The sequence below is a fragment of the Alnus glutinosa genome, chromosome 6, assembly GCF_958979055.1.
Source record: "Alnus glutinosa chromosome 6, dhAlnGlut1.1, whole genome shotgun sequence".
Classification (NCBI taxonomy): Eukaryota; Viridiplantae; Streptophyta; class Magnoliopsida; order Fagales; family Betulaceae; genus Alnus; species Alnus glutinosa.
Window position 1 is genome coordinate 2285149 of NC_084891.1, and position 263999 is coordinate 2549147.

Sequence of the window (263999 nt, forward strand, 5' to 3'; positions counted from 1 at the left end):
TATAATCAAATCAGATTTAAATACATTTAATTATGATTTGATTATATTCTCCCTACATACCATTTTGTATTTTCTTTATATCCCTATAAATAAGAATCATTTGTTTGTAAATTAATCAAGCAATAAGAGCAACAATGTAGCCCTTTAGGCTTTACTCTGTGGACGTAGGTCATAAATCGTACCACGTAAAATCTCTTGTCTCTCTTATTTTATTATTCCGCATTTTATTTCTTTTAGGTTCTAGATTTCTTTTATGGTATCAGAGCTATAGGCTAACGCCAGTATTCAATCCATTGATCCTGTGAAATTTTTCATTTTTCTTGGATTTCATTTTTTCTCTTGATAGTCATTATTTTGCAGATCTCCTCTGTTATGGGCATGATACGGGAGACCATGGCAGCTCATGAAGGTTGGGGTAGCAGGGTATGGTATTCGTATTTTGCAAACGAATCAACAGAAACCAACAAAAGGAAATAGAAGGTTCTAGAGCAGTGATGAGCTGGCTATCACTTGGCGTTTCATGCTTAATGGCAGTTGTTTTATGTTGGAAGGAGGGCATTTTGATATCCTGTACAGCATGCGCCTTGCTGCCTTTTTTGTTTTCTTTTGTGCGTGTTATCTAAATAGATAGCTGTAGCTTTTCGGTTACAAAAGATTCTAACAGAAGCGGGTATTTAGGAAGAGCCGTAGCAGCTAGTGATGTAAGAAAAGAATATTGGCTAAGTTGTTTTCCAGAGAGATAGGGCCTCTACAAGCGCCCGTAGCTATTTTCTTGCATTTTCAGTATAATTTCCATCTTCTTCCTTGAATTCTTTCATCTTTTTGCCTGGATTATCTCCTAAAATTCTTGCAGAACGTTTTTACCTTTACATTTGGTATCAGAGTAGCCATCGATCCTTCTTTTCCGCCTTCTTTTACCTAGAATTTTTTTTTCTCTCTTTTTCCTGCTCGATTGCCATGGCCGATGGCACCCGTCTTTTCCAACTTCAAGAATCCATCAAAGAGTGTACTGAGGGACTTGCTCAGCAGCAAACCTTTAATGCTTTGGTGGAACAGAAGTTTAATGACCTCACTGAGCTTCTTCAAAATGTTCTCCAAACTCAGAACGCTGCACGTCCAGACCGTCCACCTGACGACCGAGAGCAGGCCCATCCCCCACCTGCTGTTCCGGACCGCCCTGACCATCGGGCTCTCGGTTAGGACCATCGTGACGCTAGGGAGGAGCGTCAGGACCATCGTGGCGCTAGGGAGGAGCGCCGGGGCCGTCGTGACCACAAAGAAGAGCGTTGGGATCAAGACGATGATTTTTACGGTCATCATCGGGATGACCAGACTATTCACACCCGTGCTGTCCGTCTGGATTTTCCTCGCTTCAATGGTGACAATCCGTCGGCTTGGACTTACAAGGTGAATCAGTTCTTCGATTATTATCATACTCCCTTGTATCAGCGCATCAGGATGGCTTCTTTCCATATGGAGGGTGAAGCCCTCGTCTAGTTTCAAGACGCTGACGAAGCAAGTCAATTTCCTACGTGGGATACGTTCACACAAGCTCTTCTCACCCGCTTTGGTCCGGCTTATGACGACCCTATGGAGTCCTTGGTGAAGTTGCGCCATTCCACCACTGTGGCTGCTTATACGGCACAGTTCGAATCCCTTTCCAATCGCCTTCGTGGCCTCTCCGACCAATGCCGGCTTAGCTGTTTTCTCAGCGGCCTCAAAGATGAGATTCGTCTTCCTTTGCGGATGCTAGCTCCACGCACTCTGGTTGCGGCTTTTGGGCTTGCCAAACTACAAGAAGAATATCTTACTACTGGGCGTAAGACTTTCAAGTCTCAGAGTTCTTCTTACAGTTCTAGCATGCCTCTCTCTTACGGTCCACAGTCGGCCTCTCCGAGCCAGTTAAGTGATTCCTCCACCTCAGTTTTTTCCCCTCGTTCCAACCCTGGCGTCTCGGTCCAGCGCATCTCTTCAGCTCAAATGCGTGAGCGCCGCGAAAAGGGACTCTGCTACAACTGTGAGGAGCGGTGGCATCCGGCTCATAAGTGTAAGTCTCCTAAACTTTACTTGTTGCATGGCCATGAACTGCTTCATGAGGAATCGAGTGATGACCCTGTAGTGGAAGTTTTGGACCCTGTTGAACCAGTGGATGAGCCTATTATTCAGGAGATTGTAGAACCTGAAATTTCACTCCATGCAATTTCTGGTTCTATTGCTCCTAAAACTATGAGACTCATAGGTTGGATTCGTAATCACCGGGTAGTCATTCTCATTGACTCCGGTAGTACCCATAATTTTATTGATTTACATTCTTTGCCTAGGCTGTGTTTGGGTGAACTTATTCCATTACAATTGAAAGTTCGGGTTGCAAATGGAGATACTCTTTTGAGTTCTGGTAAATGTCCTTCGGTCACTATTCGAATACAGGGGGCTGTCATCACTTCTGAATTTTATTTGTTACCTTTAGGAGGGTGTGATGTAGTATTGGGTGTTGAATGGTTACGGACCTTGGGTCCAATCCTTTGGGATTTTGCTGTCATGACTATGCAGTTTAGTCTTAATTATTGCCCGGTCACCCTTAAGGGTTTGAGCCCTACGGGATTAACCATGGAGGACGCTTCTCATTTTCTTCGATCCCCTGCATCGGCTTCCAAGAGTTTTCTCTTGCATTTCTTATCACCAGTTGAGGACCCTGCGGCCCACTGCCCCTCTGGTCCTATCCAGGAATTATTGCAGCAATTTGATCATGTATTTGCGGAACCTACGGGTCTTCCACCTCTGCGAACTCAGGACCACCAAATTTTATTGAAGTCCGACCAGCCAGTTAGCGTTAGACCTTATCGCTATCCATACTTTCAGAAGTCAGAAATTGAGAAGATTGTCAGGGATTTACTGCTGTCAGGGGTGATCCAATCCAGCCATAGCCCTTTCTCCTCCCTTGTCCTCTTAGTCCGCAAGCCCGATGGGAGTTGGCGATTATGTGTCGACTACAGAGCTCTTAATCAGAGTACCATCAAGGACAAATACCCCATTCCAGTTATTGATGAGCTGCTGGATGAGCTTCATGAGGCTACAATTTTTTCCAAACTCGACTTGCGTTCGGGTTACCATCAAATTCGAGTCAAACCGGCTGATGTTCCTCAAACGGCATTCCGCACTCATGAGGGGCATTACGAATTCCTTGTTATGCCTTTTGGCTTGACAAATGCCCCTGCAACCTTTCGTCTTAGTATTCTTTAACGACATCTTGGTTTACAGTCGTTCTTTGGAAGATCATTTGGCTCACTTGCATTCTGTTTTGCTTATCCTTAAGACTAATCTTCTTTATGCCAAAAGTTCAAAATGCAGGTTTGGTGTATCTGAGATTGACTATTTAGGTCATCTTATTTCGGCCCAGGGAGTGCGGACTGATCCATCTAAGCTCGAAGCTATGCTTCAATGGTCTGTCTCAACAACGATCAAGTCTCTTCGGGGCTTTCTTGGGTTAACAGGCTACTACCGCAAATTCATCCGCGGTTATGGGATAATTGATGCTCCCCTCACAGCCCTACTCAAGAAAAATTCATTTCTTTGGACTTCTGAAGCCACTGTTGCCTTCCTTCGGCTTAAAGATGCTGTTACTTCTCCTCCAGTTTTACGCTTGCCGGATTTTTCTCAAACTTTCACCATCGAATGTGATGCTTGTGCAACGGGTATTGGAGCGGTTTTGATGCAAGAAGGCCGCCCTATAGCTTTCCTAAGTCAGGCTTTAAAGGGTCAAGCCTTACACCTTTCAACTTATGAGAATGAGCTCTTTTCATTAGTCACCGCTGTTCAAAAGTGGCGGCCTTACCTCTTAGGTTGCTCTTTCAAAGTAAAGACAGACCAGCAGTCTTTAAAATTCCTGTTAGAACAGCGTGTTGGCACTATATCCCAGCAAAGTTGGCTCTCCAAGTTGCTCGGTTATGATTTTGTCATTGAATATAAACGGGGGAAGGAAAACAAGGTTGCCGAAGCCTTATCTCGGAAGTTTGAGGATCCATTAAATGCTGAGGAATTATCTCTTTCTTTGATCTCTTTTCCAACTCCCTCATGGACTACAGAGCTGCAGGCTTCCTATCTTCAAGATGCCGAGCCCTCTTCCGTCTTGGCTGCTCTTCAACAGGGCAGGGCTGCACCTCCAGGGTATTCCTTGCAGCAGGGTCTCCTTTTGCGAAAAGGTCGCCTATGGATTGTGAAGGGCTCTCCATTTCAGTTTCAGCTTCTCGAATATATTCATTCTAATCCCACCTCTGGGCATTCAGGCTACCACAAAACAATTCATCGGGCTAAATTGGATTTTTATTGGAAAGGAATGCGTAATGATATCAAGAAGTTTGTTCTGGAATGTGATATTTGCCAAGTAAATAAACATGAGACTCTTCACCCTGCAGGGCTTCTCCAGCCCTTACCCATACCTTTCTGCATATGGGCTGACATATCCATGGATTTCATAGAGGGTCTTCCCCCCTCCCATGGTTACACGATTATTTTGGTTGTCATTGACAGATTTTCTAAATACGGTCACTTCCTACCTCTCTCTCACCCCTACACTGCCTCCACAGTTGCCCATTTGTTCCTCTCTCAAATCTTTAAACTTCATGGAATGCCCCAAACCATTGTTTCAAACCGTGATCCTATGTTTACCAGCTCATTTTGGCGTGAATTGTTTCATTTACAAGGCATTTCCCTTGCTTTCAGTTCTGCATACCACCCCCAGTCTGATGGCCAAACTGAGTCCCTCAACAAGTGTCTTGAAACCTACCTCCATTGCTATTCGGGTTCTAAACCAAAGGATTGGAGTCGCTGGTTGCCTTTGGCTGAATGGTGGTATAACACTAACCACCATTCCTCCACGGGTCTCACTCCTTTTGAAGTTGTATACGGATATACTCCTCCATCCTTGCTCTCGTATGTGCCGGGCACTTCTGCTAACTTGGCGGTGGATTCCCAGCTTAAGGATCGCACCACTATTGTCAACCTCCTTAAGGAGCACCTACAGCAAGCCCAGAATCGGATGAAAGTACAGGCTGATAAACACCGCACTGAGAGGGAATTTCAGGTTGGTGACTGGGTCTACTTGCGCCTTCAGCCTTATCGGCAGAGGACAGTGGCCTTGAGAAAGAATTTAAAGTTGTATCCTAGGTTTTTTGGGCCTTTTAAAATCTTGCAGAAGATTGGCCTTATGGCTTATAAACTGGACCTCCCTCCCTCTTCACAAATTCATCATGTTTTTCATATGTCCTGCCTGAAGCTTAAATTGGGTCAACACACCACACCCTTGCCCACTCTTCCACCTGTGAGTTTGGCAGGGGAAATCAAGTCGGAACTGGAGGCTGTGATTTCTCGTCGTATGATTAAAAAGGGGGCCCGTGCTGTAACAGAGGTGCTGGTTCGCTGGAAGGGAGCAACAGTTGAGGATGACTCTTGGGAGTTGATTCGTAATTTGCAAGAGCAATACCCCTACCTTGCGGGCAAGGTGTTTTGAAGGGAGGACTCCTGTTATGGGCATGATACGGGAGACCATGGCAGCTCATGAAGGTTGGGGTAGCAGGGTATGGTATTCGTATTCTGCAAACGAATCAACATAAACCAACAAAAGGAAATAGAAGGTTCTAGAGCAGTGATGAGCTGGCTATCACTTGGCGTTTCATGCTTAATGGCAGTTGTTTTATGTTTGCGTTTTATGTTGGAAGGAGGGCGTTTTGATATCCTGTACAGCATGCGCCTTGCTGCCTTTTTTGTTTTCTTTTGTGCGTGTTATCTAAATAAACAGTTGTAGCTTTTCGGTTACAAAAGATTCTAACAGAAGCGGGTATTTAGGAAGAGCAATAACGGCTAGTGATGTAAGAAAAGAATATTGGCTAAGTTGTTTTCCAGAGAGATAGAGCCTCTACAAGCGCCCGTAGCTGTTTTCTTGCATTTTCAGTATAATTTCCATCTTCTTCCTTGAATTCTTTCATCTTTTTGCCTGGATTATCTCCTAAAATTCTTGCAGAACGTTTTTACCTTTACATCCTCACCATAGATTTTGCATAGTATTGAAAAAAAAAAAAGGACCTTTTGGCCGTCTTAGCACAACCAAAGGCCATGGAGATTTTGTTGAACTCATTGGGGTCAAGCTAGATCTGCCTCTCCCGCACTTGAGAAACTGTCCTCCAGTCCAGCCATCATCTCCGACGGATCTCACCCCAGACAGCCACATTCCGCCGCACCCAACCGCTCATTGGCCAACCGTCTAACCACCATGCCTCCGTCGTCTCCTCGTCTCTCATGTTCAGATCTGAATCGCATGAGACTCACTTCTAGCAAATTCACTTTCATGGGTTGAAGATCGTTCTAGGTTCAACAAGATCGTGCTTGGATTGCTACACGTATGTAAGGTATCAAGTTTGGTTGTTATGCACTGATTGATACAGGCACTTGAAAAAAAATAAAATAAAAAAAGGGCGGAAAAGAAAGAAAATCGAAAAAATAAAATCAAAAAGATGCCAAGTTGCCTATTTTATTTTGGCCTTTTGTTGGCTCTTTATTTTTGTCATTGACCTATCTTTTGGCATGTGGTATTGTTTCAAACCTATGTCTATTTTAATTCATAGTTGGCTTCATATATTTTTGGCTCCTGTAATATTGTTTCAAACCCAATCCCATTTCAGCTCATTGTTGGCTTTAATATTTGGCCCATATTTTTCTATATCCCTATAAATAGAGATCATTTGTATTGTAAATTAATCAAGCAATAAGAGCAACAATGTAATCCTTTGGGTTTTACTCTCTGGACGTAGGTAGACCGAACTACGTAAAATTTCTTGTCTCTCTTCTTTTATTATTTCTCATTTTATTTCTTTTAGGTTTTTCCGCATTTTATTTCTTTTAGATTTTAGATTTCTTTCAATAGTTACCAATCATCCCGAAAAACTGAACACCAGTTCCAACATGGACGCAGAGCAGGTCTGAATTATTTGGGGTCCTGAAGACATCCTCATGCACGAGCTTCCATCCCGTCTCTTCTTGGGCTTCTTCTTGGGTCTCAAGCTCATTGTACTTGGAGATGTCACGGTTTGCTAGCTATCTTGGAACACACACACTCTCTCCCAAGAGGTTTGATTATATCTTTAACTATCGAAAGTTTAGGAAAATGGAATTTGGCCAAGAACTTATCAATATATGTTGTATATATATTGTGTGTGTGTGTGTATATATATATATAGTTTATTGGTGAATGATATTAATTATGAGAAGGATGTTTGGCTTAGCATGTTTAAGGGAAAGGTTCTCTTGATTCTCAATGTTGCTTCAAAATAGTGTTCGCAGGTTGAATATTTGTGTTTAAGCTAAAGTCAATTTATCTTCTTCTTTTTCCTTTTCCTTTTCCTTTTCCTTATTTATTTATTTATTTAAACCCCAGTCTCCATGCCATACTCATTTCTATTTGTGACAACTGATTTTTTTTTTTTTTCTTTCTATATTATGTGATTAAAAAACAAAAAATTGGACTCTTGGATATGGAGCCAAAGACGCCCTTGTATTATAAAAGATTTGAATTCCTTATTATTATTCGACAATCATTACGAATATTTAACGCCGAAACAAACGTAGCCGGCCTGTCTCTTTTTTTTTTTTTTCAATTAAGTTGAGTTCAGTTCATGAATTTCAGTCGGTCCAACCCCATTAAAGTATGTCATGTTTTTTTATCTAAAAAAAATGTAGTCATGTTTTTTTTAGTTAAAGTCCAGTATTAATTGTCCATCATAAGCTCTTTTTTTAATGAGACGAAACAGGTAAAGATTAAGAAGAACAAGAAAAATTAAAGGTTAACAAGAAAACAAATGCAAAACAGACTAATAAATTGAAAATACTATTCTTCGCAACAATCCAAACAAACCCTTTTCACAGCCCGGTAGTCAATTGACATAAAAACCTTTAAATAGATGAGCTATTACGTACAATATTCTTAAGAAAAATTAATGCTAAATCATCAATTAAGCAGCTTTTATGAAAATACATATCTAATATTACAAATACCTAATATGATTAGAATTGACTTATACTAGACAGAAGTAAATCAGAGATATTAAAAACTCAATGACTAAATTCATATTTATTAGATAAAATCTTAAGGACTAAATATGATTTTTCATGTACATATATATATATATGAATGGAAACGGCGGCAGGGCACAGAGATGATGAGATCAGTGGGGAATGATCGTCCATTCCTGGTCATATATATATATGAATGGCAACGGCGGCAGGGCACAGAGATGATGAGATCAGTGGGGAATGATCGTCCATTCCTGGTCATATATATATATGAATGGCAACGGCGGCGGAGCACAGAGATGATGAGATCAGTGGGGAATGATCGTCCATTGCTGGTTATCGCCGCCGTGCCACTGCCACAGCCCAATAATAGTGCCATCAAGCCCAGTACCACCTCCGTATTTTTTTTCGCCGACAAAAGCATCCATATAAAGTCCAGTGTTATCAGCCATTCTTATGGCTCGGAAGCCGTCACCCAAGTCACTGCTCTGAGTCCACAGGATGGACTCGTCAAGAACATCAGCCCTAAAAGGTTTCAGCTGCACAGGATGAGTGTCTCCAATGGCGTGCTTGATGGCCTGACCAGTGGCTTTGTTGAGAAGAGCAAAGCGGGAAACCCGTAATCATCCTTCACTCCTGCGCTGTACTTTTCTTCTTTGTACCAGTGCTGGAACTCATCGGACGGATCAGATCTGCCAAGAATGACGCGCCCATCTAGGATTGTGAGGGAGTAGTTGGGATCGGCCTTGGAGAACACCCTGAAACTCTGCCTACGCCTACGTGAGAAGTAGTGAAAATTCAGGCACATATATAATTAATTTTGTGAAATATATATAATTAAGGAGTTCGAGTTGATGAAGAAGAAGACATACATAAATTATATATGGGGGAAGAAGAGTGGTGGCATTGTAATTTGTGAAAGTTTGTTTTTCCCAATAGTATTTATTCCTACTAATTCCTATTTCCCCATTCCTGTTTTATTCTGATTCTGCTTAACAAATACGTCTTTAATTTTTTCCAATCTAATCTATTAAACTGGCATCCATTCTTGGAGTATTTGATTCTTATACGAATTTTTAGAATCACATGTAATTCTTGAAATATGTGAGAAATATATATTTTAAGAACAAATGCCAGTTTAATAGATTTGGTTTCTCCAACCCAACTTGGAGAAAAACTGTCCCTTACAAATTGCTTGAATTAATGAGAGATTTTGGGGAGGAACAAAATGAAATGATGGCAAGAATCGACGACCATTCTCTAGCTTGCTTGGAAATTTTTCTAAGGAAATGAATCAGTTCCCTCTAATATCTAAGGAGAATAATATTACATATTACGACCTTCATTTTATTAGGCTAATATGATAGTGTCCATTTGTCATTGGATTTTTTTTCTTGCTTTAACAATGGCTGATCCAAACCTATCAGCACAATAAAATAAGGGTGATATAGCCATATAGGGATATAGTATGTAGCCATACTCATGTATGAAAACTAAATCACTCAACATTTTTTTTCCATATCAATCTATGAGACCTAGTTGAACAATATAACTCGAAAAGCATATCGGTTATGCTATTTGTTGTAATAGCATCAACACACCCAACACAGACATGAGATGGATCCTACATATACAAGTTCGGCAAAATACATAGAAAGCACAAATGAATGTAAACGGTTTGACCTTTTGTACGCCAACAGAAAATCTTTTTTTTTTTTTTTCACAGATATTTTTCCTTATTTTTTTGGGTACATATCCTTATCTTAAAAGGATGTAACTTGTTTATAGCAATTAAACGAAGATGCATGTAAATAATTATCACCAACTTCATCACGTTGAAAAGCTAACCAAATGATACTACTGCAAATTAGTTTCCTACTCCAATGTCCATCCGACCCCAAAAGGAATAAACATAAGGTGTTCACTACATCATATCATAAAAGTAACACATTTGTTTGATCATAATATTTAAATTATTATTCCATAAGATTGATAAATTAATTTAAGTGATGAAGCATTTAAAAGAGGGCCAATAAGCATACAACCATCGAGAACCCAAAACTTCAAATAACCAATATTCTGCAATAACTCTACATCAACAAAATGTTTAAATAAATCATTGATAAAACAAATCTAGTTACAACACATGTTTACAGATAATTAAGAAAAGAAAACAAAATAGGATTAGCAATACACAACAGTAGTCTAAAAAACATGAAGGGAAATATTAACTTAATGACTTGCAGCAAATATGTTTGTACCTTACAGATTGGCACTGTAAAGGTTAGAATATAAAAATTTTGTCCTGCATGTTGAAGAACTAGAAAGCTTTCACACAGATTTTTGAAAAAATTCTTGTAATGTTTTATCTGCCTGATTAGTAGACAACAAGTTGATCAAAATGGTCACAGTGGTTGCATTTGCCGAGAAACCTTTGTTAATCATCATCTTGATATATTTCACTACCAATAATGTCTCATTATGTTGCAAGAAGCCTTGGATGATTGTGTTATATGTGAAATGGTCAGGTGAACAACCATTTTCCTCCATTTTCTCAAATAGCTCCCTTGCTTCAATTAGTAGTCCCTCTTTGCAAAGCCCTTTGATCATTATATTGTAAGTCCAAACATCAGCTTGCAAACCTTTGGTAGGAAGAGTATTAAAGAGTTCTCTTGCGGTCGTTAGTTTCCCAGCATTACACATACCATCAATCAAGATGCTGTAAATCACAATATTAAGATCTAACATTTTGTCTTCCATCTCATGAAACAATGCCAGTGCCTCTTGAAAGTGTAAATTCTTACACAAGCCATCTAACAAAACAGCACCAGTTCGGCAATTTGGAGGTTGCCCACAAACTTGCATCTCATGGAGTAGCTCTAGTGCATTCTTAAGTCTCCCAACTCGGCAAAACCCGCCTATAAGAGTGGTGTAAGTGACAACATTAGGAATCATGCCATTGTTAGTCATTTCACGGAAGAGACTCATTGCCTCATCAATTCTTCTATTTTTACAATATCCATGGATCAATATGCTATAGCTAACAATAGAAGGCGAACAACCCTTTCTAACCATCATTTTAAATGTTTTGACAGCTTCATCCATTCTATTTTGCAAACAGTAACCATCAATCAAAGAAGTGTAAGTGATTGTGTCAGGCTCTATGCCTCTATGAATCATCACAGCAAAAACTTCTTGTACTTCTTTCAACATCCCTTCTTTGCCAAGTGTGTCCGCCAATATGTTGAATGTATACACATCTGGCATGATTTTCCTTTCCACCATCTCATTCAATAGTTTAGTTACCTCATTCCACCGGCCGAAATTGCATAGGCCTTGAATTAAAGAATTGTAAGTGAAAACATTTGGCTGAATTCCTCTATTTGTCATTTCAGAGAAAAAAGTCAAAGTCTCAGTTACCAATCTGTCCTTACATAAACTATCAATGATTGTGTTATACATCACTACATTAAGATTTCCTTCATCCATCTTTCTTAACAACCCAATAGCTTCATTGGTCTTACCTATTTTACACAAACAATTCATTATCGTTCCGTAGGTAATTATATCGGGTTTGTAGCCTATCTTTTCCATTTTGTTAACCAAATTCATAACTTCAGCAATTTTACCCCGAAGACATAGCCCCTTGACAAGAGTACAAAGAATTATATAGTTTGGTTGAAAACCAAGTTTCAAAATTCTAGCTAAGATAGAGAAGCCAAAATCTACCTGATTCAAATGGTAGAAGCAATTAATTAAAATGCCCAGAGTATATACATCGGGAGCAATTCCTGAGAGATCCATTTCTTTAATCAGAGAAATCACGGTTGAGTGATGCTTTATTCTTGCAATTGCAGTCAGCAATTGAGTAAAATCCACGATGGAAGGCAAAGGGTGTATGTGAAGCATTCTATCAAACAAGCCCAAGGCATCATCAAGATTCCTTAAGCTTCGAGATCTACACCAATCTCTCACAGATTTCAAGAAATGATTGGGGCTTTCCACAATATCTCTACCACTATTGGTAGTTTTAGAAGAAGTAGCACTAAAACTACAACAATAATAAAAATTTTGACGATGGAAAGAATCCCTTGAATGACAATAATGATAGAAGAAGAAAGCAAGAGAGTTTCTAGACTTAGCAATCGTACCCATTTCCTGATGTAGTGGAAGAAAACCAGAAGCAGATCTGATGTAGAAATGGCCGTCGTTTTCCACTTTCAAAATGTGCCTGAACGTTAAGATGGGAGGGTCTGGGTTCCTATACACAATGTGATTTTTGTTTTCCATCTCGAAAGGACAATTTTGCCCTTTATGGTTTCCAATGAAAAGGTGGTTTAATTTGTAAAGCTCTTTCGTATTTTTGGAGCGATGTTGTGTTTAATTTGCCGTCATTTTCCCATTTTCTTTGATTTGTTTCTTCACAACCAACTATATATCTACGAATTTGTTGTTTTTTCTTGGTCAATTATTTCTCAAGTTTTCTAATTCTCTTACATTTAACATTTCCTCAATTATTTAATTCTATTTCAAAAGCTGTACATTTAACATTTCCTCAATTATTTGGTCGTTGCAGATGCTCCGCCTCTAATGCTCAATAGCGGCGACCCAACATGTCACAGTTATTGATCACTCAACAGTCGCTGCTAAACATTTTTTTTTGCAACTGCTAAAGGAGTTTTGAACGAAAATCATAAGTCACCGCTATTGGTTTATCAATAGTGGCAATAGCTAGGTTGTTGCTATTGGATAATACTATTAAAATTTCAAAAAAATAAGTATTAGCGGCGACAAAGTGTTGCCGCTAATACTACTAAAAATTCAAAAGAAATATTTTTTTTTTTTGAAAAATATATTTTTGAGTATAATTACAAATGAAAAGCTAATTCAAATAAAATATGCAACAAACAAACCTAGTAGGAAATAGGAAGCAAACAATTCTATAAAACTCCCAATCTATCCAAATTGACATGAAATATACACAAGATCTGCTAGTGTAACAATTTGCAAGGTAGTCGAAATATAGATGCAAATCATGCAATCTAACCAATTGTCCGATCATCAACCCAAACTTGTAGAGGGACTAGAGAAGGAAGTTATCAATCATATGGAAGGAAAACCACATCAGCCCCATCCCAATTCAACCAATAGCTCTTCACCTAAAAAAAAAAATGAAAAAAAAAAAAAACACAAAAAAATCAAGCATTTGTTAGTGACCAATACTTCCACCATATTTTACATATTATGCCTCGAGTTTTTGAATATTTCAGCAATCAAAAAAGAATGAATAAATTAAAAACAAGAAAACAAAAAAGAGTGAATAAATAAGGTACAACCTTTCTCAATCAATGACATCAAAGTTAAAATGTCCTATTAAATGATTTGTAACATCACAAGAACAGAGAGAATGTCCCACTCGTCCAAAAGGGAGGTGCTCAAAACACAAGTCAAAAGAAACGCAATTTGAAGAAAGTGATCAAACTTTTCATATTATAGAAAAGCCACTTAGAGAAAGAACTTGCTTGAATGCTGTTGTGAGCAAAATATCGCTGCCTACTTTTGTGAAAGCTAGCATCCACACGTTCCCAAGGTACCTGAGTGAGACCTCTGATCATCTCCTCTACATATAGGAAAGAAGAATGCTCATAACAACCAGAAGTGAATGGAAAGAATAAATTAAAACAATAATTTTGGTTTAGAAAAGAACAAAAAAAAAAAAAAAAAAACATGACAGGCGTATGTTGTCAAAGCACAACGGTAATGAACTCAATTATGGGACACTTAGAAAGTACCTATCGCAATTAAATTGAAGGTATCATGTCTATCGGATTCTTCTCAGGTGGACCTTGTTCAAGAATCTAATAAAGATGCCATCTGCTATACTTTAAAGTTTAGAGAAATTACAATATTGAAAACATTATCGGCAATTATCAAGTGCAAGTTGGGAATTTAAATGATGTTTAATTGAATATTGATTTGATATAAAAGTTCCATGACTGCTAGTACTGTCTAGAGAACATGAGAAATGCAACATGGTCGGGAATCAAATGCAGCAATAAATAAAGGAATAGTACAGACATAAATTGTGATACTAGGCTCAAGGCTACTACTTCTTTGTAGATCTCCATATACGACATACGTAAAAGAAACTCTCGATCCACATCCTAATGTTCAAAAACAAATTATGACATTTACTTAGTCCCATATCCGATCCCTATGTGGTAAAACTGTTGAGCAAAATTATAAATCCAAAGCGCTAGAAATCAAGATCATTAGTCACAGAAAAGTTGCCTTCAAGTCACAAACCTATAGAATAAAATGATCTAAAAATTTCATTGCTTTCCTCGAGGCAAGATCTAAAGACTCGATGAACGAAAGTTTCAAGTGGAACAGGAAGAGTTCATTGTTTGAAGCAATGCAGTAAGAACAAGCACCAGACCAATCACCTATATCAATTGTACCAATACATGAGCCCTAAGAAATTATTAAATGGAAATTTGTCACATTTTGCTATGAGCCTTATTATTAGGGGTGTGGCAGAAGAAGTGTGGGGTGGCTTTGTGTGGAAGAAATGCGTGGAAGTGGGATTCTTGAAGGAACGTGACTGAAGCTAGCTAGGAGTGCAAGACAGTAGCGAAGTTAGTGGTTTAAGTGTGCTGCAACTCTAGAATAATAGTTAGTGGGTCCATGTTTCTATGTTAGTAAGTGGGTCAGTTAATTGTATATATGCATTTCATTAGTGGGTTAATAGCTTAATTAGTGGGTATTGTAGTATGGGTTTAGTGGGTAGTTGTTTATTTTAGCTTGTCTTTGTATTTAAATTCAACTTTTATTATTAATGGGGGTAACTAGAAAATTATCCAAAGGTTCATCTCTTAGAGCATTCCTAGTAGCCTCATCAAATTTTACTCACCAAAGTAGTTAAAAACTACTTTTCTCTATTTTAGTGAACCACTTTTTTAAAATTCTCTCAACAGCCTCACCATTTTAACTATTCACTATCACTATTCCACTTAAATAATACTTTTTTCAGATTTTTTTTATTCTTGCTCTATTTAATCTTTTTATACAACAAGCTATCATATACTTTTATCTTGAGATTAGATCATTGCTAAGAAATTCACAGAAGTTTTCATTTAATTCTTAATTAAATTCAAGAAAGAAAGAAAGAAAAGATAAATGAAAGAACCACAAATTTATGTCAGGGACAAAGAAACCTTCATGTCCATGAAATAAGGACATCATCCTGTGAGAGAGATGGGAGATGGGAGAAGAAAATGAGAGAAAAGAGAAAAAAAAAATGTGTTGATCATGTGAAACAAAATTGGTGAGTATTTTCACTCACCAAAACTTTTTGAATGAAAAAAAGGGATTGGCTCCTTGAATTACCAAATTATTATCTTTTATTGTCTTTTATCATTATGTCATTTCAAATTTCACCCTCAAATATCTAGGCTCATAACACATTTGAAGTAATCGAAATTCCCAACCTCGCAAACAACCCATTTCCAAGGTGATTGTGCAGGCAAAAAGGAATCTTGTCAAATACGTTTCGGGACACCTAATTGCTGTTTTTTTTTTTTCATTAGTGTATTTCAAAATGGATCTTGCTTTAAGTACCTGTTGAATGGTTTCGAACAATTCATGCACAAAAAGAGGAATGACTCCCGGCTCTATGGCCGAGCCTCGCATTGTATATATGCGTTTTCCCATTGTTTGTTTGCCCATAAGCAAACACACATGCACATGTGATGGATCGTGGTACAATTATGTGATGGATGAATCGTAGTATAATCACACAATTATGTGATCGATCGTGGTATGATCAATGTGATCGATCGTGGTACGATCAATGTGTGATCGATCATGGTAGGATCTTTGTGATTGATCATGGTACAATCATGTGTGATCGATCGTGGTACAATCAATGTGATCGACCGTGGTACGATCAATGTGATTGATCGTGGTACGATCTAAGTATGATCGATCGTGGTGGGATCTAAGTGTAATCGATCGTGGTATAATTTATTATTATTTTTTTCTATTTTTTTAAATGTATAGGGTCAATAGCGACGACCTCAATTATCGCTGCTATTGGCCTATTATTAGCAGTGAGGTTTATAAGTCGCCGCTATTGATTTAGCATCAGCAGCGACTTTAAATGTCGACGCTAATGAATATGATTTATTAATTTTTTTCTATTTTTTTTTATTGTGTGGGGTCAATAGTGGCGACTCCAATTGTCGCTGCTTATGACTCATTATTAGCGGCGATATTTAAAAGTTGCCGCTATTGATCCAGCACCTGAATATGATTTATTATTTTTTTTTTTATTGTGTAGGGTCAATAGTGGCGACTTTCTGTTGCCGCTATATATTGACCCATTATTAGCGGCAACCCTTGTTTGTTGCCGCTAATTATCAACCATCAACAATGACGTGTGAGTGTTTCCGTTGATAGTCAATTATCGACACTGCTATAAAGGATCATTAGCGGCAACAAATGATCGCAGCTAATGATTTAGTGTACATTTACAGTAACTTTTTAGCAGCGACACCAAAGTTAGCCGCTAATTTGCAAATTTCTTGTAGTGCATGGTCCTTTATCGTATTGGTCCCTCCTAAATGGTAGCCAAGCAGCAGAAAAGTAATCTTTTCTTCGATCCACACTGAATAAATGCAGTTGGGGGTACTCTTAAAGTTCATCAAAAGTTGTAAACAAGTGGAAGTTGTGTGGGCTTTGTTTTGTAGCAAGAGAACAAATTGGATCAAGCCCAACCGCCCAATCTAGGCTTCGGCAGGGCAGACCTAATTTTCTTTTCTAAACCTTTTAAAGTATTTTAATATTACTCTCTATACTTTAACCACTCTCTTAAGCTTAAGCATAAGCACTTTGTACACAGTAAGGGAATTGTTTATTAATTAATGAGAGTTCACATAAGAGACAAACCAATGCATTTGACAGTATTTTCTTTCAACTTGCAGTATTGAACTTTTCTAAATTTTCATCGTTTTTGCAATTTATCTTAAATTTAAAAAACTCTCAATTAGTATTGGATTTATACATCTCTTATACAAAAGATGTGTAATAAGCGAATGAAAGCAAACATTTTTCATATATCTGTATAATGCTTATTATATAGCATTTATACCGGCTAATATGTTGGTCTCATGAAATCATAATTTGTTGAAACAACAACATGCTTCTCTCTATATTTGATCGGTTAGTATTCAACAAAACTATTTTTAACACCATGAATTAATAGTCTAATTCTTATAAAAGATTTTCTAATTTCAATTATTTTTCTAACAGATCGGTAGATGTGCTCATGACTACCAAGAGGAAGATACCTACTTCACCCACACATGCTTTAATTTCCCTTTTTTACGCCGTCAGATTCCTATGTATGATATTGGAATATATATTGGCCTCTTAGTGATGCTTGTGGACGTCTCAACGGTGGCTTCAACTATAGATGTATATATCCCATGTGATTTCACTCTTGATCTTCAATGTTTATTTAATTTCTGAAAGCTTGAAACATGGAGGCCATGAACACTCTCTCTTTCTTGCTGTTAATTCTAATAGAAGATGTCATGTTTGTAATTGCACTAATTAATTCTAATGAGAAACTCGGTGTGTATTTGTATGCATTAATTGTGATTTTATTTTGGGTTTTCGAATGTGCAACTCTTCCACTCGTAGCTAGGCACAAACATAATGATCATATCCTCAAGCTCACCGCTATTGTATAATTTGTGAAGAAAAAAGAGATTTAAATCATTAGTTTTATTATTGTGTAGACTATATGTGACTTCTCTACTCATCCTCAATGCATTTTAGGAAAATGTCTATCTATTAAGTTTGGTAGTACTTTCACATATGACTATTTTTACCAGCACCTTTTTACTTTTGTTTCAAGGACTATTCCTCCCTACCATGCGATGCTTGTGGTAAGGCTTTGGATGACGTGCCCCTAGAATGTACTCAATGCAAATGTAATGTCAATGGCTTTTGTTCGTGTCTCAGAGAAATTAAAATAACAAAAAAAGTCGAGTGATGGTTGGAGAAAGCCAGCAACAATAGCCTTAGACTCGCCCCAAGGCATGGAGATTTCAAAGTTTGCTAGCTATCATGGAACACACACTCTCCCTCCTAAGAGGTTTGATTATATCTTTAACTATCAAAGTTTAGGAAAATAGAATTTGGCCAAGAGCTCATCAATATATTTTGTACATTGTGTTTATATATATATAGTTTATTGGTGAATGACCGAATAATATTAATGATGAAAAGGATGTTTGGTTTAGCATGTTTAAGGGAAGAGTAATGTTTCTTACACAACTCTCATATAATTTTTGTGCAACTCTAACTACTTTTTTCTTTTTCTTTATTTCTTTATTTTTTATTTTTTATGATCAACTATTGGATTTATTTTCCGATAGGTAGACCCTAAATATTCAATGGTTTATCTTAAAAAAAAAAATTGTTAAAATTATATAAAAATTGTGTAAGAGTTTTGCAAGAAACATTACTCTTAAAGGAAAGGTTATCTTGATTCTCAATAATTGCTTCAAAATAGTATTCACAGGTTGAATATTTGTGTTTAAATTAAAGTTAATTTATCTTCTTCTTTTTCTTTTTTATTTATTTATTTAAACCCCTATGCCATACTCATTTCTATTTGTGACAACTGTTTTTTTTTTTTTTCCCTATATTATGCGATTAAAAAACAAAAAAATTGGACTCTTGGTCTTGGATATGGAGCCAATTAAAGACGCCCCTTGTATTATAAAAGATTGGAATTCCTTATTATTATTCAACAATCATTACGAATAGTTACTTAGATTATGACCAAGTGTTGAAAAAACCAAACCAACCGTTTGCTCAAAACACACACGGCAACGGTGATTTATTCTTCTGCCTCTGGTTTGCCATGTGAAGCAACGGTGCCGGATCTTATATATGTTTCTGTTAAGGGGTGGAAGTGTTCTCTAATTGACAGTTCTTTTCTTGTTTATATTGCTAATATGATTAAAAATATCCCTTTGTGCCCATCTTTGCCTCCGGACAAAATTATTTGGGATGGTACGTCTAATGGTGTGTTTTTAGTTAGAAGTGCTTATCATTTAGGCTGAGATTTGTTGCATAGTAAAAAAGGGGAATGTTCCTCCGCTTCTAATAGAAGTGACTTCTGGAAGAGATTCTGTGCTATTAAAGCTCCTAATTCTTTAAAAAATTTTATGTGGAGAGCTTGTCAAAATTTGTTACCCTCCAGGCGGAATTTACTGAGAAAAAGTGTGGTAGATAACTCTCTCTGCTCTTGCTGTAACTTAGTAGAAGAGTCTATTGTCCATGCTTTATGGAACTGCCCTGGGGCTCAAGATGTGTGGGGTTGTGGCCCTGTTCTGTTTCAGAAGTGCCCTTATATATTTTCTGGTATGTTTGAACTTGTTTCATATTTATATAATAAACTAAATGATGACTTGTTGAGTGTTGCAGTGGCTGTTTTTCATAAAACTTGGTTGAGAAGGAACCAGCTTATTTTTGATGAGCAGTTCTCTGCCCCAATGGTGGTGTTTAATGAAGCTTCTAGATTGATTGATGAGTTTAGTACTTTTAACAGGAAGGAGTCTTTGTTAAGGGCTCCTGTTGTTCAAGATTTAACTGGAGGTAAAGTTTGGAAACCTCCTGAAGTTGGTCTTTGGAAGGTGAATTGGGATGCATCTGTAAATGTGAATGATGGGGTGATTGGATTGGGTTGTGTTATAAGGAATGATGAGGGTCTCGTTATGGGGGCTAAATGCTGTGTATATAAAGTTCAGGCTGATTCTTTATTGGCAAAGGCCATGGCTGCTCTCTTTGCTGTGGATTTTTGCCTTGATATGGGCCTTGCTAATATTGTATGTGAAGGGGACTCTCTGCAGATCATTAAGGGGATATGTAATGTAGATGGTCAGCATGACTGTATTGGGCATTTTTTGCTGGAAATTAGACAAAAAGCTTTTTGTTTTTCTGTTTGTAAATGTACTCATTGTTGTAGAGAAGCTAATGTAGTTGCCCATATGTTAGCTAGAAAGGCTTCCTCAAGGTGCCTACCTCGCATTTCTGCCTCTTTAAAGCAAGTAAAGCTAGAGGCAGTCTACGTACGTGTGAGGGTTAGCTTGTAAAAAATATGTTTACTAATTTGTGGACTCTTTTCAGTCTTTTGCAAGTTATTTATTTATTTATTTATTAATTTTAATAATATATTAACACTTTTATAACTCAATCATAAAAATAGAACAAATTATTTTACCAAAATAATATTACATATACATTCAGAAATTTCTTTAATCCAAACCTGATCTATGAACTATTTAACGGTAGCTTGAACTAAGACATGCACCGCCTTATTAAAGATTCTACTATTATGAACAATCTGCATGCCAACTAGAGAGAATTTAAAATAATACGAGTGTCAGCCACTAATTATCTAATTTTACTCCAATTACGCTCATTAGAACTCACAACCTTAATCACTTAAAAGTGCATCACATTTAATGGAGATGGACCGAATTGAATGTGACTTACATAGTCTTCCCACTTTAGATCATGATTGAGCCAATCTCATTCTCTCTAAAGTTATGTTTTTTTTTATGTAAAATGTTTTTTTTTTTTTTTTAAGAAATAGGTTGGCGACTTTCGGCAACTTCCGGCGAGGTCGATCTGGAGGTTCGAGAAACAGAAATTTAAACTCGAAAAATGGTTTACGAAATTTAAAAATGGAAACCATTTTTTAAAACTAAAAAAACTTTTCTAGTCAAACTGAAAATATTTTCAATATAACTATCACTTTCGGTTATACCAAACAACAAAAAATACAAAAAAATATATATCGCAGAACCAAGCATAGCCTTTGTCTTTTTTTATTTCAGTCAAGTTGAGTTGAGTCCAAGAATTTCAGTGGGGTCCAATCCCATTAAAGTAAGTCATATTTTTTTTGGGTTAAGGTCCAGTATTAATTGTCCGTCATAAGCTCTTTTTTTAAAGAGATGATACAAGTAGAGATTAACAAGAACAAGAAAAATTAGAGGTTAACAAGAAAACAAATGCAAAATGGGACAAAAATTTCTTATAAATTAATTTATAGAAAATTTTTTATGATTAACATATAAAAATGACATGTGTCCTTTCAACAGCATTCTAATGATTGAAGGCACCCCACAAGTACATTTTTTAAAGAAACTCATCAATTGATGGCACATAGAATTGCTTAAACTTGATATTTTCTTATCTGATTCATCTTTCTATCAAGCATGACAGGCACAGTTGTACTACCTCCTTGCTAAAGAAACCAAGTAAAAGATACTTAGAAAATATAACAAATTTCTCCTTGTAGAACCTGAAAATATCAGTCTGTATTAACTGAATATCATTTCTCATCTCTAACAAATCTCTCCTTTTAGAATTTAGAGTTAAATACACTTCTAGTCTTTGAGTTTTGAAAACTTTATTTTTTAGTATTTGAGTTTCAATTCGCATCACAGAGGGTACCTCCATTTTGAAAAAAGACCAAATTAATACCTCAGTCAAGTTTTTCATTCAAAAACTAACGGCCTGCTATGTGTCAACATCTGAGGGTGACATGTGTTTTAGTATAAAAAAATAAAAAAAATTTAAAAATAAATTAAAAAAATTGAAAAGAAGAAGAAGAAGAAGAGTGGTGGCTGAGCTACCCTCTTGACTGGCCTAGGCCATGGCAGTTAAAAAACAAAATAAAACAAAAAAAAAAGGTCAAGAACCACTCCCAATGGCCAAAACCCTTGACCAAATTTTATTTATTTATTTATTTTGTCATATGGTGGCCGAACCACCCCATGGCTGGTCAAGAGGGTGGTTCCTCTTCTTTTTCCTTTTTCTTTTTTAGTTTTTTCAATTTTTTTCAATTATTTTTTATTTTTTATTTTTTATATTAAAACACGTGTCAATTCTCAGGGGTTAACACCTGGTAGACCGTTAGTTTTTTGATGAAAAATTTGACTGAAGTACAAATTTAACCTTTTTTCAAAATGAAGGTGCCATCTATAAGACAGATTAAAACTCAAGTACTAAAAAATACTAGAATTTATTACTTACTGCATATACAAGTTCTTTCTTTATTTTTCTTTTTTAGTGGGCCATGCAAATCATTTTTTTTTTTTCCACCTACAAGTTACTTGGCATAAAGTATTGAAATTCTGTCGGTGCAAATACTTTGCTTTGGACCCCTCTATTCTATAAGACTCACAAAATCTCAAAGAGGTGGCAGAATACATACCTTAACCACTTGCCACGTCAATCCTCAAAAACACAATTTGCTTGCGTAGTAAGCAAGTGAATGCGCGCTGCTCACCTTGAGAATAAGGACTTGGCTCTGACGTGTGACACGCCAACGAATTCGTCAAGTATTTTACATAATTTGATAGCAAGGGCCGATGAGTAATTTACCATATTTTATAGAGTTCTTAGAATATTTTAATATAACGATGAATTTATTGCAAATTAGGTAAATTACAAAAGTAAATTTTGCATTTTTTTTTTTTTAAAGAAAAATTACACATACTCTCGTCAAACCATCACCACATTGTCAATGTCTCCTATAAACTATTGATTGTGTCAGTTTTTTCCATGAACTACTAAACAATTTCAATGTCTCCTAATGACAAAAATACTCTTCATAATTTTTTTTAAAAAAACTTCAAATTATAGCAAAAACCTATAAAAATAAATATTAAAAAATACAAAAAATAAAATAAAAAACCAAGACAATGTATTTGTCTTTTAATTTTTTTTCGTTTTAAAATTTTCTTTTCTAAAACTGAAAAAATAAAATTCTTAAAAAAATTGAAAAACCAATGCCGTCATTTTATTTTTATTTTCATCGTTTTTATTTTTTTAGAACAATTAATTTTGTTTTTTAATTTTTTTAAGTTTTTAATTTTTTTTTTTTCAAATTTATAAGAATATTTTTGTCTTGTTGAACTTTTTTAAGGTCATTTTTATTTTTTTGTTGGCTTTGAGAGGAGCATTGACATTGTTTTGGTACTTTAGGGGTAGATTAACATAATTAATAATTTGAAGGACATTGACAATTGAATGTTAGTTTAAAAAAAATATGTGTACTTTTATCTTTTCTAAAAGAAAAATCAACTAATAGTTGTATTGGCCTCGTTGAGTGAATAGTAATGACTTATATTTTGTGAGACATCATTTTGCTTTTTAGAAGAAAAAATTATAAAATTATAAATTATTTTTATTTGGAATAACTTCACAAATGAGTATCAAATTATACGCCGTTTTGAGATAAGGGTAGTGAACTAGCAAACATCTCAAACTAGGGTATCCAAGTTTCCAAATGTCTCACTTAAAGGTACTTCGTTAGGATTCGAAGTACCCAAAATACTCATATTTTTTTTTTCTAAAAGAAAAAAAATGCTAGGATTTAGTAGGATTTAGGTGTTGGTCAAAATTTAATAGAATTTATAAAAATACTTATGCCTGAATCTTTGAAAAATTTAAATTTTTTTTTTTTTTTAAAAAAAAAAGTAAATACATGGGTATTTTGAGAATTTAGTTGTTGGTCAGACTTTTTTTAGTTTTTTTTTTTAAATTCTAATAATTTTATGAAGGGTATTTTTGTCATTAGAGGGGGACATTGACATTTTTTTTTTTGTAATTTAAGGGGAGCATTGATAAAATTGGTAGTTTGAGGGGGACATTGACAATGAAATTATAGTTTGAGGAGGGTTTTGTGTACTTTTCAAAAAAAAAAAAAAAACTTAAAAAGTCTTAAATCACCGATTATTCAAAAAGTTAAAGTTAAAAGAAAATGATAAATTTTTAAATTTAATTAATACTTTAATACTCTCATTTATGTATGAATTGAATAAAGACCAATATGTAAAATATTCATTTAAAATGTGAGGTGAATTACATAAATAAAAGAATTGAGAATTTAATAAGCAATCAAAATTTAACATCTTAATCGGCCAAAGTAAAGCTAAGAATTGTGAAAAGAAAGAAAATTATTAGAGCTCATTCTAGCTTCTTTTTTATGCCTTCTAGATGACATGGATTTAATAAAAACAAAAGTTTATCTTAAAATGTGACGTACGAAATGTAATTTTTTAAGCAAAAAAATTAAATCCACGTCATCCAGAAAGAATTCTAACATTTCTCGAAAAGAAATAAGCAATCAAAATTAGAATATAATTTACCTTCTCACAAGATACGTTTAGGTAGCTTACAAGTTAGAAGTTCGAATTTATTCCTAACTGCATGTACAAGTTATTTCTTTCTCTTTCTTTTTCTTCTTTCAACTGGAAAGAATTTGCTTTGCAGAAATTAAATAGTAGGCCATGCAAATTTGTAGCTTTATTCACCTCAAAAGCACAATTTACTTGCGTTGTAGGCAACTGAATGCCACTTGACTTGCATGCTCTTATTTCAAAGGTTGGATAAGTATAAATCTCGACTAATTTCCCTCCACAACAACACCAAAAAAAACTTCAAATTATAACAAAAACCTATAAAAATAAATATTAAAAAAATATGACAAAAATAAAAAACCAAGACAATTTATTTTTGTCTTTCATTTTATTTTTTTCGTTTTTAAAATTTTCTTTTCTAAAACTGAATATATATATATATATTGAAAAGCCAATGCGATCATTTTATTTTTATTTTAATCATTTTTAATTTTTTTTTTAAACAATTAATTTTGTTTTTAATTTTTAAGTTTTTGTATTGTTTTTTTTTCTCGAATTTATAGGGATATTTTTGTCTTATTAAACATTTTTTAAGATCATTTTTGTCTTTTTATTGGCTTTGAGAGGAACATTGACATTGTTTTAGAACTTTCGAGGGTAGATTAACATAATTGATAATTTAGAGAGACATTGACGATAGAGTGATAGTTTAAAAAATATGTGTATTTTTCTCTTTTCTAAAAGAAAAATCAACTAATAGTTGTATTGGCCTCGGTTGAGTGAATAGTAATGACTTATGACTTGTATTTTGTGTGACATAATTATGCTTTTTAGAAGAAAAAATTATAAAAAAAAAAAAAAATTACAAAACACAAAATATTTATAAATTATTTTTACTTTTAAATAATACCAAATTCACAGCAAATATATATAGTAAATCTTTTTTTTATATATATATACACCATAAAAAATAAAAATAAAAAAAATAAAAATAAAAAAATAAAAAAAGATTTGCATTTACCAAACAACACGATTTCTTTCCTACTAGACTCATCTAATTGGGAATGAAGGAAGATTCTCATTATACTATCCTATTAAAGTCAGAGCATAAAAGAACGTACATAAGACAAAATGTGGGACCCTCGAATTCACTAGACCCTAGAAAACGACAAATAATCGAACGTATGAGAGAAATTAGACACATAATAATCAAATCTAGAAATATACCATTAAATTTGTAAATTTAATTTAAACGAATTATCTTTATTATGCATTGCTTGTTAAAGGCATAAAGTTAAGAGAAGTACACATATCTCTTTTAAACTACTATTTAATTGTTAATGTACCTCTAAAATCACTAATTGTGTTAATGTCTCCCTCCTTAAACTATCAAACAATGTCAATATGCTACACAATAACAAAAATATCCTTCATAAAATTATAAAAATTCTTAAAACTATATAAAAACCAGACAAAAATAAAAAATAAAAAATCATTTTAAGAAAAATTAAAAAATAAAAATAAAAACCAAGGTCTTTTTTTAGGCATTTTTCTCATTTTTTTCAGTCTTAAAAAAAAAATCATTCTTATTTTTAGTTTTAGTTTTTTTTTTCTCGAATTTATAAGCATATATTCGTCTTATTGAATCTTTTTTATGATTATTTTTGTCTTTTTGTTGGCTTTAGGGAGACACTGGCATTTTTTGTTAGTTGAGGGAGACATTGACACAATTTATAGTTTGAGGACACATTAACAATATAGTGGTAATTTGAATGAAGTATGTACGTAAACTTTTCCCCTTTAAGTTTATCAATATGTCTCACAAACTTTAAATACATAATCTTTCCCTCATAATTAAGAAACAAATGTCATTGTATCTCACAAAGTGAAAATAAAACGGGAAAATTTAAATATAGAACTTGAAAAGTACTGTTAAACCACCGATTATTCAAAAAGTTTGAATTAAAAGAAAATTATAAATTTGTAAATTTAATTAATACTTTAATACTCTGCTTTATATATATATATATATATATATATATATATATATATATATATATATATATATATATGGATTGAATAAGGACCAATATATATGTGAAATATTTATTTAAAATGTGAGGGGAATCACATAAACAAAAGAATTGTGAATTTAATAATCAATCAAAATTTAATATCTTAATTAGCAAAAGTAAAGCTTAGAATTGTGAGAAGAAATAAACAATCAAAATTAGAATATACTTTCACCTCCTTGGAAGATATGTTTAAAGTAGCTTACAAGTTAGAAGTCCGAATTTATTCCTAACCTAACCTGCATATACATACAAAGTTATTTCTTTCTCTTTTTTTTATCTTTTTCTTCTTTCAACCGGAAAGAATTATTAGCTTTGCAAAAAATAGTGGGGCCCATGCAAAATTAAAGCACAATTTGCTTGCGTTGTAGGCAACTGCATATATATATATATATATATATATATATATATATATATATATATATATATATATATATATATATATATATGCCACGTACTCCACTTGCTCGATCGCTCTTATTTCAAAGGTTGTTGGATAAGTAGAAATCTCCACCAAAATTTCCCTCCACAACAACACCAAACAGCTTGCAGTACTACCTACCATTTTTTTTTTTTTTTGTCATTATTATTATTATTATTTCCTTTCACAAATCCCAATAATACTAACCACTTCTCCCTCCTTTGTGTGGGTGTACGTCTAAGAGTGGGATCCTTCCTAAGAGAGATGGACGTCATTGAATCGTTTCTATTCGGTAAATATTATGAGGATGCAGACGTGTACGCAGGATGGGTGGATGAAGATAAGAAAGTTGTTTGTACGACGTGCCTGAAACCGATATCGGGTGCCGCTTTTTATTACGGGGGTAGAGAGCTGTTCTTTCACATATCATGCCTCAATGCACCCGCCAAAGACAAAGACCTTATGTTACACTTCGGCCAGAAGAAGCATGGTGGCATGATGTTCACAGAAGAAGTGAAAAATGAAGGCAAGGAGGACTTTGTTTGCTTCGGGTGCGAGAAGCCAGTATTTGGTCCCGGATACAAATGCTCCACCTCCTCTCAATGCAATTTGGCCCTCCATCAATCATGCGGGGATCTGCCTCCCGAGATACAACAACACCCCTTCCACTCAAACCACACCCTTGTTCTTGAGGAGTGGTCAAAGAAAATATATTGTAATGCTTGCGGTAAAAATTGCGATGCATACCCCTTCTACAATTGCAATGAGTGCAATTTCAATCTTGATTTCGTATGTGCTACCCGCCCGCGAATTATTAATATTCAGGATTGCCAGCATGCATTCAACTACTTCTATAGTCAGATTCAATTCACTTGTCAAGCTTGTGGTGAAGAAGGCAAGGAGTTAGCCTCGCAATGTAGCATCTGTCAACTCTTAATTCACGGCGAATGTGTTCGATTTCCACGAACCATCTGGATTACAAATCATGATCACTCACTCTCTCTCACCTATTCTCTTCGTCAAGTCAAAGAGCACATCAATGTGTTTTGTATGCTCTGCTATGAAAAGGTGAAGACAAAGTATGCAGCCTATTATTGTCAAGAATGTGGTTACATGGCCCACTTGGCCTGTGCATTTGAATATAAAAAAAGTGCACATCTCATGTGGCTGCCTGAGAAATCCATTGATTTAGCAACTAATGTTACAGAAGAGGTTGAAGGGGCTGAGAAGATACAACATTTTAGCCATCACCATGATTTAATTCTTAGCAATAAGGAGCTCGTGGAAGATATACTTTGTGATGGTTGTCTAGAATTAATCTCCCCCCCGTTCTACAGTTGTTTTCTATGCAATTTCTTTCTCCACAGTAGATGTGCTCAACTACCAAGAAAGAAGGGATTGTTCTTTTTTCACCAACACCAGCTCACTCTTATCCCACGTGACTCTTACTATTCTGGATTGATCCGTTGTAATGCTTGTGAACGTCTCAGCAATGGTTTTGGCTATAGATGTGACACGTGTCATTTGACGTTTGACCTTCAATGCTGTTCACTTTCGCAAATCCTAAAACATAAAGGTCATCAACACTCCCTCTTTCTTGCTATTAATTCTAATAGAAGATGCCATGTTTGTAATTACGCTTCTGCCAGGAAACCTAACATATTTGTATGCATTAATTGCGATTTCGCCTTGGGTCTCGAATGTGCAACTCTTCCGCTCGTAGCTAGGCACAAATATGACGATCATCTCCTTGAGCTCACCTGCAGTGTTGAAGCTCATTGTGAAGAATACTATTGTTTAATTTGCGAAAAATAAAGAGATCCCAAAAGCTGGTTCTATTATTGTACAGAATGCGACTTTCCTGCTCATCTCCATTGCGTTTTAGGCAAATATTCACACTTTAAGTTTGGAAAGTATACTTTCACATTCAAAGATGAACACCAACACCCTCTCACTTTTGTCCCAAAGACTAAGTCCTATTCTCCGTGTGATGCTTGTGGTGAGACTTTCAATGGCATGGCCCTAGAATGCACTCAATGCAAATTTAATGTCCACGACTCTCATTCGTGTGTCAACAAAATAACGGAGAAAATCACTTCGAAGTGATGATTGGAGGAAGCCTACAACATATAGCCTTAAACTCACTCAAGGCACGGAAATTTCAGAGTTTACTGCTATCTACCATAAAACTCTATCTATTTTCTGAGAGGTTTGGTTATATCTTTAATTATCTAAGTTTGGGAAAATAAAATTTATTCAAGAACTTGTCATTATGTATTGTATATTGTGCTTATGCATATGGAGTTTGTTGATGCATTATATTAATGGGAATTATGTTTCTCTTCACCGTCAATGTTGCTTCAAAATAGTGTTCACAACATCAATGACGATCGATTTACACCTTTGAATTAAAAAAAAAAAAAAACCTCTTGAATATATACCCAAAGACGTCCTGCTATTATAAAAGAATCATGGGATTCCTTACTATTATTCAACACATGACACTTGTCCAGCTACAGCAACAAGCTACAGCCACGTACACAGCAACTATATACCTGGCAATTCTGCCGCTTAATTTAAAGCAACACAAATACGAGCAAGCACCCAGAAAAGGCGAGAGATCGAGAGAGAGAGAGAAAGAGATCATGGGAGGGGAGGAGGAGTGGAGGAAAAATGCAGAAACCCACAAAATGAGTCCGGAGGAAGTAAAAGCCGCCGGAGTGGAGGGCTCCAAAAGGCCACCCAGTCACCAACCAGGCGGAGTACTGCACCAGAGGCGCACTTTTCCTTACAGCTATACCACCATGGCCATTGGGGGCCTCCTTATCGCTGGCGCCATCGGATACTTCACCTTATACGTCAAAAAAAAAACCCGAAGCCACCGCCGGAGACGTGGCCAAGGTGGCTGTGGGAGCCGCCAAACCTGAGGACACTCGGCCAAGGAAGTAGCTAGATCGAGCTGCTAGTGGCTGTCTACGTGTACGTGTGAGGGTTTAATTTGCTTGTAAAAATGTTTGTTAATTAGTGGACTCTGCGCAGGTTTTTCTTGGGTAAAAGGAATATATATATATATATATATATATATCTGCTTACAATAGTTGCCGGCCACTTGTACAAGAATTTGCAACTAGCGATGGAATTGGAATTTCTTCCAATGCCAAAACTTTCTTCTTGGTCATACTTGCTTTCAAATGTTTATCATATTGGGCTCTTCACTCTTGGCCCAATATAACCCAGCAATTTCAATCCAATCTTTAGTTTTGGGGATCAATTTTATTGAATGGGGTTTCAGGGGAATGGAGGTTTAACTTAGATTGAATCCCTCGAGAGAGTTTTGTGAGAATGGAGAAGGATACCATCAATTGTTTTCAATTTATGTCCATAACGTGGCTGATGCTTTTACGACCCAATACTCTCACAGAAGCATACATCTCTCACAACAATAATTAATAATTGCACTTGCCTTCCTCAATAACGCGAAAATAGTTCTTCTCTCTTTTGTCCATTCGTCGACAGCATCCTAATTTTTATTCATTTCTAGACTGAAAACCAATCCAGAGACCAACCCAATGAAATTACCGTAGCCCTAAATTCTAATCACTTAAAACATCCTCATGTATCATTCAAAAGAAGTAAACAAAACAGGTTGCCTAGGTGTATTTCATTGTAAGCTTTATTAATTCCTACCAAATGCTCCATAATTTACCACTCACCCTGCAAGGTTACCTTCCCGCGTTTCTCTGCTTTGGACGTGCTTTTCTGGTTAAAAGATTTCGCTTCCCAATCTTCTGGGATGCACAGCAGGACTACTAAGAAAAAACAGCAAATATATAATGTCAATCTTACTCAAAAATCTACACAAGTCCGGCTACCAAAAATCTAGGAGAATCTTCTTTAAAAATTAAACAAATAAAAGCTACTGTAACAGCCAAGTCATGCCCATCCTCTTCACAATTCAAAATTGAGTAGTGTGTTACATCTGGAAGGGAAAATGGTACCTTAATTGTAAATCTTACAAAGATAAGTTTTTTTGCAGCCTTTTAAAGAAAATGACCATCGAACAAACCTGATCACACTTATTAGTAAATCCAATGGTACCGGTTAGAACAAAAAATGCATACGAGGCAATTAGCATGTATCCAAAGTAAAATATCGCCGAGACCAGCTTTGTGATTTCAAGCTTAGTGAAGAAGTAGAATGTTGCATAGATGAAAAGGTACAGTGCAGATTGCAGAAGAGCCTGATGTAAGGTATGACCTCCACCACCACAGATAGCCCTCACTGCACAGTTGCAAGTAGCAGAGCACCACGGTTATTTCAGCGCAAGTCACAATGAGGATGGTGAAGACCAAGAAGAGAAAACCGAAGATGTAGTAGAACTGATTCAGCCAGATTGAGGTCAGGATGAAGAAAAGTTCGATGAAAACTGCCCCAAATGCGAGTATTCCTCCAATCAAAATCGAAAATGCCGGGTTCATATACCAGGCCTGCTCAGGAATCTACCTCGGGATTTTATTTGTCTTCACGGGATCCTCGATTGCTGGTTTCTTGAACCCAACATAGCCACCCACAAACACAAGTGGGACTGAAATCCCAAACCATAAGAAGATCAGAGCAAACATGGTACCAAATGGCACAGCCCCAGATGATTTCTGTCCCCATATGAGAGCATTTAAGACAGAAAATGGCGGAGACGATCGCTGGGAACATTACTGCAGTCCTGAAAGCAATTCTCTTCCATTCTGTCCCTTTAAACATCTTGTATAAACGGGCAGAGGTGTAACCAGCAAAAAGACCCATGAAGACCCAAAGCAAGAGCATGGCTGTCATGAGACCACCCCGGTTAGAGGGGGAAAGGAAGCCTAGGATGGCAAAGATCATGGTCACCAGTATCATCCCGAAAAACTGAACACCAGTTCCAACATAGACACAGAGCAGGTCTGAATTATTTGGGGTCCTGAAGACATCCCCATGCACGAGCTTCCAACCCGTCTCTTCTTGGGCTTCTTCTTGGGTCACAAGCTCATTGTACTTGGAGATGTCACGGTAAAGTGTTCGTAGCATTATCATTGCCACCATGCCCGAGAGAAAGAGAACAATCATCAAAGAATTGACAATTGAAAACCAGTGAATCTGGTCATCGCTCATTAGAAGATAGGCATCCCATCTAGATGCGCACTTCACATCACTCTCCTGAAAGGTTGAGATGAGAGAGAAAATTATAAATAATGATAGCAACCCAGTCATAAAAAGGACCAAGTAAGTTCAAGAGTACCCATTAGTGTTCAGCTAATAGGAAAATGATGATGATGACTATAAAAGAAATTTAATGATCAATAGAAAAATGTTAAAAGTAAAGCTATAATTCAAAATAGGAGAGTACCTGGAAATCAACATCATAAGTGAATATAATCTCTTTTTTCTCTTCAACCACTTGAGGGGAGTTGGAATTAACAACTGTGTGTTTTGCATGAGGATCACAGGTTGTTAAACGATTCTTCCCATCCCACTTCCCTTCATATTCATGTTTAACACTGTATTTATCCAGCAACCAAGTAACATAACTACGGGATCCAAGACTCAGCGAGGTATCATTTAGTAAGAAAGAAGGGACCCAGAAAAAAAAAAAAATTACCTAAATGGTTTAGCCTCAAAACCCACAATTCTTGCAGAGTCGGTTTGCAAATCTCTATGAAACTTCACAGTAAATGCCGAGTGGTTGTGGATAAAATACTTTTCACCCTTGCTCTGTTCACAGTCATTTAAAGTAAGAAAAAGAAAAAACTTGCACATTCCCAAGAAAATACATTAATCCTAATAAATAAAGCATATACCCCAGCAAATTGGCCTTTGAGCCCAACAAAAAAGCCAAGCTGATAAACAGTAGGAGATTCCTGATCCAGCCTTCGTGTGGAAACAACCAGCGGGAGATTATCAAGGATCCTGTCACATGCATGGAAGATCCATTAACAGAATGCAACTTCAAAGCAGATCAAACAGACATAAGCAAATATATATTGACATTAATTAATCCCATACATATTGACCCGATACTCATCATTGATTTTCTCTTTAAATTCCTTTGCCGATTTGGCATCAAGTATAATAACCCGTTTCAACAACATTGCACATTTGTGGTTCTCGCATTCCGAACTGCCACCAAAAAAGATTAGACAAATATGTATGGGATTAATTAATTATTTTCTAGAAAAAGTAAATAATCATGGCATTATAAAGCAGTTTTAACCTCACACAAATATAATAAAAACTCGCCACATAGGGGGAGTTTTCAATACGATCACCTCGAAGGCTCGAAGTACTTCCCCAAGATTCTCTGCACTGTCAACTATCTTTTCAGGCCGAGGATAAGGAAGATAATAATATGAGTAAGGAAGATAATTAATATTGGTACAGTTTCCGGTATGGTGACGTGTCGCCTGGTTATTCGCTGCTGGGTTCTGATCTACTACTTCAATCCTGCAAAAAGAACAAACAACTCGTCGGAGGTGCCGACTACGCCCACTCCGATGCCTAAGTCAGTTTAAATCAATTTTCTGCAGAGTATTCTCAATCTTAATCTCAAGAGCTTAGAGAATTCGTTTTTTCATACCTGGTGTGACGGTCTTATTTATAGGCCGGACTTTCTTGACTCCTAGTTAGATTAGGAGTTTGAGTCCTAGCTTGGTTGAACTTTAACCATATCTTCAGGGAATTCGAATGGGAGTGTAGAGTCCGAAGTTGATTGCGTTTGTACCTCTTTAAACTTGATTCCGTATCAATAACTATCTTATCCCATAAATTATGGAATTGTGGTTTATCCCTGATCTTCTGGGATTCTATCCTTATCGCATTCTAAGACGAATGTGGCACATTTTAGAAGACTGCGGCACATGTCAGCCAACCTCCGAGGTGATGATACCCGAGATATGTTCGCTCCGACTTGGAGATCTCGGGATATCGCCGCACCATAACAGGGTTGTGTAAGGCCGAGATGTCGTTACTCCGAGACGTTGTCACATCGAATTGATATCACCCCGAGGTGATATCACACCGACTCGGTATCATCCCGAGGCGTTATTACTCCGAGACACAAATATCCGAGATATGTTCGCTCCGTTTAGACTAGGAGATCCCAGGATATTTTATATACCGTAACCTGGAATGTTAAGACCGAGACATCGTTATACCTCCGAGATGTCTCTATACCTCCGAGATGTCTTTATACTTCCGAGATGTCTTTATACCTCCGAGATGTCTTTATACCTAGACGATCTTTTCTCTGCTGGGCGGAACAAATGTCCGAGACATAACTCCGAGATGTCTTTAAATCCACGTGTCTCTAAGGTTGATTTTATCCCTAACAGTTACCCCCCTAATTCTCTGATTTCATAAATAAATGAAAATAAGAGAATTATTTTCCGTCTGCCAACCTGTACCTGCTACTGTGAAGGGCGCGTCTTTTCAACAGTTCAAACATTTAAATCTTACCGCTTCTTTTTCTAATGACGACATCAGCTCTGTACCGCCGCCCTTTGTCATCATGAAACGGTACTGTCGAGGTAGAGCATTTAATTCTGGAATACGGAAGGCGCGCCTTTTCAACTTCGGAAATTTTGAAATGATGGCGCCTTTTGGTATTTCAGACACGTAGGGGAGGGGGTATTTAAAGTTTTGAATACTTTTACTGTTCATTCTTTGACATTCACTTATTCTCTCTCTCGATCCTCCATTGTCGCCTTCTTCCTCAACTCTTTTCTTTCTCTGTATCCTCTACTTCTTCTTTTCTTCTTTCTTCCATGGCTCCTAAAAAAGCTGCTTCGGCTGTTCCTGCTACGTCTCGGGCTCGGACGAAAAGGTCCGACGGCTTCGTGGATCTCTCTCCCCTGGAGAGTAGGGTGGAAACCGCCCTTTTTGCGAAGCATGAGGGTGTCCTTCGTCTGAACTACGAAATTCCTCCAACAGTGAAGATGTTCTATCAAGCGCCTGGAGCTTGGATTATCAACGGCGGCGACGTTACCTTGTATGAGAGGATGTTTCTCGCTGGGCTACGGTTACCGTTTCCAGAGATTGCTCGGGATTTTGTCCTTTTCCTGATGGTTGCACCCAGTCAGATTATGCCCAATGCCTGGAGGTATCTGTTCGCTTCTTACATCCTTTGGAGGCTCGTGTTGAAGAAGGAGATGGATATCTTGCAATTTTTCAACATCTACAGACCAAGGCAAACTTCAGCGAGGATGATTGAACTCTGTGTTCGTCACCCGCCTGTCTTCATCAAGCTCAAGAGTGGGCTAACGAACAACAAATTCTGGGAAATGCAATTTTTCAGAGTTTCTGGAGAGTAGGAATGCCCTGAAGGTACTCTTCTGCCTAAAGACCGTAGGATGCCTCGGACCTGGCAATTGCTACGACCTGACCGAAGCGACCCCCCTTCACTCAGTGTATCCGACCTGGAGGATGTCAAGAAGATAAATGGGTGGTCCGCTGCTAGGGTCAAGGCTGACAAGTTTGAAGAAGTTGATTTTGATAACCTTGTCACCGAGGAGAATTTAAGGCAATTTCTCGGATACGACATCCCGAGAGACAAATAGCTAATTACCAAAAGAGGGGCTATTAAGAAGAGGAATGACGCCCCTCCATCTCCGAGGCCTGTTACTAAGAAGAGGCCATTCAAAAGTTCCGAAGAAGTTCCCGAGGATGTCCCTTCGCGGAAGAAACAGAGCATTCCCCTAGCTGCCTTGGGTGCAAGGAGGACTCCCTCTTCGGTTCCGTCATCGGGAGTGAACGTTGAAGAGGGATCTGCAAGTTTTCGGGGTTTCATTCCAGAAGTTTCTCCTACACCAGAAGCTAGTGCTGCTCCTTCCTTTGTTTTAAGGGATGAGTCTGGCTCCGGGGCATCGTATCAGGGTGAACAAAGTGCAGAAACTTCTTTTGCGGAACCTCCTCTCGGAACTTCGACAGTGATTGCCCCGGAACCAGAGAGATCTGGAGAAGGAGATGAGACTGTTCCTGAGGCCCGAGATATACAAGTCACGCGCAGGGTAAAACATCCGGCCAGAAAGCAGAAGTTCACAGCCCAGGACCGAATTGCTGAAAAGATCTTGGAGGCCGAGCGGATCTGGGGCAAGGCGGTTATAAGACCTTCTGATGCCGAGGAGGTGCGTCAAGAGCCCACTGCTTCAGGTGGTGAATCTCTTGAAGAGAGGGATGAGGAAGCTGGCTCCCCCCGAGATGTGCCTCTTGTTGAGGAGTTTGAAGCCGAAGGTACTCCCCGAACTCCTTCCTTGGAACGTCCAGACATTCCACCACCTCCCGAGGAAAACCCTGAAATGGGACATGCCACCCCCCAAGCTCCATGTTCTGCACCTGTACAACTTGGAACTCATACTGGAGTACCTGAGGCTGAAAATATCGAAGAACCTAGAACTTCTCGGGAAGTGGTTGATTAAGAGATGCCGGGCTCTACTTCTGAAGTTCAAGGTGCAAGTCAACCCGAAGTAACTCCCCATCTCGGAGTGCCAGAGGAGTCTCGGATCGACTCCGAGAACGTCATTCCTGAAGCTAGTGTGCTCCCGAGTCTTCTACTAGGAACGGGTCTCGTGTTGAGGCCAGCCCTTCTAGATTAAGATTTGATGGGTCCGAAGCGGCTTTAAGTGTAGGGACTGTACCTTCTGTGGGTCCTAGCTCCTCTTCTAGGGTCTCGGCTAGTTTCGAAGTTTTGGGCAAAGGTCTTCTGGGTCATCCAATGGAGGCTATAAAGAATCTAATTCCCGATGGGTATTTGGGAAATGCAGGGGTGTCTTCTCCCGAGAAGATTGCTCAAGGCATTCTTATCTCTCATTATCAGGTAAGTTTCTGAAACCAGGCTTCTTCATTCTATCCGTATCTTGATTCTGACTTTAGTTTTCTCTTTATAGCTTCTTGTGAAGATGACTGCCCTCTGGCAGAAGTACGAAAATCGTCCGGCTGCTCCTACCCCCGAAGTGCAAGCTCGCATCTCGGGCTTGGAGAACGAAGTTGCGGCACTGAAGGCCCTTCTTCAATCTAAGGACGAAGAACTCGCATCTCGGGACTCGACTATATCCGAGATGCGTTCTGCCAATGCTCGTTTGAAGAAAGAAATTCTGGAGGCCAATGATCGGTACACACGTTCTGTTGCAAGCCTTTCTACCGAGCTGGATCGTGCAGATCAGTTGTCCCTTCGTTTGTCGGCCGTACAAAACGAATGCTCCGAAGCGTGCAAAAATGCTATGAATGCCGAAGCCGAAAAGGACAAACTGAAAGATGAGGTTGAAAGGCTTGAGGCCGAGAGAAATGAAGCTGTTAAGGCGCAGGATCACTCGGAGAGTCTCTTAATTAGGCTCAGGGCTAGATATGACGCGGATCGGGCAAAGCTCAAGCGTTATCTGAAGCAACTGAGCAATGTGCCACACCTTCGGGATCAGAGTTGGGCTCGGGGGTGCAATTGGGGTTTCAAAAATTTTCTAACCTTGGTAACGAATCCCCAATATAAATTCGACCCCAAGACGGTTGGACCGATGCTTGTGGGTTTTCCTGAAGAGGCCATCTTAGAGATGGACGAGTTCGGTAAGGACTTCATGCCTGATGTTCCGAGTTGGGGTGATGACGCGTGATGAGTGCCAAAAAGTGTATATTTGGACCCCTTAATTTACATTAGTTAAACCTTTAGCTTTGTTATTTTCTAATGCTTTGGTTAGTTTTAGTGTTTTTATATTTTGTAGGACAATAAGAGAGAAATGATATAATTCAAGCAAAATACAAGGAAATTCGGATGCAGCAGACCACTACATTTAGACTGATCATAAAATGACCAAAAGATATCTTTTTTGGGAGTTTCTTAGGTCTAAATTGAAGTTCAAGATGTCAGCTTTCCAACGCAACAAGTTTCAGCCAATTTTTGGAGATGCGTGGAAAAAGATATGGCTGTTTGAATTCAGTCGTCGGATCATCCCGAAAATCCGGAACCATCTCTCTTATTATTTTTCTTTTGCTTCATCCCTTGTCTCCCCAAAGCTAGAGCCAATACACGTTTTTCTCCACATTCTCAGCCACTTAATCACTTTTTTTTTCCACTCAACATCATTCCATAAAACACTCACCACTCATTCCATAAAACACTCACCACTCATTCCATAAAACACTCATCACTCATCTCTCCACTCATACACCCACTCACCCATTCCACACAAACCACTTGGCTATAAAAGGAGACCAAGGCTGAAAATCAAAGGGGGGAGGAGAGGCATGAGCCTCTTTGTACATAACTTCTTGCTTCTCTTCTTCTTGTAGCTTATTTATTTCCTTTTGCAACTCTTTGATGTTTATGCTTTTAATTTAATGTTTTAAGTTGTAGTTATTTTATCATGTGTAGCTAATATTTTCGTTTGGGGTTGAGGATGAAACCTCACCATTGAAGAGAAACCGAGTTTCTTGCTTGTTCATGCTATTTGAGTTTATGGGTTTGATTTCTCATTGTTCTACTTCGATTTTTATGAGATGATGTTTTGATATCTCTTGTGGTTTCCGGATACAAGTGATGATGTGGAATAAGTCTCATTAAAATTGATTGCTTGGTGTTTGATCTATCAAAACATTGGATATTCATTGTGCGTCGTTCGACTAATACATTGTTTTATCGGTTTGAATGATGATATCCATTGTGATTGAATGATACATTGGATGTTTTGATTTCAATTGGTACTCTTTGTGATTTGTGCTATGAACGGAATCGTTGAATGTTTCAAATGATTTTTGAAGCAATGTAGAGCATACCTAAGATTTGAATGTGACAACCTCAAAATATGTGTGATGAGCATGAGATTATGTTCTTGTGATTTGGTGAGTGTGGATTCCGAAACCCTAGACCCCTTTATCTTCATTATTTTTGTTCATGTTTTCTTTTATCAAAAAAACCCCTAAATTTGGAACTAGGTTAAAGTAGGATTAGTTTGAATTGATTTTATTTTTCTACTAGTTTAGGTAGATTTTTGTTTTCTTTTTCTTCTTCCAATTTTTGTTTCTTTTTATTTTTATTAGTTTTTGTTTTATTGTCTAACCCAAAAAAAAAAAAAAAAAAAAAAAAAAAAAAAAAAACAAGGTTTTCTGTTTTATTGTTATTTCAGGTTGTGCGGAATTTTACGAAGTCGATCGATCGAACCAACACTGGAGGTGTAACCTGGAATAGTTCAGTAGCAGAAATTCTTGCCAAAAAAATTATTTTTTGGTCCAAATTTGTAAGTTTTAATTCTTGCCTTTCTGGTGTCTTTGGTTGTTCTATGCATTCGTGTTAGTCTTCAATTTTTTATTTATTTATTTATTTTGTTTGTGCTATTTTTTTCTTTTAATCTTCAAAAAAAAAAAAAAGGAGTATATTTTGCTAGTGTGGTCTTACGGCGCTATCTAAGTGTCGAGGCAAGTTCTGGCTAGGAAAGTCTTGGGATTTAAGTGTGTCCGGTGTGACCCCCCTCACTTTCCTGGGAACGAACCTGGGCTTTTAGAGAATTCTGTCTGCCCCACTTGCAGAAAAAAAAAAAAAAAGAAAAAAAAAAAGGGGGTTCATATTTTTGGTAGGAAGTGATTGTAAAACATAAATTATCACCCATATGAACCATGTTCACTTTACTCTGATCCTCATCATTGTGCCAATAATTGTCCCTCTTGGGGACAATTCTATAATTTTTCATATGAGCAAATGAACAGAAATTTCTCTAGCCCGGGGTTCAATTCAAATTCCAATTTTTACAACCCGGACTGGAGCAACCATTCTAATTTCTCATGGCAAGCTCAAGCCATGGGAAATCATGCTCCCCAATTTCAGGAACTACACTATCCTGAATATTCGCTGTTCGATACCCAATCTTCCCATCCTTCATCCTTCAATCAACCGACACCACAGTCATCATTAGAAGACACTCTCAAGGCCTTCATGCAGTTTACAAGCCAAACCATTAATGAAATAAATAATGCCACCTTGGAAAACACTCAGGCGATTGCCAGGATAGAAGGACAGTTCGAATATCTGGTTGCTGAGTTTAACAGACTGGAGGAAGAAGAGCTTCAAATTCAGCTGATGGCTCAAGGGCACTACATGATTGATGAGGATGATGCTAGCCATTCTGATCATGAGCATGTCCCTGCCATCACTTTATTGGAGAATGAAGAAACTGTGGATAGTATCAGAGGGGAAGGAAGAGAGGAGCACTGTGAGCAAGCAGCGCCCCCGCCCAATCCAAATACATCCGAATACGGAATGAGTACTGAAGCTCATTCCTTCATCACCATCCCTCTTGAGACATTTCATGAGCCCCAAGCTTTAATTCTTACATGTCTCAAAGAGCCATCTTATGCCAAAACTGTCAAGGATCTATGCACACATCCGCGCAAATCTAGGAACCATCGTCCTACAAAGATCCTTCGAAGCAAGCAAGTTAGCTACATAAGATGGCGAAACATTTCTCTCGAGGGACATCAATTCTTTAAGAAGAAAGGGTGGAAGGGATTGGTTGGACATCCACATGATCGGGGAAGGCGCTGTAAATTTTCTTTTACCTTTTTGCACAGTTGTTTTTTTTTATTATTATTATTTTTGTTAAATATTTTGTTTCTGTTTTACCTTATTTTGTTGTCTGTTTTTGTTTGTTAGTTTATTTTTAATTTTTCAAAAAAAAAAAAAAAAAAAAAAAAAAAAAAAAAAAATTGGTTCATATCTTTGGTGGGATAACTTCTTGCTATAGGGTGTAAGTGAAGCATGGATTCTTATTTTGATAATTATTGTGATTCTTCTGTACAACATGTTTCACCTAGTGGTAGGACACTTGCTCCAACCAACTACCCTTACAGTTTCAACCCACATGAACCATGGAAAGCTTGCTAAATGAGAACATGGAAGCCTCGAAGGAGAGGAAGGTGGGGAATGTGAAGAAAGTAAAGAAGGCGAGGCAAGCAATCCGGAAAGGATATGAGTGCGGTACTCATATCGTAGTGCTCTCTCTCTTCTGTCATAGATCGCCATCACCGGATTGAGGATAGATGTGAGGAGCGTCCAGGTTGACAAGACGGAAGAGAAGGTCTTGCATGATCAAGAATAATCTTGCTTCTGGATAGTATGATCAAGAATAGTCTTGCTTCGTTGTGTGTGAATCTGGTTGTGATGCTGCATTTTTTCCAACTTTAAACTTTGAAATTGGTTATGAACTACATCTTCCCTTCCAGGAAGCGATGATGAGTTCAGATTAGAAGAAAGATTTGGCTCTCGAAGTGTGAAGGGTTGAGAGCTCATAGGTGTGCTTTGCAAGAGAGAAGACGAGTGAATTTATAGAGAAAATTTGAGAGGGGACGGTGCAAGTGGTGCCGACAGTGAATCGTAATATCTCCATCCCTTTCTCGGAACGCTCATCCAGCTCATTCTCGGGATGCCCCTCTACGACTGCTAGTTGCGGAAAGTGCGGGGATGAATCCGGAAAAGTCATTGGGTAAATTCGGAATTCGAGAAGGTGAAAAGGGTGAAAACTTGAAAAAGAAGAGAACTCGTGATTCGAGGGCGGCTGTCTACTAGTGATAGTGGAGGCTGCGCTCAGAAAGAAGAGAACTCGTGATTCGTGGGCGGCTGTCTACTAGTGATAGTGGAGGCTGCGCTCAGAATGACGTTGATTAGACCGCGTCTCGCCCACTGATTAAGTTCTCTTTCCTTCCCTTCAAATCTTTCGAATCACCGCTTCATTTCTATCTTTCTCTCCTTCAGATTCTTTGAGGGATATCATCGTTTCCTAAGTTTTCCAGAAAAATGGCTTCTTCCTCTTCCCAAAATAATCTTGATCTGAATGCTACGCCAGTAGTACAACCCGAAATTTGGCGTCCATTATTCTTAACGCAAAAAGGTCCTCTCATGACCAATGACTCTGTAATGCTGAATGATGCAGCAGCTGCATCCGTGGCTCAAGGCATCATAACTCCTCGAGATGATAAGTTGTTGGCGGATAGGACTGATGCTCAAGCCATCAATGACTCTTTGGCTTTCAGTATTCAGAGTGCTTCTTCAGTTACAAACATGGCTCGCCGTCTGCAAGTTCGAGGGAATGAAGTTCAAGCGCTAAAAGCTCAAATTTTGGCTTTGCAGCGAATGTACATGGACTTTAGGCGTAGGAATCGGGTCCTACAGCAAGAAAATAAAAAGCTGAAGAAGGTGGTAGATTCATATGCGAAAGACTTGGAAAAGAGGTATGCTGAGTTGGAGCAGAATACCAATCGTCTGCAAGAACAACACCAGGACCTCTTGCGTGTAGTCCAAAACCTAAGGGTTTTCCGCCCAGAAACTTAGTCAGGTATAAGCATACCGAATACTCTGGGGATGTTGCAGGAAAGGTCCGATTCGCAAGTTTATGTTTTCTTAGAAGTACTTCGTTTTGTAAGACAATAATTATATTTTTATTTTTATTTTTATTTTTATTTTTATTTTTATTTTTATTTTTATTTTTATTTTTATTTTTATTTTTATTTTTATTTTTATTTTTATTTTTATTTTTATTTTTATTTTTATTTTTATTTTTTATTTTTTTTTATTTTTTATTTATTTATGGACTGTAATAAAAATAAAAAAAAATGGCGCTACGAAGATCCTTCGAAGCAAGCAAGTTGGCCACCTGAGAAGGCGACACATTCTTCCAGAGGGATATCAGATTCTAAAGAAGAAAGGGTGGAAGGGATTGGTTGGACATCCACATGATCGGGGAAGGCGCGGTAAATTTTCTCTTACCTTTTTGTACAGTTGATTTCTTTCATTTTTATTTCTTTTCATTTTATTTTCGTTTCTGACAGCAACTAACATTTTGATGTTTGTGTCTATGAGAAATGTTGCTGTTAGTTTTTGTTGACAGGTGTTTTGGTGTTTAAAGTTTGGGGGACGCCTTGACCTTTCACACCTCGATGTTTCCGTATTTCTGGTAATGTATTTCTACACTACACATTGCGGACAATGTGTAATTCAAGTTTGGGGGTATGGAAAAGCACTCTGTCCATTTGTTTGTTTGTTTATTTCATTTGTTTGTTTGTTTAAATTTTCTGTTTGTTTAAGTTTCCATTTGTGTGTTTGTTTAATTTTTCTAATTGTTTTAAGTTATTTTTAGTTGTCTTTTTGTTCTTAAAATGTTTTAATTAAAAAAAAAAAAATTATGTTTTCAAGTTTGAGTTAAGCCATAGCTGTGGTTTGCATTTCATCGGCTTGCTTAAGTTTTTGAACACATCATGTCTTTAGGAATCTGAGTCTTTTGACTTATTTTTGGGCTAGTAAGATTTCACTTGAGTTGAACTATCACGAGCACGTTAGCATGTAATTTGTGGGGTATGAATTTGTGCTTAATTGTGTATTTTGAGAGTTGTTGGATGACTTATTGATAAATAACCTTGGCTTGCAAGATATATATATATTTAAAAAAAAAAAAAAAAAAAAAAAAAAAAAAAAGAAGAAGATCATTTTGAGTTTTTCACTGAGTAACCGGGCCTCTTGCCTCACTAAGCATTGAGTGTTCGCGTCAAAAGGTGAGAATTTCAATTTGGTTAATTGTATGGCTAGTTTGGCTTCGTAGCCTTTTTGACTTGAGTAATTAAGCCCTTAGGGATGTTTCTACATCTAGTGCCCTAAGACCATTTGGTTTGGGAGCCACTGGCCCAACACTCGTTACATGGGTCAATTAGAAAGCTTAAGGGAGCCGAGCATTGCACAACCAACATATTAAAAAAACAAAAAAAACAAAAAAAAAACAAAAATATATATATATATATATATATATATATATATATATATATATATATATATATATAAATAAATAAAATAAAATAATTTGCATATCTTGCCTTGGTTGTTTCATTTGATAGGGATTCCAATGATTTTTGAAGTACTTATCTTGAGATTAAAATGAAACCTCATAATTGCATGTTGATTTCACTCTGCACTTTTGAGGAAATGTGATGTCTTAACTGTCCATTTATGAGTGATTTGATGATTGGATCCCCTGTTGATGTTTATGATGGGGTTTGTCTTTTTAAGCATGCCAATGACGTATGAACCATGATCTGGGTAAAACTTTTTCTCGTTGACAGCATAATGTTTGAATGTTTGTGGGTATCATTTCTGGCAAACCCTCACGAGACTTCACTCGTCCACTAGGGAGTCCTAGGGGTTTAAAAGGCTTGTTGCATATGCTAAATGCAATCGTGTCTCCCACGAAAGAGGATTTATGTTTCATGCTTTGATTTTGTTTTTCATTTTGTTTTGCTAAGGGACTAGCAAAATGTAAGTTTGGGGGTATTTGATGAGTGCCAAAAAGTGTATATTTGGACCCCTTAATTTACATTAGTTAAACCTTTAGCTTTGTTATTTTCTAATGCTTTGGTTAGTTTTAGTGTTTTTATATTTTGTAGGACAATAAGAGAGAAATGATATAATTCAAGCAAAATACAAGGAAATTCGGATGCAGCAGACCACTACATTTAGACTGATCATAATAGGACCAAAATATATCTGTTTTGGGAGTTTCTTAGGTCTAAATTGAAGTTCAAGATGTCAGCTTTCCAACGCAACAAGTTTCAGCCAATTTGGAGATGCGTGGAAAAAGATATGGCTGTTTGAATTTCAGTCGTCGGATCATCCCGAAAATCCGGAACCATCTCTCTTATTATTTTTCTTTTGCTTCATCCCTTGTCTCCCCAAAGCTAGAGCCAATACACGTTTTTCTCCACATTCTCAGCCACTTAATCACTTTTTTTTTCCACTCAACATCATTCCATAAAACACTCACCACTCATTCCATAAAACACTCACCACTCATTCCATAAAACACTCATCACTCATCTCTCCACTCATACACCCACTCACCCATTCCACACAAACCACTTGGCTATAAAAGGAGACCAAGGCTGAAAATCAAAGGGGGGAGGAGAGGCATGAGCCTCTTTGTACATAACTTCTTGCTTCTCTTCTTCTTGTAGCTTATTTATTTCCTTTTGCAACTCTTTGATTTTTATGCTTTTAATTTAATGTTTTAAGTTGTAGTTATTTTATCATGTGTAGCTAATATTTTCGTTTGGGGTTGAGGATGAAACCTCACCATTGAAGAGAAACCGAGTTTCTTGCTTGTTCATGCTATTTGAGTTTATGGGTTTGATTTCTCATTGTTCTACTTCGATTTTTATGAGATGATGTTTTGATATCTCTTGTGGTTTCCGGATACAAGTGATGATGTGGAATAAGTCTCATTAAAATTGATTGCTTGGTGTTTGATCTATCAAAACATTGGATATTCATTGTGCGTCGTTCGACTAATACATTGTTTTATCGGTTTGAATGATGATATCCATTGTGATTGAATGATACATTGGATGTTTTGATTTCAATTGGTACTCTTTGTGATTTGTGCTATGAACGGAATCATTGAATGTTTCAAATGATTTTTGAAGCAATGTAGAGCATACCTAAGATTTGAATGTGACAACCTCAAAATATGTGTGATGAGCATGAGATTATGTTCTTGTGATTTGGTGAGTGTGGATTCCGAAACCCTAGACCCCTATATCTTCATTATTTTTGTTCATGTTTTCTTTTATCAAAAAAACCCCTAAATTTGGAACTAGGTTAAAGTAGGATTAGTTTGAATAGAGATTAATTTTCGCAACACAATTCCCTGTGGGATCGACCTCGCACTTGCATAACACTATATTGCAAAACGATTCGTGCACTTGCGAGTACATATTTTAAAACACATCAACGCGCCAGATCCTCGAGAAGATCCACTTGATGGTGCCGCAAGCTAAAAGCTTCTCGGGCAAATGCTTGAATTTTTCTTTTTCTTTCTTTTTCTTTTTTTTTTTTTTATCAACCTGTAAAGGACTTCAAATATGAAATGAAATCTTTTGAATGAAACTTTTACCTTTTAAATCTCTCTTTTTCTGATCATATCATTTGGAGGAGCCTTTTACTTTGATATTCTTTTCTGCAGTCTCTTCAAGTCATCTGAGGAATAGACTATCTTGAATGCTCTTTTCCTTTGGATCTTCTAACTTTGTCGTGGTATCCTTTCCATAACCCTTTCGGGTCGTCCGAGGAAAGGATTTGAACCAATTCATCATCTTATCCTTCGGAAACCTCCAACCGGGAGGTTTCAACCCTTTGTATCCTTTCCCTGGCCCTTTCGGGCTGTTCGAGGAAAGGATTCGGGCGGATTCTAATCGGGATATCCATCATCTTATCCTTCGGAAACCTCCAACCGGGAGGTTTCAACCCTTTGTATCCTTTCCCTGGCCCTTTCGGGCTGTTCGAGGAAAGGATTCGGGCGGATTCTAGTCCTCATCCTCCGGAAACCCCCAACCGAGGGATTTCAACCCTTTGTATTCTTTCCCTGGCCCTTTCGGGCTGTTCGAGGAAAGGATTCGGGCGGATTTTAGTCCTCATCCTCCGGAAACCTCCAATCGGGAGGTTTCAACCCTTTGTATCATTTCCCTAGCCCTTTCGGGCTGTTCGAGGAAAGGATTCGGGCGGATTTCTTTCCCGAACATCCCCACCATAACTCTTTCGAGTCGTTCGAGGTGGGTAGAAGCAATTAGGAGACTCTCTGTTCTTTCTTGTTCTCGGTGTTGGACTAACCGAGAAGCTTCAGATATTCTCTGTTTTCCTGTAACCCCTAATCGAGGGATTTCTTTCTATTGCATCCTTTCCATGACCCTCTCGGGTTGTTCGAGGAAAGGATGCAAGTGAGTTCTTTTCTAAGCATAACTCAGATTGATTCTCGGATTTCTGCAATTGTCAATATGTACTGGAAATATACATTCTTTATTGAATATGAAATTGTTTGGAAAAAGCAATAAATTACATAAAATATTTCTTCAGGTGCTCGGCATTCCATGATCTCGGGAGTATCTTCCTTGTCTCGGTCATTAAGCGATAAGCTCCCTTCTGATGGCACCCTATTACCTTATAGGGACCTTCCCATCCGGGTCCCATTTTGCCTTCCGCTGGATCTTTCGTCATTAAGCTCACCTTCCTGAGTACCCAATCTCCGAGCTGGAACTTTCTGGGCACCACCTGTTTGTTAAAGTACCGAGCCGTTTGAATCTGATATGCTGCCCATGTGACGTGAGCATCGTCTCTTTTCTCCTGCAAAAGATCCAGGTGTACCTTAGCATTTTCGTCATTGAGTCCTGGATTGTAGTGAGCTACACGGAAGCTTGGAGATCCTACTTCGACTGGTATCACTGCCTCGGTTCCATACGTAAGTGAGAATGGTGTCTCGCCCGTTGGAGTTCTTCTGGTGGTTCGGTACGACCACAGCACCTCTGGAACATATTCAACCCATGCTCCTTTCTTCTTATCAAGCTTTTTCTTCAGAGTCTTTACCAGGGTCTTGTTCGTCGCCTCTACCTGACCGTTCGCCTTTGGGTATAGTACCGAAGCATAATGGTTTCGGATACGGAGCTCCGAACACCACTTCCGAAATGGTTCACAGTCAAACTGCTTCCCATTATCTGTGACGAAAGCATGAGGAATCTCAAACCGGCACACCACCGACTTCCAGAGGAAAGTTATAACATTCGCTGTAGTTATAGCTGCTAATGCTTCTGCTTCCGCCCATTTAGTAAAATAGTCTACAGCTACAACCAAGAACTTCCGTCCATCTTTCCCTACCAGCATAGGGCCAACTATATCCACCCCCCATTTCGCAAATGGCCAAGGAGAAGTGAGGGGGGTGAGTTTCTCGGGACTTGCTTTCATGATTCTTGCGAACCTCTAGCACTTGTCACAGGTTTTGACGAGAAGAGCTGAATCTTTCTTGATCGTAGGCCAATAGTAGCCCGCTCGGATGGTTTTTTGTGCTAGCATCTTTCCTCCTGAGTGGTCTCCGCACACACCTTCATGGATTTCCCTGAGAACATAATTCGACTCAGCCTTGGAGAGGCATTTGAGCAGGGGTTCGGAATATCCTCTTTTGTACAGTATCTCCCCGAGAAGGCAGAACCGTGCTGCTTGTATCTTCACCCTCCGAGCCGCGACCTTGTCTTCGGGCAGCAACCCATTTCTGAGGAACTGGATAATGTCCCTTGCCCATTCTGGCTCATCTGGTGCTGAGTCTACTTCCATAATCTTGGTCCTCGGAGCTATCGAAGGCTCGGTCAGAACAATAATTTGCCTTCTTGATGCTTCAATCTCTTCTTCTGTTCCCTATGCAATCTTCGAGAATCCGTCAGCTCGGACTGTATCATTAAAGATGTATTCATTTCATCTGTCAATAGGCAAAATGGGTAAAATGTAGCACAAATGAATGTAAATGGGTATCATTTGTAATGTTTTATAATTTTTAAGTCATTAGTTTTTTTTTTTTTTTTTTTTGTTAAATAGGGTTACATGTGAGTTTTTAAATGGCAATGACGTTGATTGCCATCAATTTTATAGGAAGCTCCTGGGCACAAAGGTGGTGCATATTTTGGTGTAATAAAAGCATATAGTCAGGGTCAGCACTACAAGCATTATCCCAAACTATATATATATATATATAAATTATAATACACTATTTAAGAGTCAGAGCTTTGAAGGATTTACATCAGCCCCTTGCTCTGAATTTCAAGATCTTGTTTTTCACAGTCTCAATCGAGTGAAAATGAATCTTGTAAATTGAAAGATCTGATATTTTTGTTGTATCATATATCTATAGTTTAAAAAACTTGAACCCACCTTACCTTAGTGCAAAACAAACAAGAAAGTCAAAGGAAGCTTTTGACTAGGAGTGGGTGTCGGTTCGATAGGCGGTTAACTCGGAAAAGTCGATTCGGTTAAGTTGGTTAAGTCAACTTTGTTAATAGAGTTGGTAGGCAGTCAATATCAGTTCGGAAAGCGGTCGGTAGGCGATAGTTTGATAATTTGCCCACAAAATGTTCGTTAAGCGGTTAAGTTGGTTTGGTTAAGTCGGTAAAATCAGTTCGATTAAGTCGGTTAAATCAACTTTGTTGGTAGAGTCGGTAAGCGGTCGATGTCGGTTCGATAAGCGGTCAGTAGGCGGTAGTTGAATAATTTGCCCACCCCTTCTTTTGACATGGTAGAAAGGAGTTGTTGGTTAAATAATTTCTTTAGAGATTCATATATAAATGCTAATTAATGGGTCTGAGATTTGATGCATGCAAAGAGAGAATGAATGGTTTGTAATACTTTTGAACATTTGTGAACCCCAGTTAACTCATGGCAGCATAAAGGGTTTCCTTTGCCCTGTTGTTGACACCACTGAACATATGTTAGTTTAAGGATCTTCATATGTTACATTTGATAAATGATTTGCATGTTGAATTGTGAGAAACCTTGCAAGTTGTTAAGTTCAATCGGCCCAGAATCTCTGCTGGTTGCTGATTGTTTCCCCCCTGCCTGTTGTTGAGTTATCATAAAAATTTTGGAGCTTCAATTCTTTGGGTGTAAACAATTTTTTGGAGTTAATTTGTTGGTAAAGCTAGAATATTACTTGATTCCGGTGGATGGAGGGCTTTGCACGGAATCGAAGTTTATCTAACAGAAGCAAGTACACGAAATAGCTTTGCCGCAAAAGATTCTTAGTCATTAAAATAATAATAAAAAAAGGGATTAAAATCTAGTAGTTATTATTGGGAAAAATTCTGGTACAGGCAAAGGAGTATATGAAAGATTCTGTATGAAACTTACACAGGACAATCTCGTATAATATTTTTAGAAAACACCCAAATATATGTATGAGGAGATTTCGTAAATAAAGATTTTGTGTTAACTTGGTAATGCTAATTAATCTCAACTTTTTGTCAAAGATGTGGATTTGTGAAATGACACTATAGGTCTAAGAAAGGGAATTCATGCAGTGTAGTGCTATTCTAATTGCTTCTACCACTCTCTTAAGCTTAAGCACTTTGTACACAAAAAGGGAATGGAATGAGCTGCTCCTGGGTTGATAGAGGACTGGTGTATCCAAACAGTATTTTTCTTTGGGCATGTAGTACTGAATTTTCATCGTTTTTGCGATTTATCTTAAATTTAAGAAACTTTCAATTTAGTACTGGATTTGCAAATCTCTTATATAGAGATGGACAAAAGGAGTATAAGAGAATGAAACCAAATATTTTTCATATATTTTTATAATGCTTATATAACATATATACTAACTAATATATTGGTCTCATGAAATCATAATTTATTGAAACAACAAAATGCTCCTCTCTATATTTGATCAGTTAGTAATCAACAAAACTATTTTTAACACCATTAATTAATAGTATAATTCTTATAAAATATTTTCTAATTTCAATTATTTTTCTAACAGATCGGTAGATTTGCTTGTAAAAATGTTTATTAATTTGTGGACTCTTTTTCAGGGTTTTCTTGGGCATAGAGATGGACCCTAAACGTGACTTACATAGTCCTCCCACTTTAGATCACGTTTGTTTAATTTTTGTTTATTTCGGTGTACGTATAATATTTTTTATAAAATTTTATTGTACACCGAAATTATTTTTCAAAAACAATAATTTTTTCAAAAATATTTTTTTAGTGTTTGGCTTTTACGGAAAATGAGCGATCGGAAAAAAAATGCCGGTGACTATCAGAAACCTCTGGCGAGGTCCGACGGTTTGAGAAAGAGAACTCAAACTCGAAGAATGGTTTACAAAATTTAAAAAATGAAAAGTATTTTTCGAAACTAAAGAGATTTTTTTGGTTAAACTGAAAATATATATATTTTTCGGAATAAAACTGAAAATATTGTTAATTTGACCATGATTTCCATCGCACTAAACACCAAAAAAAAAAATGCTAAGAATATTTAACACCGAAACTTAGTCTCTTTTTTATTTCAGTCAAGTTGAGTTGAGTCCATGAATTTGAGTAGGTCCAGTCCATTAAAGTAAGTCGTGTTTTTTGGGTTAAAGTCCAGGATTGTCCTTTTTTTTTTTAATGAGACGAAACAAGTAGAGATTAAGAAGAGCAAGAAAACAAATACAAAACAGACCAATAAATTGAAAATTTTGTTCTCCACAACAATCAAAAGCAAACCCTTTTCACAAAGCCCGGGTCGGAACAAGCGAATATTGTAGTTGTAGCGGCCCATAGAGTGATATTTTTGGTCCTGAACTCGACCATGGGTTGTTGTCATTCGTACGTGGTCGGTAGCAGTCCAATTAACTCAGTATTTCAGTTAAGTCTATGTAGTATTCAAGTTGCAGAATACCAATGAAAATGCAATCTATCAAAATAACAAGCTATTGTTATAACAAATCACTTAAAAAAACATCTGTTTCCATATCAGTCAATGAAACCTAGTTGTACAATATAACTCGAAAGCAATTGCCCCATGCTATTTATAATAGAATCTGTTGAGAAAATATCACTCACTGGTCTTAGGAATGACACCCACTGTGGAGTGGAACTGATTAAATAGTCATCGTGATTACATGGTTAAGTTTAAATAGTGAAAGTAAAAGGAGAAGAGTGCTCAAACTCCGGAGATGGATTGTTCACTCATTTGCGCGTGGAGAAATAGGACAACAGGAACCCCAGAACCTCTAAAGGTCGGGGTCATCTTTATGTAAGCGGGCGGGTTAGTTAAGGAGCATTAAATAGACAAAATTCATTTCATTTATTAGTATCTAAACATTTAATGAACCGCGGACTTGGACCTGTCAAATCAAATTGTACGATTGACAAGTTGTCTCCATCAAATACCAAATGTTTCCTATGAACCAAACTAAGAATGTCCATCAACGTCCGATCACCGCCGATGAGGTAATCCATATGTGTTAGCAATTAATGCCGACAATCTTTGAGATTGGAATGGTAAGCTTGAGAAAAAACATGGATATAAGGAAAATTTTCGACAGTTAAGGTAATGAATTTCTCGTGCAAATTCATTTACTATCCATCATTAAAATTCTTACTGACTGAACCATTGGAGAAGGTGTCGCCCACTAACTCTTGGCAAATCTTTATTGTTTTATAAATATCTACATCCCTCCGATCAAAGACCCAATTAAAACTTCATACGTCGTTATTCAAAAACTGTCGCTTAACAAAATCAACACACTCAACACATAGACATGAGATGGATCATGCATATACAGGTTCTGGAAAATACATATTGGAGGTTAAAGCTTCCACTTTGACCCAAAAAAAAAAAATGATTTAAAAGTCAGTCAAAAGGTCTGGGGCCGAAAGCAGGCGAGTTTGTCAAAACTCAATCAAGAATTCAGGGTGTAAGTCCTGAATTCGGGTAACCCAATTGGGTTGGATTGGAAAATATAAAATTGGAATTGTCCCATTCCCACCCAAACATGAGTTCAGGGAAAAAGAAGAAAAAAATAAAAAAAATGAGTTTGAAAACAATGGTATCCAAACAAGGCCCAAGGTAGAGTTTGTGGGATATTGATGCGATCTTTAGTTTAGAATACATTACAATTTTTTTTTTGTAAGACATGTCCACACAAGAAAGAGGAAGGAGGGATTCGAACTAGTGACTTCCGCTTCATGAGGCGTGGTCCCCAACTGATTGAACTACGTACCCTTGAGGACTATAATACATTACAAATTTAGTATTAGTTTGAGCGTTGAAAGGGGGTATTTTTACTTTTCCCAAAAAATTTGAACAAAAATTTTCTACAATGTACCTAGCCTCTAAAATTGACATGTGTCCTTTAAACTATTACAAAAGCACATGAGAAGCACTTGTTATTATTAAAAACAAAAAAAAAACAAGTGTTTCTTACATGCTAATGACACATGTCACTTTTAAAAGCTGGTTTGTATTAAATTTCTGTCCAATTTAAAAACGGTTAACTCATCACTTATTCAAAAAACTTAATATAAGAAGAAATGATTAATTTTTTTATTTAATTAATATTTTAATACTTCATTCACCCGTGCGTTCAAACTCTATTTCTCAATAAATGAAATATTTATTTGAAAATGTAAGATAAATCATAAAAAGAAGGCTAAACTCATAAAAAATAATGAATTTAATATCTCAACAAAAGTAAAATTAATTTAGAATTGTGAAAAGAAATAAGCAATAAAAATTAGAATATCCTTTTCCTCCCTGACAAGATATGTTTACTTGCTGCATATACAAAATTACAAGTTCTTTCTTTATTTTTCTTTTTTAGTGGGCCATGCAAATCTTTACTTTTTCCACCTACAAGTTACTTGGCATCAAGTATTGTAATTCTTTGAGTGCAAATATTTTGCTTTGGACCCTTCTATAATGGCAGAATACATACACTATCACTTACCACGCCAATCTTCAAAAAGACAATTTGCTTACGTCGTAAGCAAGTCTGCTCGCCTTGAGAATAAGGACTTGGCTCTCATGTGTGACACGTCAACAGAATTCAAGTATTTTATATAATTTGATAACAAGGCCGATGAATAATTTATTATCTATGCATATTTCATGGAGTTCTTAGAATATTTTATTACTACGATGAATTTATTGCAAATTAGGTAAACCATGAAAGTTAATTTTGCATATTATTTTTTTTAAAGAGAAATGTACACATACTTTTTTTAAATTATCACCCATTAGTCAATGTCTCTTCCCTTAAACAACAGATTGTGTCAATTTTCCCCTTAAATAACGCTTGTCAATTCGGGTTGGCAAGTCGGGTTCGTGTCGACCCTTCGGGTTGGTGGGTTGGAGTGTCAACCCGATTGTGATTATTTTTTTAAAAAAGAAAAATCAAAAAATGTCATAAAACGAGTTAGCAGGTCATAAACGGGTTGTAAACGTATTGGTGGGTTGGGAAAATAAATAAATAGTCGGGTCGCAATCGGGTTGGCGGGTCAACCCACGCTAGACACGATTCTAATCGGGTCATAATCGGGTTGACCCAATTAACCAAAACTAAAACTCTATATTTTCGTGTTGTGTTCATGCCAAGTTTGCTGGTCGTGTCAAAAATTAACAGCCCTAGTCAATATCCCCCAATAACAAAAATAAACTTCACAATTTTTTTTAAAACAAAAAAAAAAAAAAAAAAAACAAAAAATTCAAATTATAAAAAAAACAAAAACAAAAACAAAAAAACCATAAAATATATATATATTAAAAACATATGAAAAAAAAAAAAAAAAAAAAAAAAACCAAGACAATTTATTTTTGTCTTCCAATTTTTTTTTTTTTTTAAAAAAATTCCTTTTCTAAAACTGAAAAAAAAAATTCCAAAAAAATTGAAAAACCAAAGCGATCATTTTATTTTTATTTTAATCATTTTTAAATTTTTTTTCTTTTTAAAACAATTAATTTTGTTTTTTGCTTTTAATTTTAATTTTAATTTTTTAGTTTTTTAAGTTTTTGTACTTTGTACACAAAAAAGGAAGGGAATTAATGAGCTGCTGTTTTCTTTTTTCTTTATTAATAAGGGAATAGAAATTTTATTAATTTTATAAAACAGGAATATTTTATTAATTTTAATGAGCTGCTATTTTCTATTTATTGGCCTTTGAGCCAAGAAGCTTCTGGACTAGGCTTATTTTTTCTCTTTATTGTAATGATATTTTTTATTTCTTAGAAAAAAAAAAAAAAAAAAACTAGTGAATTATGCTGCTGCTACAAAAATGATCTCAACATGGTCCTTTATCGTATTGGTCCCTTCTAAATGCTAGCCAAGCAGCAGAAAAGATAATCTTTTCTTAGATCCACACTGAATAAATGCAGTTGGGGGTACTCTCAAAGTTCATCAAAAGTTGTGAACAAGTGAAAGTTGTGTAGGCTTTGTTTTGTAGCAAGAGAACAAATTGGATCAAGCCCAACTGCCCAAACTAGGCTACGGCAGGGCCTAATTTTCTTTTTTAAACCCTTTAAAGTATTTTAGTATTACTCTTTATACTTCACCACTCTCTTAAGCTTAAGCTTAAGCACTTTGTACACAATAAGGGAATTGTTTATTAATTAATGAGAGTTCACATAAGAGACAAACCAATGCATTCGGACTGTATTTTCTTTCGGCACGAAGTACTGAATTTTTCTGAACTTTCATCGATTTTGTAATTTATTTTAAATTTAAGAAACTCTCAATTTAGTATTAGATTTGCACATCTTTTACATAGAATTAGACAAAAAATGTGTAATTAAAGAATGAAAGCAAACATTTTTCATATATCTGTATAATACTTATTATATAACATATATACCAGCTAATATATTAGTCTCATGAAGTCATAATTTGTTGAAACAACAACATTCTCCTCCCTATATTCGATCGGTTAGTAATCAACAAAACTATTTTTAACACCATTAATTAATAGTCTAATTCTTATAAAAGATTTTCTAATTTCAATTATTTTTCTAACAGATCAATAGATGTGCTCATGACTACCAAGAAGGAAGCGATACCTAATTACTTTACCCACACATGCTTAATTTCCCTTTTTTGGGCCGTCAGATTCCTATGTATGATATTGGAATATATATTGGCCTCTTGTGATGCTTGTAGACGTCTCAATGGTGGCTTCAACTATAGATGTATATATCCCATGTGATTTCACTCTTGATCTTCAATGTTTATTTAATTTCTGAAAGCTTGAAACATGGAGGCCATGAACACTCTCTCTTTCTTGCTGTAAATTCTAATAGAAGATGTCATGTTTGTAATTGCACTAATTAATTCCAACGAGAAACTCGGTGTGTATTTGTATGCATTAATTGTGATTTCATTTTGGGTTTTCAAATGTGCAACTCTTCCACTCGTAGCTAGGCACAAACATAATAATCATATCTTCAAGCTCACCGCTATTGTATAATTTACGAAGAAAAAAGAGATTTAAATCATTAGTTTTATTATTGTGCAGACTATATGTGACTTCCTTACTCATCCTCAATGCATTTTAGGAAAATGTTTATCTATTAAGTTTGGTACGTACAATGGAACACACACTCTCTCTCCTAAGAGGTTTGATTATATCTTTAACAATCAAAGTTTAGGAAAATAGAATTTGGCCAAGAACTCATCAATATATTTTGTACATTGTGTTTATATATATATTTATATAAGTTTATTGGCGAATGACTGAATGATATTAATTTTGAGAAGGATGTTTGACTTAGCATGTTTAAGGAAAAGGTTATCTTGATTCTCAATGTTGCTTCAAAATAGTGTTCACAGGTTGAATATTTGTGTTTAAGCTAAAGTTAATTTATCTTCTTCTTTTTCTTTTTGATTTATTTATTTAAACCCCAATCTCTATGCCATACTCATTTCTATTTGTGACAACTGTTTTTTTTTTTTTTCCAATATTATGTGATTAAAAAACAAAAAATTGGACTCTTGGATATGGAGCCAATTAAAGACGCCCCTCGTATTATAAAAGATTGGAATTCCTTATTATTATTCAATAATCATTACGAATAGTTACTTAGATTATGACCAAGTACTGTTGAAAAATCCAAACCAACCGTTTGCTCAAAACACATGCGGAAACATCAAACATGCATGGTACGTTACGTACAGCCACCACGTACACAGCTACGTGTCCAATAACAACAACCTCGCATTTCTGCCTCTTTAAAGCAGGTAAAGCTAGAGGCAGTCTACGTACGTGTGAGGGTTAGCTTGTAAAAAACATGTTTACTAATTTGTGGACTCTTTTCAGTCTTTTTTTTTTTTTTTTTTTTTTTAATTTTAATAATAAATTAACACTTTTATAACTCAATCATAGAAATAGAAGAGATTGTTCTACCAAAATAATATCACAGATATATTCAAAAAAAATTTTTATCTAAACCTGATGTATGAACTATTTAATGGTAGCCTGAACTAAGACATGTGCCGCCTTATTAGAAATTTTACTAATATGAAGAATCTGCATGCCAGCTAGAGAGAATTTAAAATAATACGAGTGTCGGTCACTAATTGTCCAATTTTACTCCAATTACATCAATTAGAACTCACAATCTTAATCACTTAAAGTGCATCACATTTAATGGAGATGGACCGAATTGAATGTGACTTACATAGTCTTCCCACTTTAGATCACGATTGAGCCAATCTGATATTCATTATCTCTAAAGTTATGTTTATTTTGATGTAAATTTTTTTTTTTTTTTTTTTTTAAGAAAAAGGTTGGCGACTTTTGGCAACTTCCGGCGAGGTCAATCTAGAGGTTCGAGAAAGAGAAATTTAAACTCGAAAAACGGTTTACGAAATTTAAAAACGGAAACCATTTTTTAAAACTAAAGAAGTTTATCTGATCAAACTGAAAATATTTTCAATATAACTATCACTTTCGGTCGTACCAAACAACAAAAAATACAAAAAATATTTATTGCCGAAACAAGCGTATCCTTTTTTGTTTTTTTTTTTTCTAATCAAGTTGAGTTAAGTCCATGAATTTTAGTCGGGTCCAATCCCATTAAAGTAAGTCATTTTCTTTTTTGGTTAAAGTCCAGTATTAATTGTCTGTCATGAGCTCTATTTTTAATGAGATGAAACAAGTAGAGATTAACAAGAACAAGAAAAATTAGAGGTTAACAAGAAAACAAATGCAAAATGGGACAAAAATTTTCTACATATTGATTTGTAGAAAATTTTCTATAACTAATATATAAAAATTACATGTATTCTTTCAACAGCATCCCAATGATTGAAGGCACCCCACAAGTACATTTTCTAAAGAAACTCATCGATTGATGGCACATAGAATTGCTTAAACTTGATGTTTTCTTATCTGATTCATCTTTCTATCAAGCATGACAGGCACAGTTGTACAACCTCCTAGCTAAAGAAACCAAGTAAAAGATACTTAGAAAATGTAACAAATTTCTCCTTGTAGAACCTGAAAATATCAGTCTGTATTAACTGAATACAATTTCTCAACAAATCTCTCATTTTAGAATTTAGGGTTAAATACAATTCTAGTCTTTGAGTTTTAAAAACTTTATTTTTTAGTACCTGAATTTTAATTCGCATCATAGATAGTACCTCCGTTTTTGGAAAAGACAAAATTAATACTTCAGTTAAGTTTTCCGTTCAAAAACTAACTGTCCGCCAGGTGTCAACCTCTGAAGGTGACACGTGTTTTAGTATAGAAAAATAAAAATAAAAATCTTAAAAAATTAATTAAAAAATTGAAAAAGAAAAGAAAAGAAAAATAAGAGGGGTAGTTGAGCCACCTTCTTGACCGGTCTGGGCCATGGTAGTCAAAATAAAAATAAAAAATAAAAAATAAAGGTCAAGAACCACCCCCAAAGGCCAAAACTCATCAAAATGAAAATAAAAATTGAGGGTTTGCCCATGGAGGTGGCCTAACCACCCCCAAGGGCCAAAACCCTTGGTCAATTTTTTTTTTTCGGCCATGTGGTGGCCGAACCACCCCATGGCCGGTCAAGAGGTTGTCTTCTTTTTCTTTTTTTCAATTTTTTTTTTAAGTTTTTAATTTTTTAATTAATTTTTAAAGATTTTTATTTTTTATTTTTTAATACTAAAACACAGGTCAACTGTCAGGGGTTGACACCTAGTAGGCCGTTAGTTTTTAGATGAAAAATTTAATTGAGGTACAAATTTGATTTTTTCTTGAAATGGAGATACCATCTGTAATACAAATTAAAACTCAAATACTAAAAAATAAAATTTCTAAAACTCAATAACAAAGAGTGTATTTAACTCTAGAATTTATTACTTACTGCATATACAAGTTCTTTCTTTATTTTTCTTTTTTAGTGGGCCATGCAAATCTTCTATTTTTTATTTTTTTTTCCACCTACAAGTTACTTGGCATAAAGTATTGAAATTCTGTCGGTGCAAATACTTTGCTTTGGACCCCTCTATTCTATAAGACTCACAAAATCTGAAAGAGGTGGCAGAATACATACCTTTAACCACTTACCACGTCAATCCTCAAAAACACAATTTGCTTGCGTAGGAAGCAAGTGAACGCTGCTCACCTTGAGAATAAGGACTTGGCTCTGACGTGCGACACGCCAACGAATTCGTCAAGCATTTTACATAATTTGATAGCAAGGGGCCAAGGGCCAATGAGTAATTTACTATTTATGCATATTTTATAGAGTTCTTAGAATATTTTAATATTACCATGAATTTATGGCAAATTAGGTAAACTACAAAATTAAATTTTACATTTTTTAAAAAAAGAAAAAGTACACATATTCTTGTCAAACTATCATCTCATTGTCAATATCCCCTATAAACTATCAATTGTGTAAATTTTTCCTATAAACCACTAAAACAATGTCAATGTTCCTCAATGACAAAAATACTCTTCATAATTTTATTTTTTAAAAAAAAGAAATTCAAATTATGGCAAAAACCTATAAAAATAAATATTAAAAAAATACGAAAAAATAAAATAAAAAACCAAGACAATTTATTTTTGTCTTTTAATTTTTTTCGTTTTAAAATTTTCTTTTCTAAAACTGAAAAACAAATTCTTAAAAAAATTGAAAAATCAATGCAGGCATTTTATTTTTATTTTAATCGTTTTTTTTAAACAATTAATTTTGTTTTTTGTTTTTTAATTTTTTGAAGTTTTCGTATTCTTTTTTTCAAATTTATAAGAATATTTTTGTCTTGTTAAAATTTTTTAAGGTCATTTTTTTATTTTATTTTTTTATGGCTTTGAGAGGAGCATCGACATTATTTTGGTACTTTAGGAGGGTAGATTAACACAATTGATAATTTAAAGGACATTGACAATTGAATGGTAGTTTAAGAAAAATATGTGTACTTTTATCTTCTCTAAAAGAAAAATCAACTAATAGTTGTATTGGCATCGGTTGAGTGAATAGTAATGACTTATATTTTGTGAAACATCATTTTGCCTTTTAGAAGAAAAAATTATAAAATTATAGATTATTTTTACTTGGAATAACTTCACAAAAGAGTATCCAATTATACGCCGTTTTGAGATAAGGATACTAAACTAACAAACGTCTCAAACTGAGGTATCCAAGTTTTCAAATATCTCACTTAAAGGTACTCCGTTAGGATTTGTTGTTAAATCCTAACAGAGTACCCAAAATATCCCTCTTGTTTTTAGAAATATATATATATATATATATATATATATATATATATATATATATATATATATATATATATATATATGCTAGGATTTAGTGTTGGTCAGAATTTAACAAAATTTACAAAAATAGCCATGCCTAAATCTTTGTAAAATTTTCTAATTTTTTTTTTTAAAAAAAAAAAAAAAAAAAAAACACATGAGTATTTATAAATTTTGGTCAGAATTTAACTATTGGTCAGACTTTTTTTAGTTTTTTTTAAAATTATAATAATTTTATGAATGGTGTTTTTGTCATTAGGGGGGATATTGACATTTTTTTTTTTGTAGTTTAAGGGGAGCATTGACAAAATTGGAAGTTTGAGGGAGACATTGACAATGAAGTGGTAATTTGAGAAGGTTTTGTGTACTTTTCAAAAAAAAAAAAAAAAACTTAAAAAGTCTTAAATCTCCAATTATTCAAAAAGTTAAAGTTAAAAGAAAATGATAAATGTTTAAATTTAATTAATACTTTAATACTCCCTTTTATATACGAATTGAATAAAGACCAATATGTGCAATATTCATTTAAAATGCGAGGTGAATTACATAAACAAAAGAATTGCGAATAAAATAAGCAATCAAAATTTAACATCTTAATTAGCAAAAGTAAAGCTTAGAATTGTGAAAAGAAAGAGAATTGCTAGAACTCCTTCTAACGTTTTTTTTGTGCCTTTTGGATGACATAGATTTAATAAAAACAAAAGTTTATCTCAAAAGGTGACCAACGAAATACAATTTTTTAAACAAAAAAATTAAATCCATGTCATCTATAAAGACTTTAAAAAGACTTCTAGCATTTCTCAAAAAGAAATAAGCAATCAAAATTAGAATATACTTTACCTTCTCACAAGATATGTTTAGGTAAGTTAGAAGTTCAAATTTATTCCTAACTGCATATACAAGTTATTTCTTTCTTTTTCTTTTTCTTCTTTCAACTGGAAAGAATTTGCTTTGCAAAAACAGTAGGCCATGCAAATTTGTAGCTTTATTCACCTTAAAAGCACAATTTGCTTGCGTTGTAGGCAACTGAATGCCACTCGACTTGCTCTTATTTCAAAGGTTGGATAAGTAGAAATCTTGACTAATTTCCCTCCACAACACCACCAAAAAAAACTTCAAATTATAACAAAAACCTATAAAAATAAATATTAAAAACACACGAAAAAAATAAAAAAACCAAGACAATTTATTTTTGTCTTTCATTTTATTTTATTTTCTTTTTTAAAATTTTCTTTTCTAAAACTGAAAAAAAAAAAAAATTATTTTTCTAAAAAAAATTGAAAAGCCAATGCGATCATTTTATTTTTATTTTTATCATTTTTAATTTTTTTATCATTTTTTTAATTTTATTTTTTAAAAAAAATAATTTTGTTTTTCGTTTTTAATTTTTAAGTTTTTGTATTTTTTTTCTTCTAATTTATAGGGATATTTTTGTCTTATTGAACATTTTTTAAAGTCATTTTTATCTTCTTGTTGGCTTTGAGAGTGACATTGACATTATTTTGGTACTTTAGAAGATAGATTAACACAATTGATAATTTGGAGAGATATTGACGATAGAGTGATAATTTTAAAAAATATATATGTATTTTTCTCTTTTTTAAAAGAAAAATCAACTAATAGTTGTATTCACCTCGGTTGAGTGAATAGTAATGACTTATGACTTGTATTTTGTGAGACATCATTTTGCTTTTTAGAAGAAAAACTAAAAATAAAAATAAAATTACAAAACATAAAATATTTATAAATTATTTTTACTTTTATATAATACCAAATTCACAGCAAAATATATATACCATTAAAAAAAAAAAAAAAGAAGCAGAAAAGAAGAAGAAGAAGAAGAAGATATACCAAACAACACGATTTCTTTCCCGCTAGACTCATCTAAATGGGAATGATGGAAGCTTCTCATTAAACTATTAAAGTCAGAGCATAAAAGAACGTACATAAAGACAAAATGTGGGACCCTCAAATTCACTAGACCCTTGAAAATAACAAATAATCGAACATATGAGAGAAATTCAGGCACATAACAATCAAATCTAGAAATATTCCATTAAATTTGTAAAATTTAATTTAAATGAATTATCTTTATTATGAATTGCTTGTTAAAGGCATAAAGGTGAGAAAATTACACATATTTTTCTTAAACTACTATCTAATTGTCAATGTGCTCCACAAATTACCAATTGTGTTAATGTCTCCTCCCTAAATTATCAAACAATGTTAATGTGCTATACAATGACAAAAATATCATTCATAAAATTATAAAAATTTTTGAAACTATATAAAAACAAGACAAAAAAAAACTAAAAAATCATTTTAAGAAAAATTAAAAAATAAAATAAAAACCAAGGTCTTTTTTTAGATTTTGTTTTATATAATTTTCAGTTTGGGCCACCCCTTGGATTTTCATTTTTCTTCGTTTTTTTCTATCTTTCAAAAAAAAAATCTTTTTTTTTTCTTTTCGAATTTATAAGGATATATTTGTCTTATTGAATCTTTTTTAGGATTATTTTTGTCTATAAGGAGACATTGACATTTTTTGTTAGTTGAGGGGCATTGGCTTTAGGGGGAAATTAAAAGATAGAACTTGAAAAGTGTTAAATCACCGATTATTCAAAAAGTTTGAGTTAAAAGAAAATTATAAATTTGTAAATTTAATTAATATTTTAATACTCTGCTTTATATATATATAGATTGAATAAAGACCAATATATATATGTGAAATATTCATTTAAAATGTGAGGGAATCATATAAACAAAAGAATTGTGAATTTAATAATCAATCAAAATTTAATATCTTAATTAGCAAAAGTACAGCTTAGAATATTGTAAAAAGAAATAAGCAATCTAAAATTAGAATATACTTTTACCTCCTCTTTGGAAGATATGTTTAAAGTAGCTTACAAGTTAGAAGTCCGAATTTATTCCTAACCTAACCTGCATATACATACAAAGTTATTTCTTTCTCTTTTTTTTATCTTTTTCTTCTTTCAACCGGAAAGAATTATTAGCTTTGCAAAAAATAGTGGGGCCCATGCAAAATTAAAGCACAATTTGCTTGCGTTGTAGGCAACTGAATATATATATATATATATATATATATATATATATATATAATATGCCACGTACTCCACTTGCTCGATCGCTCTTATTTCAAAGGTTGTTGGATAAGTAGAAATCTCCACCAATTATTTCCCTCCACAACAACACCAAACAGCTTGCACTACTACCTACCTTTTTTTTTGTCATTATTATTTCCTTTCACAAATCCCAATAATACTAACCACTTCTCCCTCCTTTAATTTGTGTGGGTGTACGTCTAAGAGTACTGGGATCCTTCCTTCCTAAGAGAGATGGAGATCATTGAATCGTTTCTAAGAAGGAAATATTATGACGATGCAGACGTGTGGGCAAGATGGGTGTCTGAAGATAAGAAAGCTGTTTGTACGACGTGCCAGAAACCCATATCGGGTGCCGCTTTTTGTTACGAGCCTAGATGGCTGTTCTTTCACATATCATGCCTCAATGCACCCGCCAAAGACAAAGCCCTTATGTTACACTTCAGCGACTGGCCGGGGATTGGTCATGGCATGATGTTCACAGAAGAAGTGAAAAATGAAGGCAAGGAGGACGTTGTTTGCTTGGGGTGCGAGAAGCCAGTATTTGGTCCCGGATACAAATGCTCCACCTCCTCCCAATGCAATTTGATCATCCACCAATCATGTTATGAGCCGCCTCCCCAGATACAACAACACCCCTTCCACCCAAACCACATTCTTGTACTTGCTGAGAAGCCACAGAAAAAATATTGTAATGTTTGCGGTAAAAATTGCGATGCATACCCCTTCTACTATTGCATAGAGTGCAATTTCAATCTTGATTTCATATGTGCTACCTGCCCGCGAATTATTAATATAGACGATTGCCAGCATGCAATCAACTCCTTCTCTAATCACACTCAATTCACTTGTCAAGCTTGTGGTGTGGAAGGCAAGGAGTTTGCCTCACGATGTAGCATCTGTCAACTCTTGATTCATGGTGAATGTGCTCGATTTCTACGCACCATCTGGGTTACAGGTCATGATCACTCACTCTCTCTCACCTACTCTCTTCGTCAAGTCAAAGAGCACAACAATGTATTTTGTAAGCTCTGCTATGAAAAGGTGAAGACAGAGTATGCAGCCTATTATTGTCAAGAATGCGGTTACATGGCCCACTTGGGTTGTGCATTTGAATATGAAAAAAGTGCACATCTCACATGGCTGCCTGAGAAATCCATTGATTTAACAACTAATGTTACAGAGGAGGTTGAAGAGGAGGTTAAAGGGGCTGAGGAGATACAACATTTTAGCCATCAACATGATTTAATTCTTAGCAATGAAGAGCTCGTGGAAGATATGCTTTGTGATGGTTGTGTGGGATTAATCTCCGCCCCGTTCTACAGTTGTATTCAATGCAATTTCTTTCTCCACAGTAGATGTGCTCAACTACCAAGAAAGAAGGGATTGTTCTCATTTCACCAACACCAGCTCACCCTCGTCTCACATGATAATAGATTGTTCAGTTGTGATGCTTGTGAACGTGTCAGCAATGGTTTTGCCTATAGCTGTGACATGTGTGATTTCGACGTTGACCTTCAATGTTGTTCACTTTCGGAAATCCTAAAACATAAAGGTCATCAACACCCCCTCTTTCTTGCTGTTAATTCTAATAGAAGATGCTATGTTTGTAATTGCACTTCTAACCAGAAACCTAGCATATTTGTATGCATTAATTGTGATTTCGCCTTGGGTCTCGAATGTGCAACTCTTCCACTCGTAGCTAGGCACAAATATGACGATCATCTCCTCAGGCTCACCTACAGTGTTGAAGCTCATTGTGAAAAATACTATTGTCTAATTTGCGAAAAAGAAAGAGATCCCAAATGCTGGTTCTATTATTGTACAGAATGCGACTTCCCTGCTCATCCCCAATGTGTTTTTGGAAAATATCCATACTTTAAGTTTGGAAAGTATACTCTCACATTCGAAGATAAACACCAACACCCTCTCACTTTTGTCCCAAAGAGTGAGTCCTCTCCTCCGTGTGATGCTTGTGGTAAGACCTTCGATGGCATGGCCCTAGAATGCACTCAATGCAAATTCAATGTCCACCACGATGATTCATGTGTCGAAACAATAACAAAGAAAGTCACTTCAAAGTGATGATTGGAGGAAACCAACAACATATAACCTTAGACTTGCTCAAGGCACGGAAATTTCAAAGTTTATTACTATCTACCATAAAACTTTATTTATTTTCTAAGAGTTTTGGTTATATCTTTAATTATCTAAGTTTGAGAAAATAAAATTTAGTCAAGAACTTGTCATTATGTATTGTATATATATTGTGCTTATGCATATGGAGTTTGTTGATGCATTATATTAATGGGAATTATGTTTCTCTTCACTGTCAATGTTGCTTCAAATAGTGTTCACACATCAATGAGGATCGATTTACACCTTTGAATAATAATAATAAAAAAAAAAAAAAAAAAAAAAAAAACTCTTGGATATATACCCAAAGACGCCCTTCTATTATAAAAGAATCATGGGATTCCTTACTATTATTCAACACATGACACTTGTCCAGCTACAGCAACAAGCTACAACCACGTACACAACAACTATATATATACCTGGCAATTCTGCCTCTTAATTTAAAGCAACACAAACACGAGCAAGCACCCAGAAAAGGCAAGAGAGAGAGAGAGAGAGAGAGAGAGAGAGAGATCATGGGAGGAGAGGAGTGGAGGAAAAATGCAGAAACCCACAAAATGAGTCCGGAGGAAGTAAAAGCCACCGGAGTGGAGGGCTCCAAAAGGCCACCCGGAAACCAACCGGGCGGAATACTGCACCGGCCAAAGGCGCACTTTTCCTTACAGCTATACCACCATGGCCATTGGGGGCCTCCTTATCGCTGGCGCCATCGGATACTTCACCTTATACGTCAAGAAAAAACCTGAAGCCACCGCAGGAGACGTTGCCAAGGTGGCTGTGGGAGCCGCCAAACCTGAGGACACTCGGCAAAGGAAGTAGAGAGCTAGATCGAGCTGCTAGTGGCTGTCTACGTGTGACGGTGTGAGGGTTTAATTTGCTTGTAAAAATGTTTGTTAATTAGTGGACTCCGCGCAGGTTTTTCTTGGGTATGGAGATGGACCAAATGCCTACTTGTTCCATATATACTCTGGATATCGTCTCATTAATTTTATATATATCTGCTTAATTACAATAGTACAACAATTTGCAACTGGCGATGGAATTGGAATTTCTTCCAATCCCAAAACTTTCTTCTTGGTCTCAACTTAAACTTATACTTGCTTTCAAATGTTTATCATATTGGGCTCTTCACTCTTGGCCCAATATAACCCAGCAATTTCAATCCAATCTTTAGTTTTTCCGGTTAAAAGATTTTGCTTCACAATCTTCTGGGATGCACAGCAGGACTACCAAGAAAAACAGCAAATATATAAGGTCAATCTTACTCAAAAATCTACACAAGAAGTCCGGCTAACGAAAAATAAATTTTTTTTTTGAATAAACAAAAAAATAAAAAAAATCTAGGAGAATCTTCTTTAAAAATTAAACAAATAAAAAGCTACTATAACAACCAAGTCATGCCCTTCCTCCTCGCAATTCAAAATTGAGCAGTGTAACATCTGGAAGGGAAAATCGTACCTTAATTGTAAATCTTACAAAGACAAGTTTTTTTTGCAGCCTTTTAAAGAAAATGACCATCGAACAAACCTGATCACACTTATTAGTCAATCTTCACTGACGAGTAGATGAGCCTTGTGAACAAAAAGCATGCATAAAATCCAATGGTACCGGTTAGAACAAAAAATGCATACGAGGCAATTAGCATGTATCCAAAGTAAAATATCGCGGAGACCAGCTTTGTGATTTCAAGCTTAGTGAAGAAGTAGAATGTTGCATAGAGGAAAAGGTACAGTGCAGAAGAGCCTGATGTAAGGTATGACCTCCACCACCACAGATAGTCCTCACTGCACAGTTGGAAGTAGCAGAGCACGACGGTTATTTCAGCGCAAGTCACAATGAGGATGGTGAAGACCAAGAAGAGAAAACCGAAGATGTAGTAGAACTGATTCAGCCAGATTGACGTAAGGATGAAGAAAAGTTCGATGAAAACTGCTCCAAATGGGAGTATTCCTCCAATCAAAATTGAAAATGCTGGGTTCATATACCAGGCCTGCTCAGGAATCTGCCTCGGGATTTTATTTGTCTTCACGGGATCCTCGATTGCTGGTTTCTTGAACCCAACATAGCCACCTACAAACACAAGTGGGACTGAAATCCCAAACCATAAGAAGATCAGAGCAAACATGGTACCAAATGGCACAGCCCCAGATGACTTCTGTCCCCATATGAGAGCATTTAAGACAAAGAAAATGGCGGAGACGATCGCCGGGAACATTACTGCCGTCCTGAAAGCAATTCTCTTCCATTCTGTCCCTTTAAACATCTTGTATAAACGGGCAGAGGTGTAACCAGCAAAAAGACCCATGAAGACCCAAAGCAAGAGCATGGCTGTCATGAGACCACCCCGGTTAGAGGGGGAAAGGAAGCCAAGGATGGCAAAAATCATGGTCACCAGTATCATCCCGAAAAACTGAACACCAGTTCCAACATAGACACAGAGCAGGTCTGAATTATTTGGGGTCCTGAAGACATCCCCATGCACGAGCTTCCATCCCGTCTCTTCTTGGGCTTCTTCTTGGGTCTCAAGCTCATTGTACTTGGAGATGTCACGGTAAAGTGTTCGTAGCATTATCATTGCCACCATGCCCGAGAGAAAGAGAACAATCATCAAAGAATTGACAATTGAGAACCAGTGAATCTGGTCATCGCTCATTAGAAGATAGGCATCCCATCTAGATGCCCACTTCACATCACTCTCCTGAAAGGTTGAGATGAGAGAGAAAATTATAAATAATGATAGCAACCAAGTCATAAAAAGGACCAAGTAAGTTCAACAGTACCCATTAGTGTTCAGCTAATAAGAAAATGATGATGATGACTATAAAAGAAATTTAATGATCAATAGAAAATGTTAGAAGTAAAGCTATAATTCAAAAAAGGAGAGTACCTCGAAATCAACATCATAAGTGAATATAATCTCTTTTTTCTCTTCAACCTCTTGAGGGGAGTTGGAATTAACAACTGCGTGTTTTGCATGAGGATCACAGGTTGTTAAACGATTCTTCCCATCCCACTTCCCTTCATATTCATGTTTAACACTGTATTTATCCAGCAACCAAGTAACATAACCACCAGATACTACGGGATCCAAGAATCAGCGAGGTATCATTTAGTAAGAAAGAAGGGACCCAGAAAAAAAAATTACCTAAATGGTTTAACCTCAAAACCCACAATTCTTGCAGAGTCGGTTTGCAAATCTCTATGAAACTTCACAGTAAATGCCAAGTGGTTGTGGATAAAATACTTTTCACCCTTGCTCTGTTCACAGTCATTTAAAGTAAGAAAAAGAAAAAACTTGCACATTCCCAAGAAAATACATTAATGCTAATAAATAAAGCATATACCCCAGCAAATTGGCCTTTGAGCCCAACAACAAAGCCAAGCTGATAAACAGTAGGAGATTCCTGATCCACCCTTCGTGTGGAAACAACCAGCGGGAGATTATCAAGGATCCTGTCACATGCATGGAAGATCCATTAACAGAATGCAACTTCAAAGCAGATCAAACAGACATAAGCAAATATATATTGACATTAATTAATCCCATACATATTGACCCGATACTCATCATTGATCTTCTCTTTAAACTCCTTTGCCGATTTGGCATCAAGTATAACCCGCTCAACAACATTGCACATTTGTGGTTCTCGCATTTTGAACTGCCACCAAAAAAATATCAGTCAACTAGAAAAAGTCAATAATCATGGCATTATTAAGCAGGTTTAACCTCACACAAATATAATAAAAACTCACCACATAGGGGGAGTTTTCAATACGATCACCTCGAAGTACTTCCCCAAGATTCTCTGCACTGTCCACTATCTTTTCAGGCCGAGAATAAGGAAGAGAATAATATGAGTAAGGAAGTTGAGTCTTTGTAGAGGTCAATTTGTTCACTTTCACTTTCAGAGTATCACCCTGCATCCAGAGACCCCCCAGAAAAAACTTATTCAGGATTATTTTCAAATGATTTCTCACTCGTGTTGGCACAGAGAGAAACTCCAAGCACCATAGAGAGAGTCAGGCATTTGTACTTGTTGAATAATGGCAAACATGATAGAACGAGTAATATAGTTTAGACAACATGAATTACTAAACATGTAACAACGCAGGCTTATATTTTCTAGTGAATACTCATATCTTGGCACATATGAAGAATCAAGAGCCTCACTCGAGAAAGTCATGTGTCATAACATTATCAAGTCTGGCACAGTACAATATTTGGCATTTGACTAATGACCAATGCCATGGACCCAGCAGCATGGTTCAAAATATATGAACTTTTTTTTTATAAGTAATTGGCCACAAGGGGGAGGGGATATATATCAACTTATGAGCACATCTTACCATGGAGCCATCTTTTACTTTCTAATATTCTAATTTTCTGGAACACTTTTCAATTTTCTCTATTCTTTATTCCCCTAGAAGTTAATTGCAAATTGAATGGATGAATCCTAGACCTTTCCCCCAAAATTCCTACCACTTCACACAGTGATACGCATCACACTGCACAGGAAAAATAGTAGTTGTGACGAAAATAACAAGAAACAACAAATACTAAACTAAGGCAACCTTTTTGTCTATTGGGTTAACTAAGAGAACTTTACATAATGAAATAAAGCTAAGATGATGAATTCAAAGGTTCATGTTAGCTTCTGTACTTTAGATATAGTGAGTACATAGATAGTAACTGTGAGAGCTGGAAAGTTATGAGCCATAACTATTACCTTCTAGCTAATCCCTATACGTAACAAGCTCATTGTACTTATTAGCCACAATTTTCACCTAAAAGCTATAAAAGAATGTTAGAATGTCCTAATTACTCAAACTTTAAAAAAGCTTCTTTTTTTAAAAAAAGAATCTATTCAAAGAGCTCCAAATTCTATCCTAAATGCTCTTGCATTTCATGTTAATACACAGACCATCCTCTACCATCATCACGAATCCGCTCAGTTATGCCAAGACCTATAATTACCAAATTCCATCAAAGTTCTTACAACCTCTAACGCACTGAACTGGAAATGACAAAACTACTTCCACAAAGTACGTGTTTAGTTGCTGAAGAAGAGATTTTATCCCTCTAAATCTCAAAAATCCAATATATAGTTGCTTGGAGTTGCTTGGAGTCAGACAAATGGGCTTGTATTCTAAATGAATAGTTTTTTTTTTTTTTTTTTTTTTTTTTTTTTTTTTTTTTTTTTTTTTTTTTTTTTTTTTTTTTTTTTTTTTTTTTTTTTAAGTTTTCTAATTGAATGGTTGAGTTGTAATAACTAGGCATTTTTCTAAGTTGCAGAATTCTCTCTCTCTCTCTCTCTGTCTCTCGCACTTCGCTCGCCGTGGAAGCCACCGGCGAGTCTCTCTCACTCTCGCAGTTAAGCTTGATCGGCGCCAGCGTTCTCTGTCACCCTCCACCGAATTTTGACAGGTACTTCAAGTTTAGCTCCTAAAAGGGGGATGTGCTCATGTCATAAACCATCGTTTTCTGGGATTCTGTTTTCTCCGGCGAGTATGCGTTTCCGTTCTGGGTTGGTTTTCTGAGCTTGGGTGTGCCGTAATGGAGAGGAGATTCCTTGTGGAGTCAAAATCCTTTGTCCTTTCGGTCTTGGAGGGGGCATCGGTGGTGCGGGTGGAGGAGAAGCGTCAGGGCTTCCATGGAGCGGTCGTTCTGAGCTCCCATTGTTCTGCATGGCTTGCTTCGACGATGGAAACACTTTTGGGCTTTCCTGGAGAACAAGAGTTTATCAAGTCTTACAGGGAAGGTCCGAAGTTGTTGATTGCTCGGAGAGGTGGCAACAAAGACGGCCAGTTCTTAGAGGCGGCGGTGTTTGGGTTGGGAGGTCAGAGAGGATTCGTTCTGATCCCGGAGGGTCGCGGAGGTTGGGGCTGGCGCAAGTTTTCCGGGGAGTTGAGTAAGATTTCTGCCTTTCTCTCTGCTGCGGTGGGTTGTGGGAGGTGGTCCTCGGATGCAACGGACAGTCTGGGTGGGAAGAAGGAAGGGGAAACGCTGGGCTGTTCTGTCGATAGGTCGGGGCCTTCATATGCGACAGTGGTGAGTTCGGCTCCGATGCCGGCAGCAAAGGTGACGCCTTTCCCTGTGAAGGTGACCCCTTCGGATGGTCCGTTGGATTTGGACAATCCTCTTTGTCCGATGGGTAAGCAGCTTCGTCATCCGAGTTTCTCTGCACGAGGTGGGGCATTTCCAGATAGGGGGTTTTTTTTGAATTTGAACTTGCACATGTGGAGAAACTTGCTCGTTAGTTTATATTTGGCTTTGGGCCGGGTTTTTGGGAGAAGGTTGGGGCGGTCCTCTGGGTCTAGGAAGGGCCTTTTTCGTAAAGGCCTTCGTTTGGGTCGGTTCACTCCAAGACCAAGACCTAAACCTAAAGTTTTGCAGCAGCCGAAAGGTTTGTTGGGTTCGACTTCGACGGCCGTTCGTGGGAGTTTTCTTCGGCCAGAGATATCGACGGCGGCAGATTATGGGGTGGGTCAGGAGGTGCCAAGTTCTGGATGTGGGTCGTTTCCGGCGGTCGTTCCCGCCATGTCTCCCTCCCCTTTCGTTTTCCCCCCTTCGCCGGCTCTGGATTTGCTACCTCCGACGTCCATGGACGTCGCACCGATTCCGGTTAGGTCTAAAGTGGATTCTGTTCACGCCTCTCTTCCATACTCTTCAGTCGGGGCTGGTACTGGGATGGCCGATTTTCCTTCTCCATCAGGCGCGGTTGTGTTGGGTGAGAAGATCCGTTCTTTTCCTGTTTTGCAACCTTCCAAGCCTTTCTAGAGATACTACAGAAAGGCTAGAGATCTCAGGGTAGGCCATTCTGTGAAATGGAACGAGGTGTTGCTAGCTGACTCATTGGAAGCTTCGAAGACGTCTGTATGGAAGGGTTCAGTTACAGAGCCTCCAGTGAAGAAGTCTGCGGATTCAGAGAAGAAAAGCTTCCTTCGGAAGGGGTTCCTCAACCCTCCGTCTCGGGTGGTCAAGGATGTTGGAGTGGGAAGTCTTCCCTCCCCCCCAAGCTGTTCTCCACCCGTAGAGGGCAATGGATTTTCTCCTTCTCGGAATTGGCCTGTTGGTTTTGATCTAAATGGGGAGCTTGCTGTTTGGGAGAAGGACGATGATTTTTGGGAAGGATTACCATTGGACTGGGAGATGGATGGTGTTCAAGATGAGGAGTCTTTGGCTATTTTGGATGCCTTTGAAGAAGATATCCATCGGGACAAAATGATTGCTCGCCAAAAGACAAAAGGCAAGAGGGAGCTCCTGAATTTGAAGAGCTCTATCAATTATGGTGATGCTAACACTTCCTCCAAGCGTGGGAAAGGAAAAGCTCTCATGATGTAGGGAGTCTTAGTTTGGGGGCTTTCGGGGTAGGTTTGGGTGCTTGGTAGGGGTTGTTTTTGTATTTGGGGAGCTTCTTTTGTTTGTTGGGTTATTGTTGGGTGTTTGGATTGCTTGGTAGGGGTTGTTTTTGTATTTGGGGAGCTTCTTTTGTTTCTTGGGTGTATGTTGGGGACTTACCTTTGGGTTTTTGGGGCCTCTCTTTGTTTTGGGGTTTTCCTTTGTTTTTATGGGCTAGCTGAGCTGTTCCTCTGTATACTTCCTATGTATTTAGGGCGCTTTACGCTTTTTTAATAAAATCTTCTTACTTATAAAAAAAAAAAAATATATATATATATATATATATATGAGATCCAGTGATAGAATTACCTCCATTCACCTGAGCCTAACACAGTTACAATAAAATGATCTCAATTGAGGCTTCATGTGCCCACAATTCAATAAGATAATACAAACCTATGCTTTAAACTTCAACTTTCTTTCCATTTTCTCTATTTTCTCAGCATCCAAACAAATTCAAAACAATACCTCGCCATTTCCCTCTCAGATCCGAGCAATGCATTCAGATCAAGCACTTTACACGTACATACATGAGATGTGTGTGTGTGTGTGTGAGAGAGAGAGAGAGAGAGAGAGAGAGAGAGAGATGTGACCTTCTGGAAGTCCTCGGGAGCGACGCCGGGGAGATAGAAGCAGTGGCCGGCATGGATCAGAACTAGAAGGAGCGCAGAGATCGCGAGTGTACGGCCGGCGAAAGATCTCCGAAACGCCATGGCGTTTCGTTTCACAGAGAGCGAGAGAGCGAGCGACAGAGAGAAAGAGATCTAATTAAAAGACAATTTTAAGAAATGAGAAGGGAAAGCTGGGAGGGACTAGATGACTAGATCTGCTCTCCAGTTAGGCTGGGTACGGTGACTTTAGGATACCGTCTATTTCTGCCACATCTTCATTTAATAAACATATAATGTTATGGAATTTGATTCATACACAACACCATCACAACAATCACACAACAACCTCTCACATGAGAGTGGGCCTTAGTGTGGGGTCTACCCTTATGTGAGGATTGTTGTGTGATTGTTGTGTTGGTGTTGTAAATTTAACATTTTCCTAATGTTATAGGGCCTTGATACACATACAACCTCTACCCAACTACTACACAACCCTAAAGCACATTGAGGTGGGGTCCACACAATGGGCTCCACCCCAATATGCCTTAGAGTTGTGTAATAGTTGAGTGAGAATTGTAATTTTAGCATTTTCCAATGTTATATGTCACACCAATATCCTACCATGCTAATTTATTGTTAAATTTTTATTTTATCTTCTTTTTTTTTTTAGAATAATATTATAAATCATATTACTATCCTATTACTAACCCACTAATATGATGTGAAATTGCCGATCTATTTTTAGATCAATCCTTATTAAAAGAAAAATAAATCTAATGACAGTGTTTATTCTTCTTTGTATTTATTTTGATTTTTTAACAATAATTGTTCAATAGTTGATGGGCACTACCATATCAGCCAGTGAAATAGAAGTGAGATAAATGTATAGTATATAGCATTACTCATAATAGATCAACAATAACACACTTAATACATAGTGAGATAGTAGTGTAGTATATAATATTATTCTCCTTTTTTTTAACAACAATTAATTTAAAAATAAATTAACAATGTCATGTTAGCATAATAAATTAATAATAGACTATTTATAAGTTGAATAGGGTTCACTACCTATGTGTACAATTTATTGAAATGTTTTTAGAGCCCTAATATGATGAGCTAGCGAGAAATACATATGATGCTTGACTTAATAAAAGAAGCTTCCAAAAGCATTTTCAATAGCTTATGTATTTTTATATGCAAAGTAGCTAATCAAAACCTACTTTATCAATTTTAACTAATAAGTTTCAAAATGTATCATACATCCAATTATCTATTATTTTACTATATTATTTAAATATTCTTTTATTTTAATTCTTATATATTTTTTCAACTATAAGTCATTTTTTTTTAACATGGTAATTTTTTTTGGATAATTATTTACTATAAAGTCAGCAAAATTTTTATTTTTATCTAAGGTGGTTTGTATGAGTGTGACCTTAAAATGGCAAATATAGATTTTGTCATATAGATTTTCTTTGAAATATAATTTTTTAAATTTAGACATATATTATAATATTGTTATGACATAAATGAGTTTTGATGAGAGAAGAAGTGAAAGAAAGATAAATAAATAAAAAAATTAGATTGGTATAGAGAAAATGAAAGAAAGATAAATAAATAAATAAAAAATTAGATTGTATACCAAACTGAACATATTGAAAGTATGTTGAATTCTAACCAACCCCAAGGGAGTCAACAACAAAATTATAATTTCAAGTCGAAATGACCTTTTTTCTGTCTTTTGAACCGAGCCGAGCCTCGAATCTTTGGGTCGGAATCAGTGAGGGGAGCATAGGCCCTAAGCAAGATTTAGAAATAGATGGAAAAATGGATATAGTTAAATGTTGTAGATGCTGCTTGGATCCGGTTCTAGTTACTAAGCCAAACCCCTTTTTTTTTTAGTTCAAATATTGTTTTATGCTCCGTTTATTTCTTCGTATAATATTTTTAAGGATAACGTTTTTCGTAGAAAGTATTTTTTAACGTTTGGTGCATACGAAAAATCACAAATATTTTTTTATATTTTTATTCTATCATATTAACCTATAGAAATTAATTTTTATTTACAATATAAAAATATTAATATAAAATAATTGCTTAGTGGTGGTTTAAATGTGTCCCGATAGCTTGTTGGTAGTTCGCTGTAGCTCGTGATGGTTTAGGGTGGCTCGATATGATGGTGGCCCGGGGTGAACCGGTGATGGTCTAGGGTAGCCCGGGGGTTGCTTGGTGATGGTCCGTGGTGGCTCTGGTCTATGTTGGTGGTGGTCCAATAGTTTGAGAATAAGAAATTCAAATTCGAAAAATGATTTACGAAATTAAAAAAATGTAAATTATTTTTCGAAACTAAATAAATTTTTTTGGTCAAACCGAAAATATTTTTAGCTTGACTATTATTTTTCAACGCACCAAATACCAAAAAATGTGAAAAATATTTTCTAAAAAATTCATAAAAAATATTTTACGTCAAAACAAACGGAACATTAGTATAATGCATTATTCCTATTAATAAGTTCATCCATTGTTTGAAAAGCTCAAATGCTATCTACATGGTGATTTAAGCGATCTTAGATGTTTGTTTTGACTTTTTAGTATTATTTTTTTAAAAAAAAAATATTGGGGGTGAAAGAAATAGCTTAAACTTCAAAAAAAAAAATCAGTTTTTGTAAAATTTTTGAAAGAGAATACTTGAACTTAAAACTGTCACAATTTGAGGTATTCATTTTTCAGAAAGTCTCAATTAGCTAGGGGTCATCTATTAGGATTTTCCGTTAAATCTTATCAAAATTTTCAAATTACCCCTTCTTTTTTTTAGGAAGAAAAAAAAATTACTAGGATTTAAGTGTTGGTTAAAATTTAACAGAATTTGCAAAAATACCTATACTTGAATATTTGAAATTTTTTATAATTTTTTTTTTTTAAAAAAAAAAAAAAGAAACTATAAGGGTATTTTGGAAATTTTGATAAGATTTAACGGATAATCTTAATGAATGACCCCTAATTGAAACTTTCCAAAAAACAAATACTTTAAATTGAGACAGTTTGAAATTCAGATATCTTCTTTCAAAAATAATAAAAGTTTGGTACCCTTGAGGGAAATTATCCCAAATTTAAATTTGATGTTTTTACTTTAATTTTTTTTTTTTTAGAATAAGGATGTAATATCATTAATCCAAATAAACATCTTGATGTGCTGAGATAATGCTACGAATAAAGGGTGGACACTCCTCTACCCATACCATGTCTAGCAATTGAGAAATCGCATACTTTGCTAATACATGAACTACTTTATTGGCATTCCTCCTAACATGCATTACATCAACGGAAATAAAATGAGAGAAATAAGCTTTAATGTCATCTAAAAGGTGGCCGAATACCCGGTTGGCAGAATCCTTCCTACGTAGAGCCGAGACCACCTCCATAAAATCACCCTAAAGGATGATGCGCCCCCCTCCTACCTCTGCCCAACAAAACAGCATACCATGCCGCCATAGCTTCAGATGTTTTTACTGTAATTGCTTGTTAAATTCCGAAATCATTTTATCCATAAATATGTTCACTTTCGTTAGACGTGTGATTAAATTTTATATATCAATCACAAAAGCTTTGTAGATTTATTGATTACTTTTTTGAGTCTACGAAATAAATCGATCAACTAGTACTCGACCCGATCGTTGATGTGCGGTGCGGGTACCAAAAGGCTACCGAATGAGGTTCGGGTCGTTGCAAGTTTCAAATTTGACGAAAGAACATAAAGCCCAACTGAACATTTTAAGGCCACTCAAATTTTAGAACCTTGAGGCTCAACATCGATCGGAAATCCCCAATTACGCTTGCTTTGGTCCTTGGAAAATACGTTTGTGGCGTTAAATTTATTCTTTACATTAATTTATTTTATTTATTACACTGATTTCACTTCAGTTAATTTGACATGTTTTAAACGATCTTTTATGTTAGCTACTTAAAAAAAAATAAAAATAAAAATATTTAAAATACGACATATTAATTAGTGTGAAATGATTGCGATAAATAAGTGTGAAAAGTAACATATCTCTTATAACTTTTAAGCTACTTTTTTTTTCGTCGGCATAAAATACTTTCTCAAAAATATTTTTATATTTTTCGGTGTTTGGTGTGACCGAAAATAATAGTCGAACAAAATAAAATCGATTTGATCAAAAAAACTTCTTTAGTTTCGGAAAATGATTTACAATTTTAAATTCCATAAATCATTTTCCGAGTTTGAGTTTCTTTTTCTCAAACCGCTGAACCATTGTTAGACCACCACCAAGATAGACTCGAGTCACCGCTGGGTTACCACCAAACCACTACGGACAATCACTAAGCAACCCTCCAAGCCATCGTTGGACAACCACCAAACCATCTTTGGATCACTATCGAGCCACCCTAAATCATCACCGAGTCGCCCCCTGACCACCCTCGACGACTGCTGAGCCACCCTAGACCATCACCGAGCCACCACCACCGAGCCACCTTCGGACAACCGTCGAGCCACCATAGACCATCACTGAGCCACCTCTGGACCACCACCAAGCCCACCCTCATACTATCATTGACCCACCCTCGGACCACCACAGAGCTATATTTGGACCATCGCTGAGCCACCCGGGAGCATCCCTGAGCGACCCCCGGACTACCACTAAGCCACACCCGGACCATCACCAAGCCACCGCCGAGCCACCTCTATAAGACTACCGAACCACCATTGAGACACCCATGGACCACTTTCGAACCACCACCAAGCAATATTTTATATTAATATTTTTATAATGTGAATAAAATTTTATTTTATTGGTTAATATGATTGAATGAAAATATAAAAAATACAATTTTTTTTTTTTAAAAAAAAAATGTGATTTCCCATACACTCTAAACGCCAAAAAAATGTTTTCTACATAAAACTGTTTTTTTTTTTAAATGATTTTTTAAACAATATTTTACGATAAAAAACATTTTAAACTGAAACAAATAAAGAATTACTATAATTTTCTTACAAATTCACGTTATAATCCACAACTTTTGAAAATGAGTCATGGAATGACGGTCCACATTTAAGGCCCAGATCGTTTTTCCGTTAAAATCTATTCCTCAAAATATTTTTCTTAATTTTACGTGTCTGGCCCTTCCCGTTCTCATTTGTGCACCCCCCCCCCCCCCCCCCCTTTTTAGAAAATGCTTTTTATTATATTTTTTTCTCCTAAATTCATGTGATAATGCATAATTTATGAAAATTAGTGTGATGTATAATGCGGCAATCCATTATCAGTTAGGTCATAGGTGAGAGATTCTGGATAAATATTTTCTGTAAATACTTTGTAATCATTTTATTTTATAATTTTCCCCTCCTTATTGTCATTTTTTCCCCCAAAATTTTGTGATTAATTTGAAGAATGAACACTTCATGAAAAGCCCAAACATAAGGGAAGGAGGAGGGTACTTGGGTTGATTGAACAAATTGGGTGAGCCTATTGCAGCAATCCATTATCACTTTGAGCTTGTACTAGGCTCGATCCCATCGCCAAGTATGTGATGGGCCACAATGCATAGATTTAGCTTGACTTGGGTCTTGAGCTTGGCTCATCGTTGAACAATATTATTGTTTTTTTTTATTTTTACGTGTTCACACAAGAGGGGGAGGGGAGATTCGAACTAGTGACCTTCACTTCTTAAAGCGTAGTCCCCAACCAATTGAGTTACCCGTCGATTGAGCTATCCCTTGGGGACAACAATATTATTGTTTAAAGTAATACTGATCTGCCAGTGTCAATTAATTATTGTTAAGAAAAAAAATTAAGGATTTACGTCACATGATGTAATAAAAATGTGATTTTTAGCATTACTCATTGCCCAAACACCATACCTTGATTACCCTGACATGGTTTAACTTGATTTTGATCTTGAATCAAATTAAGTTAATTTTTTTGAATAAAATAATAAATAGTAATCTCTTTTCTTTATTTTGCAATGACAAAATTTTCCTTTAAATTAGATTAGAAAAAATTTCTTAAATTCAGTTTATAAAACTAACATTTGTTTTTGAAGCATGTAATTTTCACATTCATTTTTAATTCTTACATTCATGATCTTTATTAGAACATGTAATTTTTAACATAATTTAAAACTAAATATCAATTTAATAAATTAAGTTGGAAAAAATTTCTTCCAATTTAAAAGAACTTTATCCCTTATGCAGCATCTTAGAGCACTAAGAGAAGCTTCTCTAAATAAACTTATTGAATCATATTTCCTTGTGGTTACCTAAACTAAGAAAATTCCAAAAGAACCAAAAGTTACACCCTAAATATAGGAAAGCAAAAGTAGTTTTAATAACACTACTTTAATATAAAATAAATAAATAAATAAAACTTTATCTTTCATTTTTCATTCCTTTAACATTTATTTGAAACATATTTAAATGATTTATATTTCTTTTTCTTTTTTCCTATCATTTAATTTAAAAACTATTTAAATGATACATGAAAATGATAAATGAAGCTATTGTAAAGTACATTTAAATAAGAAAGTAAAAATAATTTAATTCCTTAAATTAATGAAAAGTTCAAAAAAAAAAAAATTGTTGCCAGTGCTTTTACCTATTTTCAAGGCCAACATAATAGAAGCATATTTGCTCGATTGGGATGGGTACCCATATTTTTTTTTTTTTTTTTTTTTTTTTTTTTTTTTTTTTTTTGTAAAACCAAACTTAATCAAAGTCAACTACTTTCTTTTTTTTTTTTTTTTTAATATTTTACAATTAATTCTTGGCTCTTGCACCTTTCCATAAAACCTCGACAAGTATGCAACAAATTGAGTGACACCCTATAAAGTTAATCATATATTAAAAAGATGAATTGTTAACATTAAGCGGAGATGTTTATGAGTTATGAGTTTCACATTGATTCTTTACTAAGGTGAAACTATGTTTCATAAGCAATTATAGAAATCTCTAATTATAACCTGACTAATTATTTAAGAGCAATTATTATTATTGTTATTATTATTAACCTTTAAGAGTGAATTTGTTTCTTACAAATGGCCTTGTTTGGAAACCAAAACCCAAATCGAACCCGATTTAAGGGGCGAACATGTTTTTGGGGAGAATTTTGAGTTTCGACTTGAGCTGAGTCAGCATCCAAACAAATAAGTCTCAATTTGATTTCCTACTCGAGTGAGCACGAGTGGGCTATCAAAATGGGGCAAACTGGGTATCAACATTTCAAGTAGAGAGGGGAGTTATAGCCTATAGGGGCAAGGGGGCAGAGAGTTGATATGTGGTTGAGTAGAGTTAGGACAATCATGCCAAGCTTTTGGAGCATAAAACCTGGAGAGCACAAACCAATTACCCAAAGTGTGGAAATTATTCTAAGAAAACACAAAGAGGTTGGGCATAAAGGGAGTCATTAGGTCCCCCAACATTGACCTTTTGCCAATGAAAAGCCCATCCACACCCCCAACCATTATAGGATTGGGACCCTCCCCATCTTTCCATCATCATTAATTTATGACACTTTTATTCCCACGCCTAATTTCACCAGCAATTTCTCCTATACACCCCCACACATGGGGATATCATTTGTCTAACAAAGTGCCTTTTTGTGAAGCATAAAAAAAAAACACTATTTTGCTCGTTGGTAAACCACCACTTTCCAATAGTTCATGTGCGTACCAATTTTCCTTCTATTTTATATTATTTTTTCAAGTACAAGAATGTTTTCCCAACAATCCCAAAAAAAAAAAAAAGAAGTTAAAGTATATATGCGCTATTACTATAAAAGAATTAATAAAATTTGTAATTAGAGCTTTATAAAGTCACTAATAAAGTTTAATCTTACCTATTAAGGAATTAATGTAAAACTTAACACTCATATACACACTATTAATTAGAGCATTCTCATCAGGCTAGCCAAATATTATTTTGGTAGCCGAAATACTAAAATAAGAGCAAAATGAACGGCATACGACTCAATAATTAGATAAAAAAAAAATATAATAATAATAATTTGGTGAGCAGCTACAATGATCACCATTTACTGTTTACTCACCAAACATTTAAAAAAATATTTTTTAACCTTTAACATTCTCCCTCCTCTCAATAAATAAAATCTTGAGAAATAATATTTAAATATAACAATGAAAGTGAATAGTTTAAAAAAAAATAGAAGCTAAAATAAATAAAAATTTTGCTGACCCGAATTTAAATGCTTTTATAATTAACCCATAAGATTTTAGTAAAAAGTATATAAATAGGTTTTTTTTTTTTTTTTTTTTTTTGGCTTTTTGGGTCATTTTTTCCTTATCCCTTTTGTTTTATCTTTCAAAAAAAAAAATAGCAAACAACTAAAAATACATTTACCGTCCATCAAAACATAGCCAAGACTTTTCATTTTTATTAACATTGGAAGCAGAAGTGGTTGAGGGGACTATTATGAGGCAGGTGTAATTGAAAAAGGGAGTTGGCGTCTGAATATGAAAGAGACGTTGTTATAATAAACCAAGAAGCCATAAAACGTCGATGTGAGTAATGCATGGACAAGCTACGAAGCTTATTAGCTAAGGTCCCCTACTCCTACTCTCTCCTACCCCCACATGCATGTGATGTGTAGCTTTTGGGACCATGCATGCATCCCTTCAACACACACCTATTCCACTCTTCTTCTTCTTTTTTCATTTTCCTTTTTTTAATGATCAACTTAACTACATTTAGTAAGCTTTGAATTGCCTCAAGTGGTAAAGACTTTGGTTTCGGTGATATTCCATCCAAGTCTAATGTTCAAATCTTCTTTATTGTAAATAATTCCTTACGACTGCGTTTGCCGGTGAATCCGAAGCCTTATCCGATCCGTATAGATGGAACACTTTATACGAGTATAGGGTATATGGATTCATGAAGTGGTCATTCATAATTTCATTATAATATAACATGTTAAGACATATTTTAATTCAAAAGCTTAAAATTTAACGGGTTTGAACTCAACTATACTATATTAATCACTCATACTTATAACATCTTTCAAATGTGTAGCTCAATATTTTTACTTAAAACAATTTTAGTAGTATTATGTTCCAAACAAAAATCCCAAAGTAAATCTTTGAGCATGGGACTTTTTCAACCCAAACATAAAAAATAAAAGTATTAATCTTATATATATATATATAATTTGCATGGAGGTCTTGGGAATGATGGATGTCCTGCATACAGCTTTTGCATTGCTGTGTTGAGTTGTTTTTGGTTAGTGGTCCTGACTTTGTGAAGGCCATATTTAAAGTATTAATTATAAAAATGATGTTTTGTTTAATGAAGAATAATGATGGGTTTTTGTGGTCCAAGATGATATAATTGGATAAAAGAAGACATCAACCAACCATTATCATTAAATTTTTACAACTAAATAAAGTTCCTACATTTCTCTTTCTTCCTTTTTTTTTTTTTTAATCACGCTAACCGCCCAATCACCAACACTACTCCCTCAGATCTTCAACTTCCTAAATATGGAACCTCTTTGGGCAAATCAACGTTTTGGCTTCTTTGTTTGTTTATTTATTTATATATATTTTTTTTAGAGAAAGAGGGTTTTTATTTATTTATTTATCTGTAATTTATGTCCAATCTAGAAAGAATAAAAATATATAATCCAAGATCGCCTAACTTGGCAATCTTGGATTAAAAAAAAAAAAAAAAAAAAGTACATCATTAGAGTTCTTTTCATGTAATAAATATCTTGAAAATGGAATTCACTGGACCGCTTTGTTTGTTAATGTGTTTTGAGATTTTTTTTTATTTTTTGAGAATGAAAAATAAATAAAATTTTTAACAAACGGAGCCTATGTGTCTGTTGGATTTTTTCATCTAACGCGGTTTAATACCCGCTTGCTCGGTTGCTTGGGAAAAGTATAGATTAAATTGGAATTTTATGATATAAATGTGAGATGCTTGAGACAATGTCAACACCAAAAGGAGAGTAAAGAGCACCCCCATGTGCACCAAGCTTGGTCCCTCATGGATGATAGGTGAAACTAAATTAAAATTGAAGTACAACACCTTGTGGTAATTTGGTACATCTCATTCATTACATCCATCAACCATATGTATTATTTATCACTAAAAATTGGCAATGATGCATACATTATGTCTTAGGAATTTGGGTAGGATAATCCTAGAGAACCTAGTCCACTCTTTATGTTTTATAAAGAGGGAAAAAGTAGCCAATTTAATTGGCACATTGAATTCGATTGGACAAGAACAATAATTGTTAATCACCAATTTATTATACTAATTAAACTTTTGAAATAACTACTAATTTAACAAGATATCATATCAAAGACCTTGAGTCTGAACCCTAACTCTACAATTTATCACAATTTCAATTACATATCTCACGTATTGAACTTCACTTGTTGAGGAAGAGCTTGAGTTCACATGCGAGAATAGTGCTAAAGTATTCAATTTATTATTTCCTATCGGTTTAAGATAATGAAATAATTGTTGTTTGAACAATAATAATGTTAAATTTAGGTTGAATAAAAAAATAGATTTTCTCAATTTAACTTTGAACAATACACACATACATGTATATTCCTACACAATACCAAAAGATTGGGTAAGGAGAGAAATAACTCTATTGGACAACATATTTTAGGATGCAAAATTGAAGATTGAGAATAGTTGCAATTCAATCAATTCCGAATCCATTTATATGTTCGAGCAAGTATCCAGACAGCTAGCCATTAGTCTAAAGTTGAAGCATTTAAAATTTGCAATTTGACATAAGTCACATTGACCAAGGTAACAGGAGCAAGGCTTGAAAGTCAAGGTCCTTTGACTAATCACTGCTGGCTTTAACTTGTTTAAGGAGATTAATGGTGTATAGATCTGAGTTATGGTCAGTCTCACCTACATGTGGCTAAATGAATTGGAGAAATGTGTTTTTATTTGTGTTATCTGTAATTTTATTTATTTATTTTTGTAAGTAAAGTACTTAAGGTTCTCTTAGCATCTATATCCTCCAGCATGTGCAATTCCCCGGTTAAGGTTTTCTTTTTATAAAATAACAATCACAGTTTGACAACACCTTTTAGGAGATGCTTTTTTTTTAAAAAAAAAAAAAGTATTTTTAATTTGAGATAAATGTAAAAATAATTTTAAGTGTTTTGTATTTTGAATTGTTCGTTAATACTTTTGTTTTTTTTACGTAAAGAGCAAAAAGTTTGACCCAACGGAGGTTGATGGCTATGTTTGGCAAACAACTCTATGGTTTTTTGCAATACCAGCATTGACAAAATGCGGATATCACTTTTGATATCCGCATCTACGTAAATTTTTTTTTTTACTATTTGCATGCGCGGAGTTGTTGTATTCATGAAGTACAGTTATTATCCGCTATCCGCAAATAGATAATCGGCCTATTTTTTAAACGTTTTTAAAAATAATTTTGATCGATTTTAAATTTTTGGGCTTGTTTTGTAAATATAATGAAACATCGAAAATATGTAGAATTGAGGAAAAAAATGGAATGATTTATACGATCTCAAAATATTCATAGTAATCAATGCTTACAATAAACATTCATTTTATTTATTTATTCATAATTCAATAAACATAAGCGAACATAAAAAATAAATAAATAACATAAATTACAAATCAAACATTAAAAAAATTAAAAAATTCATAACATAAAATAACATAAACTGTCTAAATAGAACATATCAATAAATGAATACTGCTGGCGTTGTGTTGAATATATAAACTATAATAGATATTAAAATATAAAAAATATATAATTTATAACAAGGGCATGCGGATATAGTTACATACCTTAAAACCGCTATTTGCATCCGCTCACGCAGATAGTTATTTATGCCAATCACATCTGCATGTACGGATAATAAATATGTTCAGAGAGTGAATATGAGCGATTAATATCTACCCGCATGTACTATATCCCCAATGCATGTAGGTAAACTTAGCAGTAGAGTTAAGCGACAAGGTGAATGTTAATAAGCACCTCACAGTCTCACACAAGGTACGTTGAGAACGCAAAACTCATTTTGTGTAATAATTTCCTTAAGTCATCCTAAAGATTCAACGTGTTGGATAATTGTTTGGTGAGCATGGATTGTGATTCCCTGCAATCCGCTTCTCTCGATTTTTTTTTTTGAAACACAGTGCGTTCTTCTTCATTACAGAAAAACAATCCCCAAATGGGTTACATAACCAGAAAAACAATACAAGAACAAAGCACCAAATACAACTATAACGCACAAAGGCGAGAAACAGAGCCAAACGGTCATCATTGTGAACTAGAGATAAAGAATCTCTATCCACAAAGTTATGAAAACTTAGCTTAAAGCAGCTATCAAACGATAGACTATGAAACAGAGACAAGAATATACAAAACACAACAAACAAACAGAGATCCTAAAATACAAGCTCTGGGAAGAAACGACAACCGAAGTCGGCGTGTGTAAAGCACGCGCCTTCTCCGGGAACCCCCAAAACAATGGACGACCTTCACGAACGTAGATCGACACCTCCCGAGGCCGGAGAAACCAGCTGTGGCCCACACGCGCATGAACCAGAAGAGCTAAATCGCCGGCGCGTGCGGGTCACACACCGAACAAAGACGAGCCGCTCGGCCTCGTTGAGCGTCCATTTTGATCGGAAAAGGCCGACTATCGCAACTAGAGGGTTCGCATAAGTGAAAAGCTAGCCAATGATTGAAGATCTAACTTTGAAACATATCTTCACTGGAAATCCATCGACACTCACCGATCTTCACGGGCCAGCACTTGACAATCACAGTTTGCAACAAGAAAACAACAAAGAAAAGAGAAATCAACAACCCCCAACAGTTCCAGGAACCAGGAGGACCAAAAGCTCCAACAGCCCAAAGGCTTGGAGAAGAAACCACCACCACTTGGAAAACCAGGGGGAACAAAACTCCACCTTAGCCCTAAGGCCAGAGGGAGAACACCAGCACCAGGAGTGGGAGACTCAGAGCCTCCCCCCGGTGAAAAGAAGCTCACGGGTTTCTCTCTCTTTAGAAACTTCAGACGTTCTCCGATGACTACTTCTTAGTTACAAGTTCAATCCTCTTGTCTCGATTGTAAGAGTTTCCTTGCAATAGTAAAAGGCTCGTAATAAAGCTCACTTGTCTAAATAGATGCTAGGCTTTGCAAATTGCAATCCCAATTACCGGCGATTGGGTGCACATACTCAATTGCTAACAAGGATAAATCCTTAAATACTTCGTCATAATAATAATAAAAAAAATGGTCACGCGTGTAGGCCGGAGACTATTGGGGAAAATAAAAAGTTCATAAAAAAAGAAAAAAAGAAAAAAAAATAGAGGAATTGTTGTAAAATTAATGAAAATAACAAGACAAGATAAAGATTGTAAATATGAAACTAGTTCTTCAGGAACTATGTATGATTCTTCTCTATAATTGTGTATTTTACAAAGTATCCAATACTCCCTTTTATAGACATAGAATCATAGTGGGAGGTTAAGGAATAGGAAAGGATAGGACATGAATTAAAATGCTACATCAATGTATTACATGAATGTTATAGAATTCTAAAGATGACATGAATGTGTAGAATTCCAATAGATGAAACTAAATGGTCATCCACCAAATGCATGAATGCATTCATAACACTCCCCCTTGGATGACCATACACTAAGAATATGCCTCGTTAAAACCTTGCCAAGGAAAACCCAGTGGGAAAAAACCTGTGGCGAAGGAAAAAGAGTACACTATTCTTGTGTGTCATCGTATGCTTTAGGATTGCCTCATTAAAACCTTGCAAAGGAAAACCCAGTGGAAAAAACCTTAGCGAAGGAAAAAGAGTACAATCAGCATAATCATTTTACTCCCCCTTATCAGGATGAAGAGCTTCAATTGTTTATGATGAAAGATCCTATTGTTTAGGATGAATAGGATTGATATAAATGTGGTCAGCCATCCCATGAAAAGTGACCGACTATCTCAAGAGGTAGTTTAGCTACCTTTCATTTATTTTTAAAAAAAGTTTGTGACAAGATTCAGACGAAATGAATTGTTGGAATCTTGGGTATTGCATGGACTTTGTATTGATTTAAAAAAAAAAAAAAAAAAAACACAATAAATGTTGGGCAGTCCATTATGACTACAATGTACCTCCATCTTGGACAAGCTAATAAATGTTAGGCAGTCCATTATAAGAGCATATCACAGCCATTGATGGCATTGTATCAGTGAGCCCATTCAAATAAGGCCACACATGCATGAATGTGGGCAATCGAGTATCTCTCTGAACTCAATTTAAACGCTTTGCATTATGACTGTTCCTTATTAAATAACCACCTACACTCCTGCCAAATCCCATGCAAGCGATTATCCAAAAGGTTATTTTTATTTATAAAAAAAAGGGGGGGGGGGGGGGGGGGGGGGGGTTTATTTTGGGTGAAAAATGAAGTTGTATTTTATTAGTTATTTTAGTTTAAAAATCGAGCAATGCTATACATTTTAATTATTTATTTTTTTTTTCTTTTCAAAATTTAGTTTTTAAATAACGTGTCACAATCTCATATAATTTATTATTTTTAAAAATGTGTTACTATCTCATAAGATTGTGACACATAATTTAAAAAGTAAATTTTAGAAAGTCTAACATTTATCGTAAAAAATTGTGAGAAGTTAAAAGTATTCATCAAATTTGACGAGCACCGGAAGTTCACTAAATTGGAAAGTAAGATATGCACATGACTTTAAAATGTTAGGTAATCTACTAAATAAAAGAAAGGGGAAACTTCATCTGATTCTCACGAATTGTCGTCGCTTCTGTATTTTACTATACAAACTTAAAAAAACTCTCAATTTAGGCCTTTAGGGTATCAAACTTCCATTTTTTTTTGCAATGTCGTCTTTCTGTTAGATTTTTCTGTTAAATCTTGTTAAGATTTCAAGAATACCCATTTTTTTTAATTATTTTTTTTAAAAAATGAAAATAAAATATTCGTAAATATTTAATTTCGTTAAATCTTGACCAAAGCTTGAATTTTTGTAATTTGTTTTTTTTTTTTTCTGAAAAAAGAGAGACATTTCGAAAATTTTAACACACATCCGTTATGATTTAATGAAAAATCTTAAATGGATGAAATTAAAAAAAAAATTGAAGGATAAATATAATAAATTAAAAGTTTTTGAAGTTTATATAGCAATTGCAAATGTGATTGAACTTTTAAAGAGTTAAATAAAGTTTATTAAAAAATTTTAAAATAAAATAATAATAGTAAATAGTTAAAATAAAGAATAAGGTCCATGTTTTTTAAAAAGTGAGTAACTGAAATTAAAAAAAGAAAAATCAAATTTTAACTAAATTAAAAAGAAAATTTGATGAGCTAATGTGAATGCTTCTGCTTGCGTCAAAACTCAAAAGTCAAATAACAAAAGCTACCGGGTCAGCAGATGTCTAGAAACCACAACTAGTCTACTTCTATTTAGAGAAACAAGTACCGAGGAAGAAATAAGTATGTTCATTCAAAATTTATAGACCTCCATTTTTATATGCAAAGTGCCTATAAATTCAATTATCTATTATTTTATTACATTATTTAAATATTATTATATTATATTATATATTTTTTCAATAATAAGTCATTTTTTTTAACATGATATTTTTTTTTTTAGATAATTATTTATTATAAAGTCAGTAAATTTTTTGTTTCCATATGAAAGTGGTTCGTATGAGTGTGACTTTAAAATAATAAATATAGATTTTGTCATATAGACATACTTTGAAATACAATTTCTTAAATTTGAAGATATATTAAAATATAGCTATAACATAAATGAGTTTTGGTGAGAGAGATGGGTGGAGAGAGAGAAAGTGAAAGAAATATAATTAAATAAAAAAAAAAGATGCATATGTGAATAATGCAACTCCACATGTGGATTGGCTAACAATTTTAAAAATACCCATTTGTTTATTTTTTTTTAAGAAAATTTATAGATTTTTTAAAAGATTCGGTCATGGGTATGCAAATTTTGCTAGATTTCTAACTAACACCTAAATTCTAGATTTTTTTTTTTCTTAAAAAGAAGATGAGTATTTTGAAAGTTTTGATAGGATTTAACGAAAAATTCTAACAGATGAACCCTAAAAAAAACTTTTTGAAAAATGAATACAGCATAGATCGAGACGTTTTGAAGTTCAGGTACTTTTTACTAAAAGTGATGAAAAAGTTCGATATTCTTGCGTAAAGGTTTTTTTTTTTTTTTGGTTTCTTGTTTCTGTAATTTATTTCTGCACTATCTATTTTTTTTTTTTTAAAAAAGGTGCAACTTGGGGAAGAAAAAAGTGGAGGGTTCCTTAGAATGAAACCAATCCCTATATGGATTTGGACCCAGATAAATACCTTGTCGCAACGTTCTTGGTAAGAGTATATTTCTTGTTTTGTCCAAAGCTCCAAAGAAAAGGACTCGTCCTTTGTCATTAAAACTGAAATTTTCCTCATTTCAACCACATGATTTGTCAGCCCAAAACCCACGTATATTCAATCCTCCATTATGATGAAACCAAAATTCTCCGGCTTTGTGGTCCAAAATGTGACTAGCCAGATATCAAATGGTTCTGGAAGAACTTGAAAATGGCAGGCATGAAAATACAGGGGAGAGACGGGGGGCAAAAGGGTGACAGTAGAGAGGGTGGCGTGCTTTAGCGGCAGAGAAAAAGCTCCTTTTAAGAGTGACTCTGACTCTCAGCCACCCTGTGAAGCACAGTCCCCTACTTCCTATACACAAACCTCAGTACACACTTCGCTTACTCAAGGAGCCCCTGTATTTTCCTCCTCATTTATTGTTATTATTTTTTTCCTTGCTTTTGTTTGTTGGTTGCCTTTTGTTGTTTGGGTCTTTGGCCTTCTGCAAGATTCAGGGCTAGGAGAGACAACTGTGCCAGACGCTCAGAGGAGGGTCGAAGGGGCATTGAGATTTGCGCCAAAAAAGAGAGAGGAAGATCTTGAGCGGATCAGGATGATTTAAAGTAAAGGCGGCGAGAATTTATGAGCTTTTTAGAGAGAGAGGTTCCATTCTAGTTTCTCTCTCTGACGCCAATTAATCTCTCTCTTACTCTCTCTTTACTAGAGCTTTTATTTTATTTTTCTCTCTCTGTGACGCCATTTTCTTCCTCTGTGTGTGTTCTGCAAGCCATTTCTCCATAGGGTTTTTTCGTGCTCGAAGTTTGTCTTTCGTTTTCTCTCTCTACAAGCGTCATCTACGTCATCATAGAGCCTCGGAGTCAATGGGTACAGCTCGAATATCGAGGCGGGGGTATAATGGGAGAGTCTGTCTCGGTCCGGTGTTTGTCATGGTCTAGTGGACTGAGTGAAGTTTTTTAGGTAGAGGAAGTCGCGCAAGAACGCCATTTCTGGACTCGGTTTTTGGTTTCTTCATCTGGGGTTTTCTCAGAATCCGCCATTTTAGAGAGAGAAAGTTGGGGGGTTGGGTGTGGGCAGCTTCGCTGGAAACAGAGGGATTGGTTTGGTGTGTTTGCGGAGTAGGTTTTCTTGTGATTTGTGGCACTTCCGAGAGGTATTTTTGGGTGAGCAAAATGAAGTTTATGAAATTGGGCTCGAAGCCTGATGCATTTCAAGCGGAAGGGAAAGCTGTCAGGTGAGCGTCTTTTCCTTTATTTGCTTTACTTTCATAATATTATAATCCCTATATACGTTTTTCTGTGTTTTTTGTTTTTGTCTTTGTTTTTTTGTTTTTGTTTTTTCTTTGGTTTTGTTGTCTTTTGTGTTTATCTTATATGCTAAATAGTAATATATTTAAGTATCGCTATTGTTCCTGAATTTAAGGTTTTCTTTGTGGGATTTTGTATATTTGATTGTGTATTGTTGTTATTTATTTTTATTGATGAATAATGTTTCTTTCTTATGCTTTGGCAGGTTTTAGCAAAAGGCTACACTTTGTTTATTTTTGAGATTTATATGTGATACTGTTAGGTGGACATTTCTTATCTTGGTTGCAAATTCTGAAATTATCTGTGCCTTTTTAAATTTTGGGCAAAAAAGGTCAAGACCCTTTTGAAAATTATTTCAGCTAATAAAAGTTGTGGGCAAAAACAAAAACAGAAAAGGGGGCTTATTATTTGAAGGAGAGAGGAAGGAAGGGGGGGTATCTAAGGCCATTAAGGAGGTGGTCCAGCCATTTAACTGTCCTCTTTTTTAAAGAATTTGTGGTCCAGATATGTTAAAGTCATCTGGGGTACCCAAGTTCTTTAATCATCAATTTGCGCAAGTTCCTTCTCTATACAATGACATTAATTCCGCAAACCATTTACGGTTTTTACCTCCAAAAAGGTTATAAAATTGTAATCATACATGCATATTTGGATTTATTATAGAATGTGTCAAACCAGTCAGAGGAAAAGTTAGACCTGTGGATGGATGGTTTGACAATCACTAATCCAGCTCTGTTGCTGCAAGATTATACTTGATTATGAAATATCATATTCTTGCATGTGCACATTGTCTAGTTGCATAATGAGATATCAGGTATCAAGAACAGAGCTGGATTGGTGGTGAATTCATTTAATTATGTGAGCACATGTTATAATGCAAGTTGCATGTTTCTTTGACTTTATTGGTGTGTTAACTGAGGGCAAGTTCTACGTATAGACACAGAGCTTTGCAGGACGTGATGCAGTTATAGATAATTAGAGATTTGTAGTGTTCCTGTGCGGATAAAATGAGGTCTCAGAGCTTTTGATTCCCATCATACACAAATGCCGAGAGACTTGATTTTGTAATTTTTGCTATCGTATGTCATATGGTCCAGTGTGGTCTGTGTCTTGGACATTAATTTTGTTTCGATTTTAGATTTTGGAAATTGGAGAGGTTTCCTTGACATTCGTGTGTGAACACAAGATAACCTGTTAATCTATTTAAGCATGATCCTTTTTTTTTTTTTTTTTTATGTGACCACAATATGTGAAATGGAACTTTGAAAATAGCTCTGATGTTACCCGCAGGGCTTGTTATCTGGGTTAGGGAGTCTTGGTACTCAATATCCATTTCACTTTCCTTTTAAGACAACTACCTTTGAACTAGGATCAGTTGGATGATCATACATGCAGCAGATGACATTCATTTCACTTTTAAGTTATGCTTTTTAAGATTTAGGAATGGTTGAAAATTGTGTTGCATTGTGTGTAACGACTCATGCAAAAGTGCTTGCCACATTTGCACTATTACCTCAAAAAGACCAGTCAATTTGGAGCTTCCATAGAATCACTTGTAAAGTCCAGTTTCACCTAATAAGTAAACAATGTGAGGCTTAACACTAATGGGCGTTTTTATCAACCACCCACTCTCTATGCAGGCTACTCATCTTCCCAATATGGGACTGTGGTGTTACACTGTGACTAAACTGATTAGATCAAAGTTATCAAAATTTTGTATGAGAGGTAGGTGAAGTTTTTAAATCAATGTTGCTACCAGTCCTGGGTCTGGTGACTTATATTACATATTAGGCTCGCTTTTGGGATTGAAGGTTGGTTCTATGAGAAAGAAAACATTTATACGGAGAATGTGTTGCATTACTGTAATGAAGAGTTTGATATCAAGTTTGTAGTTTTGGAGAGTGGATGAAAAGAGCTTAGTAAATATTCATGACTTGTTGGCACCAGTTATTGAGGTCCATTAAATGAGTCTGAATTGTCGAGAAGACTTGAAATCCATCATCTATGCTGTTACATGCAAAACTAATTTGAGCTGCTGAGTGGCAAGATTATTTATCTTGTTTATTGTGCAACCCATAACTTTGATTATTGTTGGATTTTATTGGGTGTTTCAAGTGCCTGATCTATTGTTGGTTTATGAAATGAGGATGAGTGGTCTTTCTTCACACAATTCACTTTCCATGAGATGGTCATCTGCATGTATATATTCTATTTGCATGTATAACTTTTTAGTGACCTCTTTATCGGCTTAGCATATCATGTCCTACTCGTGCAGATACGTGTCATCTGAATTGGCAACGGATGTCATCATAAATGTTGGTGAAGTGAAGTTTTACCTTCACAAGGTATGGTCCCCTTGTTACTTTCCCATCAAGTGAGTTGAATTTTTATATATTGACTGTTTGAATTCTTAGTTGTCCTATTTATATGGATTGGTCATGCTTTCAAGTTTTGATGACCACCCATAAAATTTTTTCCAAACTATTGAGATTTACATGTTGCTAATATTAAACTGGTCTGAGAGAAGTGCTAATGCTATCATTTATACATACAAGCATGTGAAGAGAGCAGGAAAGTGGAACTAGGCCAACCTAATATTAGAAGATTTGTGTATGGATGGCTATGTTTTATTTTTTCACAAACTTGTCATGTTACTTTTTTTTTTTTTTTTTTTTTTTTTTTTTTTTTTTAAGAAAAAAAAAATTAATAAATAGATCATTTGCAAGGTTGAGGTTGTTAAGGGCTCATGCGAGATAGGCAATTAAAGCATCTCTCTCCTACCTCACTCTGGAATATATGACCATTATTGTGAAAGTATAAACATACCGGAACATATTTTTATTTAATCCTTTTGGGATCTATTTTATGTTGTGTTTTTATATTGGAGATAAAACCATTTGTTTTGGTTCTAAATTTATACCAAATGGACAATATCAGACAAACTGCAAAATTAATTGAGCAACAAAGATCAAATTTAAAAGAGGCCAGTGGGGTATGAGTTGTGCTTCTGTCAAGAACAGGGAGCTTAAGTATCAAACTTCAGACTTTATATTGTTGTCATGGTTGGTTGAGGTTGCTATCTTGTACCAAACAAAAAATAGCCATGCAAGCGTTGTAGCAAGATTGTCATGGTTGGACAATCTTTGGTGTTGCAACTTATCTGTTCCTCTAGGAATGTCCCTTAATTTACCCATGTTTTAAAATCTTCCTAAGTTATCTAGGTGACTAACAAATAGTTATTGTTTCCTTCCGTATACACTGTCCAATGAACATGAATCATTCCACTTTACATGTTTAATGTAGTCACAGAAAAAACTTTTACAATGACTGCTTTTTCCCCCAGCTACTTGGGTTGCTCTGGTTTCTAATACCTTAACTTTATGTGTTTGCAGTTCCCTCTCTTGTCCAAGAGCAACTGCCTGCAGAAACTTGTGTCGAAGGCCAGTGAGGAGAATGATGACGAAATTCATATTGTTGATTTTCCCGGTGGGCCAAAAGCCTTTGAAATTTGTGCAAAGTTCTGCTATGGAATGACTGTTACTCTCAATGCTTATAATGTTGTGGCTGCTCGTTGCGCAGCTGAGTTCCTCGAGATGACTGAGGATGTTGATCGAGGAAACCTAATATTTAAAATTGAGGTGTTTCTCAACTCAAGTATCTTCCGCAGCTGGAAAGATTCCATTATTGTTCTCCAAACCACTAAGTCTCTTCTTCCGTGGTCTGAGGATCTGAAAATTGTTGGAAGATGCATAGATTCCATTGCCTCTAAAACTTCTGTGGATCCTATGAACATCACTTGGTCCTACACATATAACCGGAAATTAGCAGGGCCTGATAGGATCATTGAGGATGGAGTGAAGTTCCCAGAGAAAATGGAATATATTCCAAAGGATTGGTGGGTTGAAGACATATGTGAGCTGGAGATTGATCTTTACAAGCGAGTGATGATCACTGTCAAATCAAAAGGAAGAATGGATGGTACTGTGATTGGTGAGGCACTAAAAACTTATGCAATTAGATGGTTGCCAGATTCTGTCGACACATTGGTTTCTGATGCTCATGCCTGGAGGAACAAATCTTTGGTTGAAACAATCGTTTGCTTATTGCCATCTGACAAAGGTTTGGGTTGTTCGTGTAGTTTCTTGCTAAAATTGTTGAAAGTTGCAATTTTAGTTGGAGCAGACGAGTCATCAAGGAAAGATTTGGTGAATAAGATCAGCCTGAAGCTGCCTGAAGCTTCTGTAAAAGACTTATTGATCCCAGCTCGGTCTCCCCAAATTACCATATATGATGTTGAGTTGGTGCAATGCATTGTGAATCGATTTTTGATGAATGAAAAGCCTAATAGGGATATGGATGTTGAGAAGAATGAGAAGGGGACTGATAATTTTGTCTCGGAACTTGGATCCTTGTTGAATGTTGTTGGTAAACTGATTGATGGATATCTTGCGGAAATTGCACGTGATCGAAACCTCACGCTCTCTAGCTTCTTTGACTTATCACAGATGATTCCAGAGTTGGCGAGACCAATTCATGATGGATTATACAAGGCTATTGACAACTACCTGAAGGTAGGCTTATACTATGCTGTGCATGCCAATTTTCTATATCTTCTTAATCTACTAGTTAAGCTCTTGAATCATGTGTGCACAAATTGCGTTCATTGAGGATGCTTTCTTGTTATCAATAAATTGGCCTTTTCTCATGTTATCTGATACAAGCAGTTTACTGAAGAAGCCATCGTTTCACAGGCTTCACAAATTCTTAGGACTCTGACCAGTCTAGTCTAATTATTGTGCTGTATTATTTTTTTTGGCTAATGATAGCATGTTAGTTGATCCCCATGCATGTCAAGTCCCCCAACCTTACACATTTCAGGTAATTCCCGGGGTTAATCCCTCGGGATATCCAATTTTAACATTTGGGTTTATAATTTGGGGCAATGCTTACTGAGGTGTCCTGATTTCAAGTCGATGAGGCACTCAAACCAACCCCCTGGAGTTCCTCTTGTTTATCCTTACTGAGCATTGCTGTTATTTTTCATGTTCTTGTTAATGTCTTATGTTATGTCTGTTCCCTCATTCAGTACTGTTGATACATAACTCATCAAATAAGACAGAATGAAGTCACTATAATACTTTGCTCTTTCTATGTGATTTAGAAGATCCAACGTTTAGGATTTGAACACATTCCTTTTAGAAATTCTGATATATTATTCCGATTTCAGGAGCATCCTAGTTTAACAAAAGCTGAAAGGAAGAAGTTATGTGGACTTATTGATGTCAAGAAACTGTCTATGGATGCATCCATGCATGCTGCACAGAATGAGCGCCTCCCACTTCGGGTTGTTGTCCAAGTTCTCTTTTTTGAGCAGGTTAGAGCATCTGCTAGTGTTCGGTCCCTTAACAACAATTCTGGCGACGCTTCACGTTCGACGACTAATACAGATGAAGAAGGTGAGATGACAGCAGCTGAAAACTGCAGAACCCTCAAGAAGCAGATGAGTCAAATGAGGATAAAAGGAGATGAGTTTCGGAAGAAATTGGCTAAGAAGAACAGTAAAAACAGCCGAAGTGGCATACAGTTGCTGCCATCCCGGTCCAAGCGAATATTCGATAAACTGTGGGCTGTGGGTAAAGGACACGGAGACAACCGAAGCTCCGAGACATCCGGGAGTTCTCAAAGCCCGACTTCATTGGTTCCTGGAGACACCAAATCCTCTGCTTCAGCTTCAAGACACAGGAGGCATTCCATCTCCTAGAAATGAATTTGGGATTCATTCAGATCAAAACAAGTGAAGAAGATTCAATCTGCCTTTTAAGTGTAAAAAGTGGTAGGTTTTTGTTATAGCATATGATGGGTTCTGATTGTTTAGCTGCAAAATATTCTGAAAGGGGTGTACTGCAGAAAAGAAAAGAAAAGAAAAAGTAATGAGCCTTTTTGGTTCTTCCTAACATATGTTGGCTCCAAATTGTAAGATATTTCTTTTCTATAAAAGTCCATGTAGGTCAATGATGTTATTGATGTAGGGCTCTTTATTCTTTATTGATGCTTGATGGTTTCCTTGTACAGGATCTTGATTCCTTACATTAAAGGTGACAATTCTTGAAAATTGAGCTAACCTAACCAAATAATACTTGAAAATAAACCGCCATAACTAAGTCAAATCATACTTGCATAATATTTTCTTTTCAATACCTTTTCCCTAAGTTTAATATGAACCAGTTCAAGACAAGATTGATTTTTTGATATCTCAACCGGTTCTATAAGTTAACTATATAAGTATATATATAATTTTTTTAAAATAATATAAGGTAAATGTATCATAAATTCTTGAGTGCAACGTCCAATTTCAGAGTGTTTTGTTTGATAATTTTTTCCTTTCTTTTTATAACCTAGAGACCTTAAACTTACTTGGGAGCAATTCAAGTAAACAATTTTGCTTATACGCCATGCTCATGGCTATACTCTGTTTGCCCCTCTTTTGGTGTTTAGTTGATTCAGTGTTCCCATACCGTATGGATCAAGACTTGGCCAAGAAACATGGACCTCTGATGCCATTTTTCTTCTCTCTCTCTCTCTCCCTCTGTCTGTCTCTTAAACACAAAGCAAATCAATAACATTAGTAACGAACTAGCTCCTTACAAATTCTGACTTGCAAGGCTTCCCAAGCTTGTTCATCTGGCACTGGCAGCAGCATAATTCGGGTACAAAACCACCAGAAACTTTCAAGGATGCAAAAAGACAAGATAGTTTTGCTATCATCGGCCGAGCCTTCACCACTTTGGGAACAATGCCCAGCTCTTTACCAGTATCACCTTCATAATTGCCATGATATCCTCCTTCAAGATCAGCTTTCGTTAAAAGATATTCAGAACTGCATCCCCTCAAGGAGATCGCATACACTGTACAATACATGGTTGGCGCTTGCTGTACTCTTGAACTACCTGCTTATTATAATCATTGTCATTCCGGCAACAAGCAAAAATGGTACGCAAGATATTGTACTGTTAAGCAAAAGAGAGAGGCACTTGGACTCCTGTGGGCATGCGAGAGAGAGAGAAGTTGAACGCCTAGAGTCTCCTTGAAGTGGTGGAGCCAGCATTGGGAATTTGGGGGGGCCAAATTCAAAAAAAATAAATAAATTGGAAGCCTGATTGAGAACCCCATTAAGCTAATGAAATTTATAAAAATCACAGAACAGATTAAGCAACATCCTCCTACAAAAAGATTCCACCTTTTCTTTCCATTTGCATTTTAGGGTATGTGAGTAGTTGTTCTTAAGTCAAGAAGAGGGACCTTTAGTTTCAAACTTCAGACATTATATTGTTGGTTGAGGTTGCTATATTGTACCATACAAAAAAAAAAAGCCCTGTGAGCATTGTACCAAGAAAGGTGATGACACTATTTCTTGGACAATCTGTTGATTATTCAGATGATCTTAACAGTCATTCACGCTAGTAGGCCTCATTTCCCATTTCTATCAAACTAATCAGCTCCAGGTGCATTGATCTTTCAAGCAGCTCACACTCACCCATGGAGTTCCGATGCAGATTAGTATTAGGGAAAAGTACACATATCCCCCTCAAACTACCACTCAATTGTCAATGTACCCCATAAACTACCAATTGTGTCAATTGCCCCCCTCAAACTACTAAAAAATGTCAATGTCCTTCCTAATACCAACAAAAAGACAAAAATAACTCTAAATTTTTTTGAATAAGACAAAAATGTCCTTATAAATTCGAAAAAAAAACTAAAAAATTATTTTTTAAAAAACAAATTAAATAAAAAACGAAAAAAAAATAAAAAAACGTAAAAGAAAGTTTTTAAAAACGAAAAAATAACTGAAAAATATAAAAACAATTTTTTTTTAAAAAAACAAACGAAAAAGAAAAAGGAAAAACCAGTTTTTTATTAAATTAAAAAAACGAAAAAGAATGATTTTTTTTTTTTAAAAAAAAAACCAAACGAAAAACTAACTGAAGCTTACAAAAATAATTTGTTTTAACAAAAAAAAAACAGTTTTTAATTTTTAATTTTTTTTTTTGTATAAATTTTTGTTATTTTATATTTTTTTTAAAATATTTTTCTAGTTTTTATTTTATTTTAATAATTTTATGAAGGGTATTTTTGTCATTAGGGGGACATTGACAGTTTTTGGTAATTTAGGGGGGGACATTGACACAATTGGTAGTTTGAAGGGACATTGACAATGAGGTGGTAGTTTGAGGGGGTTATGTGTACTTTTCCCTTGGTATTATTATTATTATTATTTTAATTTTAACAAATATCATGTGCTATCATTAATTCTGCAAAAAGCCCAGAGGCTTACAACTTGAAAATAAGGGACAAGACCCCCATTCTTTAAGCCAAAATGATTTGGCTTAATAAAACAGCTGCCTAAGCTGAAATACAAATTTTACAAGAATGACACCTGAACCCCTCTTACAATAACGCTCACTCTCTAAAGAAAGAGGGCTGATCTAGCAATTAGCCAACAAATATTCCCATAAAATTTGAATCAAACACAAGCAGTCTGTGACCGGAGAAACAAGAGAATAATACAAACACAAACAAGCAAAAACACCAAAAAACAAGCTGCTGACAGTGGGGGAAGGAGGCCAAAGACGCCGGATGGCAGGGCGTGTAGGTCACGCCCCGTCACCGGTACCACCCAGACGAAGATCCGACGTCGTATAACCAGTTGCCACCGTGCACGGCCTGAAAAAGGCGGAGCGTGGCCCTCATGTGCACCAAAGAGCAGAGAGCTCCCAGGTGCGTGAGCACCACGCATCGATCACCGACGATTGACACGACCAGAGCTTGCGGTGGTAGGAGTAGAAGACGACGGAGAACGCGGCTGGGGGGCGCGTGTCAAGCAAAAGTCGGTGGAGAAGTATAGATCTGACTTTCAAAATCAAAGAAAATAAGGTGACAAAAAAAGGCCAAAATCACTCCGTTGACGATACGTTGGCTCGGCCACTTCCCTAGTGAAGACATCTTAAGATGAACTATCCTGCCAAAACGAAAGAAAGAACAAAGAAAAGCAAAAACAAGCCACCATATCCCAAAAAGGCTAAATTGAATAAGACTGATTGTAAAGGTCTCATTAACAGAATGACTTTCAAGTAGGGCTATAATAGAGCCGAGTCGAGTATTGAATGTTCAAGCTTAGTTCGTTTAATTTTTTTTCGAACACAAGCCGAGCCGAGCATGAGCTTATTATCGAACTAGATAATCTGTTCAAACTCTGTTCATTTATTTTTCAAACAAACTCGAGCTTCTTCATGAACTATTAAATTAATTTAATCATTCCATATATAAATTAACTATCGTGATTGTTTAATATATATTTTTTAAATTAATACTAATTATCAGTTATTTAATCATGGTTAATATTTATTATTTGAATAATTAACTCAAGTTCACTCAATTCTTAAATAATCTAATTTCAAATTTATATGTTTATCTTATAGTATATATATACATTCATTACACATATTTACATACACAAATTCACTCACATACACACAAAAAGACACATATATTTACATCCATACTCACAATTACAATAATTCTTTTTCTTTTTGTTTACTTATCCCAGCTAGGTCGATCTCTACAAATTACTATATATGAATTATGATGGTGAACCGAGTTTTGTCTTGGAACTTGGATCCATGTTGAATGTTGTTGGTAAACAGATTGACGGATATCTGGCGGAAATTAAAAATGCATTAATATCATATAATTAAGGCCCTAATTATACTAATAAGTAAATAAAAAAGCATTAATATCATTTAATTCTCCAACATCCCATTCTTGAAATAAGACTTAAAAAATTGATAATATTAAATAAGAGAATCAAATAATATTAAAGACATTCTTAAATAAAATCCATTTTCCAACTTTAAACGTTCTACTATTGAAAATAATTGAGAGAATGGAAATAATAATAATATTCAATTATGTTGTAGGTAAAGATTTTTTGGACTTTGTGATGAGCATTGAACGGCCAAAATTTCAATCAAAATTAAAAAAGACAACAATTTTACATCTTAAAAAGTGAGAAAATCAATTTATATATATGAAAAAAATGTTTCTGTTAACATCGTCGCCTTATGCCTAAAAAATATATCGAGCCGGGTTGAAAGAAGTTATATGTGGGACTTATTGATCGATGTCAAGAAACTGTCAAAGGATGCATCCATGCATGCTCCACAGAATGAATGCCTCCCATTTCAGGTTGTTGTGCAAGGTTTCTTTTTTAAGCAGGTTAGAGCAGCTGCTAGTGTTCCATCCCTTGGGCAATTGGCGAAGAAGAATAGTAAAAACAGCCGAAGTGGCATGCAGTTTCTGTCATCCCAGTCCAGGCGAATATTCGATAAACTGTGGGTTGTGGGTAAAGGACACGAAGACAACCAAAGCTCCGAGACATCCGAGAGTTCTCAGAGCCCCGACTTCATTGGTTCTTGGAGACACCAAATCCTCAGCTTCAACTTCTAGACACAGGAGGCATTCCATCTCCTAGAATGGAATTTGGGGATTCATTTAGATCCAAACAAGTGAAGAAGATTCAAAAAAGTGTAACAAAACTGGTAGGTTTTTGTCATAGCTTATGATTGGGTTTTAACTTTTTAGCTGCAAAATATTCTGAATATGGTGTACTGCAAGAAAAAAAAATTAGGAAAAAATATATATTAGCCCCTCAAACTACCACCCTTTCTCTGGATGGCCCCCCAAACTAACAATACTTAGATTCTGGCCCTCCAAACTACCACTTTATGATTTTTTGACCCCATCCGTCCATTTATGCCGTCAATTCTAAATAGAATTCCGAAAATACCCTTCCTATACTTTGAAATTCTCACGGTTAAGGGAGGGGTATTTTCCGGTTTTTGGCCAATTTCTGTTAGAATTAACGGTATAAATAGACGGATGAGGCCAAAAAATCAGAAAGTGGTAGTTTGGGGGGTCAGAGTGCAAGTGTTATTAGTTCGGGGTGCCATCTGGAGAAATGGTGGTAGTTTGGGGGGATAATATATATTTTTCCCAAAAAATTAATACAATAACGAATGGGAATGTGTCAAATAAATGACTCAGTCAATAAAAGGAACCAAAACGGTCACAAGGAACTGCAACCAAAGGCAAAGCAAAGAGCTCTGAAATCGACAAACCTTTCGAAATCCTTAGAAGCACAACAAAACTGAAATCCAAAAAGCTAGATTGGGGTCACTGACAAGCGACCACACCACCGTAGAAGGCTATCATACATATACAGTTGAGAATGCATAATTTTGTTACAAGGCTTTGCATTTCTTAATTCAATGTTCTTTTCATTTGTAATAGGATGTTGGCCCAACCACCTGTTACTTATATCGTCTAAATTCAAAATTTTAATATTTTTCTAAAATCCTTCTCTAGAGTACAAAGCATGAATGTTTTTAAAATCTATAGGATTTAGAGATAATTTGCATAATGCTTCTTATTGTACCGTAGTGCAGTAGCTTGAATATATATAGAATAATCTGAGAAATACAAGTATACATCAACTAGGACTGTATCAAACAGCCGTGCACTCTAGAGACTAAAATAATATAAATTAAACACTTCACTCTTCTGATAAGATAGAATAGATCTAACTCTATATATATAGAATTACAAATTAACTCTAGATAGAAGAGATCTAACTCTTATCTAACTCTATATTTTTAGAATTACAAACTAACTCTACATCTTTAGAAGAGTCATCGGTTGAAGAGTTGTTTGTTCCAATACGCTCCCTCAAACTCAACGTTGTAGGCAAACGAACGTTGAGGTTGGTCTTGAGAATGATGAATCGGGTTGCAGCCAAAGGCTTTGTGAGAATGTCGGCAAGCTGGTCTTTTCCGAAGATAAACTGAACATTAAGAGCATGGGAGGCAACCATGTCCCGTACAAAATGATAGTCAATTTCTATATGCTTAGTGCGAGCATGATAGATAGAATTTGACGTGAGATATGTAGCTCTAATGTTATAACAATACAAAACTGGCGGTCGTGAAGATTGTACACCAAGATCACCAAGAAGTGTCTGAATCCATGTTAACTCGGCTGAGGCATTTGCAAGGGCTTTATATTCGGATTCAGTGCTTGAGCGAGATACCGTTGGTTGCTTCTTTGAACTCCATGAGAGGATGTTTTTGCCGAGAAGAACACAATAACCAGAAGTTGAACGTCAATCATTCGGACAGCTAGCCCGGTCAAAGTCCGAGTAGGCTGTGAGCTGCCATGAAGAATTCTTGTGAATGCAAAAAGTATGATCAATTGTTGACTTCAAATAGCGCAGGATACGTTTCACTGCAGACCAGTGAGAATCCCTTGGATCTTGCATGAACTGTGAGACTTTGTTGACCGCAAAAGCAATATCAGGCCGAGTAAAAGATAAATATTAAAGAGAGCCGACTGTGTTGCGGTATAGAGTAGCATCCGTAATTGTTGAACCATCAAATCGACTAAGAGTTGTAGAGGTGGGCATTGGAGTAGAGACAGGCTTGACAAGAAGCATATTTGTCTTTGTGAGAATATCATAAATGTAGCGCTGTTGAGAAAGATGTAAACCATCCTCATGCCAAGTAGCTTCAACTCCCAAGAAGTAATGTAGAGGTCCAAGGTCTTTGAGAGCAAAGGAGGTGTAGAGCACTTATAAGTTGAGAAATAGCTGCTGTGTTGGAACTGGTGATGATGATATCGTCAACATATATAAGCACAAAAATGATAATACCATTTGCTTTGTAAGTAAACAATGAAGAGTCAGCCTTGGAGCTTTGGAATTTGAGTTCAAGAAGTCTAGCACTGAGGCGCGAAAACCATGCACGTGGGGCTTGTTTTAAGCCATATAAGGCCTTGTGCAGCTTGCAAACTGCCATGGGATAAGATGGATGCTGAAAACCGGGTGGTTGAGCCATATAAACAGTTTCTTGAAGAAGACCATGTAGAAGCGCATTGCTAACATCAACTTGATGTATTGCCCACCTTGCAGAGACAGCTAGTGCTAATACAGTTCTAATAGTTATAGGTTTAACTATAGGGCTATATGTTTCAGCAAAATCAATTCTAGGTTGTTAATGAAAGCCCTTTGCTACTAGATGTGCCTTGTACCTTTCAATTGTCCCATTTGCCTCTCTTTTAATTCTGAAAACTCATTTGCAGCCAACTATATTCATGTTTGGAGAAGGGGAGACAAGAGACCAAGTTTCATTCTTGAGTAGAGCATCAAATTCTTCATTCATTGTGGTACGCCATTCTGCATGTTTACTTGCTTGAGTAAAGCAAGTAGGTTCAACTTCATGTAGTGCTAGTGAGGTCGTGAGAGCCTTAGGAGTGGGATGCTTGATTCGGCCATCCGTAAGGATCGAAGGTTTAAAAATATTATTTTGAGATCTTATGGTCATGGCATGAACGCGGGGAGGATGTGGTGGCTCGGAATCAATGGGAGAGTTTAAGGGTATTAGAGCTTGGATATTGTTAATTTTTGGGGAATTTGAGGTATTTGGAGACAGCTCTAAGGAAGGATTTTGAGGAGCTTCATTATGATGATGTGAAGCGGGAATAGGTGATGGAGGAACCAAAGGAATAGACACAATTGTAGACTTGGTGGAGTTGAGGAGGAGATGATAGGAGTGGAATTTTTGAAGGGAAAGTTAATTTCATTGAACAGAACATGGCGAGCAATATAGACTTTACCAGAGGGAATATGAAGACATATGTACCCGAGGTGATTTTTTGCAATAAGCAACAAACAACTCTTCAACCAATGACTCTTCTAAAGATGTAGAGTTAGTTTGTAATTCTAAAGATATAGAGTTAGATAAGAATTAGATCTCTTCTATCTTATCAGAAAAGTGAAGTGTTTAATTTATATTACTTTAGTCTCTAGAGTACACGGCTGTTTGATACAATCCTAGTTGATGTATAATTGTATTTCTTAGATTATTCATTATATATTCAAGCTACTGCACTACGGTACAGTAAGAAGCATTATGCAAATTATCTCTAAATCCTATAAAATCATCTTTGTTTATGTAACCATTTGAGCCCTAAGATGCTAGAAGCAACCCTAGGAACAAATGATAAACAATAAGGTCAATAACAAGACTTGGTTAATTGATCTTAAGACTATTATGATTTATGCCATTCCCTTTCATTTTATAAAAGGAATGTGAAACAACTCCAACAGACATATTTCCCGAGTATTTTTTATTTTATGACTAAAGAGCCATCCACCATAAACATAGTCTATGTTCATTAGAATTTTTATTTTTATGTTCTCAAAATAAAAACATTAATAAACAATACAAAATATATATTTGAAACCATTTCACTTTTACGTCACATCAAAACATTGTTTTAAGAAAAAATAAAAACAAAAAACCCCAAATCACATTAACAAGTGTACTCATATTTCTCTTAAGTTTTTTTTTTTTTTTTTTTTAAAAAAAATAAATTACTTTTCTAAAGTTGAGTTGCATTTTGTTTTTTGAATCATCTCTTTTGGAAACAGATTATTATTTCAATTTGTCTTTATAGTCATGGTCACAGTTTGATTGCTGGGAAATAGCAGAGAAACTGTTGACATAGGGAATTTATTGTCTTCAACATTTGGCTTCTAAAGAAAATGTTTGGTTCATTCTCTGTGCGAACAAAAACAACGGGTAATATGAATTTTGGAAGATTTACCTAAAGATTAAAAGAAAATAATCTATTACTGTTCATTCATATAGAAACAAAGAAAGTGTTAATATGGGCCTTCCAATTTTCTTTTTCTTTCATCTGGTTACTTAGAAACTGAACAGCATAACATTATCATTTACCGGCATTTCCGTTTGTTTTTGGGTATTACTCAAGATGGCATTATGATGGATGAATTTGAAGTTTTAAAGAACAATGTCATGAACCTCTAGCAGCCAAACATGTACTTTCTTCTTTCAACACTTTAGAGGAAGTGGGAAGAATTTGTATAAGGTGGGACTGCACAAAATCTCATTCTGGTTTTGGGAAAATAAGATCTCACTATCCAAGAACTGATTGTATGAAGTGATGAGTAGGGACTTCTGTTCTGTGGTTTTCAAAGTGACCAAAACTCTTATATGTTGGAACATAATTCCTAGTGACTGGAAACTTATTTAGTCTGGTACCTTTGGTTATCATGGGCAGGAAAATTTTCATGCTTGACGTACTCTTGACTTGTGTTTATAAGGGGCGTAAACAGATTCCATGACTAATCTCTTTAAGATGATGACCATCAAGGAGCCAAACTGAAGAGAGCAAGGCAAAGGGAACCTGTCCTAAGAAGGTATAGATCACACTCACTATCAAGAGCTTCGTATTAAGGGACCGAAAAAAAAAAACAACTTCATTGTAACTCCAGCCAAACCCAACAATAAAAAGTAAACATCTCAAGCCCACACCAAAGGCTGACCCACATATAAGCCCTAGACAGAATCATAATAGCCAGCGACTCCAACCAAACACCCGCTATATATATATATATATATATGACGTACTTTGACCACGATAAACCAGAGTTATATACACTTGAGGGTTCGCTGAACTATATCATATCAGTGATACATCCGTTTCATCATAATATCCATACTATGGAATATTTATCACATAAATGAAAAATTAATTTACTTGATGAAACACTTTAAAGTTTAACTTGGTGGCCAGTAAGCATACAACCATCAAGAACACCAAACTCCAAATGAACAATATTCTACAAAAACTATGTATCAACACAATGTTAAAATAAATCCTTAAGAAAACAATTTAAATTACAACACAAAATTCATGATAACAAAATAGGAATAGCAATACACAACAGTAGTCCAGAAGACATGGAGAGAAATATTATCTTAATGACTTGTAACAAATATATTTGTACCTTATATATTGACTCTGTAAAGGTTAGAATATGAAATTTATCCTGCACATTGAAGAATTAGAAAGCTTTCACATAGATATTTGAAAAAAACCTTGTAACGTTTTATCTGCCTGATTAGTAGACAACAAGTCGATCAAAACGGTTGAAGTGGTTGCATTTGCCGAGAAACCATTTTCAACCATCATCTGGAGATATTTCACTGCCCATGATGTCTCATTATGTTGCAAGAAGCCTTGGATGATTGTGTTATATGTGAAATGGTTAGGCGAACAACCATCTTCCTCCATTTTCTCAAATAGCTCCCTTGCTTCATTTAGCAGTCCCTCTTTGCAAAGTCCTCTGATCATTATAGTGTAAGTCCGAACATTAGGTTGCAAGCCTTTCGTAGGAAGAGTATTAAACAGTTCTCTTGCGGTCGTTAGCTTCCCAGCATTACACATACCATCAATTAAGATGCTGTAAACAACAATATTAAGATCTAACATTTTGTCTTCCATCTCATGAAACAATGCCATTGCCTCTTGAAATTGTAGATTCTTACACAAGCCATCCAACAAAATAGCACAAGTCTGGAGATTTGGAGGTTGCCCACAAACTTGCATCTCATGGATTAGCTCTAGTGCATTTTTAAGTCTCCCAACTCGGCAAAACCCGCCTATAAGAGTGGTGTAAGTGACAACATTAGGAATCATGCCATTGTTAGTCATTTCACGGAAGAGACTCATTGCCTCATCAATTCTTCTATTTTTACAATATCCATGGATCAATATGTTATAGCTAAAAATAGAAGGCGAACAACCCTTTCTAACCATCATTTTAAATGTTTTGACAGCTTCATCGATTCTATTTTGCAAACAGTAACCGTCAATCAAAGAATTGTAAGTGATTGTGTCAGGCTCTATCCCTCTCTGAATCATCACATCAAAAACTTCTTTTGTCTCTTTCAACATCCCTTCTTTGCCAAATGTGTCCACCAATATGCTGAATGTTTTTACATCTGGCATGACTTTCCTTTCAACCATCTCCTTCCATAGTTTAGTTACCTCATTCCATCGGCCGAAATTGCATAGGCCATGAATTAAAGAATTGTAAGTGAAAACGTCTGGCTGAATTTCTTTCTTTGTCATTTCAGAGAAAAAATGCAAAGCCTCAGCTACTAATCTATCTTTACATAAACTATCAATGATTGTGTTATATTTCACTACATCAAGTTCAATTTTTCTTTCTTCCATTTTTCTAAGCAATCCAATAGCTTCACTGGTCTTACCTATTTTACACAAACCGTTCATTATTGTTCCATAAGTAAATGTATTTGGTTTATAGCCTATCTTCTCCATTTTGTTAAGAAAATTCACAGCTTCAGCAATTCTACCCTGAATACAGAGCCCCTTAACAAGAGTACTAAGAATTGTACAGTTCAGTTGAAAACCAAGTTTGAAAATTCTGGCTAAAATACAGAAGCTGAAATCCACCCGATTCAAATGGCAGAAGCAATTAATCAGAACGCTCAGAGTATAAACATCGGGAGCAATGCCTGACATTTCTATTTCTTTAATCAGAGTAATAACAGTTGAGTGATGCTTCATTCTTGCAATTGCACCCAGCAATCGATTAAAATGCACGAGGGAAGGCAAAGGGTGCATGTGAAGCATTTTATGAAACAGGGGTAAGGCATCATCAAGATTCCTTAAGCTTCGAGATCTGCATCGATCTCTCACAGATTGCAAAAACTGATTGGGGCTTTCCACGATATCTCTACCACTATTGGTAGTTTTAGCAGAAGTAGCACTAAAACTAAGACAATAATTAAAATTTTGAGGATGGAAAGAAACCCTAAGATGACAATAATGAGGATCGGGAAGGAAATGATTGAAGAAGGAAGCAAGAGTGTTTCTAGACTTAGCAGGCGTACCCATTTCCTGAGGAAGAAAAGCAGAAGCCGATCCGATGTAGAAATGGCTATGCTCAAGAGAAATAAGCAGAAGAAGAAGCAGATCTGCTATAGAAATGGCCGTCGTTTTCCGCTGTCACAATCTCAAGAGACGTTCTGAAAAATGGGAGAGAGGGTCTGGACTCGGGGGTTCTAACCATTAGAAAGCACACGTGATTTTTGTTTTACACCGTTAAAGGACAGTCTTGCCCTTGGTCTTTTCTTTTCTTTTCTTTTTTCTTGTTCACAGAGTAGCCAAATTTGGTTTTGAGATAAGTCTGGGACAGTAATTGTCTCTTTAGAGAAGGAAAGGAGGACCCAGCTTTGTTTATTTTGGAGACTGTGTTCAATTTCATATTGTAGTGAAAATTAATTTTTGTTTATTTTGGATTTTTTTTTTTTAAGAAAATAATAAATATAGAAAAAGGGATGCCTTGTGTTGTGCCTAAGAGAGAACGTCATGATCTTTGCGGGTTTGGGCTTGCGGGTAGGGAATTCTAATGTAAGCTCAACCCATTTACATATGTACAATGAGAAACATCATCAAACAACTTTACAAAGAGTAATGCTATATATCCAGTTTCATGTCATTGGGCTGAGCTAGCAGTAGCACCATAAGCCATTATTAAAAAAATAAACAAAAAAAAAATACAAGGCCTTATGAGAATTGCCACATTAGCCCAACGGTATGATCGTATAAGACTGAAATTGGAAATGAGTATTTAGAATTACTCATTCACAAGGTGAACCATGAACTCATGGTGGTTTAGCACATGCTTAATTGAGAAGGAATTTCTACAAGTGCACCCACAATTTAATCAATAAGCAAGACGTTAAGCAGTGAATTTTTATTTTTATTTTTTGAATTTCATACCCAATTTTGAAACGAGGTTAGGTTTGGTTGTTGAGGAAACTGTAAAATAGAGTATGACTATACATGTCAATGGCATGTCTATTTGCAACAGTGTTCAGGTTTTTTTAAAATAAATCAAATTTTATCTCAGAAAGTCAAACTATCCAAATATATTTTTCAATTTTATTTGCCTCGAAATTCGCACACTAAATTATAGTTGAATTCAAATTTTTAAAAATCGAACACCTAAACATACTTTTATCACAATTTGTCTCAAAAGTTTAAGCTAGTAGAACATAATTTACAGTGTAAATTACCAATAATTGTGTTATGCAAGCCCGATTCATAGATTTCCAATAATAACACATTGGTTGCATCAAGGGTCCTTAGAAATTTTACTTCAATTAGATTACCGGCTTCCATTTATGTCATCTCACGAGATCGTGGTCATTTTGTAGCCTTTTGGCCGTGCATCAGCTTAGATCTTTGTTAAAATGATTTTTGTTAGAGTACACTTGTCCAACATCCTTATATGGCTGTATATTAGCGAGAAATAATAAAATTACAACTCTTACACAACTATCTTATAACCCCAAGACACACATTGGGTGGGATCCACATGCATGGATCCTACCCCATGTGTCTTGGTTGTGAGATAGTTGCGCAATATGAATTGTGCATGAATCATTTCCTATATAGCAAAAACCTCTTAATGATTTTTTATTTGTTGAAAATAGTCTTGGTAGACACACTATATATTGGGCACTCATGCGGTCATTAGACTAACCCGTATAGAGGAAAACGACTCATGGGTTGAAGCTCGACTTTGACCCACTTCCTTTGGTGGGCTATGAGCCCAATAAAATATGAGTATGGTTTATGAGACCTTGTTAGCCCTTTTTATGAAATCTTAATCCAAAATTTCGATTCAGTTTGAGTTGGCCTCTAAGATTGTGCATGCCATGTAGTTTATTAAAAGAAAGAAAGAAAGAAAAAACCACAAAAAGAATTCTCTAAAAAGCATTAACAAACTAAGCCTTTTAGACACAATATGATCAAAAAGATACCGAACAAAATAGGTGTTAAATTTAGGAAAAAATATTTTTCCATTCCTTTGAGATTTGACATTTTATCAAAACACTCCATTGATTTCAAATCAATCAAATCGATCATTAAGGTTTAATCCATTATCATATCACTCCTTCCATCACACTTCTATTATACTTTCCAAAGGAATGCCACATCATACCCAATAGTATTGCTACATGAATGTCATATCATAAATATCACGTCATTTAAAAAATGTCTCATTAACAATGATAATAAAAAAATCGAGGGTCTGTTGTAGGAGGGAGTGACCGCAAGGCCACACACTCAGCAGATTTGATGGGGGAGGTCATGCTCTTTGTTGGAAGAGATTTGATGATGTATCAAACTTTAAGGATAGATTTGATTGGTTTTGAACTCCAGAGAATGATTTGATAAAAGGTCAAACACTAACATCTGAAACATTATTTTCCCTTCAATTTAAGGGTTAAAAAAAAAAAAATCCCTCTGGTTTACATGCTTATAAAAAACACTCATTAGGTTTTAGTTTGATCATGTTCATCCTTGGGATGACTGTGTGTTTGGTTCGAATAATATTCGGAATAATATTTAACTTTTTTTAAAAAAATAAATCATATTTTATTCAACATTTTCAAATTTTTTTAAATTTTATCTCACAAAGTCAAACCTCGTAATTCGCACAATAAATTTAAATAATATTCGGATTCAACAACCAAACGACCTGGCAATTCACTTTATCACTTGCATATTTGCAATTTGCATCATTTCTAATCACATTGTCTGAGAGATTGACCTTACAAAGATTGAATTTCATATTAATGGAAACAAATTATGTTTATTTGGGAATTTTTCAAAGTAAGTAATAAATAAAGAAAAAGGGCTGTTCGCATTTCATGATAAATCTGGATTTTTCAAAGTAGCAATTTTAAGGTTAATATTGAACATTCAATATCTTGTTTGTGTAAATCGCTAAAGTTGAAACTTGAAAGTCTAAATGCTGTTTTAAAAAGTTCCAATTGATTGCTATTTTCATCTTACACCTTTCTTTCCTATACTTTTTTTTTTCCCAATATTATTATTCTATTCTTTCTTTTTTTCCAATATTATTATTCTATTATTCTATTATTTTCCAATATTATTATTCTATTCTTTTTTTTTTATTATTATTATTTCTCAAGACGTTTTCTCAAAATATTATTTGAATTTGAGTCGTATCAACCCAACACAACCCGTCTAATAAACGAGTCAAACGGGTCGGGTCCTGTTAACTCGTTATTTAAGTGGATCGTGTTAGGGTCGAATAGTCACACGTCTGACCCTTTTAGTTAAATAGGTCATATCAGGTTGACTCTTAACGGGTTGACAGGTCAAACGGGTTGCTCCGAACCCAACACGTAAACCCTTTTTGCCAACCAAAATTATAGCTTATAATCACTAAGAAATTAGTGGTTCAACACATGCTCGACAAGGAGTTTCAACAAGTGTAAGTACAATTTAACCACTAAAGAGTATAACTATAGATGTTAAATCACTATTTATCCAAAAAGTTTCAGTTAGTAGAAAAATGTTAACTGATCACTTAAACTCTACCTCAACAAGTAAGACCGAATACGCAGAATATTTAACGAAAAAGAAAGTAAACTTTCGAGTAAGGTTCAAACATTGGTCCTCTAGCTACTTTGATACCGTATTAAATCACTATATTGTCTCAAAAGCTTATGTTTAAGCTAGTAAGAAAGTGTTGACTTAATCATTTAAATTATTCAACGTTTCTAATTTTATTTTTTATTTTTTCTTATAAAAAAACAATGACTTTTCTAAAGTTGAGTTGCATTTTATTTTTTGAATCATCTCTTTTGGAAACAGATTATTATTTCAATTTGTCTTTATAGTCATGGTCACAGTTTGATTGCTGGGAAATAGCAGAGAAACTGTACGTTGACATACGAAACTTATTGTCTTCAACATTTGGCTTCTAAAGATAATGTTTGATTCATTCTCTGTGCGAACAAAAACAATGGGTAACATGAATTTTGGAAGATTTACCTAAAGATTAAAAGAAAATAATCTATTACTGTTCATTCATATAGAAACCAAGAAAATGTTAATATGGGCCTTCCTTTTTTCTTTTTCTTTTTTTTCTTTCGTCTGGTTACTTAGAAATTAAACAGCATAACATTATCAATTACCGACATTTCCGTTTGTTTTTTGGTATTACTCAAGATGGCATTATGATGGATGAATTTGAAGTTTTAAAGAACAATGTCATGAACCTCTAGCAGCCAAACATGTACTTTCTTCTTTCAACACTTTCGAGGAAGAGGGAAGTATTTGTATAAGGTGGGACTGCACAAAATCTCATTCTGGTTTTGGGAAAATAAGATCTCACTAATCAAAGAACTGAATGTCTGAAGCGATGAGTAGGGATTTCTGTTCTGTGGTTTTCAAAGTGATCAGAAACTCTTATACGTTGGAACATAATTTATAGTGACTAGAAACTTATTTAGTCTGGTACCTTTGGTTATCATGGGCAGGAAAATTTCCATGCTTGACGTACTCTTGACTTGTGTTTATAAGGGGCATAAAGAGATTCCATGACTAATCTCTTTATGATGATGGCCATCAAGGAGCCAAACTGAAGAGAGCAAAGCAAAGGGAACCTGTCCTAAGAAGGTACGTACAGATCACACTCACTATCATGAGCTTCATATTAAGGGACCAAAAAAAAAAAATTACTTCATTGTAACTCCAGCCAAACCCAACAATAAAAAGTAAACTTCTCAAGCCCACGCCAAAGGCTGACCCACTTATAAGCCCTAGACAGAATCATAATAGCCAGCAACTCCAACCAAACACCTGCTATATGACGCAGTTTGACCACAATAAACCAGAGTTACATACACTTGAGGGTTCGCTGAACTATATCATATCAGTGATACATTTGTTTCATCATGAATATCCATACTAAGGAATATTTATCACATAAATGAAAAATTAATTTAATTGATGAAACACTTTAAAGTTTAACTTGGTGGGCAATAAGCATACATACAACTATCAAGAACCCCAAACTCCAAATGAACAATATTCTACAATAACAATGTATCAACACAATGTTTAAATAAATTTTTAAGAAAACAATTTAAATTACAACACAAAGTTTAGGACAACAAAATAGGAATAACAATAGACAGCAATAGTCCAAAAGACATGGAGAGAAATATTACCTTAATGACTTGTAACAAATATATTTGTAATTTAAACATTGATTTTGTAAAGGTTATAATATGAAATTTGTCCTTCACATTGAAAAACTAAAAAGCTTTCACATAGATATTTGAAAAAAAACATTGTAACGTTTTATCTGCCTAATTAGTATACAACAAGTCGATCAAAATGGTTGAAGTGGTCGCATTTGCTGATAAACCATTTTCAACCATCTTCTGGAGATATTCAACTCGTTATGAGAAAAATGTCGTTCAATTTGTAAAGCTGTTTCGTGTTGTTCTAGCTCCATTTGATTTGCTTGATATATATTTTTTTTTAATCAAGTTTTTATATTACTTGCATTTTCAACTTTGTTGCAAAGTTTCTGATTCTATATATATATAACTACTGATAATCATGTTATTTAGTTTCCTAATTATCTGATCTGTGTGTTTTTTGTCTTTTTTTTTTATTTTTCTAAATTTTTTTTATCAAGGATATATATGTTTTTAATTAAAATTTTATAATACTTGCATTTTCAACTTTGTTGCAAAGTTTCTGATTTTATATATATATTTTATTAAAAATATTTGATATTATAATTCTATCCAAATTCATCCAACAAGACTAATATATCACTTTCAATAAATCATTGTTAGATAAAAAAAATCTAACGGTTAATTTAGAGTATAACGTTAATGAAGTTGGATAATTGAAGGATAAAAACATAATATCTATCATTATTATTGTTATTATTATTATTTTATATATAGTCAATTCAAAACTGGGAATTCTCTCATTTTTATCCATATTTAATTTGGGGTTGTGGTGAGATGTGGAGATTATAATGGTAGAAGACTAATCAAATTTGGTACTCTTGTTTGTCTTTAAGATTTGATAAAAACAAGATCTTTTAAATTGATTCATGTTTTTAATCATATTGGCATCGAGAAGAGGGTATGAAAGCTTTTTTAGTTTAATGTTTTTAATATGTCCCGTTCACGGTCAATACAAATTATGGCAGGGAAGATATTGAACAAAATGAGTATTAACATCTCTCTCTGGGGAATTTTTTTCATATAAATGATCAATAAGCTCTAAAATATACATACAAGACCAATAACTTTGTAATTTTGATAGTTTATTCACTTCAAAGACGATATTTAAGATGGATCAAGATCTTCTCAATTTTAATAAAAATTAGAAGAATTCATTTCATGTTATAGATTTTGTTTAGTTGCATATAATTGTATGCATGATGCTACGTGACAATATGAACACCTAATGACAACATATATACCATTAAAACTATAAAATTTAACTTGGATCATAAAATAGATATATCCATTTCACTTAAAATCGAGAAATCATTTGAAATTTACCCACCATAAATGCGAAAGTCATGGAGATTTAAAAAACAAGGAACATTCCTATCATTTGTCCACGGAAGGTGATTGTCTTTCATCTCATAATCTAATATATCTGTGAAATGTCTTAGTAATAAATTATTTAGTTTTATTTTTCAACATTCTTATATATATATTACAACAGTCTGCAAATCTCTTTGCCACCGGGTGAACTAATAGCTTCTAAGAATAATGCTTGTTGTCCCACTCCTATCTCACTCCTATCCCACTCTTATTTACGTGGACTAATAATGTGAAAGATATTAAAGAGAGTGTAGTGGGACTCTGATTTTTTAACAACATTATTGGTTCACGTAGACAAGAGTGAAATAGGAGTGAAATGTGAGTGGGACACCAAGCATTTTTCAATAGACAAAAGAAAAATAATCATGTAAAGCATCACTTTGTGGAATTTCGGTGGTGCATTATTCTAATACAAGATGGACAGATCGAGAAACATGTTGAACAAATAGGAAAAAACTGAGAAACAAGTTTATTATGCCTGGAATTGACTGTATCGTTAGAGATGTATTAATTTCATCTGTCAAGAGGCAAAATGAGCAAAAGCACAAAAAATGAATGTAAATGGTTTGACCTTTTGAACGCAAATAGAAAATCTTTTTTTTTTTTTCATAGATATTTTTCCTAATTTTTTTGGGTACATATCCTTATATTAAAAGGATGTAACTTGTTTATAACAATTATCGAAAGAGAAATGATCCCTACACTTATTTCTCACAACACTCACACAACAAGCTGACGTGGCTTGTAATATTTTACTACTTTTTTTGTTTTGGTTGAAATCCGGTTGGAGGGGAAATTAAATTTCATTTTCCCTCCAACGCAGCCCCTCTCTCTCTCTCTCTCTCTCTCAAATTTCTCCTCCGGTCTCCGGCAGATTTCCTCTCCCTCTCCGGCAGATTTCCTCTCTCTCTCTCTCTCCCCCCGGCTCTGCATCGACCGTAGCTCAGGTAGTCCCCATCCCTCTCGGCGGTTGGCCTCCTCCGTCGCCCGCGTCCCCTCTCCGGCAGATTTGGCAGCCGGATCTGTCTCCGGCGACGCTAAAAAAACAGGGTCTCTCTCTCTCTCTCTCTCTCTCTCTCTCTCTCTCTCTCTCTCTCTCTCTCTCTCTCTCTCTCTCTCTCTGTGGCCGGATCTGTTGCTACAAAGAAAAAGGGGCGAAATTTTTGTTTTTCTTCACACAGTGGAGGCATGAAATGGCATGATTTATGTTATTTTCTTTACATTTTGTTCTGGATTCCATTTTTGTTTTCTTTTTTATTTGCTTGGATGTCAAGTTTTTGAGTTCTTCTTTTTATAAGATCTGGGAGAGCATGGGCCGAGGAGCTAGCAGCGGTGGAGGACAGAGTTCACTGGGCTATCTGTTTGGGAGTGGAGAGGCTCCTAAACCAGCGGCAACTAATGCTGAAACTGCTCCAATCCTGCTACTGCTTCTCCACCAGTTCCAGTAGATGTTGCCAAACAGGTTCCTGCTAGTATCAATACTACTTCTTCAAATAACAATATGCGGGCAGATGGTCAAAACACTGGGAACTTCATCACGGTATGGCTATATTATGGTATCTTTTGCTGTTTTTCCCATTCAACTGGCGCAGGGACTTTGTATTCTAAATGTAGTCCAAAACTTTGTAAGCATTGAAAGAAAATAGAAGTTAATCTCGATAGATTCATACTGAAGGAGAAACAGCAGAAACCTTGATTATGTAAAAATACAATTACATATTGTGTTTCTTAACCATGATGGTAATAGAGAAGGCAGAAGTTGAGTACCTATGATTCCCGGGACCATCTTACCATTTGTAAATGTGAGAGCGTTTCACACAAAAACGTGGAAAGTACATTAATATCATGTATTCACAACATATATACCATCATAATGTGCTAATGACATTATATTAGTAGCTCGCAGTCCTTTCCAAATGAGTTCATTCTTCTGATGTAAATGTGTGTAAGATTCACCATTCTGCTGAAGAAGTCTAGGTGGCATTTGTCATTAAAGGCTGTTATTTATATTTTAGTAACAATAGTTATAAGGTGTGATAGGCAACAGAGGAAAATAGTATGTTACAAAAATTGGAGTTGTGAGCATCAATTTCTGTTCCACTTTATTTTGGGGATTTTAATATTGAAATGCTTTGCATGTGATGTCCATATGTTTGGTTTCTTTTCTGCTTCAACCCTTATGTTTTCCCTTCTATATTTCTCAAAAATTGTTGTTATTGGTTTGAGGAGGCTGAATGCTAGACATAGATAAATTCTGTTTGAGTTTTCAGGATATGCATTAAAAGCGTTCTATCCCATCCTCATCACTTTCCCTCCCTCCCACCTTTGGGCTTGTAAATGTTGTCTATCAATGTAAATAGGAAGAATGGAAAGAAACCAGATTTTGAGGTTCCAGATTTTGTTTTCTTTTGCAAAGTATTGAACATCATCTATCATCGTGTTAAAAGTTTGAAAGATTAGGCAGTGCTTACCGTTTGTATGTAGTGTTTGGGGAGATTTTGGAGTTAAAAGGCATGTCTTGTATCAAGGTGATGCACTTTTTACATGTCTTGGAGTTTGAAAGATTTAAAAGGCATGTCTTGGAGTTTGAAAGATTTTGGAGATTTTGTGCTTGGTCACTGTAAAAAATGAAGATAAGTTGGAGTTTAGTGAGATCTTAGAGGCTATCAAGGTGATGCAGAATTACATGTCTTGTATATTTTGTGTAACTATTGAAGCTGTTTTTGGATGTTTTAATTTGACTTCCATTATTTTTTTTCTTTTTGGTTGATTGTGAGAGCACTATTAGTTTTTCATCTGCTGTGTATAGCTTAACAGTTTTGCCTCTATTTTGTTGACGACGTAGTTTTGGTTTCTTGTTGTAACCAAGATTCCAGTGTTTACTGGAGAGTTGTATTGACTTTGTTTAGTTAATTCTGTTGGATCATTTTTGTCATGTTTGCTGCTCAGTTATTTCTTTTGTAGTTTTGTTTGGTTGTTTGTCTAAAGTGGTACGACTGCATAAAGTATAATTAATTTTAAAATTAATTAATTGTGATTTATTTTTTCGTTAGTTGTTTATGACATTTATTCTTATGTTTTCACACAGGAAGCTGGGGATTGTGATTTTTTTAAGTAGGCTGATAACCAATGACGTCTTATGAGAAGAGATTGGAGGAACATATGAGAGACATGGAGGAAGGGAGACCGACAGATATTGAGAAAGTTTAGAAGATGACAATGGCCAATATTGACAGACTTGAGAAACTAATTGAAACAAAACACAAGGAACAATATGCTAGACTTCGGTTGGAGTTGGGTCTGTGCCAAAGTAATAGAAAGATGTTTTGGGCAGCAGTAGTCGTAATCATTTTGAGCCTTGTAATTTATCTTAGTAGTTTAGTGGTTTTGAAGTTAGCTAATTGATGTTAGAATGAAAGGAAAACAAAAAGGTTAAAAATAGTCATTGTCAAATATTTTATGTTATAAGTTGAACAATAAAAATTCTGAATTTTAGTTATGATGGAAGTTGTTTTATAAAATCAGTACTTGATTCTCCAAACCCATATTGTTAAATGTACAAATTTGGTATCTTTTAAGTGATTGCTCTTTCGCTTAAATCGAACCGGCATGTGTTTTAAAACATTTCGTTATATCGTTGTTACCTTTGTTCAAAGAACTGTTGTATGAATCCTGAAAATTGTTGCTATAACTTCAGGACAGAAAATTAAATGGGACAGAAAGCTGAAAAATTTAGAATTGACTGTTTGTCATAATTTGGATGAGAAGGGGAAAAAGAAAAACATTTTGCCAAGTTAGCTTTTCTTTTCCTTATGTCCCAGTCCCTCTATATCAAATTTTCCTTCTTTCTCACTATTGTAAATTTTATCTGTGTCTCCATTGTGATGTGAGCTTGAAAGCTGTTATGATTAAGATAGAAAAAGTAGAAACTTTATTTTCTGAATATTGCTGTCTATCTGAAGTTGATTATGTACAATACACTGATAGTAGTACATGAACTGATATGGAGACCACTCTAGGAACAGAACCTCTGCATTTGATGAGAATAAACTTCAACCAACAAAAATGTAACAAATAATAGCTTCGGACAATCATATCTAAGAGCTGTTTAACTATCGACCAGCTTGGCCATACTTGACAATTAATTTCATTTCAAGATCCAAGTCCAACAAACATTTACTCACAAGTAGACAGACAGAGAGAACTAAGACTATCTTGATCATAGAAATCAAGTTTAACACTCTCCACAGGGGAAACCACTCTGAAGCAAGCTAAAATAGGTTTGAAGCAAGCCCAAGCCTCCAAAAGTTTTTCCAAGTGGGATCCTAGTATACAATTAAAATACAGAGAACTCTGCATCACTGAGGGCACCGTCCCTATCATGGTCGCAAAGAATAAATATCCGCTTTAAGGCTCGAACACATCTGGGCCTCAAAGTCTGTGCTTCCTGATCAAATAGTGGACCTGTTGGATGAAGCACAACTTTTTGTGCGTAGTAGAAAACTTCAGGGATCTACAAAATTAAAACATTTCAACATTAAACTCCAAAAACTAGAACGAGAATGCAAGAACCAAACATTGCTTCAAATAATCGGAGTCATCCAACTAAATGCGGGATATATTAAACCAAAATCAGATCCTAGTAATCACTAGCTTTAGGTCAAATTCTCAAGTTCAATCTTTTTTAAAAAGAACAGAAAGAAAGTACCCAATTGTTCTTATTTAATATGGCTTCTATTTGATTTAAGAAGTCGGTCCATGTTCAAACCAAATTATTGTAAGCATGTAACTCTTAAGCCATGGGCATCAAAAAAAAAAAAAAACAAGAAAATCAGAAAATAGTATTTGGGGTCATTTTAGCATAGTAGTATAATTATATCCATGAGCAATTGAAATACCAGTTGCTCAGTAGAAAACTGATCTTTCCACAGGCATTTGCCCCACCCCCACTTTTATACTTCTTGTGTACTTAAGTTGCGTCCCTCCGCGCTTCATAACGAGATTGATTTACTTATCAAAAAATATATTTTACCAAATACCAAAAATGAATCATAAATGTTGGAATTCAAACATAATGAGGCTCTGCTACTGTCTCTCCAACAATAAAAAAAAAATGCAGTGTTATAACAATGCATCAGCAAGACTAGGATATTGTAAAAGAGTTGACAAATATGAACCACAAAGGCAATCAACAACACACATACAAAATCACTAAAAGAGAAAAAGAAGACACCCAGAAAAGAGCGCCAATAAACAATACCTGAATTTGTTTAAGTGCTGAACATTCAGTGCAAGTTTCAATCTCACGAAATTGTTGCATTATTGGTGACATCACCTGCTCCATGCTCACCTGCTGGTTCTCATCTCTCAAATCCAGCTTACAACCTACCACTATAACTGGGACTTTCACCTGCTCACAGATTTGAGTCATAAAATAGAGTCAAGTCACGGTGGCCCCATATATTGCTAAGGGAAACAATTGCTGAAAACCCAGAAACACAAGAAAGCTAAAGGGCTCAAATCAATACAGCGCATGATTTTATAATCAAGCCTAGACTCCGCTTGTTTCAAAGTAATACAGAGCAGTTGGGGATCAACCCAACTCGGGTCTATAGACTCAGCTTCATCCAGATTGGGCAGATCAAATGAAATTTCCACATCGGCCTTCCACGGAAAATCAAGCATTGGCTGCTTCCACTTTGTGAAGCAGCCAAAAATTTTACCTCTTTTTCTTTGTAGCAACAGATACGGCCAAAGAGAGAGAGAGAGAGAGAGAGAGAGAGAGAGAGAACCTGTTTTTTTAGCGTCGCCGGAGACAGATCCGGCTGCCAAATCTGCCGGAGAGGGGACGCGGGCGACGGAGGAGGCCAACCGCCGAGAGGGACGGGGACTACCTGAGCTACGGTCGATGCAAAGCCGGAGAGAGAGAGAGAGAGAGAGAGAATCTGCCGGAGAAAAAGAGGAAATCTGCCGAAGAGGGAGAGGAAATCTGCCGGAGACCGGAGGAGAAATTTCAGAGAGAGAGAGAGGGGGGGGGGGGGCTGCGTTGGAGGGGAAATGAAATTTAATTTCCCCTCCAACCGGTTTTCAACCAAAACAAAAAAAGTAATAAAATATTACAAGCCACGTCAGCTTGTTGCGTGAGTGTTGTGAGAAATGAGTGTAGGGATCATTTCTCTTATCGAAAAATGACGCTCGAGTCTATGTTGCTTGAAGGAAAAATATTTATTGGATAAAGGCTAAAGCATCTCAGAGGATTTGCCAAATTAAGAAAAAAAAAAAAAAGCTCAAGAATTTTGAAATAATAGACAAAGACCTAGCCCATTTAATTATTTAAAGAGATGGAAATGGTTTTTTTTTTCTTTTTCTCTAAATAAAAATAAGATTTGATTTGTTGCCAGTATTATTATAATTTCAGAATAAATGTGCAACCGAATTAGGTCAATAATTAATTCCTTTAAAACAATAGATTTCTTGATTACTAAGATGTGATGTCACTATTGTTCTATGTTGCAATTTAGAATGAACTATCTCTGAGCCAGTAAACGAAGGAGCATGTAAATAATTATCACCAACTTCCTCACGTTGAAACGCTAACCAAATGATACTACTGCAAATTAGTTTCCTACTCCAATCTCCATCCGACCCCAAAAAGAATAAACCATAAGGTGTTCACTACATCATATCATAAAAGTGACACATTTGTTCTCATAATATTTAAATCATTATTCCATAATATTGATAAATTAATTTAATGATGAAACACTTAAAAGTTTCTCTTGGTGGGCCAATAAGCATACAACCATCAAGAATCCAAAACTCCAAATAACCAATATTATGCAATAACTCTACATCAACAAATAGTTTAAATAAATCATTAATAAAACAATTCTAATAACAACACATGTTTACAGATAATTAAGAAAAGGTAACAAAATAGGATTAGCAATACACAACAGTAGTCCAAAAGACATGAAGGAAAATATTACCTTAATGACTAGCAACAAACATGTTTGTACCTTATAGATTGGCACTGTAAAGATTAGAATATGAAATTTTGTTTTGCATGTTGAAGAATTAGAAAGCTTTCACACAGATTTTTGAAAAAATTCTTGCAATGTTTTATCTGCTCGATTAGTAGACAACAAGTCAATCAAAATGGTTGCAATGGTCGCATTTGCCGAGAAACCTTTGTCAACCATCATCTTGATATATTTCACCACCCATGATGTCTCGTTATGTTGCAAGAAGCCTTGGATGATTGTGTTATACGTGACATGGTTAGGTGAACAACCATTCTCGTCCATTTGCTCAAATAGCACTCTTGCTTCCTTTAGTAGTCCCTCTTTGCAAAGTCCTTTGATCATTATTGTGTAAGTCTGAATATCAGCTTGCAAACCTTTGGTAGGAAGAGTATTAAAGAGTTCTCTTGCAGTCGTTAGTTTCCCAGCATTACACATACCATCAATCAAGATGCTGTAAATCACAATATCAAGGTCTAACTTTTTGTCTTCCATCTCATGAAACAATGCCATTGCCTCTTGAAAGTGTAGATTCTTACACAAGCCATCTAACAAAATAGCACAAGTTCGGAGATTTGGAGGTTGCCCACAACCTTGCATCTCATGGAGTAGCTCTAATGCATTCTTAGGTCTCCCAACTTGGCAAAACCCACCAATAAGAGTATTGTAAGTGACAACATTGGGAAAAATTTCCTTTGTGGACATTTCACGAAAGAGACTCATCGCCTCGTCAATTTTTCTATTTTTACAATATCCATGGATCAATATGTTATAACTAACAATAGAAGGCGAACAACCCTTTCGAACCATCATATTAAATGCTTTGATAGCTCCATCCATTTTATTTTGCAAACAATAACCGTCAATTAAAGAATTGTAAGTGATTGTATCAGGCTCTATGCCTCTCTGAATCATCACAGCAAAAACTTCTTTCACCTCTTTCAACATCCCCTCTTTGCCAAATGTGTCCACCAATATGTTGAATGTTTTTACATCTGGCATGATTTTTCTTTCAACCATCTCATTCCATAGTTTAGTTACCTCCTTCCACCGGCCAAAATTGCAAAGACCCTGAATTAAAGAACTGTAAGTAAAAACGTCTGGCTGAATTTCTTTCTTTGTCATTTCGAAGAAAAAATTCAAAGCCTCCGTTACTAATCTATCTTTACATAAACTATCAATGATTATGCTATTTAGCACTACATTAAGTTCAAGATTTGCTTCATCCATCTTTCTTAACAACGCAATAGCTTCATTGGTCTTGCCTATTTTACACAAACAATTCATTATTGTTCCGTAGGTAACTATATCAGGTTTATAGCCTATCTTCTCCATTTTGTTAACCAATTTCACAGCTTCAGCAATTTTACCATGAAGACAAAGCCCCTTGACAAGAGTACTAAGAATTATGCAGTCCGGTTGAAAACCAAGTTTCACGATTCTTGCTAAGATAGAGAAGCCAAAATCCACCCGGTTTAAATGGCAAAAGCAGCTAGTCAGAATCCTTAGAGAACAAGCATCGGGAGCAATTCCTGACATTTCCATTTCTTTAAAGAGAGAAATCACGGTTGAGTGATGCTTCATTCTTGCAATTGCAGTCAGCAATTGAGTAAAATCTATGAGGGAAGGCAAAGGGTACATGTGAAGCATTCTATCAAACAGGCCTAAGGCATCATCAAGATTCCTAAAGCTTCCAGATCTGCATCGATTTCTCACAGATTGCAAGAACTGATTGGGGCTTTCCACAATATCTCTACAACTATTGGTAGTTTTAGCAGAAGTAGCACTAAAACAACGACAATAATAAAAATTTTGAGGAAGGAAAGAAACCCTAAAATGACAATAATGAGGATCGTGAAGGAAATGATTGAAGTAGAAAGCAAGAGTGTTTCTGGACTTAGCAGGCGTACCCATTTCCTGAGGAAGAAAAGCAAAAGCCGATCCGATGTAAAAATCGCTATGCTCAAGAGAAATAAGCAGAAGAAGAAGCAGATCTGTTGTAGAAATGGCCGTCGTTTTCCGCTGTCACAATCTCAATACACGTTCTGAAAATGGGAGAGAGGGTCTGGACTCGGGGGTTCATCTTCCAACCATAGAAAGCACACGTGATTTTTGTTTTACACCGTTAAAGGACAGTCTTGCCCTTGATATTTTCTTTTATTTTTTATTTATAAAGCTGTTTCGTATTGTTAATTTTTTTTATTTTATTTTTATAATTATATATTACTTGTATTTTGTAATTTTTAGATCATTAATTATGGTCATAATCTTTTACAACTTTTGAGTTTTGTCTCTCATTTTTATTTTTAATCTATGTTTCGCTAATTCAATTTTTATTTTTAATCTATGTTTCGCCAAATTGAATACTATGTAGGCTACTTTCACACTCGGGAGTTTATCCGGACTATACTGAAGAACCATCCAAGCTTGCCTCAGGAAGACCAAATGTGGAGAATGTGACTTTGTTATCGAGTGAATGGTGAGGGTCTGGCATAGTTCATGCAAAAGTCTGGATATCGGATCGTCAAGATGTTTATATTGGGTTTGCAAACAATGACTGGAAATCTCTCACACAGGTATACTAATAGACTATATATAGAGCTTTTGATTTATCTTGCCATATAGAGAAAAAGGAATAACTCTTATTTTCTGAGCTAAATCATTCAGTGAAAATAGGAATGGAAAAAGTTTACTCATTTGTTGATACATCTGGGAGGTTCATGTAAAAGTTTATGGGCTTTACTCACCTTCAAAAGACATCTTGAGAGAGGAAGGGACACCATGGCTTATAAAGTGTCCAGATGAAGGAAATCTTAGCAATGTGGGACACTTTAGCACGCCCCTCACATGTGGCAACTAATGGCCAAACATGTGGACAACAATAGAAGAGAAAGACCTATCATCGCAAGAAACATGTGGCTCTGATACCATGTAAAAGTCTATGGGTCTTACTCACCCTCAACAGACGTCTTGAGAGAGGATAAGACACTATGGCTTATAAAGTGCTTAGGTAAAGGAAATCTTAGCAATGTGGGACACTTTAACAGTTCAGAGCATAAACCTATTAACGTTAGAACTTGGGTTAGTTTTTTTTTTTTTTTTTTGATAAGTAATCGAGTTATCATAAAAAGCGTACGGCTCCTTGAGATACATAGGAACTATACAATAGAAAACACCTAACTAGCTAAAAGTGGAAAGAGAGAGAGAGAGAGAGAGAGAGGGGGGGGGGGGGGGGGGGGGGGGGAATCATAAAGCTAAGTTAGTATAAATAATGTTTTAGCATCAATATACTTGCCCCAAATAACAAAGATTTTCTTTTGTGTGAATGTTGTGCTCTCATGTGTCCTATTAAAGCCATTACTGATGGCCGCACGGATTATCTTCTCTGTGGTTACATAGGTGTTAATGAGTTCTGAATAGTTGCATTGGTATTGCAGAGAAAAAAAATTTCACTGAAAATACAAGATAATAGGTTTGACTGCAGGTTACCGATAGGATGGATTTTGTGGCCCTTCATTATAAGAAACAAATCTGTCTGACTTCACACAAATTGAGTCTTTGTAGAATAACTCAATCGGTATTACCACTCATGCTTTTTCTAGAATATTAATTGCCTTTCAAATTCCTTCTCTTTTTTCTTTTGTTTTTGTGTGGTTATTTTGATATTCAATCACTATATATTTCTTTTCTTGTCCGGAACTTTGTAATTAGGGAAGGGAGAATTGTGTATTTGCAAGATGAATCTAATACAGACTTTCGCCTTGAAGTTAAGCTGGTACTTTTATGGACCATGGCTGAACCCACGTGAAGGCGTGGCTCTTCTGGGTCGACGAAAAAATGAAGCAGGAAAAAAAAAACATATGCAGCAGCTCCTGTATTGCGACGAAGAACGGAAGAAGATAGAAAAGGAGTCAAGAGTAAAGCTGAAGACTGAGCAGATAGAGAAGACATTGACTCGAAAAACGGAAGAAGAAAAAATTAAAAAAATCGCAAACAGTGAAGCTTAAGTCAGAAAGGCAACAGGGAGTCAGAGACAAAATAGATATATTGATTCGGTTCATTAGATGCTGCCTCTTGTCACTGTTCATGACAGGAAAAAAGGCAATAAAAGAGGGGTGGGAGTGTCTTGCCAAACTAGCCCAAAGCCTGTTTGTCAACCTGGTTTCTGCCAAACGATAGCTGCCAACCACAAATGGCAACCAAATTGTAGGATAAAACACAACACTTTAAAATGCTAAGCATGCACAACCAGAAAAAGCAAGAACGAGTACAAGATATCCTGCTACATAGGGAGTCCTCACAAATTGAGGAAGAGGCACGTGACTTGTGATGACATAACTATACATAGTCAAGTCCATAAGATTTTAAAGATACTATAAAATCTGTAGGAAGTGGAGGAACTGTTAGAATTAATGCCATGGACTGGCTGAAAGGAAGAAGTAATATGTGAGACTTATTGATGTCAAGAAACTGTCAAAGGATGCATCTATGCATGCTGCACAGAATGAGTGCCTCCCACTTCGGGTTGTTGTCCAAGTTCTCTTTCTTTAGCAAGTTAGAGCTTCTGCTAGTGTTTCGCCCATTGGGCAATTGGCTAAGAAGAACAGTAAAAAGAGCTGAAGTAGCATGCAGTTGCTGTCATCCCGGTCCAGGCAAATATTCAATAAACTGTGGGTTGTGGGTAAAGGACACGGAGTCAACCAAAGCTCCGAGACATCCAGGAGTCCTCAGAGCCCCAACTTCATTGGTTCCTGAAGACACCAAATCCTCAGCTTCAGCTTCAAGTCACAGGAGGCATTCCATCTCCTATAATGGTATTTGGGGATTCATTTAGATCCAAGTGAAGAAGATTGAAAAAAGTGTAACAAAAGTGGTAGGTTTTTGTCATAGCTTATGATTGGGTTTTAACTTTTTAGCTGCAAAATATTCTGAATATGGTGTACTGCAGGGAAAAAAATAAATAAATAAAAGGTAATGAGCCTGTCCTTCCTTTTGGGTTTGTTCTCTCCCTAGCATCCTTTGGCTCCAAACTGTAAGATTTACCTATCCTATAAAAGTCCATGTAGGTCGCTGGAGTAGGGCTCTTTATGCTTTATTGATGCTTGATGCTTTCCTTGTACAGTATTTGATTCCTTGAGCCTCTTGGCAGAACTTTTAGGTGAAGTACATATGTTGTACCTTCAGTTCCCCCATTGAAAATAAACCACCATATCTTAATCAAATATTACTTGGATAATATTTGTTTCAATACCTTTTCCTCAACTTTGATATGCGAGAAGACGAGTTGGAATATTTGTTTCAATACCTTTTCTTCAAGTTTGATATGTGAGAAGATGAGCTGGCATAATCAAGCTAATGAAAGCCAATAATTGCATCACTACACAGGGGCTTGGAAGCACTGGAAAGAACAATTGAAGCAGTTTAGAGATTGTCCAATTGTGCATGAGTTCATGTTTAAGCACACAAATTTCTTCTTCAGAGAGTTGGTACATTCTCTAATTCACTTACCAACAAATAAACACATTCTCTGATCCTAGTTATCGTGGATAAGCGTTATTTATTCAAGTTTCAGTGTCTCATATGGAAAGCTTATTTATTTATTCATTTCTTTGTTTTTTGTTTTGTTTTTTTTTTTTTTTTTTAGAGTTTTCCATGAGGAAAGCGACTTTTTTTTTTGACTTTGTGTGCTATTCCATCTCCAAAATCTCTCATTGAAAGTGTTTACTCTCCCTTACTAGTAATTCAAAAGAGAAACACGAAATTTGATTATTCCTGCATTCTAGGCTATTTCCTACGAGATCAACATCCTAACGGGAGAAATCAACATAGACGGGAGCCTACAAATATAATCAAACAACCATTTTATAACAATAATGAAAAATTTATTTAATTGACGAAACACTTAAAAGTTCAACTTGGTGGCCAATAAGCATACAACCATCAAGAACCCCAAATTCCAAATGAACAATATTCTGCAATAATTCTACATCAACAAAATATTTAAATACATCATTACGAAAACAATACATCATTACAACATAAAGTTTTAGATAACAAAATAGGAATAGCAATACACAACAGTAGTCCAAAAGACACGGAGAGAAATACTACCTTAATAACTTGTAGCAAATATATTTGTACCTTAAACATTTACTCTGTAAATGTTAGAATATAAAATTTGTCCTGCACATTGAAGAACTAGAAAGCTTTCACACATATATTTGAAAAAAATCTTGTAATGTTTTATCTGCCTGATTAGTAGACAACAACTCGATCAAAATGGTTGTAGTGGTCGTATTTGCCGAGAAACCATTTTCAACCATCATCTGGAGATATTTCACTGCCCATGATGTCTCATTATGTTGCAAGAAGCCTTGGATGATTGTGTTATATGTGACATGGTTAGGCGAACAACCACTTTCCTCCATTTTCTCAAATAGCTCCTTTGCTTCATTTAGTAGTCCCTCTTTGCAAAGTCCTTTCATCATTATAGTGTAAGTCCAAACATTAGCTTGCAAGCCTTTAGTAGGAAGAGTATTAAACAATTCTCTTGCAGTTGTAAGTTTCCCAGCATTACACATAGCATGAATCAAGATACTATAAATTACGATATCAAGGCCTAACTTTTTGTCTTCTATCCCTTGAAACAATGTCATTGCCTCTGGAAAGTGTAGATTCTTACACAGGCCATCTAACAAAGTAGCATAAGTTAAGGGATCGGGATGTTGCCCGCAAACTTGCATCTCATGGAGTAGCTCTAATGCATTCTTAGGCCTCCCAACTCGGCAAAACCCGCCTATAAGAGTGGTGTAAGTGACAACATTAGGAATCATGCCATTGTTAGTCATTTCACGGCAGAGACTCATTGCCTCATCAATTCTTTTATTTTTACAATATCCATGGATCAATATGCTATAGCTAACAATAGAAGGTGAACAACCCTTTCTAACCATCGTTTTAAATGCTTTGACAGCTTCATCCATTCTATTTTGCAAACAGTAACCATCAATCAAAGAATTGTAAGTGATTGTATTAGGCTCTATGTCTCTCTGAATCATCACATCAAAAACTTCTTGTGCTTCTTTTAACCTCCCTTCTTTGCCAAGTGTGTCTACCAATATGTTGAATGTACGCACATCTGGCATGATTTTCCTTTCCACCATCTCATTCCATAGTTTAGTTGTCTCCTTCCACCGGCCGAAATTGCATAGGCCTTGAATTAAAGAATTGCAAGTGAAAACGTTTGGCTGAATTCCTTTACTTATCATTTCAAAGAAAAAACTCAAAGCCTCAGTCACCGATTTGTCCTTACATAAACTATCAATGATTGTGCCATAGAGCACTACATTAAGTTCAAGATTTCTTTCATCCATCTTCCTAAGCAACCCTATAGCTTCACTAGTCTTACCTATTTTACACAAACAATTCATTATCGTTCCGTAGGTAACTATATTAGGTTTGTAACCTATCTTCTCCATTTTGTTAACCAACTTTACAGCTTCAACAATATTACCCTGAAGACAAAGCCCCTTGACAAGAGTACTAAGAATTATGCAGTCTGGTTGAAAACCAAATTTCAAAATTCTAGCTAAGATAGAGAAGCCAAAATCCACCCGATTCGAATGGCAGAAGCAATTAATCAAAACGCTCAGAGTACAAACATCGGGAGCAATTCCTGATAGTTCCATTTCTTTACTGAGAGTAATAACAGTGGAGTGATGCTTCATTCTTGCAATTGCAGTCAGCAATTGAGTAAAATCCACGATGGAAGGCAAAGGGTGTATGTGGAGCATTCTATCAAACAGGCCCAAGGCATCGTCAAGATTCCTTAACCTTCGAGATCTGCACCGATCTCTCACAGATTGCAAGAACTGAATGGTGCTTTCCACATTATCTCTACCACTATTGGTAGTGTTGGCAGAAGTAGAACAAAAACTACGACAAGGATAATAATAAAAATTTTGAGCATTTAAAGAAACCCTTAAATGAAAACAATGAGGATCGTTAAGCAAATGATTGAAGAAGAAAGCAAGAGAGTTTGTAGACTTAGCAGCCGTACCCATTTCCTGATGTAGTGGCTCTGCTCAAGAGAAACAAGCAGAAGCGGGAAGATCTGAATCTGATGCAGTAGTGGCTCTGGCTCAAAAGCAATGCCTGTGCTCGACAGAAAAAGAGTTCGAGCCAAAATAAACGTTCGCTTTTTTTGCTTTTTTTCTTTTGTTTTTTTTTTTTTAAAAAAAAAAATAAGGCCGGCGTTACACTACTCTACAGTCTCTACTCAACTCAACTCAACCCAACCAGACAAGCACACGTGTCACCTCCCATGTTATCCTTATTTTTGTTTCACGCCTCGAAAGGACAGTTTTACCCTTCTGGATCTAGCGATTGAATTACAATTCTCTCCAAAAAATCAAGTTCTGGAATCAACACAATTCCAACCCTCCCAAGTCCCACCTACACAGCATCAACAAATGTATGGTGTATTGTTGTTTTATGAAATGAAGATGAGTGGTCCTCCTGCACATGATTCACTTTCCATGAGATGGGCATCTGCATTTAGATTATCTATACAAGCATGTGAAGAAAGCTAGTTAGAGGGAGAAGCTCTGATCTCCTCTTGTGAAATCATCCTCGCCTCCTCATGAGACTTCCCCCTTTATTTATCAGGTTGGAGTTATTTCTCCTTTTTCTTCGTTCTTTATGTCCTTCCGTCTTCTGTTTGTTTTTTGCTTGCAGGTTTTATAGCGCACCTCTGTCTCCACCGCCGAACGTTCGGATTCTCACCGTCCCCTCCGGTCTTCTCCGCCTTCCTCTGTCCTCCCTGAGAATACTGAGTTGATGAATAACGTGTAACATTTTCTTGAAGCAGACATAAATCTAACATGTATTGACATTTATAGTTACACAATTACAATTGACTGAAACATAATGGCAGCTTTGAGTTGGCTTTCCAGAAGTTCCCAAAATAGTATAATTCTGTACACGTACGTCTACCAGGATCATATAGCAGCAACTAGCAAGTCTTTTTTATTTTTTTCTCCTTATTTCCCTTTCTAGTCAACCATAAAGCAATTCACATTTCAAAGTTCACACTCTTGGATCTATTTCTTACTCCATGCGAGAACTCAATTACCAAGAAATGCAGTTTAGAGATCAAAGAAGCTGAACTTCTAACTATATAAGCTAACTGCTCAAATAACATTTCAAATTGCAGGTTGCTTGGAATGCCAAGTTCACAATTACCACTTACATTTCTATGTAAGGTACCATATGGACATAAAGAAAGGAGGCTTAGGATTCCTCGATTTATCTTACCAAAATCTATCTTTCTTGTTACTTTTCCGTCTCACGTTAGGTAGGCACGTAACAATTGCTGCAGATTGCTGAAAGTATGGACCAGTCTTGGTTTGGATGTGGATGGTTCGAGCTTGTTGGTATGCAGTCTTAATCCAATATTCTCTTTGTGTGAAAGTGGCACACCTGAAATAATTTCATTATATTTCTAAATTCTCTAATGTGGATAAAGTCAATACAACCATGTCAAGTCCATTCAAAGTTCACACTAAAATTCTAGACTTAGCTTCTAAGACTCAAATGACCTGCAACTTCATCATTCATGGCATAAAAGGAAAGAAAATTTCTAGTCCACTGGACTACCATTTTGCAGGGAAGGAAAAGTGTTTTGAATGACAACTAATTAGATAAGTGAACAACAAACAAGAGGTTTTCCCTTAAAAATAAAATAAAAAAAATTTACCCTAAATTTTTTTTTTTCTTAGTTTTGCAACGCAAATTGTTTTTTTCAATTTTTCTCCCTCAAATCCCAAATGCTAGCTCTGCCCCTGGTTGCAAGAAGCCTTGGATGATTGTGTTATATGTGATATGGTAAGGTGAACAACCATTTTCCTCTATTTTCTCAAATAGCTCCCTTGCTTCATTTAGTAGTTCCTCTTTGCAAAGCCCTTTGATCATTAGTGATTCATTGTAGTGTTAGTGTAAGTCCAAAACTGTGTCGGATCAACAATGGCAGACTGATATTTTGGCATCAAATTGGTCACATTTTGTTGATTCTAAAGAGAGGTGCAGGTATGCCAGAAGCTTATTCTGAGAAACAATTTCAGTTGAGTCGTAAAGGTTTCAAAAGTTATAATCATGCAAAAATCCTTCATGTTCATGTAGTGTCTGGATGGTTTGGAATCAAATTGCTATAACTCAATCGGTATTACCACTCATGCTTCTTCTAGAATATTAATTGCCTTTCAAATTCCTTCTCTTTTGTTTTTGGCTTTTGTTTTTGTGTGGTTATTTTGATATTCAATCACTATGTATTTCTTTTCTTGTCCGGAACTTTGTAATTAGGGAAGGGAGAATTGTGTATTTGCAAGATGAATCCAATCCAGACTTTTGCTTTGAAATTAAGCTGGTACTTTTTTGCAGAAATTGCTTGAAAATCAGTTTGCTTGGCAATAAGTCAGTGATGGCCCCTTCTGAGTGGTGGCCTCAAGCCTGTAGGACCAGTACTCCATTTTGGCTTATAGTGTACATGGCAGGAACTGAAGTATAATAGACAGGCACCATAACAAGAAATTAGTTAATTTTTTTACAAAGCTTAGTTTCCTTGAAAACAACTACGATGGTGATTGCTTGAAAAATATATATATATATTTTTTATTTTCTGAATATTTATGCTGAATTAAAATTTGATCTACCTGCAAAAGGATTTCTAGTATAGTCAATATTCCACCTGCAAGTTTCTTACAATACAATTATTTTTCTATTAGAAGAAAAAGTACAATTATTTTTCCGCGGCTCTTTTATATGAGGCTGATCATCTAATTAATACACTGCAGCCTCCAAAATAAAATAAAAAAAAATAAAAATAAAAATAAAAATAAAAAAAAATCATTTGGTATCTGGCCGGTCATTTACGAGCTTGGCTATAGCGCACTTATACCACTAGCAAAGAAAGCCAAACGATTTGGTTCACTTTTCCTAAAGATGTCATAATTTATTATCATTTTTTATCATTGTCTTGTTGGCAAGTAAATGAAGTGTAAAGATAAAATATTATGGAACTTGACTATGTTATGTCATCACAGGTCGCCTCTTCCTCAATTTGTGAGGACTCCCCATGTAGCAGGATATCTTGTGCTTGCCAACCCTTCTATATTTAAAATACCATTTCAGACTCCTGGGTACAACAATTCAAATTTGCAGCCTGAATCCAGCTGTCTTTCTTTTGCTCCTCCAGAGGTAATATAGAATTCCTAACATTTTGTTGGTGATATGGCTTTTGTTCTGTTATTCAACACAAATCTAGGGCTGCTTTGAAATCAACTTCACTCTTTTAGTAATAGTAAGGCACAAACTCATCATTTAGAACCAAACCATTACAAGCAACTCTATTGTAGAATTGAAATTGCATCATTTGGAATATTATCCTATACATGCTTATCAAACTCATTTCAAATGCTAAGTTGTACAATATATATATATATTAGTAGATAATAGAGCTGTATCAAATTTTGTGGAAGTTTAGAAATAAATAACACTATGTTTCAAGTGATTTTGAGATGCCTTATAACTAAATTTTGATAGGTGAAACTACTGAGATCATCAAGATGACAATTAAAACCCATCAGGGGCCTTATTAAAAGTTAATATTATCAGCACTTGTAGCATGTCTAAAATATTAATTGTTCTTGCTTTTCTGGCTGTACATGCTTAGCATTTTAAAGTGTTGTGTTTTATGCTTCAATTTGGTTGCCATTTGTAGTTGGCAGCTATCGTTTGGTAGATACCAGGCTGACGAACAGGCTTGGGTGGATACTATAAAATCTATAGGAAGTGGAGGAACTGTTAGAATTAGTACCATGGACTGGCTGAAAGGAAGAAGTTATATGTGGGACTTATTGATGTCAAGAAACTGTCAAAGGATGCATCCATGCATGCTGCACAGATTGAGTGCCTCCCACTTCGGGTTGTTGTCCAAGTTCTCTTTTGTTAGCAAGTTAGAGCATCTGCTAGTGTTTCGTCCCTTGGGCAATTGGCTAAGAAGAACAGTAAAAAGAGCCAAAGTAGCATGTAGTTGCTGTCATCCCGATCCAGGCGAATATTCAATAAACTGCGGGTTGTGGGTAAAGGACATGGAGTCAACCAAAGCTCCAAGACATCCGGGAGTCCTCAGAGCCCTGACTTCATTGGTTCCCGGAAACACCACATCCTCAGCTTCAGCTTCAAGACACAGGAGGCATTCCATCTCCTAGAATGGTATTTGGGGATTCATTTAGATCCAAGTGAAGAAGATTCAAAAAAGTGTAACAAAAGTGGTAGGTTTTTATCATATAGCTTATGATTGGGTTTTAACTTTTTAGCTGCAAAATATTCTGAATATGGTGTACTGCAGGGAAAAAAATAAATAAATAAAAGGTAATGAGCCTTTCCAACCTTTTGGGTTTGTTCTCTCCCTAACATCCTTTGGCTCCAAACTGTAAGATTTACCTATCCTATAAAAGTCCACGTAGGTCACTGGAGTAGGGCTCTTTATGCTTTATTGATGCTTGATGCTTTCCTTGCACAGGATTTTGATTACTTGAGCCTCTGGGCAGAACTTTTAGGTGAAGTACATATGTTGTACCTTCAGTTCCCCATTGAAAATAAACCACCATATCTTAATCAAATATTACTTGGATAATATTTTCTTTTCAATACCTTTTCCTCAAGTTTGATATGTGAGAAGACGAGTTGGCATAATCAAGCTAATGAAAGACAATAATTGCATCACTACACGGGCTTGGAAACACTGGAAAGAACAATTGAAGCAGTTTAGAGATTGTCCAATTGTGCATGAGTACATGTTTAAGCACACAAATTTCTTCTTCAGAGAGTTAGTACATTCTCTAATTCACTTACCAACAAATAAACACATTCTCTGATCCTAGTTATCGTGGATAAGCGTTATTTATTCAAGTTTCAGTGTCTCATATATTAAGAAGATGAAGTTTCAGTGTCTCATATGGAAAGCTTATTTATTTATTCATTTCATTGTTCTTTTTTTTTTAGAGTTTTCCATGAGGAAAGCGATTTTTTTTTACTTTGTGTACTATTCCATCTCCAAAATCTCTCATTGAAAGTGTTTACTCTCCCTTACTAGTAATTCAAAAGACAAACAGGAAATTTGATTATTCTTGCATTCTAGGCTATCTCCTACAAGATCAACATCCTAACGGGAGAAATCACCATAGACGGGAGCCTAACAAATATAATCAAACAACCATTTTATAACATAAATGAAAATTTTATTTAATTGACGAAACACTTAAAAGTTTAACTTGGTGGCCAATAAGCATACAACCATCAAGAACCCCAAATTTCAAATGAACAATATTCTGCAATAATTCTATATCAACAAAATGTTTAAATACATCATTAAGAAAACAATACATCATTACAACACAAAGTTTTAGATAACAAAATAGGAATAGCAATACACAACAGTAGTCCAAAAGACACGGAGAGAAAAATTACCTCAATAACTTGTAGCAAATATATTTGTACCTTAAACATTTACTCTGTAAATGTTAGAATATAGAATTTGTCCTGCACATTGAAGAACTATAAAGCTTTCACACATATATTTGAAAAAAATCTTGTAATGTTTTATCTGCCTGATTAGTAGACAACAACTCGATCAAAATGGTTGTAGTGGTCGTATCTGCCGAGAAACCATTTTCAACCATCATCTGGAGATATTTCACTGCCCATGATGTCTCATTATGTTGCAAGAAGCCTTGGATGATTGTGTTATATGTGACATGGTCAGGCGAACAACCACTTTCCTCCATTTTCTCAAATAGCTCCCTTGCTTCATTTAGTAGTCCCTCTTTGCAAAGTCCTTTGATCATTATAGTGTAAGTCTTAACATTAGGTTGCAAGCCTTTCGTAGGAAGAGTATTAAAGAGTTCTCTTGCGGTCGTTAGTTTCCCAGCATTACACATACCATCAATCAAGATACTGTAAATCACAATATTAAGATCTAACATTTTGTCTTTCATCTCATGAAACAATGACATTGCCTCTTGAAAGTGTAGATTCTTACACAAGCCATCTAACAAAATAGCACAAGTTTGGCAATCTGGAGGTTGCCCACAACCTTGCATCTCATGGAGTAGCTCTAATGCATTCTTAGGTCTCCCAACTCGGCAAAACCCACCGATAAGAGTATTATAAGTAGCAACATTGGAAAAAATTCCCTTTGTAGACATTTCACGAAAAAGACTCATCGCCTCATCAATTCTTCTATTTTTACAAAATCCGTGGATCAATATGTTATAACTAACAACAGAAGGTGAACAACCCTTTCTAACCATCGTATTAAATGCTTTGATAGCTTCATCCATTCTATTTTGTAAACAGTAACCGTCAATCAAAGAATTGTAAGTGATTGTGTCGGGCTCTATGCCTCTCTGAATCATCACATCAAAAACTTCTTTTGTCTCTTTCAACATCCCTTCTTTGCCAAATGTGTCCACCAATATGCTGAATGTTCTTACATCTGGCATTATTTTCCTTTCAACCATCTCCTTCCATAGTTTAGTTACCTCATTCCACCGGCTGAAATTGCACAGGCCATGAATTAAAGAATTGTAAGTGAAAACGTCTGGCTGAATTCCTCTATTTGGCATTTCAGAGAAAAAAGTCAAAGCCTCAGTTACCAATCTGTCCTTACATAAACTATCAATGATTGTGTTATACATCACTATATTAAGATTTCCTTCATCCATCTTTCTTAACAATCCAATAGCTTCATTGGTCTTACCTATTTTACACAAACAATTCATTATCGTTCCATGGGTAACTGTATTAGATTTGTAGCCTATCTCCTCCATTTTGTTAACCAAATTCATAGCTTCAGCAATTTTACCCCGAAGACAGAGCCCCTTGACAAGAGTATTAAGAATTATACAGTTTGGTTGAAAACCAAGTTTCAAAATTCTAGCTAAGATAGAGAAGCCGAAATCCACCCGATTCGAATGGCAGAAGCAATTAATCAGAATGCCCAGAGTATATACATCAGGAGCAATTCCTGAGAGTTCCATTTCTTTAATCAGAGAAATCACGGTTGAGTGATGCTTCATTCTTGCAATGGCAGTCAGCAATTGAGTAAAATCCACGATGGAAGGCAAAGGGTGTATGTGAAGCATTCTATCAAACAAGCCCAAGGCATCATCAAGATTCCTTAAGCTTCCAGATCTGCACCGATCTCTCACAGATTGCAAGAAATGATTGGGGATTTCCACATTATCTCTACCACTATTGGTAGTGTTAGCAGAAGTAGAACAAAAACTACGACAACGATAATAATAAAAAATTTGAGCATTTAAAGAAACCCTTAAATGACAATGATGAGGATCGTTAAGCAAATGATTGAAGAAGAAAGCAAGAGAGTTTGTAGACTTAGCAGCCGTACCCATTTCCTGATGTAGAAGCCGATCTGATGCGGTGGTGGCTCTGCTCGCCTCAGCAGAAATAACAGAAGAAGTAGGTCTGATGTACGAGTGGCTCTCTCTATGAGAAAAATGGGAAACTTTCACAATCTTCCGCAACGTTCAGAGAAAAGAGAGATTTGGTTGATCTTTCCAACCAGACAAAGCACACGTGTTATCTCCCCTGTTACCTTGATTTTTGTTTTACACATCCAAACGACCGTTTTGCCCTTATTGATCTAACGATTGAAAAAAAAAAAAAAAAAAAAAAAAAAAAACTCGTGATCATTGTTTTGTCGTCATTTCCGTTTTGCTTAATTTTTTTTTTATTTTTTTTTATAATTATATATTACTTGCATTTTTCAAATTTTTAGATCATTATTAATTAGGGTCATAATCTTTTACAACTTCTGAGTTTTGTCTTTCATTTTTCTTTTTAATCATTTCCGATGGCTTAACAACAATCTTATCGAACTCTTTTTGGGCTTGTGCTGGATGGATGGTAAGAGGAGCTAGAAATTGACCTTTATATGATTTTCATAAATGTGCTATTCAATTATGATATTATTGATATAAAAAGAAGAAGTGTACAAGAGCAGGACCAACCTAAGTTATGTAATACTTGAAAGTAATGGAGTTGATTTGTTTTGTAATGAGAGTTGGATGTTTAGTGTCCTACATTTGTGTACTAGTGCAAAGAAAATATGCACACTATTTTACACACCTTTTAAATTAGTGCATACCTCTGTGTACTGATTTGAAGTTGCATAAATGTGAACAATGTATACAATGCACATTTGACTTTAGATTAAAAGTGAACAAAAAAATCATATGAAAACCCCATAAGCTTGAAATAAGGCAACATTCTACAATTAAATATCAAGCAATCAGCATTACCCTAAAATGTCAAAACTATTAGCACTATAATAAAAAATCCTCTCCCGCCAACATCCAACTAAACCAATCAAAAAAATTGTTTGTCCCAACTATATCTTTTGGCTTCTTCATCTTGTTTACATCACATCATTGGAGAACTTGCATGTTGCACTGGATATCAGGCTTTATCCTGCATCAACATCACGAAGGCAAAAAATCAAACAAAAGAAAACTTGTATTCTAACATAACTGAATGCTATATCAAGAAGAATACAAGAGAAAATGAGCACAGTTGTGTGAATCAGGAAAAAAAAAAAAAAAGAGAGAGAGAGAGGATGTGTACAAGCGCAGGAGCAACCTGTGCTCAATCCGTATTATTTAATTTTGCTAATATGTTATCTATTATTTGTTTTTGGGCTAACCAGTAGTATCTCAATTTCAACAATAACTAAGACCGTAATCATGCACACCAACAAAGACCTCGTACTTCATCCACTATATTTCCTATCTACAACAAAATCAATAGTGTAAACTTAATCAATAAAAACATAAAGAGTTACTTCAAACTGAAATTGACATATATCATATCTTAATGGTGGTGTCCATTGATAAAATAGGAGCCAAGCTCATACCTATTGGGCCAGCACTTTAGGTCTTCTTCCGATGGTTTTAAGTAGTAGGTCAATGAAGGATTTCACATTGGGATCATTTGGGAGCAGAGGTTGAGGATTATCATCAATTGCCCAAATCTTGTTCCTTGCAAATCCATGTTGTTCTAGTGACCCACAGTTTCCAAACTTCAAAAGCATTAATATTTGATGCATCAGTAAGAAATTTTCAAAAGTCATGCATGTAAACAAGAATGATTAGAAGTACCTGTGGGAAACAAATGGGTATTCCTTCACGCATTGATTTTGGAGGCTTGAAAATGGCCTACATTTTATTGAAAAGAAGAGATAACCATTTGATTTAACAGAGGGATGGCTCTCTTTTTTGGATAATTGAATATTTATTGATCTCTCTCGTAGTTCATTCCCGTCGCCAATGGAGGTCACCAGCTGCCACCACCGCCAGAGGTTGCCCGCTTGTTGCTGATTTTCTATACAAACCAAACACCGAAAAAAGTTTTCAACTGAAATAATTTTCCTGAAAAAACGATTTCACTAAAAATATTTTTCAACAGTAAACATTTTTTGTCGAAACAAATGGTGCCAAAGGCTAAATAGAACTCCTACCAAGGAAAAAAGAAAAAAATAGCCTTCAAAAAAGAAATATTCTTGATCTGCCCAACTCAGCAACATACAGACGACATGCCTAGTTAACCACCAAATTCCACCCAAACGATTGTTCGATGCAGCCAAGATGCTTAAGAGGCATTGTCACGCCCCCGTTTTGGGATGTAAGGGGATACGTGAACTTGAGAAAAATAAAATCATCCACAAATATGATTCTTTTTATATTAAAAGAGGATACTACAATAAACACAAAATGTAGATTAATACCCATAATTTCACATATGTTATAAGTCTTAGTAATATTTCCGCCAATACAAATAGTCAGGGATCACAAAATAAGACACTGATCATATACAAAAAAGGATAATCCGGTCTTCGTACTATTTCTTGGAGGGAAACCCCTACTATCTCCAAGCTGGTCCGGACTAGCAGTGTCATTAACTATACATAAACAAAATAAATCCCTGACTAAACGTTACGATCATGGGTTATCAAAACAAACATAAACCCACTGATCGGCATCAATGGGCCAGAACTGTGAATCATCATAGGTGGCGACCCCAATGGGTATGCCCGCTATGAGGATGATGATGTGAAGCGCCATCTGTAAAGAATTGTAAGGGTAAGGGGGTGAGTTCAACAACTCAGTAAGTAGCACAACAAAACAGAGAATAAAGTATAAAATTTATTTACACATTTAAAAATTTTCACATAAATAAAAATTCAGTAATAATAAGAAATGTGCATTCATAATAATCATTCATAATGTGTAAGTTTTGTCTACCACTGGTCCACTTCCGCATTTTTACCATGAGCGGTGCACGTTGGGCTCGTCCATAGGACCGATCCCGAAGGACCCATAGGCTCATCCTGTCGTCACAGGGGAGAGCTGCCGGGTTAGGAAGCTCCCTAGGTGAGAACCTCCCCGGCCGATAGCCCCACACTTTTGGTGTGGTTGCCCCGCTACCCAACATTGTAATTAGTGTAAGATCCGGATCACAGCATTATGGTACCGTGTGACAAAACTTTGTGTGGTGCACATAAAACAAGTATTCAATCATAATTTCATCATCATGTTCATATAGTGCGCATGTAGCACATATATCATCATCCTCATTCTCATGATACACATCTAGCATATAATTACCATCTTCATTCATTCTTGTGATTACAAATAACATATTCATTATTTCACACCTGGCATAATAGAACAATTAATATTAAAGTGAAAGTCTTTCGAAAATTCCCGACATTTTTCTTTTGAAAGGATTTTATTTAAAAAAAACTTGCCGGGGTTTTTAGGGTTGTGTTTCCTTACCTGGCAAATCTTGAGTGGGTTCCTTGTTATATCTACCTAGAGTAGATCATAAAATATTTAGAGGATACTCAATAGGATAATCCAACTTGGCACACATAAAACTTGTAAAAAAATATATAACATAATGGAAACTTAGGCATATGAAACCAAAAAAATATGTCTTTCATTTGCTCCTAATTTATCAGTTCTTGTTACCACATGTTGGAGCATAATGATAATGTTGTAGCCATCCGGGCATGTAACCATTTTTGGCACAAAGAAGCAAACTAATGATATTTTAAAAAAAAATGGGTTCAGCCCAATGATGTTCATATAATATCATAGGGATATAAATTATGCACCTAAGTCTAATAATCCTCAAATTTTCCATTTGTATTAGAGATTCCTCCTTAATGGTCTTTAGTGACAAATTTCCAATGGGGCTTAAAATATATGCATCTTTTTGTCATTATTAAGAGGCTTAATTTATAGACTATGTACAAGATAAATTAAGAAGGATATCGAAACAGGTTACTAAATATGAAGGATAGTGAAGTACATTCATACATTGTTTTGGAATGGAGAAAACAAAAAAAAATGAAACCTTTACTATACCAAAACTATCTATGAGCTTGACAATGCACAAATTCAACTCTGTATCAGCGTAGTTCAAATCACCACCATAAACAGAACAGATCTTAAAGATGCCATAACTTCAACCAAAGTTTAGAGCTAGATTTTATTTCCACAAGCTAATAGGTATATTAAGCTCAGTTTAAGAGAAAAAAAAATCTGTTGATCTACACTATCCAAGCAACCAACCAGAACATAAACTTTTGACAGGGTTCAAACTAAAAAAAAAAAAAAACACAAAAATCCGAGAAATGCTTAACCCAATTTACACCCGAAAATACAAAATCACAACAAATGTGTCATCCCTCGATCTGAAAAATCAGAATCAACAATTTCACACCCAAGCCTAATTCGGTACACCAATCTCATTTCCCTAAACTATTGCCAACGAAAAAATCTGGGAGGAGTTCATCATACTTTACAAGAACCCATCCAACAAAACCCATTAGAAACCGAAAATCAGAAATTCCAATACCCGGTTGAAACTCTTTTCTTTTTCTCCACCGAAGATCCCCCTTAGAAACCAGAATTTTCCAAAACAAATCAACCCCAAACTGAAACCATATCAAGACTCATAGATTTCTCAAAAACCCACTCAACCCATATTCTGAAAATCAAGAAAAACTCTGAAATTTACACTCACTGGGAGCCGGAAATCGCCGGAAAAACGCCCTCCGGTGGCGTCGCCGGCGCGGGGCCGCGATCTGCTGGCCCTGCGGTTCCGTCCGCCCAGTCCGGTGGCTAGCCCACCGGCTGGGTCTTCTCTCTTCCCCCACCTCCCTTACTCGGCCGGTCTCTCCCCCCCCCCCCCCCCCCCCCCTTTCCCTTCTTCGGCTTCTCTAGTTCTCCCCTCAACCCAACTCTGTCTCAGCAACCAGAAAAGCAAAGAAGAGAGAAGAAAGAAACAGGGGAAGGAAAGAAATGCTAAGGGCGTCAAACCAAAGAAAAAGGAAGAGGAAAGAAAAGAAAAAAAATAAAATAACTTCCAGCAACATAACATTTCAAGAGTCAAATAATCGCAACCCAAAAACAGAAATTAAAGCTTCAACTCAACACAGTTTAATCAGAGATTTTTCTCAGAATTACAGTGCTACGAACCACCATAAATTATTCACAAAAGCTTTACAAACGAAACACAGAAGATTGATTACCTGCTGGGTTAAGTTCTGAAAATGACTAAGAAGCTGAATTCCTGCCGATGCCTTGATGCATGGCGAGGACAGTGGTTAAATAGAAGAAGAAAAGAGCTGTCGTGGCTAACAGGTTGGTGCATAGGCTCAACGTGGGTTTCATTGGACTGAGACATGGCAAGAAGTGTCTGGAGCTTTTTGCAATTTGTCACGAGAGAGATGAAAGGTGGAAGACGTCGTGCGAGTGAAAAAAAATAATACTTCTTTAATTAAACGACGCCGTTCAAGAGGACTGGTGATTTGAATTTTTTTTTTTTTTTTTTTTTAACATATATGTATATATATATATATCTGTAATTATTCTTTTAAGCCCAAGAAAATATTGAAAAGAATTTGGGGTGTTATAGGCATCAATGAGACAACATGTTACAAAATACAGCAAACCTCTTGGCCATTCCTTTAGCAACCGAACAATCATCCATCTGCTGGATACTTGCAGCGAAGACTCCATAAACATTCTCCTATACATCGATAAATCTGGAGTTCCTGAAGTAAAACAAGACAAATGTATTACACACTTGTCCCAGTCGCTGAATACACCAGAACCAAAATGAAGTTTATTCCACTCACACTGCAATCTCAATCAGCATCACCAAGTCCATCACCCCCGTCCCCTTTCTTGGATATAGGTGCAAAATGAGAACTGGATTTCTTTGTTAGTGAAGCAATTTCGGCATTTTTTCACAAGCCTGCTCCTGGTGATGGGTATGGACGCTGTTGAAAGAGAGGACCCTGAAACACACAAATAAATAAATATAACCTTTTATACTTGAAGCATTGGATAACCTCAAGCCATAAGACAAACTTCTTACAGGCCTCTGTTTATATGTATTTTCAGAATGTGTTGCCCCCTCGTGGCCCCTTGGGAGGTGAGAAGAGAGGGAGGGAGGGGGGGAGTGGGGGGTTGGATTGGCAGATGCAGGACACAGTGTCATTTGCCAAAGTTATCCCTCAATTATAAGTGTGAATACATTTTAAAACAGGTAATCATTAAATAGGTACATGTCCTTTTGTCATTGTTGTGTGACATTGACATATTGTTGGAAGAGATCCAACATCTATTTTATGCCAAACACTCGTGCAGCTGCAGACCGGCAAACTTTAATCAACCAAAAAGTAACAACCATCATTTTTTTTTATAAGTAAGAGTAATATCATTAAAAAACACAATGCTCCATCAAGTAAGACCCATCCTATTGCTTTTGCAAGCCAACATCAAGAAAAACGCCCGTGATGCAGCACCGAGTCTCGGGCCATATATGCAGTGGTCACTCTCAGTTTCAAAAGCAGTAGGTACTGAAGCGAACCACACAAAAGCAAGTTCCAGGGAAAACTGATTGGCTAAATTCCATCAGGACTAATTCATGAATAAGCATGCTAGATCACATAGCCAAGCCAGTGAGAATAAAAGTTTCTAAGAAGTTCCAGTCTAAAACTGAGTTATTGTCACTATTACAGTATCGCCACATCTTTCATGTCAAGAAAGCTAAGATGTCTGACCTTTTTCGCCAACATGTTTGTCATATACATGAAGATGGGGAATATATCTCTAGAAGATATGGTCAGACCCACTAAACTCAAAAAAGTCTTAACGCTATTTGCCAACTACTGAGAAAACTACATGATCCATTTTTCCATTCAGCTCCATCTCTTGTTGATCAAATAAAAAAGAAAAGGAAAAGAAAAGAAATTCATCAAAGCAAAAGCATACCGTGGCAATGGTATTAGCTACTCGGGGCTGCACTCCTTTTAGGCCCACAACCCTGCAAAAATAAACATTAGATGAGATTAACCATTCAGGCACTTCTCCAGGGACATGCCAAATCTACTGCTATTCAACATAATCCCAAAGGGGAAGAGGGGGGGTGGGGTGGAGGACTTCTATAGTAGAATACTTGAATCAAATATGTAAATGTACCAGCCACCACGAGGAGCATCAGAATAGGAACTTGGGTCCATAGGATCCAACTCATCATCCTCATAATAAGCACGTTTCCTGCTTCCTTCTCTACTTCCTTTCCTCATTGGAGGTCTCCAATTGGACCTGAAAACCACAGTGAGATGCTCAATTCTTATTCTTGACTCGTCTGCACACGGGAATACTAAATCACTACTTATCCCAAAAGTTTAATCTTATTGGAAATGGTAAATTTAATTATTTAATTTATACTTTAACATTCTCCCTCAACAAGTAAAACCCAACGCGTGGAATATTTAACTAAGAGGAAATCGTAAAATCAAGATTCGAACTTAAGACCTCTTTTTCTATACTAGAATGAAGAAGAGAACCAATGACACATGGGAAAACCCCAGGGAGTAGGATCCTCTCTATTTCATCTCAATCCATTACACCAATGTTGAGGCAAGAGAGACAACCAAAAAACCCAAAACCATTTCCCAACTTCCCCGAACAAATCCGAATAAGGAGAAATAGTGCATATACCTCTCAAAGTATCATTTATCACAAGCAAAAACAATAGATTATGCAGAGGTCAAAGAGTAATAGTGGGGGGGGTTACAGATGCCAAAAATCCGGCAGACACCATTGCTACACTACCAGCTACAGACTTGTTTCTGTTGTAGGGAATTTTATCACTACCAAACCAACTTCCAATTATGTCAGCTAAACCTGAAACAGGGGAAGTAAAAGCCCATTATTTCCTGAACAAAATGAGAAAAAGTTAAAAAATAGAAGATCTAAGCAGGTATGCTGTTTCTTATAATTGTGTAAGAGCTGAAGTTAACTACTACAACGGCTTAAGTCTACCCAAATCAAGCCAACAGAACAGACAGAGTAAATTGACTCGATAGGAATTACCATCCCCAGCACAAAGGTTACAAATTGCTGCAATTGAAATGGGGGAAGCTCTCCAATAAATTACACAGGCCAAAGTAATTGTTGTGGCATAGTAGAGTGGTCCCTTAAGAAGTTCCCTGATGCATGAAGTAAGCTAAGGACAAACTGAAAAGTCATGTGACGATATGAATAACCAATCAATCAAAAATGTGTGCATATTATATCCTTAAAACGAAAAATGTTTTTGCTTTGAATCTATGCTTAGACGTGGCTCAATTTTAGAAAAATTGATTCCCACCTAGGAGATATCAGAATTTGTATGGCAACCCAGCAGGTAGAACCTTAACCAGTTTCTTATTTTGGATTACCAGAAGATATAATATCAAAAGTCCAGACAAATTAACCTCATTTCTGATATGGGTCAACCACCTGAGTCATTTCATAGCAAAACAGAATCTCTCTAGGTGGGATCAAGTCCAGGGAAGAGAAGCAGGTATATACGACTCATTTTTCAGACAAGCATTCCCAACCAATAATTCTCTCAGAATTGTAACCTATAGTCTCCGTGTCTGGTCATTGACTTCACTATAGCCTCATCTTTCATTATTCCAAGTCCCAAGACAAGCATTCGAAATAATTGGTAATAGCTATTCAGAAGGCAGAAATGTAGTAAAATTATGAAAAACTTCATTGATAATAATAAGATTACCTGAACAGTGGCCAGCAAAGCATGAAAACCAGCCCGATGCTTACATGCACAAACTTCCGATTCAACTTCTAAACATAACAAAAATAAATAAAAGAAAAAAAAAATTAACAATATGGAAAAAACCTTAGATGCACAGGCTTTGGGGCAGCATGTTATGCTTGTTTGTCCCATTTTAATCGACTGCATTGAATTATGAAGAGAATTATTCCTTTAATTTTGCAAGCAAAACTAAAATGACATTTGGCCACAAAAAGGGCCAAACTAAAAGAGAAAGGAAGCTAGTCAAAATCCATCTCATATAAAATCTGAAAGGCTAAGTTTGCATGTAAAATTTTTGAAGACAACGACATGGGAATTTTGGTATATACATGTATGATGTATCGGCAAGTCAAACTCCAAGCAGTACTCGAAAAACAAGTGCACGTTCTCGTGAATTAGAGAAACAAGAATCAGCCACTATGAACCTATTCTGTTTTACCACCATATCCTTAACTTCCAAAAAAAAATGGCCGATTGAATATACAACCTAAATCAAGCACCAAAACAAACAAATCCAAGCAAAACCCAAATGAGTGAACCCAAAAAAAGAACAAAGAATCAACAGAAAAACAGACCGGTGGTGTCGTGGTTGGTGGACGGAGGCGACCAAACCGCATGAGTTTGAGAGAGATCAGCCAGATGGAGGGCGGCGGCACTGTCTGATTCTTTTGAAAATTCTCTAGTCATCTGGGGTACCCAAGTTCTTTAATCATCAATTTCAGCAAGTTCCTTCTCAATACAATGACATTAATTCCGCAAACCATTTATGGGTTTTAGCTCCAAAAAAGTTATAAAATTGTAATCCAACATGCATATTTGGATTTATTATCACTAATCCTGAGGAAAAGTTAGACCTGTGGATGGATGGTTTGACAATCACTAATCCATCTCTGTTGCTGCAAGATTATACTTGATTATGAAATATCATTCTTGCATGTGCACGTTGTCTAGTTGCATAATGAGATATCAGGTATCAAAAACAGAGCTGGATTGGTGGTTAATTCAATTAATTATGTGAGCACATGTTATAATGCAAGTTGCAACCCAAGATTCTTTATCTTGTTTGATGTGCAACCCATAACTTTGATTATTGTTGGATTTTATTGGGTGTTCCAAGTGTCTGATCTATTGTTGGTATATGAAATGATGATGAGTGGTCTTTCTCCACACAATTCACTTTCCATGAGATTGTCATCTGCATGTATATATTCTATTTGCATGTATAACTTTATAGTGACCTTTTATCGGCTTAGCATATTATGTCCAACTCGCGCAGATATGTGTCATCTGAATCGGCAACGGATGTCATCATAAATGTTGGTGAAGTAAAGTTTTACCTTCACAAGGTATGGTCCCTTTGTTGCTTTCCCATCAAGTGAGTTGAATTTTTATATATTGACTGTTTGAATTCTTAGTTGTCCTATTTATATGGATTGGTCATGCCTTCAAGTTTTGATGACCACCCATAAAAATTTGCAAAACTATGGAGATTTAAATGTTGCTAATATTCAAACTGTTATGAGAGAAGTGCTAATGCTGTCATTTATACATACAAGCATGTCCTATTTATATCGACTGGTCATGCTTTCAAGTTTTGATGACCACCCATAAAAATTTGCAAAACTATTGAGATTTACATGTTGCTAATATTCAAACTGTTATGAGAGAAGTGCTAATGCTATCATTTATACATACAAGTATGTGAAGAAAGCAGGAAAGTGGAACTAGTCCAACCTGATATTAGAAGATTTGTGTATGGATGGCTATGTTTTACTTTTTCACAAACTTGATTTGTGTAAGCATCTCAAGCCCACATCAAAGGCCGAAAACTCCAACCAAACACATGCTATATTAGGTAGTTTGATCACTACAAACCAAAGTCACATACACTTGAGGGTTTGCTTAACTATATCATAACAATGATACATTTCTTTTATCATAATATCCCTATTATGGAATATTTATCGCATAAATAAAAAATTAATTTAATTGATGAAATACTTAAAAGTTTAACTTGGTCGCTAGTAAGCAAACAACCATCAAAAACCCAAAACTCCAAATGAACAACATTATGCAATGAGAAATTATACACACATCCCCTACACATCTCCATACAACAAAATTTCAAATCCACTATTGAATTTGTGGGACCCAATATGAATCCCATAAATCCAATGATAGATTTAGATTTATATATATAAGTAAGAGATCAATTTTATTGAAAATGCGAAATGCGCCCCAATGATAGATTTAATAATGAGAAGTGTAGGAGATGTATATATATATAAGTAAGAGATCAATTTTATTGAAAAAGTGAAATGCGCCCCAATGATAGATTTAATAATGAGAAGTGCAGGAGATGTATTTATATCATTTTTCAAGTATAACCATCACCAAAATGTTTAAATAAATCTTTAAGAAAATAATTTTAATTACAACACGGTTTAGGATAACAGAATAGGAATAGCAATACACAACAATAGTCCAAAAGACATGAAGGAAAATATTAACTTAATGACTTGCAACAAATATGTTTGTACCTTACAGATTAGCACTGTAAAGGTTAGAATATGAAATTTTGTTCTGCATGTTGAAGAACTAGAAAGCTTTCACACAAATTTTTGAAAAAAAATCTTGTAATGTTTTATCTCCCTGATTAGTAGACAACAAGTTGATCAAAATGGTCGCAGTGGTCGCATTTGCCGAAAAACCTTTGTCAACCATCATCTTGATATATTTCACTACCCATGATGTCTCATTATGTTGCAAGAAGCCTTGGATGATTGTGTTATATGTGAAATGGTCAGGTGAACAACCATTTTCCTCCATTTGCTCAAATAGCACCCTCGCTTCCTTTAGTAGTCCCTCTTTGCAAAGCCCTTTGATCATTTTAGTGTAAGTCCGAACATTAGGTTGCAAGCCTTTCGTAGGAAGAGTATTAAAGAGTTCTCTTGCAGTCGTAAGTTTCCCAGCATTACACATACCATCAATCAAGATGGTGTAACTTACAATATTAAGGTCTAACTTTTTGTCTTCCATTTCATGAAACAATGTCATTGCCTCTTCAAAGCGTAGATTCTTACACAAGCCATCTAACAAAATAGCATAAGTTTGGCAATTAGGATGTTGGCCACAACCTTGCATCTCATGCAGTAGCTCAAATGCATTATTAAGTCTCCCAACTCGGCAAAACCCGCCCATAAGAGTGTTGTAAGTGACAACATTTGGAATTATTCCATTGTTAGACATTTCAAGAAAGAGACTTAGTGCCTCATCAACTTTTCTATTCTTACAATATCCATGGATCAATATGCTATAGCTAACAACAGAAGGCGAACAACCCTTCTCAACCATCGTATTAAAGGCTTTGAAAGCTTCATCCATTCTATTTTGCAAACAGTAATTGTCAATCAAAGAATTGTAAGTGATTGTGTCGGGCTCTATCCCTCTTTGAATCATCACATCAAAGACTTCTTTTACCTCTTTCAACATCCCTTCTTTGCCAAATGTGTCTACCAATATGTTGAATGTATTTACACTTGGCATAATTTTCCTTTCAACCATCTCCGTCCATAGTTTAGTTACCTCCTTCCACCGGCCGAAATTGCATAGGCCCTGAATTAAAGAATTGTAAGTGAAAACGTTTGGCTGAATTCCTCTATTTTTCATTTCGGATAAAAAGTTTAAAGCTTCAGTTACCAATCTGTCCTTGCATAAACTATCAATAATTGTGTTATACATCACTACATTAAGATTTCCTTCCTCCATCTTCCTAAGCAACCCAATAGCTTCGCTGGTCTTACCTATTTTACACAAACAATTCATTATTGTTCCGTAGGTAACTGAATTAGGTTTGTAGCCTATTTTTTCTATTTTGTTAGCCAACTTCACAGCTTCAACAATTTTACCCTGAAGACAAAGCCCCTTGACAAGAGTATTAAGAATTATACAGTTTGGTTGAAAACCAAGTTTCAAAATTCTAGCTAAGATAGAGAAGCTGAAATCCACCCGATTCGAATGGCAGAAGCAATTAATCAGAATTCCCAGAGTATAAACGTTGGGAGCAACGCCTGACATTTCTATTTCTTTAATCAAAGTAATAACAGTTGAGTGATGCTTCATTCTTGCAATTGCAGTCAGCAATTGATTAAAATCCACAATGAAAGGCAAAGGGTGTATGTGAAGCATTCTATCAAACAAGCCCAAGGCATCATCCAGATTCCTAAAGCTTCCAGATCTGCACCGATCTCTCACAGATTTCAAGAACTAATTGGGGCTTTCCACATTATCTCTACCACCATTGGTAGTGTTAGCAGAAGTAGCACTAAAACTACGACAACGATAATAACAAAAAATTTGAGCATTTAAAGAAACCCTTGCATGACAATGATGAGGATCGTTAAGCAAATGATTGAAGAAGAAAGCAAGAGAGTTTGTAGACTTGGCAGCGGTACCCATTTCCTAATGTAGTGGAAGAAAAGTAGAAGCCGATCTGATGCGATGGTGGCTCTGCTCAACAGAAATAAACAGAAGAAGTAGGCCTGAATGCCTGATGTAGTAGTGGCTCTCTGAGAAAAATGCCCGCAACGTTTTGAAAAAGGGCGATTGGGGCTCTTATACACGACGTCGTTTCAGTCAGCGTATCGAGTTGTTTAAACGATGGCCCGTCAAAATGTCTCCTTGGATGATCTTTCTAAACCAAACAAAGCACACGTGTCACCTCCTATGATATCTTGATTTTTGTTTTACAAATTGAAAGGACAGTTTTGCCCTTCTGGATCTAACGATTTAAATGAAAAAAAAAAAAAAAAAAAAGGCTCTTGTTTTTGTATGCATTATTAAGAAAGCAAATGTAGCTTAGTTTGTAAAGCCGTTTGGTATTTTTAATTTTTTTTATAATTGTATATTACTTGTATTTTGTAATTTTTAGATCATTAATTAGGGTCATAATCTTTCACAACTTTTGAGTTTTGTCTTTCATTTTTCTTTTTAATTTATGCTTCGCTAATTCAATTTTTAGAAGAGGAATTGACCTATCTGTGATTTTCATAAATGTGATTATTCAATTTTGATATTGTTGATATAATATGTGCTGTTTCTTAATTTTTGCAATTTTCATTGCTTGATATCGCAAATATAGCTGATGTTCTTATGTTATCTACAGGGATAAATAAACATTATCGTATCTAGCCTTTCCAAGATAGGATCCGTTGGATTTGGGAAGCATAGACTTCGTCGGATAATATGACAAATAAATAATAAAACGATGGGGTTAAAAAATATATATATATTTAAAGAAGATAAATAGTGGAATAGATAATTTGTTGAAATTTTTATTGAAAAATGAGAATGCAAAATAGAAAAGAAAAATAATAATAATAATAACATTTTAAATAGCTAAAATCTTACTCATAGAGGGAAGTTTTTATTTTTTATTTTTTAAATTTGATAAAAGGGTTACAGGAGATCGTACAACTATAAAGGAGTGGGCACCTCAACAAAGCCCAAACAAAAAAGACAGTAATTTTATCAATGATTCCAGAAGAACTAAACAATCACAAAACAACAAGTACAAAACAATAAGCAAGAGAGTTTGTAAACTTAGCAGTAGTACCCATATCCTGATGTAGGGGAAGAAAATCATAAGCAAATCTGATTTAGTAATGGCTCTGATAAGCAGAAGAAGCGGATCAGATGAAGAAATGGCCATTGTTTTACACTTTCACAATGTGCCTGACCGTTAAAGATGGGAGGCTCTGGATAACTCGTGATAAGTAGAAATCACATGACGTTGTTTCAATCAGTTTCCTCGTGATTTTTGTTTTTCGTCTCGAAAGGACAATTTTGCCTTGTATGGATTCAATTGAAAAAATAAAAATAAATAAATAAGAAAAAGAAGCTATTGTCTCTTCTATCTCTACTGTCAGTATGCATTTATAAGGAAAAAAAAAAAGGTGGTTTAATTTGTAAAGTTGTTTCGTATTTTTTGAGCAATGTTGTGTTTTGCTGTCATATTTCCTTTTTCTTTGATTTGTTTATTCTCAAAGTAATATTTTTTGCACAATTTTTGCACAATTCTAACTACCTTTTTTTTTTTTTTTTTTTTTTATGATTAACCATTGAATTTGTTTTCCTATATGTGGGCTCTAAATATTTAATAGTTGATCTTAAAAAAAAAAAAAATTATTAAAATTGTGTAAAAGTTATGACTACCTACGAATTTCTTTTTTTTTTTCTTGTTCAATTATTTCTAAAGTTTTCTAATTCCCTTACAATTATGTAATTATAGGAATTTTCTCCTTCAACAACAGTTTGGAGGAAGGATACTCTGTAACCCCAACATTTTCGGTAATCGGTTATTCCCCCAGTCTGATGTGGAAGAGGCCAATTATAAGAGTAGTGCTATAACTTTGGTCTCCCCTTTATCTTAAAAGTGAGGTGAATTCAAGTGCGTTTAGGATTGTAATTTCGTAGACAAAAAATATGATTTTAAATCAAGTTATAAGTATTCATTTCAGTTCAATTCTGACCCAACAGAGACTTTGATGTCACTTTCCATGCTTTTCTAGAGTAAAGTTTTTGCAATGAGGTAGCGAACAATAAGTGATAATGTTGTCATTGTAATAATGTTATGTGTTGATGATTGTTGTATACATTTCAAAAATCTGTCTGACTATCTAAGAGTATTCCTAGTAATTTCATTAAATTTTACTCACCAAATTAGCTAAACACTATTTTTCTCTATTTTGGTGAGCCATTTTTTTAAAATACTCACAGCAGCCTCGCAATTTTAACTATTCACTATCACTATTCCATTTAAATAATATTTTTTCATATTTTTTTATTCTTTTTCTATTTAATCTTTTTGTACAATAAGCTAGCATACACATTTATCTTGAAATTGGATCATTGCTAAGAAATTCGTAAAAGTTTTTATTTGCTTCTCAACCAAATTTAAGAAAAAAAATAAAGAAAATATAAATAAAAGAACCACAAAGTTTATATCGTCCATGAAATAAGGACATCATCGTATAAGAGAGATGGGAGATGGGAGAAGAAAATGAGAGAAAAAAAAAAAGAAGTGATGATCATGTGAGAGAGAAAGGAAAAACAAAATTGGTGAGAGAGTTGGTGAGTGAATATTACTCATCAAAATTAGTGAGTGAAACTTTTTGGTTAAAATAGTGAGTTTGCTGAGAGTGATTTTTTAGTGTTTTCATCAAATTGACTTACCAAAATAGTTAAATTTTGGTGAGACTGCTAAAAATGCTCTAATATAAGACTAAGCACACAAGGAATATTGTTTGTAGAACTTAGAACCAATTATCTAATATGCAGGGAGTAGTTATGGAACTTGGTAGCCCAAAAAAAAAAAAAAAAATTAGAGAGAGAGAGAGAGATCCCTAGGTTTGGCCATTAACACCTAACTGAAATGAAATCATGCCATCTTGCAGTTTCAAGTGTCCTTATCTTTGAATGCACAAGAAGAAGAAAGAAAGAAAAAAAATGCCACTCCCGTGTTCCTCATGATGATTTTTTTGTTAGATATTGTCTCCATATATGGCCTATATGCCACATATACAGTGTTCATTATATTTATTATAAATATAATATACGGTATTACGGTTAGGTAATTTAATTAATTTAGATTACCGTAATGGAATCGTTTAATTGATTTAAAATCAATTAATAATATTGTTTCCTTGATGGGAGGAACAATACGGTACTTACCATATTTGAGGGTCCCTGACCTAGCCTATAAATAAACAGCCTGTGTACACCATCAGTACGGCAATACAGTCATAGGCATAGGTTAGAAGATCCTTCAAATAACCTCTTCTTGTTCTTCAGATGGATCGTGGAGACGCTTGAGCAAACATGGCTAGAGGTAAGCCTGAATCCTGTTTATTCGTTTTCCGCTGCGCATGTTAGATTAAATAATATGCTGATTATTTCTAACATGTGGTATCAGAGCCACCTCTATGCTATTTTGCTTAGCGTTAAGTTTTACTATGCGTTATAATTATTGAACCCAATAAATTTTTTGTGAACATAATTTTATTGTGTTTACTGTTCAGATTAAACAGCATGAAAGTTTTTGATATGGGTATTTTGATTATCATTATTCTGTTTAATGTGAAAGCCATGAACTTTGATATGGGTATGTCAAATTTACAATTTTGCCCTTGTATGCTCAAGAAACCCAACAGAGAGAAAGAAACCGTAAAAACCTTTTGTGAAAATCATGGGGTTTACAGTGAAAATCACGAGTCTACCGTGAAACTTTCTGCATAGCCGCCGGCCGTTAGCCGCATCATTGCCGCATATAGAGGAGATGCTCCTGCGGCCTCAATCCCGTCACTATCACAGGCGGCCCTTACGGGCCACCCTTGACAGCAACGGCGGCTCTTACGAGCCGCCTGGGTTCTGGGCAACCGGCGACCCCTATGGGTCGCCATGGCCTGCTGAGCGGCGGCCTCCCGTGGCCGCCGCATGAGGATACACGGCAGGAAGGAGGCTGGGTGGTGGTGCGGGTAGGCTGCTGCAATTCGAGGCCACGCGGAGGGCGCTTCTGGCGACCTTTTCCTGCGCCGTAACTGGCGGTCCAAAAGTGCCGCCTGTTACGATAGTAGTAGCCCAAAAGGGCTGCTGCCTTGGTGAACGGCGACCCACAAGGGTCGCCGTCCGTCGTCTAAACAGCGGCCCCTACACAAGTAGACGACGACCTTTGTGGGTCGCCATAGCCGTCTTGCAAACGGCCCTTTAGGGCCGTTTCCTCTACAGTAGACGGCGACCCAAGGGTCACCGTCTTTCCCAAGCAGCGGCCTTTTGGCCGCTGCTTCTCCAATACACGGCGACCCACAAGGGTCGCCGTGGTCGTCAGAGCGGCGGCCTCTCTTGGCCGCCGCATAAGGGGCGGCATTGGGTGGCGGCGGCAGGGGTGGAGGAGGGTGGCAGCTAGGTTTCTTTTTCAGATTTAAGGGTTTTCAACCCATATAGAATATGACGGGTCGGGTTGTGAATCGGGTTAGGGTTTCGGCCCATAAGGAAATGAGGGTCGGGTCGGATAGGGGATCGGGTTGGATTTAAAACCCATGAGTCTAACCCGATATCAAGCGGGTTGACCCATTCGGGTCAGCCCGATCAAGGAACTGACCCATTCGGGTCAGCCCAATCCAAGTGCTAACCCATTGGGTCAGCCCAAGAGGCCCTATTCAAAAAAAAAAAAAAAAAAAAAAAGAGGGAGCCCATTTAAGTGGGTTTGACCCAGCCCTATAAAGAGATCCACTAGCCCATTGCAACAACCCATCAAGTCCTTTTTTAAAAAGGGGAATTTAGGCCTTATGGTGTTTAGAACTTGGGTTCACCAAGTGTAAAGAGCCTTGGCCACCTACTAAACCATTGAGCCATATTTTTATTATGTCCTCATATTGCAGTTTTATTCCACTTATTATTTACAGTGTTGTATTTTAAGATTATTGGTTCTTTAATACATATATTGAGGAATATATTTTAGTTGTTGAATTTATATTGTTATATTTAAATGTTTGATGCCTAGACTTAAGAATAGTCAACAATACCATATATACTGGTGTGTTTACAGTAATATCTAAGAATGCAATGTCGGGGAAAGTTCTGGCAAGGAAAGTCTTGGGATTTAAGTGTGTCCGGTGTGACCCCCCTCACTTTCCTGGGAGCTCATCTGCTTGCACCTTGGAAAATGCTGTTTACCCCATTTAGGTATTGGTTTGTTATATTCCTGGGGCTATTGAGAGGGCATCTATAAAGTTGTTAGATGTTAATGAAGTCGCAATTATTATTATGATTTTGGGAGAGCCAAAGCATCCCAATTTTTGAATAATAATTGCATCAAGATTACACACACGTAATTATCATAATAATTATGGGAGAGCCAAAGCATCCCATTTTTGTATGATAATTACATCAGGATTACACGCATGAACCTCATAAAGATTTATTAGATGTTCATGAATTACAGCGTGATTATTATGATTTTGGGAGAGCCAAAACATCCTAATTTTGTAATAATTGCATAAGGATCATACACATGAACTTCATATAGAAAAATTAACATCGTCTTGTAATTAATTCATAAATTTAATTACTTATCCCCAAAGAGAAGTTTTTATTTTTATGACTTAATTAGAATAAGATAACAAATTTAGTATTAAAAGTAAAATTTCTCTCGGTTGCCCAAAGGTACGAAGAATTTTATTTATTAATATTTAAATTTGCTTTAGTCTTATTAATAAAGAGTAAATTTCATGCGTGATGCAACCTTTGCCCAAAGGTAGGTTGAAATTTACTATTTAAATTGGCATTGGCTAATTTAAAATAAATTTGACATTGTCTTGTAGTTAATTCATAAATTTAATTACTTATCCCCAAAGGGAAGTTTTTAGCTTTATGACTTAATTAGAATAAGATAACAAATTTAGTATTAAAAGTAAAATTTCTCTCGGTTGCCCAAAGGTACGAAGAGTTTTATTTATTAATATTTAAATTTGCTTTAGTCTTATTAATAAAGAGTAAATTTCATGCGTGATGCAACCTTTGCCCACAGGTAGGTTGAAATTTACTATTTAAATTGGCATTGGCTAATTTAAAATAAGGTTAATTCATAGCATTAAAGTATTTATTTTCTTGGTTATTGCAGCTGTTCATATTACTCTACTTTGGTACTTTTATATTCCAATACATTATGGTAATATTTTTCTGACTGGAAAAGGATTAATATGCCTTTTCATTTGAGTGTTTCTAATTCCATTATGGGAATGAAGGATATTGTAGTTTGGTCTATTTCAATTTTGAATTCTCTCTTCTAAGTGTATAATTTTATCTTGTAACACACGTAAGAATAAATGGTTAGTAAATAAACTTCTAACCATGTGTGTTCAAGGATATGAGAGAATTTATAAAGTGTTCACATGATTACTCATGTCAAGGGAAGGACCAATAAATGCAATCATGTCCAACACTTAAAGCATGAGAATAAAGTGCCAATAAAGTATTATGGCAATCAAGATACTTATTTCTCATGCAATAAGAAAAATTAAGGGCATATAAAGAAAGATTGTATGAAGTATAAGAAATGACTTAAAATAAAGATAATCTCATACATCTAGTATGTCGTGAATCTCTTTTAGTGACTCAATCAAATATATTGTGGATTAATTATGGTTTAACAATCCACATTGTCAACACAAATGCAGAGTCCTTTTTTAAAATGGATAACACGTGTTTATAATTTGAGCTTGTTGGGATCTATAGGTTAATTTTAAAATTTAGTTATAATTTTGACCTCAAAAATGATTTATATTCCATAATCTTTTTGAAATCTATTTTCTAGTTTGGCTTATTAAAAAATTTCAATTTTATTTTAAATTTGAAATTTTTCTTATTTTTTGGTGGAATATTGGTTGGGGTTTATTTAAAGTCTATTTAAAATTGACCTACGTCCCAATTTTTGAAACAAAATTATTTGTTTAATTCTGCATAGTGATGTTGACATAAAGTAGAGTCTTTGAGAAATATATCTCCATACAGTAAATAAAAGTCGGTAATTTACTGACTTTGGTTCTTGTGTGGGCTGCATAAGGGAAAGCATACCAACAAGACCACTAGAGGTGCCGAAGATAGCATTTTGAGATTCTTGAGATCATGTACATTGAAAGGTGTTGACCTTTTCATACTCACTGCCTAAATGGTCAGAGATATTTTTTATCTCTTTTAGTGATGACCATATAAAGTTTATGTATCTCTATCTTCTAAATATTAAAGCTGAGGTATTGAATGCTTTCAATACCTATAAGGAAGAAGAAGAGAAACAATATGAAGATCAGAAGATCTAATGTAGGCATAGAGTATTAAGGTAGGTACACACAAAAGGAAATGATTAGTAATACTAATCTGTTATTACCCTTATAGAGTAAAGCTTTGAAGACCGTTGTGTATATGTTAAACAGGATTCCATCTAAGGTTGTCCATAAGACACCTTTTAAAGCATGAAATAGATGGAAGCTTCGTTTAAATTATTCACACATATGGGGTTGCCTTGCTAAAGAGAGGATTTATAATCCTCGCCTTAGGAAATTAGATTCAAGGACAACCAGTGGATCTTTTATAAGCTATCTAGTAAACTTTAAAGGGTTTTAATGTTTTATTGTCCTTCATATAAGCCTAGAGTTGTTGATTGTAAAATTTCTAGAGGATGCAGAACCTAGTGGGAGTGCTCATTCACACAAATTGAAATTGAGGAAGCACTAGAGTTGGCTAAGTCTCCTCCTCATAGAGGATGAATGATTAAATTCAGGAAAAATCAGATTGATTATCCTGAGCCACAATCATTTCTAGAACAACCAACTCATACAAAACAGGTTCAAAAGTCTATTCTCCCATTGCAAAATGCAGAGGAAGTAGAATTAAGAAAATCCTATAGAATAAATAGATCAACAATTCTTAGTGATCATGTTGTATATCTCCCAGAGTCTGATGTTGACATTGGACATAAAGATGATCCAAATTTGTTTTCACATGCTATGAGTGGAGAAAACTCCACATTGAGATTCAGTGCCATAAAGTGAGAGTTAAGTCCATGGCTGAAGGGTCGAGCTAGACTCGTAGCCAATGGTTTTACTCATAAGGAAGGCATTGATTATCGTGAAACATTCTTTCCAATGTATAAAAATGGTTCATCAAGATAATCATAGCATTAGTAGCTCATTTTGATCCAGAGCTACATCAAATGGATGCGAAAACAACTTTTCTAAATGAGGATCTTAAAGATGAGGTTTACATGAAACAATCAAAAGGTTTTATAAATAACAGTCAGAAAGCTTGCAAATTAAAGAATTCTATTTATGGGCTATGATAGATCTCTCATCGGTGATATACTTTTACAAGGTAATTGAAAACCTTGATTAGTATATATACCTTAAGGTCAGTGGGAGTACAATAATCTTTCTAGTCCTATATTTGCAAGTGATGATTTAGGTTTGCTACATAAAGTTCACAAAACTTTGAAATGAAGGATTTAGGTGAAACCTCTTATGTCTTTTGACATAGAGATTCACAGAGACATAAAGAATATTAACATTGTCTCGGAAGGCCTACATTGAAAAAGTTTTGGGAAAATTTAGAATGAAGGATTATGTACCTTCAGTAGCAATTAAGAGGGACCAATTAAATAAAGATTAATGTCCCAAAGGTATTGGAATAAGGGCAGATGAAAAGTTTTAAAAGTCTGCATTATACATAACCATATGACTGACAATAAGTATATTGAGTCAATAAAGTGCTGCAAATAAAGTCTTGCGGTATATGCAAGGAACCAAGAAGTACAACTTAACCTAAGGATACACTTTCCATTTGAAAGTGGTTAGTTGTTCAGATTTGAGTTTTGCTGATTGTGTAGATAGTAGAAAGTCTACTTTAGGGTATATATCTTTTTATTGAAGGATATATCCTAGAGATGCAGTATGCAGACTATAGTTGCTACGTCTACCAAGAAAGCTAAAAGTCTAGCGTGCTATGAATTTAGTACACAGGCATGATGGTTGAGACATTTGTTGAAAGTCTCAATCTTGTCGATTTTTACAGTTAGACCATAAAGATACTCTGCGATAATTCTACTATAATCTTCTTTATAAGAATAAAGAGTAGAAGCAGAAGTAAATCGACATCAAGTATCTCAGTACGAGATATAACATTAAGAGACATAAAGGGTCTATTGAGCATATAAGTGCTGAATTAATGATTGCGGATCCCATGACTTAAAGTTTACCGGTAAAGAAAGAATAAAGTCATGCGGAATATATGAGACTCATTAATTCATTTTCGCTTGGTTTGTCTCTTTTTGGTCTATAGACATAAAGTTATTGTAATAAATAATTTTTGTGCACATTTTGTTATTTTATCCATGAGGATAAATAAAGTTGGACCCGAATGACTTATAGGAAGTTCATTCATAAAGCTTTATTATCCATAAGGTACTCATGTAAGGAGTGTTTTACATCGTGATACATGGAAGGGACGACCTAATTTTATAATGGTTTTACCGCCATGATTCGTGTGAAACATTTCTTATCTGAGTGGAAGGATTCCATAAGTGATTGGCCAAACTAAGGAACCTAATACCATAAAGTCATGTGTCATAAAGGCCAAGTGGGAGAATGTTAGATATTGTCTCCATATATGGCCTATATGCCACATATACAGTGTTCATTATATTTATTATAAATATAATATACGGTATTACGGTTAGGTAATTTAATTAATTTAGATTACCGTAATGGAATCGTTTAATTGATTTAAAATCAATTAATAATATTGTTTCCTTGATGGGAGGAACAATACGGTACTTACCATATTTGAGGGTCCCTGACCTAACCTATAAATAAACAGCCTGTGTACACCATCAGTACGGCAATACAGTCATAGGCATAGGTTAGAAGATCCTTCAAATAACCTCTTCTTGTTCTTCAGATGGATCGTGGAGACGCTTGAGCAAACATGGCTAGAGGTAAGCCTGAATCCTGTTTATTCGTTTTCCGCTGCGCATGTTAGATTAAATAATATGTTGATTATTTCTAACATTTTTTACATACATAGAAAATCTTCTTTCCATTGCCATGGCAAACTAGAGAGACTTACTACTACTGCTGTACGTTACCAAACATGATTTCACTCGTTAAATTAAATATATTTTCTCCTGTTCTGTATCTTACAAAAACTTTATGAACTAGTAGGTCGTCTTCTCCAAGCGTGCAACAATAAAAGATATTGGTCGCTCACTGAGCACAATTTATCAACAACACCCATTAGTACTTGAAGTCTCTCCTCCACTCCAATGCTCTTTCCTTTTCATCAAAGTACAACAAATATTCTGGAAAAGTTGAGATCAAAGTACTATATGGTTCCGGGTTTCAATTCGACGGGACCTGCCACTCAAAATACATTTAAACATTTGGTAAAATCTTGGTTTGGTCTTTAAAATCATGCATTTTTTTTAAAAATACTCCGAGTTCAAACGGTCACTTTTTAAAAATGCACTCTCAGAGTGATATTTTCTACAATTTTGTTTAAAAATGTACTTTTGACCTACAAAGTCGCAAGGCCAACAGAGTCGAAATATATCTAGTACATTAGTACGTGGGATGTGTTGCTCTAACAGTGTTGTAAGAATAGCTGAATGATGATGATGCCCAAAACAGTAGCCTAATCTACAGTTGAATTGCTTGTGGGCATAACATATCAAAAGGATATCAATAGTGTTTTGTTTTAATCAACAATATTTTGTGCCCTTTTATGATTAATAAAGTTTTATTCGACACCAAAAAATACCACTCAAATCAGTCATTACTAGAAACAAATTTGTAATCTTCTCCTTAAAATTTTTTTCAAGAGAAAATTATTTCATATAATTTTTTCTTTAAAACATATAATTTTTTATTTTATTAAAAATACATGTAAAAATCACATCAATTTAAAACGTTGGATTATTTAAAAAAAAAAGTTGGAGGAATTTATCGACTCAATTTGAAAAAAAAAAATGTCTACCGAAACATCTCTAATGTAATTTCTCAAGCCCACGCCAAAAGCCCGACCCTTTTGGAAGCCCTACAGAGAAACAGAATACCCACCATCTCCAACCCAAAGTCACAGGGTTCTCAGCACACAGAGAGAGAGAGCGAGGGCGAGAGAGAGAGTGGAAGATGCGGAGTGTGAAAGCTTTGGTTGGTTTGAGTAGGGGCTCATTTCAGAGAGTGAGCTTTCTCTCTCTCTCACAGCAGAGAGACTTTTCTGCTCAACCAAACTACACTCAAAACGATGATCTTCAAGACCAGGTCAGTCTCTCATTCTTACCTTTTCTTTAGTTACATATATATGCTTGTATATGTGTATATATGTATGTTTGTGCTGAAAATAAGTTAGTTTCAGAGATTTATATATGCCTATGCTCTCTCATTCTCTATAAAATTTGTTCATTTTGTTTCTAAGATGAAACCCCATTTGTTGGTCTTGTTTTTTTAATCTCAAAGGTTCCTAATTTGGGTCAAATTTCAGGTTTTAGTTGAAGGAAGAGCTAAGTCAAGAGCTGCCATTATCAACAGACCTTCTGCTCTTAATGCTCTCACTACTTCAATGGTCTTCTTCTTCTTTTTTTCTTTTTTCTTTTTTGTGTTACATTTCCTCCGTTTCCCATCACTTTCTCCTTCTAGCTGTTTGTTCAGTCCATGCCCATTTGGTGATATTGTGAACTGGAGTTGTTTTTCTTTTATAGGCGGCTCGGCTTAAGAGATTGTACGAATCATGGGAAGAAAATCCAGATATTGGCTTTGTCTTGATGAAGGTATTACATTGTTTTCGGTCGCCCACACAACATCTTATTCTTCATATCTATTTGGGCATGCTTGATTTCATTTTAAATAACGTGACTTTGGAATTTGCTGACTTAGTTGAGAATTACCAATGTTGTTTCTGAGAATGGCCAGTGTTATCTTATGACAGCAGAAAATGCATGAGGGAAGTAAGGGTTCTGGTTTTTTGAACTATTGCTATCAAACAAAAACAAAAGAGAAAGAAGAGATTACTTTGATAATGTAGACAGCAGAAAATGCATGAAGTAAGGATGTTTCTAGAGATGGGCATTTTTAGAATAATTTTATTGAAACCGTTAGTAGAGATGAGCTTCAAAACCTATTTTCTGCATCTAATTTACTTACTTCATTAGTGGAAGTGCTTCTCAAACATGCCTTTCTGCTTCAAATTTGGTCATCCTTGGTGGCTGAGCTGCTATCTTAAATTTTTTGAAGGGTAGTGGCAGAGCTTTCTGTTCTGGTGCAGATGTTGTTACCCTTTATCATTTAATCAATGAAGGTGCGTTGCCTTCCGATCTTTTTTAATTTCTTTGAATGATTAGGTTCAACTCCATACTTCTCTGTTCCAGGTATCAACTTGAAAGCCATTCTAACTATGGTTTTCGGAACCCAAAAAAAAAAAACCAGATAATTTCATTCCCTTTTTTGTAGCACTTGTAAGACCTAGTTTGATTTTATCATTTAATCAATGAAGGTGCGTTGCATAATTTTTTTATTTTTATTTTTTTCTATGATTAGAGTTAACTCCATACTTCTTTGTTGCATGCATCAACTTGAAAGTGATTGGTTTTATGTAATATAGCCATTCTAACTATGGTTTTCGGAACAAAAAAAAAACAGATAATTTCATTTCCTTTTTTTTAGCACTTATACGACCTAGTTTGATTTTTCATAACTGCTGATTTAGGGAATTCCACCTTTATGGGGTTTTCTTTGGTTGTGGGTGTGAACTTGTTTAGGTGTCCAAAGTACTGAAGAGCTTAACGAGTAATATCATTGTTTCTGATCTGCATATCTGACTAATTTTCTTTATATATGGTCCATTGTGTAACAAGGTCAGTATTATGTTACAGACTTTAATAATGACTAAATCAGACTGCTATTAAGGATTGGAACTCAGTGATCAGGCTAAAATGTTTATATCGAATCTTACAGATTGTTCTCAGCTACAAATTACTTATTCACCACAGAAAAAGAATTTATAGATTTTTATATTGAGCGGCCTTTTGATTTTGTAATTATTATCTAAGATCGATTAAATAAATATTATCATGTCTTGGGTATTTGCACTAAGCAAATCAGTGGAGAGGTTATGCTCATTTGGACCAGGCTGGTCAGATGGATTATAGAACAAAATCAACATTGGAATTCTGAATCAATTTACACAAAATGGAATTCATGCTATTCTTGCCATAATTGGACTTTGATTTTTGATGAAAATGTTACAAGTATCAATGGCTATACATAAGGTGTAACTAGTGTCCTATTTCCTATTTTGTAATTTTAAATTTCTCAATGCACTTTGCTTTTGGTTGGGAATCAGTTGTTATACGAATCGAGTAGGTTTTGTTGTTAATACCTTTCTAGCTATTTTGATAATGTGCAGGGAATGTTGAGGAGTGTAAAAAGTTTTTTGAGACATTATATAAGTTTGTATATCTTCAAGGGACATATTTGAAGCCACATGTGAGTATTCAACCGTTTTAAATTTGAGACGTCAGAAAATTTTGGTGAATGAACCATCTTATCCAAGATATATGTTATTACCTTTGGGAAGTGGCCATGTTTCAGACATTCTTAAATGTTTGTGAAAATATTAAGAATATAGATCATGTTTTGTCTTACTCGCCCCTACAATATTAATGAAGATATAGAACAATAATTTGTTCTTTCTCCATTCATGAGTAAATTTATAGTATGTGTTAACCATTGAAGATATTATTCATTCCTGAAAAATGTTGGTAAAGTATCCAATAGAGTAGTGAGGGTGAGCCCAAATCTAAAGTATCAAAGAAGCACTTAGTCCAGGCTAGATGCTTACTCAGCCTTTGATAAGGTTGATCTTATGTAAATACATAACTAACATCTTTTGATATATCTTGTATAGTGTGGGTATATGAAAAGCATGGGCTAGTGCTGTGTGTATCGGTTCTCTCCTCTATAACCAATTAAAGTAATCTTTGTTGCCAATTTGTTTTCTTGTTAGGATCTGGGTGGTATTGACTATGGTATCTTGCATTTGATGTTTGTGTGATAGCAGTTTTTTTCTTTTTATAATCACACGATGAGTTGTAGCATGCTTGTAGTTCACTTGTTTTCTTTGCTTAGAATAAGTGGTTCCCCCCTCCCGCCCCCCTGTGTCCTTCTTTATCACTGTTTAGATGGGACCCTTGATGATCATTTAATCTACATCTATACAGGTGGCTATCTTGGATGGTATCACTATGGGAGGTGGGGCTGGAATTTCGCTTCCAGGAATGTTCCGTTTGGTAACTGATAAAACTGTATGTAACTGCTGCTATGCCCTACTGAATCTAATCATTACTACTAGATTGTTGTTTGAGTTATCAATAGCCTCCTGTTTTATATGAAATGTAAAAAGTTCCAATAAGTGAAGCACTTTATTCGATTTTATGCTATAATCTTGACCAATAATGCAAGTATACGTCCTTAACCTTTGGATGAGATGAAAAGGCCATATTCTTGATTGCATGATAATGTTTTTTTCTGTTCTGCTAGGGCTTCCAGACAGAATAAATATGCTCGGTTTTTCCGGGTGATGAGGATCATTTTGTAATTTCTCTTGGCCTGTAGAATATCTAATTAACAGAAATATAGATCTCTAGATCCACTCTTTGATTTGACCTCTAGAAGCAAAGATCAATTTGTGTAGCATTTTTTCTGAACTCTTTCTTTCTGGCCTGCTTTATTTACAGCTGTATAATCACCATGTGTTGGTGAAGTAGATGCATAGATTAACAGTTTCTAACCTAAATTGCAGGTTTTTTCTCATCCAGAGACTCAAATGGGTTTCCATCCCGATGCAGGGGCTTCCTTTTATCTTTCTCGTCTACCTGGCTATTTGGGTGAAGTATATTTTTCTCAGTTTGCAATATGCAATATTTCCAAGTAAAACATAAGCGCAATGAGATTATTTGGATCCCCATGGTTTTTGTAAACTATTCAATCACTAGGATCCAGTATTTGACTGTTTCTCAAGTAAACCCCAAAATTTATTTGCAAAATGTTGGATTCTTTTTTCTTTGCAGGGGAATACTTAGCCCTTACTGGAGACAAGCTTAATGGTGTAGAAATGATTGCTTGTGGCCTTGCTACTCACTATTCACTAAATGCGGTTTGTTTTCACTTCTTTTCCTTCTTTCTTTCTGTTTTTGTGTTTTGGGGTTTATCATTATGGATAGCTGTTATTAATCAGTTCTTTCCTTCAGAGACTTGCTTCGATTGAAGAACGCCTTGGGAAATTGATCACAGATGATCCTTCTGTTATACAAGCATCCCTTGCGCAATATGGTGATCTTGTCTATCCAGAAAGGGGGAGTGTTCTTCGCAAGTAATGCTCTGTCAAAAAAATCTTCGTTCTGCAGGATTTTTATCATTTTTCTTGCCCATCATATTACTAAATTTGTAGTTTCTATGGATATAAATAAGTTCGTATAAAAGGCTGGAAATTTTAGGCTATGCTCATCGATGATTTCATTTTCAGCTGAAACTACAATGCATGAGGATGTATCAACCCATATCTATTTATCTATGATATACTGGCAGTGTGAATAAGTGCTTTATACATCTATTTGTCATGCTTTATAAGCAGCTGGAGAAACCTAATTTGCATGGTTTCATTTTGAGAAACGGCAAAAGTACTGGTCCCTGAAATTAGGCACATGATTGATTTTCGTCCCTCAAATTTTAAAAGTTCCAATTTCATGCCTGAAAAATTTAAAAGGTAGCGATGCAGTCCTTCTGTCCATCAATCATGAATCGAATTGTATGTGTGACTAATAGAAGACTGATGATAAGGTTATAATTTGATGCAGCTTTCACATAGATGAATGGAAGGACAACATTACCACTTTTTCAAATTTTTCTGGGACGAAATTGAAAACTAGTTTTTTGGTATAAGAATATTGTCAATCACCTTGCTTTTTTGCAATTGATATCCAATGACTCAGATTGATTTTGTTTACTTTCCGTTACACTGGACTCCTAATTCAATGAGTCATGCATGAGAATGAAGGAAAAAGTGCGCCTCTATGTTTCAAGATTGCTATCCCCCAAGGAAAACATGGCTCTCTTTTTGTGTAGAACTCCCCTCTGCCTCTATAACGAGTATGAAATCTTGACTTTCCATATTGTTGGTCTGAAGGTCAAAATAATCAATTGATGGTAATGGCCATTTTTGTAGACATTCATTCGTATTCTTGTGATTCCGGAATTCCTGGAATCACTGGATTTATTATTTGATAGTATACTGCAGAAGTGTATGCAGCAGCACTGTTCTGTGTGTCTCTGACATAATTTACTTGCTCATTTTGATGTTGACTCAGGATTGACACCATTGATAGATGTTTCAGCCGTGATACAGTTGAGGAAATTATAGATGCATTGGTAAGCATGAAATTATATTTCTTTACTGTGTACTTGTTTGGGTTGGATAATGGAGAGTGCTTAATCCAACCTTGTCAGATAAAGGCCCAGCAAAACTAGTTGATGGTTGACTACTATTGTAATGAACATTAGTTTTTCTCTTTTTTCTGTCAATTTTCTAGAGTTTCTGTAAAAATGAAAAGAAGATTTCTTTATTTTTTGTTGGAAAGAATGTCGAGTTTATTTTTAGGGGAAACTTCATTTAATCCTCCCTAAACTTCCATCATTTTTGCAATCTTTCCCCCAAAGTTCAAAAACTCACAATTTGGTGTATCCAACTTTCAATTTTTTGCAATCTCACCCCCCCGTTCGGGTTTGGGGTTAAATCAAACAGGCAAAGGGTAAAATGACCCTTATATCCCTATAAACTTTATAAAATTCAAATTACCAAACCACTCCCATTTTATAGGGGGAAAAATGAGCGTATTTTGGTGATTTTCACATCCTCCATTAGGATTTAATAGAAAATCTTAACGGAGGGGTGGAATTGCAAATAATTGAAAGTCGGATACACTAAATTGAGAATTTTTGAACTTGGGGGAGGGGAAAGATTGCAAAAATGATGAAAGTTCAGAAGGGTTAAGTGAAGTTTCTCCTTATTTTTATTAATTTTTGGTACTTTGAAAGTACATATCACGATTTCCAGTAGCTTTCTGGTGGTTACTCCTGTCTTTGTGATGCTTGCTAAAATAATTGACTGTTCTATAGTCAACTGTATTTGTTGCTTTCCTTTTCTTTTTTGTTTTTCTACTTGAGAAGGGAAAAAGAAAATAACTTTTGGCTTCAAAATAGAAAATTTGGTTCTATGGTAAAATATAGGATGAATCCCTTTAAACAGTCTGAAGTAAATATGCTCTTAGGTACTTTAGCCCCCCCACCTCCCCTCCCTCTTGGTGATAAGCAAAATTCCATCACTGCCATCAAAAAATCAAGGGCCACAATATTAGCATTAAGTTCCTTATTACTTTTATGATTTGGTAAAATCTCAGCATGCCAGCATCAAAGAGTAAATTAGTGACCCAATAATCAGCTGGATTTGTTAAGTTTTAATCATTTGCAGCAATATCTTTACAACACTACCAATAGTTTAATTGTTTAAAGAACTACTTTTTAAAATATATAGCTGATATCTTTAACTCATTGTGATTCATTTATTGATATGCTCGATTTGCTAAATGGGTTCCATGCTTAGTCCTTTTACTTTGATGCTTATAGGGAAAGTTTTGCTTTCAAAAAATCCAGTTCAACTGAAGTCCTAGATTAAAAGAGCTAATACAAATAAACAATTCAGCCATTAATTTGCATTAGCTGCATGTCAGTCTCAGGCAAGGAGTTGGAAGACTAATTCTGAATTTTATGTGACTTGAGATATTGTTCCTTGCATAAAGAGACAGAATAAATTTCCGAATTAAATGTTATTCAATTGGTGTTGGGAAATATCCACTCTGTTGGGGCAATTGTTAGATAAAATTTAATAACTCTTTATCTAAATTTATACTAGAATTTACATCCTGATGTAATGCTTATTTCTTCATAATAATTTGCTCAGGAAAAGGAGGCAGCCGAGTCTTATGATGAATGGTGTAAAGCAGCCCTGAAGAAACTAAGAGAAACCTCCCCTATAAGCCTGAAAGTTACTTTACGATCTGTGAGTTACTTCTTTGCATGCATATGGGGTTCTATTTAAATTGTTTTATTACGACCAGGATAAATTTGAACCATGCCTTGACTTTCTTCTTTGCAATTAGATACGTGAGGGTAGATTTCAAACTCTTCATCAGTGTCTTGCTCGTGAGTATCGGATATCCCTTAATGGAGTTTCTAAACGGGTTTCTGATGACTTTTGCGAGGTTTGGGCTAAACTAATTGCATACGTTCTAACGTTATACCTAATCTTTTCTTCCTCATTAGAAGTTTTTCCTGTATGCTTCATATGGACTAGGGTTGCGCCTCTCCGTGCTTTTTTTTTTTATTGAGATTGAATTACTTATTTTAAAAATAAAAAAAAAACGTTCTAATGTTACCCGGTTTTTCATATATCTGTAGGGTGTTCGGGCACAATTGGTGGATAAGGACTTCGCCCCAAAGGTATGATCTTTCTTTGTCCATAATCTGTATTTTAACCATTAAATCTTTTTTCAAGTTAAATTGATTGTGTTGGTTGATTTTTTAATTGCCAATATGCAGTGGGATCCTCCTAGTTTAGAAGAGGTATCAAAAGACATGGTTGACTGCTACTTCTCTCGCCTTGATGAGTTAGAGCCTGAACTGGAGCTGCCTACAGCATTGCGAGAGCCTTATATGTGAGATGAAGGCGCAAGTACTGAATTTATGTAATGAATGTTTGCCTTGATGGTGGTTGGTTTTGAAAGGAATTTAGCCATTTCAAGGTTTTTATTAGAAATAATACCAGACATTTTTGTTGTAAGTAGTAACTTTAGTCACTTTTGCTCATTCTTTTTAGGAGTTAACAAAAAAATCTTAACGGAATTGGGGATTGAAAGGGGCTGAAAAATCAAACAGCCACATTATAACAATTGATAATTTGGCAGTGACATTGCCAAACTAGTGATAGTTTGGGAGATAAGTACAGTATCCTCTGAAAATTATAGTACTCCTATCACCGCTCAAAGTCAAATAGGCATCATTGGATTTGTCTGGCAAGCTACTCTATTTTTTTTATTATTATTCTTTTTGAAAAAAGTTTACTCCTAAACATTCTAATCTCTATATTACATTAATTACTTTTTAACAACTTTTTTTCACTTTTTATATCACATCAATTGCTTTTTAACAACTCTTTCATACAAAAAAATTTACAACCTCAATCTACTTTATATTACATCAATTACCTTTTCTTACCATTTAAAAAAATTAAAAAATCAATACTCACATAAGCACCCACATCATCCTTTAATAATAGTCATTTTGTTGATGTTTGCTTTCAATTGTTAGCGGTCACAAGCAGTAGCACTGGATTCCCTCTGGCCAAAAAAGAAAACCCCAGCTTCTAGGTTTCATGATCAAGAATGCGAAGCATGCAATTCCTCTATATCACTAAACATTGGAGGCAATCTCCACCGTCCGTTTATTTTTGCACATGAAAACCTTCAGTGATTTTTTCTTTGGAGGTTAGCCAAACTCATGAATAAGAACCTTGTTTTATATGCTGCCTACCAAAATAACTCAAAACGATAAATGCCTAAAACGAATTATAGTGTAAACAAAATAACAAACGATGTGGGATCCTAATCTATCATTTAGGATCCTCCATCTTTTCTAGCCTTGATAATTGAAAGAGACCACAAGGTAAATTCTTCAATGAACATTATCAACAGGGATACACAGAAATTCAAGAGTACCAATTCCAAATATTAACAAAAGAATAACCCACCTTGTAGTTGACAAACAGTTCAAAATTCCCAGAAGCCCAAGGACAACAAGCATGAGTCATGACCCTCTTAAAGACTCTTAACAGAGCCGGGTTTCAAACTTCAGACTTATGCCCATGCTGAAAAGCTCCTGGCACAATAACTTGGCCCCATAAGGTACATTAACCTTAATAATGTCATCTACTGATTCACAAATCCGGCAATATGGACCCCTAATCTTACGGCCACCAGGCACTGCCCGTTGGATCACATTCGCAACATTTTTGCATTTCCGGCAAATGTGCATCTGTGAGGAGTCGCTGAGTGTAAAGAGGCGTTCATGCAGGTTTGCTGAGGCACCATGGGCTATAAGACAGTCACGCTCCATCTCACCAAACTTCACCCCACCAAAACGCTTCCGGTCTGCCACTGGTTGTCGGGTAAGAGGATGAACCGGACCAGTGTTGCGAAATTTTACTTTGTCTTCAGACATGTGGATCAGACGCTGATAGAATGTCGGGCCCATAAATATGAGGGAACGAACCATTTCACCAGTTCGGCCATTGTATACTCTCTCATTTCCCCATCTTGAAAATCCAGCCCTGCCACATATTAACCAATACAAGAATCAGTCTGGGGACCATTTGAAGCAAACAAAACAAAGAGATAACAACAGGAGATTAAATATGGGAATACATGTATACAGAACTTGGAGAACAACATTCAACCTGGCAAATGAGCACGTAAATCTAAGAAGAATCAGATAATCATAGTATGAAGAGGCATATCCTACAAAGCAAAACCACCATAACAAAACCACAATCTCAATATGGGCATTGGAACTGCTGATAGGTCCTCTTGGCACAGATATACTGCCCCATTCCATAATAAGTGTCCTCCTTTCCTACTTGGTGTATTCCAAAATGAGTATCCTTCGTGCAATTGTCAAGTATATAACTATTTTATTTCCTATATTAACCTTAATTATAAAACTGAAAAAAAAAAATACTGCCCCATTCCATAATAAGTGTCTTCCTTTCCTACTAGGTGTATTCCAAAATGAGTATCCTTCGTGCAATTGTCAAGTATATAACTATTTTATTTCCTATATTAACATTAATTATAAAACTGAATAAAAATAAGTGTCTACTCTTCGATTGTTAAAGCATTTAACAAGGGTAACAATTGAAAAAAACTATCAAAGATTCAAAGGCGTCAGTTGTCTTTGCATTTAGTATCTTTTCTTAATCTTTGTGTTTTGTCAAAAAGGACACTCATAATGGGATGGAGGAGTACTACTTAACGACACAAATTGTTGGGATCCACAAAATTTTATTTTTCCAAAGCAACTCAGGTAAGAAGAAAATTCAAAGAACCGTGCATTAATTTTTATGCATGGTGCAATGACATTGAATGAATTATTATGCTCGAGTATGACTGATCACCTGTGAAGCTGTTCCGTGATGGCATCAATAGAGAGTGTGGAAAAAGGGGTGGCATATCTCAATGATCCACCACAGGCTATTCCCTTTCCTAAAGCAGCCTCTAGGAGTTGACCAGGAGTTTGTCGTGAAGGAAATGCATGTGGATTTATTACAATATCTGGAACTATCCCTTGTATTGTGAAAGGGAAGTTCTCTTGAGACTCCAAAAAACCTAACACACCTTTCTGCCCGTGCATGCTTGAGAATTTGTCTCCGAGACATGGGGATCGAACCTGGATTAAATTGTAATTAACGCATCATCACAAATATTAATAAACACCATGTATACCCACTTATAGTAAAAGATTGAATCATCATACAGTACGGCCTTTTTTGGTAAGGGAGTGTGAGTTAAGGGCAGTAGTAAGAAGTAATAGATGTGAAATAAAATAAAATAAAAAAATAAAACAAAAAAAAAAATGTATGGAAAAGTGAAAAAGTTTTGTATTGTAGTGAATTTTTTTTATTTTTTTTTTTTTTAATTTAAATAGTAATGAAAAGTTATTGATGTGATATAAAGTTAAAATGTTTTGAAGTTAATTGTTTTTAGGAAAAGTGGAGGGGGAGGAAGAATTTTCTCTCCCTTGCCAAACAAGGCCTACATGTTTTTGATATTATGCACATGGCCTACATGTTTTTGATATTATGCACATGTGCATGTAAAAATCATATAGAGGTACAAGTATGTGCAAGTGTTGCCCGCGCACCTGCACATGCATCAACATGAGTTTGCATACAGGTTCAAGTGCAATATGGTAAACATTACCTGTCGCAGGGACACCACAGCAAAATTCTTTCCATCGTCATTAGAAGAGAGCACAACTTTCTGAACCATGCCCCTTTCAGTGTGCTTCAGTTTTATACTGTGATCAGCCCCTGAGTCTGCACACCTCCCTACAACAATGTCACCACTCTGCAGGTTTGCACCGATGAAAGGGAAACCATCATCATCAAGGCTGTCAACACGTCCAATCTTACTTTGAATCTTTCCAAAGTTTACACAGTCATCAGCCTTCCGCCGCTTTTCCAATGATTCCTTGTTGTCAACCTCAGCCTTATAACTTCTGATGTGCTCAGACCGAAACATACCACGCTCCAACGAAGCCTTGTTCATTACCAAGGAATCCTCTTGATTGTACCCTAGGTGAACATTGACTGCCACGATAGCATTCTGACCATTGTAGAATTCAGGCTTTGGCAGTATTCCATGTTGACCCAGAGGATACCCTGGTTTTCCAAGACAATCAGAAGTCATTGTACGAAAAAGTGGCCTCTGGGGATAATGTAATTGGTGAGACAGAGTATCCACTCTGATGTCAGGATTTGTTGTGGAAAATCCAATAGCCTGTGAAGAGTGCTTCTGAGACTGGTAAAGGACCCTCCTTGCATGGTCATGATTTGCAAATGGGACAATTCCACAGCTCAAACCTAATAAAAATGACATGTCAAGTTCGCAGTGGGTATACTTAATAGGTGAATTACCCTCTTTTTCCATGAACAAATATTTAACACCCCATGCAGTTCGACAGTCTTCTTCTTCTTCAGTTCCAATTAGCTCAACTATTCCCTTGTACAAAAGAGATTGGAATGTGTAATTTTCAACTTTATATCCTTTAATCTTTGTCAAATTCTCAACAACTAGAAGAGGACGTAGAATCCTTCCAGCATCAGAAAATATGCGTACTTCTTCATGTTTTTCATCTCTTTTGATTTCCAACTGCAAGACGAAATCATTATTAATGATGTTGAGAAAGCAAAAAGAATCTATAAAATAAAATAAACCAACTCAAGTTGCACAGTGGAAATCCAACTGTGGGTTAAGAACCCAAAGAAGAATAAACAGAAACTACTTCATACTTCAACCAAGAAATGGGCAGTAGTTTAGGTATTTTTCAAAGCATTGGCTGGAGGTGGACCAATATCCATAGCAATTCTCACCGTTGTAATCATATCATTATAGAAATACAAAAATAAGCAAATGGACAATTAAAATACCTATATAATCAAATAAATTAAATGTTATAGATAAAAGTGGAAAATAGATGCCAAACAACAGAGAAAATGAGATTTAGAGTGATAAGAGGAGCCTTCTGCCCCAGGTATTCAGCATAAACTAACTAGACAAGGCATCCACCACCAGTATAGCCCAGAGCAAGAATCGTCCACTCACATCTAGCTTGCAGGGAGGTTGTACACTAGTATACATCAAAGTCAACCAATTTATGTATGTCTTTTGCCTGACACAGCTACCACATACAAGATAGTTGGACGAGCTGACTTCCCCAAGCTCTTATAGAATATTAATATTTTATCCAATGTAATATTTCAATCATAATACAATATATCTGCCTGAAAAATAGCACACAAATGGCTGCATGCCAAAACCAAAATGAAAGAAATCTGAAAAGCCTCTATGGGAATTGGGATAACTAATAGAGAACCTGATGTGACAACTGCTTCCTGCGTCTCTTGTTTCTGACCTGTGCAACAAATGAAATGGAATCTTTACAAACTCCTACCCACTCTCCATTCAAAAACACTTTATACTTTCCCCGTAGTGAAGCATCATCCGCCAATTCCTCCATCCCGCAATCGAAGAATTTGGAACTTACAGGCTCCAATATGTTTGTGCTTACTAGTCCAGTAATGGCCAAATTTTTTACAAGCCCACAATTTTCACCATCTGGAGTAGAGAGAAAGCATACCCTTCCCCAGTGAGAAGGATGTCTGCACAGAAAATCCTGTCAGATAATATTACAGCACTCATTGCTAAACATCGCAAACACCAAACGCAGTAAGCACTCAACATTCCAACAGTCAAATATGCATATGATAGAGCAGACATAATTTTATATTGAACCCTGAGAGTCAAACAACTAATAATAGTCTATGCAGAAACAATAGAGGAAACAGCTAACTCAAATGCTGATAGCAATGTGAAATTAGATTAATCTCTTGAATCTCTAAAAAGCAAAAGACGGCAAAGAAAAAAGGAGGAAGGATGATTCAACCCATGTCTGTTACATCCATTTTTTTAAAAAAATAACAGTAATTGATACTTCTCAGTCGTGTTGGGCTAGCTTGGGGTATACCTAGACAGGGTGGTAGACCTTTTCGTATGTTGGAGAGGGCAATGTAACTGTCTATAGAATGCAGCCGTGTAGAAGATGGTTCAGTCATGCCTAATGTGGTCACTTTGAAGGAAAATAAATAATCAAAGTTTTGAAGACCGCATGGACGGTGGTGGAACTAAAATCTTTTTTCTCTAATACTCTTTATCATGAGAAATACTACATGTACTTTAACTTTTACAAAGAGAGCCTTACTAAGATGATGCGGAACTTATTCATTAGTACTCGTAGGATTTCTTTTTATTAATTGTTTTGATTATCTTCAATAAATAAGCTCCACATCAGTTAATAAGACTCTCTTTGTAAAAGTTTAAGTACAAGTAGCATTTCTCCTTTATCATTAGACGACTGCTTTTGACTACCTTAATATGTCTAGCTTTCATGATTTTCTTGATCTGTTTTTTCATTTTTTTGGCTAGATGTATCTCTTGTATACTACATGTGTGCCTAAGTTGTGCTTTTGCACTTTTTAATGATATTTCGATTACTAGTTTAAAAAAAAAAAACCACCAATCCTACCAGGATTTCACAGTTGATATAATGTCATTCTTATTTCCATTCATCATCATCATTCACTTTCTCACTTCCTCTCCAATATTTCAGTTCCAACCAAGAAAAACATACATATAAGTTGTGAAGCCTGATAAGAAGCAGAATTTATAATGGAGGGAGTTGCAACTTTGACCGAGGAAATTAATATACATTCCAAGAAAATTTCACTTGATTCCCTGTTCCTTCTTGATCTTCCATTAAGTTTCCAAAGCACGTGCATTCAAGAACAAAAATGATCAAGAAGTAAAAACGCATGATGTAATGAATCTTCTTCTTTTTTGGGATAAAATTCAGTATCTTCATTTTAACATAACATCAATTTTATAAAAGACACCAATCTAACAGTCAGGTCAAAGACCTATGTGCCACCATTCTCTTAATCACGGGAATGGAAAGAGTGCCACAACGAGTCCTGAAAAATTCAAACTAAGACCAGGCACTTTTTTTTTATAAGAATCCAATCTCATTAAAAGCAGAAGGCGCCCCTTAGTACATTGAGAGTATACAAAGGAAACACCTAATTAGAACGAGAAAAGCGAGCAAGAAAGTCATCAAAGCTAAACGACGAAGGATACAAATAAGCCGTGGTCCAAAGGTACAATGAGATATACTAATTACTTTTCCCGTTAATTAATTTGTTAGCTGAGATCTGATCTTTTCAAATTGTTTGTACAGTCAGGTTATATCTTGAAACACGATTAGTTGTTTCGATCAAGTAACACATTACACACAAGCTGCGACCTATGCCTGATGCAATACTAAAAAATTAATTTAACTTTTAAAGGTGAAGAAACCATTAATGCTAAATGGACCAGGACATAATGTTGATGATACCATTAACCCAAGCATAAAAATCAAAAGGACATAATGTTGAAGAAACTATTAATGCTTTTTGTTATGACGAGGAACCCCTCCGAGGCAGGTACACTTAGTGTACCCACTCCTATCTAGTAAATCTCGGACCCTTGTACAGCCCCCTCCACACAGATGAGGTAATACTCCGGCTTTGCCGGCGGACTAGCCCCAAGAAATTGCTTGCACCCAAGGGGATAAAGAGACTATTAATATATCAAAAGGAGATTGTTTGGCACAATAACCCAAGCATATTCATTCAACCAATAAGCCAACTATGGTGAAGGTATAGCCAGTATTGCAAGGAAAAACAACACTTAATATGTGTTCAATACAACTTACGGGTATCTGGCATCTCCAACCTTCCCAGCATACTGAACCTGCTGCCGTGTCCTCCTCATTTCAGCCATTGTCTGCAATGGATTTGTTCGCCCTAGTGTTGCCACTACACCTGAAATCCTTTCCATCCTCTTGAAAGGATGCGACCATGCTCCAGTTGAGAAGGCCCTCGTAAGACCATTGGTGATTATAGAAGCATCCAGATAGTGTTCAATTGGACGCACAATTCGATCTCCATAAAGGTCTCTCTGCAGAACCTTTGCCATGCGCCTCCGTGCATGTGCAAGATGTACTTTCAGCTCTCGCTCAAGCAGCTCACCAGCCAAATCAAACCTCTTGTTTCTAAAATCATCCCTGTTATCGCATTTTCTGCGGCCAGAGTAAGCTTGTAAGAGGCACTTCACCATATACCCAAGAAAACTTGCCTTTAGCTTTGGAACATTGAGACTGGGAAACAGATACTTGCTAATGCACTCTTCAATAGATTCCCCAGGAGGAAATTTGGTACTCTTTACAAGTTTATCCACAAAAGTAAGAGCTTTCTTCCCTATACGAAATCCCTCACATCTCTCATCAGCATCATGAATTGATGCAAATAGTATATTTGATATGCTGGCATCTTCACTGTCATAATCTATCAGATCAATAACTTCTCTGTCTGATGACACACCAAGAGCGAAAAACAATATCCATAAAGGGATCTCTGTTGACAAAAAATATACAGTAAGAACTTTCTCTCCCCCTTTGATATCCTCAACTTTAGAAACCTCCACTAGCTTCATGATTAACCTATTCTTCTTCATTTCTGACTTGTATGCAACTGTCCAACCTTGACTATTCAAAATCCAAAGCCTCTTCAAACTGATCTGCTCTTGTGCAATAAATGTCTGGAATAAAGACTATATATTATAAAAATATTTGGCAACAAAAATGTAAACAAAACAAATATCTACCTATAATAACTATTCCGAATTGCACCTTGAAGTTACAGACAAAATTTTAGAGACAGCAAAGAAGTGGAAATATGTAAAACAACCAAAAATGTAAGGAATCAAAATAACTACCTATAATAAATATAAAGAATAATGCCTAGAATTTTACAGGTGAAAAGAAACTTTTCCAATGAAGAAATCAAAAGCTAATAATAATGTTATTCAAACTCACCTTCTCTGCACCCTTAACTAAAAAATAACCTCCATGATCGAAATCACAATCACCTTTCTCGGCTTCTTTCATCCAGCACAGGTCAGACTTCACCATAACAGGGATCCTCCCTATTATGATATCCCTATTATCTTCACTTACAATACTCCTGTCAATATATTGATCTTTTCCAGTTTTAAACTTGTCACTTCTAACAAGTTTTTGAGTATAAACCTGATAAATTACATGAGTGGAACACACTATTAGATAGTAAATTATTGTCAGCAGATAAACTACACATGAAAATGACACATATGCATAATATACACGAAGAATTCGTCAAACTACGATATTGTGCAGTATATTTCGCTATAGGATCCTTTTCTTAAAGAGTTTGCACTTAAAAAAAGCTGCCTGTGACTGTGTCATATTATTCAGAAAGAGGGTATAAAGTACAAAAACAGAAAATAAAAATAACAAGATAAATGCAGTTTATTTGCACTTAATAAGGAACAATACCTTCAAATCAATTACCATGTCCTGTAGAGGAACATAATGACAAATCAAGATATAGAAGCGGTTGTGTTCACAGAACAATCAACAGCACAATGTTGCACTGGTTATTTCAACTTTCAAGCCAATCATGTAATCAACCACCACCAAAAAAAAAAAAAAAAAAAAAGAAGAAGATAAAAAAAAAAAAGGAGAGTTATTGCTAGTAAGGGCCAAGTCAGTCGATGAGATTAAAGAGAACAAGCACTCGTGGACCTACCCAACTTCAGCTAGGCACTTGGCTTACGTCATATTCTCAAAAGCAATTAAGTAGTACATTTTCTATTTTTTATTTTTTATGACGGAGAAACCCCCTTACAAGGCCACTTCGTGTATCCACCCTTGAAGGATAAACCCCGAACCCATGTAACACACCCCCACCACACAGATTGGTTAAATGTGGCTTTCACCAAGGGTGTGGCCCAAAGTAGTATATTTTTTATTAACACAACATAATCTAAGAACTCCACTATCCTCTACTAAAATAACAAAAATAGTTAAATCAGCATTTACTTAGCTGAGGCATGCAGAAATAATGATACAGAACCTAGCAATGAGATGGGACAGTTATAGCATCAACCCAAATGACAATCACTTGTCGGAATGAAATGGGCAAATTGTACTGGTTTAATAGTATTCACCTGTACATGAATATTCACTTTCATCCTTGATGAGTATGTCATGTTCTGAAGCCGGGCATGCCTAGGAAGCATATTGTACTCCTTCCCGTTTCCATCACCACTCTCACCACCCCAGAAGCTTGGCTTATCAAGGTTGACCTTCCCAAACCTAACCGACGCATACCGCCACTCACTTTCTCCTTTCTTTGATGGATCATAGCCAGGCTCAACTACAATCTCACCAAAAGAATCGAAGATCTTTTGAAGACTATTCTTGATAAAATCATTGTACGAGTTGATCTGGTGACTGATCAGACCATACTCATTGAAAAATGACATTGCTGCCTTCTTACAAAATCTTCTAAGAGACTCTTCATCCAAATCATGGATGCTACTTGACTCAAGAAATTCATCATCGTCTAAATCCAAATCCATATCTTCCTTGGCCTCTGATGATGCCCCCATTGGCTTCAAAATCTGTGACAGAAAACAAGGACAACAAGATTAATAATAAAATTAAAATCGTCAAAGGGTGCATATTAAAAACCCTAATTCTCCACTTAGCAGTGGAGACACCTGTGGCAAAGAAAAGAAAAATAAAACTTATACCTGTTGAGTCCATTCAGCAGCCGAACAGAAATCATTTCTTGTTTTCTCATGACAAAATAGAGAAGCCACAGAGACAAAGCATGACAAAGTAAATCTTCTAAAAACACGTCATATACCCAAAAGCCCAAGCGAAAAAAAATATAAACATATAGACGCAAGAAATGCACCAGTTTATTCCTCTGTCATCTGACTCTCTTTTCAAATTATGTAAAAGGCAGCTTCTCATTAATCAATTATTGCTTCTAATCCCAAAAGAACAAAGACATAATTTCCAAAAAGACATCTTCAGCACGCCTCAATCTATTGTCTTAACCCTTATGTGTATCAGTCAAGTTCAAAACTTTTTAGATACAAGCTGCCCTCAAAAATGCTAAAAGGTCTTCATATTTGCGCTAGCATTAAATGCTTCAGTCACAAACTTTTTTTTGATAAGTAAAATGCTTCAGTCACAAACTAAACCTTAAACCTTCAAACACTTAGAAAAGTCACATTTTTGCATAAGCTCTAGACCCCAAGCAGCAAAATATAAGCAAAATGAAACAAACCCACATACAAAAACCAGCTTCTTCCTCTACCCTCAAACTTTTCCTTCCCAAAACAAAGCGCATTCTAAACATATTTGGGGACTTGGCTTTTCCTTTCCTTACTTCCTTTCCAAAACACCGCAAACAAATAAAAAATTAATCCTTTCCTGAAACCAATCACTTCACATCCACCAGTTGCATTCAACAAAATTCTTCATACTAAAATCTGATGCTTTTTTCCCGAAACTCCAACTTAATCATTAAAAAAACAAAAACAGGCAAAAACATAAAATTTGTATTTTGAGAGAGAGAGAGACTTACATTTAGCTTTCAGTGACTGTGATTTTCACTTGACTCGAAGACAAAACCCTAAACCCTTCTCTGTTGAAATCTTCCCTATAGGAGTTCCAAAAAAAATTCCAAAATTAGTGCTTTCTAGGGCTTTCACACTCCCTGCTACACAATGTGTGTGCGATTTCTAGGGTTTCTTCACACTACACTCTCACTTCCACAGAGTATTCAGTTTGGTGAGAGCGTAGACGAAGAAGACGACGACTGTCTTGAGATTAACGTCCCCCCACGAATCGGAAATGACCCGCTTTTTGGAGTGGGGTCCTCTTCGGGATTCAAAGGACAATTTTGTCCTCCTCACGCGAGTTGGAGTTACGAGAGTAGTGCGGTACTGTGCGGAGACAAGGAGGCGTAAAAGACGCATGTGCCCTTAATAGTTAAAGTCAATGCCTCGTTGGGTGGGTGGGATTCGTGATTCAGATGATAATTTGGTCATTTTGAATGTCAGTGAAAAAGTCCGTGGTACAGTGTACGGGAAGAGAAGACCGATAATGTGAGGTTAGAATGGGAAGAGCAGTCTAATGCTTATATATAGATGACTAATAATAGTCATTATTATCAAAAATTGTGTTTATGTTATCAATGTAAAAACTAATGGCTCAGCAAATTTTAGTTAAATTTTAATTAAAAATTTATATTTTTTGTTTTGGCTACATCTTTTTCGAAGCATCTGTATTCTATTTTTTTATTTTGGTTATTTATTTTTATTATTTTATTTCAATATTCTATTTTATCCTTTTTCCAATAATTATATTTTTTAAAAAAAATATATATCTTTTCTTAATAGTTATATATTCAAAAATTGGTCTTTTTTCCACTATCATATTTTGAAAAGAACACTTCACTTGCCACTTCTAATATTTTATCACTTTTATAATTATATCTTTAAACTTTAAAAAATGTCAATTTAATATATCCATCTTTCGGTTATTTTTTTTTTTTTTTTAATTTTAACCCTCCGTTAGCCATTAAGATTCTCGTAGGAGTGTCAAAACTCCCAAATCGCCCATCTTTTTTAGGAAAAAAAAATTGCAAAGATTTAGGCGCTGGTCAAAATTTAATAGAATTTATAAAAATACCAATGACATAATCTTTGAAAAAAATATATATTTTATAAATTTTGATAAAATTTAACGAAAAATTTATCGAATTGTTAAAATTGAAAATCGATACATTAAATTGACACTTTTTAAAATTTAAGAGTATAATTGCAAAAGTGATTAAAGATTTAAATAGTAAGTGAAATTTACCATATTTTAGGGCAAAAAATGCTAAAAATACACTTTTACTTAATAATTATTTCACAATAATAACGTGGCAGTCCCAGCTCCCAACTAAGAACTAACCTTTGAATTAACCATTACTTTAAAAAATATATATATATAATTCAATGGCCGGTTGAGATTGACACCTCAATATTGTAAGATAATTGTAGATAAACCTTTGACACATCTGTATTAATTTATAGCATTACTCTTTTTAGTGCTATATTGCTCAACAAATTTGTTTAGCGTACATTAGGCTCACCAAATTTCTTATTTATTTAAATATTGTTTTGAAAAAAAAAAAACTTTGACTAGCTAAATAAAAAATAAAAATGCTCTAATAAGAGCATTAATATTTAACCAACCAAATGATTTTGTAGTCAAATTTGGTAGAATGCATTAAAATCACTCCACATTACTACATATTTTTTGGAGTTTCTAGTTAACTGTAGCCAGCATTGAATCAGCTTTAAATTAATCTCCCTACTTTTTCTTCTTCTTTTTTGTGGAAAAATGCTACTTTATAAACAAAATTTAGTTAAACATTTGCTAAGTCTAATGGTAGCTCTAATAATTTAAGAAATTGTCGAAATATTAAGAGTGACCATGAACATTATTTGAACATGTAGTAAATTGTCCCTTTGTTTGAACTTATATTTAAATTCTTTATGATCAAGTTTTATCAAAATTCCTTTTGTGCAATAATTCTCTCGGAATCGTTTTTAATTAGGATCAATAATTATTTGATGCATGAAATGGAAGAATAACATGTACCAAGAGGCTAATTACAAAGGCTTTGTTTGTTAACACATTTTTATCATATCTTTTGTTGTATGCTTTCAAAACAAAAATATTAACAAATAACTCAAAATACGAAATACAAAAAACAACTTTCACTTTTAAATCAAATCAAAACATATATATATAAAAACATCAATAAACATAGCCTTACAATTTTTCCATGCTTGTATCGAAATTTGGGGTTGTAAGACTCAAACGATTCATTAGCTTATTAACGGACAGTTATTAATCGTTAACCGCCTACGACAATGCAGTAAGCGTTGGCTTTTTCCAACTAACCGTCTAGGGCGGTGCGATTAGCGGTAGTAGAGTAACGGAAGCGGTTAATAACCATCTACCCATACATATATATTAAAAAATAGTATAACAAAACGATGTCGTTTTGCTATAAGGTTTCATACCAAAACACTAAAATAGGTCGAAAGTAGTCGTAGAACCGTTGAAAACAAACCCAAAAAAAGAGGCACAAAAAGGCTCAAAACACCAAAATTTGTCCAAAAGACCCATACTTGACGGGCGGTTTGGGCATAAATAACCATTAATCGGTGGTTACTCAAAACTGCTAACTGCTTAAGGCGGTACAGTTAGCGATTAGAAGCAAAAACTGCTAACCGCCGCCAATTATACCGCCCTAGAAGGCATCACTAGTGAATAACGTATATCTAATCATGCACACACATATCCATGCAAATAAACTTTCTTAAATAGACGCAAATTTATTGGGTAAATTTTAAAATGATGTTATTCCACAATCAAATAGATAAGAAGATAAATGCTAAAAGTACTTAAACTTTTACAAATGAAGTCTTACTAAGATGATGTGGAGCTTATTCATTAGTACTCGTAACATTTATTTTTATTAATTGTTTTGATCATCTCTAATGAATAAGCTCAACATCAGTTAATAAGACACTCTTTGTAAAAGTTTAAGTACATGTAGCATTTATCGACAAGAATGTCCATGAGAATAATTCAATTCTTCATCACATAAGTAGTTGAAAGATGAAGGAAAAGGAGGGTTCAATCGAGGCGGCGTAGGAGGTACTCCACTTCCACAAGCTTGGTGAGAGGCATTACCCACTCCCCATAGAGTCGAGAAAGAACTGATGGATCGACCTTGTACTTCCCCGTGTCGTCAACAGTCTTGTTCAAAGTCACTTCTTGCCCAAACACCATGGCCTTCTTGGCAACTCTCTTCTTCACCTCTTCTTCTACGCTCTCAACTGTCAACAATTTCATCAGAGCATCTCTGTCCTGAAAGAACCCACAAATTATCCTACTAAAATGCATAATCATTTGGCCTCATCGGAGGAAAACATTCTTAATTTTTTTAAAAATTCTAAAGAAAAGAAAATGGGTGAGGGATTTTCAAACGGGGCTAGTCTTTCACTCAACCCTTCTTGTTTTGAAAACGAAACCATTAATAAACATCTAAAAAACACAAAAAATAAAATAAAATTGTCAAATGTAACTTTGAAAGCACTTTTTGTAAAACTCATTTGTTTTCCCTTCGGAGTTAGCACAATTAATTAGGAAAATAAAGGTACGTTTGGGATTGCGATTTCATAGACAATAAGTACGATTTTAAACCAAATCGCAGAACATAAATCGTTTGGAAACTGCGTTTTTAAAAATTGCGATTTGAAAACGCAGAAAATCTGCTTTTTCAAATCGCAAGTAAGATGGTGTTTTTTTGAAAACGCAGAATTTTAAAGGCTAATTTGCGATTTTAAATGCTGAATTGTGATTTTGCCAAACGCTTAACTGCGTTTTTAAAAATCACTTTTTTCAAATCGCACATTTTAAAATCGTGATTTTAAATCGCACTTTTTAAAATCGCAAGCCCAAATAGACCCTAAGATACTCTTATAAATATTTCAATCAATATGTTATCATTTGTTTAAGACTCTACAAAGCAAGTAAACAACCAAAACTTCATTTGCTGTAATGTTTAATGATTCATCCATAATACCTTAGCACGAATTGCAGGCTCATATTCTGTTGGGGATGTCTTGAATTTTACCTCAGCTACTAACTTTCCATAATGAATCCTTCTTGAAAGGGCCTGCAGGCAAAGGTCATACTATTCCTTATCAAAATATGAGTTATGTCAGTCAATGCTTATCCAGACACTTTCAAAACCTGAACTTACCAAATAAAATTTAGGGTTAAGTGCCTTTTTGCCCCATGCGGTTTAACAATGTTATTTTTTGCTCCACGTAATTCATTTTTTGTATTACAAATGATTAGATGATACATCACTTATAACTAAAAACGGAGAGGTACTTCAGTCTAACTTTCGTTCCAAAATTGACGGAAGTCCACATCAGAACCCTTGAGAAACTAACATGTGTCCTATGCTTCATTAAAAATTAAAAAACTAAAAAGATTAAAAAAAAAAAAATAGAAAGGTGGCTCGAGCCACCCCCACAAAGCCAAAAAGGAAAAAAAAATTAAAAAAAAATAAATTTATCTTAGGGTTTGGCCGAGTGAAAGTTTCGGCCACCCCCATTTTATTATTTGGGGCGGCTCGAGCCCCCCCTCAAATTTTTTTTTTTTTTTAAAAAAAAAAATTCAAAAATTTTTTTTAAATGTTTTTAATACTTTTTTTTTAAAAAAATAATTTTATTTTTAATGGGGCATAGGACACGTGTTAGTTTATTAAGGGTGTTAACGTGGACTTTCGTTAATTTTTGGACGGATGTATCATCTCCGTTTTTAGCTAAAAGCGAGGTAACATTTATGATACAAAATGAATCACATGGAGCAAAAAATAAAATTACACCAGAGGGCGGTCAAAGGTATTGAACCCTAAAATTTAAAGAGAAGAAAAAAAATATATATATATGACTTTGCACAAGAAAGGGTGTCCAATTGATCATTAGCAGCATTGTACAATACAAAGGAAAAGTTACACAACAGAGGCACCTTTACCTGTAAACAAACAAGATCACTAGCAGCGGTTGCTTCATAATTGCCATCATCACCAGGGGCAGCAAACAATGCAAGCAGTTTATCAAAATACACGTCCCATATTGACTTGTTTATGTTAATGGAAGCTGCTGATGGATGCAAATCCTACAATGGGAATTAGATCAAATCAAAATTGAAAAGCACAAAACCAGAGTCTAGGGCATGTCATTACCTCTGTATGGTTTTGAGATGGCACAAGGGAGGGTGGTACATCTTTTGGAAAGAAGGGATGTTCTTCTGGGTTTGTAAATCTACCAGCCTGCAAAATTCCAAGTCATGTTGGCAATAAGACTGAAGTAAGGATGCATTTGTTCACATGACTCATTGCCCTGGTTTTACCAAGTTTACATTTGGCATTCACATGTGAATCACAAAACATAAACATCCAGGATGCATATAAATTAAGAGGAGAGAAGGCTAAAACAAACTAAATTAAGTCCAACAGAGCAATTTAGTTCAGTGCCAAGTGATGTTTGGATCCTATATATTATGTTATTTTATTTTAATTTAGTTGTGTTTTATGTTGTTTTAGTAGGCTATCAGCGAGGGCCGGTTCAACTCCTAGGCAACTTAGGCGGTTGCTCAGAGCCTTCAATTAATAATTGTACAATAAAATGCATTTTAAAAAAAAAAAATCTAATATGATAAAAAGTTGATAAATAATCTCTAATAAAGGTTATCAATTATGGTAAAAAATAATTTTACAATATTGGGGCTTTAAAAATCTCGACATGAAAATTAGAATTTATTAAATCTAGAGATGTAGTAATTCCCTTTCTTCCAATCTATACAATTCACATTCGTAAAGAATAAACTTTCCATAAAGTTAATAATTAAGACTTCAATGTCGTAAGTTTCAAAGTATCTTTATTTTTTTCTTAATTCATTATATGTTGTTAAGTTATATATTAAAATAACAAAATCTGAATCAACCAATGTAAAATAATAATAAGAGAAAACTACAATTTAGCCCTTCAAACTGTCAGCCGTTTTTCAAGTAGTCTCACAAACTACCAACTTTTGGACTCTGACCTTCCAAACTACCAAAAAGTTTTAAAAATACTAATTTTGTAAAAATATACCTATAATACTCTTGCCACATGTTATTTTTCAATTAAAAAATTAAAAATTAAAAACTAAAATTTATTTTTTATTTTAAAAAAAAAATGGGTGTTTGAGCGGCAGCCACCCCCCTTGGGGAGGGGGTGGCCACGAGCCACCCCTCAAACACCTATTTTTTAAAAATAAATAAATTTTTAGTTTTTTAATTTTTTATAAAAAAATTTTAATTGAAAATTGACACATGGCATAAGTGTTATAGGCATATTTTGACAAAATAGTCATTTTTAAAACTTTTTTATAGTTTGGAGGGCCAAAGTTTAAAGTTGGCAGTTTATAAGGCTACTTACAAAATGATTGACAGTTTGAATGGTTAAATTGTTATTTTTCATAATAATAATTAACAATTACTGTATATTGTAGCGGATTTTTTTTTAATACTTTGATATCTCATATTATAAATTATCACCTACAAATTGTCGACAGCAAAAGAACAAATAAAAGTGACTCTCGAGTTGGCCCCAAATATTGACGCGGTTACTTATAAAAAAAAAAAAATATATTGACGCGGTGGACTCCATAGTCCACACGCACAGCGTGGACCGTCCGATGGAGACGACCAACCCCAATATGTGGAATCTTTCGTCCCAAACGAGACAAACAAAAAGAACCACGACATGGAAAGACACCATGAAAGTGGAATTCCACGACAACACGCCGAAAATCAAAATACTATAGATGTGTTTGGAAATAGAGTTTTATAGGAAAAAAAAAATAGCTTTTAAGAAAAGAAAAAATCTTCTTTTTTTTAAGATTTTTTTTTTTTTTTTTTTTTCAAAAGTGAGATTTGACTTTTCTTAGAAAAACAAAAAAAAATACTTCATAAATTTTTGGGATAAATACCCCATTGGTACCTGAGTTTTACGTGTTTTTAAATTTAGTACCTCAGTTTTGTTTGGTATCATAGGTGGTACCTGAATTAAGGGTAAAAACCCATTTGATACCTCTGTTAGATTTTCCGTCCAAATTTTAACGGCTCGCCACGTGTCAACCGCTGAGGTTGACACGTGACACTACATAAAAAAAAAATTAAAAATTAAAAATTAAAATCTTTAAAAAATGATTAAAAATAATAAAATTTTTAAAAAAAAATTAAAAAAAGAAAAAATGAGAGGGGTGGCTGAGCCACCCCCCTTGGCCACCATGGGGGTGGCCGGCCACCCCCATTTTGGCCAAGGAGGTGGCCCAGCCACCCTCTTGGCCGGTCTGACCGGTCTGGGGTGGCCGAACCACCTCATAGGGGGTGGTTCGGCCACCCCACAGTTGAAAAAAAAAAAAAAAAATAAAAAATAAAATAAAATAAAATTGAAGGGTTTTGGCCCTAGGGGGTGGTTCGGCCACCCCCAAGGGCCAACCCAAAAATTTTTTTTGAAGGGTTTTGGCCACGGGGGTGGTTCGGCCACCCCCTAGGGCCAAAACCCTTCAAAAAAAAATTTTTTTTTTTTTTTTTTTCAACTGTGGGGTGGCCGAACCACCCCCTATGGGGTGGTTCGGCCACCCCAGACCGGTCAGACCGGCCAAGGGGGTGGCTCAGCCACCCCTCTTCTTTTTTCTTTTTTTAATTTTTTTTTTTAAATTTTATTATTTTTAATCATTTTCTAAAGATTTAAATTTTTAATTTTTAATTTTTTTTTATGTAGTGCCACGTGTCAACCTCAGCGGTTGACACGTGGCGAGCCGTTAAAATTTGGACGGAAAATCTCACAGAGGTACCAAATGAGTTTTTACCCTTAATTCAGGTACCACCTATGATACCAAACAAAACTGAGGTACTAAATTTAAAAACACGTAAAACTCAGGTACCAATGAGGTATTTATCCCTAAATTTTTTATCAAACAAACAAATTTTTGCTATGCACACATTTTTATGTATTAAAAGTACTTTTTAAGCTTCTTAATGCAATTACAAACAAACACTTAATGGTTTAAAAAGAGAATGGATTGTTACATTACAAGAGTGCACAACAAGTGCACTCTCCCCCTCAGTGTGTGGGCCACACCCTCATGTGAGGGGGAGGAGTGCACAAATTGTGCACATGTTGTAAAATGATCATTTCCCGTTTAAAAATATACGATTTCAATAGGTGATTTATTAAAATGTAGCTAAGTATTTGACAAAATCTTAGTTTGACGATGAAAATAGTGTTTTCTAAAAAACGCATTTATTTATCCGTGATTTGTAAATGTGCTTTTTAAAAAAAAAAAAAAAAACATTTTTAGATACGTTTAGGTTTACGATTTCAAAACGTACTGTTTAAAAATTGTAATTTTAAAATGTGCGATTTGAAAATGCAGTTAAGCTTTTTGATAAAATCGTAGTTTAACCTTTAAGATGCAATTTGAAAACGCATATTTTTTTTACGTTTATAAATCATAATTTTTTAAAAACATTCTTAAACTATATATATTCTACAATTTGATTTAAAATCGTACTTTTTATTTGCGAACACACAACGACAAATACACTTTTCAAACTGGCATTGTTTTATGCAATTTTATTTAAAATTGTACTTTTATACAAGCTTGGCCCATTTGTGACCCGATGCCCATTAAGAGAACATACCTTAGCTTGGAGGGCCTCAGTTTCCCTAACAAGAAACTGGGCCAAGGAGCCAGAAAACCCAGGAATGTTAGCGTAAGAGCCATTGTACGTGGGAGAATTGATGGGGAACCGAGCCCGCTCAATGAGGCCGAAAACGATGGTGTCTTCTTGTCGAATCAACGACTGTCGTACCGACTCCAGCGTGAGCGAATTCGCCGAACCAGCATTCGAGAGTGCCTCCGCCATAGAGTTGTCTCTATTTCTAACAACGCCATGAGAAAACAGAAAAAGAATCAGTAATCGCACCACCATGTTTACGCGATTTTTGTGGATTTGTCAAAGACCGAGAAGAATAAGAAGAAGAAATGAGCAAATGCAAAAACATTGATAAGGAAAACGATGTGAAAAAAAAAAATCTCTACAGCGTGATTTTGTTGCCTTAATTAGAGGTCAATTGCCAACCAAGATAGGAAAATCCATAAATAAATACCTTGAATTCGGAGCAGAAAGAACCAGGTTGCAATTTGAGATAGAGAGAGCCGGGGATGGTGGCGATGGGGGTGCGTGATTCTTGTATGCGGGTTTTGCGTGTGCTGCTGGCGTGGCGTAGCGAGGTTGGGTGGGGAGTCTTTGCGTTGGAGGTCGGCAAGGGGTGGACCCAGCCGCGTCTGTTTCCGGTTGTTCCGTTGAGCTTCAGACTTTTTTTTCTTTCTTTGAAGACTTTTTTATTATTATTATTGGCTTTTTTTTGAAGACTTAGTAAAGAAGGTTTGCCTTTCTTTTTTTATTCGATTCGTGAGACAACGTGGCTTTTCTTTAACCTTAGACCCCTTTTTTTTTTCTTCTATTCTTTATATATATATATATATAAACATTTAGAAAGATCTCGTTGAATTAAACAATTAATTATGATAATTGAATTTAGAAATGTGTTATAAATTATTTTGTCTTTTTTCTATTCTTTTTCTTGGTGCGACATTTTCAATCCACATTTAAATCAATATTAATTAAAAGGAAAAAAAAAAAATTGTGAATTAATAAAGTCACATCAAGAGAGAATGATGAAAGAATGACAAGATAAATCAAAATATTATTTCTCTTGAATTTAAATACATTAACTTAATTTTTTAAGTTGATTGGTATTTCTGAATAGCTTACCTCCTAAACATGAGCCATGTTTGTTAATACTTTTTAGGGAGTATTTTTTTATTGTGAGAAATGTTTGAAACTAGACTTTTATCCCATCTTGCTGAAGTTCTCACTACTAATAATTTTTGTTTTAAAAAATAAAATTCAAAGGCTAATTGACAGTACCACATTAACAAAATGAAATAAAATTGTAGCATATATAATTAGTACTCTTTCTTCTTCTTCTTCTTCTTCTTCTTCTTTTTTTGTTGAAATAAGTGTTTTGGTGTAACAAAAAGATAGAATTAATTTTTAATGTTTTGTGTTTTGAATTGTTTGTTAATCCTTTTGTTTTGTTTTAATCCTGTTATCTTTTGGTCCGCTGCAAAAACCTCTTTTTTTTTGGCTTTTTCCTTAGTCAGTAAGCCAATAAATTATTGAACCGGGCATTTATTTGATCAAATTTCAGTTTGTTATTGTTTTTATTTACCATTATATCAACTGTATTGGAGAGTTTGTTGGCCTAGAGGTTTTTTCCCATTCCATTGTCGTTTCTGAGAAATCTATCAAGCTCTGTCCTGTGTCATAAGTAGAGAACAAAGTGAGATATGAAGTTGTTGACCAAGGGATCGATCCGTGTTAAAATATTAATTAAATATTAAATATTTTATTTTTTATTAACGTAACATTTTAAGATAAGTGGTGATTTAACATAATATCAAAGAAAAAAGTCTTTAGTTTGTACCTTATCTTTATCATTTAATTCTATTTCAATTAAATATTATATGTGTTAAACTTTGCATAAACATAATCCATATATCACTTAGCAAAAGTACTCGAAGAAAAATATAAAGGATTTCCTAAAACAAAACCCACTCTGTTGCATTTCTTGAATGCATGTATTATTCTTCTCATTTTTCATCATTACACCTTGTACAAACAATATCACACACTGTTTCAAACCCAAAAGCCAAATAGATACAGTAACTCATCATCACACACCAAGTAAAATTACACATGCATCGTGGCTTTAACAAAATCTCACTCAATTGTTTACAAGTTGATGCTCTTACCTACATGATTAAGAAGTTTCTGAATCATGTTGGGAACTAATCCGTGAAGGCCCTGGAACATGATGGGAAATAAGTCGTGCAGTGTCTTTCCACCAAGAAGCCTCTATTTCTTTCTCACGGAGCTTGTGCATAGCACATTCTAGATCAGCTTCTAGCTCTTTTATCCGTTCTTGCTGCCTTGCTTCCAGTAGTTCATGCAACCTTCTCTGGAGTTCTGTGGGTGGAACTCCACAGTGCACTTCACTACTGCCATTTTGAAGGTCAATTACCTCCCCAAAACTCAAACTGCGGCTTCTGACAGAATCAGTGTCCTCAACAGTCACCTGCCATTTTTCAGTTTACAGATATTCAGAAATGCAACAGAGAAATTGCGTAGAACAACATACTAAAGATCATTCCAGAAAAGGGGTGGGGGGGTACTCACCACAAAGTTGGGGAACTCGATCAAATTTTCTGACCCAAAAAATAAGAACACTTCTATTGTCTAAACCTTTATATATATATACAAGTAAATGCAAAATTCATTAAAAACATAGTGGGGTGCAACCCTAGTACAAAGAAAGTATACAAGATAACTGCTAAAGTATAGAAAGGATATGCCTACACTTGTTTTCTTATTGATCTTAAAGGTTTGGTATAAACTGAAAAAGGGAAAATTGATAGAGAATGATAAGAGAAAATGTACATAAGATTAAACAAAGACGGTTAATAACTTAAAGGGTGATATTTTCCCACTGTGATGAATACTCCTTCGTTAATGGAGAGAATAAGAATCACAATAATTTCTGGGAATGATCGCCTCTAACCTCTTATAGCACCTACTTTTGCAGAAGGCAATTATTATATAAATAATTGATGAACTGAAGGTTACAATGAAATATCAAAAAGCAATATCGAGGTGACTTTTGAAGGTAAAAACCCCTCCTAGGCTGCTAATCTTGTAATTTCCTACCAAAAAACACATAACATAAACACAATACATGGAGATAGGTTGCTTATTAATTTTTTTGATAAGTAAGATAGATAGGTTGCTTATTAATGAAAACATAAAACAAGAAAAATTTCAAATCAATGTTTTGGAAATACTACGAGATGCTCCTCTTTGGTGGTACCAACACTGAGTAACAGCCATTGAAGGGAGAAACTTTTTTCTAATACACACAGAATCATTGTAAATGAGCTTTGTGGGTTTTATTGGCCGTCTCACAGACAGACATGCATCAATCACAAAGGAAGCAAAGGACAGACCGAAACATAATTCTATGTACCTTTATCCTTTGCTGCTGTGGATGTTTCAACGAATTATCTCTATCCAAGTGGACCTGCAAACGCTCCAACTCAGCTTCAAGTTCTGCCTCAAGTTCATCCATTCCTTCTTCATATTCCTCTTGTTGACGTGTATTAGATTTAAAAGGCTGATCATGTACCATAATGGTTTCCGAATCTGGTAATATATATGATGTTGTTTGTGACTGAAGTGAAAGGCTGCTGCTAAAGTTTGAGCCTTCTCGTGCATCAGTGGTGGAATAGGCAAGAGTGTCAATTGACTCAAATGGCTTACACAGTGCATCCTTTCTTTGCAACTCCTTTTTGACATTTTGAAGAAGCGTTTCCATTTCCGTACGCAACTCCACCATCTTAGTAAGTTCATTTTTACTCGCTGCAATGAGATATAGCAAACTACATCCCACTCCCAAGTTGAAAGAAGTATCTTTCCTACACTGTCCTGGATATATTAGAAACATGTAAAACATTTAATACACACATAGCAAAACAAAACGATAACTGTAAGTTGATAAAAGGACAAAAAAAAAAAATCAGACACTGTTACCAGGTCTTTTATATGAAATCATGCCCTCTCAACATGAAGAAAACATTCATCATATGGCTCGCATAAGGTGGATTTTTTGTTCCAACAAGTCGCTTGAATTATGACTTTTTCGGGTTTGAGACTCTGAATTAAATCCTGTGAGTTCAAATATTATCTCTCTCTCTCTCTCTCTAAACACCCCAAAGCATTTCACTCCCATGTAGATTTTGATTGCTATTGAATGACTGGTATTACAAAAGGAAGCTCATGTGTTTGGTTTACCTAATGGTACTCAAAGGGATGAAGGCTGAATTTTATGTGCCGAGAAAAACAAAGATAGTGATGCAACTGCATGGAAGCTCATACATCTCTAGAAATCAAAGATAGGCAATCAGTATGGTGCCATACTACCATTGTCATTAGTCTAGATAACAAGTTGTGTGTATGGTAGTTGTCTATTTAAAAACTAGGCAGAAATAAATGGTAATATTTGGGAACAAGTTAGACCATGTGAGAACTCGAATCTTTGCTCATTTTCTATTTGTCAGAGACCTGAATTTATCCATATTATGCTGCATTATCTACAAAATCAATACAATCTGGAGCAATTGATTCTCACCCACAGTGCATTAAACATAAAATTATGAGACCCATCCTAAGGCGTACACCTAAAATAAGCACAATCAACACAAGCAAGTACCAACAACAATAAGTCAATTTCTTAAAAACCTGTCAATGCTAATGGAGAGTATCAAATGGAACAATCATGTCTCTTTCCTCTTCTGAGCAAACAATCATATTTCCCCAAAAGGGTAAAATGCATCGACAACCCTTATGGTTTAATACAATTTTATTGACATTTCCGATTTTTCTAATCACGACCCTTTGATATCAAATTGTTCTTATCATCTATTTCCACCCACTTAATGTTAAAATCATTAACGGAAATTATTCGCATGATAGGTAAGTGACTCACTCACCTATATCTCTCTAATCACACCCACGTGATGTCTAATGATTCTTATCTGACTAATTTTCGTTAATAGTTTTTAACGGAGAGCAAATGAAAATAATTCATTAGAACAATTGAATACCACAAAAGGGTGTGAGTAGAAATATTGAAAACCCAATATGTTCAATAGAAGTACATAAAACCAGAAGGGTCAAAGAAATCTCAAACGACAAAGCCAAGCCAAAGAAGCAAACAAAATCAAGCTCTGTCACCTGACTCCTCGCTTTCCGAAGCTGAGGGCGACGAGTCACCGCCGTTCAGACCATTCATCGAACGCCTTGCGCGCATCCCACCTTTCCTTCTCTCCTTGGCCCGCCTCAGCGCCGCCAGCCACCGCGCAACGATCCGGCGCGGCGACGAGCACTGCAGGCTCGTAGACCCGTCGCTACGGCGCCGCCAATCCATGCCAAAATCTACAACACAGTCCTCGTCGTCGTCCTCGTCGTCGTTGTCGTCGGCGAGTATGTCCGCGACGCGAATGCGTTGGTTCTTGGAGTCAACGGGAATTGGGTTTTGGGAGAGGGATTTAAAGAAGAGGCTCTGCTTCATCTGGGGATTGGGATCGGTGTCAGTTACTACGTGCTGCAGAGGGGATTGAGTGGGGAATTGAATGCAAAGAGAGGGTTTTTGAATTGCGGAGAGGAAAGAGGGATTGGAGGGAAAAGGTTTTGTTTAGAGGAGCGTTTGGTTTGCTCGATTTCCAAAGGGTTTTAAGCTTTTATTGCAGTTTTATTGTACGTTGTATGATTGGTTGCATTTATAATGCCAAACACAATTCATAAATGCTGACACGAACACTATCTCTGTGTTTTTTTAGTAGTTATTTGATTCATCGGAGCATCAAATGACTACGACCCGAAAAGAATTTCAAATAACACTACCAAAAAAAAATTTGAAATTTGAAAAGTGTTTACATCTTAGATTATTTATTAACAATTTTAAAAATATATATGGTTTTAATTTTAAAAATTAAAAAGTGTTCTCAATATAGTTGCCAATGAGGCTTGTGATGCTTTTGTAGTGTGGTATGAATTTTGAATGAAAGATAAATTAAGGGTACGGTTGAAAATGCGATTTTGTAGATAAAAAAATGCGATTTTAAATTAAATTTCAAAAAATAAATCGTTTGGAAATTATATTTTAAAAAATTATGATTTAAAAACGCAAAATATCAAAATTTTCAAATCACAATCAATGGAGATTTTTTTTGAAAAACACATAATTTTAAAGGCTAACCCGCGATTTTAAATGCCAAATTGCGATTTTACCAAAATCTTAACTACGTTATTAAAAATCACTTTTTCAAATCGCACATCTTAATATTGCTAGTTTTAAATTGCATTTTTTGAAATCGCAAACCCAAACGAACATTAACTAACCGACATTATTTTTTTACAAATTTGGCAACACTTTCTCTTACAATTTTTTTCAAAAAAGTTAAACTCATTTCATTATATTAACAAACAACTTTCTTCGTTTTTCTCTAAAAAAAAAAATCAAACTTATTTTACATTTATATCATATCAAATTATCAATCAATTCTTATTACTATTCGAAAAAATAAATGGCAAAAAGCTTTGCCGACATAGCAAAACTAGAGTGTTATTTTAACAACACTTTTTAGAATGTGTTTTTTGTTTTTGTTTAAAAATGTGTTTTGATTTGATATAAATGTAAAAAATTGTTTTAAATATTTTGTATTTTGAATTGTTTATAAGGTTTTTTCTTTTTTGAAAAAAAGAAAAAAAAAAAAGAAAAGAAGTTGCCAAACAACATTGCTGGAGCATGCAATGTTGTAAGTCTTAACGCTCGACATGTTGGTTACAGTTAACAATTTAAATTTGCAATCTTTGCATCTTGTAAATAAGGAAAATATTCGGGTTACCGTACAATAGCTTTTATTATAATTATATTTTAGACGGGTGTTATAACTCATAATTTGTAAATTAATTAAGAGTATATAGTTGATAAGTCAGCCACTAATTAATTAAATTAACAAGTTATATTTTTTTACTTAATTAACAATATCATACGGTTGATATCATAATCAAAGAGTAAGACGGCACAAGTGACCATACTTAACATAAATATATGAAATATATATGTGTTAAAATGATAGATAAGATAAAGTACCACCTAGTACTTTAGCTTTCCCTTGATTTAAGGAAGGGACTTGGAATCTGCATTTAGGTAGGGGTGGGCAAATTATCCGCTTACCGAACAGCCATCGACCGCCTACTGACTTTAACCGACTAATTTCGGTTCGGTAGTCGGTATAAAATTTTATTCCGAAAGCCGGATTGGCAGCCGAACCGCCTTTTAAGCGGTAACCAAACCTAACTGAACCGAATTATATTCCGACCGATTAACCGAACCGACATAAAACGAAACAACGTCGTTTTAGTAAGAACGAAACGTATGATCATTTTTTTTTCCCTTAAAAAAATCAAAACGATGTCGTTTCATTACCCATTTTAACCGATTTAACCGACCGCCTATTAACCGCCTTACCGACTTAACCAACCGCCTATTAACCGATTAACCGACCGTCTATTAACCGCTTAACCGACTTAACCGAAATAAATTTACCGACTACATTTCGACAAAAGTCGGTTAACCAACCGAATTAACCGACTTAACCGCCTACCGAACCGACGCCCACCCCTACATTTAGGGAATGGAAGAGGGTTTAAGGAAGCAACACGAGCTCTTTGATTTTTCCTGATAATTAAAACTCTTTAAAATCATTTATAAAACTCATTTTCATTTAATAAGAATTCAATGTGAAATTTAGCATTTATAAACACCTTTGTAATCCATCAATTCAATGTGTTACCCATTCAATAAGAGATTAACTTGTTGAGATGCCACACTTTCCTTTAACGTGTTATTGACCAAATGAGTACGAGTAATGCTATAAATTACATTTATTACACAATGTTGACGTGACTGTTTCAAGACTTTCAATCAATCTTTTGATCAGCTATTATTAAAAAATAAAAATAATAATAAGGGTTGATTGAGACCGACATGTCAGCATTGTAAGATAATTGTGAGATAAAAATATGAAATACAACATTAGTCATTGAGTAATGCTATATACCAAACTTTTATATCACTTTACTTGTGTGCACTATCCATCAATCATTGAATATTTAATTTTTTAAACAATGGTTGATAGAAAAGTAATGTTATAAACTATATTTTTATCCTACAACTATTGTACAATACGAACGTGGCAATTCCAACTAATATTTGGAGTAATCATTGTTAAAAAAAAAATCATTAATTGGTTGGGACTATCACAACAATATTGTAGAATAAAAATATGATATATAACATTTATCTTAATACAATGACTGATTGACAATATCAAATCAGCAAAATTAAATAAAAACGTATTTCTCACATTTATCCTACCAAATTATAGAGTTAATTAACTTGAATTTGACCAATTTTAAGGTTGAGTTTGGCAACCATTTTCTCTCTCCCTCTTTTTTTTTTTCGTTTTTTATATTACATCAATAATTTTTTATTAATATTCAAATAAAATAATAAAAAAAACTCATAACAAATAAATATTTTTTCACTTTTCTATAAAAATTTCAATTTTTTTTTTTTTTTTTTTTTTTTATTCTTTATATCATATTAATCATTTCTTACTACTATTCAAACAAAAATTTTACAAAACAACCATTTAACAAACGGTGCCTAAAGGTTTCTTAATATAATAGCAAAGTAGCTTTCACGGTTTGTGCAATCATTTTCTTGCAACAAGGATTAGAATGTGGTAAGTCAAAGAAGTTAAGGAAAGCATGAAGTAATGTGATGGGACTTTATTAATGCTTAATCATTTTTATTTTCGTCTTTGATTTTGTAAGAAGATTTCATTGACTTTATTAATGCTTAATCATGTACTTTAACAAACACGTCAAATTGTGAACCCTAAAAAGGAGATCTGCATAAAGTGGTTTTGGTGGACCAATTAAAGTGGATTTTGGTTCAGATAATGCCAGTCGTTGCAAAAGAAATCATTCAATATTGTTGTATATTATCAACTTCTTATTCTTCTTCTTCTTTTCCTTTTTTTTTTTTTTTTTTTTAAATAAAAATATTAACAAACAAAACAAAATACAAAATACTTATAAAATATTTAAAATTATTTTCACTTTTATACCATATCAAAATTTTTCAATGACTTTTTTTTTTAAAAAAAAAAAAAAAACCCTAAAAAGCATATTTTTCTATTTGGGTTTGGTTTATTCATTATAAATGAAGCCCTTCTGTCCTTTATATTTGACCTCGGAAATAAAAAAAATAAAAAAAATAAAAAAAGAAGGAAAAACTAATCCTGATATGGCAACATGGCTACCACATTTTGTCATTAATATGATATCGCATACCATTTTATGGTACGTGACATCATTAGATACATCAACTTTAAATCATGACAATAAAATTGAAAGTATTAATTTCATCTGAAATGGAGATGATCTTATTCAAACTTTGTGGGTATTGCATTTTGAAAACTAGTAGCCATTTAATTTATAAAAAATGATGAGATAATACAGTTTTAATTACAATTCTCTTATAACTTCATAGTGGCAACCAAAATGTTACAAGAGTAAGTGTTATGTGAACTATTTCGTGACAATCCACTTCTCAATGTTGACATGACAAATTTCATGTGAACTGTCAAGTCAGTTTGTAAGTATGATAAGTGTCATGTGGAGTGACACGTAACAGTTCACATTTTAATGGCTGACGTGACAAGTGGCACGTGGACAATCACGTCAATTTGTATGAGACTTGTAATAAAAACTGTAGTATTGATAATAGCAATTGTAACTCTCTCTCTCTCTTCAGATTACTGGCTAATTGCATAAAATGGTGGAATTTTCCATCCCTCACCTCCAAAGCTAAGGCAGGACTTGATTGGGGTAACTCATTTTCAACGACACTATTCACTAAATATTGTCAATCTGCTACACTAATAACAAGTGGTCATCAAAATGAGATGCTTAACCCATTTATGGACAAATTTATAGTATGAATTAGAAAAAAGGTCTTTAAAAATGCAATATAATGAACATATCGACGAATACTTCTTGTTATATTCTTTAGGATACTGTAAATAAAAAATAAAAATAAAAAAACAAAGAAAGAAAAAAAGAAAAAGAAAAAGGAGAAGAGAATTCTAAGTTTAGTCATTACCAAATTTTTATAGGTGTGAAAACAGTACATAAAAACTTAATTGATTATTATACGAGTAATGCTATATGAAAAATGAGAAATCATATTTCAATTGGCCCCAGAGAAAAAACTCTTAGAAAACATATATGATCTGCTCCCTCCTCATATCCCTTTCCCTTTCTACTCACCGCTCCTACTCTCTCTCTCTCTCTCTCCTATTATGGTTTTTCTTTTTCTTTTGTTTGCAAAGTTTATTTGACCAGATCAGTAATTTTGGCATCTCTGCTATGCATCTGTCGATTTACCTTTGTGTTGTGCCGTTCATCTTCTTTATGGTTGCTGTTTGTATTTTTGCTTTAAATAATATATATATATATATATATATATATATATATTTTCCATAGATCTGCCTCATGGACGATCTATGGGATGAAGGTTAGTTCGGTGTGAGAGTTTATCTTTTATAGCTTGGATAGTTCGGTGTGAGAGGTTATCTCTCACGGTCGGTTTAAATAAATTTTTCTATGATATTTGGCTACCATTATCTTAGATATAGTCTGCTCGGAGCATATTGCTTTTTAACTATTTTTGTACATGGGTTAGCGGTTTATGAAAGTCATAAAATTAAATAACATTTTATTGTACGAATTTTGTTTGTATTTATGACTTTGTAACCTCATAGTATGTGGCTATGATTTTGCAAAGTTTTATGCTTTGTGATGTAAAAGCTTTACGGTCGTGATTTTTAATCAATTAAATACTTAGATCTTTCGTTAAAAAAAAAGGAAAGAAAAAGTAATGCTATATGGAATACTATCCTTCATGTGCTGAAATTTTGACATAAATATATGGACACTCGCACCATATATTAATGATTATAAATTTATTTTGTTGTATCTAATTGTACATATAATCAACATCATTTAAAATTTTAAATAACGTAATTAAATATACATCATTAAATTTAGAACATCTAGTATGGAATACAAGTTATTTAGGTAGCACAAATCATAATACAAATCCTTATGCATTTGCTGATTATCTAACATTTTATTAAGTGTTTGTATAATCCAATACTTTGATTGAACTAACAACCCTAGTTTATCACTCAGAAGCTTAGAATTGATCAAATTATAGAATATAAATAGGAAATTGATGGATTTTAATAATTTAATAAGTTGATGACAAAGGTTTCCTTCAACCTAATAATTTTTCTCTAACTCTATTTATTGAATTAATATATAAATTATCATTTGTATTTTCTCTTCAACCCAATGTGAAAGAAAGTTTGTCTTTCATTTTAACGATATAAATAATGTCACATTATTTTAATTATTGAAAGGCGTGAAAATGTATTTATCACGTTGCATTATTTATACGGTTAAATATAATAATATTAAATTATGACTATAAATTACTATTTTACTTGAAAATGAGAAATTGAGAGAGAATAAAGAAAAATGAAAAAAAGAAAAGAAAATACTTAAAACACAAGACCAAACTCATCTCCTTGCTGGGCACACACGTGCTACATCATTATCATCATCCGTTAACCTTTTCTTCAGAACACAGAGACAGACACACAGAGACAGAGACAAAAACAAACCTCAGATCGTTGGGAATCCCATAATTCCTCTATAACAACCACCATATCTGACTCTTCTTTTGTTGCTTAATATACAACGTAGGTATATACCTAATCTTCTTCTCTTTCTCTCTCCATAATCCAAAACTCTTTCGCTCTGTCTCTCTCTGGAACTCAACCTGTCTTGATTGAAAGCTAAGTCTCTCTCTGATACACAAAAGTGTAAGTGTGAATGTGAAGAAAACGACACCAAAGAATACCCAGAAAGTGTTCCTTTAAGACCCAGCAAAATCCATGCATCTGGTTCCTGAATATACACTCTCTTCAATACCATCATGACCATTCTCAATTGAGTTTTTGTGGGGTTTCTGTGATCTGGGTATTTAAGCTGCAAAATGGGTTGAGCTTTGGTGCAATGTGGGTTGTATTGTTGCGTTTCTAGGTGTTCCGGCTGGGTATTCTTTTGAATCTTGAAAGACTATGGCGTTGTTCCGGAAGTTCTTTTATCGGAAGCCCCCAGACGGGCTTTTGGAGATCTCTGAAAGGGTTTATGGTATGTTTCTAAAGGTTCAATTTTTGTGAATTTTGGTCATTTGGGGATTGACATTAATACGACCCAAAAAGGAAATGGAAATTGGAGGGGGGAGGGTAAAGATAAATTTGTTGCTGTTTAAATTCTTATGATTTACTTATAGCATTGTGAATTTCCATCATTGGTGTTAATGGTAGTGCCTCTGGACATTGTAATATATATCTCATTGAGTCTTTAATAATGTTTACATTATTATCAGTCTAATTGAGAGTTGCTCAATGTGTAATTAGCATCTTTATATATCTTCGGAGATGAAGTTTCTGTATATAAAGCTTATATTATATATTGGAAAGCACAGAGAATGTTAGTGATATGGAGATAACCTCTATGTCAATTAACTACCGAGGCAAATTCTGTTGTCGTGGAACTGGGACTGTTAAATGGACAATTTGTGTCACAATTTTTAGTATGTCTGTATTGGCCAATATATTCAGAGAAACTCTTTCGGGGGAAAAATGTTGCATTTTCCCGGTTGGATCAGCTGGTGGATCCTGCCTTGGGGTTTTGGGGTTGTAATGGGGGTGTTTTTTGCTTTTTCTAGTTAGGTGTTTCCTTTTTGTTTTACACTCCCTATGTACCTAGAGGCGCCTCACGCGTTTAATAAAATTTGTCGATTACTTTAAAAAAAAATGTTAAATTTTCGTCGTGTAGCAATATTCTTCCTGGGTGATGATGTAAGTTAGTACATAATTGAGGCGTAAAGAAACGATAATTTACCAGAAAATCTTCGACGAACTCATTTCTTATTGAAACCGGTGCAGCCTTACTCAAGCAATGTTGGTGTTCATTACAAGTAGTTTTGACTGGCCATTGAATTATATTGTCTGAAAATGATTTAAACCATTTCCCTTGGAAACTAGACCTAATACTGTTTTTAAGTGAAGCCCAATCAAGAAGTATTTCCCATATGTGAATTATCATAATGTTAAAATTTTTCCCAAAGTTCATACACGAACTCTGACAGATTTTGGACATGTTGTATTTGCACAAGTATTGTACTGCAATTAAGGCTACACAGACACACACATGTGGATATATTTATATTTATATTCATAAAAAACAATATTTATATTTATATATGTATATGTACTCTTTATGCATGCATATGTAAGTACACTGTGTACATGCACATGCACAAGTGTGAGTTGTGTTTATGTTTACATTCATTTAGTCTAATACTCGAATATGTAAATTTGGTGTCCAAAAAACACATGCAGTAAATTGCAATTAATCCATTTTATTTGCTGTAAAAGTTTAAGGAAAAATGGCTTCCTTATATGTATAGCCTTTGCTTGTTGCCTTATTTTGAGTGTTTTGAAGGAAACACATGTACATTAGACCCGCATATGAAAATCACGTGTTCTTTTTCTTACTGTAAAAGGATTTACAGAACATTTTACTTATATGGCTCTGATCACTCTGTTTGCACGTGTAGTCTTTGACTGCTGCTTCACCACGGATGTTTGGGAGGAAGATGAATATAAAGTCTACATAGGAGGAATAGTAGGTCAAGTCCGTGAACACTTCCCTGATGCTTCATTCATGGTCTTCAACTTTCGAGAAGGAGAGAACCAAAGCCAAATTTCTAACATATTGTCCGAGTATGATATGACGGTGATGGATTACCCACGACACTATGAAGGGTGCCCATTACTCACAATGGAGATGATCCACCACTTTTTAAGATCCAGTGAAAGCTGGCTGTCACTTGGGCAACAAAATCTGCTTTTGATGCATTGTGAACGAGGTGGATGGCCAGTTTTGGCTTTCATGTTGGCTGCCCTCTTGGTTTACAGAAAGCAGTACACTGGGGAACAGAAAACTTTGGACATGATTTACAAGCAAGCACCTCGGGAACTTTTGCAGTTAATGTCTCCTCTGAATCCAATGCCTTCGCAACTGAGGTACCTTCAGTATGTCTCCAGAAGAAATGTCGGCTCAGAATGGCCTCCACTGGATAGGGCACTTACGTTGGACTGTGTCATTATTAGATGCATTCCTAACATGGATGGGGCTGGTGGTTGCAGTCCAATATTTAGGCTATATGGACAAGATCCTTTTATGGCTGCTGATCGGACCACCAAAGTTCTGTTCTCAACTCCAAAGAGAAGCAAACTTGTTCGGCATTACAAGCAGGTCAATCTGAGTCTTTTACCGATTCCAATATGATTGCCTTTCTATCTGTGAATTTAGTTAGGGTTCTTGCTGGACGAGAAAGAAGAACTTATCTTCATTTACTTACGTAATTGACTTGGATCGGTTGCCCTTCCTAACATTTATCTCACTTTTAGAACGACTAATCACTTTGTGAGCAGTATATTTGTTTGTCTAGATTGTGTTTCATAATTATTCAAGTTTCTTTCTTCCAGTGAATAATATTGGTTACCAAAGGTAAAGCTCATAATCCTTGATTCCGATGCTGCTGATGTATGTGACATAAAAGTGCCATTACCCAGTGTTGGTCCTGCCAAGCAGGATTCTGGGAGGGTGGCTTGGATAATGTATATGATATAACAGTATAATTTTTAAATCCAAGATAGTTCTCACCATTAGCATATAACAAATCTGCTGCAGTTTGTAAATCTTGCCCATTAATAGTTGCCTCGAATGGAGAGGATATCTACCTTTTAAAAATGGCAAGCTTTTCAATTCACAATGTGAGAGAAAATATGCAAAAAAGAAAAAAGAAAAAAGAAAAGAAAACATGCAAATATCATAAGACTGTTGTGTGATGATCTATGCGTGGAAATAATTCTGGTCATAGGTCAGCCAATTAGATGAATCAACAACTGAATAAATTGAAATTTGCTTCTGATGGTTCCATATGTGATTTTATTATCATGGTCATTGTTGTTGTTATGTTATTAGTTATTTTGCTTTATGTTGTATTGAATATATCTTTATGAGAATATATGGATTGGTCAGTTTTTGAGAGATGGAGATTAGAGCAGAAGAACTCCATAACAACTGAGAAAGGTTTGCCAAAAGCAAGTGCCTTAGTTCTTCATATTTTTAGTATTTTTCTATTTCTACAAAAAAGATTTGGGTATTTTTCTAATTCAAATAGAATAAAACTTAAAAAGTATACTTGCCCATTTTAATCAAATTTAAACTGGCTGTAGTGACCTTATAGTTAAGATAAATCCAAATTCTATTACAAATGTTGAACAGGACTATGAGGCCCATATATTTAGAGTGACTGGGTTGGTACCTTGTCACCATTTGGAATGGTTAAGTCATTGCCACTTGTTAGCCCGGTCGGAAGCATAAATATTTGTTTCTCATGGTTTCATTTCTCTTTATGTTGATGCCTTGCCTATGAAAGGGAGCACAAAATTGTGTAAGAATTTACTTCTACATTATTCTAATGTGATTTTTGTTCTTACCATCTTGTAATGCAGGCAGATTGCGAACTTGTTAAATTTGACATCCATTGCCATGTCCTAGGTGATGTTGTTCTTGAGTGTATTAGTTTGGATGATGACCTGGAACGTGAAGAGATGATGTTTCGGGTTATGTTCAATTCAGCCTTTATAAGATCAAATATTTTGATCCTTAACCGTGACGACATTGACATCTTATGGAATGCTAAGGATCAATTTCCCAAGGATTTTAGAGCAGAGGTATTAATCAATCTCTCCCAGTTCTTAATTATGTTTGGTACAACATAATTAAGAACTGTGAGGATATGGTCTTCTTAATCATGAGATTCCCAATATTAAAGTTTTGGTGAAACCTGATTATAACCTCATATAATATTTATTGTAATGGTATGTTATATGTCATTTACTAGTTCTTGGATTCTGCTACTTCTCTTATTTGATCTGACATCTTGTGAAGGTTCTGTTTTCGGAGATAGATGCTGCTACTTCTCTTGTTCCAATTGATTTGCCTGGTATTGAGGAGAAAGAAGGCCTTCCTGTGGAAGCATTTTCCAAGGTTCAAGAGATTTTCAGCAATGTGGATTGGCTAGATCCAAAGGCGGATGCAGCACTAAATGTGCTCCAACAAATCACAGCATCCAATGTCCTTCAGGAAAGATTGGATACCTTTTCTATGTGCGCTGCAGAAACAGGTAGCTTGTTGCCAGATTCAACTCCTGAAAAACTAAAATCAGAAACCAATGCCTCTGAAGACAATATCAGGAGTCCCTCATCGATGGCTGTGCTCCAACAAATCAAATCATCAAATGCCCTTCAGGAAATACAGGAGTATGTTTCTGTGCCTGCTGCAGAAGGTAGCTTGTTGCTGGATTCAACTCCAGAAAATTTAAAATCAGAATCAAAGGCCTCAGAAAAAATGACCAGGAGTCTCACGTTGATGGCTCAAGGGAAACAATCTATTCCCTCTTTTAAACCATCTCTAGATTCTATTTCAGTTGGGAAGAAGATTGAACCCCAAGAGTTACAGATTGCTCTCCAACGGCCTGCCAAGTCTAAGATCATATCTCAAAGAGGACCTCCAACTTCCCTATCAGCTCCAGTTTCATATGCTAGTTCTTTGCAAGGCTCACCTCTGCCTTTATCAAGATACCATAGTGCACCCTCGGCCCTTGGCATTACAGCTTTGTTGCATGATCACGCCACATCTAATAGTGAAGAGGTCAAGCATGCGGTGACAGTATCTTTACCTTCCTCTACCACTTCAGCTTCTTCTATTTCAAATGTAACTAAACCTGTACAGCCAATTAATGTGCCTATTGCTTCAAAGCTACCACCTTTACTGCCCCCTTTCTCAGGGCAATCTTCAATGGATGCTCCTATAACTACTGGAAAAACTTCTGCATCTCCTCCATCTCAGTCGATGTCCACACCAATTTCAAGTACGATAGGTTATTCACCTCCCCAACAGCCCGGGACCAAAATACAGTCATCGTTGCCTCCTCCCCCCCCTCCCCCTCCTTTTTCAGGGTTATCTCCATCTTCATCTGTCAAGAACTCATTTTCAACTCCTCCCCCACCTTCACCCCCTTCTTTTTCCGGGATTTCCACATCTTCCACTATCAAAAATTCATTTTCAACTCCACCTCCCCCTCCTCCTCCTCCACTCCCTGCAGTTCCTACTTCAGATGCTTGTGCTGTTCCTTCTGCATTACATGTGAAGAACTCAGCAACTACATCTACCCCTCCACTGCCTCCACCTCCTCCACATTCTGGGCCTGCCTCAGGTCCTACTAGAACACCTTCAGCACCTCCGCCACCCCCTCCTCCTGGTTCTGGTGTGAGGGATTCTTCCTCAAAGAATTCTGCTCATGGTCCGCCTGTACCACCCCCTCCAGCTCCTTTTTCTGGGTTAACAAAAGCTGGTAGTGCCTCTCCACACTCTCACTCAGGAGTTAGAAATGGAAATTTATCTCCAATTCCTGGACCGCCTTCAGGTACTTCATTCGGCTCAAAAGGAGTGGGACTATTACGCCCAAGTCCCAGACATCTAGCTCAGCCTAAAAAGACCAATCTTAAGCCATATCATTGGTTAAAATTGACAAGAGCCATGCAAGGAAGTTTATGGGCCGATGCACAGAAAGCTGATGAAGCTTCCAAGTATGCATCTTCGTTGTCAATCATCTTTCTCTCACTTTTTGAAAACGGTGTTTTCAGTTCATGTGATTCTTGTAGACAATTTATTGTTCTTATTTTTCTTATCTGTGACAGGGCCCCGGAGTTTGACATGTCAGAGCTTGAGAGTCTTTTCTCTGCAACTGCACCAAATTCAGATCAAGGGAGTGCAGGTGGAAAATCAAATCGTCGTGCGGTGAAGTCTGAAAAAGTTCAGCTGGTTAGTGTTTATCTCTATTTGTATGGAGCTTATTTATAGTTCTCTCCATTTCATTGGCTCAAAACTTTGTTCTTACATTTTGCCAAAGCTGGCATGACTTGTTTTATAATGTGAAACAACCATGATTCACCTGGTTCTGGCTGGTAATTTTTCTCACGGGGCTGTGTTGGGGTTGAACTGTTCAAGCTAGGAAAAAAAAGAAAAAGAAATCAGGTTTGTGTTGGTCTCCTCGTCCTTACGGGTAATTACTGTGGGTTAACACTCGAGTTCTTGTTACAGAAATCTATATTGGGCGTATGTGTTATAAAATTTAGGGGAAACTACACTTACCCTCCTCAAACTACCAACTCAATTTGCAATGTCCCCTCAATGTTCCATTTTTTGCAATGTACTCTACCAATCTACGTGCTTCAGTATTGAGACTCTCCATCCCAGCATTACCATGTTATGGACGTTTCTAGAACATGAAACTATTGCCCTTGTATTTCTACAGTATGCAAAGGCAAGAAACCTCTCATACCTCAAGGAATACTTAGAGTGATGACCTATCATTTGGCTGAACAATTGATAAAGGAAGGGAACAATTTGGATGGATAGGACTGTATACCTGGTAATGGTAGGTTGTTTGTTTGCTCATCATATAAATAGTGGCGTAATTGCTGAAAGTCATTCATTCAGCAGGGTGCTGGAGAATTGAACTTCATACTAAATCTGTGCTGACGAAATAGCTAGGTGCTTTTGGCACCAACGGATGAATAAAAGTCTTGAGAAAGTCTTTCATTTTACTATCGTTATAGACAAATACCATCCATATTATCTATTGAATTCAAACCTGACGGCAAATCGATACAAGTAGCTGTCAGCTTGCTATACCATACAAAGGCATCTCCCGTCGAACGATTAGGCAAGACTACGGTGCCCGTGTAAACATCCCGTTTACCCCGTTGGTGCCTCTACATGAGCTTCGGGTAACCAAATATGAACTGGTACCATAGGCTTACAAGAGTTTTCCTTTTTTCATCTTCAGCACATAGAGAAAACCTTTCGTTGATTATCTTTTTATCTATGTGATGATATGTGCATTATAGCTTCTTCCATTTTATATATTTTGTCTTGATAGATAGCTAGTCATTGATCGGAAATCTAGTTTTGCTACCTCATTTTTTACTTGTTCTTGCAGATTGAGCTAAGGCGGGCATATAATTGTGAAATCATGCTTACAAAAGTTAAAGTTCCTTTGCCTGAATTGATGGTAAGTTACTCCTTATGGAATTCATTTGCGCATAAATGCTTCTTTAATGGTTGAGTTGAACTTGGGGTTCTATAGGGTTATACATTCTTACAGTTTCGAAATGCAAAATTTTAAGCTTCTATTTTGTTCATTTTTATATAAATGATTGACATATTATTGCTTTTCTTTGACTCTATTACTTTTAACTAATTTATTTGCTTTATCTTGATCTCCGGGATTTTTTTTTTTTTGGATAAGTAATCTTGATCCCCTGGACTTAATGTATGTTGTATGGGTACTTGGTGTGACTTTACGATTCTATGTACCAAATTGAATCTGAATACATGCATTTTTAGGAAAAAGTTATTGCTCTTGACATTTTTTTTTTTTGGGGGGGGGGGCTTATGCAGAAACTGCATATCTGCAGCATCTTTCTAATCCCATACTTGCCACGTTAGAGTAGGAAATATTCTCTTGCATATAGGCACAATGTGCTAGGAATCCTTCCAAAATCATTGTGTATTAATTGGCAGAAGATCAGTAGAATGACTGGAAACAGTAACTGCAGATTTCATAGATTTTATGAAGGGAGAGTTTGGTTCAAGGTGGGGTTTAGCTGGGGGTGGCAATCCAATAGTGCCCCTATATTCCAACTGGTGTAATTATATGACCATGAAGTCTCATGATCTATTTCCCCCACCATCATCACCTTCATCACTGGTCTGCATTATTGATTTCTTTATTTTTTGAAATTAAATAAATTTTAATTCCAAGTTCAATCCCAAGACTTGGATATTATGACTTATCCGGGCAATGGAATTCAATTTCTATATATATTCTCAAGCTTGATGTCCAATTCTAGACATTCAAATTTTATGCCCGATTGTATTTGTATAGTTTTTTTGTGTCAATAATGACTTTTTTGTATTTGAACCTTTTTATATATGGTCATTGAATAGCAAAAAGTATAAAAATATGACTCATGATGTCACCCATATCAGAAAAAATCTCATGATTGTTGAATTGTCTAAAACTGGTTCTGATGTAAGGGAATTATTACTTTTTTTTTTGGGGTAGTCCATGTAATGTTTGCATTTCTCTGTGATTGATTCGATGAAAATTGTGTGAATCATATGATAGTAATCTTTGGATCAAGTTGTTTCGAATTTACTCTACAAATATGTGTGTGTGTGTGTTACTTCTCTTTTGGGTTTAACAACTGTGCTTATTTGATAAACGCCAAGTCGCACAATTATTTGACTGCATGTCTTTTCCCTGAAGTGTGTTCCTGCATATGTTGTTCAAATTCTAATTTTGTGCCCATCTTGAATTTATACTTTCTTCTTTCTAAACTTCTTATGCTGCAATGTAATCCAACTTTACTTGTAATTCATTTATTTGTTGTTCTGAAACTATACAATATTGTTTAGTTATTTTTTGACTTGACTGTTGAACATAAGTTTCTGGTGTTACCAAGACACAATCATGGACAAACACAAACAACTTAAACACTTATTAACTAAAGTTCTAATGGAAGCTTATATTTACCATTGCTAGATATTGGGGAGTTTGAAGTGATATACAATTTTTTAGTTAACAGATTCTATCCCATAAAATGGGTCTTTGAATGGCCTCTTACATTACTGCTTCCCTTCCCATTTCTTTAGAGTTCAGTCCTTGCCTTGGATGAATCAGCACTAGATGTTGATCAGGTTGAGAACCTCATAAAGTTCTGTCCAACGAAAGAAGAGATAGAATTGCTAAAGGTATTGGATTTTTTTTTTCTTTTTCAGTTGAAATCTTCTACTCCTCCATGTCACTGAATATTTTATTTCCATTTCGAGTGCCATAAGTAAATGTTTTCTTATGTTTCTTTTTTTTTGTTATAATCATGCTTTGATGTTCAGGGTTATGGTGGAGATAAGGGGAACTTGGGAAAGTGTGAACAGGTGAGGGAATTTTTCTTCTTATTCTTTTCGCTTGCTTTCTCACATGTAAGTTATTCTTTGCATACTGTGGCTGATGCCACCATTACAATTGAATGGACAAAATGCAGGTCTTGAATTGTACATTGACAATCCTTTTAGTCGATTAAAATAAGGCCAGGAAAGATGACATAGAGACGATCATCTATGAGCTGTCAATTGCATTATTTTTTAGCCTATCATTCAAGTTGGAGTCCTGCTTCTGTATTAGTACTTGAATTGTCATGATGTTCTGACTAACTGACATGTTTGTTTTCTGACAGTTCTTCTTAGAATTGATGAAAGTGCCACGGGTGGAGTCAAAGCTGAGAGTTTTCTCCTTTAAGATACAATTCCATTCTCAGGTTAGATGACTATCTATTTTATCGTTTTTCCACATGCTTCTGTTGTTGTTCTTGCTGTTACGTCAGCCCTTATCTTATATTTCTTTCAGGTTTCTGACCTTAGAAATAATTTGAATGTTGTCAATTCTGCATCTGAAGAGGTGAGTCATATTTTCATTTTACGTTCTCTTGTGTCTTCAAAAGTCTTTTCTGAACGGTTGCATCTCTTACACCATTATCACAATTGTGCTTTTCAGATCAGGAATTCGGCCAAGTTGAAAAGAATCATGCAAACCATCCTTTCTCTGGGTAATGCTTTGAACCATGGAACTGCAAGAGGTGAGCTCAAATTTCCTTGGTAGTACTTGTGCCTCATCTTAAAGTATATGAATTTTAGACATACAATGTATCACTATATACAAAAAATTGGCGATAAAGCCACTTGAGTTTCTAATAGTTATCATAATATAGGTTTGCCTTATGTAAAGATATAAAGAAAATTTAGAACTTCAAGCCAAAAAAAAAGACAATTCTTTCATAGGCAGATTGCTATCAGTTATTAAGGATGCGTCAAAGTTTTAGTCTGTTTTAAAACCTGATGTGACCATATTCGGTGTCTGATGTAAACGTGAGAGGAAGAAATTGGGGAATTATTTTCAATTTGTTGGCCTTATGACTAGGTGGTATATATTTATCTGTTTTCATATTGAAACCTGGCTGATCTACCCAAGGATTTATTTTAGTTTGATATTAAGTAGCTATTACTTAAACGAGGTGCCTGTCTTCCTGTGGAGGGCCTGTCGCCGGCGAAGGGCATTGGAGGTTCAGATAAGTCTCCGGCATCTCCAGAGATCTCTGGTGGGTTGGGTTTCCCGTCGTCCGGTACCCTTGTTTCGGGGAGCCAGCGAGCCGTCTGCTCTTCTAGTTCTGAGCGGGGTTCATGGCTAGATTTTGACGAAGTACTTTTGGAGGAAGGAATGGGTCCGTTTGAGAAGATGGGTCTGTCTTCAAAGTTGCCAGAGGTCGCCGGAGGTCCACCTTTCGCCCTTGAAGTCCTTGTTCCTATAAACGTTTCTCCCCCTTCGGTTCTGAGTTCTAGGCTAGTTTTGCCCATCCCTGTTCCGGAGGTTTCTCCCAAAGACCCGGTTGTCTCTGCCATAGTTTCGAGGGATTCAGTGGATGCGCTGACTGTTTGGGCTGGTCCGGGTCTTTCGGACTCTTTGGTTCCTTCGGGTCTTCCTTCGTCTGATTCTACGTTGACCCACAGCCCCTCTTCTGGTTCGGGAGTCAGGAATGGGATGGAACTTGCTTTAATTCCAGTGGAAGAGCCTGAACCTTTGTCTTTTTTCAACAAGGTTAAGGGATTTTCTGGTAAGAGACTCCAGGGGTTTTTTTGAAGGCGGTTCTAGCGTATAGCCATTCGGTGGGGATTACGTGCGATGGCTATGAAGGTTAGCTTTCGGCTGTGTTTGAGGCTATCATTGACATCAATGATAAGAAGGTAGCGGGTTCTAGCTCGAGTACGAGCAGCAAAGGTACGGGGGAATTAAACAGATTAGCTTGTTCTGTTAATTATGACGTGCATAGTGGTAGCACCTCTCGTGGTAGGTGCAAAGGTAGGGCTTTTGGTGGTTTTTTATGAAGCCCAAAATCCTTTCTTGGAATGTTAGAGGGTTAAATGAGGGTGACAAGCGGTTGAAAGTCAGAAATTTAATTAGGCAATGGAAGACAGATATTATTTGCTTGCAAGAAACCAAACCGGATTTTATTTCTAACAGATTAGTGAGGAGTCTGTGGGGTTGTCACTTTGTTGATTGGTGCTACTTAGCCTCTCGTGGGGCCTCTGGTGGTATCTTGATTATGTGGGATAGAAGGATTGTAGAGAAGATGGATGTGTATGTGGGTGAGTTTGTTGTTGCCTGTTCTTTCAGAAGCGTTGCTGATGACTTCTCTTGGGCTTTTGCTGGGGTCTACGGTCCTAACTTTGACTCTCTCAGAAGTTCTCTCTGGGATGAGTTGGCTGGCCTTTCTTCTTGGTGGGAGTTGCCTTGGTGCATTGGGGGTGATTTCAATGTCACACGCTTTCTTGCTGAAAGATCTAGAGACGTTCGTCTTAATGCTGCTATGATGGAGTTTTCAGACTTTATTTTCGAGCAGGATCTTATGGATCTTCCTCTTGCAGGAGGGCCTTTTACGTGGTCTAATAATCAGGAGATTCCCTCTTGGTCTCATCTTGATAGATTTCTTGTTTCTCCAGATTGGGAAGTCAAGTTTCCAGGTTCTCTGCAGAAAAGGCTTCCTAGACTGTGTTTTGATCATTTTCCTATTCTTCTTGATTATGGTGGCGTTCATTGGGGTTCTAGACCGTTCAAGTTCAAGAATATGTGGTTAAAGGCTGAAGGGTTTGTGGATAGGGCGCGTCTTTGGTGGGAGTCTTATTGCTTTCAAGGCTCGCCCGGCTTCATCTTCTCTCAAAAGCTTAAGGCTTTAAAGAATGATCTCAAAAGATGGAACGAACAGGAGTTTGGTAATGTGGAGTACCGAAAAAAAATGCTTATGGAAGATTTGTGTGCTCTTGATAGTTTGGAGGAACAACGTGGGTTAACTCCCGAAGAAAAGGTGAGGAAATGTGGGGTCATCAGAGATCTGGAGAATTCTATTTTACAGGAGGAGATTAGTTGGAGACAGAAGTCTAGGGTTCTTTGGCTCAAAGAGGGTGATAAATGCACTAAATTCTTTCTTCGGGTAGCCAACTCGAATAGGAGGTCCAATTCCATAGAGTCACTCTCAGTCAATGGCTCTACTTCTTCAGATCAGCAGGTTATTAGGGATCATGTCGCTCTTTTTTACAAGTCTCTTTTTGCAGAACCTTTCTCTTGGAGGCCTAGGATGGATAACCTTGCTCTTGACACATTGGATGCGGGTGAAGCCTCTTCCTTAGAACTTCCTTTTGAGGAAAGGGAGGTCTTAGAGGTGGTAAAAGGGTTGAATCGTGATAAGGCTCCAGGCCTTGATGGGTTCACTCTTGCGTTCTTCCAAGACTGTTGGGATGTGATCAAGTCTGATCTCATGGGGGTATTCCAGGACTTCCACACTCATAGAAAGTTTGTCAAAAGCATTAATGCCACTTTTATAGCCTTAATTCCGAAGAAGCCTGGGCCTGTGGATCTTAAAGATTTTCGGCCTATCAGTCTTGTAAGTAGCGTTTACAAGATCATTGCTAAAGTTCTTGCTAATAGACTGAGAAGGGTTGTGGAGAAGATTATCTTGAATCCCCAAAACGCTTTTGTGAAAGGAAGGCAAATTCTTGATTCTGTTCTTATAGCTAATGAGTGTCTGGATAGTCGCATCAAGTCAGGTGAACCAGGGTTACTTTGTAAACTGGATATTGAGAAGGCTTATGATCATGTTAACTGGGATTTCTTATTGTATATGTTGAGAAGATGTGGCTTTGGGGAGAGATGGTGTTCTTGGATAGCGCATTGTATCTCTTCAGTGCGTTTCTCGGTTTTGGTGAATGGCACCCCTTCTGGTTTCTTCAGCAGTTCTCGTGGTCTTAGACAGGGTGACCCTCTGTTGCCTCTCTTGTTTGTCATTGTGATGGAGGCCCTTAGTAAGTTGTTCTCTATAACTGTTCAAAGGGGCTTCCTCTCTGGCTTCTCTGTGGGCTCTGGCAACAATGGAGTGATTAACATTTCTCATTTGTTATTCGCAGACGATACTTTGGTGTTTTGCGGGGCTAATCCTGATCATCTCCTCAATCTTCGTATGTTATTGCTGTCCTTTGAAGCTGTTTCAGGTTTGAAGATTAACTTGGATAAGTCAGTGTTGGTTCCTGTGGGTCATGTGGATAATATGGATGATTTGGCTGGCATCTTGGGCTGTGGAGTTTCTTCTCTTCCTATAAAGTACCTTGGACTTCCGTTGGGGGCCCCTTTTAAGGCTAAGTCCAGCTGGGATGAGGTAGTTGGTAAGATTGAGAGGCGGCTGGCTAGCTGGAAGCGGTTGTATTTGTCGAAGGGTGGTAGAGTTACCCCTATAAAAAGCACTCTCTCTAATCTTCCCACGTACTTTCTTTCTCTATTCCCTATTCCCTCCAGTGTTTCCAGTCGTATAGAGAAGTTGCATCGAGATTTCTTGTGGGGTGGCATAGGTGAAGAATTTAAATTTCATCTGGTTAATTGGTCCAAGGTTTGTTCTCCTATTTCAAATGGCGGTTTGGGTATCCGGAATCTAAGGATTTTCAACAATGCTCTTTTAGGGAAGTGGTTGTGGCGTTATGCCCATGAGAGAGGAGCTTGGTGGAAATCTGTTGTGGATGCAAAGTACGGTTCTACTTGGGCTGGTTGATGTTTGTTAAATCCCCCTGGGTCACACAGAATGGGGCTTTGGAAGAATATTAGGAAGGGGTAGAGTTTGCTTTGCAGCCATACCAGACTTATTTTGGGAAATGGATCTAGGATTCACTTTTGGGACAATGTGTGGTGCGGTGAGGTGCCCCTTAAGGAAGCTTTCCCAGTTTTGTATGACATAGCGCGTGACAAGAATGCACATGTTGCAGACCATTTGGTTGTGGTGAGCGGGTCCTATTAGTGGGATGTTAGCTTCTTTCGAGCGGCCCACGATTGGGAGGTGGATGTATTGGCCTCATTTTTCTCTTTGCTGTACTCTACCTGAGTGGATTGTGATGGGGAAGACCAGCTCTGGTGGTCTCCTTCCCACAAAGGGAAATTTGATGTTAGATCTTTCTATAAGGCTCTTGCTTGCAAAGAGGCTATTCATTTTTCCTAGAAAAGTATTTGGCGGACCAAGGTTCCTTTGAAAGTGGCATTCTTTGCTTGGACGGCAGCGCAAGGGAAGATCCTCACCTTGGACAATCTCAGAAAGAAGCGTGTCATTGTGATTGATAGATGTTGCATGTGCAAATTGAATGGGGAGTCGGTGGATCACCTTCTTCTCCATTGCGAGGTTGCATGCGCTCTATGGAACGCCATCGTTAGTCGCTTCAGTTTGTCTTGGGTTATGCCTCTTCGGGTGGTAGATTTATTTGCTTGCTGGTGGACAGGTGGTCGCTCTCGGAGTGTGGTCGTGTGGAAGATGGTTCCTTGTTGCCTTTTGTGGTGCTTGTGGAGGGAACGCAATGATAGACAGTTCGAGGACAAAGAAATAACTATTGAGGAACTCATTTTTTTTTTTTTTTTCATTCTTTGTACTCTTGGTCGGTTACGTTCCTCGCACCTTTAGCGTTTAGTTTTAATGATTTCCTTGTTTTGTTTTCTTCTTCCTCTTGATGCCTTTCTTGTAGACTTCCTGTGTACTTGATTGTGCTTTGCACTTTTTAATGATATTTATCTTACTTATCAAAAAAAACTTAAACGAGGTGCCAATGTCTCCATCCTTTGGTTGATTGAAGTTGGACCTGCAACCTCATGGGTGCCATTGGGGTCATTTCAAATCTGGACCGACTTATCCATTTATTCATGGATTTTCTGACTGCTATAGATTAATGTGTATATATGGGGCATATGTGTTTTTGTTGACATTTGTCTTTACCTGTTGTGTGCGAGCTTTTCTCTAGAAGCTCCAGTTGTCAGGGTTTGCTTTAACTATGCTGTACAATCATTCTTTGGAGCACCAATGCCTCTTGCTTTCTTCTTGCAGTATGTCAATAACATTATTTCTGCAGGTTCTGCTATTGGATTTCGATTGGATAGTCTCCTTAAACTCACTGACACACGGGCCCGGAACAAGAAGACGACACTCATGCATTATCTTTGTAAGGTAGAATATTTTTCGTTTTAGCCCCTGCTGATGTTTTTATTTTATTTTATTTTATCTTTTATGATCATCACTTGGTGTGTCTTCAAAGTTGCATATATATTTGATTGCGTATCTGATGCCCCTGACTTCCTACATTCTATTGAGATAGTCTCTCTCCCTCTCTCTCGTCATGAAGTTATACTCCCCCCATCCCGAGTTCTGTTTAGGGGTGTGCATCAGAGATGGTAGAGTTGAAAATGGGCTTTTCGTGTTCCGCTTCCGCTACTATCTGAATAGTCGAAATGACCTCCGACTCTTTTCCAGCGGAGGTCATTTTTGTCTGGCTTCCACCTCCAAAATGTTGGAGGGGGAGTTGGGTGGAAGATTCGAAAGAGATATGATCGTCTTCGTCACAGACAAAGACGCCTCATCTTCACAATCCTCATCTCACCTTGGCCTCCACGCATTGAATCAACTAGAGAAGAAGGACGACGACACGGGAGACAAAGAGAGATGAAGAGAGTCTTGAACGGCATAGGAGGGGAGGAAGTGATTTAGGTTTGCAGTGGGGGAACTTATAGCCTATAGGGGCCCTATAAAACGACACAGCTTTTTTTTTTTTTTTTAAATCACTAAACATAAAACGACGTCATTTGTCCTTAAAAGAAATCATTAAACATAAAACAATGTCATTTTATGAATTATATTTAAAAAGATAAAGTAGGGCGGGTTGGAATTCCGTCGGAAAATAAAACAGGACTTCGCCCTCACCTCCGACTTCTGTTGAAAGTAAAACTAGAATCCGCCCCCCTCCGCTTGCCGTCCAACACCTACCCGTGTGGGTCAGAACCGCGTTGGCAGCGGGTCGGAACCCCGGAAATCTGCACACCCCTAGTTTTGTTTCATGTTGACTAAACACGAAGTTTGAGGATTAATGCATTGCACAAAGTTTGAGGATTAATGCATTGCACAAAGTTTAACGATAGTATATGAAAATGAACACTTAAATGCTTTTACTTTTTGTAAAATGAGATCAGTTTGGGATTGCTAGAAATGGAAATTGACCCTCAATTCGGCACGGTGGGAATCTCTCTCTCTCCCTCTCTCTCTCTCTCTCTTCGGTCTCTTCGGTGGAGTGGCAGAAGGTAATTCCCGGTACCAGATGAACAATGTAAAGGGGTGCTACGTATATTACAGAATTACCATGAAGTATTAATAATGGGAGAGCTCTTCAAAAGGAGAGGACTGAATGGTGTGCAGTGAGAAATTGTAATCGAGGGTCAAGTAAAAATCATAATCAAGGTTTGAAAACAAATTAGGAGGGATCTTCCAGGGATGCAGCTTGAATAAAGCAAGTGAGAGAGACACCATTTCTCTTTTGGGAAGGAAAGGGCCTCTGCAGTGGCCATCCTTCTGCAGCTTGTTAAGGCATTTCAATGGCTAAGTTATAAGTACATATGGCTGAGTGACTTCAATGGTGGAAAATGATTGCTAACTTCCTACTCTTACATGTAATGAATCAGGAAAAGCGCTAGTCACATTAGCGCTATCATCCCAAAAGAACTAGTTAATTTAGAGCTTCCTTAGAATTACGTATAAAAGCTCAGCTTCACTTCGTAAGTAAGCATTGTGGGACTTAGCACCCATGAGTGTCTTTATAAATCATCCATTCTATGTGGGCTACCCATCTTTCCAAAGTGGGACCGAAGTGTTACAAACTCCCCCCCTAAACCCTTGAGGTCTTCATCAGGGCCATGTCATGTAGTGCTCCAGTACCATATGACATTACTAGGTGGCTCTGACACCATTTGTAATGACCTAGGAAAAGTGCTAGCCACATTTGCTCTATCACTCCAAAATGACTAATCAATTTGGAGCTTTTTTAGAATCACGTATAAAGTCCAGTTTCACCTAGTAGGTAAGTAATATAGGACTTAACACCTATGAATGTCTTTATAAACCATCCACTCTATGTGGGCTACTCATCGTTCCAAAGTGGGACTGAGGTGTTACACTACACCCCCCAGAAAAAAGGTTTCATTCTCTCTTTTTCCTCTAAAAGTTGGAGAGAAGAGCATCCAGATGGAGAGGAAAAGAGGATGACAGCTATGCAGAATTCATGATTCTTTGACTGTCCTTGAAAGTAGCTAGTCCCATGTCTTGAACAACTCGAATAACAAATTGAATCTTTTGTCTATGGATGAACTAAGTCAATGGTGGAGGAGGGTTAGGACAAAGGCATGTCTAATGTTGGAAGTCTATAATGCAGAAGAAAATATTAATAAAGAATTAATTGAAACACATCTATAACATATGCCTTTATACATTCAGGGAAAGGAGAAGCATGTACTTGGTAGAAGTAACTGAAGTATGCTCGTTGTTGGAATTCAGAACATAATATCTGACATTATATCAGTCTCCTTGAGCTAGCTCACCATTGAAATTAATTTGAAGAGAAAGAAATGTTGTAATTCTTGCAGAATGTGGATCTATTTTCAAATTGTTGTTGGTCGTAATTGAGAGATTTTATTGTGACTTTTGATCTTTGCTGAAGTCGCTTCTCCCTCATTTTGTCCATTTTGAATTATGGAGTGGTTAAAGTCTTTGTCTGGGTTTGGTCTCAAGTTGATTTTACTAATCATTTGGTGAAACTCAACTAAAGCAAGTCTTAATCTCAACCAATTGTGTTCTGCGCCACATGGACCCTTTTGCACCATCCAGTCTATAGGGTCACTTTTTCTTACAAGGTTTCTAGGGATCTTTCAGTAGTTGATTAATCCCAGGGTACATATTTTATAATCATATTCTTCCCCCATCTCTGTCTGCGTAATTATGGTCTCATTTTACCCTTTTTGCTTCTACAGCTCCATTCAGCATAAAAAAAATGGGATTTTTGCACACTTCTGTCCAGGACAATTCCTTTATTCTTCTTAATAATCAATTTCTTCTTGACAAGCTGTAGGTGCTTGCTGAAAAGTTGCCAGAACTTCTAGATTTTCCAAAAGACCTTGTGAGTTTGGAGGCTTCAACAAAGGTGTTCTTTCTTCTTCTTCCTTTTTTTTTTTGGTGGTATTGATTTTGTGGAAGCAGTTCATTTACTGTATTTTCTGTCTTTGTAGCTAAAAGATTTTTTTTTTTTTTTTTTTGATAAGCTTTGTAGCTAAAAGATTTATTACCATGCAGATACAATTGAAATATTTGGCAGAGGAAATGCAGGCCATTAGTAAGGGGCTGGAGAAGGTTGTACAGGAATTAACTGCCTCAGAAAATGATGGTCCTGTGTCAGATAACTTTTGCAAGGTACTCTGTGTTTTGGCTGCATATGTGTTCATATGTGTGAATGAAATTTCTCTACATATGTCCCTCCCTCCCTCCCCAGTCCATAGCTTGAAAGTATTTGGCTGGAGCAAATTCTGAAAAACCAATAGTATCCGATACCTCTCTAAAGCCTGTCTAAGTTGTGGTTATTTGTAATTTGTGGCACAAGTCTTCTCTACACTTTCCTTTCTTCCCTAATTGCTTTACTATTTTCTTAAGCCTTGTCATCTAATCTAATCTGAGCTCCATTACCTTTTGTTATACAAATATCAACCTAAATAATAAGCTTCTAAATGTATGTTTTAACTCGGAAGTGCACAATATCAAACAAATAGTATAGCTAGCAAATACGAGATCATTCCCACGAGGATTGGACTAATAGTGTTTAAAGACAATTTCTTAAAGCTTCTATGTAAATGAAACAAAACAAATAACAGATTTGAATAAATACTCAAGATTGCACTAGTGAAAGAAAATCGTAAAATAGATTTGAAACTAGACTTGAAATAATGAGAAAATAAGTTAAGGCTTCGATATTCACCACTAATCATCTTCTTTCAAGCAAACAACTTGCACATTGCTACAAATTAGATTTAGATGCTTAATGTTTGACAACCTAAGGGCATGGTATCTACTCCTTAAGCTATTGATTTCCTTAAGCAACAAGTTAGGCCTAGGTGTCTACTCTAACTCTTTTCATTCTCAAAGTATTTAGCATGGTATTTACTAAGTTGCACTTCAAGAAAGTATAAAACAATGGAAATAAACACACGAAACCTTGAACATGATATCTATTTTGGTTTTTCATGTTGATTAATCCCAAGAACCCATAATTGGTTTCGTCGTCACTTAATGTAGGCACAAGACTCGGTCATCTAAATTTACCTAGATGACAATCTCCATATAACACATGTATATGATGATCAAGCATAACACATAAGCCATATGAAGAATGAAATGAAACCTGAAAGTAATCAATTAAGCATCACAAAAATAATTTGTAACAAAGCAAATCGAAATCCTTAAGAAAACATGACTAGGGCTTCAATCGAGCCCTAACTAAAATATTTAGTTACACATAATTCTAATGAAAAAGAGCTCCCATGTGTGAAGACGGCCACCTTAGAAGAAAATCTAGTAGAAAAAACATGTGTCTCCTTTAGGTCTATTAACATGTATTTATAGAACCCTCAACAAAACCCTAACAATTGAACGTGTGCCTCTTTTTATTTTCTGATTTTTCCCTAGACTTATTTAGGCACTCAACTTTCTTTTCCAGCCGTGTAAATCCCAAAAAAAAAAATCGGAATTTAATACCTCCTTCAAGTCTGCCGCATTGACATCACGCACAGCCTGGCATTTGTCTACTAAAACTGTCATAACTTTCTCTAGAAAAAATTATTTTTACGAGCCATAAAATTCTTTAGAAAATAGACATTCGGGATCTTTCCAAGCATTATGAAGCATATATGGCTCATCTTCTGGTTATTTCTAAATCAATACAGTTTAATCCGCAAAGATGACTGATCTGTACGGACAATTCTAAGAATTTAGTGAGGCTCCTTCTCACCCTTTGCTAGTGACAACATGACTTAGCAAAATGCTCAATTTATCTTTAACGGTCCAAAAATGATGGGTTTTGTTGCACTTCTCTTGGGAAACCTGAAAGCATGTAAAACACTACAAAAGATTAAATTGTAACAAGGCTAAAGGATTAACGAATGCAAATCAAAGGGCTTGAATGTGTAAAATTTAGCGCTTATCACCTTTCTAGAAACATTCGCCCAATTTCATTTCAATCCACCTCAAGATAAGTGAATAATTAGTTGAAAAAGTCACAATCAACAATTTCTTAACTCGATTGGTAATGAAGGGGCGAGTGAGTGAAGAGAAAAAAAAGTCGATGAGCTTGGTTTATTGCTTCCAACAAGCCTCTCCCATTTTGACAGGTAGTGCATCTGCACATAATTTTGTGGCTAAAAGGAGGGAAGGGGAATTTTGTTCTTGTAACTTAGGAATCAGAACATGTTCCTTTATACTAGTCGAGTTCCTAGACCCAAATCAGTCGCACTTATTGATTATAACCGAAAGCTGAAACAGTTGGCAAATATCACATTTTTTTTTGATAATTGTAACTCAGTTCATTAAAAGTGCAGATGGGCGCAACCCTTATACACGGGAAGTATACAAGAGAGCCCTTAAATGGGACGAGAAGAGAATAAATTTAAAAAGTCTACAAAAGTAAAAGCATTCAACCAATGATGGGGCGCTATCCAAATATACAACATATTAAGCAAACGCTTTCTTAGCTTCACCATTGGCAAATATCACATTACGTGACATATATGGTTTTCATAAGGTAAAACTTGAAGTTATCAAAGTTAAAATTCTTGTGAGGATAATATATTTTACATTATTTATCAATTGATAAATTACACACTCCCTCAGGTCTTGAGCTCACGACTTTGTCCTTTATCCTATTCTTATAGAGAAAGGAAATGTTAAGGGTGCGTGCTCTAGTTCTAGAGGTAGAAGGGAGCTTTTGAACTTAGATTGCTCCATAAACCATGATTCTACAGGTGCGTCTTCTAGGCGTGGGAAAGGCAAGGCTCACGTTTTTTAGTGTGAGTTCGAGTTTGAGGGTTTGAGGGCTTGCTGTTTTGTTGGTTTTTGGTTGGGTTGTGTGGGTTGTTTAGGTTTTTCTTGCTCTAGTTTAGGTGCCTGTTGTATACTGGCTGTGTACTTGGGGTGCCTTACACTTTTTATAAAATTTCCTTTACTTTAAAAAAAAATAAAAAAATAAAATAAAATTCAATGATATTGTTAAAGAATCAGTTAGAACAAGTGATTTTATTTTATTTTATTTTTTCAGCTGTGAACTTGACTGTGAAGGTTTCTACTATCTGTTTAACTAAAGTTCAAAAGGTTCTGACTTAAGTACTTATCCGCACCCTAACTGGCAGCTGCTGAGACCAACTTTCCTAAACTTCTACCTGGTCTTTCGCCCAAGCTGTGTGAGGCAGAAACTTGTCTCACGTATGGTTTGAGGGATCGAGCCTCAGCCCAGCAGTAATGGTGCGGCTTAGGTCAACTAGCACAGAAGATACGGTTCCCTCAAAAATTGCCTTCGGTTCAAAACTTTATATGGGGAAAGAGTGTTGTATGTTTCAAGGTCTTGATCATATACATGGACTCACTTTTCATTCCATTGTGGCAATTCAATGACTTACAAACTGCCCAAAATGAGTGATTTGCACATGTTTGAGCATAATTGATCCCATTGTGCTAACCTGTTGCCGGTAAACTTTCCGGCCTCGTACAAGAATGGAAACTAGAGTGTTTTTTCAGCATTGGTGGATAAAGAATCATGAACATAATAATTTCTGATTGGTCCATTTTCTAGCTAATTCCTACAAAGCAGTCTAACAAAGTGACGTGTTTCTAAAGCATGTGCTTCTCACATGCTTTCTTATTAATGCTATTAAAAAAACATGTGAGAAGCACATACTATTAAAAAAATATGTGCTTTTTTCTTACATGTTGAGGGACACATATCACTTTGTTTGACTGGTTTGTAGCAGTTTGTAGCTAATTTCTATCCTTTCTGGTTGACCATGGTCTACTAACAGGTTTTTTTTTTATTATTTTTTTTTTTTGGGTAAGGCTGTTAAGAATTGATATAAACCCAATGGTATAACTCATTATTTGCCCCCTAGGGCACCTAAAAGAGTAGAACATTCTGCTTGATCTAATGCCATTTGAAGAGGCCATCCCTTCTTTCTTATTTAAACACTCGCATTGTCTTGCTACTCCTTTGAGTTTATTATGATTAATTTTTCTGATTACAATTAATTCACTTATTAATATTATATCTTTCATTGAAATATTCAGACTTTAAAGGAGTTCCTTGGTTTTGCTGAAGGGGAGGTGAGGTCTTTGGCTTCACGTTATTCTAGTGTGGTATGCATCAACCTCATTTTGATGGAGTTGAATTTAGATGATAGTAGATGTTTGCGAGATGATATACACACAATACTAGACATATTTCTGAATTTGGATGTTTTCAGGGTAGAAATGCAGATGCATTGGCTCTTTATTTTGGGGAAGATCCGGCCCGTTGCCCATTTGAGCAAGGTATTTTTAGTCTTACAGTTTTGATTTCTCTGTATTCCTGTTCAAACTACAGTAGGTAAAAAGAAGTGAAAGAAAATTAAAAAGGAAAAGTGCATATACCCTCCTAAAACTACCACCAAATTAACAATTTTCCCCAAAACTATAAAAAAATTGTCAATGTCCCCCAATGACGAAAATACCTGTGATAAAATAAAAATAAAATATTCTAAAAATTCTTTAAAAAAGAAGAAGCTAAAACTAAAATTTGAAAAAAAACAAAAAAAAAAACGCAAAAACCAGGGTGTGGCCACCCCCTTGGACAAATGGGGGTCCGACTCCTTACCCCTTGACAAACCCCGTCCTCTATTTCACCCCACCCTTGCCTAATCCCAATCTCAATCCTCCTTTTCCTCCTATTTCTCCGAAGTCAAAGCCAGCCTCAAACAACAACAACAACAAAGACCCACAAACTCAAAACCTTTGAACCCATCTCTCTCTCTAAGCCTTCCAAAGTCGATTCCCACAAAGAAAACCGCAAGAATCTCTTTGAGTTTTGCCTCCGACCCTTTGTGCCTCCCTCGACCGAACCCAACTCTGCGTCTTCAACCTCGTCCCCCTTATCACCAAAGCACATCTAAGCTTCCACAAATTTCTAAATGGTTGAATTATGATAAAGAATTAGACATTGGAGGACGCAGAGCATAAAAGACTTCATAAAAAATTATGCATGTAAATTTACGAGGAAGCGAGGCAAGGAAAGGTACGGCCGCTTGGCAAGGCAGACCACTTTGTATGAGCCCAATTCATGTGTTATTATCATTATTGGAGTTTAGTGATATGAAGTTAGCTGGTAATTATCATTTTTACTTTAGTTGTATCAACTCTGCTCAACTTCGTGAGGATGTTTGTACGAGCACATGAGGAAAACTGCAAACAGATCGAGCTTGAAAAGAAGAAAGCCCAGAAAGAGGAAGAAAATGAGAAGGTGAAGGTAGGTACACCCAAAAAGGAGTCTGTACACCTGAGGACTGCCATCAGGAGTGGAAACATCAATTGATCAAGGATTATTAACACTTCATTTACCTGAGCAACACAAGATAATTGCTGCTTGGATGGAAAACCCATACAAGGAGCGAGAATACAAACTACAACCCGCAGCATTGATACTGATGGCATGGAGAATGTTTAATCCGATGGCAAGAATAAGTAAGCGGTTAATGAAAATGCAGGTGTACAACTGGGCAGAGATTTATTTTTCAAGCAGTAAGCCTTATACATCCCCTTTCCTGCTTTGGAATTTGTTGTAGTTTATGAATCTTGAACTTTTTTTTTTTTTTTCAAATGCTTTGTTGTTTTTGGAGCAGTGATGCTGGAGCTGAAGGAGTCCTGTTGGATGAGCCACTTTTAAGATGCTATTAATAATTTTTGCTGTAACCGAGGCGGGGGGTTTCATCATTGTTTCTGTATATTTTTGATTGATAGGCAGTTGTGTAATCATTTTAATTTAATGCATGTATATAAATAAAATTTCGTTGAGAAGATATGATAAGCTCTTGAAATAGGTTGTGTTTTGGCCCCAAAAAAGAAAAAGAAAAATGTGATGTTTAGATGGAAAGCAACAGTATGTGCCATTATCAAAATTATCACAATGTGCTTTCCATCTAAAACATTTCAATGCTTACTGAGGTCACCACAGTAAATTGCTTTAGATTTAGAAAGTCTTATTTAGTATATTTCTTCTGGTGAAGATGGTAGGTAGGCTGGTCTGCATGAGTACTTGTTTGCTTCAGGACTGTCAATCCAAGCCCAATTCTAGCATAAGTGGGTTGGGTTTTAAACTCAAGCCCTTTCTCAACTTGTCAGCCACCAATAAAAGCTTTTTCTGTGACATTGCTCCCTTTTCAATGATGATGTTATCATATACGTATTTGAAGTTAAAACCAGTTAGCTAGAAGGATCGCATCAGTGTAGAAAGCTACAACTTATTACTTAGAAGTAACCATATGTGGGATTTCACCCTCCACTGGACCAAACCTATTATCTATTGAACAAAGTTTTTCTCTGAACTGGGTTAAAGGAATTTCTTTCAACTTAGTTTATTAAGCTGATAGAGAATCTCATGCATTTTAAACACATGTCAGTTTAATAGACTGGTTCCTCTAACCCAGTTTGTTTCGTTAATATGATCATTTTGAAACTACACAAAATTGTTTCTTCGAGTGAGATTGCACTCGTCTATGCATGCATTAGGTATCACCAATAGAGGCACTAAAAAAGAGTTACATAATTCAATTTTCCTTCTATCTTCCATTACAATAACAGCAACAACTTCACTTTTCTAAGACAAAACGCATGTATGACTCATGATCATGCCATTTTCACTTTGATGGCATCTTCACACAGATGATCAAAGCTCATGAATCCTCTCGTTTTATAGAGGAAAAGAGAAAACTTAGAGAAACTTAAAATACTCAAACCTTATTCTCAACAACTACATAACTAAACAGTGCTAGGAGTACTACAGTTAACTTTTACTACAACTCTTTAGAAACTGATGTGGTAAATGCTATATGAACTGTTACGTTAGTTTGTAAAAGATCGTAATAAAATCTGTAGTACTCCAAGCATTTTTTGACACAAAAAAAAAAAAAAAAGAAACGCTATCGCTTAAATGTAGATTCTAGGCTATTTTTGCGTCTTTACAGTTCCAAAGATCACGTATGGTGTTCAGATTCAAATCTTTTTTTGGGCTGATGGGTGATGGAGCTTGCAACAGCTGCAGCCAAAGCTGTCGTGAAGGTAGGATCCTTGGTTAAAGAGGCTGCATATTCTGCAATATTGTTGTAGCTGTTGTTGTGGTGCTCTTCCACAAAATTCTGAAAGGGTCTTCGATTTTCTTGATGTGGACTAGAGAGACTAAGATCGAGCGCCATAGCTGGGAGAAATGAGTTAATATTTGCCATTGGGCTTCTGATGGTATCTGATGAAGATGAAGAGTCCCCAAGAGAAGAACCATGAACATCATGGTTGTGCTTCCCATCGTAAGTTGCCACAAGCAGAGACTTATCTTCCAAGCACCTTTGTACCTGAGAAAAAAGGAGTTTAATTCATGAAATATGAAACTGTGATTTTTATGATGGTTCAAAAATATCCTTATTTCCTAATAGAATTCCAATCATACCTTCTTTTTAACAGGGCATCCCGGAGCCATGGAACACCTGAAATAAGCTCTAGGTGATGGGTTGTCTTTGGTGACCTTCTGCCCATATTTCCTCCATTGATAGCCGTCTCTCACTGTCTAAATTCAAAAGGAATATACAAATTAAGATACACAGCAAATTTAACAACTGATTTTTATATATTATTAGCGGCGACTTGTCACTAGTAGATTCCTGCCAAAGTCCGCATGCGAAAAAAAAAAGAAAAATTCTTGGCCACCAAGTTATTAGCGAATTTGGTTGTCGTTGATATATATATATATTTTGAAATTAGCGAGGGCAATCAGCGACAACTTTTGGGTCGTTGCTAATTATCAAATTTTATATATTATTAGCGAGGACTCGTCGCTAATAAGATAATCTTGTCACTTGAAAAAATCCCACCAAGTTATTAACAAATTTTGTCGTTGCTGTTATGATTTTATTTTTTATTTTTTATTTTTTTTAAATCTGCGATGACTTTTGGGTTGTAGCTAATTACAAAATTTCTTGTAGCTAGAGAAATGGTAACCATGACAGATCGATGCACACACATAAAGGACATATCAAGAAGACTTACTAGGCTGTTGTCCTGATCAGAGTCGGTTCTCACTAGGATTCGTTGTGTCTTGTTATGTATTGGAACCTCAGATGTCCGAGCTCTCTTGTTTGCTTCCTTGTCAAAGCCGCTTTGAGAGAAATTGATGTCCATTTGTCCTGCAGCCTTTGTTTCTTGGAGATGGGCTTGAAGAATGTTGCATTTGCTGTTCATAACGTCAAGCATGAATCTTAAAGTTTCATTCTCTTTTCGCAAACACTTCAAGTCTGTTTGGAGGGTTTCCACCTGGAGGAACATCTCTTCCCTTAGTTTTTTTTTTTTTTTTTTTTTTTTCATATATAAATTAAGTGTATTATTATTAATTATTATTCTATGTATAGTTTTGCCCTCTTTATAGAATTTTTCTGTTCCTACAACATGGTCATATATACTTGAATGTCAATCCCATGGAGAGTAAATCCAAGTCCAGCTTATTTTTCAGAAGATCTGGGGGGTCAAAAATTTATGACCTTAAATTCTTAATGATTTGAATCAAGAAAAAGAACCATGACAAAATCTCTGTTTTAGATCTTCAAAAAATGCCCAAAGAGAATCAAGAAAAAAGTAAAACGAAGAATTTTTTTTTTTTCTGTATTATTTTACAAAGCATCTATGATCTGGCATGGGGTTGACATTAAAATCATGCCCAGAAGAAATAAAGCAACAAGAAGATCAAAGAGTCACCTTTTCTTGACAAGAGGTATGAGCTTCCATGTCTGCAAGATGATGAACGACCTTCAATGATAAGTCATCGATCAGACTGTTAAGTTGGAAGAAAAAAGACTAAGAGTTGGAGATCGAAGCCTCCTTAATTAAATCTGTATGTAAAAATAATATTATTTCTCATGCAGTGCTACTGGTTGGTATTTATGAGTTGAAGAAGCCCTATATCTCTCTCTATATATATTAATAATATATATCTCATGCAGTGGTTGGTGCTTTAAGGCGGTATCTTTCGCGGAACCTGCACTGAGCAATTAAGATCAAAGAAAGACTAGTTTGGCGGCTGCTCTCGATCTCTCAACTTTAGCTAGTAAAAGCTTGGTCGTCTTAGTTTGTCTGTAGGGAATAATGGATTGAAATCAAATCCATGTGCCAGAGAAAAGATTAAAGTTACTTTTTAAATTTATTTAAGTGATTTTTTTTTGTTAATTATATAAATAATTATTTAAAACAAGTCATCGTGTTAATCATATAAAATTAGTGTAAAATTTTCCTTAAAAAATAATAAAAAAAAAGGGTGAAAAACAAGTTAGGACCTTTGAATCGTGAAAATTAATACGACATCCACGATTCAACACGTAACATTCATTACGTCACCATCAGTGATGTAAGCCGAGGTTGAAGGTTCTTCCATCCTTTAACTTTTTCGTACGTACGTCCTTTTTTTTTTTTTATTGGTCATTGAAACGTGCAGACAAAATCCATAGACTTCAGAAGTCTATGATCTTGCGGTGACCGACTCCGATGCAAGAAGATATAATTTAAGAAAGAAATAATCCGGATAAAAAAAGAAGTCATAAGGTGGTTCAGTTTACATCTATATGTTAATTTTTATTTTTTTTATTATATTTTTATTTTTTATTTGATTGTATATAAAATTATATTTATAAATTAAAAAAAAAATTAAATATTACAAGTCTTTTTTGTTTCTACATTAACAACAATAAAATTAATTTATAATTTTGTAATTTTTGTCTCTTAAGTACTTATAACTCTTATCTTTTGAATGCTACTAAGTACTAACTCTTATTCTTGAGTTCTTGTAACTCTCGACTCAATACCCAAATCAATATTATAATATAATTATAAGGAAAATGAGAGGGAAAAAAGTCGTGCAACTTTGAATGTGAAGTATAAAGCAAAAGCCAAAACACGTTGAAATTGATCTAGTTAGCAGGATTAATTGTGAACTAATTAACAAGTATTTTTAATTTTATGGACACAGTTTTCTTTTTAAATCTTCTGCTGGTACTGGGTCATCTTCATCTTCGGACATTTTCATTTGCATCTTATCTTCACTTTCACTCGATCTTTCAGCATCTGTAGAATTGTTTGAAGGTGGGTAACACCTTACACCCCCTGCAAACTGATTGATTTACCAAGAAAGCAATGTTAGGCCGCGTGATCGAGCAATATTAATTATTGTAAAGCGCCCAGAACTCGCCGATAAGTAGCTGTTTCTGAGTTTTACAGTGGATCGATCACCAGTAGTTACTGACAATTTGGAACCAGAAACTGTAATGGTTTGGCATCAACCAAGGAGGACTTGTGCAAGAGATCAATGATGTACTTGGATTGCCTCACGGACATGTAGCCTAGAGGAGTCGCGGTGTGCCTGCATATATGATGCGTACCAATAAAAAAACCGAGGACTCCAAGATCTTTCATTGCAAACATGGATTGGAGTTATTTTATGATCGAGAAGATTACATCAATTTAATTTTGTCCCTGTAATTAAGATATCGTCTACATACACACCAATGTAGCGTCAGAATGACGATAGATAAAAGGAAAGAATCTACATCTGAAGAACGAAAGCCAGTATCATGAAAGAGAACTTGTGAGAGGCGATGAAACCAGGCCCAAGGTGCATGTTTAAGAATTAAGGCCATAACTAGCTTTGTGTAGCCGACATACAGAATTTGGATGGGAGCTATCAACGTACAAATCCATTTAGTTGTTCCATGTAAACATCTTTACATTACAAAAAAATGGCTGATTCTAGTTAGTTTTTTTCTAGGCGGTTTTGAAAACCATCTAGAATTATAGTTTTACAATCGGTTTTATAGAACTGTTTATAAATTTATAGACGGTTTTAATAACTAAATTTAGAGACGGTTTTATTGAAACCGTTTGTAAATTTACAGACAGTTTTAATAAAACCGCCAGAAAATTAATTTTTAGATAAATTTAGAGATGGTTTTTTTGAAACCGTCTGTAACATTTTTTTTTAATTTTTTTTCTTCTTCTTCTTGTTTTCTCGTTTCTTTCTTTTTAAAACAAAAGTCATTGATCTCTTTTTAAAGTTTATATCGATCTCTCTAATTCTCTCTCTTAAATCTATCTCTTTTCTTCTTCCTCTCTCCGGCCGGCGATTGAAGACGGGTGACGGGATTTGGACGGTCAGCGGGATCCGGATGACGGGAATGGGACAATGGGATCTCACAACTGGAGAGAGTGGGTTTTCGGCCGGATCTGGCCGAAACCCACGCTCAACTGGATCTCTGGTCGGAATACAGAGAGAGATTCGGTCGGATCCTTTTTTTTTTTTTGGGTAAGTGAAATTCTTAGATTTGATTTACATTTTGTGTTTGTTTTGGATTTGGATTGTGATGATTCACAGCTGAAAAAAGGGTGTGTGAAAATTTTTGGGTTTGATTTGTGAAAATTTTTGGGTTTGTGAAGGCCGGATTTGTGCAGAAGCCAGGCTTAGTGTGGGAACACTATTTCCGTCCTCTCGTTGTCGACCCAGCATCATCGTTGACGAAAATGAATCGAGACAAAAAAAAAAAATTATGGAAAAGAAATAAATAATTTTTAAAAAAAGAAATATTAATTAATGATATTAATATTAATATATAAAAGAAATAAATCGAGACAAAAAGAAAAAATATATTAATTCTGGACGGTTTGGCCCAAACCGTTTATAATCCGAATTCCCAACCCATATTTTCTAGACAGTTTTAAACCGTCTAGAATAAACCGTCTGGACTTTGCCATTTCTTGACACACTACAAAAATTTCAAGAATTCTGGACGGTTTGAAACCGTCCAGAAATTGCAAAAAAACTGGCTGGAACAAAGTCAAAACGGTTTATTCTTAACAGTTTTAAACCGTCTAGAAAAATGGGTTGGGAATTCGGATTCTAGACGATTTGGGCCAAACTGTTCGAAATTATAGACGGTTTGGCTCAAACCGTCCATAACAAATTCTGGATGGTTTTGTCCAAACTGTCTAGAATTTGTTATTTTTTTTTTTGAATATATATATATTTTGTTTTTTTTGTTCAGCGGTCATAGCTTCTACGTTCTACCGGAAATATCCACCGAAAATCAGCTCCAGTTCTACTGGAAATCCATCGGAGACTTGGTAAATCAAAGCTAAGAATCAAACCCAAATCCATCGGAGATCCGGTCATTGGGTACATAATCCAAACCCAAAACAAACACAAAATTTTCAAAACCCTGTCTTTCAGATGTGAATCATCACAATCCAAACAAAAAATAAACACAAAATGTAAATCAAACCTAAGAATTTCACTTACCAAAAAAAAAAAACAAAGATCTGTTTGGTGGTTTGGAAGAGTGGTGACGAGGAGGCTCGAGGGGGGGAGAGAAAGAGAGAGGAAGAGAGAACCGGCCAGAAATCCACATATTCCAGCTGGATCTCTCTCTGTATCCGGTTGGGCGTGGGTTTCGGCCGGAGATCCAACTTTCCGCTTCAGATCCGACCTCATTGACGTCACTGACTTAGTGTCCAGATCTCGTCGTCCGTCTCAGTCACCGGCCGGAGAGAGAAGAAGAAGAATGAGAGAGAGAGAGAGAGAGAGAGAGAGAGGGGAGAGATGAGGTCGAGAGAGATCTAGTTCTTTCTTTTAAAAGAAAAAGAAAAAGAAAAAAAAAAAAAAAAAAAAAAAAAAAAAAGAAGAAGAAGAAGAAGAAGAAGAAGAATAATGGAACAGTGGGAAAAAAAAAAAAAAAAAAACATTTCCAGGCTATTTCAATGAAACTGCCTAGAAATGTTTTGTTTTTTTTTTTTCTTCCAGACGGTTTAAGGAAAACCGTCTGTAAATTTATAGACAATTATCCTTAAACTGTATGGAAATAAAATAGCAAAAAAAAATTTCAGACGATTTAAAGAAAACCGTCTGGAAATATAAATTTTCAGACAGTTTAGTTGAAACTGTCGTAATTTATTATTTTACGGACGGTTTTCAAAAAATCGTCTGGAAAAATTTAGGGGTAATTACTTTTTCCCCCCCATTAATTACTAGCTATTGTCAACATGCCCCCATGAACTGACACTTCGACCAAAAAAGAGCATCAAACTACCATCTTTACATACTTTGGCCCATTCCGTCAGGGAATCCTGTTAACTTGGATGAAATATGCCATTTTTTAGCGTTAATTTTGGTTTAAATACCAAAATGCCATCTACAGTAATTAATAAAAAATATTAAAATTAACATATAAAAAAAAAAAAAAACCTAAGCGGCAGCCACACCCTTTGGTGGAGGGGGTGGCAGGAGCCACCTTTAGGGGTGGCTCACGGGCCACCCACGGCCACCTTAGAGATAAGCTGGAGTGGTCGCGCTGGCCGCAAGCTACCTTAGAGGTGGCAGGAGCCACCTGCAGGCCACCCACGGCCTCTGGGTGGCCGCACAGCCACCCTAGAGATAAGCTGGAGTGGCCGCGCGGCCACCCCTAGTTTCGTGGTAGCCACGAGCCACCCGGCCACCTCAGAGGGTGGCTGCCGCCACCTTTTTTCTTTTTTTTTTTTTTTTAAATGAGGGCATTTAGGTTATTTTTGAAATTGAGTTAGGGCATTTAAATCTTTACATGAATTAGACTGACGGAATGGGTCAAAGTATGTAAAGATGATAGTTTGATGCTCTTTTTTGGTTGAAGTGTCAGTTCATGGGGCCATGTTGACAATGACTGATAGTTGATGGGGGGAAAAAGGTAATTACCTCAAAAATTTAATTCTAGACGGTTTTTAAAACCATCTAAAAAAAAAACCTGTCAATAATTGGGTTTTTTTTTGTAGTGACGGTTTGAAACCGTCCAAAAATCTTGAATTTTTAATAGTGTTAGCTCGAAACCCATGCAAAACACATTTGAAACATTCAACCGACGAATGCACCAATCAAAGTGAATAACAAGAGCTAAACCACACGGATTGCATGTGAAAGGTTTAATGACGGGGCTGAAAATCTCAGTAAAATCCACTCCACTTTTCTGATCAAATCCCTTAACCACTAAACAAGCTTTAAACCTTTTAATTGAAGCACCTTGCTTGCATTTAATTTTGTACACCCTTATACCCTCTTATTGCGAACAATATTGTGATATAATCATAGAAAATTGATAAAGTTTCCTTCAAATTTGATTGGAGGATTCTTCCCACCCTATTTATTAAATTTAGAGAAACGGAGCTAACCAAGCTAAATGATTTACGCTATCAAGTTTGAATTTTTTTTTTTTTTTTTGGAATTTAAGGAGTGTCAATGGTGGAAGTAGTGGTATGAGATCGAAGATGCCAAGGATCGAGGAAGATATTTGGGCCATGCATGGTGAAAAATGTATAGTGCCGGCTTATTTGTGCTCTGATACCGTGTGAATTTACGGAGTTGTTTTGATTTGCTTAAACAAAACAATGAATCTAATTATCGTATAAATACATCTGTATAGCTGAAGAGTTTGATACGTGTTTACACTTGATAGTTTGATGTATGATGCGTTAATATAATCTCCTGATCTACGGGTACTAGATTTCAAAACATAGGAATTCAAAATATATAGAGGATATACAAAAACAAAATTTAAGTTTGAAAATAATAATATCAATGTTAAGCGTAAATCTGATCCTTAATTAAGTTTGAAATCAATTAAACTTTCATAATTCTATTAATAATCTTTATGGCTATTTTCATAATTCTTCTGCTGATCATGGGTCATCTTTATCTTTGGACATTTTCATTTGCAGCTTATCTTCACTTTCAGCATCTGAAGAATATATTATTGTCTGAAGTTGGTAACAGTACTTTAACAGTTTAAAATATTGACAATATTTATATATGGCCAAAATTATCAAAATTGGCTACATAATATTTATTTATTTTTTTCATTTATATGAAAAACACATGTCAATAATTGGGTTTTTTTGTAGTAACGGTTTGAAACCGTCCAAAAATCTTAAATTTTTTATAGTGTTAGCTCGAAACCCATGCAAAAACACATTTGAAACGTTCAACCGACGAATGCTCCAATCAAAGTGAATAACAAGAGCTAAACCACACGGATTGCATGTGGAAGGTTTAATGACGGGACTGAAAGTCTCGGTAAAACCCACGCCACTTTTCTGATCAAATCCCTTAGCCACTAAACAAGCTTTAAACCTTTTAATTGAAGCACCCTCTTATTGCGAACAATATTGTGATATAATCATATGAACAAACGCAATATTGTGATACCTCATTCTACGTGGCATTTTTTTTTTTTTTTTTTTATTATCATTTTAAATCTTTTTGACTAAAATTTGATTGATAAACAAATAAATGAAAAAAAAATGACGACATGTTGGATGAGGCGTGAGAGATGTGCATGAAAAATGTAGGAGAATTATTTCTCACCTCTCAATTAGTGAAGAAAGAATTTGAATGTTAGCCATCTCTGAATAATCAAATGGGTCAAATTCATACTATACTCCTGGCATTCCGCTAATTAGCATTGATTCTAATTATATTGAGAAAAATGATATTTTTCTTTCTCCTGTCCAATTCCATCTATAATTTGAGTAATAATAGGCAGGAGCCAACTTGCCGGCCCCTGCCCGCCCCTTTTAATTAAAATGTAATTTTTTTAATGAAAAAGTAATTTCTGATAACATTAGAAATTACTTTTTCATTTAAAAACCATTTTTTTATTATAAAAAGGCTGCTGGGAGCCGGTAAGTTGGCCCTTGCCTATCATTACTCTAATTTTTGTTTCAAATTTAGGCCTCCGAGTTCTCATTTAAGAAGACCTCATAAGGTTTTTGTTTTTTTTTTTTTTTTAAGGCAAGAAAGACCTCATAAGTTGACCACACCTAAAACTTATGTTTTTGCTGACTACTCCTTAATTTCTTTTAATTATTATTTTTAGTGTTTACATGGTAATCCAAACCATTATTCATCGAACTGAAGATTTTTTTTTTTTTTTTTTTGTGGGGGCAGGGGGGCTAAATTAGAGAATTTTTTTTTTTTCTTGACATGTCCACACAAACACAAGAGGAGTAGGGGGATTCGAACTAGTGACCTCCGCTTCATGAAACGTGGTCCCCAGCCGATTAAGCTACTCCTTAAGGACAAAGTAGAGAAATTCAATAGTCTTGCAGGTACTTCAATCCGTTACTTGTTAGTCCACACCACATAATAAAGTCATGATGGAAATTTATTTTCAAGTAAATGTGGACGTTGGGAAGGACGGATCTAAGGGAGGGCTGCAGCGAGGGGCTATGCCCATCTCTACCCTCAAATAAAATTGTTTTAATTTTTTTAAACATATTTAGATATTTTTAGAATTTTATAAGGACTCAGCACAAATCAAGTCTTGTATGTCCTCCAATAAAAGAATTACACGTCAGTGTAAAACATAAAAACTGAAAAAGACGCCACATCCATCTCCTTTGCCAAAACCCAATCCTCACTGCTGGAAAGCACGAGGGGTTGAAGGAGATCGACCCGATCGATGACACTTGAGAACAGGTCGTTGATAGATGCAATTCGTGTCGTATACTATTTTCCTTGTCGTCTTGTTATTTTCAAAACAATAGCCATTCCGTACGGCGGAGGAGAGGGAGATGCTGTTAGAATTAATTGATAAAATTAACAGAAATTTTGGAATTTAGAAGACGACTATAAATAATTTTATCTCATGCCAACATGTCATTATCTGATTAGAGGGCACAAAGAGCCCCATTTGTACCAAATCTCTATCAAAATTGAATGCTTATTGTAGACTTATCTTCCATTGCTGATAAGAGGTGGCCGAAAGTCAAGTCTTTACTTAAAGAGAGTCAACAACAAATGTTGAAAGTCAATCACAGAAACCTCCAGATAAAGGAATATAGACGTTGGGCAAAGAAAATCAACTCAATCAATAAAGGAAATTTCCCACTTGACATGAGTAGTTGATTTAGTCACCTCTCGGTACATGAACTTGTCACCCTTTCGGTTTGTCTCTTGCCCAAGTGGTCTGTTTCTTGCCCAAGTGGCACCGTGGCCCACGTGCATTTGGTCCACAATTTGTATTCTCCTTTGATTTGTTCAATCTCAATTTTTTATTATTATTATTTATTTTGTAGCGTTGGAAACTTCCTAGAAGTTGGAGGAGGAGAAAAAAAAAATATTCATTTGGATGGGATTATTTGAACTGAAATTAAAGATTTTGATTTCAGTTTTTAATTATTTTAATTGATTTTATTTCAATTTTTTCTATGGAATATATTTAAGCCTTATTTATATATATATATATATATATATATATATATATATATATATATATATATATATATATATATATATATATATATATTGTTTCATTTCAAATAATTTATACTGATAATAATTCTTCAAATCTGGTTTTGGATCCTCGAATCTAAATGCAAACACGGGTATTCTTTTTTAGCGATACACAAATTTAAAATTTAATTAAAGTTTTTTTTTTTTAATAAAAAAAAAAAAAAACTAATAAATCATTCCATTAAGATGACATTAGTGGATAAATTTATAATAAAAATGTAGTTACTAATATTACTCTTCCATTAAAGCATTGAAATTCAAAACACAGCAACACAGACTCAAGCAATCGACTAGTAGTGCTGCGTGTCACAACATGAGTGAAAAAGTTAAACAACATAATTTGATAGATAAATTTAATTGTATAATGGCTGATGTAGTAAGTAGCACATAGACTGTCACGTCAATTTCTAAAGAACTTATACCAACAATTGTAGCATTATTGGTCCCCTAGTAGCACTCCAAATTTAGGGGTTAAATACATTTTTGCTTCATGTGGTTTAACAATTTTAGTTTTTATTCCTTATGTTTCATTTTGTATCATAGATGGTATATCGATCGTTTATGGCTAAAGACAGAAATAGTACCTTCGTCCAAAAATTAACGGAAGTTCATGTCAGCACCTTTAAAAATTAAACATGTGTCCTATGCCCCATTAAGAAACAAAAAAAAAAAATTAAAAAAATTAAAATCATTTAGTAACTTACGTGATAAGTAACACATGGACGGTCACATCACTAACAGTTGTAACACCTCTAGCAGCACTCCAATTTGTATTCAAAAGTCTTGTAATTAATTAAAATATTAATTACCCTCCAATTGGGTTGTGCTGAAACATATCCTGGCCTCCTAGCCGCTTGGAGAGCCACTTTAGGCTGCTTTCACGTGTGGTCCATGTGGAGACCGAAGACTTTCTTCCTCGTAAAGAAAGAAGACCAAGACCCCAAGAGCTAGCTTCATATGTACACTTCAAAATTTTCAAAGATATCATGTAGGTATATCTTGTCATCAAAACTAAGTACCCTACATTGTTAATTTATTCAAATAATTCGGCTATGTTTCACCCTCTCCCTTTTCCTGTAAATTACTTAGAATAATAATAATAATAATACGGCTATTATACTTGTAATTTGGTCATATCATTGCCCAATCCCATGGATAAAACAAATTAAGGATAGCTACATCTACTACTAGTCTATGTTTTCTTGTCCATTTTTCTATATATGTGTGTGTGTTGTACGTCCTAAGTTTGTCGTTTAAGCTTGGAAGTCCAAAATCTTTAGTTATTTGTTTTATGTATCTTACACAACTCATATTAATTAAATGATTTCATTCCTTCCTCCAACTATAAGTAATTGTGCCATAAGAATCTCAAACACAAGAGCATGCACTGATGGGCATCTAGCTAACATCTTAAAATTAGTTTGTCTTTGTTGATTGATAGGCTCATTGTGATAGTATAAAGTAATGAACTAAAAAACATTTAAACCATAAAATATATTGACATATGTGGAGTTACAGTTCTACCCAATGTGTAGAGAACCATAAGAGCTTTCCTATCCATTATTTTAATACAAAATATTTTTCTTTCCTCTCTCATTTCTCATCTTTTTGTCCTTTATTGGGGATTGTGTTGAAATTTTGTGAAAAATGTAAGGGTAGATACAAACTTATATTTGTAAAGAAAGAATATTTAATTGGTATAAGGAAAAATAAGGGAAGTTCTTGTGGAGTGTATTTGGATTGGGAAGCAAAAAGTAGTTTTGTTTCCTAAATTTAAGAAAAATCAAAGAGAAACTGTTGTGAATGCTCTTAACAGTTTACCAATGAATCTTGGTTGGTCTGTGCATGAAGTGGTTGATATGATTTACAACAAACGCCAAATCTGGGCGAGTGAGAGATAAATATCGAAGAGAACCTATAGTGCTTCAAAATAGAAATAGGTCTTCCATTGGATCACTAGCAAATGCAGATAAAGAGTCGGAGGAGGACATAGTCACATAATCTGATCTAAATGTACGTAAACAATAAATAATCAACTTTAGGCCCAATAAATCCATGCTCAAGTAACTTGCTCTAAGGTGCAAAAACAAGGCTCGGGGACTCTATTTCAACCCGTAAAGTGCCTTGTTCAATTTGCAGATGTGATGAGATAAATATGGATGAATAAATCCAGGAGGCTAGCTTGTATATACCTCATTTTAGAGGAATCCACAAAATGCATTTTCAATGTCAATTTACTTCATGGACCAACGTGCAGAATAAGCAACTGAACTTTTCTTATTCCTTGACTTTACAATTTCCTTAAGCACTTTCTACGCTCAAAGCATCAATTGACTTAGGCATCGGAGCTATCTTCCGTCGGCCTGCTCCAGCTTGTTTGAATTCCCTTTCTTTTGCAGAGTGAAGGTGTTGGCCGGATACCCCGTCCTCAAACCTAAAAAAGAACTTTAATCTCCAACTTGCACTAGTACCTGTTAAACTATAAAATAAATAAATATTTTATAGATAGAAATGAAGTAATTGCGTAAGTTCACGATTTAGTACGAAAATTATCATAGAACTAAACTCATGTAGTGAGCCTAATTTTGTAACATGAAGTAGACAAAAGAATAATTCTCTAAATGTCATGGATTTATATAAATTCATTTTGAAAATGAGTTGTCTCTATGGTTATGCCAGCAAGAGGAAAATAATGCATTTATGAAAATTAGTAAGACGTAACCCTAGCGACAATAGTTTTTAGCATTTTCAACAGAAAACATATTAATGAGAGAATTAGTTACTATAATATAAAGTATTAGTCATAATCGTCCTGCATATGGTATATCGGAGTCCTTAACCCCTTCTTGGTAGGATGCGCCCGTCCCGAAAGACCTTTGGTACAACACCGGTGTTCCGATGAAGTACAATAGCAGCCACTAACTAGCAATGCGACTAGGTTTGACCCCAAGTGGCCCATACTACTAGCAATGTCTTTCCATCGTGACCACCATGCGTACATGATCTTCCAAGAGATTTCAAAGCTTTGTTGGAGCTTTAAGCAAGATTACTTTGAAGGTCCTAGTGTTAGGCAACAGCTTCCTTGACTTTATGATCCAAAAGCCATGTGTAAGGCTATATTCGAGCCGAGTCGAGTATTGAATGTTCAAGCTCAGCTCATTTAATTTTATTTCGAACACGAGTCGAGTTCGAACTTATCATCGAACGAAATATTGTGTTCAAGCTTGGCTCGTTTAATTTTATTTCGAACACGAATCGAGTTCGATCTTATCACGGGCTGCTTAATTAACTTATTCATTTCTTATATAAAGTATATATCATGATTGTTTATATTTTCATAAATCCATACTAATAATTAATTAATTAAGTCTTGTTAAAATTTTATTATCTGAGTTCATTAAATAAATTAACTTGAATCTTAAATAATATAATCTCGAGTTTATATGTATGTATATAAATTTATTATGCACATACACAAATTACATGTGTGCACACAAACACATATAACCACACATACTCACAAACACACTTATGTACACACAAATCTATAAAATTAAACTCATAACAATAATTCAAGCTATATTTATCATATTAGGAAGATGATTCATTTTTACCTAAGATGTTCTTATTACAAAATTAAAATAATACTAAGAAAAAATAAACACACATATGTACACACAAATCAATTTGGACGGAACTCGTGTCACGTGAGGTAAAATATCACGTTTACCTCACGTGACACGAGTTCCGTCCAAATTGATGGAAAAAATTAACATATGGTGTTAGGTGCTACGATTAGGTAGTTGGTGAGGTTCAAGTGTCACTTTTTAAACTTTAAAGGTACAAATATCAAAGTGGTAATAATTTGTGGGGGTTAAGTATATTTTGCTCGGATTAAGATTTTATTCAATCATCATGTTGTGGATATATAATTGGATATGAAAGACTCATGAGATTTCACAAGGAAAATGTTATAGCTAAGGCTCTGTTTGTTTCGGTGTATATTTTTCGTATTCTCTAGTGTTTGATGTGACCGAAAATAATAGTCAAACGGTTTAACTAAAAAAGCTTATTTAGTTTTGGAAAATGATTTCCATTTTTAAATTTCATAAATCATTTTCTGAGTTTTAGTTTCTTATTCTCAAACATCCGGACCACTACCAAGCCACCCCGGACCACCACCGAGCCAACAATGGACCACTACTAAACCATCCTCAAACCACTTGGGAGCCACCCCCGAGAAACGCTGGACCACCACGAAACCACCATTGAACCATCGTCGGGCCTCCGCCATCAGGTTACTGCGGGAACTCAATTTTTTTTTTTTTTTTTAATATTTGTGAATAAAAATGAATCTTTGTAGGTTAATACGATTATATGAGCTTTTTAGTTTCGAAAAAATGATTTCCATTTTTAAATTTCATAAATCATTTTCTGAGTTTTAGTTCCTTATTCTCAAACATCTAAACCACTACTGAGCCACCCCGGACCACCACCGAGCCAACACTGGACCACTACTAAACCATCCTCAAACCACTTGGGAGCCACCCCCGAGAAACGCTGGACCACCATGGAACCACCATTGAATTAACCTTCGTCGGGCCACCTTTGGACCATCACCGAGCCTTCGCCACCAGATTACTGCAGGAACTCAATTTTTTTTTTAATATTTGTGAATAAAAATGAATCTTTGTAGGTTAATATGATTATATGAAAATATAAAAAAAATATTTGTGATTTTCTGTATGCACCAAACACTGAAAATATTTTCAACAAAAAATATTTTCTGACAATAAATATTTTACGCCAAAACAAACTGAGCCCAAATATTACAAGATATCCTTATTAGCTGCTTTTCTCCTCTAATTGCATTTGAGGTCCACCATGAGTTGTTATATATTAATTATTCATTGATCATTCCCTATGCCTGATTAAGTGCATGCATAAACAACAAAAATCTTGCTTTTGGTTGTGACAAATGCTTCACTCCCCGTCAAATTTTTGATAATTAAGGACTACTAATAATCAAATCCCACAAAATGAACGACAAAGTTTTCTTCTAGCTAAACTGGGTTTGTTGGAAATTCCTCTGACCAGTTTGGCGAAAAACTTTATCTGATCAAAATAAAACCATTAAAGATTTTCTCTCTCTCTCTCTCCACTACTTTCTAACTTCAATTTACAATATATATAGCTAAACTCCCCAATGTTTCCAAGACAACACAAATTTTCAATTCAGAGCGTAGTGGAGTCATAAATTCTTCCTGAAATGGCTGCGGCAAGTGCGGCAGTGAAATTGGGATCTCTTGTCAAGGAAGAAGCCATTTGCTGGACCAAGAACTGTTGGAGGGGCGGCGATTCAACTTCTGGGATAGAGTTCTTGGCACCGCACAAGCCAGGTTGGATCAAATCAAGAGTCACTGTAGGAGATGAAGATCTCATGGATGATGATATGTGAACAGAACCAAGGTTTGCACATTGGCTCGACCCTAATGATATTTCAGTTTGACAAGAAGGGTTCATGTGGTTGTGCTCTCCTTCATAGATAGCTACCAGGATAGATGGATCTTCAGCACTTCTTTGCACCTAAAGATTAAAAAAAAATAGAGGAACAGTTAACAAACGAGATTAAGAGTGCGTCTGGCACTGCGATAACGCAGACTAAAAGTGTGATTTTAAACCAAATTGTAGAAAACGTATCGTTTGAGAGCGTGATTTTAAATAATTGCAATTTGAAAACGTAGAAAAACTTGCATTTTCAAATCGCAAGTAAAGGGGTGCGTTTTTAGAAACGCACAAATTTTAAAGGTTAAACTACGATTTGAAAAGCCAAACTTCAATTTTATCAAACGTACGCTTAACTGTGTTTTTTAAAATTTCATTTTTCAATCGTTATTTTAAAATCGTACGTTTTAAGATCGCAAATCTGAACCGACTTTAACCGAGAATTCTCCCTAATATTGTATATGAGAGAGAGAGAGAGAGAGAGAGAGAGAGAGAAAATATGCATGTGGCTTAATTACCTTCTTCTTGACTGGGCAGCTGGGTGCAAAAGAGCACCTAAAATAAGCTCTAGGAGATGGGTTGTCTCTAGTGACCTTCTGACCATATTTTCTCCAGTGATATCCGTCCTTCACAGTCTGCAATGCATTAATTAGGGTTTCTTAATACTTGGAAGCTAGGCCAACTTCTAAGTATATATATATATAACAACACAAAGAAATTAATGCTACAAATTTTGAATTTTTGAGGCCATCAAAATTTTATATATATATATAAACCGTTGTTAGGCGTCGTTTAATAAACGACATGAACAGTAGAATAAACAACATCAAACAATTGACGTCGTTTGTACAACAAAACGAGGATCTGATCAATGAAACTCCAAAGAACTTACTAGGCTCTTATCTGATGCATCAGTCCGTACACAAACTCTTGAAGCCTTTGTCTTGATGTTTTCCTTTGGTCTTTTACATGACTCTTCATCACTGGAGCTGCAGTCAGTATTTCCATTGATTCCAATCAAATTCCCGTAGTACTCACTCTCAGCCTTTCTCTTCTTCGAATTAATAATTTCTTTTTGGGAGTTCTTTAGATCCATCAAATGGGTTTGCAAAGTATTGTAATTCTCAAACAAGTGAGCTAACATTTTCGTCAGCTTCTTGTTCTCGGAGCTCACCCGATCCAATTCCCCTGCTAGGCCAGCCTGTTTGCAAGAACAACTTTCTAATTTAGTTGCGGAAAACAAACTAAAAGGTTCAGGTAATTAATAAGAGATAGCGTGTGTAGTAGTATTAAGAGACAAGAGTTACAAGAACTCAAGAGGAAACTGAAAAACCAATTGTTCGGAGATACGAACCATATATATATGATGCGAATCTTTTATCAAGAGAGAAGAAGAAAGAAAGTACAAAGCCAATAAATTAAGAACCTTTTTTTTTTTTTTTAATTGATTACTATTCATTGAAAAAAAGGAAAAGAAAAAGAAGTAGTATCCTAGAGGAAAGAAAAAGTTTAACTCATATATATTAGAAGTAGTCGAGTTCCTGCAAACTGACCTCTTCTTTAACATGTGCTTCCCCATCATCAACCTGATCGAAATCTCCCACAAAGTCTCTCCTCTGGTCGAAATTATATTAAGTAGATGAATATTTATAAGTATGATAATTCTAACAAGATCAACAGGCTATATATATATATATATATAAAAGATGAGTTCCTGCAAACTGACCTCTTCTTTAACCGCTGCTTTCTCATCATCAATCTGATGAGCAAAATCTCCCACAAACTCTCTCTTCTGGTCCAAAGTGGATGAAGATTTTTATAAGTTTGATAATTCTAACAAGATCAACAAGCTATATATATACACGATTGCCATACAATATTTTCGATCGTATAGCAATCTACTAATCAAATAACATTACTCTTATTAGCTAGATTAATCAGTTGCAGTACTAACCGGAGCAGCTTCCTCATTCATGTGAGGGAAGGAATTAAGATTGAGGTCGAGAGAGGTGTGCAGGCAGTACTTTGAGTCCATTGTAGAAGCAATATAATTGGGCTGGAAATTAAGGTTTTGTGTCTCAAAAGAACGTGGTCAAGTGAATGAGAGAAAACCCCTCAAGAGAAGGGGAATATATAGGCAAATTAGAGAGAGAGAGAGAGAGAGAGAGAGAGAGAGGTCCATATGCTTAATGTTGATAGGAAAGTTGCCAGGAAATTTGTGGACACAGAAGGAACACGATGTTAAAAGAGAGAGAGAGAGAAGAGAAGCTCACGTCGATCTGTTTTTGCTAGAATATATGAATGAAGTTCCTGGAGGCGTCAAGGTCAAGAATACCCACATTAAATAAAGCAGAAAAAAACTATGTCGCTTTTTTCATTTTGTGTTGACTAGAAATTTATCTTGGAGGACTTTGAGCAGCTGCGGCCAATTCATTGCATTTGCCGAATTGCCGGCCTTCCTCGCTTCTTCGTCGTTGCATTTTAAATATAAATTAAGATAAGACAAGGCATCTTTTCACGGCAACCTCGCTCTATAGTCTATACATTTAGGGGGTTCTGATAATTTTTTACACAAAACGAAATTAAACGGATCGGATTAACCCTGAAAATAACATAATTTTCTTCTAGTCCTCTTAATTTCTTGTTGACTCCAAACCCAATAGGCCACGGATATGCATGATTGCCAACACGGTTTTGAAGCTTCGTGCTAGCCCTTTTCAACCACTCCGTGACTTTTTTGTCGACACTTTCCTCTGTTTTTGCCAATTGCTTTTTAGCAACGGCTCTTTAGCCTCTTTTGTTGAGAAAGTAAGATATATATATATATATATATTAATTGAAACATTTCTTGGACAGTAAGTATTGATCTAGATTGGACAAAGTTTTCTTTTAAATTGAGAACGTTAGACATTTAATTTAGTTTATTAAATTAGCATTTGTCCATAAAGCATATATATATTTAAGAACTTAATTAATAGGATGTCTATTAAACAGACTTCTATTGTTGAAATATTTAATTTTAATTTACATTTTTAATAGGATTAACAGTGGATATGATCATATTTGATCTAAAGACAAATATCAATTAATTTAATAAAATGGATTGAATTGAACTTAATTTAAAAAGAAAACTTTGTCTATCTTAATATGTTCAACTGTTCAAGATTAAATTTTTTTTTTTTAAAAAAAAAAAAGAAACGGCAAGCGGGGAAAATGTCTCTTCGAAGGAGGTGAGGGGCCTAAAGTCCCTTAATTAAAATACTCATAAATTGATTTTCCCTTAATTAATTTATTCTGGCTAGTATTGTCTGGGAACACCATTGTGAAAACGATTGGTTGGACAAAGTAAAAAGTCTTGACAAAGCCGCATTTGTTGACATCATTTCTGTTTCATAGAGTTAAATGGGGAATTAATATATATCTATGTCCTGATTTTTTTATTTTTTTTTAATAAAAATAAATAAATTGAAGAAGCTAGAAGAAGAAATATTGGGAACAGCTATTGGCAGGCATGTGAACACAAAATTATCCTCATCGAATTTGGCTCCCCTTGACTTGGCCAAAGACCGTGACCATTGACCACTAGTTCATGTGGTGGGGGCAACATAAATTTCAAGGCAAAATGGGATTTTTCTGGCCAGTTGATCTCCTTATCATCTACGCAATGCAAATTACCACAAAGATGTCGACACCCAACTGAAAATTGACAGAAGGCCAATCATTTCAAGACCCCCGTTTAGCAATTTGAGTGGTTTTGGGGTACTATAGCTTCTACTATAAGTTTGACGAGAAATGCTATAGAGTTTCTTCTAATATTCGTTTGGTGTTCATTTGAAAGGACATAAATGTAATAAAAAAATTATATTTATATCTTTTTTGAATGACATGGATGTAATTTTTTAATTTTTTTTTATTACATTTATGTCATTCCAGATAGATACCAGAAGAACACTAGAAAGAGCTCTAACATTTCTCAAGTTTGCTACTGTACTTACAGCTTTTTCTAGCAACCAGCTTTCTTACTAATTGTGATGCAGTCAATCGTCCGTAATGGGTGAAATGTTTAAGCAAAAAATCTCGTAACTTATCAATTTCTTAATTATTTAACTAATTATGGAGTTTTAGTGGTGAGCATGCTATTCTTGTACTAACTGATTTGGTGGGGTGAGAACCCCTCCAAACACTTCAGAATTCCTCCTAAGCCATATTTTTCTGGTCAGGACTGCCCAGAAATCAATATTCGCAGAAGTGCATCTCAACAAAACAATTTCAAGAACTTTACTTGAACTAATTCCCACACTGCCACATTTTTGCAAACTTTGAGGTCCCAAACTCCATACATCCATAGCAGAATGACACTCCGGCCCAAAGAATATGCTATTTGAAACTCATTTTTGGTAGATGATTGAGTTTCAACCCTACAAGCACAATGGACATAGTCGACAGGTTTCCATGCACACATCATTTCACTGCATGAAAAAGTTTCAGTCTGTATCGTTTGAAACGATTATGTGTCCATTCTATCATTAGTAAATCAACCTTCTAACTTTGAGAAGGAACACAGATATGACAGATGACCCAAATGAAAATCGGCCTTAAAGGCTAGAGAGAGTGAACTCATTCCTATTCTCAGGTAATCATAATTCCCATGTACCAAACTTTATAATTATAATAATATACTTCGGCCACAATGTGAAATGGCTATGAAAGTCTAGGATTTTTGTGCACACATTCAGACTGAACCTAATAAACATGTGAATGGTGAAACAAAAAGAGTACAATTGATGATTAGGATAAAAGAGAAAGAAACAAAAGAGTTCCAGACATGAGAGGTACGGTCAGCCATATCAAACTCATGTATTCATCCAAATTTCTTAACTGGAATAGAATCAAAATGGTCATTCTATTTCAACATGAGTAATGCTACTCTTCACACCCATTTATCACGCCCATCACACATTAGCTGATGTCAGTCATCATTTATAAAATAAAAGTGTAAGTCACTTAAAACACGCCACATCAGCCGGTACGGTGTAATATAAGTGTGAAAAATAACATTACTCTTCCAACTTGTTGTATCATTGGTAATTACTACTCATTCATATTTTCAAGTAATCATCGTTCCAATGTACTAACCATATAATCTATCTACTCTTACCACAATATGAAATGACCGGTAATTTGGAGAGCTATAAAAGTCTAGGATGTTTGAACACATTCATACTCAACCTACTAAATATGCGAATGGTGAAACAAAAGAGTACAATTTCTGATTAGGAATAAAGGAAAAAGAAAAAGAAACAAAAGAGTACAATTTCTGATTAGGAATAAAGGAAAAAGAAAAAGAAACAAAAGAGTATGAGACATGAGAGATCGGTCATATCAAACTCATGCATTCATCGAAATATCTTAGCTAGAATGGAATTAGAATGGTCATTCTACTCCAACTTAAGTAATGCTACACTATTTAAACCCATTAATCACACTCTTATAATATTGGTTGAATGAGTGTATTTTAAGTAGCTTTCCATACCAATCATTATTTTAAAAAAATAAATAAATAAAACAAAAGTGTAAACCTTCTTAAAACACGTCACGTACGTCAGTATAATACGGGTGTGAAGATCAATAGCATTACTCTTCCAACTTCTTGTAGTACTGATAATACGCATTCCTATTTTTAAGTAATCGCCGTTTCAGTATACCCGCCATATAGTCTATCTACTCTATCCCCAATGTGAAATGGCTGAAAATTTGGATAGCTATGAAAGTCTTGGGTTTTAATGCACATGCATAATGGACCTACTAAACATGTGAATGGTGAAAAAAAAGAGTACTAGACATGAGTGGTCGGCCATATCAAACTTATACATTCATTCAAATTTCTTAACTGGAATGGAATCAGAATGGTCATTCTATTCTAACTTGAGAAATGCTTCTCTTCACACTCGATTTTCACATTCATGTTACATCAGTTAATGTGATGTGTCTTAAATGGCTTTTCATAGTAATCATCATTTAAAAATATAAAAAAGTAAACCACTTACAACACGTCACGTCAGTTAGTTTAATAATATGATGTAAACAGTAGTATATTCTCTCAACTTCTTGAATCATTGGTAATACTCAGTCCTATTTTCAGGTAATCTTTATTCTATTGTACCAACCGCATAGTCTATCTAGCTACGTTGGCCACAATGTGAAATGGCTAGTAATTTTGATAGCTATGAAAGTCTAGGATGTATGAACACATTCAAACTCAACCTTCTAATTAAACATGTGAATGGTGAGACAAACAAGTACAATTGACGATTAGGAAAAAAGGAAAAAAGAGTGCAAGACGTGAGAGGTCCGCCATATCAAACTTATGCATTCATTCAACTTTTTTAACTAAATGGAATTAGAATGATCATTTTATGTGATTGACATATTGAGTTTTAAGTAACTTTCATGTTAGTCATCATTTAAAATAAAATAAAAAAAAATAAAAAAAAAAATAAAAAAATAAAAAAGGTATAAGCTACTTAAAACACGGGATTAGTAGCGTTACTCTACCAACTTCTTGTAGTACCGGTAATACCCTTCCGATTTTTAAGTAATAATCATCGTTTCAGTGTACCTAGGGATGTAAATAAACCAGTCCGTTCGACAGCTCGCTCGATACCCGCTCGGTTTAGCCCGATCCGAACTCGAGCTCGATACTGTAGAAACTCGATCGTTACTGTAGAAACCCGCTCGATTAGTAAGTGATACATACCCGACTCGCTCGACAAAACTCGATAGAGGCTCGCGAGCTCAGCTCGTTTAAAGCTCGACCGGATCGCTCGCCCGGCTCGTTAATTCAACTCGTTAACTCGTTCATATCTTACATATATATTAGTAAATAGTAAATATAGTAAAATATATATATAGTATTACATATTAATTATAATACTTTGATAACAATATTTAGTATGTTAAATTAACATATTAAGTTATTAATAGTTAGTATATAACAATATAACAATATTAAATAGTTAGCATATATATATATAAACACATATATCACATTACACATGGTTAACAATAGTTATATATTATACTTATATTTTAGTTACTTAGTTATATAGAATATATTAGACTTACTATTTGTTCATGTTATATATAAACCATAGTTTATACTCTCTACTTATATATAATAACATATTGTTAATTTGTTACTTATAAACTATAGTTATGTACTATATTTTATAATATGCCTTATATAGTTACATATTATATATTTTTGTTATTAATAAATGCATAGAGGTTGTTCATAAACTTGGGCTTGAATTATGCTTTGATTACTCATTGAAAAATTTAATAGTCTACATCGAGCTCTAATTGAGCCGAGCTTGTCCAGTAACCCGGCTCGGCTCGAATGTCATTTTCAACGAACTCAAGCTTGAGCTCGAGCTCGCCCGAGTTTTAAACGAGCCGAGCTTGAACATGCAATTTATAGTTCGGCTCGAATTCAAGCTCGACTATTTAGGTTCGACTCATAAATGAGCCAGTCTTGAAATCTTCAAACTCGACTCGGCTCGGCTTGATTACATCCCTAAGTGTACCAACCATACCGTCTATATATCTACTCTATTCTCCATGTGGAACGGTTGGAAATTTGGATAGCTATGAAAGTCTGGGATTTTTCTGCACATTCATACTGAGAATGAAATTGATAGAATGATTCGGAAAAAAAGAAAAAGAAAAAAACAAAAACAATAAAGAGTACGTACAAGGCACGAGAGGTCGATCGGCCATCCATATATATATATATATATATATATATATATATCAAACTCAGAGCATTTAATTTTGTAGTTTTCAGTGGAGACTGTGTCTTGACTTGAACCAGCTGGCCGGGCCGGGGCACGATGTGAACTGGTTGGCTAATTAATTGGATGGCCTGAAAATATCAAAATGTGCCGTCGACATACAGGCGTGACTTATGCTCGAAATGTCACAATCATACGAAGTTTCGTATGTAGTTTCCACCCACCGTATTGTTATTATTAATATCATGCAGCAATTAATTTAAAAACTTTTAAGTTTGAAATTTAATTGTTCAAGTTGATCACGGACGATCTTAATATGTCAATTTCTTGACGTATCAAATTCAAATAGACTAAACCCAAAGCATGATCGATCATGCCGACCTCTTTTTTTTTTTTTTTTTTAATTTTTTATTTTTATTTGTATATTATCTAACATGAGCAGAGACAAGGCAGTGGTCAATTAATCTCTACGTACATCCGCGTGCCAAATGTCTTCTTCTAATATATACAGATTTAAGTTGGTGCAGGCTCAAGCTAGCATCCAAGGGCAATTGCAAAATTATATATATATGATTATATTCTCATGATGATGTTGCAACTAGTTATAAAGTTTTTGGTACTAATCAAGTAATTAGGTGAACAATATTAAGGCAATTTCTTACATGTAGGACTCAGAATCAATGGTGGAGATTAATTGCAAAATTAGGTGAACAAAGAACACTCCCATGGACGACTTAAACGAAAAGTCGCTGTCAAAAACCAAGAAAAGAAAACAAAAACAACAACCAAAGAGACAAATAAACAACTCCATAGCCCCAACAGCGAGGAGAACAACAGCGTCCACCGGAAACTAGCCGGGAGTTCTTGAGACACGACTCTCCCCGTGGTGCTCGCCGTCAGTCTCTGATCCCGTCGCCTCATCCTCCGGCGGTGACGCTCGGAGCGTGGCTTTCATGCGTCGAGATGTTGTTTGCGTGTGAGGACCACGCTCCATTCTCTGGTCGTCTGGATGGAGCTTTTCGGGAAGATCTGTTTCAGGCTGCAACAGGGGAGGGCCGGATGCGGTGCATTCTGGTTTTATTTGATGGTCAGGGAGGATCCTCCGTTTGCTGGCTTGCGATTTGTTACTGTTTTTGTACATTCTTGTTTCCTTTTACAGCTGACTTATGTAATGAGTTAAATTTACATGGGCATTTTGGTGGCTTAGTTAGCTAGACCAGGCTCTTTCACATTAGGTGGTTTGTTCCTTATTGCTTAGAGAGGGTCAAATGTTTGTTCTTGTATTTTATCTTGTTGCATTAGTTAGCTGCTTCAAGTCAGGCGTTACTGGCTTTGTGTTTAGGGTTTCTTCAACCCTATTCACTACCTTGGCCCTTTGGGCTCTTGTTCAGGATTTGGGATGCTGTGTTGCCTTTGGGCGTTTGTATTTGCCTTCGGGCGTTATGATGTTAATGAATTGCTCCCGTTCAAAAAAAAAAAAAAAAAAAGATAGTCTTTTAAGAATGATATATACTCCCTTTTTTTTTTTTTTTTTTTTGTTCTTTTTTTTAAAGGAGGAGAAACTTCACTTAATCCTCGATGTTTCATCACTTTTGCAATCGTACCCTCAATTTTTAAAAAAGTTGCAATGTTACACCAAGCTAGTTTTAAAAGTTTGCAATATTGTTAATTACCCCTACTGTTAGGGTTTAGGGTTAAATCAAACGGTCAACAGGTGAAATATCCTTTACACCCCTGTAAAACTAATAAAATACAAAATTACCCTTAATTAAAAAAATTAAAAAAAAAAAAGAAGCTAAACCAAAAAAAGAGTAAAAAAAAAAAAAAAAAATCTCTATGCATGGCCGCGAGTCTTATGACCACGACCAGTATACAATTTATTTTTTTTAACGGGATATTTTAGAAATTTTGGCATCCTCCGTTGAAATTTAACAAAAAATCCTAATGGGGGATGACATTGCAAAGTTTTTAAAGATGGTGACCCAACGTTGCAACTTTTTAAAAATTGAGAGTACAATTGCAAAAATAATAAAACATCATGGGGTAAGTGTAGTTTTCTTTTTCTTTTCTTTTTTCTTTTTTCTTCTTAGTAAATTAAAGGAATTATTATGTGAGCATATTGTGAGACAATAATAGCTAAATTTTGTGAGATGTACTTATGTTTAATTGACAGAGACTATTAGGAAAATTTGAGAGAGAGAGAGAGAGAGAGGATTATAAATTATAGTGTAGCCAGTAGTTAAAAAGAAAAATTGGAAACAAATATTTAGAGTTTATTGAACAAAATGAGTGTTAATTACATATAAAGGGACCATTAGAATATTAACTAAATTCATTAATTTTTATTAAATTAAAATTTTGAAATAATTGATAATTTAACATAGTATTAAAGTGGATGTTATAAGTTCGAACCACAACCATGACTCTATAATTTAACCTCTATATATTTCAATTAATTGTTACAATATTAATTAAATGGTTAAGTTTACCCATTCCTATGATCAATATAAATTTTTGGATCTTACATGAGGAATAAGTTAATGCATTGGAAATTAACAAATCATTCACGGATTAATTTGAGTTGTGTTAGAATATAGGATATTTTTTATATTTGTGTTGATTTTCTTATTAAGTATATCTGTCCATAGTCAAAACTCTAGGTTCTATTACAATTTTTTTAGTTCTCTTTGTAACACAAATAAATCAAGTTGATCAATCAAGATGTAGCCCTTTATATAAGATACACCTTCCTAGTAGGGGTGGGCAGGACCCGCCCCGTACCCGCAACCTTGCCCCGCGGATCACCGGTTTTCCGGTTTTTATTGCGGATACCGGTTTAAATGTGAGAAATCCGCATGGGGCAGGGCGGGTTGCGGGCCATGGTTTTTTAAAAAAACCGGGGACTCGCCCCGCCCCACCCAACCCCTCATAATAAAAGAAAAAGTTAAAAAAAAAAAAAAAAAAAAAAAACCCTACCCCTTAACCTAGCGCCGCAGGAGCGCCCCCCCCCCTCCCTTCTCTTCTCTTCAATTTTCCATTTCTTTTCTTCCTAGCGCCACAGCATCCACTCGCCTCCTCCTCTCTTCTCTCCATTTTTCTCCTCTCCTCTCCTCTCCTCTCTTCACAGCCTCCTCTCACAAAACACTCACAAATGGTCAGATCAGTATGTCCTTCCCTCCGCTTAAACGAAAGCTTCAAAGGTGTTGTTCATCCCCTTCAATACTGTCCGGATGATTTCCTATAACCCTTAATGACAGAAATCAAAGCTTCACGCCTTCACGGAATCATGGGTGTTGACTCTCGTTCTAAGGTGCCGAAATTGGGTATTTTTCACTAAAATCTGGTTTCAGAGCTTCACTATGTTTTCTCTGTTGGAAACTTGGAAATATGGGTTTTGTTTCATTGTTTGATATATCCATCTATGATTTTGTTGGAAATTTTCAGAGCTTCAAAAGGATCCACCTTGCCCCGTCAAACCCGCATCCTCCCGCCCCGCACATACCCTCCCTGCATGTACCCGCACCACACGGTTTTCCCTAAAATATGATGTTCACGGGTTCAAAATATACAACCCGTAGGGCAGCGGGGCGAGGGCAAAAAGGGCGGAAAACCGCCCCGCCCTGCCCTGCCCCGTGCCCACCCCTACTTCCTAGGGTGCTAATTCATATATATTCATGTATTGGGTTTGAGCTGTATCAAGACATATGTATTAAACTAAATAAGTCAACCTTAATTTTAACCCTAACCCTAACCCTAACTCAACTCATTTAATTAAACAGATCAAACCTCACAATCTTAACCAACTAATTTCTAATTGATTCGTGTCGGATTCGTATGTCATGTAAAAAATTATTAACTCTAAGTTCCTAGTAGTGGGCATAGACCTCTAGGGCTGAACTACTCCAAAAATTTTGTGTTCTATTTTTCTCTTTGCTGCCACTCAGGGACGGAGGGAAGGGTGGGGGCTAGCAGGGGCCATGCCCCCCCCCCCCCCCTAAAACAACTTTCTTAAAAAAAAAGTTCTAAAAAATTAAAAAATATAAGGTAAAAAATAAAAATTTAGCGTACTGGTCCCTACCAAAAAAAAAATTTAACCACTAACCCCTGCCCATAAAAACTTCTAACTCCGTCCATACTTTCGCTTTTTTATAAGATTTTACAAGTTGCAACATAAGATTTTGCAGATTTTCAGAGTCATTCCGGAGTCAATGAGGCAATTTGGTGAGATTATAAAATTTAGAAGCAACCATATACGTACACTTGTTTATTTTTCTGATTCGATCGGTCTTCATATTATAGAGTCCAAAGTCATTCTTAATGAATGATTAGGTAATTAACAAGTTCCGTGTAGAATTAATCGGAGAATCAATCTGTGTCCGTGACGTCGGAGACATACGTTGCATGAATGACGGATGCATGCTGCGTCATCCTATCTAGTTCATCTTAGCTTGTACGTCCTTGTCGCTCCGGTTAGACTATCAATGATTCAAAATTCCTTTGAAGTTGAAGAGTCTAAATATCTAATATGATTTCCGCGAAATATTTCTTTCTTTCTTTCTTTCTTTCTTTTTTTTATTATATTTTTATTTTTTTACATGTCCACGCAAGAAAGGAGAAATAAAAATTTAAACTACTGACCTCCGCTTCATGAGACGTAATTTCCAACCTAAAGAAAGATATTTCTTTCTTTTAAAGTTGGTAATATATACCTGTTTTTTATATACAAGTAGGAATTTAATTTGTAGAAAATTAACAATAAATAAGAATAAAAAAAAATTAATTAATTGCCTACAATTAAGGAGGTAAACATGGGCAACAAAAATTAAAAAAATAAAAAATTAATTACATCATAAAAGCCTCATCAAGCTAGACTTAACTAAAAAGCAATTAATATATTAACCGGAGAATTTATGAAACCCTTAAATGAGTTAACTTTGGATCTAACTCAGAACACAATCTCCGAAACAATATATGCATCAATCCAAAATCTCTATTGATTTCTCCTCTTAAACAATTAATTAAGCATTTCATTTGCGCTATATATAGAAAATATATTGTATAAGCCATCATACAGTAAGACCACTTTACTCTAAAGAGAAAATTAAGTGGAAAATTATATGTATACCAAACAGGCTAGGGTCCCTCCATTTTTATTAAGTAGCTAGCTTTAATTCCAATGACATATTAGTCTCCATAAGAATTGATGTGGAAATAAATGACGGAGGTCCACTCGATTAAAGGGTTGTAAAAATTTGAGATTCTCGCCCATTAGCTAGCTAGGTGGCTAATCCCATTTCTAAAAATATGTCATGTGTGCTCATTACATGGTGGAAAATCAGAAAACACAATCCAATTATGAGTCTATGACCATCTCAAAAAATTCTTATAGAAGAAGGGTCACAAAACTTAAGAAAATGTATGGCATAAAAATCCCTAAAAACTTAAAACTCTATTTGAGGTGATGCAATGTGGGTGTAATGGATTGCAAATTAAACCTGCAACAAAATAATCACAACTCTTTCACAATCTAAGAAAACTTAAGGATTTGTAGGTAAAATAGAAGAAACCCCCATCTTAAGGTATTTTTTATTGAAAACCGATGAAAATACAACATAAATGGCGGTCTAAGCCATCCTTATTTAGTTTATATGTATAGAAAAAGAAGTTGCAACCCAATTGAAAGACAAAAGAAATTTTCTTGCCGCAATCTTGTTGCCCCCTCGGTCAAACGGGATTCGACAGAGATATCGACTGATCGTCTCTAATTTTTGTATGATGCAACATCTTGTTCAAACGAGATGTTTTCTTATTCAAACAAAACATGCGATGTAACACTCAATCGAACTACAATTGACCAACTCTCCGACTGAGATTCTTGAAAATCCTTCCCCAAGCTCATCCAATAAGCTCGTTCAAACGAGTCTAGAATCTCGTTTAAATGAGAATGTCTCCCTTCATTTTAATTTTATTTTTCAAATATTCGAACGCGTGCAATTTAGTTTACATGTACATCAACATGAGGATATATCTCAAAAAAGTTATCTGACTTAACCATTATTGCAGGCCAGGCTGCCATGCTCCCTAGCTTCCATACCAGCGTCACTCTGGTGGCCGGTATCTTCTATTTTTTTTTGCAGGTACTATACCCATCACCTAATCCGACCATGCAGAAATATGTAACGATCGACATCAAGAATAAACCAAAAGATAATTAAGATCATGAACTCAAAATTAAGAAGAAGAAAAATTGTAAGCTTTTTAATTGCCTCATTTTCCACCGTAAAATATAATTATTATTTGTAATCGGACATGGGATCCACAATCTTTTGCTCTCTTTGTCCTTTGCCACCCATTAACAAACTAGAAAATTAAGTAGGAAGAGTTAATCAGCCACTCACAAAAGCATTCCTACATCATCAACTTAATTGCATTGACTACAATTAACTTTTTCTCCAACACCAACAACCATTTTCTATTGATTTCTAGAATATGTTCTTTTTCAGCCAACCAACAAACCAATCCACCGATGATCGATGCATATGCCAACACTACTACCCACTAGTTTCGGTCTTTAGCTCAGTAGCAGAAAAAAGGGCCACGTGGTCCACTCGTGAATTTATTCCATATATCAGGAACGTGGAAGACTAAAAGTTTCTAAGTCAAGCAAATTGTTCTCCGAAAATGTCGTCTGTGGACCTAGCGTGGGATCGGAGTCAAGTCATCGGCACCCACCATTTACGTACAAGCAAGCAAGCTTTTCATGAGATCATTCACTCTATTGTCTATTTTAGAATCCCTCAAACTAGGCTTTTTAATAATATTATTATCGCAAAAACACGTTTAACCGTAAAATTATAATAATTAAGTTAATAGTTACCACAATTTTAAAACACGTTGTTTGAAAAAATTCGCAAATATACATATGAATATATTCTTGTTCCTGTATATACCTAAGCTAGACGTCACGTCATTAGCAGCGCCTTACGTGGATTGATGCACCGTCAACAACTATACATAACGTGTCAAGTGTGAATATCGTGGAAGTTGTTTTTTGCGTGGGAATCTGGTTTTGATAATGCACTGATCAGAATCTGATGAGATGATCGATCATGATCAGCACTACCGGCCATTATATTTACATACGTATATATATTACGTGGCTGTGATGACGCATGCAGATATTTTTAAACCCTCGTCATTATATATGCGAGTGCTGTCATGGAAATTGAAGACGATCGATATGTGGTTCTGCATTTTTCTTGTACCTTTTTCTCAGCGACCTTTTGCTTTTGAAGGTCTCAGGTCAAGATATATGGGAAGATATATGCTTTGTTAATTTGCTGGCCACTTTGGCAAAGAAAATTTCTGCCTCTCTGATCATCAAAACATCACAACCCAAACGTAATATTTGTCCTGTGGAATAGTAACTAGATTCTACATATATAGAAAATAATTAGTATAAGATATAAATTAAACATGACTACAATTTTTATTATAAATTTATGGAGAAACGTCACTTAACCCTTTTAAATTGTCGCCGTTTTTGCAGTTGCTCTCTAAACTTCAAAAGCTCTCAAATTTGTGTTTTCATCTTTCAATTTTGTTCACTTTTACTTATCAGTTAGGATTTTCTGTTAAATCCTGTCAAAATTTCTAAAATATCTATTTTTATAAAAATAAAAAATTTTAAAAAGAAAAATCAAAGATTCAAGCGTAGGTATTTTTACGAATTCCGTTAAATCCTTACCGACGCATAAATCCTTGTAAAAAAAAAAAAAATCTTAAAAAAATGGGGGGTATCTTTGAATTTTGACATCGGCCCCTCCGTTAGGATTTTACGGAAAATCCTAAAGGATTGGTGAAATTAAAATAATAATAATCAAAGATGGATCCACTAAATTGAAAGCTTTTAAAGTTTAAGGAAATAATGCAAATGTGATATAAGTTTAAGGGGGTTCGGTGAAATTTCTCCTAAAACTTTTATATACGTACGTGATAGTTCATAACTGGTTAAACGATTAAGAAAAAAAAATCTATACTTGTCAATTTAATAAGTTAGTGATCAACTCACTTATACTCTTTATCATTTCATTAATTATAGACTGTTATATCAATTTAAGAGAAAATCGTAGTAAAAAAGCTTAGGAGTAGAACCAAGTTTATGAGTATTCTCCTTGCAGATTTTTTTTTTTTTTTTGAAAAAAAAAAAGAAAGAAAGAAAATATTATAGGGTTGTTAAATTAATAATATTGTTTGGGATTGAAATGGTCTTAAGAGTGGAATTTTGCTTCTTCCTAATTAAGCTCTCTCATACTTTTTGATGGACATAATTTTCTTCCTTCCATTATTTTGGCTGAGAAGGATTGATTAAAAAATTTAAGCGTTTGGAAAAGAATATCTTTATAGTTTCACATTCAAATTGACAACAGCATTCTTTGGTCCGGAAGATTTTTTGTCCCAGCTGGATTAGACGGCTCTCTTTTTGACATAGTGTTTGTGCTTTTCTCCTTCTTCTTTTTTCCTTTTTTTTTTTTTTTTTAATTACGAATACAACGATGAAAGGAATAAATATGATTTTTTTTTTTTTTTCATGTTAAAACAGTTTCCACTATGATAGCACAAGTTTCTAGAAAGTTTTTCTTTCTTCCTGTAAAACAGTAAAGGTCGATCAATGAGTTTGTTGAGATACCAGCTTGTCTCACTCTGAGTCTCTGATACTTAAGTCAATCTTTTTGAAAGAATGTATATCAATGTCTTAATATATAATAATAATTTCGACTAGAGAATACCCGAAGGTTTGTATATATTTATATTGAGGAATTGAATCAGTTTCCCCCGGATATTGAGGAAACAGATTCTTTGATTGTGGGTCTCCATGTATCAGGAACGTGGGTCTTCACGTGTCCAGATCATGGGTCTTCATGTCTCCGGATCGTGGGTCTTCACGTGTCCGAATCGTAGCTCTCGACATTCTTGAGACACTTCCGGGTATCTCAGAACCTTAATCTTTTCATGGCTTTTCGCAAGTTACTCCTGAATGGGCTTGAGCTTTGCCAATGGGTGAATCACGTGGCTGGGCCATTTCTTAGGATTAAGATTCATAAATGGGCTTGTAGTTAATAGATAAGCACATCTATTAATTGTTAAGAATATTTCCCAACAGTTCACATCGAGGGTAGGTTGGTTTTTGTTTTTAGCTTGGATTAAGGAAATCATCCTTGAATTTTCAAATTTTACATTTAGTGGTATTTTAATAGGTCAATGAGAATAGAAGTTCACCAAATAAATATTAAAAAAAAAAAAATTGAGGAATATTTTATAAGAGTTTCATTTGGAAGTCTTTCATCAAAACTAGTCGTAAAAAATTAGAATATTACTCAAATTAATTATATCATATATGTAACTTTCTAACTTAATTAGGATATTGTATTTGATTGGAAGAAATCATATTGTGTTGTACACTGTGTTAATTTAGGTCTAATTAATGAATATTATTCACACTAAATTAGAACAAGACTTTAATCATTCATTTATCAAAGTTTTATTTGATTTTTCTATCTATATGTTTTTAGAGTTCACTTTCCTTTTTTTAAAAAAAAATAAAAGGTTCACTAATACAAAATTTTATGTATTTTATATGATTTTTAGATAATTTTAAATTTTTATTGGTACTATATATCTTTTCTAATATAGTAAAATAATTGTTTTTAATTTAAATCTTGAATAAGCCCCATCCTCCGACCTTTTTCTTCGCCCTTTCTGCTCTGTGGCTTATTCTCTGACTCACAAGACGACTGCAAGCAAGCCCACACCTTTGATGGGCTGGGCTTTTCTTACTACCCAAACAACAAATGGACTCAATGGGCCCATATCGGAATATCAGCCCACTAACTGCTGATTCCAGAACATGTCCAACATTATTGTAATGGTGTTCGTTTCTAAATAAGAGTTTTGTTAGGAATACTACAGTTTTTACTATAAGTCTCAATATTAACGGGCTCAACTAAGCCGAGTTAAGTTTATTCAAGTTTTACTCGTTTAATATTTGAGCCGAAACCATTATTCAAGATTAACTCGTTTATTAAACGATCTGAACGTGAATCTATATTGTACAAAATGAACTCAATCTGTTTATAAATAGCTCAGTTCATTTACTGTCATAAACATTAGTATTACATCTAAGATTTGGCAAAAATCAAATCTAGATCCTAAAAAAAATTACAGTAATGTAGTTTTTTTTTTTATAGCACTTAGAGTGCGTTTGGAATTGCGATTTCATAGATAAAAAGTACACTTTTAAACCAAATCGCAAAAAAAAAAAAAAAAAAATCATTTGGGAATTGCGATTTGAAAAGTCAGAAAACTACTTTTTCAAATCACAGGCAATGGGGTGCTCTTTTGAAAACGCACATTTTAAATTTGTTATTTTTAATTAGTATTTTTTTAAATCGCAAATTCAAACATACCTTTAAGCCAAATCCTTCATTTAAAGAAAGCAAAAGCAAACTAAAACACTCTCTTTGGGCATGGGCTGCTGCAAACCGTATGACTAGGCCCATTCCTTTTCCCATTTTTTCTTTTTCTTTAAAGGAAAAGATCCACTCTTATGGGCCATTAATCTGTCTCTCACAAGATTGGGCCTTTGTGTTCAAGTGGCATAATTCATATTTTTGAGATTTACAAATAACTTTGCTGTACGGTGTTCTTTCTTTCTTTTTCTTTTTTTTCTTATTAATAGTGGTTCAAATTCAAGACATTATGAACGGGATTTGTGAGAGATTCAGAATTCATCATTTCAATTGAAAAGAGTATATAACAATTTTAGCATTATAACAATATAAAAATAATAGTAAAACCGAAAACATTTTCAGTTTGACCGAAAAAGCTTCTTTAATTTTTGTAAAATAATTTTTTTTTTTTTTTAAACCGTAAACCAAATTTTGAGTTTAAGCTTTTCGTTCCGAAATCGCCAGAGTTCACCGAACCTCTGCCAGACCTTCATCGAAAGTCGCTAGTTGTTTTCCTCTATCGCTCATTTTTTGTACGAGTCAAACACTAAAAATAATTTTTAGAAAAATAATTTCGTTATGGTCGAAACAAAACAGAGCCTTAGGAAATTTTAATTTTCTTGGATATAAGCGAATAAAGCCATATAGCCTTAGTGCTCTTAGAGCATTTTTAGTAGCTTCATCAAATTTTACTAGTCAAAATAACTAAAAATCACTTTTTTTTATTTACCATCCACTTTTTTAAAGCACTCCTAATAGTCTCACCATTTTAACTATCCTACTATTACTATTCCATTTAAATAATCTTTTTTAAAATAAGGTAGTGTGTGATGAATGAGAGAGAAAAAAAAAATTAAAAAAGAATAAAAAGAGAGTTTTACTTTCTTTTTTTATAGATTTGGTGAGTGTTCACTCACCAAAATTTTTTCACCAAATTAGTGAGGCTACTAGAAAGTCATTTTGGACAATTTTATCAAATTGGCTCACCAAAATAACTTTCGGATTATTTTAGTGAGGCTAATAAAAATGTTATTATAATTAATGGAGCTACAATTAATAGTTTTATAGGTGGAATGCTTTTCTTTTGGCATTTGGATTCTCTCCAAACCGGAGAGAAGCTAGTTAGTTGAAATGGAGAGGCAAACTTGTCAAAAAAAAAAAAAAAAAAAAAGTGAAATGAGCAAGTTAGTTGAAATGACAAGTTTACGGTCTAGATATAATTTCACTCTTTTTCTCTTTCGCTTAAAATTAAATCTAGACCGTTAAAAAAATTAAAACACCTAATCTAAATCCTATCTAGACCATCTCAAAATGGTGTTCATTTGTCGGAATTGAATTTGAGCAACTTTAAAGTGATCTTTATCCAAAATGATAGAGCTCTAGATTTAGATCATAGTCATATCGTATATAGAGATTTTTAACAACTTTGCGTATCGGATTGTTATCAATTTAAACCACAAATTTAACAAAGTTTATATATGTTCCATCTACTTGGACGGGTATCAAACAACCTACCTACTTGTTGAAATAGATGGATCTGATAAATGTTATCTTATATTTACTGTCCAAAATATTTAATACTCCGAACAACAAATTGCTAAGAGTCCGAATCAATCATAGATCAAGTGGAAGGTATCTTGTCAATCACCAATCTGAATGCAACACATACATGTTGCGTCTGAGTTTGGCATCAAGACAATTCCAAAAGTCCAAACACATTGGATAGAGTTGGGTAGCGCTCCATATCAGTCAATTCCATTTGCGTAGTTCCTAATTAAATTTATTGGATTAATTGGTGTGATTAAGAGTAAATATAAATTATATTTAAGATCTTTTGAAAACTGTTTTTAACCATCTTTGTGTATGAAATAAAATGAAATCATCTTTTTTTTTTAATAAAATAAAAAAAAAATCCCAATTGACAGATTTCTCTCGTAAAAATCTATTAAATGAAATAGAAAATGTGATAATTTAATTTGATTATATATACCATACTTAACGACAATTTCTAAAAGTTAAGAAAATTATCTGTGATTACCTCTAATTATAGGACGATGATCCATCACTTTATGTTTCTTCTTTTAATTTGAGAAACAATACAAGGGAGAGCCAAGTTCCACCCTAATGGATTTCACCTTTGTAGATGCAGATTTTTGCACCGTCAAATAATAATGTCATTGGAGTGACACTGGCCGGAAGTCTCCGATGGTTAAGTCAAATAATGTTAATTAAAATTTTCTTAATAGAATTTGGGTTTTTTTTTTTTGCCATAGCTTCATTAGAGTTTGTGACCCTTTGTATCTATAATTTTCGACCCATATTCCTAAATGCCATTTCCTGATTATTATT

The 263999-nt window shown here is 35.4% G+C and overlaps 20 protein-coding genes, 2 long non-coding RNA genes and 3 pseudogenes across 35 annotated transcripts; 9 read left to right on the forward strand and 16 right to left on the reverse strand.

Annotated features, from left to right (window-relative positions):
* Positions 1 to 8284: 8284 nt before the first annotated feature.
* Positions 8285 to 8891, reverse strand: LOC133870199 (ricin B-like lectin EULS3; annotated as a pseudogene).
* A 1501-nt stretch (positions 8892 to 10392) lies between these two features.
* Positions 10393 to 12351, reverse strand: LOC133870585 (putative pentatricopeptide repeat-containing protein At1g12700, mitochondrial). Its single transcript, XM_062307744.1, has one exon. The coding sequence runs from the start codon at positions 12349 to 12351 to the stop codon at positions 10393 to 10395; it is 1959 nt and encodes a 652-aa protein (XP_062163728.1).
* Positions 12352 to 19631: 7280 nt separating this feature from the next.
* Positions 19632 to 20118, forward strand: LOC133870586 (uncharacterized). The gene is made up of 2 exons (XM_062307745.1): positions 19632 to 20016; positions 20105 to 20118. The coding sequence occupies exons 1-2, from the start codon at positions 19632 to 19634 to the stop codon at positions 20116 to 20118; spliced, it is 399 nt and encodes a 132-aa protein (XP_062163729.1).
* Positions 20119 to 27047: 6929 nt separating this feature from the next.
* LOC133870587 (uncharacterized) lies at positions 27048 to 28889 on the forward strand. Its single transcript, XM_062307747.1, has 2 exons — positions 27048 to 28086; positions 28669 to 28889. Exons 1-2 carry the CDS (start codon positions 27048 to 27050, stop codon positions 28887 to 28889), a joined length of 1260 nt encoding a protein of 419 aa, XP_062163731.1.
* A 524-nt stretch (positions 28890 to 29413) lies between these two features.
* LOC133870242 (uncharacterized) lies at positions 29414 to 29732 on the forward strand. Its single transcript, XM_062307328.1, is given in 2 exon segments — positions 29414 to 29641; positions 29643 to 29732. Coding segments are annotated over 2 exon segments (303 nt in total). The 5' UTR covers positions 29414 to 29428.
* A 931-nt stretch (positions 29733 to 30663) lies between these two features.
* LOC133870588 (transmembrane 9 superfamily member 8-like) lies at positions 30664 to 33181 on the reverse strand (annotated as a pseudogene).
* Positions 33182 to 63215: 30034 nt separating this feature from the next.
* On the forward strand, positions 63216 to 65156 carry LOC133870590 (uncharacterized). The gene has a single exon (XM_062307749.1). It carries the CDS (start codon positions 63216 to 63218, stop codon positions 65064 to 65066), a length of 1851 nt encoding a protein of 616 aa, XP_062163733.1. The 3' UTR covers positions 65067 to 65156.
* A 374-nt stretch (positions 65157 to 65530) lies between these two features.
* On the forward strand, positions 65531 to 66186 carry LOC133870135 (uncharacterized; annotated as a pseudogene).
* A 275-nt stretch (positions 66187 to 66461) lies between these two features.
* On the reverse strand, positions 66462 to 73340 carry LOC133870670 (transmembrane 9 superfamily member 8). The gene is made up of 7 exons (XM_062307835.1): positions 73113 to 73340; positions 68874 to 69038; positions 68670 to 68779; positions 68465 to 68573; positions 68266 to 68378; positions 68008 to 68158; positions 66462 to 67818 (listed from the first exon to the last, which is right to left on the reverse strand). The coding sequence occupies exons 1-7, from the start codon at positions 73230 to 73232 to the stop codon at positions 66661 to 66663; spliced, it is 1926 nt and encodes a 641-aa protein (XP_062163819.1). The 5' UTR covers positions 73233 to 73340; the 3' UTR covers positions 66462 to 66660.
* Positions 73341 to 89590: 16250 nt separating this feature from the next.
* LOC133871003 (BTB/POZ domain-containing protein NPY1) lies at positions 89591 to 96991 on the forward strand. Of its 2 annotated transcripts, XM_062308331.1 has the most exons (5): positions 89591 to 90217; positions 90356 to 90806; positions 93155 to 93224; positions 94272 to 95450; positions 96107 to 96991. In XM_062308331.1, exons 2-5 carry the CDS (start codon positions 90745 to 90747, stop codon positions 96638 to 96640), a joined length of 1845 nt encoding a protein of 614 aa, XP_062164315.1. In that variant the 5' UTR covers positions 89591 to 90217; positions 90356 to 90744; the 3' UTR covers positions 96641 to 96991. The 2 variants fall into 2 exon arrangements, with proteins under 2 accessions (XP_062164315.1, XP_062164314.1); XM_062308330.1 differs by having other exon boundaries at positions 89591 to 90806.
* Positions 96992 to 119312: 22321 nt separating this feature from the next.
* On the reverse strand, positions 119313 to 130525 carry LOC133871015 (putative pentatricopeptide repeat-containing protein At1g12700, mitochondrial). 5 transcript variants are annotated; one of them, XR_009900808.1, is made up of 4 exons: positions 130374 to 130525; positions 127620 to 127712; positions 120553 to 120702; positions 119339 to 119805 (listed from the first exon to the last, which is right to left on the reverse strand). XR_009900808.1 is itself a non-coding variant. In XM_062308350.1 (2 exons), exon 2 carries the CDS (start codon positions 130105 to 130107, stop codon positions 128524 to 128526), a length of 1584 nt encoding a protein of 527 aa, XP_062164334.1. In that variant the 5' UTR covers positions 130108 to 130249; positions 130374 to 130525; the 3' UTR covers positions 127955 to 128523. The 5 variants fall into 5 exon arrangements, 1 of the variants encoding a protein (XP_062164334.1); XR_009900807.1 differs by lacking the exons at positions 127620 to 127712; positions 130374 to 130525 and adding an exon at positions 124225 to 124402; XR_009900809.1 differs by lacking the exons at positions 127620 to 127712; positions 130374 to 130525 and adding an exon at positions 120821 to 121045.
* On the reverse strand, positions 122320 to 124228 carry LOC133870591 (putative pentatricopeptide repeat-containing protein At1g12700, mitochondrial). Its single transcript, XM_062307750.1, has one exon. The coding sequence runs from the start codon at positions 124226 to 124228 to the stop codon at positions 122381 to 122383; it is 1848 nt and encodes a 615-aa protein (XP_062163734.1). The 3' UTR covers positions 122320 to 122380.
* Positions 128524 to 130377, reverse strand: LOC133870592 (putative pentatricopeptide repeat-containing protein At1g12700, mitochondrial). The gene has a single exon (XM_062307751.1). It carries the CDS (start codon positions 130375 to 130377, stop codon positions 128524 to 128526), a length of 1854 nt encoding a protein of 617 aa, XP_062163735.1.
* A 228-nt stretch (positions 130526 to 130753) lies between the features above and the next one.
* LOC133870277 (uncharacterized) lies at positions 130754 to 134994 on the forward strand. 3 transcript variants are annotated; one of them, XR_009900673.1, is made up of 4 exons: positions 130754 to 132400; positions 132494 to 132533; positions 133414 to 133567; positions 134091 to 134994. It is a non-coding gene; the product is annotated as an uncharacterized LOC133870277 (long non-coding RNA). The 3 variants fall into 3 exon arrangements; XR_009900672.1 differs by having other exon boundaries at positions 130754 to 132533; XR_009900674.1 differs by lacking the exon at positions 132494 to 132533 and having other exon boundaries at positions 130754 to 131748.
* Positions 134995 to 135434: 440 nt separating this feature from the next.
* On the reverse strand, positions 135435 to 137994 carry LOC133871014 (putative pentatricopeptide repeat-containing protein At1g12700, mitochondrial). The gene has a single exon (XM_062308349.1). It carries the CDS (start codon positions 137785 to 137787, stop codon positions 135940 to 135942), a length of 1848 nt encoding a protein of 615 aa, XP_062164333.1. The 5' UTR covers positions 137788 to 137994; the 3' UTR covers positions 135435 to 135939.
* A 530-nt stretch (positions 137995 to 138524) lies between these two features.
* Positions 138525 to 140046, reverse strand: LOC133870331 (uncharacterized). Its single transcript, XR_009900698.1, has 4 exons — positions 139911 to 140046; positions 139552 to 139774; positions 139308 to 139472; positions 138525 to 138865 (listed from the first exon to the last, which is right to left on the reverse strand). It is a non-coding gene; the product is annotated as an uncharacterized LOC133870331 (long non-coding RNA).
* Positions 140047 to 143381: 3335 nt separating this feature from the next.
* On the reverse strand, positions 143382 to 148577 carry LOC133870329 (probable phytol kinase 3, chloroplastic). Of its 2 annotated transcripts, XM_062307419.1 has the most exons (6): positions 147151 to 148577; positions 146537 to 146604; positions 144949 to 145074; positions 144742 to 144793; positions 143601 to 143762; positions 143382 to 143516 (listed from the first exon to the last, which is right to left on the reverse strand). In XM_062307419.1, the coding sequence occupies exons 1-5, from the start codon at positions 147190 to 147192 to the stop codon at positions 143712 to 143714; spliced, it is 339 nt and encodes a 112-aa protein (XP_062163403.1). In that variant the 5' UTR covers positions 147193 to 148577; the 3' UTR covers positions 143382 to 143516; positions 143601 to 143711. The 2 variants fall into 2 exon arrangements, with proteins under 2 accessions (XP_062163403.1, XP_062163404.1); XM_062307420.1 differs by lacking the exons at positions 143382 to 143516; positions 143601 to 143762; positions 144742 to 144793; positions 144949 to 145074 and adding exons at positions 145113 to 145659; positions 145849 to 145964.
* A 451-nt stretch (positions 148578 to 149028) lies between these two features.
* Positions 149029 to 151114, reverse strand: LOC133871754 (putative pentatricopeptide repeat-containing protein At1g12700, mitochondrial). The gene has a single exon (XM_062309170.1). The coding sequence runs from the start codon at positions 150761 to 150763 to the stop codon at positions 149174 to 149176; it is 1590 nt and encodes a 529-aa protein (XP_062165154.1). The 5' UTR covers positions 150764 to 151114; the 3' UTR covers positions 149029 to 149173.
* Positions 151115 to 162182: 11068 nt separating this feature from the next.
* On the forward strand, positions 162183 to 170068 carry LOC133871805 (small ribosomal subunit protein mS47). Of its 2 annotated transcripts, XM_062309227.1 has the most exons (14): positions 162184 to 162441; positions 162662 to 162742; positions 162879 to 162947; positions 163411 to 163474; positions 164582 to 164661; positions 165396 to 165479; positions 165977 to 166061; positions 166245 to 166330; positions 166425 to 166546; positions 167541 to 167601; positions 169190 to 169288; positions 169389 to 169490; positions 169687 to 169728; positions 169828 to 170068. In XM_062309227.1, exons 1-14 carry the CDS (start codon positions 162310 to 162312, stop codon positions 169945 to 169947), a joined length of 1227 nt encoding a protein of 408 aa, XP_062165211.1. In that variant the 5' UTR covers positions 162184 to 162309; the 3' UTR covers positions 169948 to 170068. The 2 variants fall into 2 exon arrangements, with proteins under 2 accessions (XP_062165212.1, XP_062165211.1); XM_062309228.1 differs by lacking the exons at positions 163411 to 163474; positions 164582 to 164661 and having other exon boundaries at positions 162183 to 162441.
* An 864-nt stretch (positions 170069 to 170932) lies between these two features.
* LOC133870363 (DNA-directed RNA polymerases IV and V subunit 2-like) lies at positions 170933 to 181405 on the reverse strand. Its single transcript, XM_062307466.1, has 8 exons — positions 181139 to 181405; positions 179706 to 180161; positions 178534 to 178746; positions 177373 to 178256; positions 174937 to 175222; positions 173262 to 174212; positions 172457 to 172728; positions 170933 to 171613 (listed from the first exon to the last, which is right to left on the reverse strand). Exons 2-8 carry the CDS (start codon positions 180147 to 180149, stop codon positions 171112 to 171114), a joined length of 3552 nt encoding a protein of 1183 aa, XP_062163450.1. The 5' UTR covers positions 180150 to 180161; positions 181139 to 181405; the 3' UTR covers positions 170933 to 171111.
* A 2525-nt stretch (positions 181406 to 183930) lies between these two features.
* Positions 183931 to 190569, reverse strand: LOC133870115 (chorismate mutase 2). Of its 2 annotated transcripts, XM_062307167.1 has the most exons (6): positions 190359 to 190569; positions 189890 to 190130; positions 186380 to 186466; positions 186169 to 186312; positions 185207 to 185299; positions 183931 to 184488 (listed from the first exon to the last, which is right to left on the reverse strand). In XM_062307167.1, the coding sequence occupies exons 2-6, from the start codon at positions 190112 to 190114 to the stop codon at positions 184255 to 184257; spliced, it is 783 nt and encodes a 260-aa protein (XP_062163151.1). In that variant the 5' UTR covers positions 190115 to 190130; positions 190359 to 190569; the 3' UTR covers positions 183931 to 184254. The 2 variants fall into 2 exon arrangements, with proteins under 2 accessions (XP_062163151.1, XP_062163150.1); XM_062307166.1 differs by lacking the exon at positions 190359 to 190569 and having other exon boundaries at positions 189890 to 190288.
* A 1283-nt stretch (positions 190570 to 191852) lies between these two features.
* LOC133871144 (protein POLAR LOCALIZATION DURING ASYMMETRIC DIVISION AND REDISTRIBUTION-like) lies at positions 191853 to 195619 on the reverse strand. Its single transcript, XM_062308521.1, has 3 exons — positions 195104 to 195619; positions 193338 to 193795; positions 191853 to 192392 (listed from the first exon to the last, which is right to left on the reverse strand). Exons 1-3 carry the CDS (start codon positions 195438 to 195440, stop codon positions 192078 to 192080), a joined length of 1110 nt encoding a protein of 369 aa, XP_062164505.1. The 5' UTR covers positions 195441 to 195619; the 3' UTR covers positions 191853 to 192077.
* Positions 195620 to 201605: 5986 nt separating this feature from the next.
* LOC133870451 (formin-like protein 18) lies at positions 201606 to 226327 on the forward strand. 2 transcript variants are annotated; one of them, XM_062307576.1, is made up of 18 exons: positions 201606 to 202222; positions 203697 to 204397; positions 205663 to 205884; positions 206102 to 207801; positions 207913 to 208036; positions 209217 to 209288; positions 210935 to 211033; positions 211175 to 211216; positions 211516 to 211596; positions 211686 to 211736; positions 211833 to 211914; positions 217262 to 217356; positions 220298 to 220369; positions 220519 to 220635; positions 224545 to 224580; positions 224721 to 224787; positions 225639 to 226029; positions 226131 to 226327. In XM_062307576.1, exons 1-17 carry the CDS (start codon positions 202150 to 202152, stop codon positions 225821 to 225823), a joined length of 3819 nt encoding a protein of 1272 aa, XP_062163560.1. In that variant the 5' UTR covers positions 201606 to 202149; the 3' UTR covers positions 225824 to 226029; positions 226131 to 226327. The 2 variants fall into 2 exon arrangements, with proteins under 2 accessions (XP_062163560.1, XP_062163559.1); XM_062307575.1 differs by having other exon boundaries at positions 201607 to 202222; positions 224545 to 224613.
* A 723-nt stretch (positions 226328 to 227050) lies between these two features.
* On the reverse strand, positions 227051 to 229434 carry LOC133871031 (WRKY transcription factor 18-like). Of its 2 annotated transcripts, none has more exons than XM_062308371.1 (4): positions 229246 to 229434; positions 228544 to 228807; positions 227948 to 228064; positions 227051 to 227852 (listed from the first exon to the last, which is right to left on the reverse strand). In XM_062308371.1, the coding sequence occupies exons 1-4, from the start codon at positions 229273 to 229275 to the stop codon at positions 227481 to 227483; spliced, it is 783 nt and encodes a 260-aa protein (XP_062164355.1). In that variant the 5' UTR covers positions 229276 to 229434; the 3' UTR covers positions 227051 to 227480. The 2 variants fall into 2 exon arrangements, with proteins under 2 accessions (XP_062164355.1, XP_062164356.1); XM_062308372.1 differs by having other exon boundaries at positions 228544 to 228727; positions 229246 to 229398.
* A 13369-nt stretch (positions 229435 to 242803) lies between these two features.
* On the reverse strand, positions 242804 to 245677 carry LOC133870934 (probable WRKY transcription factor 60). 2 transcript variants are annotated; one of them, XM_062308223.1, is made up of 6 exons: positions 245304 to 245677; positions 245076 to 245138; positions 244903 to 244965; positions 244242 to 244550; positions 243868 to 243984; positions 242804 to 243430 (listed from the first exon to the last, which is right to left on the reverse strand). In XM_062308223.1, exons 1-6 carry the CDS (start codon positions 245382 to 245384, stop codon positions 243080 to 243082), a joined length of 984 nt encoding a protein of 327 aa, XP_062164207.1. In that variant the 5' UTR covers positions 245385 to 245677; the 3' UTR covers positions 242804 to 243079. The 2 variants fall into 2 exon arrangements, with proteins under 2 accessions (XP_062164207.1, XP_062164206.1); XM_062308222.1 differs by having other exon boundaries at positions 245076 to 245141; positions 245304 to 245672.
* Positions 245678 to 263999: the final 18322 nt, after the last annotated feature.

Excerpts from the sequence above, each read along its gene's own strand:
- LOC133870585 (XM_062307744.1), bottom strand. The coding sequence starts at position 12,351 with ATGGAAAACAAAAATCACATTGTGTATAGGAACCCAGACCCTCCCATC.
- LOC133870586 (XM_062307745.1), top strand. The coding sequence starts at position 19,632 with ATGGTGGTGTTTAATGAAGCTTCTAGATTGATTGATGAGTTTAGTACT.
- LOC133870587 (XM_062307747.1), top strand. The coding sequence starts at position 27,048 with ATGGACGTCATTGAATCGTTTCTATTCGGTAAATATTATGAGGATGCA. Across the intron at positions 28,087-28,668 it reads GGAAGATATACTTTGTGATG|GCAAATATTCACACTTTAAG; the intron begins GTTGTCTAGAAT and ends ATTGCGTTTTAG.
- LOC133870590 (XM_062307749.1), top strand. The coding sequence starts at position 63,216 with ATGGAGATCATTGAATCGTTTCTAAGAAGGAAATATTATGACGATGCA.
- LOC133870670 (XM_062307835.1), bottom strand. The coding sequence starts at position 73,232 with ATGGCGTTTCGGAGATCTTTCGCCGGCCGTACACTCGCGATCTCTGCG. Across the intron at positions 68,780-68,873 it reads TTGAAAACTCCCCCTATGTG|TTCAAAATGCGAGAACCACA; the intron begins GTGAGTTTTTAT and ends TTTTGGTGGCAG. Across the intron at positions 68,379-68,464 it reads TCAAAGGCCAATTTGCTGGG|AGCAAGGGTGAAAAGTATTT; the intron begins GTATATGCTTTA and ends GACTGTGAACAG.
- LOC133871003 (XM_062308330.1), top strand. The coding sequence starts at position 90,745 with ATGAAGTTTATGAAATTGGGCTCGAAGCCTGATGCATTTCAAGCGGAA. Across the intron at positions 90,807-93,154 it reads GCGGAAGGGAAAGCTGTCAG|ATACGTGTCATCTGAATTGG; the intron begins GTGAGCGTCTTT and ends CTACTCGTGCAG. Across the intron at positions 95,451-96,106 it reads CTATTGACAACTACCTGAAG|GAGCATCCTAGTTTAACAAA; the intron begins GTAGGCTTATAC and ends TTCCGATTTCAG.
- LOC133870591 (XM_062307750.1), bottom strand. The coding sequence starts at position 124,228 with ATGGGTACGCCTGCTAAGTCCAGAAACACTCTTGCTTTCTACTTCAAT.
- LOC133871015 (XM_062308350.1), bottom strand. The coding sequence starts at position 130,107 with ATGCTCCACATACACCCTTTGCCTTCCATCGTGGATTTTACTCAATTG.
- LOC133870592 (XM_062307751.1), bottom strand. The coding sequence starts at position 130,377 with ATGGGTACGGCTGCTAAGTCTACAAACTCTCTTGCTTTCTTCTTCAAT.
- LOC133871014 (XM_062308349.1), bottom strand. The coding sequence starts at position 137,787 with ATGGGTACGGCTGCTAAGTCTACAAACTCTCTTGCTTTCTTCTTCAAT.
- LOC133870329 (XM_062307420.1), bottom strand. The coding sequence starts at position 147,192 with ATGCGGTTTGGTCGCCTCCGTCCACCAACCACGACACCACCG. Across the intron at positions 145,965-146,536 it reads CTTTGCTGGCCACTGTTCAG|GGAACTTCTTAAGGGACCAC; the intron begins GTAATCTTATTA and ends TTCATGCATCAG. Across the intron at positions 145,660-145,848 it reads TAACCTTTGTGCTGGGGATG|GTTTAGCTGACATAATTGGA; the intron begins GTAATTCCTATC and ends CCCCTGTTTCAG.
- LOC133871754 (XM_062309170.1), bottom strand. The coding sequence starts at position 150,763 with ATGCTTCACATACACCCTTTGCCTTTCATTGTGGATTTTAATCAATTG.
- LOC133871805 (XM_062309227.1), top strand. The coding sequence starts at position 162,310 with ATGCGGAGTGTGAAAGCTTTGGTTGGTTTGAGTAGGGGCTCATTTCAG. Across the intron at positions 166,547-167,540 it reads AGGGGGAGTGTTCTTCGCAA|GATTGACACCATTGATAGAT; the intron begins GTAATGCTCTGT and ends ATGTTGACTCAG. Across the intron at positions 167,602-169,189 it reads AGGAAATTATAGATGCATTG|GAAAAGGAGGCAGCCGAGTC; the intron begins GTAAGCATGAAA and ends TAATTTGCTCAG.
- LOC133870363 (XM_062307466.1), bottom strand. The coding sequence starts at position 180,149 with ATGGGGGCATCATCAGAGGCCAAGGAAGATATGGATTTGGATTTAGAC. Across the intron at positions 174,213-174,936 it reads GGAAGCAGTTGTCACATCAG|TTGGAAATCAAAAGAGATGA; the intron begins GTTCTCTATTAG and ends TTCGTCTTGCAG. Across the intron at positions 172,729-173,261 it reads CTGTGGTGTCCCTGCGACAG|GTTCGATCCCCATGTCTCGG; the intron begins GTAATGTTTACC and ends AATTTAATCCAG.
- LOC133870115 (XM_062307166.1), bottom strand. The coding sequence starts at position 190,180 with ATGGTGGTGCGATTACTGATTCTTTTTCTGTTTTCTCATGGCGTTGTT. Across the intron at positions 186,313-186,379 it reads CATCTCAAAACCATACAGAG|GATTTGCATCCATCAGCAGC; the intron begins GTAATGACATGC and ends TTCCCATTGTAG. Across the intron at positions 184,489-185,206 it reads AGCCTGCAATTCGTGCTAAG|GACAGAGATGCTCTGATGAA; the intron begins GTATTATGGATG and ends GGGTTCTTTCAG.
- LOC133871144 (XM_062308521.1), bottom strand. The coding sequence starts at position 195,440 with ATGAAGCAGAGCCTCTTCTTTAAATCCCTCTCCCAAAACCCAATTCCC. Across the intron at positions 193,796-195,103 it reads TTCGGAAAGCGAGGAGTCAG|GACAGTGTAGGAAAGATACT; the intron begins GTGACAGAGCTT and ends TAATATATCCAG. Across the intron at positions 192,393-193,337 it reads CACAGCAGCAAAGGATAAAG|GTGACTGTTGAGGACACTGA; the intron begins GTACATAGAATT and ends GAAAAATGGCAG.
- LOC133870451 (XM_062307575.1), top strand. The coding sequence starts at position 202,150 with ATGGCGTTGTTCCGGAAGTTCTTTTATCGGAAGCCCCCAGACGGGCTT. Across the intron at positions 211,737-211,832 it reads TCAATTCTGCATCTGAAGAG|ATCAGGAATTCGGCCAAGTT; the intron begins GTGAGTCATATT and ends TGTGCTTTTCAG. Across the intron at positions 217,357-220,297 it reads TCATGCATTATCTTTGTAAG|GTGCTTGCTGAAAAGTTGCC; the intron begins GTAGAATATTTT and ends GACAAGCTGTAG.
- LOC133871031 (XM_062308371.1), bottom strand. The coding sequence starts at position 229,275 with ATGGAAGCTCATACCTCTTGTCAAGAAAAG. Across the intron at positions 228,065-228,543 it reads CTGATCAGGACAACAGCCTA|ACAGTGAGAGACGGCTATCA; the intron begins GTAAGTCTTCTT and ends TTTTGAATTTAG. Across the intron at positions 227,853-227,947 it reads GATGCCCTGTTAAAAAGAAG|GTACAAAGGTGCTTGGAAGA; the intron begins GTATGATTGGAA and ends CTTTTTTCTCAG.
- LOC133870934 (XM_062308222.1), bottom strand. The coding sequence starts at position 245,384 with ATGGACTCAAAGTACTGCCTGCACACCTCTCTCGACCTCAATCTTAAT. Across the intron at positions 244,966-245,075 it reads AAGCAGCGGTTAAAGAAGAG|AGGAGAGACTTTGTGGGAGA; the intron begins GTCAGTTTGCAG and ends AATTTCGACCAG. Across the intron at positions 244,551-244,902 it reads AAGCACATGTTAAAGAAGAG|GCTGGCCTAGCAGGGGAATT; the intron begins GTCAGTTTGCAG and ends TCTTGCAAACAG.